The sequence below is a fragment of the Hesperophylax consimilis genome, chromosome 19, assembly GCF_061612785.1.
Source record: "Hesperophylax consimilis isolate HC1 chromosome 19, BYU_Hcon_1.0, whole genome shotgun sequence".
Classification (NCBI taxonomy): domain Eukaryota; kingdom Metazoa; phylum Arthropoda; class Insecta; order Trichoptera; family Limnephilidae; genus Hesperophylax; species Hesperophylax consimilis.
Window position 1 is genome coordinate 28,193,143 of NC_142854.1, and position 252,022 is coordinate 28,445,164.

The 252,022-nt window shown below is 35.7% G+C and overlaps 6 protein-coding genes across 6 annotated transcripts; 3 read left to right on the forward strand and 3 right to left on the reverse strand.

Annotated features, from left to right (window-relative positions):
* Positions 1-235: 235 nt before the first annotated feature.
* LOC149415063 (uncharacterized) lies at positions 236-21,600 on the reverse strand. The gene is made up of 7 exons (XM_089643522.1): positions 21,519-21,600; positions 19,243-19,546; positions 10,357-10,444; positions 9,550-9,733; positions 5,807-5,925; positions 2,855-3,157; positions 236-2,415 (listed from the first exon to the last, which is right to left on the reverse strand). The coding sequence occupies exons 2-7, from the start codon at positions 19,506-19,508 to the stop codon at positions 2,329-2,331; spliced, it is 1,047 nt and encodes a 348-aa protein (XP_089499648.1). The 5' UTR covers positions 19,509-19,546; positions 21,519-21,600; the 3' UTR covers positions 236-2,328.
* A 1,523-nt stretch (positions 21,601-23,123) lies between these two features.
* LOC149415064 (uncharacterized) lies at positions 23,124-67,259 on the forward strand. Its single transcript, XM_089643347.1, has 17 exons — positions 23,124-23,155; positions 28,186-28,279; positions 36,473-36,598; positions 37,157-37,275; positions 37,353-37,508; positions 38,278-38,466; positions 42,146-42,350; positions 44,078-44,273; positions 46,259-46,402; positions 48,199-48,526; positions 50,407-50,579; positions 55,266-55,361; positions 58,416-58,573; positions 61,475-61,639; positions 62,783-64,201; positions 65,754-65,867; positions 66,402-67,259. Exons 1-17 carry the CDS (start codon positions 23,124-23,126, stop codon positions 66,483-66,485), a joined length of 3,798 nt encoding a protein of 1,265 aa, XP_089499473.1. The 3' UTR covers positions 66,486-67,259.
* Positions 67,260-87,100: 19,841 nt separating this feature from the next.
* Positions 87,101-155,153, reverse strand: LOC149415065 (uncharacterized). Its single transcript, XM_089643349.1, has 6 exons — positions 154,895-155,153; positions 100,722-100,953; positions 96,973-97,155; positions 92,525-92,633; positions 90,712-90,936; positions 87,101-87,187 (listed from the first exon to the last, which is right to left on the reverse strand). Exons 1-6 carry the CDS (start codon positions 155,151-155,153, stop codon positions 87,101-87,103), a joined length of 1,095 nt encoding a protein of 364 aa, XP_089499475.1.
* Positions 155,154-170,409: 15,256 nt separating this feature from the next.
* LOC149415066 (nucleoside diphosphate kinase-like) lies at positions 170,410-171,055 on the forward strand. The gene has a single exon (XM_089643339.1). It carries the CDS (start codon positions 170,454-170,456, stop codon positions 170,958-170,960), a length of 507 nt encoding a protein of 168 aa, XP_089499465.1. The 5' UTR covers positions 170,410-170,453; the 3' UTR covers positions 170,961-171,055.
* Positions 171,056-181,388: 10,333 nt separating this feature from the next.
* Positions 181,389-201,096, reverse strand: LOC149415067 (xaa-Pro aminopeptidase 3-like). The gene is made up of 7 exons (XM_089642892.1): positions 200,865-201,096; positions 197,254-197,519; positions 190,836-190,988; positions 188,679-188,815; positions 187,279-187,694; positions 184,445-184,689; positions 181,389-183,501 (listed from the first exon to the last, which is right to left on the reverse strand). Exons 1-7 carry the CDS (start codon positions 200,911-200,913, stop codon positions 183,205-183,207), a joined length of 1,563 nt encoding a protein of 520 aa, XP_089499018.1. The 5' UTR covers positions 200,914-201,096; the 3' UTR covers positions 181,389-183,204.
* A 1,094-nt stretch (positions 201,097-202,190) lies between these two features.
* LOC149415068 (raf homolog serine/threonine-protein kinase Raf-like) lies at positions 202,191-232,210 on the forward strand. The gene is made up of 11 exons (XM_089643577.1): positions 202,191-202,810; positions 211,820-212,011; positions 214,666-214,784; positions 217,879-217,999; positions 219,945-219,959; positions 220,094-220,328; positions 221,305-221,417; positions 223,907-224,127; positions 226,876-226,967; positions 228,435-228,610; positions 229,712-232,210. The coding sequence occupies exons 1-11, from the start codon at positions 202,193-202,195 to the stop codon at positions 230,063-230,065; spliced, it is 2,256 nt and encodes a 751-aa protein (XP_089499703.1). The 5' UTR covers positions 202,191-202,192; the 3' UTR covers positions 230,066-232,210.
* The last annotated feature ends 19,812 nt before the right edge of the window (positions 232,211-252,022 follow it).

Genomic DNA, 252,022 nt, shown 5'->3' on the forward strand with positions numbered 1-252,022 from the left:
TTTATATTAGTAGAATGGATGATACATTGTCGAAGTTTGTTTTGATGCTTCCAATACTCTATTTGCAAGGAAGTGTTTCCTAGAATTAGATACAGAATACAGATAAAATAACAAACTACTTTTGTAATGGTAGTCAAGGATCTTATCCATGAAGGTCAACCACTAACGGCAGTCTAGTTTGCAGGAGAACAAAATAAGGACAGTAGGCATAGAAAGGAATAAATAAAGTCAAACATCTTAGAAATTCATTTATTAATACAAATGAAGTAATTAATACATCACATGAAAATAAAAAAAAATCCATAATTTACTAAAAAAACGATTGTTTTAAAATACACTTTAAAAATTACTTTTCTTTTGTGACATCATTTGGAGACTTCTAACTTCAGCGAAGACTCGATATTGTATGCGACAAATTACTTCTTATTTCTAGAAATCTCTTAAAATTGAATTAACCAAGAAATACATAAAGGGTTCCACATACAGCACACACAAATGGAGAAAAATCTTAACTTAATCCCATCTTATCATCAGCCAAGAGACAAACATGCATCTTATTGCACGGTTCTGATAACCATTTCACATAGTTTGCGATTGTAACCAACAGGTTTGTGTAAAATGTAGAATATTGCAATTTATCACTTTATTGCTAATATGATTTTAGACAAGTAATATAAGTTAATCATTGATTGAAATTAGGTTTAAACTTAAAATAAGTTAATCCTAACGTGTAAGCATATTCGACTAAACTTACAATAATGAAATAAAATGTTATCTCCCAACCGAAGATATATTGTTTATTATTTCACATTGTAAATAGAAATATTCGGTGCCCGTTGTGGGATTCAAATTCAAGTCGGGAGTTGTGTTGGAATTATCAAATATTTAATTAATAATTAATTAGCAGCTATTTGATAATTGAGCCTTTACGCGATATTGAATTAAGCTGTTTTCGTGCAAAATCCATTAAAACGATGATCCAAATATCAATCTATGTTCACACCAAAAACCGTTTTAATATCTCAATCACAGATGGCAGTGCAATGCCAAGTGTGACGGCCGGTAGTGCGAGCGCGCTAAGTCAATTTGAAACTGACAGTTTGTGCGCTTGGAATATTCGTCATTATTTGAACTTTTTTCGTAATGCCCGGTAGTACTGATTGGCTGAAGAATGTATTGCAGTTTTGTCCGATCAATATTGAAAATGATCCAACAGTGAAACTAACACAAATTAAACTGAATCATGTTGTACTGAAAACTTTGAATAAATTGATTAAATTACTTTAAACGTGCCGTCTATTAATTGAAATATCTTATTACATACAAATTTATTAGATTTGCCAAAATCTCGGAACACGCTCTTTCACATAACGCTGTTTTTCCGCGTAACGGTTCAATCATTAAATACAAAAAGAAATTGTATGTGGAACGTGTAAAAATACAAAATTAATTGAAGAAATGCCCAATCTGAATTTTAAACACATTTTATATGAAATAAAAATAATACTTTTGTGAACATGGTTACCAATGAAGTAGCCGCTCAAATTTGAAGCAGAGAGAATTGATTGTTAAAATAAAAGTCAGTATGACGGCAATATTAAAATGCAATACGGATAATGTTTAATTGTTTTCCTTTTCAGTTACAAATTATCTTAGATTAATAAATTAACACAAGTCCAGCTATATTGTTATAAACAGTAGCGATATTTGACAGCCATTGCAAAAAATGATTGTAAAATGCCAACTCAACGATTTACCTTCGATAAATAATATTGTAAATCTCGTCAGATCTATTTTTCAACTATTGTTACTCAAATGTAAACCGTGCGAAAACAAAATAGCCATTATTTGAACCGTGGGGAAATAAATTGGAGGGATTGATTATATATTTTAGGAATGAATGACAATTTGTACTAGTTTGTTAAATACTTTAATTGAGAAACTTTCTTTCAAAACGACAACACCAAATCATAATCTACAGCGGTGTATGCCATTTGTTGATTTAATTGATTTACATAAAACTTTGACTTTAAGTATAGTCTAGTCTAGTTGATGCTCTCGCTTGGGTTTGTAGTTGCGTAGGGGATAAACGTATTCAAAATTCTTATTACTTTATTCTACATCCAAAGATTTGGGACGTATATAATAAAAAAAAGAGCACAATACAGAAACAATACACGAAAGTCCGCCTTAAACAGTAATAAATATGAATTTAAAAGTAGTTATTAGTTAAAACGCGAGGCCTTTGCGGCCGACGCAACACGGTATTGTTCTAGAGTAGTGTGGTGATGGTGGTTGTTGGGATAAGTAGCAGGACAGGCCTAGCACCTAGTACTGCCATATCCAGTCGTTCTGTTTCCTCCGCTTGAAGCCGCGCTGGGACTCGTTGTTGCTGGAGTAATTATTGCCGTTGCCCTGATAAAGGAAATGTTGGACATTAATTTATTTTAAATTTCATTAATAAATACATTACAGATTTAATACACATAAGAAATTACATGTAATATTTGCAAAATTTACAAATAACATTTCTAGTAATGGTGAAGATTGTATAGAGGAGAAATTCTTTGAAGAAACTTGATGGGCATGAACGGAACAAATGTTCAAGGTTGATGTTGACTTCATGAGAACAGATCGGCTCTTCGACTCGCATGTGGAATGAGGCCTTTGCAAGATCCGCATTAATAAATCCCTTCCTACAGCCCCTACCTTAACCCACCTCACAACCCTACGAAACCAGGTGGTGACATAATTCCCTTGTCTTTACTCTGCACAGAGAGGCGTGCTCTTGTGAGGTGATCACAAATCTAAATTTCATATAAAATCTGGGGCACCACGTATCTATTTGACTTACCCAGTTGTTGGTGCCGCCCCCGTAGTTATTCCTGCCGTAATCTCCGTCCCACTGGTTGTTGTACTGGCCGCCCCAGTTAGGCTGGCTGCTGACCCAGTTGGCCCCACCCTGGCCTCCGCGGGGAGCCCCTCTGCCTCGCGGAGCGCCCACGCCGCGCGGGGCTCCCACGCCGTTTCCTCCGCCGCGCTGGGCCGGAGCGCCCACCACGCGGGGCACTACGGCTGCCGCACCACCGCCTCGAGCTGCCGCCGCCGTGCGCGCCTTGGCCAGCTTGGCTTTGCGCAGCTTGTTCTTGGACTCGGTCTAGAAACACAATTAGATTATTGTCATAAGAGGAGAAATCTTTGGAGACGAGACTTGCTAATGTCTTTCTCGTTAATTATTAGGAGACCAAATTTGTTCCCAAACATCATATGAATTTGGTTTCCTAATATTTAAAGGGTTAAGGTTTGTAAAAATGTGTGTGGATCCTTCTAAATATTTTATATCTATGTTTTCGGTGTGTGGCACCTTCAGCATTTACGCATTGATTGGTCAGATTGCCAAACCCGAGTCCTGAAATCGGAACAACAAATCATTCCTTGTTCAACAGTCCCGAGGAGTGGGATGCCTTTGGCTGGGGACCGACAAAATCCCTCGATAATTTATTTGAATTCTGAAGCATTCATCACGGAGAATCGATATACATCTTCCGATCCAGACTTTCACTGGCTCTATTATAACATTCACAAGGCCATTCTAAAACTACCAAGAGGAATGCTTGAATCAAGCCAAGATGGTTTGCTGCGGATAAACTGCTCTTCTACCACGCTGCAAACAATATCAACACCATTCCGCTTTCCAAATATGGAGTCCTTACTTCGAAAAGGATATAAATCTGTTAGAGAGAGTACAGAGACAAAATACCAAGAGCTCTGAAAGATCTACGATACGAAGATAGACTCAAGGAACTAAGATTACCAACCTTACAAGAAAGAAGAGAAAGGGGTGACTTGATCGAGACTTTTATCTGGACATTACAGTTGCCCTAGCATCCAACAAATCTTCAAATTACCAAAACGCCTTTTGCATCTAATCCTAGAAAACACTTCCTTGCAAATAGAGTAGTGGATGCTTGGAACAAACTCCCACAACATGTCATCGATGCAACAAATATAAATCAATTCAAAGCTCTATTGGATTCACATTTGGAGAGAAGAAAGGACTTAGTTCAAACTTAAAACAACTCAATTACTGGCAAACTTGTTGTCAAATCAGATATGAGCGCATCAGCAGAATGCTGCCTGCTCTGCACATAATAATAATAATAATTCCATAACTAAGCCAGTCCCTTCTTTTGAAAAACAACTAAGAAAGATTTCAATTACATATTTCATGAAAATCATGTATGTATTTATAATACCGTTTCAACTTATTTTGTAAGATAATAATAATATTAATTATGTTATCAATACATATTACACACCATTGGTAACTCTTATGCTATGTTAGCTGATATTTTTTAATGTGCCTAATCTCTAAATAGTATAAAACAAAGTCACTATCCGCGTCTGTTTGTTTGTGCGCTTATTTCTTCTAAACTATGCAACGGAGTTTGACAGGGTTTTCACTATCATTTAGAGAATTTCTGCCGGAAGGTTAATATACATAATACAGGGTGGCGCAGATGGATCGGGTGGTTTTGAAGTGGACTGTACGACTGGAGTGGGGGAGCCAGGTGTTTGGCGGTCTTCATGCTGTGGTGGGGGGGACGGGAAGTTTCAGTTGCAGACTGGCAGTCAGCCGCGATGGCTACGTGGTCTGTTGAGCATCGTGTTTTCGCAGTGGAAGAGTTTATACGCAATAACGAGTCAATTGTTGCTGTGACGCGTGCCTTTCGCCGGCGTTTCAACATCCCACCTCGCGGTAGTGTTCCTAAGCGAGATACGATATTGAGTTGGGTGCATAATTTCCGCACTACTGGTTCATGTGCTCCAAAATGGACGTCTACTTCTTCTTATGGGGCTATTTAAAAGCAAGGGTGTACATGAACAAACCCCGGACCATTCAGGAGTTGAAGGCAGCAATTCACAACGAAATCACATTAACTCCTGGTGATGTGCTTGAGCGGGCAATGCGGAACGTTAAGGACCGACTCCAAGAATGCGTCGCTCGAGAAGGAGGGCATTTGAGGGATGTAATTTTTAAAAACTAACTTTACTAATTTTTTGTTAATAAACTTCCATTGTAACTACACGTTTCGCACTTTATTTCAATCCAATACCTTTAAAATTGACAGTTTGACAAGTATTTTAAAACCACCCGATCCATCTGCGCTACCCAGTATTTATTGATAGTAGAGAAAATTCGAACAACGTCAGCTAGTTGAAGTATAAAGCTGTACTGATTAAACATTTTAGCAGTGCATGAGGTCACTGCATAACAGGTTTTTGTTTATGTTTCTTAACTTTGTACTAATGTATATGTATTCTTTTGTCTTGTTTACATATATAATTTTTTCTTTCTTCTTTCTGTTGTACTAGGACTCTCAATAACTACCGAGTATGTAACCAACTAAATAATTTCCTGTTTTTCCCTTTCTTTATATTTATTATCAGTCTATATTCATCTCTACTTTATTTAGATGTATTTAATTACTCTCTTAATTGCTCAATATTTAGTGTGTAAAAAAATCCTATATATGTACACCTACAGATAAACATGATTCAGAAATTTCAATTGTTCCTATTATATAACTTACCTATTGCATAATGATTTTCTATTTTCCTTATAACTAGTGTAACTCGCTCACCAAGCACAAGAATCAGTTTCATCTTTAGTGAGATTGCGATTGTAAATATATTTACTAAAAATAGTAATTAATTTTTTTTTTTTTTTAAATAATGGTAATGGGACTTGTACCGTTAATTTAAAATAAATAATTGTTGGTATGGAATCAGAGTGTGTCCTTACCCTGGGTTTGCTCTCGGTGCCCTGCTTGTGGATGGTGACCTCCGTGTTGTTCATGGACAGGTGCCCGTTCAGGGTCAGCGCCTTCGTCAGACTCTCCTCTTCTTCAAACTCCACAAATGCTGCAAACAACCAAATCAAATTACATCAATACAAATATACTGGAAAACAACTGGTCTCGACCGTCCGAAGCCAGTGAGACTATATCATCCCCAATTGGGGTACGTTGTGAGGCTGAAGGTAGTGGGAAGGGTCAGATCTGGTCACCAAACACGGCCAAAGCCATTTCAGCAAACGTTTCAATTTAGAATGGTGGTCCTACACCAAGGCGATACTTGATCGGTGCTTGATCGTTACTTCAGTGAGAGTTGCGTTAGGAAACGTGCATTTGAGCATTGTTGAGCCAAAATATCAGCTCAACAGTTGATCAGTGGAATTGGGAATAACGACCCGAAAGTCACTAGTTATTATTATAAATCAGCCAATAAATTATTATTAAGAAGGATCTAAGTCTGTTAATTTAATCTAGAAGCAAGAGAGTGTGTATCATTGAAGAAGAGGATAATACTAATAAATCTAAATGATACAGAACAAGACACAGGAAAATAAAAAGAGTTAAACCTAGGAGAAAAATAAAAACGGTCACAACTAGGATTTGAACCCAGGATCTCTTTTCTTACTGGGACAGGCGCACAGTGGGCTGAAAATCGCCTTTCATAGACATAGAGACTTGAATTTTCAAGGGTATTTTTTTGGCTAGAAATGGATTCTGCTGATCATTAATATGCTATAAAATTTTGTATAAAGGAATTGCGTGTACAAATGAAGGAGTCATCATTTAAAAAAAAAAAAATTTGTATGGCGCTGACATTAAAAATGAGGCTATCTCTGGAATCATAAGGTTGGCCGTTCTATCCTTACATACAGATAATACTACTATTTATTTGTATTTTTTTGACATACTTCATATTGTGGCGCAAGGTGCGATTATTTTTTTAAAATTCTTCAAAGTTGAAAAAAACCCCTTTTAATGTTGATGATTCATTTTAATGCTTAAATGCTTTTAGGCTTAGGCTAGGTTTACACTTGTAAGTAAAATTTACGACTTTCGTAAATTTTTGATAAGTTACTCACAGGAGCGATTACATATGCATCCAACTTATCGTAAATAATGCTCACGGAAGTTGTTTGGAAGTTTAACTTACGAACTTCTCACAGAGACCGCTACACCAATAATTCTATTTTTGGTAAGATGGCTTCCTGACAACAACGCGTTACCGCCGACTGACAGCTGTCAGTTAGTAATATTTGATAAGGGATTTGTTTATTTACGGTTAGATCATGGATCCCCATATAGTACCCATTTCCGCACACAACGGATTGCCGCTGCGATAATATGCACAATTTTGTCAAACAAAAACGTAAGGGCCCGCAGAGTGTGTTGGATTAGGAGTTGGCTTCAAAGAAAAAGTACTGATGGGGCTTTCGTTCGTTTAACGGCAGAATTAAGAATTGAGGATGAACGAAAATTCTTTAATTTTATCCAAATTAGAGCAACTGACTTCTAATACATATTGGAAATGGTTGGACCGCTAATTAAAAAGAATGATACTCGTTTTCGGAATGCTATTTCACCAACTGAAAAATTAATTAGATTCCTGAGGCGTATGTGTGAACACCATGTACGATCGTGTGAGAAATGCGGAGATCCGCAAAGAGTACAAGGCTGATGTAAGCGTAATGAGTAAGATGAAGAAAGGGACGCTTAGATGGTTTGGGCATGTAGAGCGAATGAGCAAAGAAAGGAGTGTAAGGAGAATATACGATGCAAATGTGAATGGTAGCAGAAGTCGGGGACGCCCGAGGAAGACATGGCACGACCAAGTGAATCATATTCTTGAGTCGGGCCATGTCAAGAGTCAGAATAATAGAAGAGTATGTATTAGACGATGTATGAATGTGAATGAGGCAAGAAGCGTGTGCCAAGACCGAGTTGTTTGGCGGTCCGTCCTCTCAGCCTACCCCTGCGGGGAAACGGCGTGATGGTTAGTTAGTTAGTTAGAAAAATAATGGTGACTCTTCGATTTTTGTCGTCAGGTAATGTTTTCTATGTATTCCTGCATTGCATTTTTGTATGCATTCATTGGAGATATTAATTTGTTGTGAAGTTTGATAGCTGATCCCTTGCTGATCCATCAGTTCGTGAAGTCGAATACTAGAATCATTATCTCACATTTACACGGGCATTTTTTAAACATGACATTGTGTTAATGATAAATAATGTTATGTTAGTCTCCATAGATTATTGCAGTGTATTATTTCATAAAGCTGTTCATGGCGACAAATAAACATAAACATTAGTCCCGAGGAGCAACGGCAGAAAGACCTGTCAGTGTTGCAGATTTCTGTTTTACCATCCCGACAGTGACGTCAAAACTTACGGTAAGCGACTCAACTTATCAATCTGTTTTGATAAGCTGTGAGAGAGTCGTAAATTCCCGCGTGAGCGATTAGATCTGTCAAAAATTTACGTAAGATAAACTTCTGTAACTTGGTAAAAATTACGGTAAGCGACTTATGGTGTCGTTTACATTGGTAAATTTGTCGTAAGTCGCTTACGTGAGCAACTTACAGGAAAAAACTTCCAAGTGTAAAGGCAGCCTTGCAGTGTAAATAAAATATTGTAAACTAGACAAAGCATACTCATATTTAAAGCATTTAAGCATTAAAATGAATCTTCAACATAAAAAAGTTTTTTTTTCAACTTTGAGGATTTTTTAAAAAAAAATCACAAGTTTCCCCACAATACAAAGTATGTCAAAAAAAACCAAATAAATAGTAGTATATTTGTGTGTAAGGATATAATGGTCAACCTTATGATTCCAGAGATAGCCTCATTTTTAATGTAAGTTCCATACAATTTTTTTTTTTTTTAAATGATGACTCCTTCATTTGTACACGCAATTCCTTTATACAAAATTTTATAGCATATTAATGATCAGCAGAATCCATTTCTAGCCAAAAAAAATACACTTGAAAATTCAAGTCTCTATGTCTATGAAAGGCGATTTTCAGCCCACTGTGCACAGTGTTTTGGCTTGCAGTGTAAATAAAATATTGTAAACTAGACAAAGCATACTCATATGTAAAGCATTTAAGCATTAAAATGATTCATCAACAAAAAAAAGATTTTTTTTCAACTATAGGATTATTAAAAAAAAAATCGCACCTTGCGCCACAATATGAAGTATGTCAAAAAAATACAAATAAATAGTAGTATTATCTGTGTGTAAAGATAGAACGGCCAACTTTACGATTCCAGAGATAGCCTCATTTTTAATGTCAGCGCCATACAAATTTTTCTTAAAAAAATTATAACTCCTTCATTTGTACACGCAATTGCTTCGTACGAAATTTTATAGCATAGTAATGATCAGCAGAATCCATTTCTAGCCAAAAAAAAATACCCTTGAAAATTCAAGTCTCTATGTCTATGAAAGGCGATTTTCAGCCCACTGTGAGGCGTCTTAAACCACTTGACCATTGGGACCTATTTATTAAGCGTCATTTGTCGATATCATATTTAAAACTCAGAAATAACAACGTCATCTTGCAACTAATTTTTTTTTCTCCATATTTTGGCATCTACCTTTTTAAATGGAAGCAAAGTTTCTAATGAAATTGGTTTGTAACCTAGATAGTGTCTCGGATAAATATATCCGATTTTTAGTAGAGTATGTATTTACCGGTAGGACGGGCAGGTATCTTGACAATTTTCTTGATTTCACCGCAAGGACTGAAGATCTGGCGAAGAGACTCCTCGCTGATGATGGCGGGGATGTTGTTCACCACGGCCGTGTGCTCGCCGGAGCGCAGCACCTGCAACTCCAGCACGTTGCCGCCCATCTCCGTACCGTTGCCCTCCATGGCCTGCGGACACAAAACACAACATTAGTTCTAACGGGGATCTACCGAATATTCTCATTATATTACAGGCTTAAGTAACCACTGCGTTACCACTGGACTATGCCGACGGCCGGCATAATCCAGTGGTAACGCATTGGACTGCCATTCCGAAGGTCGCGGGTTCGAACCCGGCGTGCGCAAATAAATTTTATTTGATTAATTTGTGTTATTTCACAATTAATTTATTAAAATAATATATAGTATATTTGCGGCACGTTCCAGAGTGGAAGATACTACCAGTATCGCCCTGGTGTAAGACCACCATTCAGAATTGAAACGTTGCTCCAAATGGCTTTAGCCGTGTTTAGTGACTAGATCTGAATAGCCAGGTACTTCCCCACCTTCCTCTTTCCCTTCCCCACTTACCTTCAGCCTCACAACATCCCCCAATTGGGGATGCCATAGTCTCACTGGCTCCAGACGGGAGCAGTTGGGACTCTTGTGAGGTATTGACTATAAAAAAAAAAAAAAAAAAGTATTTTTAATGATAAAGTAATGTTTATAAGATAAGGTTTTTATGCATAGCGCAAAGGATTGAAAAATGATTGCTTATAATAATTATTTAGGCTACTTAGTGTCGTACAAACCTTATCCGACGAGTCAGGGTCAGCAAAGTTCATGAAAGCTGTCAAGGTTGGCTCGATGGTGCTGTGATCCACCGTTATTCCTCCAAGCCTAGAAACAATTAACATGTTTAGAATCAGACGATAATATCAGAGGCGTATATTCCGTATAACATAAAATCAAAATTTATAAAATTACTACAAGAAATCAATCTACACTTTCAACAATACGCGTAAAGTCTACGGATTGTAGCACCGCGCGCACCCCACCTAAGCAGTGTCAAAAGCACGAACTAAGTATGCAAAATGGCCAATCTCATACTGAAATATGGATTGTATTCTAAACAAAAAATGTACATGTGTTTGGGCACTGCAGATTAATTCTTTCTTAAATATATACATATATTTCCCCCCCACTCCCCTCTCAGATCTTTTTGTCACCGGGAGAAGTTATATTGCCAGTCAGTAATCAATGCAATTTCGATCATTCAACAAGTTACTAGTGACGAGTTCAACGCAGCATTACGTGCAAAAAAAATCAGGATTCACTGCGAACTTTAGAAACTAGAGGAAGACAGCAGAGAGGAATGGACGTGTTGAATATATAAATTTTTTAATTATGCTAGACTATAAAAGTCAATCGCCGGTGAAATACGTTCTGGCAGATGCGAATAATACTTTGAAATACGAACACTTCATCACCTTGATTGGAAAAGGTTCTAACTGACATTTTTTTCAAAAATTACCTTTTAACCCGTCGTATCCCGGAACCGCATATGTGAATGCAGTACATTATCTACGAATTTAAAAAAAATAAAAAATAATGTGCGATTTTGACCCTTATGTATAGGGAATTTGTATGAAGAACAAGGTCACAATCGCTTGGGCTATTCTCGTTCTTTACGCAGCAAATACCGGAATGACTTCTAGCTTTTCAGATTTTTTACAAAGAATTTTTCTGTGGAATGCCAACGAAATATTTGCCGCGTTTTTAGTGTCAAAGCGTCTTCTTTCATTATTTTTGATATAAATTGATTGTGGAAATAATAGATTTGAGGTATCATCAGAAAGATAGTTTTATCTACATTATTTTGATGTAATTTTTATAATATTTCACCCAAGAAAAGTGATGAAAATTAACTTCGTAAGAAATGTCAAAATTTTTACGTCATAATGAATAATTATATTTTTAGCATTATTTATTTACAGGTTTCTTGTACAAAATAATATTATTAGTAACAACAGTTGTATAAACTACCGAAATCTGGAAGAATTGTTATCATATACTTATAAAATGCGACACAAAAAAAATTTAAGTGGACACTTGACGTTTGATTTTGGAATTTGAGCTTTTGGAAATTGAGCTAGGAATTTCCTGGTACACCACAGGTTAATGCAAAACCATTTCTTTTGTTAATTTCTATAGCCAAAATAATTTTCAGAGCCATCTTGAGTTATATTTCTGTAGATTGTATGACGAAGTTTTAACATCAAGCATTTAAAGCTTACATTTATTTTACAGGGTTCTAACATCACTTTGAACCTTTGTTTGTATCTGACAGTTGATGGTTGTTACAAGGCACAGTGTAGTTGGTCATACAGGATAGGATAGGATAGGGTTCCGAGGTGTCAAAAGTTTGCAAAGACAAATTCTCATAATCTATTGAAAAATTTCTGATTTTCAGGTTTAATCTAGCGGAAAGTATTATTGTTTTAACATATTTTAAAGGAAAATATTTAACAATTATTTTATAAGCTATAATTATTAGCCTGAAACACTCATCCACATTGAAAAATCTCCTGATAGAAGATACATGACGCCAACGGGACTTGAACCCGTGTCCTTTCGATTTCCGGTCAACAGCTCTGACCACTGAGCTATGGCGGCTTATCTCTTAAATAATAATTCAATATATACTAGTGTTTCATTCAACAATTACTGCTTGTTACATCATGTATCTTTTATCGGGAGATTTTTCAAAGTGGATGGGTGTTTCAGGCTAATAATTATTGCTTATAAAATAATTGTTACCCTTTGTGCTATGCATAAAAAATCTTGTCTTAAAACATTAGTTTACCGAAAAAAAATAATAATGGAAAATATTTAAATAAGACGTGGTCCTACTATCTTGGAATGGCATTAAGGAAATAAGTTAGAGCCTTACACAATGAATTATTATGTTCTAGCTGATCGTTTCAACGTTTTCATCTGCATGTTTAAATATGGTCCAAAATAGCAAGTTTACGTGCTATTTAAAAAAAAAAAATCTTTATCTCTGACTATTTTTAAACATTGAACATACAAAATATGATATTAAATATATGTATAGTAAAATGTATTTCTTAGTCCTTCTCACTAGGGTGACCTGTGCTGTGGCAGGCTAATGTTATTCATTTCTATTTTATTAGTTTTGTATGTCGTTTTTATCAGAGTTTTTCATTAATCTCTTTCAGCCAGATTTTTATTCTTGATTTGTAATCATTCAAATTTTCTATTCGCTTCACATCAGGGGGATGAATGTCGTGGAGTTTCGTCGCAAAATAAATATAATTTCTTTGTCCGAATGTGGTTTTGTGACCTGGAATATTTTTTATGTCATTGTGATTTGACCTTGTTTGATGAATATGCGGTATTGTAGAGGATTCAGTATATGTCTAACTAAAATACTTTACACAATATTTAACCAATAAATCAGAGATTGGTAAATAAATAAAAAGGAATCAGGTTTACAAACTTTGACACCTCATATCTCAGAATGATGAAAGTGATGTTAGAACCCTGTCCAACGAAGGTGACGACTGAATGAATGGTGATCGCTGACGAATTGATTATTATATTTTGAACAACGTCAACTGTGTCCTAATATCCACTTGGCGAAATGTCCAGGACAGCATTTATTTTTGCTGATCTTGTCAAAGTTGATAGTTTATTGTTGTTAAATATATACAAAGAACCCAATATCAAAATCATCACTTTTCAAAAGAAAATGTTGCATATAAATTGTAATTTAATTATTGCATCATTTGCAAAATTGTTTTATATCTTGCAATATGGCAGTTCTGATATTATAAAAATCTATACATGTGCATGGTGGCAGGAAACCCATAATACAAGAGGGAAACTAGTGAATCGACATCACACAGCGAAACCAATTTATATTTCAATATATATATATTTTTTTTTTCTGAACTATAGCCGGGTCTTCACTTCAAAGCATTTTAAACGGCTGATATTAAAACCCTAGTGACCGATTTTTTTCAAATTTGACATAAAAATTTCAATTATGAGAGCTCAAAATAGAAAGTTATATGTACCACAAAATCACTCCAAATGTGATGTAGATTCATCAGCTTCTTGATTGTACTGCGACTTTCCGGACACTGTGTATATTTATTTTTTTATGTGAATGCTGCTAAAGAATCCCAACCGTCGAGCAGAAGCGGCCCGTGACTGTAATTACCAGCAGTGCATTTCACTTTTCAAATATACCTAGTCTGTAATTTAGGTGGAGCAAATTAATGAATGGGAACACCTACTGCAATTCATTCTATCTTCTAAGTTATATTTGTAAAATAACTGATTAAATAATACAAAATTATCTCGAAAATAAAGGACTCTCAATTCATCGTTGAAAATATAGCGAAACCGTTTGATTTTACCGCGAACGAGTTCCAATGTGTTAATGTTGTTGCGTTAACATTGAACATTAGTATTTCTAAGCGAATCCATTCCAAACGCATTGGATTACGCATGATCAAAGTGATGCAAAATTCACTCGCCGTCAAAACACTTCGATAATGCACGGATGGGTATGTATCTGCACTGCTCTAACACGTAATTTGACGTTAAGAGTGTAATCTGTCTCGCTCATGTCACCGTTTCGGCTACTTCGGGCTGTCTCGATACCGCCCGATGCTGTTTTAGTAGTATGGTAAAAGTTGGTTCTGTGCATATCGGGGTATGCACGACCGCTTGCTCTTGGGCGGGATTTTTTTACTAGAAGATAGCTCAAATAATGACCTGACGGGAATTACGAATTTCTTACATCGATCACTGGGGCACAGATGTCGTTGTAATTTGTTATGTGGAGATTGAAGACAAGCAGTGCAATGCACAAATGCACGTACCAAGGAACCGCCTCTGCCGTCGAGACCATGACATCCCCAATAGGGGCATGTTATGAGACTAAAGGTTGAGGGGACGTGAAAGGAGATGGGGAGGAGAAAGGTGGAGAAGTGTAATGCGATGATTAAAAATATAACTAACTAATCATAACACCGTTAAGGGACGGACGGACAGACGGAGGACGGACCGCCAAAACATTGCCATAATCTAACTGGCTCCAGACGATGTGGAGGAGTTGGGACACTTCTGCAGTATTCACATAACTTTTTTTTTAAATATCTCACAAGTGTGTCAACTGTTTTAAACTATCCGAAGCCAGTGGGCACTACGGCATCCATAATTAATCAGATTTGGTTACCAAACACGGACAAAGCCATTTTAGGCAAAAATTAATCATCAAATACTTTTTTTTTTTTTTTTTTTTTAAATAGTTTGTATGTTGTATTACTTTGTGTTTGTGATTACACTACGTTTTCTTCACTCAAATTTTTTATTTTTTTTTTATTAATATCAATAGCAAAATTTGTACATTATGTAGGTTTAAAGTATAATATAAGTATATTTTTTGTATTTTTTTCACAGTCCTCCTCACTAGGGTTTCCTGTTCTGAGGCGGCCTGTAGTTTTTCTTAAATTTTTGTATTTAGTTTTGAATTGTCTTTACATTGTCTTCATAATGTTTGTAAGTTGATTATTACTTTGATCTCTAAGCCATGTTTTGACTTTTGTTTTAAATATACTCATTTCGTTTATTTTTTTGGTTTCATTTGGTAGAGCATTGAACAATTTTATAGCATGGAATTTATTATTTCTCTGTCCAAAGGATGTGTTCAAACTGGGAGTAATCAGGATATTTTCGCTTTTTGCCCTGGTTGTGTATTTATTTAAATTGTTAACTTCGATACAGGCTTAGTCCTAATGAGGTTGATTTTTATGAGAAAAAACGTGATTTATGTATGGTGAGATGCAATAAATAAATAGAGTCTTTACTAGTTAGGGGGTATTTCACTATGTCGGGCTAAATATCTGACTAGCTAACCGTTGGCTGGCTTTAAAGATCAGAATAACTTCGTTATTCAACGGCGACCGTTTCACCCATTGTTGCCAAGCTTCCGGATAGATAACACTCGAAATAGTCTGGCAACATCGCAAAATGTTTGCAGTTACTCCATCTACTGCCACGGCTGTCATGCGTCACAGTCCACACACCGCAAAGTGTGCATTTTTTTGGTTATGTTATGTTGATTATCAGGTCATTTTAGATAGATTCGTGTCGAATTAATACATTGTTTCTTATTTTGAACACAATCAAATAATTCAGGATGGATCATACAAGCATTCAAATTCATTCGAGCTCTTAAAACTCGCGGCCTTCGTATCGCCGCCCTTTCACCTGCTTCTGTAAATCAAAAACCTCGGTATCCATAATAATTCGCAACAAAATTCGACTCACTTCTCCGCTCTCAAACTCGGAATGTTTTGACGCCATCTTTGATTCGAGGAATAGCGCCTAACGTGAGGTTCGAGCACTGATTAGTCAAATCGAACTTTAACCTGAGCGTTATTCAGATATAGTGAAAACGAAAAAATGACTAATCCGCGGATTAGTGCTTAGTCAGAACATAATCAGAGATAGTGAAATACCCCCTTAATCTACTAACTGTAGTTGAGAGAGGCTGAACCACCTATGTTGCTACGTTATATACTGTCTTATCAGTGTTGCCAGAGTTACAATTATTATTATCCTACACCTTTTTACTATAATACATCGTTTTTATTAACAGATGACTGAGGATCAAACCTTCCTCCCCATGGACCAGCTATTAACTGCTTTTAAAACTAAAAAAAAAAAAAAATTTGGTCTGACTGAGGATCGAACTTTTATTCCCAGGGACTGGAGTCAACTGCGCCAACAACTAAGCCAAATACCGAGTGGGTGAGACTGACATTTATTTTGTATATTAGCTGCTGTATGACATCCGATTTCAGAGAAATGCGTATATATCCGCATGTGTGAAAGTGATTGTCACAAAAATTTGATAAAATGCATTGTCGTCGACAACGAGCCTATCTGCCGAGTTTCAGCTCGATCGGGTGTCGGGAAGTTTTGCGTTCATTCATTCCGATGTATTTAAAAATGTTGTTGACAGTAATAATTTATAAATTAGATAAAAATAGTTTGTAAATACGATCATTGAAATTTGATAAGTTCAGATTATTGTTAAATACACCCATATCGTTTAAATATTTGTTACTGACTGTAAACGTTGTATTGGGAAATGCAAACCACAATTGCAATAAGGTCAACTAACTAACTCGTCTCATACATACTCTTCTATTGTTCTGACTCTTGACATGGCCCGACTTAAGTATCTGATTCACTTGGTCGTGCCATGTCTTCCTCGGGCGTCCCCGACCTCTGCTACCATTCACATTTGCATCGTATATTCTCCTTACACTCCTTTCTTCGCTCATTCGCTCTACATGCCCAAACCATCTAAGCGTCCCTTTCTTGATCTTACTCATTACGCTTACATCAGCCTTGCACTCTTTGCGGATATCCACATTCCTCACACGATCATACATGGTTTTACCACACACACGCCTCAGGGATCTCATTTCAACAGCATTCAATCTACTTTCATCCTTTCTTTGCCAGTTCCATGCCTCACTTCCATACATCAGGGTAGGTACCAGCACTCCATTGTGGACTGCTAACTTCGCTTCTTTGGACAATTTTTTGTTAGCGCCAACTGCGTTCAGTCCTCCATTAATGGAGTTACCTGCATATACCCTTCGTTCAAAATCTCTGTCAGCTTTCCCATCTCTCGTAAACATGCTCCCTAAATACACAAACTCGTCCACCTGCTCCAAGTATTCCTCATTCACAACTATATTACACACTGTTTTTGTACTCTCTCTTTCAAACACCATGACTTTAGACTTACTTACATTCATCATTAACTCATTCTTCATATATACTTTGTTCATCCTAGACACGAGAGACTGCAGATTATCCATACTATTAGCAATCAGCACCGCATCATCAGCATACAACAGGCAACATACTTTCAGATTACTCAAATTCGCGCCCAATCCCACCTCTTTCAATTCTTGCATACAATTATCCATGTATAGATTGAATAACCACGGTGACATTACGCAGCCTTGTTTAACACCTTTTGTGATATCAAACCACCCCGTAAAACCACCGTTCACCCAAACACATGCAACGCTTCCCTCATATAGAGACGCAATTGCCTGAGTCAGATTCGCATTCACTCCATACTTGGACAACACCTTCCATAGCTTATTCCTGTCGACTCGGTCGTATGCTTTTTGTAGATCTACAAAGGCACAGAAAAGTTTCTGGTTTATTGCCAGAAACTTCTCGGTGAGCATACGCAATTTATTCACATTATCTATAAAACAGTTTTACACCAATCCATTATGGAGAAGATCACAAATTTGAGGTACATGTAAGTATAAAAGGTCGTGGATGCAGTTTTACTATTTCGTGACATATGTCTAAATATAGTTGCTGAACTGTCTGTAAGTGATGATGAAAATGTCGATGGCCAATGCAGAATCGTTAAGCAGTTCAGTCGCTCTGTTGATTGGCGCGTTCTGATAGACAGAAGTCCACTTTCCGAGTAAGAAAAACTACATAGGATCTCCCACGAGTATACTTGCTAGACACATATAAGTTAAGGCGATGCCATACGTAGTAATGCAAAATTATGTGGTTTTGGTTTAAAAATTTGGTCACCTAAAAATGTTTCAGATGCTTTAATTAAATACTGCAAGTAGAATACATCTTGTCCTTTGAAATAATCGAGTATTTTTAGATAAGTCTTTTTATAAGCCCAGAAAAAAATAATGTATAAGGCCTATGAAAACTGCTTTAAAGTTCAAAATCTCCTACCTACGAACCCATTTTCGGTTATGATTTTATTGTATAATGTGGCAAATTAAGTTATTTAAAAAAGGATCAAAAAAAAAAAATATATTTATGCCTGAACATCCACAAAATAAAATAAAAGGCACTTTTTAGCCATGTTTTTTTCTTGCATAAATCAAAACAGGCCGTTGAATGTTATGTGGGAATTTAAACATTATCGCCATCTACGTAAGGGTTGTTATTGATAGCGGCTCAATTTAAAATATTACACGACGTAGTGCATCGCCTTAACCTCTTTTAATAGAAGTGAATTAAGTATAGTTCCAGAGGTTAGTTAAAAAAAATGTTAACCTAAATATATTTTTCTATAGACATCTGCACTGGACACTGTAATGTTATCCGAAACGTTGGCTAAAGGAGGTAGCGTAACAAGGCATAATACCCCAAAAATAAATCACTATAAGTGTGTGCTTAAGTTTTAAATGTATGAACAGTAGAAAAATGTGACAAAAGAATCCAGAATCAAAATCAACTTGATCGAGACTTTCAAAATTTTATCTGGACATTACAGTTGCCCTAGCATCCAAGAAATCTTCACTACTAATAAAAATATAAATCCCCGTGGACACCTTTTGCATCTAATCCTAGAAAACACTTCCTTGCAAATAGAGTAGTGGATGCTTGGAACAAACTCCCACAACATGTCATCGATGCAACAAATATAAATCAAATCAGAGCTCTATTGGATTCACATTTGGAGAGAAGAAAGGACTTAGTTCAAATTAACTCAATTACTGTCAAACTTGTTGTGAAATCAGATATGAGCGCATCAGCAGAATGCTGCCTGCTCATTACATAATAATAATAAAATTAAAGGTACTTACTTAATATAACCGATGTTGCCGTATTTGGCAAACAGGGTCCGGAGTTCATCCTGATAGGTGAAGAGCATGCTGGGCGGGATGTTCCTGACGATGACGGTGCGGCCAGTGGGGTGCTTCTTGACCTCCTCCTTGGGGGCCTCGGGGGTGTCGGTGGCGCCCTCGGCGGGGGCGGCGGTCTCTTCTGCGGGGGCGGACTCGTCTTTTACGGGGGCGGTGCCATTCTCGGGGGCGGCCGTGTCGGGCGCGACGGCTTGCTCGGCGGACATGACGCTACTTCTGCTGCTTTAGGGTGCTGGTATAAACACTGCAAACAATCATTTTATTTATTTATTTTATGCCTTTTGGGCTCTTTTCGGGGTTAATCGCACGTAGCAATATAAAACACTTGTAATATCAAATCATATTGTTTTAATCGCTTCTGCATAATATCACTTTGAGTTATACAAAAAAAACTCTAGAATATTAATAATACGTCCAACTCCAGTAAAATATTGGCAGTATTTACTTGTGTTGACGGCCGGCTGCTCTGGCTGCTAGAGGCGCTAGTGTAACATGGCATAAAATTCATTAAAATGTATGAAAGAAAACTAAGGCATACAACTCACACCACTAGAAAGCGCTAGTGTGGCATGTTGCCATAAGAATGCATGGGAAACGTCAGAAGTTGGAGATATTATAACTATTCTGCAGTATGAACACCAGAAGTTGAAGATATTATAACTATTCTGCAGTATGAACACCAGAAGTTGGAGATATTATAACTATTCTGCAGTATGAACACCAGAAGTTGGAGATATTATAACTATTCTGCAGTATGAACACCAGAAGTTGGAGAAATTATAACTATTCTGCAGTATGAACACCTTTTAGCAGATCTTGATCCTTTGATGTTTTAAACGGAAGAGAATGATTTTCTGAAATCAATTGTTGATTTAAAAGATTTAAATGCACCTGCTTCGCATTGTGTCAGTAATACAGTAATTTATTTAGCACCTAGAGAAGAAATCTGTATTTTGGTGAAACTATTGGTTTAAAACTTTGCTACTCATTGATTTTTAGCTAAGACTCTGTAACGACATTTACATAAATTTGAAGCAGTGTTTTTAAAATTAATATGTTTCTACCGGTGACGAAATAAGCCGATAGGACTGCTGTAACCTTTGCTTGCCATGTACTAAAGGTAGATACTCTCAGTATCGCCCTGGGTCTTTTACCAGGGTGATACTGAAAGTATCATCCACTCTGGAACGTACCATAAATACACTATACATTTTTTTTAAGTGAATTAATTTTGAAGCAACAGTAATTAAATTTACTTGTGCAAGTCGGGATTTGAACCCGGAACCTCCAGATTGCTAGTCGAAAGTCTTACTTTTAAACCGAGGAGGTCATATTAAAAAAAATTTAAATTGTGAAAATTTGATGAGAGGTCATTGACCCTATGTAAAAAAAAAATTACTTATGTAATAGGACCTTATTAAAATAAAAGTTAATTATTCTTGTTTGCTTGATTTATTGTAATAGTTAACATTGGAACATATTAATTCTTCCCCTATAGGACAATATTATATGGGATAATTTTTAAACATTATTATATGGATGTATGCATCATAAATGTATATTTATTAATATTATAAAACGGAAAATCGGGGTTTTGGCGAGTTCGTATTATATTTTGAAGGCATAAATTGATTTTTAAATTTATAAACGGCGGTTTAATTAAAAGAAGTTACACATTTAACGTATTTCGGTTTACGCGGAACAAACTACGCATCCATGTAAATTCGATTAAGGTCAAAAAACTGACATGCAAAAAACAAGCGGGAAATTAAACAAACAACTCACTTTTAGTATTATAATGGAATTACGTGGATAATGCGATATAAATAACTGCAAAATGCTTAAAACATCGTGTAAAATGCGACGATTACACGAAAACGTGCATCATTAACTGGTACTAGAGGAGGCATTTTCATGCAATTTCAAGCGAAAGTATCGGCAATTCGTTTTGTTTAATGCGTGAATTATATCAATATAGTCATCAATAAGATAAATACACACAGGATTGGGCTTAAAATACAGGAAACATATAATTTGTATACAAACAACGCTTTGCCTCTAAATTTCACTGCAGTCAAATAAGATGGTTTTGACAACACAATAGACAGTTTTAATACATTCTCAAGCGTACATCACCTGAATAATCTACAAATACCCAGTTTGTAATAGATTTAACACATTTATCTACAATAATTATTGAAAAGAAATTGATTTACCGGAATCCGCCTCAGTCAGTTTTTCGTGGCTTCAGAGCGAGAGAGGTGAGGTTAGGTTTGGTCGCCAGAGATGATTTTGTTATTTCCTTTAAGAGTTACCATAGACAAGAACCAGGTACTTATTTAGGATTTTCACTATCGCCCTAGAAAAACCTTATAAAAATAGTAGTATTAATTTTGAAAAATAGTTTGCTCATTTACGAATGTTTATAATTTATTAGTGAAAATGGTGGGTATTTGTTATATTGTATGAGCCCAAAAAAATACAGAGAATTAACTTCAATTATTCTTATGAGAACACGAAATAGCACAAACAAAACACTGATATAAAGCAAGATACAAATAACTTGGCAAACTACCATATTATGGTACACAACATCAACTAATTGAAGTAATCAGTGGCTAAGTTGGCAAATTCGTCTGGTTCTCACCCAGGCGTTGTGAATTCAATTCCTCGGCTGGCGAAGTTAGAAGTTGATTTATGGGCAAAATCCTCCATCATTACAATCTCAATATTGCTCGTGTATAGTATATATCGTTCTTATAATAATGAGATGTTCAAATATTGCTAGGTTATTTGTAACAAGGGAATGTATATTTTCTTAATGTTAAAAAAATGCTTATGTCCGTAAAAAAATATAGTTTTAACTTATACAGATTGATCCCCCTTTAAATGAAAGTCTGATACACAGTTTTAAGATACTACATAAAAAATTACGATAAATGAAAGCAAAAGAGTTTTTTTCTAAGGGTTTTATTTATAAAATATTGAATGATTTGTTTACAATTTTATTTTTATTTTAAAAACGAGTTAAAACGTGTGCCACAAAATAAGTTTTTTTACGCTATTTCATATCGCTATATCAACAGTTGTGTACTACTTGCAGTATCTGCGGGCCCTACACCCTACTTATTACTATTTAAACCCAGCTTCTGTGAGGCTAACCTGACTATGGCATCGATGGAACCTCCGTGCATGAATTGAGGAAGTTATTTATTTAATTTAATTATAAATAGATTCACCAAACAAGGCAAATATCCGTATTATGATGGCAGCATATAAAATAAAAGTTGAAATGAAATAATGCACAATAACTTCATCTGTTTATAGTTTGTTTATCAAATTATCCTTTTAAAATTTTGACTACACTACCAGCACCGATACCATACCAATGTGTATTATGTACTTAAAAAATTTCAATGAAACAATAAATTTTATTAAGAAATGTCAATCCATCAACTTTATGCATTGTGTTTTATTTTGGAATATTTTTCCAAGATGAATATTTAATTTGAAACTGGCAACACTGGAAGGCTCCTGTCAGATTGTCAAATTCAATCAAATGGGAGTCTAGCAAAACGTGTAGGGATTTTTCGCGAGTGTGTTATTTGAAATATCACAATGATATAGTGCAATATAAAGCGTAGGTTAAAAGCTTACCATGTTTTCTCTCTCATAGTTGAAAAGATATTTCACAAGACCAGTTTCTTGGGAAATGCGATATTTTAACGTTCGGTCAATATTGTTATTTCCAGGAAATTGTGGGATAGACCAGGAGATTAGTATTATGATAAAGTAAAGGTGCAAGCAAAAGTGCAAGCAACATGGTTCTCAATGCAGCTGCGCAGGCTTTAAGGTGAGTGCCACTTTCAAACAGAATATTTTGTCCAAGAAAAACTGAGATAAATGTATCCATTTCGATCACTAAAAAATGCAACATTTTTGAATTGAGAGTTGAAAAAACAACTACAACCCCTGATAGTTTTTCTGTTTGTTTAAACAGTAAACTTGTCGAATTCCGCTGCATGCAAAGGCTCTTTAAAAAAACAACATTTTAAATTAAATATCTAATAGCGATAACTATTTAAGTGGGGGGGTTTAAGTCGCACAAGCACAAAATAGGTTTTTAGGGTGTTAGTTTGTGTTATTTTAACAATTTATCCGTATTTCCTAACTTTTAAACTTAACATTGAGAAAAAGGTAATTATTTACCTACGACTACTGTTTGAGAAAATATTCCGTACATGTTAGGTTAGGTTGGATTAGGTAGAATTAAATCACAAACCAGTCTATACAAACCTAGCGTAGCCCACAAACTACATGAAAACTGGGATATAACTCTAAAGGGGACGCGAGCAGGCGTTATTAAAGGGGCAATTTTTTGTAGTAGTAAAAACGGTAGTCGTAGGTAAATATTTACCGAGAAAAATTGAACTTTAATGCATCTAATATGATTTAAGATTTTCACGGCCAAAAGTATTTTTGTTATTTGTTTTTGGGGTGTTATGCCGTGTTGCGCTAACTCCTTCTTTAGCCAACGTTTCGTTTTCACATCTGCCCTGATGATGGACACTGTAACGTTGTCCGAAACGTTGGGTAAAGAAGGAGTTAGCGCAACACCGCATAACACCTGGTGAATGACCACCATTCTGAATTAAAAGATTACCGAAATGGCTTTAGCAGTGTTCGGTGACTAGATGCGATCATTTCACCGGGCAGGTACTTCCCAACCTTCCTCCAGCATTCTCTTCGGTCTCACAACATGCCCCGGTAATTATTTTCCTAACTGCCGCACTTTTAGGCACAAATTATGGAAATTACACTTTGTTTCAATTAATTAACAATTACTACAAGAAATAACTATTCACATGCACAGGATTGGTTATAAGATTCTTAATTTGGGTTGATTAAGTAATTTATGCATATTTAGATTGAAATGAAAAATTGATCAGCGACAAAGGAATCGTTTTGATTGAATAAAAATGCAACTTCAATGCATCTTTTACCATATTTGTTTCTTCTAGTAATTAAGTTGAAACGAAGTGTACCATAATCTGTGCTTATTAAAAGTGCGACGGTAATTAAATATTTACCCTTAACCAAATTGGGGATGCTATAGTCCCACCGGCTCCGGGATAGTTGGGACCCTTGTGCAAAATTCACATAAAAAATATATACATAATGTCCCAGCACAGTCTGGTACTCTCACGTCGTAAAAATGGCAACTAAATGTTTTATACAATCTGGATCTAGAATGTTCCATTTTTCACATTCAAAACGTGCCGGTAAAACCAATGACATTACAAAGTTTATAGACACGTTGTAGAGATCCCAAAGTGGTAAGCAAAAGATACGGTAATTGCTGTCTTTTCGATTTAGTACTAAACTGTAGCGAGTCGTGTGAGGTCTCGTGCTTTGACTCAACATCAACTTTTCTCTACTGTCTATAAATATAATATGCATGTATTATATATTTATTTATTATAAATTTTTCGGGAAATCGACAGTTTACATTTAGGGGGCATTTCACTATCTCTGATTATGTTCTGACTAAGCACTAATCCGCGGATTAGTCATTTTTTCGTTTTCACTATATCTGAATAACACTAACGCTCGGGTTAAAGTTTGATTTGACTAATCAGTGCTCGAACCTCACGTTAGGCGCTATTCCTCGAATCAAAGATGACGTCAAAACATTCCGAGTTTGACAGCGGAGAAGTGAGTCGAATTTTGTTGCGAATTATTATGGATACCGAGGTTTTTAATTTACAGAAGCAGGTGAAAGGGCGGCGATGCGAAGGCCGCGAGTTTTAAGAGCTCGAATGAATTTGAATGCTTGTATGATCCATCCTGAATTATTTGATTGTGTTCAAAATAAGAAACAATGTATTAATTCGACACGAATCTATCTAAAATGACCTGATAATCAACATAACATAACCAAAAAAATGCACACTTTGCGGTGTGCGGACTATGGCGGGAAACTGGGTGACGGCGTTGACCACAGATCAATTGGCGTTGACGCTAGCATTCCATAGACATTGCGGCAAAACATGACAGGCGTTGCAGTAGATGGGGTAACTGCAAACATTTTGCGATTCAGCCAACGGCTAGCTAGTCATATATTTAGCCCGACATAGTGAAATACCCCCTTAATCAGTTTGTACATGAGTATTGTATAGCTAAAATAAAACCAATTATGGATTCCTTCTTGTGACTTTACCTCTACTGAGACTGCATAGTATGGAATAAATAAATAAATTTGTGAGAAAGGAATATGAATTAAAAAATTTATACAAAACAAAAGATTATATGAAAAGAAAAATTTACAAAACACTACATTTATAGCCATGGAGCGAGGTTGATAGATATAAATCAAATCATAATAAAGATATAAACAATAGAGACATAAACATTATTCACAAACCATCAGAGAAATATTCTTTTATGGAACTCTTGTATTTGGTAAGTTCGCAACTGAAAATATCAACCTTGGATAATACGCTATTGTAATTATTAGTCTGTTCAGGCAAGAATTTTGCTTAGAGTTCGTTTTGCTTTGATCAACCTTGAACAGGACAGAAGAGCGTGTTGAACGCGCATATATATAAACCTTCCGGAAGAATTTCTCTAAATGATAGTGAAAACCCTATCAAACTCCATTGCGTAGTTTAAAAGAATTAAGCGCACAAACAGACAGGTGCATATAGCGACTTTATTCGGTTTTACGCCCAGTCAGGATTTTACATGGATTTTAAGAACAGAATATACCTAGTGATCTAACGAATACTGTACGCAAAGTTTTTAAAGCATGAAATAACGTTAAACTGAATATGAAATAATATTAGTAAAACATGTAACAGTAACATACAACCAGAGATGTGCTTTATTTCAAATAAATCCATTTCAAATGGAAATGCAAAATGCAAAATGGGTATTTTCCATTTTGCATTTTGCATTTTAAATGCTTTTCTAAAAACCATTTTGCATTTTGCATTTTAAATGCTTTTCTCAATGCATTTTCCATTTTAAATGCTTTTTTGCAACATTCTTCCTACTATCTCCACTCAACTTTTTTTCATAAGCCCCAAATATCAGTCGATCCTCAACCTCGCTTATAAGAGATAATTTCCATTTGTCAAGTTGCTCCCTGGTAGGAGCCCTGACAATTGAGTGCTACCATTTCAAAAAATACTGATTCAAATAATGAATATGGGGCCATGACGCTGTAATATTAAATGTTAGATAGCAGTTTCTATGTTTTTACGTTGGCAATATTAGTCCCGCGCAATTATTTTGTGGTTTCATAATCTGTAGTCGTGGTGTTTTTGGATTTACCATTAAGTAATATGTTTGTTCTACATTGATGTCCATTATTAAATGACAAAATTCTATTATAATTTTAATTGTTTGACCTGAGAAACCATTTTGCATTTTCGATGCATTTTGAAAATAGGTATTTTGCATTTAAAATGCTTTTCTAAAACCCATTTTGCATTTTGCATTTTTAAATGGAAAAGTTTTGACCCATTTCCATTTTGCATTTTAAATGGTTTTGGGTACCCATTTTGCTCATCTCTGCATACAACATATATAGAAACTAGAACAATACTATATTTAAGACAAATCACTAAAACTACATTACCAACGCAAGTGCTGGTATAGATTATGAGATTACAGAGATGTAGAAGGAATTTTGTGAGACAATAATGTGTATATGTTTGTAATGTCATTGGGTAAACGGTACGGTATATAAGAAACACAAATTTAATATTCTTTTTAATTTACAAAATCTTGATCAGTTTTTTTGTTGTTTTATTGCTATTATAATTTTTTTTGCATATATCAAAACAGGCATCAGGCATTAAATGCGATTTCATCCCTCTTGAGATATTATTACCGTAATATTGAGGTGTGTAATTTGAGGATTACTGTATAATTAGGTTAATTGTGCATTCTTAACTATTTAACTAACCATCACGCCGATTCCCGCAGGGTTAGACAGAGAGGACAGACCGCCTAACAACCCGGTCTTGGCGCACACTCCTTGCCTCATTCACATTCATACATCATCTCATACATTCTCTTCTATTATTCTGACTCTTGTCATGGCCTTCCTCGGGCGTCCCCGACTTCTGCTACCATTCACATTTGCATCATATATTCTCCTTACACTCCTTTCTTCGCTCATTCGCTCTACATGCCCAAACCATATAAGCGTCTCTTTCTTGATCTTACTCATTACGCTTAAATCAGCCTTACACTCTTTGCGGATCTCCACATTTCTCACACGATCATACATGGTTTTACTACACATACGCCTCAGGGATCTCATTTCTACAGCATTCAGTATACTTTCATCCTTTCTCTGTCAGTTCCATGCCTCACTTCCGTACATCAGGGTAGGTACCAGCACTCCATTGTGGACTGCTAGCTTCGTTTCTTTGGCCAATTTTTTGTTAGCACCAACTGCGTTCAGTCGTCCATTAATGGAGTTACCTACATTTACCCTTCTTTCAATATCTCTGTCAGCCTTCCCATCTCTCGTAAACATGCTCCCTAAATACACAAACTCGTCCACCTGCTCCAAGTATTCCTCATTCACAACTATATTACACACTGTTTTTGTACTCTCTCTTTCAAACACCATGACTTTAGACTTACTTACATTCATCATTAACTCATTCTTCATACATACTTGGTTCATCCTAGACACGAGAGACTGTAGATATGCCATTCTGTTAGCAATCAGCACCGCATCATCAGCATGCATTTGAAAACTTCAACGATTCCTTTTGAAAATAACAGAGGGCGCCACTTCCGTTTACATGATCTATCAGATAGATTACGTTTGACTTTTAATTAATGGTAGATTTGTTTTTTCAGGGAAGCCGTAGATCTGAAAACCAAAATACTCCAAGGTAGTGAAACATCCGTTCCCACAACCAACCGAACCCTTTCTCTGACGCAATTGCAGAAGGTTTGTAACTAAACTTATTCATTTTTTTTATATTATCATTGAAGACAATATTAGCGATTTTCAAATTAAGAGGGGAGCACACAGAGAGCGGTCAGAGTTCTGCGTTCTAGTGACCGTTGACCGCTCAAGAGTTCCAAAGCACACAAGCGGCGTTCAAATTCTCGCGTTCTAGTTTTGTTTGGGTCTTTGCATATGCAACATGTCACTAGAAAGTCCATCATCCTATGAAGAATTATTGCTCTTGTGGAGCTTAGCAGCTTCTAAAAAGAAAAGGAAGTATTGGGTGCACCCAATCAACACAACGCGAGAAGAACAAGGCGAATTTACTAGTATTTTTCAGGATTTACTTAAAGATGAACAACGATTCTATATTTTTATAATTTACATCACTTAAATCGTATAATAAACTCCTTTCCCTAACCAATTCAATGAACTTTTCCGTGTTTGTAACCTCAGACATCGCGGCGTTCTGGCGTTCTCTGCCTCGGCGGGAAAAGAACTCTTAGAACGCGACGTTCCATTTTGACCGCCGCGGTCTGACTGCCCGCTGTGTGCGTTGTTGTTATAGTATCAGTACATTCTAATGAACGCCGAACGCGGAACTCGGAACTCCTGACCTCTCTCTGTGTGCTCCCGCTCTAAAATACCGAAAAGATGCAGTCGCATCTAGAAATTCAACCCAGGACCTAATCCGACCCTATTTACTTCGGTCAATTTAAAAAAGGACCTGCCCAATTATTTCATAGAACTTCTTCAGAATAATATACTATCTAATACCACAAAAATTACTAAGAAAATCTCACACAAAAATGTACATATTAAACCATGGATTACACAGAATGTTATAAACTGCATAAGAAAAAGAGACGAGTTACACAAGAAACTTAAAAAAATTCCATACGATATACACATGTTAAGATACTACAAAAGATACAGAAACATTTGCAAAAAAGTTATTATGTGTACAAAAGAAACCTACTATAAGAAAAAAATTGTAGGTTGTAAACAAAATCCCAGGAAAATGTGGCAAATAATAAATGAAATAACCAGTTCTAAATCTGCCAACGTTACATCAATTGACGTGCTGAATATAAACAATGTTCCCAGGACATACGCTGATAATCCTGACCAAATACTTGAATACGTCAATAATTTTTTCATAAATATAGGATCAAATCTAGCAAAGCAAGTTACAAAATGTAATGAAGATGTACAAATAAACGAACCACCTGAGCAAGGAAATCAGCTCAATTTTAAACAAATTACAGCTGACGATATCAAAAACACAATTTCTTCTTTAAAATCAAATATTTCTTCGGGGGAGGACACAATCTCAACCAACGCAATAAAATATCTCTGTAAAGAACTTATCGAACCACTTACATACTTAGTCAACATGTCTATAACGAATAGCATATTCCCTACAGCCCTCAAAAAAACGATTGTTATACCAATATTTAAACAAGGATGTAAAAATGACATAAACAATTACCGACCAATAAGCCTACTAAATGCATTTTCAAAAATATTGGAAAGAATACTAAAAAAAACAACTCTTATCCTACTTAGAAGACAATAAAAAATTATCAAAAACTCAGTATGGATTTAGGGAGAACTTAAGTACTAGTGACGCCATAGAAAAAATTACCGATATGATCACTAAAAGTTTAGACAGTGGAGAAAAAACTTTGGCAATCTTCATAGACTTACAAAAGGCTTTTGACACAATAGATCACAAAATACTTTTTTCAAAACTTTCAAAAATTGGTATGTCATGTACAACACAAAACTTACTAAAAAGCTATATGACGGAGCGTACACAGAGCGTCCAAATTAACAAGAGAAAAAGCAAACCTCTCCTAATCAACCATGGAGTACCACAAGGAAGCGTACTAGGTCCGATATTATTTTTAATATACATTAATGATATCTGTAACCTAGAAACAAGAGGAAAAATCATTAGTTTTGCTGATGACACAGTAATTTTATTTAAAGAAAAAGATTGGATAAATACCTACAAAGAAGCTGAACACGGACTTGGTCTCCTGCAAAACTGGCTTAAAAGAAACTCCCTGACGCTTAATGTCAATAAAACAAAATATCTGACATTTTCTAAAACAGCCAGAGGGCAGCCGTCAGAGGACCTTAATCTCAAATTACATTCATGCCAAGGAATTTATCAAAAAAATCAAGGCTTATCATGCCCCTGTCCCACTATAGCACACTCCAAAAGCATCAAATATCTTGGAATTGAAATTGATGATAATCTCCGTTGGAACTCACATATAGATGTAATTACAAAAAAACTAACCAGGTACATATACTTCTTTAGAAACATTCGCAATATCCTCTATATAAACGATATAAAAAAAGTATACTATGCTTTGTGTCAATCACAAATAGAGTACGGAATAACTGGATGGGGGTCTGCCTTGAGCACTCACACAGAGCGGCTCAATATAGCACAAAAAGGAGTATTAAAGACCAGTGGCGGTTTTCTCTAAAGTGCGTTTGTGCGGCGAACCCCCATTAAAAATATGAGAAAATAAAACATCCTTGTTTTATAATAATATAAGCACATTATAGATAGCACGCTATTAAAATTTCGCCTTCAAAACCCGCGCCACCGAAAAATACGATGCCTATTCCAAATTTGTGCGAGTTAAAATCCGCGCCAAACTCTCCATACAAAATAATCTTAGCCGGTACAGACCCTATGACGGTGATATATACAAAATTTGGTCTTTCTTTGCAAAAATAAGACAAATTGTGTGCGCCGAACACGCGTTGTGATATCACGTGACCTCCGAACATTGACGAATGTAACCGAAGAAACCCGAGAACTTCGCGGCCGACGTTTAACCTTTGAACCATAGGGATGCAAGTTAAGTGTTATTTTTTTATGTTATATTATGGTATTTAACTTTGTAGTCATTTTTGTACATATTTTTGTTTTCTTGTTTCTGCATTTCTCCAACCGTTTGCTTATGGCATTTGTAAATCTACTACCTATTTTTAAATTTATTTCGTGCCACCTTTATTTGTTTTTTTGATGTTTTAAAATATCTATTATGTATTCTACGAAATTATTCTTCTCTAAAAAACAATAATAATTAGCAACGTACCTACATTGAGTGCTATAAAAACATTAAACAATTTAATTCCTATAAAACTTTTCTCATTATCTAATAATTGTGTCTAGGTAAAGTGATTTAAAAACAATAATATGTAGGTACCCCTCCCACTAACTTTATTTAAGTTGTGTGACTGCTGCCGTATTCGACTATTTGACGTAGGACAACAGTAAGTAAATTTTAATTAGATATGTTTATCTTCTCTTGAATTTCTGAACCCCCTGTTAAAAAAACCACGAACCGCCACTGTTAAAGACTATACTGAAAGTTCCGCTTAGAACTCCGACAGAAGAAATATTCAAAAACTTCAATGTTTACAATGTACAGAAACTATATTCAAAAAATATTTTATTTAAACTGAAAAAAAACATATCCGAATACTCCACTGCCCAACATAAATACACAACCAGGGCAAAAAGCGAAAATATCCTGATTACTCCCAGTTTGAACACATCCTTTGGACAGAGAAATAATAAATTCCATGCTATAAAATTGTTCAATGCTCTACCAAATGAAACCAAAAAAATAAACGAAATGAGTATATTTAAAACAAAAGTCAAAACATGGCTTAGAGATCAAAGTAATAATCAACTTACAAACATTATGAAGACAATGTAAAGACAATTCAAAACTAAATACAAAAATTTAAGAAAAACTACAGGCCGCCTCAGAACAGGAAACCCTAGTGAGGAGGACTGTGAAAAAAATACAAAAAATATACTTATATTATACTTTAAACCTACATAATGTACAAATTTTGCTATTGATATTAATAAAAATAAAAAAAAATTGTTTTCGAGATACAAAATTTACCAAACTCACACTTGGAGGAGTTTAAAAATTCATCGAAATGGACTCACCTAAGTCTGTTTGAATTCGAGATATCTACAAAATTTCTCCAAACGATAATCCAGGGGAGGAATACTGGAAACACGATATAGGAAGCAGCTACAATCAGAAGAAGAGACCGGAGCATTACAGATAGACATTGTCGTCAAATTAATTTTAATGAAATTTGCCTACAAAATGATTATGTGTTGCGTTTAGTAAATTAAAGAAAAATGGTAGAACCTGCAGACAAAGTACCTTGAAGCAGCTTTTTGTGACTACTTTTTTGTTATTGTTAATCTTTTGTACTCCATTGTCGCCGCCACGGCGACATATAAAACATTCTAACAACACCAATGGCGCTGCAGCGGCGACAAACAATAGATATACATTTTATTTATTTATTTATTAAACGCCATAAAAGGCTTTTACAATAATGTGATACATGAGATTATAAGTACACAGTGGTACATAGGCGAATATTAGTATTACATTTAAGAACACAACAATATGTATACAAAACGACATTGAATGTGATACAGCTGAAATTTTCTTAAGGCATCGAATGCTACAATAATAGAAAGCACCTCATTTAAACAGGATAATATATACAAAAAAGGTGACTTGCCAACAGATATAATCTAGCAAAATATTATAATAGCGCAAATAGTAGTGAGTTTATTGTTACAATCAAATTTATCTCCACTTGGCCACTACGGCCGGAGGGTATGGCAAAGTAGCTTCAACAATTCAGGGCTGTCAAAGACTTGACAATTAAATTAAATTGTTTAAAAAATAAAATGGTCTTTTTACAGGTATACACGTGTTCTATTTAGTTTTATACAGTACCCACTGGCGATAGGTTGTGCTTTTTGCTCTGTTTTTCATTCATAACAATGACTATGCATAACCGTGCAATAAATACGGAGGAGAATTTCGAATTCAGTAGTAGTGAAGACAAGTTTGTTTTCGAAGTGTAAAGTGACTCCTCCGATGAAACTTCGATAGATAGTAATTAAGGATAAACCAAAAGTTATCATCGATTATACTAAATCCATGGATGGGGTTGATTGTGTTGATCAGTATGCATCGACATATTGCTTCTTAAGAAAATCGCTGAAATGGTGGCGTAAACTCTTTTTTTGGGAGATGGAGATGTGTTCCAGTAACTCATATATTCTATATAAATTTATTAAAAACAATGACAAGGAAAATCCATTTAGCCATTTGAAATTTATCAAAATTTTAGTAGATCAATTAGTGGGTGAGTACACAAACAATTAGTGGGCGAGTACAAAAAGCCTCAAAGTAGACCATCTAGTTCCACTCCATCAGAGACCATGCTCAATGTAAAACTCCATGTTTTGAAAAAAAGGTCCCAAAAGGGACTGTGTCGTCTGCTCGAAAAGGGCAGTAAAAGGTGGCAGACGGGAAACCAGTGAGTACTTGACACGTGTCCTAAAAAACCACGTATGCATTTGGGCGACTGCTTAATAAATATATATTTCTTAACATAATTGCATCTTTTTAATTACTGCCTTAACAAAAAAATATGTTTTTCTAATTTTCTAAAAATATTGTAATTTTTCCTCATATTTTTACATTACATTATGGAGTATCTGATATACAAAGGGTTAAAGTGTCAATGTTTTCTTATAAAAATGTGCTGAAAAGGGGACGAACGTTTAGCTAGGATTCATCATTATTCTTTAACCACTTTATTTATACTTTATTTAACTATTTATTTATTTATTCAAACGCCATAAAATGGCTTTTACAATACAGTGATAATGAATTACAAGTGAATAATGGTACAGAGGATAATAATAGCAATAAATTACAGAACAATTGATGTGTACACAAAAACACTATTGCAAGTGATGCAGTTATTAATATAAGTACAGTAAGACAATGCATAATTCAAAACAAATATAATAAAACAATAGTTTACATCTGATTGATACAATGCGATTGATAATTTTTGTGATTGATAATGTTTATACAATATGTTTTCATGTACCTTGTTTACATTTTTCTTGACTATGTATATTATATTATATGTACCTTGATTATGTAAATTAATACACAGCACAGTAACAGCGAACAAATTAAGAAACCCACCTAATATTTTTCTTGTATTGTAACTATAAATTGAATTAATCCAATATGTTATCATGTACCCTGATACAGTGTTCCTTAATTATGCATATTATTACATGTACCTTGATAACATTTATCAGGTGTTTTCATAAAAAAAAAACTAATATTCGGGTGTACAAATATATCTGAAAAAGTTTTTATTTTGATTACTTTGAAAAATATATATGTATATAGACTATATATTACTAGCTTAACTATTAATGTAAAGTATGGAAATATAATTCATAACAGCAGCGTGTACAAATGTTAACTAAACCAGGCAATTTGGCTGTCCTAAAACGGGAAAATTTCCTAGTTGGACAGCCAAAGCTTCCTTAATATGTATGTTATTATTTGTATCTAATAAATAAATAAATAAATAAAATAAATAAATAGTTGAACTAATTTATACTAGGCTTTTATAAGACCTGTCAAGTCGAAGTGTAAGGTGTCTATGATAATAGTCAGTAGTGAGTTTATTGTTACCCACTAAATTAATTGTACTTGGAATAGCTGAGTAGGCATCGTAACTTGGTATTAACAATTCAGGGCTGTCAGCGATTCTATGATACTTATGGATAAGAAATAATAATTTTTAATAAAATAATGCATTGTTAGCTAACACTATAAGATATCTGAAGTAAATAGTTTAGATGTAGTAAAATATGATATATGAGCCATGCAGAAGAATATTATCATTCCTGACATTGATTATTGTGATTGAGATATGTTATTATAGCCTTCTTATAACTATATTCCGTGCAGTTTAACACATCTACTACTTCTGAAAAAACATCGATACTGCATGCAATCTAGGTATAAGCGAGTATCTAAGTGACTCAGTCCTGATATTTTTGTTGCTATTATTATTGCCGGGTCTTGAATCTTGACTTTAGACCGGTGCCCGCACGGGTTTGGGATTTCATAAACGAGCTTCCAACTATTGGTGATGTGAGCTGTATCCATTGCTTGCAAGGGATCGTGTCTCGGCAAAGATTAAAAATCACCGATGTCAGAATAAATAGACCCGTCCTAAAGCTAAATATGAGTACCATTTCGATCACTTGGAGGCAAACCATGTGACAACCTATTTTCCACCAGCAGGGTTCGTGCATTTCGCATAACGGAATCGCAGTACGGAAAACATATGAAGCTTTGTTCGCAGTATCCTGGAATATAGCTTCATTATTTGGTCCCCTTCTGAACAAAACCAAATCCTCAGTCTAGTCACCTATATATGAGAGAATCATCCTTGTTCTTAACAGGAATGCTCAACACCTCAGAAGCACGCAGAAAAATAATATTAGGCCAACATTTTTTTAAACTATACTTAATCCACTTATATTGAAAGAGATTAACTTATATGTGCTTAACAAGTACACTCGTGGGAGATCACACGCACTTTTTTATACTCCGAAAGCGAGGACTTCTGCCTATTAGAACGCATCAATCAACAGAGCGACTCAACTGCTTAACGATTCTGCATTGACCATCGACATTTTTAACGTCACTTACAGACAGTTTAGCAACTATCTTTTGCCGCATGTCACAAAACAGTAAAACTGCCTCCATGATCTTCTATACTTGCATGTACCTCAAATTTGTAATCTTTTCCATAATATATTGGCGCACAACTTTTTTAGTGAGAACATGAGTAAATAAATAAATAAATTACATTCTTATTTTTATGCGTCCAGCGCTCATCAGAACATTTTACAAAATAACACATCAATTATAATTTCCTATATAATGGTGAAGAAAATAATGACTAATATTGCATTTACTTAATTTTAAGCTTATTCAGTTTAATAACAAACAGTTTTAATAAAGCACGAATCGAAGAAATCTAATCATTTTGGGATGTTTAGTTATGGCTAGAGATGGATAAACAAAGCGAGGCACGCACCATTGTAAAAAGGATGTCTTGTAAAATACTAGTTGCCTGCGGACTGTCGGATTCATTTATTAGCCAATAACTAAAAGGTACGCGCTTTTGCCCAGCCCCCGCCCCACGCATCTTGGAATTGTAGTAATTGTCTTGTGTTTATTAGGAAGTGTAGTGGTGGATGATTATAAATTGTTGTATTTCTAGGCATACCAGAAAGTGCTATTGGTTGATTTGGACTACGCCTTGGACAAAAAGGTAGAACAGGACTTGTGGAATGTTGGATTCAAAAACCAAATAGAACTGCTGCAGAACAATGCCAAAGACAAGAAGGTGAGACATACACACAGCTATTGATGTAGAGAGTGTGGTGAGCGGCGTTGAAACACAACCTGCAATAGTCATCCCAAGCTAAGGTTGGAGCTACCACGCTCAGGCTGAATGACACTGGGTCAACTGTCACAAACGTTGCCTCGAAGATACAGGATCACATCTTGGATTATTTAGACCTTACCCCAGCACTCGGTGCTCTGCTGGTGAGGACCTTATATTTCCCTAGATACTCTGATCAATTCAAACAAAAACTAGGGGCCTTTGGGGAACTCAGGGGGGGGTGGAGAGCAGAGCTGAAGTCACCTCAGTGGACTCTTCCCTTTTGGGTCTTCGGGGAACCTGAAGAAGAGAAAAAAAGAAAAGAGGGACCATCATGAGATCTGGAAACAAATTCAAATGAATGAGATGAAATTGGGTCCACGGCCAAAGTGCTCACGGGAACTATTTGTATACCTTCTCTGCTTTAATAAATATATAATTCACACAAATAACTATCATTGATACAGTCGCGCAATCCTTTTTAAATAAATTAGCTATATTACAGATTTTTCTTTTCAGAACCCGCGGCGGGCTGAGAACCAGACCCTGCTGTTGTGGGTACTGCAAGCTGCCACTGGCTTTTACATCTGCTTGCTTCATCAGATCTGTACCACCTTCAAGCTGAACCTTCCATTTAGGTAATTATCTCACTAGCGCTCTTAACTCCTCAACCAGTCTTAGTTACTCTTCGTCACTAATCTGTTCTGTATTTTAGGTGCAACATCCCGTATCCGTGGGGCGACGTTCCCCACACGGCATTTCGGCCCCCGCAGCCTGCCTCGTGTTGGTACATCTGCCAGCACTGCCTAGTGCACCTCGGGGACTTGGCCCGCTATAGTCGCCAGCCACGGAGGGCTGACTCTTTCTACAGGTTGGCAAACTTAAATACATTATACAAACTATAACTCCTTAATGAAACATTAATAAAGTTGTCCGACAGAAAAGTGGTATCTGATGTTGGACTTGTAGGTTTGTGAGCTAGTCTAAGGCCTCGGGCGTCGCCCTGTGGACCTCATGAATCCTCGTGGAGAATGAATGGAGCGTGCATTCGTTAACCACATGTTCGGGGTTCTGCACCGCACCGCATTCACATATAGCCGGCTCTTTAAGGCCCCACCTGTACATCATGTGGCACAGCAGCTGTGAGAGCACCTTATCCTATTATGAAGGACCAGAATTTACGAGACAAAGAAAGGCTGAGACGAAGACAGGCTTGGCTAGTGTGGAAAATAACCTTATAATGTCCTGATTGAATCTGTTGAGAAACACCTTCTTATGGATTGTTTCAGATAAAACTACATTGTAGTTCTGTAAACAGTACACTTTGCGTCCAAAAACGTATTTTTCTAATAAATTATTTATTTCAAATAAAGAATTACATAACTGTCCAAAGAAATATCACCATCTCAATGACGATTCTTTTTCAAACATTCTTCAGTCCGGTAGGTACCGTAATATTGATTATTCCGATTTTACAGCTCGTGGTAGGAACTACGATCGTGTGAACTCTGGTGGGATAAAAAGGTAGTATCTAACATAGCCAAACTGGAACCAGAACCCAACAAACAAATTTACAAACAGATGCCAAATGGTTGCGTTAAAACAGTACTTTACCGTATTGTCAAATTATATAATTTCAGGCAAGCGCTGACAGTATCCCCTCGCAACGGCCAGCCCTACAACCAGCTGGGCCTCTTACGTGCCGCGCGAGGCGACCGCATCGGCGCTGCGTATTACCACGCGCGTGGACTGGCCGTGGGCGGCCCTTTCCCGCCGGCTGCAAACAACCTCGCTCGAACGTTGCTCGCCTCCAAACTCATACACGACGGGTAATTAGGATTTATGTTTTTGTGTTAAGTGTACACGGCAAATCATTTCACGGCTGAGCTGTTGAATTCAGGAATGAGTCGTATAAATATTGGATGCACATTTGATTTGTTTACTGACTGCACCGGCGTCGAAGGGATCAAATGATGCTTGTTCTTTGAAGCATCTTCTATTGAAATACTGAGATAACAAGGATTGCATTGCCCCCAGATTCTAATCCGTTTGTTAAGTTAGGGGAATCTATCAAACGGACAGATTGTTTTTGCAATGATAAGTCATTTTCTTCACAGGCCTTGCAGATGACTCAATTTGGTTCAGCGGTTGTTATCAATCTGTTTGAGTTGAACGTAAAGTTGAACCGTGTGGAGGTGCGTTGTATGCGATAAGGTCAACCTTTCAGGCTAATTTGTTCGCTTTTGGGAACAACTCATATGGTCGCACCTCCCTTACTGTCATGGAGAGAAATATTATCTAAACTGTGTTAATAAAAAAAACACCACGCTTTGTATTCAAATCTAGACATTAACCCATTGACACACGAAGCCGGCGAATTGCCGGTCAACCATATTATGGTATTAAAGGCCGGTGAAACGCCGGTCTGTCTATGCGTAATCATTTTATGCATAAAAAATCATTGAAAACAACTTTACGAATGACGGATACGGGTAAAAATGACTACAAAACTGGGAATCCTATTCTAAAACCCAAGGCAGTCATCGATTATAATCGTGGGGTGGGTGCAGTCGACAGAAATGACCAGTGCTTGGCTTCCTATCCACTAATGCGAAGGTATTCCAAGGGATACAAAAAATATTTTTTTATTTGGCTGACATGGCCTTATATAATACCTATGCATTAACCCTTAAATGCATACTGTTGTAAAACTGCAACATACCGTTCAAACCACCTTTAACTCTTTGGTGTATACTTAATGCATGCCGTTTTAGAATTATCAAGTTCACGGTAATATATTTTATCGAGTGGCATCACCTTTTTTTTCTTTCGCGAATGTCAAATGTCACTTTTTCTTCAACAAAGTGAAGATTCTCGAAAATTGGTTGGAGGCTAGAATTACAGTTTGGTTTTGCTGTTATTATTTTGATTTTCTTAGGTAAGTAGATACAATAATACAATACTTATATGTAATAACTCGTATTTTTCCGGTACACTTATTAGTTTTGAGAATTTTTTAAATTGTTCATTTTATTTTTTATTAAATACATGGTGTTGTAAATTTGCAACAATTTTTTTTTAATCAAATATCATTAAAAAATTACAAATAAAATAAATTCTTTATATTTCCTTGCATATGCATGTAAATATCTACAAAATATATTTTTTTACAGAAAATTAAATAAATCATGCATTAAAGGGTTAAATAAAAATATGTCTAATTTGAAAATGTTGACATATAGCGACTATAGGATAGGTATTGCGGAAAACATATTAGAGAATATGACGCTACCACCATACAAGAGGCGAGGAAGGACATCTGGAGGAGCATGCCCTTTACGATTACAGGCTGCACAATGTGCACTTCCCTTGACAAATTCCTCCAAATCCTGTTAAACGAAACCCGTCGAAAAACCTGTGTAAAATGTGTTACATTACTGAAAAAGAAAAGTGAATCACAATGGGAATGTGAGAAATGCTTGTTGGCTCTCTACATGTCAGAATGTTTCAAAACATACCGTACCCTTCCAAAACTGCCTGGAGATGAAGATTAAACAAATATCCAAATAACAAAAAAATATATATACAGGGTGTCTGGAAACTCGTAGTACAAGCGGGAAACTGGTGAATCTACATCACATTTGGAGTCGATTTCGTAGTATATATTTTTTTGATTTGAGCTTTCGCTATCGAGTAAATCGAGTTAGAAGTTGATTTTTTTTTATTTTTTTTTTATCAAATTCTTATAAATTATTACTGAAGATCAAAGTACCCAACTAATTAAAACTATTTGAAAGTAAAACAAATGAAGAAACTCGGATTTGAAGCATTATTTTGAAATCACCCTTCATTTAACCCGGTGTAATCATAAAATATTTCTGCTCTGCAGGGTTAAAACATCTGTTATTCAACCCTAAACACCAGAAAAAACTTTAACCCTAAAATAGCCGAAAAATATTTTTTTTAGGTTTTTTTTTTTTTTTTTGTGAAAATGCTCAAATCAAAAAACTTTATGTTTATTTGGGTTCCCCATGTGGTGTAGATTCTCCAGTTTCCCGCTTGTACTACGAGTTTCCGGACACCGTGTATAGTTCTATGTTGTACCGTTTTAATTTTATGTGAAGTTTAGTGTTAAGGTTTCTTTAAAATAAAAGTTGTAATAATTAACCCCTTCAGTAATCATTTAAAAATTAAAAATGGAAAAAAAAACACCTTTTTTTTTATGAACGAATTTTATTTACTCAAAATATATATCCTCATATAAAAGCCATTATATAAACCTAAAATGGGACTGAATATGTATTGATTGTGGTGCATAGTGTGAAAAAATAATAAAAATTTTTCTTTAGTATGAATTCCGAATTCTGACACATAATAGCCGCCCGAGTATACTCGGGCGTGGTGCTTAAGAGGTTAAATAGTGTTTTTAATTAACAGATTAAGTCATATTATTAGTGGTGGAATGGGTTAACCACAGAATAATTAAAATGTGCACCTTTATGAAACCAAACGTGCCGACCGCAATTTAAAAAAAACTTTATGAATTTTGTTATAAATTATTTTGATATGAAATGACAAAGAAGTGAGGTGACAATAATTATGTTTGTAAAACATTTGTCCAATAAAATATGTGTTTTTTTGTATATTTTTTTTTTGTTACATATCAGTATATATATATTTTAGTTACAAGAAAAGTAAAGTGAGCGTTTTTATTTATATTTTTATGTTTGCATTCAAAATTTGAATATTTAAAAAAATATATGTCTATTTCTAATAATAAAATTTGAAAGCGTATTTCATCGTCTTCAGATCTAGGCAATGAATATTACCATAGCCATTTTAACACGACGATGGGATTGAGTCAATTAAATGAGACGGGTCATCTCAAGGAGTGAACATGGGTCTCGAAGAGTCCCATGTTGTAGGAGGGAGGAAACACAGAGGCCGGCAGTTCGTTCCACAGCCGAGCTGTTGAACTTAAGAACGAATCGTAGAAGCGACCCGTTCTCATGTGACAAATGTCAACCGTGTACAAATGTTGGGCGCGCGTTTGGCGTGTATCCCGACTACGCACCGGTGCCGAAGGGATCAATGACGCTAGTTCCTCAGAGCATCTTCCATTGTAATACCGATAGAACAAGGACAGCATACCTACCTGACGCCTGTGCTCTAAAGATTGCAGTCCGTTTGTTAAGATTGGGGAATCTATCAAACGGACCGCCCGTTAAAAGAGAGAGTATGTATAGTTTTACATTAACTATGAATCCATCCCTCCCATTGCAGTGCAAGGCGTTGGGTCGAAAGGGTCTCCCGTGAACCCGGGCATCTCTGCTAAGTCAACGGCCATAACTTGCCACTTGAAGTGACCTATGGCAGAGGTGTTTGCTATCCAATAAATGATTCCCTGGATGGCGTTACCCACATTCACCTCCCACGATGCAATTTCTCTTACCAGTCTTTCCGTATCAATTCTACACATATCGCTTCAACTTGATTTGTTTTTTCCAGATCGCTATCGCCCGACTCTCGCTCGGGGCTGTCCCCGTCGGCGCGCCTCAACGCCCACAGCTACACTGGCGGCTACATGGCCGTGCATCACCGCCTGCAGACGGCCGAGGGACTGGACGAGGCGAAGGCCTTGCTGCCCGCTCTGGCATCCACGCTCACCGCCCTTGTCGCCACCGATGAGTTCTCTGCCGATGCCATTGTCAAGGTTACATTATATTACGCTTTACAGAAACTGAAAGTGGGAACATCACGACTATTGGTTGCCCGCTAAGTTCAATGGACTAGCTTTATGGTAGAATATTGATCGTAAGGGCACAAATGAAAACAGAGGATTTTTTAAAAATTATTATTATTTATTGGATAATTTGTGTAGCGCCGCTTTTGTGAGATATCACCTCAGGGGCGCTTTACAGTTGATGCAGGTATTACAAAAAATATAAATATTACAAAAATAAAGTGAAGTTAAGTAAAATGAAGTATAGGAACAGGAGACACGAAGATAGAAGATGGAGACTCTGCAGCAAGAATCCTAGGTGGTGAAGATAATTCTAAAATATACATTTTGGGGCATATTCGCCAATGTTTGTACATTGCATTGCAAATTTTATCACGTCCCATGATTTTGAATGGTTTTTTCGTAGTTACTTATTTTAGAATATTGGAAAGTTACTAAAAGTTTATCAGGTCTGTAATCCCGTTTTTAGTTCATTATGAACTTGAATGTTCCAGGATATTCCCATTTCACAACAATTTCACATTTCACAACATTCCGGGATGTTCTGGAATGTTGTGGAATGCTCTCGAATGTTCTGCACCGTTCTAGAAATTTCTAGAGGGTGCTATATAAAAGGGAATGTAGCGTTTGGCGATGGTTATAGACGTGGACTTATGATTATAAGTCCACGTGTTTCGTGCAGTACACGAAGGGTGGCAGTGCCATATAATGCGGGATGCGGGTTTCAGTACCAGTAAACCTACATCAATTCAGGTACTAGCTCATTCAAGGCACGATATCCCTCAACTCCACGACTCCACTCAAGCCGGGAGTTCAGCTATCTTTTTCTGCTACTTCATTCGGAGCGGGACAGGGGTTCGAAAATGACAAAAGAGTGATATTTTACAATGATATATTATGGCAGGGTGTCGTACACCAAAACAAAGGAGAACAACACAGAGCATTACAAACTTATACGTACGGGTACTTGGTAAACATTAGGGTACATGGTTATTGTACCTAACTCCGACCTCTCTCTCTTATTTATATTACGAAAACGGCACTGAGATTTATCATAGCACATGAATAGGGGTTAAAAGGATCAAGCTTACATAGGTTTCTTCTATCGATGATGCGTGGTGAGGCCGCCATTTTGTGCCACGCAGGAGTTAGTTCCGAAGCTGGCCGCCAGGATGCCGTTAGTTAGCATTATTATTATTATTCTTATGATTCAAACGGTTACATGACAAGAGCGAAACTTACAGCCCTTATATCTTATCTTAAAAGCACGCCCTTCAGGTAAAAACGGGAACCTTCTTCATGGATAGGAGATAGAGGGCTTCCACACCATATAACTCCCTTGATCGTACCGGGACTCGTTTCAGCGGTACGCACATTGTACACTTACTTTTATTATATATATTGACAAAGTATTTCATTTTCATATAGTTAAAATGACGCCACAAAGTTGTTTTGCAACTATTGAAGAAGTAAAAACATCTATTTGAATTACACTCTTATTTTCGTTAGTGAATGAATGAATGCAAATCTTGGAAGTTGAAATTAACCAACTCCCCGACATCTGATCGAGCTGAAATTCGGTAGATAGACTCGTTGTCGATGTCAATGAATTCTATAAACTTTTGGTGGCAATATCGCATATCCATATGTAAAAAGGGTGTATGTAATAAATGTATGCAATGTAACAAATGTTCCAGATGTGCTGCCTGGACCTGTACGCCGTGTTCTCCACGACGGACGGCCACAAGCTGACGGAGGACTCCATGACGGAGGACGAGCGGCAGGCGCTGGCCATCGCGCTCGAGCTGGTGGCCGGCACCCTGGCCGCTCTGCTTCTTCCGGCGCACACGCGCGCGCAGGAGGAGATGCTGACTTACCCGGCGCTGCCAGCCGGTAAATGATCTATTCCATTCTACTTACAAGCTTGTGGAGGACTCCATGACAGGCTGATATATTAATGCGGGTTTTGAAGAGGCACGAATTATCCGAAGGAAGAAAAATAGATGCTTGTAGTTTGTACCACGTGAGGGCCGACTTACAAGAAAACGAGTTGAAGAAGTGACTCGTTCTCATTACACCAACATCAACTTTGAAACGGTGTTCAATTCGTGTCTGCTGAGTTTTGGGTATGTTCAAAGGTGCACAGGGGATCAATTGTGCTAGCCCCTTCGAGCAGGCTCTATTGAAACACCTGTAGAACATACTCAGCATGCCCATACCCACATTGCTTCAATGCATTAGAGACGGCAATCTATCTGTTATCAACGAATTGTCAATCAGAAGAACCACCGACATGTGGTATTTAAAAAAATTTAAATACCACATGAGAGTCTTAACTGCTCCCAACTGGAGCCAGTGAGACTATGGCTTCCCCAATTGGAGTATGTTGTTATGTTAGCTGAAGGTATTGGGGAGGGGGATGGGATGAATAAGAGGAAGGTGGAGAAGTACCTGGCTATTCAGATCTGGTTTAACAGGTATTTTGGAGCCCAGCCCAGAGGTGGCTCTCAAATTCAATTGTTGGGCATACTTGAGATTTGTATAGAGTTAGCAACTGGTCACTATTGAAGACTCTGCGAGCCCTATATAAGATGTAATACTGTACATTTGGTCTGCAAAGTCAGTAAGGCATTTAAGAATCATTTATTTGTTTATTTAACCACTCAGAACATTAGAACGTCAAAAGACGTAAATATGATAATAGCGGTCAAGACATTAGAACGTCTTTTCACATAAACGCGCGAGATTTTACAAAAATCGATTTATTTCCATCACTAGTATACGGATTGCCATGATTTAAAAAACAGAGTATCGATAATGAATAACGCTACGCGTCTGTATTTAAGAATATCTATGGAACGTAGAAGTGCATTATCTAAGCCGATTGAATCTGTCATCTTGTTCGTTCATAATTTATTGCGTTTCTAAATAATTTATTAAAAATATTGTAAGTCAACATGTTATATTGTCTGATTCATTGTATAGGGAAAGAGTTTGCCATAAACATAACACAAGATTCACTCAAAATGAAGGACTGGTAGTTCCGAAATGTACTAATAAATATGGTGAAAGAACTTTAAACTATATAGTACCCAAAATTTTTAACCTATTACCAATGACAATTAAAAATAATAACATGTATACTGCTAATGTTAAATATAATCTAAGGAAATGGTTATTGGATAATAATGATCTATACTGATGCCCCTGAAATGGAATTCATATTCTTGACTACCTACCTCTATTTATGAAACTATTGATGTACTTGTTGGTAATACTAATTTGTTCATACATTTATTTTTACTTGCTTATTATATAAGGCTTTTATGCTGCTATTTAAACTTTTCTGCAATGTAACCAATTTATGTAATTATGTACCGTTCAAATTGTATCCTATGAGTGTATAAATGTTGTCTCTATGTCCCTGCTGACAAACTACATAAGTAGTTTAGCGGGTTTAAATGTGAATAAATAAAAAAAAAGTTTGGACGGTTAATATTTTGAGGTGACTAATAGTTTTTAATTATATTTATTCAATATATAAAGTGTTATTTCTTTATGATACTCAGAAAAAAGTACATTTTTCACGGCTTTGAAATAATGGTAAGCGATTCCTACATATTTTTGACGTTTTCATAAAATGTATATTTAGAAACGCAAATATTTACGTATAACAAAACAATGCGATAGTGGATTTCATAATCTTTCCAAAACATTTTTTAGAATGAGGCTACGTTTCCCAAAACGTGAGTTATGAAGCTTTTAGCAAAACTCGTAAATAACACAAAAATTATCACGTTTTGACAGTTCTCAAAGGAACACATAGTAAATAAATGTCTTTGTCTGAGAGGTTAAAATACAATTGTCTTTATTTGCAGTGAAAGTTCTTCTTGAGTGGCTGAAGATCCATCCCGAAATGCTGAAAGGACCGGCCTTTGTTTCCCGTCTCCAGCTGTGGCCCGGCCTCTGTACTCTCCTCAACTCGTTGCAGCGCTCCATCAAGGACTTCTCCGCATCAGACTGTGAGTTACCTTACTTTAAACTGTTAGCATCATGTTCGAATATTGGTGCCACTTACTTTCGTCTGTTGTCAACACAGAATCTGAATTCTTGAAATATTAGTTACAATTTTGAAAAATGACAATTAAACATAGAATCTAAATTGATAAACCAGCCCATCGGGGAAAGGAGAATAAACCAAGTTACATGAAGCGGGGAGGTGGCATAACTGTCTTCCTTTCTGTGATTTGTTAATAAATGAATCTGTACAGGCAACTAGCATTGTAATATCACTATTAAGTCTTCTAAAATTACTAGTACTTTTTACAATTTGTCGCGCAAATTGCTAGCTGCGTTAAAAACTTAACTACGTATCCCAAATCGGGTAAACAAAATTCAGGCTTACTTCCAAAATTTAATATTTTGTTACACTATTTACCTAGACACTTGTACATGTGTTTATAATTTACCCACCTCATTCATTTCTAGTGTCAGTTCAGTTAAAAAATACCAAATCAATAAACAAAAGTTTAGGCTTGTTTCCAAAACTGAATATTTTGTTACACTATTTAGTTAGACACTTTTACAAAAGTGTTATAATTTACCCACCTTGCTCATTTTTGCGTCACTACGCAACCCGATTTGTAGACTGTTCAGTTAATAACGAACATTTAAAGATCCACAATGGATTGCGCTGCAAACCGTCGTCTTACTTTAACAAACTTTACTTTTCTGCACAGGATCTGGCTATTCGGCAGTTAATGTACGACTGATGTCGAAGTTTATTCAATGCATTTTCGAACCCTCATGCATAGTAGGGAATTTAATTGTAGGAACTAGTAATGGGTCAGTAATGGTACAGCTCAAAGATTCGACTCAATCGAACATAGGCTTAAGCTCAATTGAACGAGAGCCGTGAGCTCAGAGCGTACGAACAGTGAGAATACCGTGCTTGTCCGATACGACCCGCCCAATACTGCTCCCCGGTACGGCTCCCCCGATATGGCTCCCAGCGTATGAATGATCATACGACTCTTGATACCAGTACGCCGCTTGGTACCACGAGAAAAATAAGATGCTACGACGTTAGTAGGTGTAGGTACATGTGCCCGAGTCAAGATGTCGCGCTGTCAGACGCTGTTCACCTCTCTGACAATGTAATAACAGATAATTTTCATTGATTTGGAGAAAACCGCAAAAAACTGTCACATCTCTAGCGTACATAAGTAATTGCATTACAATTTTTTATATAATGAATTGGAGTTATAAAATTTCGAAAAGCATTTGTTTTTCTCTATATGTCTAGCAATAATTAAGTAATTTCGATAAATAAAATGGATAAAGCGGATTTTGATACTCACTTCGTGATATAGAGGCTTTTGAAAGTCAACTGAGCCGACATGGCGGGTTTAGAAACACACGCATAGATCATTTTGACACACGAGCGTGGCGTCAGAGCGGCGGCCATATTGTATTTTGGAAAAATAACTGCTTGTGATTGGTTGAATCCGATATAGCGCGTTTTGATAGTAACTTTCTGTATGATATAGCGGATTTGGTTTCTCACTCGCAGTTTTAACATGGTTTTTGGTCGTGATAAGGAGGGTTTTGAAACTCAATTTTAGGCTCCTCTTGTTGCTCGCAAAAATGTGAACAAGATGTCATACTCAGATCATTTTGTCAAAAAATCGGATATAGCGGGTATAGAAATTATAGGATTCATATCAGAGTTATCCAACTGCTAATTTATAAATTTGTGTAAAATATAAGATTTTTAAAATCTTCCATCATGTAACTTAAATTTGTTTTTATTCCACAGATGAAGTAGTTCCATTACCAGAGGATGAAGAGTTGCAAGGGTACCTACCCATCGACCTGGCGTTCTCCAAGCTGCACTTCCTCAACTCTGCCGCCAGCATCCGCAGCACCCAACACATCCTGGCCACCACTGAGGACCTAGAGGGAACGCCGATCAGGGAGATGTTGGCCAAGATAAAAGAGAGTAGCCAGCTGTCGCATTCCGATATCGAGGCATTGAAGAAGGACCCTAGTTTTATAGATTCGCTGAGGGCGTACCGGCTCATCGCGTTAGGAGAGTGGTTGGCCAACCACCAAAAAGAAAATGGGATGGAATATATCAGCGTCAGGTGAGAAAGTATTTTTTTTCTATTGTTCCTATGATATCCTGGAGAGTAGTTTAAGAGGCTATCCATAGGTGGCACATAGCTGTCGATAATGCAGAGAGTTTAACCTCTCGGACAAAGACTATTATTTACTTTGTGTTCCTTTGCGAACTGTCAAAACGTGAAAATTTTTGTGATATTTACGAGTTTTGTTAAAAGCTTCATAACTCACGTTTTGGGAAACGTAGCCTCATTCTAAAAAATGTTTTGGAAAGATTATGAAATTCACTATCGTATTGTATTGTTATACGTAAATATTTGCATTTCTAAATATACATTTTCTGAAAACGTCAAAAATATGTAAAAATCGCTGACCATTATTTCAAAGCTGTGAAAAATGTACTTTTTTCTGAGTATCATAAAGAAATAACACTTTAATATATTGAAGAAATATAATTAAAAACTATTAGTCACCTCAAAATATTAACCGTCCAAACTAAAATATTTTTAATAAATTATTTAGAAACGCAATAAATTATGAACGAACAAGATGACAGATCCAATCGACTTAGATAATGCACCTCTACATTCCATAGATATTCTTGAATACAGACGCGTAGCGTTATTCATTATCGATACTCTGTTTTTTAAATCATGGCAATCCGTATACTAGTGATGGAAATAAATCGATTTTTGTAAAATCTCACGCGTTTACGTGAAAAGATATTCTAATGTCTTGACCGCTATTATCATATTTACGTCTTTTGACGTTCTAATGTTCTGAGTGGTTAATTATTTATTAACTTTCAAAAATACAGCTTTTACTATTAAGTCCCGTTAAACTGATTAACATCAGTTTGTCAACGGGTTCTTTTAACAATTACTTTTTAAATACATATACAATTTTAACAAGTACATAAAATATAATAATTACATTAGTACAAAAAAATTCTTTCACATAACCATTTTTTTTAACATACATTTCCTTCTGAAAGTCAATTCACAGCTTTTTATTGAATAAGGTAACATGTTGTAAATTATTGGAATGAGGTATTCTAGAGTTCTTTGACCGTATTTATTCAGGTATCTGGGAACTACACGTCCATCGTTTGCAATCAGTATTGTATTATGAACATGTGTCACTATTTTATTATGTTCAGATTGAGATGTATGCTGACTCGCAATTTTAAGCCACAATATAGCACGAACAGATAATAAATTTACAGAATTGTATAGTAATGACTGTGGTACGTCATGTCTTTGTTTGTATTTAGTTTTGTTTAATAATAATTTTATCAAAGAATATTGTACATTTTGGACTGAAACAAGATTTGTTTTTGTTGAATGTCTCCATGAAGTTATTCCATATCTTATTAGGGATTCCGCCAACGACAGGTATACTATTCTAAGGGTATTTGGTGGAACAAAAAACTTCAATCTATAAAGTTTGCTCACTATAGCTCTAAGTCGTGTGCAGACTTTTGGTATATGTATATCCCATTTAAAATGACAATCAATTGTTAAGCCTAGATTACAAAAACTAGTTCAATATGTTATTTTTTTGTGAGAGTTGAGAGTGAGTCTATTCGATACTATTGCAACCTCAAGGTCGAGGCCCAGAATTAACCCCTACTGCCTGCTAAAGAAGCCTTCAGAACTAATTGTTATCTATCACAAATAAAGTCCAAAGTGGTTGTTTTACCCCGGAGTTATATTTAAAGAATTGTCTGGAGCCGGTGCGACTATGGCATCCCCAATTGGCGTACATCTTTGCGCTTCGTTTTGTTTTTATGATTTCTTTTCTTTCAATTCCACTACAAAGTTATGTGCAGATACTTCAATGGTTTAGTAAACGTAATATTATATGAAACTGTTTGTTAAATAAAGTAAAATTGTGTTTCCAGCGAGCTGGACGGTGTGAAGGTGTTCAGTCCGGTGCACGGCTCTGCGGAGGCGAGTCAGGAGCTGCAGCAGGCTATCGCGGAACTGACGCAGCTGCGGGAGAAGCGGCTCAGCGAGTGCCTGGAGCTCGAGAGCCAGCTCAGCGAAACCATCTCCACCACATCGCAGCGTGACGGTAACTGTCTATTATTCACTCATCAAATCAGTATTGTAACGGGAGCTGCAACAGGGACTGATCGATCGATAAAATCCTATATCAATACGATGCAAACTCCCACAACATGTCATCGATGCAACAAATATAAATCAATTCAAAGCTCTATTGGATTCACATTTGGAGAGAAGAAAGGACTTAGTTCAAACTTAAAACAACTCAATTACTGTTAAACTTGTTGTGAAATCAGATATGAGCGCATCAGCAGAATGCTGCCTGCTCATTACATAATAATAATAATATTGACTAAATCCATTATCTATGTGTATTAGGCGGTACGTTCGAGCACTGTCAACAATTGATATAACAATATTAGATTATAACAGTAGACAAAAGCCACCTAACTTAGCGCGGTCTCTACAATGTCAGATAAGCTTTGGTTGACTGTCAATATACACAACTTTTTGATTAATGTCGTTCGTTATTCCAAAAACGGAGATAGACAATGAAGCTCTTAGAATTGAAAGACATTGTATTCATGATTAATTAAATCCATTATTTTCCTTCGGGAAACCAAGGAGGAGTGGAGAGGTGAGACCCTCTTCCCTAGTGGGGCCTTTAGGGAACCAAAGGGGATTGGAGAGGAAACACGAGACCTGGGAAGACACATTGCGGAATCAGAAGACATAGCCACATATCCAATAACAACCCTGGTGAACTTTATTAAAGGGACCGGATGACTGTTAAAGGAATGAGGTAAAATGGCAGATAGCACAATGTGCCTATGGCCAAAGTGCTCACGGGAACTATATATAAACCGTCTCCGCTCTATAAATAAATAAATCCGTTTGAGCTTAGAGAAATGGAATTCAGAAGGTAGTTCAGAATATCACGAGTTATGGCTAAAGAGATCAATTCACTTTTTGCCAATGTATATTAAAGTGAGCGTAGTTTAGCTTTTGATGTTTAGAAATGCCGATCCATAGACAATATGCCAGTGTTGCTATTGTAGGTTGATTTTTTATTTATTTCATTGTCAATATCAGCTTGGCTATCGACATGCCTAACAAGCGCAACCGTGATAGGGAAATCGGTATAAAATCATAGTCAGGTAACCCTTCAGGCTAATTTGTTAGCTTTTGGGAACGACTCGTACGGTCAAACAGAAATCGTTGTGTCTTCCTTACTGTTGTGGTGAGAAATATGATCTAAACGGTGTTAGAAAGAGAAAGACCATGCTTTATATTCAAATCTAGAAGTTAACACACAAGAATTAAAATGTGACAAACTCCAGCCTGGCATGTGCTAATGTAACTTTCAATGCTCAGTGAAAATCCGGCAACTGTCGCGACGTCTTGTTTTATGCTGACCAGAGACGGCCGGCATAGTCCAGTGGTAACGCATTGGACTGCCATTCCCAAGGTCGCGGGTTCGAACCCGGCGTGCGCAAATAAATTTTATTTGATTAATTTGTGTTATTTCACAATTAATTAATTAAAATAATATAAAGTATATTTGCGGCACGTTCCAGAGTGGAAGATACTACCAGTATCGCCCTGGTGTAAGACCACCATTCAGAATTGAAACGTTGCTCCAAATGGCTTTAGCCGTGTTTAGTGACTAGATCTGAATAGCCAGGTACTTCCCCACCTTCCTCTTTCCCTTCCCCACTTACCTTCAGCCTCACAACATCCCCCAATTGGGGATGCCATAGTCTCACTGGCTCCAGACGGGAGCAGTTGGGACTCTTGTGAGGTATTCACTATAAAAAAAAAATTAAAAAAAAGAGATGTGCTTTATTTCAAATGGAAATGCAAAATGCAAAATGGGTATTTTCCATTTTGCATTTTAAATGCTTTTCTAAAAACCATTTTGCATTTTAAATGCTTTTCTCAATGCATTTTCCATTTTAAATGCTTTTTTGCAACATTCTTCCTACTATCTCCACTCATCTTTTTTTCATAATCCCCAAATATCAGTCGGTCCTCAACCTCGCTATGAGAGATAATTTACATTTGTCAAGTTGCTCCCTGGTAGGAGCCCTGGCAATTGAGTGATACCATTGCAAAAAATACTGATTCAAATACTGAACATGGGGCCATGACGCTGTAATATTAAATGTTAGATAGCATTTTCTATGTTTTTACGTTGGCAACATTAGTCCCGCAAAATTTTTTGTGGTTTCATAATCTGTAGTCGTGGTGTTTTAGGATTTACCATCATGTAATATGTTTGTTCTACATTGATGTCCATTATTAAATGACAAAATTGTTTAAAAATTCTATAATTATTTTGATTGTTTGACCTGAGAAACCATTTTGCATTTTCAATGCATTTTGAAAATAGGTATATTACATTTTGCATTTGAAATGCTTTTCTAAAAACCATTTTGCATTTTGCATTTTCAAATGGAAAAGTTTTGACCCATTTCCATTTTGCATTTCAAATGGTTTTGGGTACCCATTTTGCACATCTCTGATGCTGACCCTGTACTTGAATGTCTACCTGTTCTCGTTTTAAAGTTAAAGCGTGATATAAAGCCTTCCATGTTTGCATATCGGAGTTTTCCAAGCCTTCTCCGTCCAAGGCTGGCAGTGAACCTGTTAAGCTTATCAATCCGATGTTGTTAAGTTATCGTTTTGACCGTGCTGGAGCACTAGTCCATCTATATCTACGAGTTTGTGAAGTCTTAACCGTTCAGGCTTTTTAATATTTGTCCCAATGGCGGTGTTTACTCAGAATGCTTCCGAGATATTTTAAATATGCTGTGTATGTATTTTAAATATGCTGTGTATGTATTTTTATTTTTGAATGTGCTATTAAAATTATTACCATTTTAGAAACCAAATAAAATTATCTTTCAGATGTTTGTATTTGAAATAAACATTTTTATAAAATAATAAAATTTTAATATCAATCATTTTTTTTCTTTATAAATAATAATATATATAATAATATAATAGGGAACATTTTTTTTCTTTATAAATAATAATCTGTCAGTGAAAAAATAAGAAAATACACAGATTTAGGAAATGAAATAAAAAGAATTTGGCATTCTCAGACTATAAAAATATTACCATTCGTTATTTCGGCTACTGGCATTATACCTAGCTCTCTCATTAAAAATTTAGGCGTATTAGATCTTTCAAAAAAATTATATATAAAGATGCAAAAGTCGGTCATTTTGAATACATGTAGGATAACAAAAGATTTTTTAAATATTTATGTTGAGGGATCAGTAGGATTTATAGGCCCTGTTAGAAGTTCTACCGAGCCGAACCCTCTGATATGAAAATATCTGGAGTCGGTGAATTATTTTCCCATTTGATCTCTGGTGATTTGATGTGTTGTTCTTGTATTGTTTTGTATTTATTTTGCTTATATAATGCACTTACATAATGTTGATTGACTAGATGATCATTTGTGGAAAAGTGAGTGGAAGGGTTAAGTTTTTCCTTTGGGGAAGATTTAACCCGGACAACTAAATCGGAAGGTTTAAAAAAAAAAAAAAATAACCAGGGAAGAACTTTTTTCAATCGTCTACCAGAAGAAATCAGAAGCATTAATGATAAAACCCAAATACTGCTCTCTGTCAAGAGACACTTTAAAAATATTCTGAAAAAAAAAACTACTGTCATTTAATTAATCTCACAAATATCCTTAGTTTTCCATAACTTCCTTTCTTTTTTAAAATTTATTATATTAATATATTATCCTTCACTACTATCAAAAAAATACTACATCAAACATACATTTATGTACAATTAATTATTTAAGTACTAACTAACAACAACATTTATGTACACTCCCCTTCCATACACAAGCAAATGCTTTCAATGGAAGAGTTGTAAAAAAAACCCAAGATGTAAAATGAATTATGTACCATGTAAACATATTATTAAAAATAAAAAAATAATTACAAAAAAAATAAAAAATATATATATATATTTTAATTAACTTAAAAAAATTAATTAACTTATAATAATTTTTTATCCTTTGTGCTATGCATAAAATCTTGTCTTATAAACATTTGTTTATCATTAATATGTCTCGATGCCATCTAGTGGGAAATTTAACATTAACAAAGCAGGTGAAAAAAATATAATAAGCAGTAATTGTTGATTGAACTACTAGTACATATTGAATTATTTGGCGTGTTGAAAATAAGCTAATGTGGCTCAGTGGCCCAGAGCATCTGACCGGACATCAGAAGGCGCGGGTTCAATTCCCGTTGGCGGCATTTACAATTTGTATTGATATTTCAGGTGACTAATTATTGCTCATAATAATTTCTAATCATAAAAATGTTAAAAAAAAAACTTTCTGAAACATTTTGACTCGAAACCTCCATAATTTTGAAAGATTTCGATATTCAGAAAACACATTTCTTTTGTGTAGGGAATTTGTAAGAAAACTGTCCTTTCACTTTTTATGACATTTATACAATGAGACTTCAATGAAAAAATCCCGCCAATTTGTAATCATGCACTTGATAATTTTTTGGGATTTTATCCGTGGAATCGAGTATAAATATTTCAGATAAACTGAGAAGAATAATTATTTCTCTTTCCAACGATGAACAAATCACATGTTTCCGCATTATAGAAAAAAAGATAAAATCACTTTTATAATTTCTGTATGTCTCCCCGGTCAGATCTGTTCTCCTGAGCCTCTAATGGAATATAAGTTGATTTTTGTTCCTTTCAGAAGACAACCTGAGTGACTTGGAGAGCAAGACAGGTCAGTTGGGACTAGCGGAAGAGATGTCCATCCTCATATCGGAAGTTGACATTAAAGAAAAAGGTGGGACTTTATTACCTCTCTCTTTTTATGTTGTTTTTTATCACAAAATCATAATCGTAGCATCTTTATTAATGAACTAAATAACCATCACGCCGTTTACCGCAGGGCTAGGCAGAGAGGACGGACCTACTTTTCTGTCATTTTGATTCTTGACTTGGCCCTTGTCTTCCTTGGGCATCCTCGACTTCTTGTACTATTCACATTTGCATCATATATATTAATTAATTATTATTTTTTTGGTAAACTAATGTTTAAGACAAGATTTTTTTATGCATAGCACAAAGGGTAACAATTATTTTATAAGCAATAATTATTAGCCTGAAACACTCATCCACATTGAAAAATCTTCTGATAATGATACATGACGCCAACGGGACTTGAACCCGTGTCCAGGTGTGTCAGGCTAATAATTATTGCTTATAAAATAATTGTTACCCTTTGTGCTATGCATAAAAAAATCTTGTCTTAAACATTAGTTTACCAAAAAAATAATAATTAATATTTGACAAGTTCTAGTATCTTCACCAAAAAATGTAGACAATTTGTCTCGACGCCATCTAGTGAGAGAGTTAGCACTTACAATGCCTTTCTCATATAAAATAAAGTTGGTTGTTTCAGGTGAAAAAATGTAACAAGCAGTAATTGTTGAATGAAACACTAGTATATATTGAATTATTTCGCGGATAAGAGATAAGCCGCCATAGCTCAGTGGTCAGAGCTGTCAACCGGAAATCGAAAGGACACGGGTTCAAGTCCCGTTGGCGTCATGTATCATATATATTCTTTTTTCACTCCTTTCTTCGTTCATTAACTCTCGTAATGTCTTTATAACATTATTTATACTATGAATAGGGTTGATGGAATAATAGTCAATGTTAAGGGACTGGGACACGGTCAAGCGGCTTGATCGCAAGCACGTAGTTTTTTTGTCTATTGTTGTCTATTGTTGTCTATTATTGTCTATGCTTAGCGGCTTGCCAGCCCGCATCAAGCCTCTCCGTCAAGCATGGCCACGCCTTCCTGTGATTTCGTGGTGGTCAAAATTTTACTGGTTTATTTATGCATCTATGTATATGTACTTCTATGCCTCAGCGTTGATTGAAAACGACAGTTTTGTTCTATGAAGTAGAAAATAAAAAGGTATTTGACTGGAATCAATCTTCTATACAAATAAAATACTCGCTGCTGACGGGGAAACAAACCAGTCTGGTCTTGTCGCTCTATTCTATTCATGTGTTTTAATAATGAGTATCAATATTTTAGAATGTCAATAGTTTATCAATATTTTAGAATGTCATAGTCTCACTGGCTCCAGGTGGGAGCAGTTGATACTCTTGTGCGGTATTCATACAAAAAATATGTTTTCTCCATTGAAAATTCAGAAAATTATTTATTCTACAGTTTGATTATTAATGACCTTGAAAACCGCTGTCATAATTATTAAAAAAAATACTAAAATACTTCCAGAATTTTTAAATTAGATGGATTTCTACAAATTGAACACAAAAACAATAACTAAGTACCTATTTTATAATAATTTTATTCAATTTATATCATTGTTTATGATACGTGATATTTATTTGTCTATTTTCGTTTGTCTATTCCCACAAAAATATAAATTCGCATCAAGCCCCGCCGCCAGCACGTAGTATTGCGCAATGCTTGCAAGCCAGCTTTGGTACACGGTCAAAATGCTTGTCACAAAGTGCCATAGACAAAAAACTACGTGCTTGCGATCAAGCCGCTTGACCGTGTCCCAGTCCCTTTACATTGTCTGTTATTAAGTAGTTATGTACTGTTTTTTCTATTTTGATTTATAATTTGGAAGGCAGGTATGTGTACCCCTGCCCAGGGAACCAATCATTGGATAACTAACGCCCCTGCCATAGGTCACCTAAAGTGGCAAACTACGGCCGGTAACTTAGCAGAGGTGCCCGGGTTCATCGGTTTAGGTTTGTCCAGGTCTTTAACTCTCGACCCATTGCCTTGAGGGATGGATTCATACGTCCTTCACTCCTGGACACACTGATACCTACATTCCTACTCCTACCTTTTCCTTTTCCTTTCCAGAACTTCCTCTTCTTCCGTTCCTTAAAATTAATTTAAGCAAAATAAAATAATCTATAAGTTACACGATCGTCGTGCTACTCTCCCTTCTAATACGTGATACTGTCAACACAACGTTTCAGTCCATTTATGTATCAATAAATATGGTGGTCTGTAATCGAGGAAAGCATAATATTAGTCATCTGCTAATGTTAATCTATTATTAACCACTCAGAACATTAGAACGTCAAAAGACGTAAATACTATAATAGCGGTCAAGACATTAGAACGTCTTTTCACGTAAACGCGCGAGATTTTACAAAAATCTATTTATTTCCATCACTAGTATACGGATTGCCATGATTTAAAAAACAGAGTAACGAAAATGAATAACGCTACGCGTCTGTATTCAACAATATCTATGGAACGTAGAACTGCATTATCTAAGCCGATTGAATCTGTCATCTTGTTCGTTCATAATTTATTGCGTTTCTAAATAATTTATTAAAAATATTTTAGTTTGGACGGTTAATATTTTGAGGTGACTAATAGTTTTTAATTATATTTCTTCAATATATAAAGTGTTATTTCTTTATGATACTCAGAAAAAAGTACATTTTTCACGGCTTTGAAATAATGGTTATCGATTCTTACATATTTTTGACGTTTTCATAAAATATATATTTAGAAACGCAAATATTTACTTATAACAACACAATGCGATAGTGGATTTCATAATCTTTCCAAAACATTTTTTAGAATGAGGCTACGTTTCCCGAGACGTGAGTTATGATGCTTTTAGCAAAACTCGTAAATAACACAAAAATTATCACGTTTTGACAGTTCTCAAAGGAACACATAGTAAATAAATGTCTTTGTCTGAGAGGTTAAAGGCGATAAAGAAGAGACATTGGACAATCAGTATGCTCTCTCGTACAGTCCTTTCTTTGCACAGTATCACTATCGCAGTATCTAAAAATTATATAATTAATTTTTATGTTGTTCCAGTGCGTGAGAAGCGCGCCGGCATCCTGAAGCCGCAGGGCTCGCTGGAGCGTGCTCGCGTGGAGAAGGCAGCGCTGGTGCTGGTGGACGCGCTGACTCCTGACAGCGCTACGCTCTCCGCCACCGACCTGTCTGTCACTCCGGACGGGGTCGACCACCAGGTAAACCGAGCAATACACCAACTCGTCTACATTGTAGTTAAATTTAATTCAATTTTTATTATTTTAAAAACATTACAAAATGTCCATTTTAAGGCATTTTTAGACAACATATTATAAAGCATAAATATAAATTATTAAATTATAAATGTAAAATAAAATTAAAAAGCTTCTAAAGGTACTTAATAGACTCACTGATGCAACTATTTGCATCTCTCTTATAACATATGTTCTTGCATTCCTCCACCTGTCCCTGTCTGATAGTGTGGAGTAGCTACATACATACATGATTGACATTGCAATAATTTATTATACATCACCAGTCTGTTAAGAAAACCTGGCCTGCGATTCTGGAGTTAAACGATCAATCGTTTTCGTATGCGCCGTCTTCGAGTGAAAAACTACTAGTCGTCGCGACTAACTTTTTCGAATGTTTCAATTTTACGTATTCTTGAGCGTCGAACGGTCGAAGTTGGTAGAAGAGATGATTATATTGGCACCCCTGTGAATATTGTCTATGTTCCTGATGTTTTTGGGATTTCTATGGTGTGACTGTCAAACAGACAACAGTTATTCGTTATTCAAAACAGAAATGGCTGCGGGACATATTACACATTGCCAAAAGCAACTCTTAATTGAGCTTGTAAGCTCCGATAAAGACTTAGTAAGTGGGAAATTTTCACCCACTTTTACATTTGCGGAATCCGCGCGGTAAAACAAAAATTGACAGCTAGACTAGATTTTGACAGCCAATTCCATAGAAACGCCAACAACCTACCACTCGTTGCCCTGTTTCTACTGGTTATACCCAGTAGTTGTTTTGTGGAATGACTTTTGACGTTTGGCGTCGAAGTATGTACCTTCGACCAATTTCGGGAATAGCAACGACGACCAACGTACGTACTTTCGACGGCGATTACGAGCGCCCTCGATTCAGGAATAGAGCCCCTGTGCAGTGTACACGTTAAGTGTTCCCTCGGTGTGTTTAATTCGAGTCTATTACGGAAGCTTGTGCAGTGATAAGCAGCAGTGTCAAATCAAGGCCATAAAAATTGTAATCCATGTTCATAAAAATAAAAACAAAATGAAAACAGCCGAACACAAACATCAAACCAGAAGTAAGGGAAGAAATGACCTTTCCGTTCCAACAAGCAACAGAGCGGCTTATCAAAAGCTATTCTCATATCTCGGTCCTAAAATATATAATAAAATCCCCTCTCAGCTGAAACTGTGTGAATTGTCATCCTTCGGTCCAAGAGTGACAAAATGGTTGTTGGATCTAGGCAGGACTGATTCCGAAATGTTACTAAAAAATTTAATTTGATAATTATTTATCACGAACGCCTCTATGTGTCTTTTTTATGTATCTTCGTTTTAACATACTTATTTTATCTAGTCTTAAATCCTGTATTCGTCTAGGATAACTTGAAACCTGTAAATTTGACTGTCCTAAAACGGGAATCCTTCCTAGCTGGACAGTCAAAAGCATAAAATGTAATCAATATTATAAAAAATAATTAAATAAATATCAATCAAAAAACTAAGGGTTAGTTAGAATCCCTTTCCAATTCTAACTGCTAACCACAGCTACCCCTATAATTGTGTCAAATATTGATTTCAGTCCACTATAATACTAAAAATTGATTCGCGTACAACATTTCACTCACTGATATCCGAATTGAATCTATTTACCAGCAAGATTGGCCACCCTACTGGAATGACCATTAAAAAGTTAGTCCTGTAGGTCGGGAGTTAAAACAGTCTATGCTGTCGGTGACGGAGATAACTATTGGAACACAGAATGCTCTCCGCGATAGTCGAGTTTTCAAATCATCCACGAATCAGTCTGAAGAAATGTGTAGCAATGCGTACATCCCTCCTGACCCGTAGATAGTTCATTCCGAACATACCCAAAAGAAAGTCAGTGGGATGGAGACACGGGTAGTAGCCACACTCCCTCATGTAGAGAAATCTCAGGAACTTCTTCTGAACTCCCTCCAACATGAGGGAATGCTTTACCTGGTGCGGACCCCTAATTACCGACCCACTCTTAACCACTCAGAACAAAAAATATATATCATATCAATATAAAATATATATTATCATATCTACGTCAAAAGACGTAAATATGATAATAGCGGTCAAGACATTAGAACGTCTTTTCACGTAAACGCGCGAGATATTACAAAAATCGATTTATTTCCATCACTAGTATACGGATTGCCATGATTTAAAAAACAGAGTATCGATAATGAATAACGCTACGCGTCTGTATTCAAGAATATCTATGGAACGTAGAGTTGCATTATCTAAGCCGATTGAATCTGTCATCGTGTTCGTTCATAATTTATTGCGTTTCTAAATAATTTATTAAAAATATTTTAGTTTGAACGGTTAATATTTTGAGGTGACTAATAGTTTTTAATTATATTTCTTCAATGTATAAAGTGTTATTTCTTTATGATACTCAGAAAAAAGTACATTTTTCAAAGCTTTGAAATAATTGTAAGCGATTTTTACATATTTTTGACGTTTTCATAAAATGTATATTTAGAAACGCAAATATTTACGTATTACAACACAATGCGATAGTGGATTTCATAATCTTTCCAAAACATTTTTTAGAATGAGGCTACGTTTCCCAAAACGTGAGTTATGAAGCTTTTAGCAAAACTCGTAAATAACACAAAAATTATCACGTTTTGACAGTTCTCAAAGGAACACATAGTAGATAAAAGTCTTTGTCTGAGAGGTTAAGTCTACTCCTTACTAAAGAATCAAATAAAATTACACCACCTTGCCCAGGCAGGTGGCAATATAGTTTTTGGACGCTTGCCAGATAAAAACAAGGTCTGCAACATTTCTTCTGACATGATCCAATAATGAGATTCCTTTTTTTTCCAGGACACAGCCAGCAGTTGCTCCACGGTATCGCAGGACGGCAACATCTGCACGGACGTGGGATCCCTGCTGGACCCGCCGCAGGGAACGGAGACTAAGGGGCGGCGCGGAAGGACCAATGTGGCCATGCAGGCTATCATGAGGAAACAGGAAGAGTCCAGCAAGCAGGTATTATTATTATTGATATTTCAGAAAAAAACACACTATTTATAATTACTTTATACTATCCATACTACTAAATTTTAATCATATGTAAATCCTCAGCACGGTAGATCGCAGTGAAGATATCATCTATCTCTATTTGTTACAAAATACTATAATACTAGGACTACCAATATGGATAAATTGAATTGTAAATTCCATTCATGCCGCTGGGAATAAAAATATTATCTTTATTATGTTAATTTTAATGCACTATGTAATGTTATTAAATTATTCTTCTTTTATGTAAAAGACGGGCGTAAATAAATAAATCTAAAAGAAAGATAATAAAGCACCTATTATTAGAATTAAAAGCGCTCAGCTTTCTCAGTTCAGTTTCTTTTGATTACCGGGTTGTCACTGGTCTCCTGGTTTTGCAGAGTGCCTTCGCAGGTATCTGAGGCTTCTTCGGGTTTTGTTGTGGGAGGGAGGAAACACAGAATCCGGCAAATCGTTCCATAGTAGAGCTGTTGAAATCAAGAACGAGTCGTAGACACGACCCATTCTCATGTGACAAATGTCAATTGTTGGGTGCGCGTTTGGCGTGTTTCGCGACTATGCTCTAGTGCTGAAGGGATCAATGACACTAGTTCCTCGGAAAATCTTTCATTACACCTGTAAAACTGTGCTCTAAAGATTGCAATCAGTTTGTTTTGCAACAGACTGCTCGTTTCTGCACAGAGTCAAGCTTTTTTTTTTCAAGTATTTATGTGACTGCCAAATTGAACAGTGGGGCGCGCTTCCGTTTTATACGGGTCAGCATTAGTTCTGTACTATCTCCAGTATCTGCGGGCCCTGTACAGTACGCCCACATTTTGAAAGGCTAACCTTGGCTTTAACCGTTCTCCATCCTCTTCACTTTACATATAATTTTTGGTGTGGCTGTGAAGTATATATGTAGATAGTTTATCTATTTATTGAAGAGAATATTAGCGATTCTTAAACGAAAATTTGAAACAGAAAAAGATACAGTCACATTTAGAACTTGAACCTTGGACCCTCGTCTCTCCGGGACGCCGCTCTACCAACTGAGCTAATGGGACCTTATCTCCTTCGGTCATATTTAACTGTATCATACATCGAATAAGAACTACCAACATTTGCTTCTAGGTGAAGTTTCTAACTCCGGTCACAACTCCCGACTCGATAGGAGAACCCAGCCAGCTGTCACCACTCAGTTCCAAGGACATGGATAAGAAAATTATCCTCCAGCCGAAGGTCATCAAATCCTTGGCCAGTATCCCTACAGACCGCAAGACAGGAGGCATACTTTCTCTGAAAGACAAGTCTGCCGGGTACCCTCATCTCGTTCACATCGAAACAGCAGAAATCAAATCGGACGTCTCCAGCAGCGGAGACGATACTCAAACTCCTAAAGAGAAACAACTCAATATGGCAAGCCAACACGCCGAATTCGGTAAACATCTACCTGGAAAGAACACTGCCACAGAAGTTAACCATAAAGATGACGGGAATGGCGCACCTTCTGCAGGATATGTTCCGTGGAGCGACGGCACATCGGCAGTAACATCCCGTCCGAATTTCAGCGAAGGACTGCAAAAAGACAACAGATTCGGAGCTCAATCTAAGCAGAACTTTTCTTACTTTTCCGATGCTCAGAACAGCAGTAGCATTACGCTGCCCGTCGTAAATCCCAAAGAGATCGACGTTCGTTCGGTAGCTCTCCAGCGACAGAAGAGCATAATAGCTGCCAACGAATCTGTCGGGGATCAGTATAATAAAGATAACATGCCGCAGTATAATTACTGGTACGGATCGCCGTCCAATCCCAATCACCACGTCAACCTTCCCCCGAGGCTGGCCAACTTGAAGAAGAACAAGAATATTCCCGAACATATTCCCAGAATGCAACAATCCCAGGAGCAATATCGATACCAAGACGCCGGCCCGGGACAAACGACTCCCGCTTGGAATACAAACTCCCAACAGCCGCAGACAACTTGGTGGAAACCCAGCAACCAAGAGGCTAATTATGACTCAATGTATCAGCCGCAGAATTCGTCTCGTCCGAATCAAAATCAAAACTATTCGAGTTACTACGGAACTTCTCCGCAGAGCACGGCCGGACACGACTTCCCAGATCAGCCCAACTACAATTATCAGCCCAACGCGATGCAAGGCCGGAATCAAAACGTACCGTCGCAGACCAGCCCGAGGTATAACGCGGCATATCAAGCCACCAACGCCGCATATCCCGCAGCCCAGAACTACCCTCCCTACAATCCGTACAATGCGGGAATGTACCCAAAGTTCGCATTTCCGCAACAGCCTAAACCGTCCATGGGGAACGAGTACTGCCTAAGTCCGTATCCGAACGCGAGCCAATTCGGTCTTGCGCAGAACATGAATAGTCTGCCGGGTGACAGCGCTACTATGGGTCAGTATCCAGTTGCGGATGGGAGACTCGGTGTACCGCGCAGGATGAGTGGAGAAATCAACAAGCCGGGATTTCCAGAGGTGACTCCGGTGAAGGGAAGAAAGCGGGAAGGCAATATGGATGCTTACAAAGTAAGTTTTTAAATTATAATGAAATAGCAGATTATGAATTCTTTGTATATCTCGGTATACAATTGAATTTATATACCGAGATATATATATTCAATTGTATATCTCGGTATACAATTGAATTTCTCAATATGATTTGAGATTTTCACGGCCAAAAGTATTATAGTGGTTTATTTTTGGGGTATTGTGCCGTATAGCTCTACCTCCTTCTTTAGCCAACGTTTCGGACAGCATTACAGTGTCCACCATCAAGGCAGATGTGTTATTTGAGGTTGTGGTGAAATGTGAGCTTATGTATGAGGATGTGATACCGTGTTGCCAGCCAGCCAACCCTCTGAGCTAACATTAACGTAAAATTTTTAAAGTAGTTTTCTTCGTTTAGCTCTGGTGTAGCCGTCAATTACCGGATACGAAGAACTACTGAGCTTAGCTCCATCGTCTCTATTAATATTTACGGGATTTTTATGAATTTCAATTGTAGCGGTAGGAACTGTCCGCTCACATAACAAGAATTCTAGACACGCATATTCCATGCAAGTAGCCAAGCATGGAATTCCAGAGAAGCCGGCAGTTGGTTTTCGTGGCAGGTGGCGGAAGGACATCGGAGAGACGGGCTGTTTGAATGTCGGAGATTAATACGCGCACGTGAGACAATTTTGATTAATCCACATGAATTAGACACATCTTTTAGATATCACCATGATTATAAATTCGTTTAGATGAGTTTTCTAGACTGGCGCTCAGTGGTGATGTCTTATTTTTTTAGCTTCATAGTTAATATAATCATACAAGTTAAACATCGTGGCCGAATTCAATTTGCGTTGTGCTAACTAATAGCCAACAACCCCTGATAATTTAAATATAAGTATTGCTCTTGTATTCAAGTTTAGTCTCAAATATACTCCATGTTGTTTTATCACAATTAATATTGCTGTATTCATTTCATTCCCTTTATTGCTGCAAGCCACGGTAGAGCAAATAACCGGTATACGGTAAGTTATACTAATATGTGGTAAATCACGTTACACAATGGCCTCCGTAATCAGCCATGCTCTATAAGTTTTGGGTCTCCCCAGGATTTCAGGAACAAATCCAAAGTAATGCCCGGTGTCAATCAAATGCTCGGCAATTGCCGATTTGTCAGGGTGGCCGAGTTTACAAGCTCTGAAGTGTTCTGAAATCCTTTTGGAGATAGTCCGCTCTGTCTGGCCTACATAGACCTTGTCACATCCGGAACAGCTGAGTTTATACACTCCATCTGTTTCTTCTTCTTTAGCCAACGTTTCGGACAGCCTTACAGTGTCCATGATCGGGACAGATGTAAACAAAAATTGTGGTGAAGAGTGTGCTAATGTATATAGTTGCGATACCGTGTTGTATAATAATATATAATTACGGAAAAGTTAGATTTTAAATAGCAGGGGAGAGCACCATGTTATGTGGAGTCCAGAGAACGACAGAATGCTGCCAGTTGTGGTTTAGTGTCGCCAGAATTGAGAGAATAATGTGGCTAGTTAATGAAATAATTATTTACAGGATTTTTTTTTTTTTTTAGCAGTACAATCCACCAGTAGAATCTCCCGGCAGCTACTCGCTGTTCAGCGGGGGGCAGGAGGCCTGGGGCTCGGGGGCTCCCGCGGGAAACCCTATGGCCGTTACACCGCAGCAGGTAAATATTCCTTCATTATCAAAACCCCTACAAGTGTATGTTGCCGATTTAATTTCAAAGACTTTTTCAATACTAGGCCAACGTGATTTATTTTTGTGTTATTATGTTTTGTTGCTCTTTCTCCTTTAGCCAACGTCTCGGACAATGTTACAGTGTCCATCATCAGGGCATAAATATCACGATAATACTTGTGGCCGTAAAAAACCAAAAATCATATATAGCCCAATCAAATTGATTATCTAACCAGAGTCCCAACTGCTCCCAACTGTCTGCAGTCAGTGAGTGGCATCCCCAATTGAGGTATGTTGGGAGGCTGAAGGTAGTGGGGAGGATTAGAAGATGGAGAAGATGAAGGTGTAGAAGTAGTTAGTTATTTAGATCTGGTCACCAAATACGGCTAAGGCCTTTTCAAGAAACGTTCAATACTGAAACGTTCAATACTCTGGAACGTGCCGCGAATATAATATAGTATAAATATTCTGTAAAATGTTGAAAAGAGTTGGATAGATTTAAATAAATATACTTTTTTTTCAGTCTCTTTGGTCTGGCCCCGGTCCATCTCCCCTAGAAAGACTCTTGGAACAGCAGAAGCATTTCAAGTACCTACCTAACGAATGAGGGAATAGTTATTCATCTACTTTGTGATAAATCTATGGAACTCGCAAATGGCAACATATTCATCTACTTTGTGATAAATCTAAGCAACTCTGGAATGGAACTTTGTATTTTGAACAAAAAAGATGCATTCATTTTAGTGTTGCCAGCCAAAAAAGCTAAAATAATTATTTGTGTCGGTAGATACCTAAAATGTCTGTTACAACAATAATAATAGCTAAAAAAAATCACAGAATGTTGCCATTGTGAAAAAAAAGTGATGAATATTATTCAAGAAATTTAAAAGTACCTATTTTATTCTACAATACAGTACTTACTTGAATTGAAGGGTGGGATATTTTTTTTTAATCTTCGAAATTCATTTTTCTTATGAGAGTTTTGAATTATTTCGAAAATTTGAAAACGAATCTTGCAGAGAAAAAATTATTATTAGTTAAAATAATCAAATAACTTAAATAAAATGTTGGTTTAAGAAAAAAAAATGGTGGATGAGATTTATCAATATTACAATAGTGGCAAAACTATATTGCATATCAGTAAAAAAACATTATTTAATATGTGATATGCTTATTTAGAAATATAACATGAAGAATTTTAATGCTATTTTATGTTTATGTATTTCTATTTATGTAAAATTATATTATCAAACTGCAATGTTACTTTTATATACACCTGGATACGAAAACATGATAAAAAAGACAAACATAAAAAATTGTTTTAAAATGGGCTCAATAATTCAATCAACGTTATGGTTGTGTACAAGTTATGCCTGGAGAGTGGTGTCCCTCTTGGTACTTAGTGACCCATCTAGGCAATCTATATCTTTGCTTTTAATTAAATACACCTATGATAAGTTAAAAAATTGTTATTTTCTTTTAAGTACATAATCTATATATATATCATTTGAGCAAGTTGTGTCCTTTTTCGTTTGGTATAAATTTGCAAGCAGCTTAACCACGAAACAAAACAAACTAATAATTAATTAATCAATGTAATATCAAGGATATTACAAATGTTAACCTTACCTATGCATTTGTCGCATACTTGATTCATTGGCAACTGTCCCTGTGTCAAAAGTGCTGCGATGAAAAGGTTAAATGTAATTTTCAGACTTTACCGTTATATTTTTACCGTTTTCGTTGCTTATTTAAAGTCATCTGATTTTGTTACCTTTTTGATGCATATTGTGAATGATTCACAACAAAATACTATGTCCTTTATTTAGACTAGGAATTCTTACAATCAGGGAACAAGTGTGTTGGACAGCAGAAGACTAATCTCAAAATCTCTCTGTTTGTGGTAATGTAACTGCTAGCTCACCTCGCTTCTGAACTGGAGGGGCAAACATATATACTAGAGACATCTCTTGGAGAACTATATAAACTCTATGAGCTACCAGCACTAGAGCCATCTATGCTACGTAGCTCGAACTATCACAACGCGTATCAATCTTTGCGTAAATGACAATTGGTAAAAACCATTTTTGTAGTGCATGTGTAACATGCCTTATAATATGTTGTGGTGAAATAAGATGGATTAATAAAAGATGTTTAATGCAGCCAAATGGTTAAATAAAAAAAGTTAGTCGTTGTATGTGATATGACTGATATTCAATGGGGTATTTTTACAAACCATAAATACCGTTAAAAATGTATGGAATATTTAAAGTTTATTTTTCTGATACTAAACATATATAACATTGATATTTTCATTCATAATTATTGATTTCAAAACGATCTGATATGAAATGGTTCCAATTGGCTACAACGTTATTGTGACATAGAAAACACAAATGTAAATAAAAACGAGTGTGTCGTTTTATGCGGGAAATCGAAAATGACATTTTACACATTTTCAATCATTATAGAAAATTTATCCGTCAACATAAAAATACCTTCATTATTGTAATTTTTTTCGAGAATAAAAAAAAACAGTGAAAATACCCTGTAAAATGGAGTAAATGAAATGTAAGTGCGTTTGTACATAAATCAATGTGTTTGTTTTCTATACGTTAAGTAGTCATGATTGACGTACCCAACAGGGTGTTCAATATTTTAAAAGTCGTTGAATTATGTTTTATTTTGTCAAAACTACAATAAAAAATAAGCAAAAAAACTGTTTAGTGCAAATATAAATTAACATTTTATATAAAAAAGACCCTGCACAATACTGGCTAGGAACTATAATTGTTACAACTGAACGATTTTACATTCTCTTTTCTTCTGTCGCATGTGTCACTTCACTAAAACACAAAATGTAAGTGTTGTGTCAAAACGTATCGCGTGATGCGATAGATTGCTTTGAAAGGGTTAAATTCATTCATTTATAAAGATTCTTACATTCACTATTTTACTTTGAGGCAAATGCTCTAACAACTGAGCTACTCTATCTATCTCTGTTTAGCATCTGCATTGTCTAGCATATAAAAAAAAATAACAATTTTCATAAAAGTCAATAATTTTTTTTTTAAGTATTCGAAATGTTATGATTTTTTTTTCTTTCTAATGAATCTAGGAAACCTTGTGAATTAATTTGTTTCAAAACAATGGTTTTCCTATTTAATACTTAAATTTGGTAAATATACAGAGACACGCGTATGCACATTTTATTTTAAAAACACTTTGCAGCAGTTAGATAATAATGAGAAGTAAGTATTCCAATTTGCGGAAATGGAATATTAAAATCGATTGTTAACTTGGGTGACCGGGTATATCATCAAAATGACAATTCAACACACCTACAAAAAGTGGTGTAAAGTCATGAAAAGTGATGAAACAAAAACTAGATTAAATAGGTTACATATGTAACTATTAAACCTAGTCTTTGTTTCATAATTTTTAATGACTGTATTACTTTTTAAAGGTGTGTAGTATTTTCATTTTTATGAAATATCAAGGAACCGTTAACTTGGTGGCCATTGTTATTAATGTCAAAATTTTTAGGTTAGTTTTTTTTTCTTCTCTTATTTAAGTCAAAATATGAACCTATGATCCTAAAAAAGGTTCCTAGGTTGATAGTTAGGGTTTAATTAAAAAGTAAATAAACAAAAAACTACTTTAATATTATTGTGTCAAAACATGTCGCAAAGAAAAGACGTCAAATTGTCCAAAATAGCTACTATTTTCCCTTTCCGGAAACTGAAATACTTCTCATCAGTGTTTATAAAATAAAATGTGCGTATTAAGCGTGTCCCTACATTCTGTATAGTTATTTATCCAATTATAATAATAAATATTGTAGAAAGTGACTGTTACAATTAAATAATGATAATATTTAACGTTGTGTACTGTTACGTAAAATGAGTGTCAGAAATTATATGCGTTACTGGCCTCGTAAATAGTAATGTGAAAAGTTACCCCATAGAGATAATTTTTCTCCATTTTTATTTTTCGACGTGTGCTAATCTAAACTAACCTCACTTATTTAGTCTGAACTTGGAAGTAAGTGGTTGAGTGGCCCATATTTATATTTATCATTTATACAGTATTTTGTAAAACTAGTAAATAAGGTTAACTTTTGTGTATTATTAACTGACGTAGACTAGATTTCAGGCCCGTATTGTGCAAAGTAAATAGATAAATTGTATCTTTAAAGAAGAAATCTGACTGCACGAAACTCTGTGAATTTTGCACACTTTTATTAATCTATATTTTATGATTCTGATCATGAGCAATCTACACTCGGCGTCACAAAAATCGCACATCTTAGAAAATAAGTTTCAAGCATTAATTTACCCGAGCCAATACATCTAACACAAACAATAGTTTCATTTCATAAACTTTACAAATTTTCCGAGTACGGGAAATTAAAAATATGTGGCATATTTACTCTTTACGAGTGCCATAACTTGGGTCATCTTCCTGGGTTATAAAAGGAGCAATTTAAGTCAAATGTATGTCATTCACTATCCGAACGTTGAAGAGGACACACGTGAATAATTAGCACTAGAACACAACCCCTTAAAATGGACGAAACCGCTCAAGTGGTGGCACTACTGCAATCAGGATGCAAGTAAACTTAAGTCGTTTTGCCACTCAACGGGTTTTCCAGCGGTTTTAAGAGACTGGTGGCTTTATCCGGAGGCGTGGATTAGGGCGACGACGCTGCACATCGGAAAGAGACAATTGATTTATTTTCTCATAAGATTTTAGGTGCGATTTTTATGACGCCGAGTGTAATGTAAGTGTTATAATATAAAAACAATCCCTTTGTGCGGAGAAACTTAATGTAAGAAAATTCTCATTTATGAGATAATAAAGAGACCTTTTGCTTTGTTAACCACCGTACTACGAAGTTAGTCCTTAAACGATAAGTCTCCAAATGTTCTATTACTAAATTACCATTGTTTTGTGAATATAGCACTCTAATGTTAAAAATAAAGTGTTACATTTCTTTCTAAGTATTGTTTACATCTGTGTTTCTTAAAATAAAACTCCCTTTATACGAAATAAGTGCTGTAACATGAAATAAAGCACTCTTATATTATGAAATGGATTATCAGTTTTATGAAATAAGCACTCTTCTTTCTGTAAAATGGTGTGTCAATTTTGTAACTGATCAAGCGCCTTTATATAAAAGGACATCTAACATGAAATAAGCACTCTTCTCTAAAATGGAGTGTCAATTTTCTAACTGACTAAGCAACTTTATAGAAAAAGGATCTCTAACTTGAAATAAGCACTCTTTTGTAAAATGTAGTGTCAATTTTTTCATTGATGAAGTGTTCTGACACGAAGTAAAGCACTCTTCGATAAGATGGAGGTCAATTTTATCATTGATAAAACGTCTTTATGTAAATGGCGCTCTAGCGTACTCATTTATAAAAGGAAGACGCACTTTTGTATTATAAAATAAAGTGTAATATGTATTTTTATTTCTTTTATAGTTTTAAAGTAATTTTTATCCGGTATCTTTTGTACAATAATAATGAATGGTTTCTGAGAAATAATAACAGTATGGAATATTGTCAGCTTTGAAATCAAATGAATGTCTGTTATATCGTTGTATTCAAGTTACCCACTCTGATTAAATTTAAAGTGAAATAAGAAAAATGGAAAACTGCATATGTTATTAATGTTATAAATGTTATGTGTTCGGTGTACCTAATAAAAGCAACGGTTTTGCAAATGTTTGTTTTATTTTTAATGTCCTGACATCCTTAGGGATGGTGGAACAGTAAATTTTAAGAAAACTGAAGTGGCGCAGAGATTAATTTTATTTGATCATTTTAGAGGAAGCTACAAGCCAAAAATGTGTATATTCTTGGTATACCTTATATTGTAGGTAATAGGCATTAAAATCGCATGACAAACGAAGTCTAGAAACTTCTTTCTTGTCTAGAAAAGTCTTTTTAAGTTGTTTCCTTTACGCGTTCATACATTTCTATTGAAAAAAATTTTTTTTAGTAGTTTACATTTATATTTTTTATTGAGTAATTTATTATTTTATTTGTAATCTACTCAAGCGAAGCGATAGGAAAACCGTTAATTTATCTAAATCATATTTTTTGGTATTCATAATGTACACCAATTCGTTATAAAGATTAAGATCAAAATAGTGATTTAGCAATAAGCTTCGCCTTAAGCCATTATTGGTGAGACTCAGACGAAAATTTGATTCAGAAAAATCTGAAAAAGATTTAGTTGCATCTAGGAATTGAACCCAGAACCTCAAGCCTTGCCGGGGCTTGGCTGTACCACTGAGCTAATCCAACCCTATCTCCTTCGGTCACATTTGACTGTACTAAGAATTTGACTTTGACTAAGAACTGCCAACATTATCTTCATTTTCTTAACACATATTTTTATCGGACGTTTTCGGGTTTTAGAATCAGCAGCGCTCATCCCAAAAATCATACTTATTATGTATTAACACATTTCTGGCGGGTTTTTTTTGCGCTGGCGCTGCGCTGTCTCCAGGTGAAAATAAAGGTCCTGCGCGAATTTCTTTAATTTGTTTTAAATCGCTATATCTTCAAAAATAATTAAAATATTTTAATAAAAAGTTCTACGTAGTAATTCGGCATACTCAAGCTATAAAAGTACAAAGCGAAAATTGAATGTTATTTGAAATGCAACTTAATTAACCTTGTAATATGTTTATTATGGTACGCTTATCGGTATTTGCCCATACCTGCTTTCTTTAAATACGCTTGACATCTCTCGATCGCTTGCACGGAGTAGAGTTGGGCGGACAGAGATAGATATTCGAATCGGGTTTCACGGTCATAAAAACCCTCACTGCAGGAATTAGGAATTGAATTATTACAATAACAAAGAATATACTATCCTTTTGTTAAAATACCAATGTAAACGAAAGGCACGAAGATAAATAATATAAAAAGAAGACTTGCATTACGATTCGATAATTATGTACATATAGTTGGGACCTTTACAAAGATATTGGTATATAATATTCATATAAAAACATTGAATAATTCCATCTTTTCTGCCATTGAAATGAGGCCGGCGTAAAAGGTAGAACTACCCTTCCCGGCGATAAGCATCAATCGACCGAATGGGTAGAACTACACTTCCCGGCATTAAGCATCAATCGACCCAACGGATAGCACTATCCTTCCCGGCGTTAAGCATCAATCGACCGAACAGGTATAACTATACTTCCCGGCGTTAAGCATCAATCAACCAAACGGGTAGAACTACCTTCCCGGCCGAAGTCTGTTAGTTGGAAACATACAATCTGCCAATGAATCCACAAATATATTTCACCATTTATCACATATTTTTAGGTTTTAGTCAGTCGCTGAAAAACTTGTTTTTTCTTTCTTCATTTCTTTCATTAACTTTGTACTAATGTATATTCTTTTTTCTTTGCTCTTGTTTACTTAAATAATCTAATAATTTTTCTTCTCTTTCTTCTTTCTATGACTGTCGATAACTATCATGTATGTAAATGAGACGAAGCCGCTTAAGTGGTGGCACTACTGCAATCAGGAATGCGAATGCTGGGCAAGCAAACTTAAGTCGTTTTGCCACTCAACGGGTTTTCCAGCGGTTTTAAGAGACTAGTGAAGGTTTATATATTTAATACATGCATATTATATTTATTGAAAGTAGAGAAAATTCTCCAAGCAATGCCGTACATGTCAGCTAGTTCTAAATAAATATTAAATAAAAAGCCACATTTCTTTCACAGATATTATATTTTCATTTATATCATGATACCATGTTATAATCACAATTAAATTAAAATGTTGACAAAAAAAAATAATAGTTCACCTTGGGAAGGATTACAATCAATGAATAGATAATATAAATTAAAAATACCCTCCATATAGATTTGAATGGAAATCGACGTTGCCACTGACTTAGTACCTTTTGGTTCTAGCTCATTTAGCAAGCGCTCTGTCTCTTAATACTGGCTGACATCATACATCGCCATTATATTTGATCGAAACGATAATTTCATAATGATGAAACATTTTTTTTTATTTAGAAATTTAACCTCTCAAGCTAATTTGTTCAGTTTTGGAAACAAACAGGTATTACCGTTGAGTCAATCTGTTTGCTTTTGGGAAAAGCACGGACTAATAGAAATCATTGTATCTGCTTTACTGTCATGGTGAGAAATATGATTCAAACAGTGTTAAAAAGAGAAAACACAAAGCTTTATATTCAAATCTAGAACTTGACCACAAAATAATTTAAATATACACCTCTATGAAATCAAAGGTTCCGAGCGCAATTTGAGAATTTTTTTAATATGAAAAGACAAAAAAGTGAGGTGGCATGTTTTTTTATTGTTATCAGTAATTTTAGTTCAGTATTTAGACAAAAAAGGCAAGGAGAGCCATTTTAAAAACTGTTTTTTTGTTAGCATTCAAAAATTTAATATTTAAAAAATTACATGTATTTCTAATAATACAATTCGAAAGTGTATTTTTCATTACCTTTCAAAAACAATTTTTAGTTTTCGGATAAATTCAGAAATATCCCATTTATTTGGATTTTACTGCAAAGCGGAAATACACACAAATTTTCCGAACTTAACGACAGGTTCTTTAAGAAATATAACGGTTAATATGCCAGAGGCCTGAGGGTTTAAGCGAAGAAACTCACCCACATTGCATCTCTTGCATTCTTCTTTATTATATGACTACAAACATTATCAAATGGCATCGTAAAATTAAAAATAATTATTGTATATTTTAAATAACATGCAAGAAAATTTATTGACTAAGGCAAAACACATTTAATTATTATTTTAAAATTAACAATTAGGATTCAATCATTAAAATAACGTAATAATAAATAAATAAAAAAATTTAACCTAAAAATTCAACTCTCCGTTTCAGATTCATTCTCTCATTATAAGTTTACATAATATTAGTGTTTATAATATCATTATCATCTAATAATTAACAACATAACTCCATTATTAAATGTCTTACATAATAATATTGACTCTCACCAAGTTATTTCTGTTTATAAATAATATAATGTAACGCTGTAAAAGACAATGTTATATGAACAAGATTCGTCAATAAGTTAATTGGAGAAAGAAATGTCAATTTAAAGTGGGTCCCAAAATGATCTGAAATCAATTAATTTGGACTCCGTGGTCGAGTGGAGGTTTCGGGTTCGAATCCCAGCGTGTGCAAGTCACGTTTCACAGTGGTGATCTGATCTGAATATCCAGGTACTCCTCACCTTCCTCTTCCCCAATACCTTCAGCATCACAACATACCCCGATTGGGGTTGCCATAGTCTCACTGGCTCGGCCGTTGGGAGTCTTGTGTGGTACTCATAAATATGCATTTTTAATGGTGTATTTGAGGCACTTTTCAGAATGAGGGATACCATTAAGAGTCTAAATTCTAAATGTTGCTTTAGCCATGTTTGGTAGGCAAATCTGAATAGGCAGGAACCTCCCCACCTTCATCGTTCCTATCTCTTTCTCTTTAGCCTGACAACATACCCCAATTGGTGATGCCATAGGGACTCTCGTGAAAAAGTAAAAATAAAACACTTTTAACTGAAATTACTCATTGAAGCAATGGCTAGAATACAATTTGTCTTTTCTAGAGTTACACCCTGTTAAATATAGATTTTAATAACAATACATTGTAAAAAAATCTCTTTTGAATCCTGCAGCTGGTACTGACTTTCTCCCCTTTGAGCAATAACTATACATAATATAATCTACCTACTGTTGGATAGACTTTATATGAGGACATTAAGAAAATTAAAAAAAATTGCAGGCAAGAATGTAAAAATGAGGTTGAATTCGTGTTATTATACTAAAGGCGGTAAAAATGACTTAACGGTGGCAAATACAAATATGGTATGGCATAACAAAATAGTTGACGAAGAATTGGAGCGATAGATTATGCCGGAGAACTTTTATGATTTGAGCTTTTGTTATGGAGTAAATTGAGTCGGCATTGTGGGGCCTTCACGGAACCAAAGGGGATTGGAGAGGAGAGATGAGACCTGGGAAGACACATAGTGGAACCAGAAGACATAGCCACATATCCAATAACAACCCTGGTGAACTTTATAAAAGGGACCGGATGACTGTTAAAGGAATGAGGTAAAATGGGATATAGCACAATGGGCCAATGGCCTAAGTGCTCACGGGAACTATTATTACTATCAACTACGGATTACTATCAACTGTTTATTTACTTTTAAAATGCGTCGAAGTGTAAACTCGGTGCCAAGTTTTTTGGATTCTCTACACTCTATGCACTTAGTATCACCCCAATATATCCAACTAAGGATGCCATTCTCTTACTGGATCCAGGTAAATGGGTCTCTTGTGGGGTATTCACATAAAGTCTGAACTGCTTTGTGAATTGATGAATACAAATCATTGAAGTAGAAATTAATCTACTTCCCGACATCCGATCGAGCTGAAACTCGGCAGATAGACTCTGTGTCGATGACAATGCATTCTATCAACTTTTGGTGGCAATCACGCAAACACACGCGGACATATACGTATTCCTCTGAAATCGGGTGACTTTATAGCAGTTTTTTTTTTTTTTTTTTACAGTATTACCGCACAAGAGTCCCAACTGCTCCCGTCTGGAGCCAGTGAGACTATGGCATCCCCAATTGGGGTATGATGTGAGGCTGAGGGTATTGGGGAGGGGAGGGAGATGGGGGAGAGGAAGGTGGGGAAGTACCTGGCTATTCAGATCTGGTCACCAAACACGGCTAAAGCCATTTCAAGCAACGTTTCAATTCTGAATGGTGGTCTTACACCAGGGCGATACTGAGAGTATCTTCCACTCTGGAACGTGCCGCAAATATACTATATATTATTTTAAATTAATTAATTGTGAAATAACACAAATTAATCAAATAAAATTTATTTGCGCACGCCGGGTTCGAACCCGCGACCTTCGGATCTGTAGTCAAAAGCGTATACCACTAGACCACGCCGGCCGTCAAATATACCGTCAAATATATAGGCAGTTAATATACTAAATAAATGTCGATCCTAACCAAGCGGGATTTTGTTCAGTTGTTAGCACGGTCGACTACAGTCCCTGGGGAGGAAGGTTCAATCCTCAGTAAAAGCAAAATTAAAAAAAAAATATTTAAATATATCTATTAATAAAAATAGATGTATTATAGTAAAAAAAAATTGTTTTTTTAAGGGTTGATTTTTTTAATGTTCACCACTGCAGAGAGAATAGAATGTCAAACATCACACTCTAAACACATATTCTTTCATCTCGCGATATAAACCAGTCAATTTCAAATAGTAATGAATAATAATAAATATTGCTACAGTCAAAATAATGGACAAGGATTTTATAATATGTATTAAGAATAGAACCAAAGTTTCTACAAAGGATCTACAAATAAAAACATTTTCTAACCTAACAACCGTCAAACACCAAACCTTTCAACATTATTGCACTAAACTTTATTCGCAAGACTAACTAGAGGATATTCTGATAAAAGTGCTGTATTTAATTTTTTATATGAATTCCGCACAAGAGTGCTAAAGCTTTCCGAAATCAGCGGTCCAGCTCATCAAAGACTGCTAAACCCATTTCAAGACCGGCAATAAGAATGATAGACTTAAGGAACTAAGATTACCAACATAAGAAAAAAGAAGAGAAAGTGGTGACTTGATTGCGACTTTTAATATTTTATCTGGACATTATAGTTACCCTGGCATCCAAGAAATCTTCACCAGCAAAAATATAAATCTTCATGGACATTAAAAACATTTAATAAAACGCCTTTTGCATCCAATCCTTCAAAGAAACACTTCCTTGCAAATAGAGTATTGGCAGCATGAAAGAAACTTCGACAACATATCATCGATTCTACTAATATATGATTATACTAATACAGGGTTTTCCAATAAGAGGTGTTATTTTGAATACCCCGCTATTTCGGTAGATGTTACTTTTGAAGCTGTCATTTTTTGACATTTGACAAGTAGAAACTACGCCATTAATAAAAATGGAACGATACACGCTTCAACAATGCATTGAAATTATTAAAATTCACTTGAGTGAATCAAATGCAAATCATCTTGAGTGATGAGGCCCATTTCCACCTCGGTGGCTTCGTCAACAAGCAAAATTGTTGCATCTGGGGCTCGGAAAACCCAAGAGTTATTGTTGAAAAGCCTCTCTATCTTCAACGTGTGACTATTTGGTGCGGTTTATGGTCCGGCGGAGTCATTGGACCTTACTTTTTTGAAAATGAGGCTGGAGCAACAGTTACGGTGAATGGATTGCGCTATCGAGAGATGATTAATGATTTTTTATGGCTGGAATTGGATGGTATTGATCTAGACAACATTTACTTTCAACAAGACGGCGCTACGTGCCACACAAGCAACGAAACCATTGATCTTTTACAATTGAATATCAAAATAACACCTCTTATTGGAAAACCCTGTATAAACCATTTTAAAGCTCGATTAGATTCTTATTTGGAGAGAAGAAAGGATTAACTTATTTTAAATGTAAAACAATTCCAATTACTGATAAACTTATTGTGAAAATTAAATAATTATTATTACAAGTAATTAAAATCTGGCACTTTTATGAGGACACCCTTTATATACACACGTACTTGACAATCTGTTCTCACGTATATTATATTCTTTCCGAGGAAAAAAAATATTGGAATCGGAAGAAAATAATTCACAGCTACAATGAGGCACAATCTTCCCACTTTCTAAGGCAATCTCCAGCTAAAACACGTCTTTTGCGATGAGTTCTAATACATTTGACAATATTTTATAACCAACATCATCATAATATTTTGCTTTGAATTCAAACATTGCATTTTAAATACATATTAAGTTTTGTATTCAACGACAGTCAATATTATTCTTTGCCTTGAAATAATACAGATATATTATATAATCAAATAAAAGAACACATTACAAACTTTGAATTCAAAAGTCAATATTCCACATTTGACAGCTGTCAGTATCAATATCAAACAAAAGAATGTTGAATTCAACTGTCGATATTCCACATTTGACAGCTGTCAGATATAATCACACAAGAGAACACATTACAATTTTGAATTCAATAGTCAATATTCCATATAGGACCATTGAGGTATATAGATAGAGCTAACATTGGCGTTCGAAGTATGGGTCACAAACATCGGTTAATTGTCCGCTGTGAGAAACCACGAGCTTCAGTCGGTTACAAGCGCTTGCCGGGCACGGGTCTCCGGCGATAACTTCAAAATGATGCACGCTGAGATATTGTACAAGACGTACTGGAAACGACAGGCAAAGGAATGGTATAACCTTTCATCCAAACAGGGTTTTACCATAATCAGAAGAAATATAAATTGACTTTTTAATGTTAAAAAACTCAAGAAGCACTTGAAGTTGGTGCGCCGTTGGTCCGTTCGTTGAGTTCGTTCGCGGTCGGAAGGATTCGGGCGACATCAATAGCCGCCGGACCACCCTTCCTACTTCCCGCACGGGAACAATATTTTATCCGAATTTTGCAAGGAATGTAGACTCTATTTATATATAACTCAATGTACAGGACGGCTGTTGGATACAACCAAAAAGAACAAATCATACATTTTGAATTCAACAGTCAATATTCTACATTATTCAGATATAATCAAACAAAAAATAATGTTTAATTCAACAGTCAATATTCTATATTTGACAACTGTCAGATATAATCACGCAATGGAACACATTACAATTTTGAATTCAACAGTCAATATTCTATACCTGACAACTGTCAGATATAATCACGCAAGAGAAAACATTACAATTTTAAATTCAACAGTCAATATTCCATATTTGACAGCTGTCAAATATAATCAAACAGATCATTTCAAATATGAATTTACATTCAGTCAATTTCAAAAACAATAATTTGGCTAACAAATATCTACAATAATAGATAGGTATATGTAGTTATTGATATTTCCCCTACCGAGGAACAACATTATATTATTTTTTATGAAGTCAGTTGCAATAATATGTTGTTTTTATATAATTAGTTGATATTAGTAGAGATATTCAGGCTTATTACTTATATTATTTGTGACAAATATAATGCATTACATTTTACTGTACCACTACATATTTTTTACGTGCAGGCCCGTGAAAAATCGCGGGATAGTCATAGAGGCGCTATAGCGTACTAATATCTGTTTGAAAAGTGTTTTCACTATTATCACACGAGTAGCAGTGCGCGGGGACCCGATTAGGTAGTTTCCGGTCGCTCGGCGTTAGAGCATTTTAGGTGGAACCAATTTTGTCTCATCTAAATATAATACAGTCGATTCCGCTTAAATGGTATGCCGGTTTATCAGACAGCCGATTATTTGAACCAAAACCCAAAAGAACAGAAACCAAATATAGAAAATAAAACTAATTTTCTTTCGTTATCCACGATATTATTCCATTTAATTTGGATAAAATCTAATCTGAGGTCAATTCAAAACGTTTTTAAGTAAACAAATTTTTATGGGGAGGGGATGCCCCACAGGAGTTCTGAGTTCATTCGGCAGTAATTCGATAGACTTTGCACACGTCGACTTTTCACCGTCCTCTGACATTTCAAGAAGTAATTTTTTGGGGCACTGTTATTATAAAATGTTATTGTTTGTTCATGATTTTTTTTATTTATTTGTATGTATCTTTGATTATTTAATTTTTAGCACATAATTATTAATTTTGTGTGATTAAATATATTTTTTTAAATTCAATAAAGTTTAAAAACGCATTCGAAAGAACTCATGTACATAATATGCGTAGATTTTTTTACCTACCTTAAACATCGCTATTTGGTAGAAAATTTTGGGTCCGATGTGTCTCAATTAAGCAGAATCGACTATACATTAATGGGAATAGTCTGAATTCCCGACAAATCAGTTCCAATTTTGAAAATGAAGCTTAAATTCAAATCAAAAGTTCTAGAGTTCATTGAACCGGAGATACAGACAGAGGCACAACTGAAATTAGTATTTTTAATTAAATTGACAAAGAAATTGAAGTTTGCGAACAAATTCATTTCAACACACTCGGAATATTAATACTTTCATGTGTAAGTAAGTCTTACTTTCGACCAGATTATAATAATACTTATTAATTAAATTATGATATCGGTACATATAGTTACACTTTTTATCGATTATGCATTATATATATTATATTGCATACAACATAGATAATAGAAACAAGAAAGATAGGCCATGAATTAGTATGAAATTGCACGCACAGTGTGTTTTATTGTCTCCGTCGCTTTGTTAATCCGTGCCGTTTGGTCGCATCTCAGCGACAATCGGCATGCTTCCATGCCATATCTCCGTTTGTTTCTATGATCGACGATGTTAACATTACTTTCATCTTCACGGTCATCTCAAAACACATGATTTCATAATAAAATATGGGAGTATGAAAATAAAGATTGTGTAAAAAAAAATTTTCATATGGGTACGGATATAGTTTCCGTATGGAAAACAGTATGAAAAAAAGCATTGCGTAAAACGCCCATTATTCTCAAGAAGTAATACAAGTTTTAACATATTATTAATTCATTTATAATTATTATGCACAAGGCATTGTTCTTTAAAACTCAACCCCTCAGCCAAATTTGTTTTAGGAACAGAAAACACCAAGCTTTATATTCAAATATAGAAATTGACTACAACATAATTAAAATGTACACATATATGAAACCAAAAGTTCCGACAGCAATTTGAGCCAAAAATTTTTGTGAATTATTTTATTAAGTATTTTTGTATTAAACGACAATAAAGCGAGTTGGCAATAATGTTTGTAATACATTTGTCTAGTAAAACATGTATTTTTTTCTTCATTAGTAATATTAGTTCAATGTTTAGATGAAAAAAACTTAGGTGAGCCATTTTTAAAACTTTTTAATGTTTGATTTAAAAATATTTAAATGATTATATGTTTATTTCTAACAATAAAATTTGAAAGGGTATTTCATTACATTTCTTAAACAGTTTTTAGTTTTCGGATACATTCAGAAATACTCCATTTATTTGGATTTGTTTTTATTGGAGCGGAAATACAGACAAATTCTCTTTCGACTTTCTGGCAGGCCTGAGGGATTAAACGTGAGTCGTTATCGAAAACTAAAAAGACCGTAATAAAATAACATTTGCCCAATAATCATTATTATGGTGCTCAACATGTAGATAATACCATACTTGATTAAGTGACATTTTGATTATTCTCTTTAACAAACTCAGTAGAAATAACATCCAAAGGCAAAATGAATGTATAAGATTGACTCTGCAATTGCAGTGCTTTGTACCATGCGTGTTTGCTCAATTCTTCAACACTGCAAACGCAGGGCTTAACCTCTCAGACAAAGACATTTATTTACTATGTGTTCCTTTGAGAACTGTCAAAACGTGATAATTTGTGTTATTTACGAGTTTTGCTAAAAGCATCATAACTCACGTTTTGGGAAACGTAGCCTCATTCTAAAAAATGTTTTGGAAAGATTATGAAATCCACTATCGCATTGTGTTGTTATACGTAAATATTTGCGTTTCTAAATATACATTTTAGGAAAACGTCAAAAATATGTAAGAATCGATAACCATTATTTCAAAGCCGTGAAAAATGTACTTTTTTCTGAGTATCATAAAGAAATAACACTTTATATATTGAAGAAATATAATTAAAAACTATTAGTCACCTCAAAATATTAACCGTCCAAACTAAAATATTTTTAATAAATTATTTAGAAACGCAATAAATTATGAACGAACAAGATGACAGATTCAATCGGCTTAGATAATGCAGTTCTACGTTCCATAGATATTGTCGAATACAGACGCGTAGCGTTATTCATTATCGATACTCTGTTTTTTAAATCATGGCAATCCGTATACTAGTGATGGAAATAAATCGATTTTTGTAAAATCTCGCGCGTTTACGTGAAAAGACGTTCTAATGTCTTGGCCGCTATTATCATATTTACGTCTTTTGACGTTCTAATGTTCTGAGTGGTTAAGTTAAATAAAGGATATATTATATTTTATTTAATAATGAATGCGACAGGTCGGTAAAACCAATTTACAATTTGTAAATAAAAAAAGCATTTAAAATGGAAGTTAGATTGGTTAGGTACACAAGAATTGTTATTTTTGGCACAAATATTAATCATAACATTTTTTTGACAAATGTTTTGTTAGTTATAGGTACTCGAGTTTGGAAGTTTTACAATCAATTCACAAAAACAACTTTGTACATTTATTTTTTAATGTGAAACCGCATAAGAGTCCCAACTGCTCCGAACCGTCTGAAGCCAGTGAGACTATGTCGTCCACAATTGCGTAATGTTGTGAGGCTGAAGGTGGTGGGGAGGGGAAGGAGATGGGAAAAAGGAAGGTGGGGATGTACCTGGCTATTCAGATGTGGTCACCAAACACTGCATTTCAAGCAACATCGGGTTTTATGGGTTTTCAAAATACAAATCAACAAACAGTTTTTAATCCAAGAATGATGAAATTTTGCATGGTATAGCTACTCTCAGTATCGCCCCGGCGAAAGACCAACATTGAGAATTGAAACATTGCTTCAAATGACTTTAGTCCTGTTGTTTTTACCAGATCTGAACAGTTGGATATTTCGCAACATTCCTCTCGCACAACTCTTTCCCCTCTCCACTTCCCCAGCTGTATAATGTACCACAATTGGGGATGCCATAGTCTCACTGGCTCTAGACGGCAGGGAGCAGTTGGGAATCTTATGCAGTTTCACATAAAAAAAAAATTATAATAAAGAGATTTGCAAAACTTATCGATGATTATTTTGTTTTGAGGAATTCTTAAATTTAATAAAAAGAAAAATGGATAATAACTTTTCAACATATTTTGCTTCCTAAAAGTAAACAAATTTATTAATTTAAATGTGATATTGCTTACATACTGCACAACCTCTATAGTGAATTCGATATGAAAAATAAATTGACTGTCAAATACACAAAACACAAAGTAAGCACACTTTTACCTCACATTTTGGGTAAAATCATTGAACAAATTATTATTTTTTTTTTTACATTAACTCCACACAGGAGGCACCGAGGAAAATAATTTCCCTCAGGGCTTATATCATCTTTGGGATTGCTGTGTGGAGTTGATTTTAATCACCAGGGTTGTCACTGGTCTCTTGGTTCCACAGCCGTCTTCCAAGGTTTCTGAGCCTTCTTCGGTTCTTTTTGAGGAGATGAAGGAGTGATCATGGGTCTTGGAGAGACCCGTGTTGTGGGACGTACGAAACGCAGAGCTGTTGAACTTAAAAACGAGTTGTAGGAACCAGCCATTCTCATGTGACAAATGATCATATTAATGAGAGGACGGAACTTTCAGAAATTTAGGAAAGTTCCGAAGATAATATAAAGTCTTCAGAATGTTGATATTTGAGCGTGTGAAGTCACGGCACTGCCATTTAAATTATGAGACACAATTGCATATGTTTTACCTAATTTCACTTTGACAGTTCATAACTGTTAATACAATTATTTCACAAATATTAGTGTCGTCATCAATCCTTTAAATATAATACATTTTCATTAAAAATTAAATAGGAGACATTCTCATTCAAAATAACTTCATTAACACACTCCAAGCGGGAAAAAATAGGGTCTCGTTTGAGAAAATTGATTTTGATTTAAACCTCTATTATCTTTGAAAATAATTAATATTATTTATTTATTTATACTGGGTTTTTACAGACAATCTCTCTTACATGAGAACAATCCAGTTATAACAACTCAGTTATTATACAAATAGGTACAACAATTACAATTAAATCTACTCAGACAGGATAAATTAATTTAACTTTTAATAAACAAAATAAAAATACAAAATTATATGAAAGTACAGAAAAAATAACAGACACAAATAGAGACGCAAGTAATACATAATATAATCAGTGCAATATATTTTTTTGCAATAGCTGAAATTTTTTTCTGAATCCATACAAATTATAGACGAAAATGTCTACTTCAGCACACTCAATCTTATTATATAGTCGACACATTTGAGTCAGATGGTGATATTATTTTTGAATGTATTCAGGTGAAACATATTATGCTGTAGTATCTTAAACAATGAGAATTGGGAAAATTTATTTCAATATTGCTAAGACATAATGCAATATCAAGATGGCCGTGAATTATGTTGCGTAAACATATTAGATCAATGCATCAATGAAAGTTAATATTTGAATTAATTTTTTTACATAGTACAGGGTTTTCCAATAAGAGGTGTTATTTTGAATATTAATTAAGGAATTAATGATTTTTTATAGCCGGAATTGGATGGTATTGATCTGGACAACGTTTACTTTCAACAAGACGGCGCTACGTGCCACACAAGCAACGAAACCATTGATCTTTTACGGGAAAAGTTTCCGGACCGTGTTATCTCTCGAAGAGGTGATCACACAATTGGCCACCGAGATCTTGTGATTTAACACCTTGCGACTTCTTCCTTTGAGGCCACGTGAAAGAGAAGGTCTACGCCAACAGCCCAGCGTCGATTCAAGACCTCAAAGATGGAATTCGAGAGGCTATCGAGGACATAAGGCAGCCACTTTGCGATTTGGTTATGGAAAATTTCATGAAAATGATATGGACCTGTAGGTTTGGTCGTGGTGGTCATTTGACTGATGTTATTTTTCACTATTAACGGCATACCTTCCTCTTTATAATGAAATAAACATTCGATCTTTTATATTAAAAAATGGCATTTTTCTTTGAATATCAAAATAACACCTCTTATTGGAAAACCCTTTAATCACCAACAGTGGCGGCTCACGACTTTTGGGTGTTCTAGATTGCTAATTTTACAAAAAATGTCATTATTGATGTTGTTATAGCTGACGACGATTTTTTGAAAATCTTCACAAAAAAAATCGAATTATCGAAAAAAATAAAAAATCGTTTTCGGCTACAACAACATCAATAATCCATTTTTGTAATATTAGCACTCTAGAACACCCAAAAGTCTCGAGCCGCCACTGGTCACCACACCCTAACTATAAAATTACTGTCTGAAATTAAAACCTACTCTGTAATAAAACTCCATAAACTGAAGTTAATGTCAATGTATGCCATTTAGTGATGATTTATGTATAAAATATGTATTGTATTGCATTACAAAAAAAATTGGTTTGCACTTTCGCACAATCATTAGAATTAAAAAGATTCCCGCATCTCCAGTGACATAAGTGTATTGATCGTATTACCCATTCTTCACATATGGGTTTAGTTAAATTTTCTTTGATTAAATACTCTTCCACACAAAAGATAAGAAGATAAACAAAATGTGAGACTTGTATCGCATCAGATTACAAATTACTATAAGCAATAATTAATCGCCTGAAATATCCATACAAGTTGAAAATATCTCCCGAGTAAAAATAAATGCCGCCGACGGGAATTGAACCCGCACCTTCTGATGTCCGATAAAAAAAAAACCTTGTCTTATAAACATCACTTTATCTTAAATAATTGTACGCCTTTCCCGCCATTCAAGCAGCCGGCATAAAAGGTAGAACTATCCCTCCCGCCGGAAGTGTGTTAATAAAAAAAATAAAACACGACAGAATTTATTTTATGTCGAGGAATATTACCGGTTGAACGCCGACTACGCACAACACTCTCTCATACGGATTATTAACAAACTTTTATATGCAATATAATAGTTGATAAAGATACACAAGAAACTGTATTCATATGTCATAACTTATCACTACAAGTTAACATAATATGCCTGTATTACTTTCAAATTTTCAATATTTTCACAATTCTAATCAGAAGACCGACTACAAAATATATTCTTATACTTCATATCACAAATACAATAATATTATTAATATTACCGTCATCGTCAACCATATCGAATTTCATGCAAACGTACATCATTTTAAATAATCAATTGTACATCATTTAAATAATCAATTGTACATCATTTAAATAATCAATTGTACATCATTTTAAATAATCAATTATACACCATTTTAAATAATCAATTGTACATCATTTTAAATAATCAATTACATACATTGATGTCAATCTTTAAAATACATTGTTAAGGATTATAATCTCACAAGTAAAGCAATATTTTTACATATTATGGTGTGATCTTTTACGTCTGCCTTTCCAGCATGAAACTGTAGCCGTACTCTTGGTCCAGTTGAAACATGCTCTTCTTTTTGATCACGGGAAATTGTATCTGAAAATAAAATAAATCATTAATTTAATAAGTAGTCAGATTGTGTAGTTGGTCTCAAGGTGTGTACCGTCTCGCTCGATGCTTTGTTGTTTGATGCGAAAAAGATTGAAGGACTGTAATTCTTGCTCGACGGTCGACAGAAATTTACAATTTGAATGAGCCTCTTGGTGGTATATACACGGTGTCCGGAAACTCATAGTACAAGCGGGAAACTGGAGAATCTACACCACATGGGGAACCCAAAAAAACATAAAGTTTTTTGATTTGAGCATTTTCAAAAAAAAAAAAAAAAAAACCAAAAAAAAATATTTTTCTGCTATTTTAGGGTTAAATTTTTTTCTGGTGTTTAGGGTTGAACAACAGATGTTTTAACCCTGCAGAGCAGAAATATTTTATGAATACACCGGGTTAAATGAAGGATGATTTCAAAATAATGCTTCAAATCCGAGTTTCTTCATTTGTTTTACTTTCAAATAGTTTTAATTAGTTGGGTACTTTGATCTTCAGTAATAATTTATAAGAATTTGATTAAAAAAAAAAAAAAAAAAAAAAAAAAAATCAACTTCAAACTCGATTTACTCGATAACGAAAGCTCAAATCAAAAAAAAATATACTACAAAATCGACTCCAAATGTGATGTAGATTCACCAGTTTCCCGCTTGTACTACGAGTTTCCGGACACCCTGTATATATGGTGTCTTGTGTCGAGCGTGTGGACGCAACAACGAACATAATTCCAAGTAAACATGTTCGATTGAGCCAAACCGCCGAGCATGACAATACATGTGTACATAGCATAAAATTATATAAACCAAAGTGAGAGAGATATACATATCGACTAAATGGCCGGAGATCACCTCCCGGCCGCTGAGAATCAGGGACAATCCATACATAAACACACACTATAATCTATACATCTGCTCTGATGATGGACACTGTAACGCTGTCCGAAACATTGGCTATAGAAGAAGGAAGCGCAACACGGCATAATAACCCAAAAAATATCAATATCTAATTTTTAAAAAATCGTACAGTGTTCCTGTATATATACTGTAATGGCAAGGTTGTTACATTAAGGATTTTGTAAGAAGATGTGTAGATCCTTTTAGATATACTCTTATCCATGGTTACGGTGTTTGGCACCTCCATCATTGAAGGATTTACCATTGGCTGTATGTATTGCCAACCGCGGATTTTGGGTCGCTACGTTAGCCAAACCTGCGACTGAACCACCGAATCACAGACTTCAAATCGAAGTATTAAATCATTCTTTGCACAACAGTCCAGATCTGTGGGCAACCTCTTGGCTGACGACCGACGAATCCACTTGCTAATTTCTATAATCTAAAACTATAATTTTAAAACAAAGGCATAATTGCGTTTCTCTGTAAAAACAAAAGATTTATTAACAATACGTATTTACAACTCTTAACCATCACATTATCTGTTAACGAAAGATTCACTCACCTGTAAAAACAAAAGATTTATTAACAATATGTATTTACAACTCTTAACCATCACATTATCTGTTAACGAAAGATTCACTCACCTGTAAAAACAAAAGAAACAACATTTAAAGCCCTTATTTCAGGTTTCTTAATAATGTGAGATATTATATTCAGGTGTATTCGGTGTATTTAATGAAATAATGATGACCCTTTTACTTTCATATCTCGCTTTAATTCGCTAATGTCAAAGCTGTCCGCAGTGACATCTAGTGGGCCACCAACTAACTTGTCGGTAACGCGGCAAATTCAAACTTAAAAACACACGCGTATTCGAATGCAAAGTTGTGTTAAAATTTCAAAGCAATCCGTGAAGAACTTTGGGAGATTTAAGATTTTGAACAAACGAACATTTACATTTTTATTTATATATTACATGGTGTTTTTTTGTTCAGTTGAGTGGTTTCAGTTTCAGTCTGTATTTGGTGTCAATATATTATCTATTTATGATTTCCCTATATTGTGTATCCACCCTTTTATTTGAGATTAATATTGTTTTGAGTTTTGAATGAGAGTGGGTTTTTTTTGTATAGTTTAATATCATAGTATAGGACAACAATATAGACATCTAAAGAGCCATGAGTACTCAAATGCAACTGCATCTGTAAACAATGACATCCTAAGATTGAATACTGTCTGGCAAAAATAGGGTTTGTTTCCTAGTAGTAATTATAATGCGATACTGTGCAAATTCGTAACGATGTTGAAGTCAAACTCCGCGGTGTGCAGGATTCGGCGGTGGAAGCCAGGATGTCCGACAAAAATAAACCTTCCTTGAGAGAGCAGGAGCCTTGTCATAAGCTCTTTTCATGTGATATGTCCAGGATGAGCAGATGTCTTCTGATTTCCAATATCCATGGATGTAGTCTCCACTTTTTAAATAATGACGAAATTAGCGAGCGGATTCGTCGGTCGTCAGCCAAGAGGTTGCCCACAGATCTGGACTGTCGTGCAAAGAATGATTTATTACTTCGATTTGAAGTCTGAGATTCGGTGGTTCAATTGCAGGTTTGGCTACCGTAGCGACCCAAAATCTGGGGTTGGCAGTACGGCCAATAAACAATGGTAAATTCTTCAATGTATATCATATTATATAGATGTCACCTGTGACAGGTAAAAACATGCTTTTTTTGAAAAACAGTACAATCTGTTGGACGTAGAAGCAAAAAGTATTATTATTTCTCTATTTGCACAGACAGACTGAACCACAGCAACGCGTGGCGGAGTACAGCTGGTATATTTATAATCAATAAAAAAAAAACACACAATCAAATCCATACTACCAAATTTTAATAATATGTAAATGAAATGCTCAGCACGGGAGATCCCAGTGAGGATAACATTATGTCAATTTGTAACAAAAAAGGAAGATAATAAAACACTTATTATGGTTATGTTATTTCGATAGTAATGTTTTAAAATTGTTATTACATAATCCCAGGACAACAAGGTTCTCAAACTTTTAGAGTTATTTTGTTGTTTATTGTTTATTGCGGTATTTTAAGTAGGTACATAGTCATCTATGTCCTAATACTATCCTTATATACATATAATTATAGTAACACATTTAAAATGAATCAATCACATATTTTCGTAGTTTAATTTTAAATGTTTTTATGTTTTCTTCTGATTTTATTTCTTCTGGTAGCTCTCCAAATATCTTCAACGCTCCGTACATCAATGACTTTTGACTCTGTGTTTTTTCCTGAAGGGGAGTCTCAATTCATTTCTTTTCCTCGTCTCATGTGTGTGTTTGTTCTGTAGTTTATCAATTTTTCTTAGGAATTCACTAGACGTATGGCCATTGATTATCTTGTAGATTAAAAATATGGTATTAAAGTAAATAATTTGTTTCAATGACAAGATATTTAACTCCTTCAACATGTTCTTAATTTTTGTGTATCTATTTTTCTTCAATATGGTTCTCATTGAAGAAAAATAGATAAACAAAAATTAAGTACATTAAATTTGTACATTAAAATTGTGGTTTGCCGCAGATTATAAATATATGTCAATTACCTTGTTAGCGCCAGCCATGCCCCCCAGCCGGCTGTTAAGCACGAAGGGGACGCCCTCCACGCCGCTCCAGCAGTGCGTGGCCAGCGTGTGGTGCTGCGGGGGCAGGGGGGGAGCGGGGCGCGCGCGGAGGGGCGCGGGCGGCGCGGGGCGCGACGGTTGCAGGTAGGAGGGGCTCAGGGACTCGTAGTCGTGGTGGGACGGCGACTCGCTCAGCTTCGGGTATTGCTGGGGAAAATAATAAATCACTTATTATTAATGGACAGACGTAGAGAAAGGGTTATTTAGATAAATAATTGACAGCAGAGCAAATCCTTTTTTATTGAAAGACAAATATTATATACCATCATTATAAGCGGAAGACGTTGCTTGTGTAATGATGGGGGATTTATTCAGCAGAGGAATTGCACCCATGATGCTTTGGTGGGCACTCAATGCATTTGTCAACTCAGCCACTGATTAATTTAGTTTTGATGGCAAAAATTAACTTTTTTAAATGTTCAGGTTTGTTGTTCAATTGTTCTGTTATGTCATGTTTTGTTCTGTTATATTGTGTTGTCATGTATTATTCTGTTTTGTCGTGTTATGTCATGCATTGTTCTTTTATATCTTGGTCTGTTTTTTTGTGTTCTGTTCAGAGATGTGCAAAATGGGTACCCAAAACCATTTGAAATGGAAATGGGTCAAAACTTTTCCATTTGAAAATGCAAAATGCAAAATGGTTTTTAGAAAGGCATTTCAAATGCAAAATACAAAATACCTATTTTCAAAATGCATTGAAAATGCAAAATGGTTTCTCAGGTCAAACAATTAAAATAATTATAGAATTTTTAACCAATTTTGTCATTTAATAATGGACATCAATGTAGAACAAACATATTACATGATGGTAAATCCAAAAACACCACGACTACAGATTATGAAACCACAAAAAATTTGCGCGGGACTAATGTTGCCAACGTAAAAACATAGAAACTGCTATCTATCATTTAATATTATAGCGTCATGGCCCCATGTTCAGTATTTGAATCAGTATTTTTTGTAATGGTATCACTCAATTGCCAGGGCTTCTACCAGGGAGCAACTTGACAAATGTAAATTATCTCTCATAGCGAGGTTGAGGACCGACTGATATTTGGGGCTTATGAAAAAAAGATGAGTGGAGATAGTAGGAAAAATGTTGCAAAAAAGCATTTAAAATGGAAAATGCATTGAGAAAAGCATTTAAAATGCAAAATGCAAAATGGTTTTTAGAAAAGCATTTAAAATGCAAAATGGAAAATACCCATTTTGCATTTTGTATTTCCATTTGAAATGGATTTATTTGAAATAAAGCACATCTCTGGTTCTGTTATCATGTTCTGTTGTCATAATAATAATATTTGGCCGCTATTCTGTTGTCATATATTGTACTGTTATCATAATAATAATTTTGCCATGTATTGTGCATGTCAAGTTCTGTTATGTTTTGTCAAGTTCTGTCATGTTATGTCATATTCTGTTTTTTGTGTTCTGTTTTATCATGTTTTTTATCTCATGGTCTATGCATCTTTGCGGATGCTGTGTGGAGGGTCTTTTTCAGGTGAGGAAGTAGTGAATAATCATGTTATAGGGGGAAGGAAACACAGAGGCCGGCAAATCGTTCCACAGCCGAGCTAAAGTTGAACTCGAGAACTGGTGTTCTGTTTTGTTATGTTCTCTTTTATCATATTCTGTTGATCCAGTTACCCTTTTGCGTGACAGCTGTTGTGTGATTGGGCAATTAACAAACTAAAACTGCTGCACAAAGAAGTAAGTGTGAAGATGTCTCGTGTACCTTTTGCCCGGATGAAGGACTGTTCTTGGTTTCCTGCAAATTGAGCCGGTTCAGTTCGGCCACCAGAAGAGCGGAGGTCTTCTTGGGAGGGCGTTCTGGTGGGGCCCTTCTGAAAACAATAAATCTATTAGAAAAGTTCAGGACGCGCGGGGCTAATTAAACATTATACAGCTGCATGGCGATAGATCCAGTATTCGCCTTTTTCGCTTCTTTCAGAATAATCTGAACAATTAAAAACCAAGCCTGTTCGGTTGAATGAATTTACAGATTAGTGAGTAGAATTTACAGAAGAAACAGCTGGATTTTCGGAACATTTGAGAGTTTGACGTTTTCTGGAATCTTTTAACGTAGATACTAGATAGTCAGTTCGTTTAAAAACGAACATCCAGATCCTGCGCAGAAAAGTCCCACAGTTGACTGCGCTGCAAACCTTTGCCTTACTTTAGCAAACTTTACTTTTCTGCGCAGGAACTGGTTACTTCAATGTGCGCTCTTCAGCGTCCAACGTACGACTGATGTAGATTATTCATACCATTCTCAAACTCTCCCGGTGTCAAAAATATGGTCGCGTGGTTTGCCTCAAGCTAGTGGAAATGATACCCAGTTTCAGGGCCGGCTCTGTACAGGCGCAATAGCGCTCCGATCCGGGCGCCAGCTTGCCAAGACACCAAAGAGCCAAGGCGCTGATAGTACCTAGCACCTAATACATCGCCCTTGAGGTTTTTACTAGTACCAGGAGCCGTTTAGCTCAGGGCTGGCTTTGCCCAGATTGATATGTTAGGGCAAGTGTATGATTTTACAAAATATAAAACAATAAAAAATAGGACTTGACTCTTAGATCAGCAACATCATCAGCTGTAGGCAGACTGATGGAACCTAAGTGCAAGCCAAATACTAAGTTTGGTGATCGCGTTTTCGGAGTATCTGGGCCGAAGGCTTGGAATAAACTCCCTCCGGAACTAAGATCCATAACAAGTCCAACAGAATTCAGGTCTAAACTAAAAACTTACCCTTTTAAGCTGTCATAACCCTTAAATTAAATATACCATTCCTGAGAGAAAGTCCAGTTATATCTAATTTTCCAATTATGTCTTAAGGCGATGCACTACGTCGTGTAATATTTTAAATTGAGCCGCTATCAATAACAACCCTTACGTAGATGGCGATAAGGTTTAAATTCCCGCTTAACACCATCCGCCTGTTTTGATTTATGCAAGAAAAAAACATGGCCAAAAAGTGCCTTTTATTTTATTTTGTGGATGTTCAGGCATAAATATTTAATTTTTTTTCAATCATTTTATAAATGACTTAATTTGCCACATTATACAATAAAATCATAACCGAAAATGGGTTCGTAAGTAGGAGATTTTGAACTTTAAAGCAGTTTTCATAGGCCTTTACATTATTTTTTTCTGGGCTTATAAAAAGACTTATCTAAAAAATACTCGATTATTTCAAAGGCCAAAGATATATTTTACTCGCAGTATTTAATTAAAGCATCTGAAACATTTCTAGGCGACCAAATTTTCAAACCAAAAACACATAATTTTGCATTACTACGTATGGCATCGCCTTAAATCCTGTATCTAATTTTCGCTAATAAACAATAAGTTAATGTTAATGAAGTGTTAATCTTAAGTGACCTACCAGGTAAGTATTGTACTGTATATTATCTTCATATACAGGGTGTATCGGCACGTACCCGACAAACTTTAACCAGCTATTCCTTAGCACATTTGGAGTAAAAAATGTTATGGGCACTTTGCTATCCGGTAACATTTTTTTTAATAAAAAATTTACCATTCATATTTTCACCACATGTCACCAATGTTTTATCCTTTGTCACAGTTTGAAAACCCATCTGGCAATATTTTATTCGAGTTTCGTTGAATGATATACGTATGTACCTACATTGGCGCGCTTTTACAATCACAACGAAATGGCATGGCACCATTCGTCTCATTTTTAACTATTATTATTTAGTGTGTGCGAAAGAGCGAAGACGCTTTTTGACATACTTGCTAATAACAGCTGTTGAACACGAGAAACAATGCCAATGACAGTGACGGAGTGTGGATTTTTTTATAATTTATGTTTTTAATTGAAAAAAAATGTTACCGGACAGCAAAGTGCCCATAACATTTTTTACTCCAAATGTGCTAAGGAAAAGCTGGTTAAAGTTTGTCAGGTACGTGCCGATACACCCTGTATAGTTAGTAGTAACATAGATCATTGTAGAAATGTATTATATATTTGAACAGCGCCCTTGAGGTGATTTTGCACAAAAACGTCGCAATACAAATCATCTAAATATTATTATTATTCTAAAAATGATCATCAAAAAGTCGCTTGGTTTACTACGGGTTAGCATATTTTTCTTTATTTACTTCTGCATATTGGTTACTTATTGTTGCAGTGAAAGATATTTTTAGTTCGCGTGACTCCATTAGGAACATGAATTGAATGATAATAGTGCAGGGCTGATAGTACGGGAATTAATGATTACTGAAGTACAATATACTTGAGTGTAGTATCATAGCATGGGGAGGTGGTACTTCAACTGCACTAGACCCAATCATAAGGCTCAGAAAACAATTTGAAAAGTAATTTTGAGGCTACCTATAATTACAGACTCGAATCTAATTTTTAATATTATGAATGTGTTTGATGTTCGGCAGCTATATGCAAAAACTATCCTAACTCATCAATACTCAAATATACATAATTACTACGAAAAAAGTTCAAATACACGATGCACTCGAAGCAACAACAAAAACTTACTACAAATACCGATAACACATACTACGTTTGGTCAACGAAACTTTAAATACTTTGCGACAAGACTCTAGAACATTCTTCCAGACAGCATATTAACAGTGCGATGTAAAAACTTGGATCAAAAATAAGAATAGGGCCTTCACCGGTGCATTCACCCAAATTTGCAGTTATTGAAGTCACCACATTATTGAGCGAATACATCTTAATTTATTTATTTAGTAAGAAACAAACAGCTTTTATATAATATACAGTGATAGATATAAATATACAAGTTAACTGAAGTCAAGCCACAGAAGTTTCTGTGTTAAAGTTATGTTAAAGTGCATTAGAAATGAAGTTTTAGTTTCTTAAAATTAATTTGGTGTTAAAGGAAGGGGAGAGGAAGAGGAAAATAGGAAGAGGATAGGAGATGCTCCCGATACATTCCATACTCTCATATTAATAATTGATCGTACGCATTACTTCATATCGATATTTCTTTAGGTTATTACCAAAAATGTCAATGCTGTAAAATTTTTATTAGGTATGTTTAAAGGGTTCCATGATAACTCAACATAGTGACAATTCAACACACTTTTAAAAAGTTATATAAAGTCATTAGAAACAATGAAAATTTTTTTTTTTTAACCTTACCTAACCTACTTTACCCAGTTAGTAAATTTTTTGTTTCACCACTTTCCATGACGTTATATAACTTTTTAAAGATGTGATGAATTATCATTGTGATGATTTATCCGGTCACCATTTAAAGGTATTAGGAACTAACACGAAAAATTCTGCCTCAACACAGGCTAGCCTAGTGAGGCGGTGTTTGAGAAACCTCAACTGTACTTATATTTTTTTTTACCTTCACAATATTATGTTTGTATTTTTCTGTTAATTTTATAATCTTAAAAATAAAAGTTACAAATCAATGTACACCATTATATGTATTTATAGTTGTAATGTGTAAACTTTCCTAAATAAAGATATTATTATTATTATTAATAACAATGTTGGTTATCTAGGGTTAAGTGACCAGCTCTGGCTTGGCGGAGTTAAAATAGTCTCTCAAACCTAGCGTACTGTACAGGTCCTGCTATGTTAGGTAATGTCTATTGCCATCTTGGATACGGGAAAGACAAAACTTACGGCCGTTCTTCCCAATCCTACTGATCAACTACTGAGCCGAAATTTTGGCTCAACACTGCTCAAACGCACAACTATGCTCTTTCCAACGGAAAAGTGACAACTGAGTGATCAACCAATTTAAGGAAGCCAAACTACTGGATTAAGCTTGCCTCAGTAAATGACTGGTTATAAAAAGTGTCAACAGAGTGAAACATATTTGCGAGGCCAAGGCACGGTGGCATTAAAGTCAAGCTAATACTTTATTTTTAACATATTTCATACGCTTAAATATTAAATATCGGTTTACGTATTACAGTACTTAAAAAATATATGCATTAATAATAAATACAATAATTAATTCTTCAATGCTAATTTAGCATTGAAAGTTTTAACTTTGATGTCATTTTATTGTTTATGAAAGTGGGATAAGATAAGATAATCAACAGTAAATATGTTTGGAAACAGGCGAATCGAATGTTACTGAATAAATCACTTGGCTGATCGGACCCTGAGATTGATCGTTCGAAATGTTGGGAACAACGGCGGTTAGTGTTTTTAACCTTTTATTTTCTGGTGTAAAGTGACCATTGGGGAGAGAGATGTTCTCATAGTTGCTATCGCCGTTGGTGCCTTCGTTTTGGCGCAGCGGAGACGCCAGTATGAGGCTGCCGGGCTCGTGGAAGGGGGAGCCGTTGGCCGAACCACCCCCCACCTTGTAGCACACCATTACCCCGTTGATCTCCCTGCAAATAATATAAATACAGAGTTAAAATAAATAAAAACCCAACTGTGTTTGAGTCACAAAATAAGATAATTATACCCTAAAACAAGGAAATTGGTCTACAACACCACTGTAGCATCCCACATGAATTACTGCACAAGTGTCATTTTTTTAAGCAATAAAACACAAGTCAAAAGAATAGAAATAATTCAGAACAGAGGCATGAGGTCTATATTTATTTATTTATTAATTTTTGGGAAATCGACAGTTTACATTTATTTCAGTTTGGACATATAGCCAAAATAAAACCAATTATGGATTTCCTCCTTGTGACTTTGCCTCTACTGAGACAGCATAATAATAAGGAATAAGTAAATTAAATTTGTAAGAAAGGAATATGAATTTAATAATTTATACAAAATAAAAGATTATATAAAATGAAAAATTTACAAAACAAAACATTTATAGCCATGGAGAGGGGTTGTAGATATAAATCAAATCCTAATAGAAATATAAACAATAGAGACATAATATTATTCACAAACCATCAGAGAAATATTCTTTTATACACCTCTTGTATTTGGTAGGTTCACAACTGAAAATATCCACCTTGGATAATACGCTATTGTAATTATTGCATAGTCTGTTCAGGCAACAATTCTGCATAGAGTTCGTTTTGCATTGATCCACCCTGAACAGGATACAAGAGCGTGTTGAACGCGCAGGTACATTGAATTGAATCTTGTTTAGCAACTCTGGGCATTGAATATTATTGTTAACTACTTTATACAGGAATAGTGCATCCTTATGATGCCTCCATACACTCAGTGAATCAATTTTAGAGTATGAAGCTGCCTCTGCATAATTATTAAATATATATTGTGTAGTAGCAGATATACTAGGATAAAAACAATGCAATGCCAACTCAATATTCAATAAGTGTGTGGCCACGTTTAGTCTATAATACCCTAGTAATGTTATCAGATTATATGTTAAAGAGTGTTAGTATTAATAGTACAGTCTATGGCTATCCTACGAGAAGTTGCAACGATTTTAGACTTCCTAAGACAAATTTATGGGAAACACAAAACAATATTTATTATAAATATTTTAAAACGTTCGATGAACTCCATTTGAATGTTAAGGAAGACAAAGGTCTTGCAGTTTTTCGTTGGTTATGTCTCAATGTTGTGAAGTCCTAATACTAGTATGTAGGTAATGCAATATCTTTATAGTAGTTTTAAAATGTTAAATTTTATAACTAAATAATAAATTCTGATTCTGTGCAAAGCAGGGCTGATTGATGATCTGTTGTTAACAGACCGATTACCAACTCTAATACACAGACACAATGTAGGCACGCTGAGTCTGTTCCACAGGTATTTCAATGGAGCCTGCTATAAGGAGCTAGCAGAATTGATCACTTGTGCACAGGTGCACTACTGCAAAACTTGACAGACACCCGTTCACAGTTGATGTTGGCTTCATGAAATCATGGACGTTCGATAAAGCTAGACGATATTGACGTACTACATCATCTATGGTTAGTTAGCGGTATTTGCAAGCACGGTCAGAATAGAGGCGAATAGATACGGCCCCCGAGGTGTTGGAAAAGCTGTCAATATGCGTAACTTTTTGGATAATGTCGTTCGTTACGCAAAATAAATGGCTTATTAATGAATGAGGGTGAACTAACTACAGGGTTTTCCAATAAGAGGTGTTATTTTGATATTCAATCGTAAAAGATCAATGGTTTCGTTGCTTGTGTGGCACGTAGCGCCGTCTTGTTGAAATTAAACGTTGTCCAGATCAATACCATCCAATTCCGGCCATAAAAAATCATTAATCATCTCTCGATAGCGCAATCCATTCACCGTAACTGTTGCTCCAGCCTCATTTTCGAAAAAGTAAGGTCCAATGACTCCGCCGGACCATAAATCGCACCAAACAGTCACACGTTGAGGATAGAGAGGCTTTTCAACAATAACTCTTGGGTTTTCCGAGCCCCAGATGCGACAATTTTGCTTGTGGACGAAGCCACCGAGGTGGAAATGGGCCTCATCACTGAAGATGATTTGCATTTGATTCACTCAAGTGAATTTTAATTATTTCAATGCGTTGTTGAAGCGTGTATCGTTCCATTTTTATTAATGGCGTAGTTTCTACTTGTCAAATGTCAAAAAATGACAGATTCAAAAGTAACATCTACCGAAATAGCGGGCTATTCAAAATAACACCTCTTATTGGAGACCCTGTATATATCATCCACAGACTCAATTAATTCACCTAAGATGCGATCATTGATTCTGTACCAGCTTACCTCATGTACATTAACTCATTTTAGTGTCAAAAATTCATAGAGAGATGCGCCAGTGTATATCGATTCTGATTTATTGCGTTACCGACATCGGCCTGGACATTATCACGGCAACCGTGTTCGGGAAATTGGTATAATATCATCGGTAGTTACGCCTATCGATCCGCTATTGTAAAGTTATCATTTCACTGTGCTAGACCTCCAGTTTGTTTCTTTGATTCATTTTTGTGTAACTTGGCTCGCATGTGGCTGCCGGTATCTGTTTTTCCTCCTTCATACGGGCTTCTTCAAGACCAGTGTTGGCCAAGTTAGCATATTATATGCTAAATTTGGCATAATTACTCCATGTTTAGCATAATTATTATGCTTTTAGCATATAGCATATTTATCTGGCTTATTTTTACAGAAACACGAAAATAGTAAAAAACCAATTTTTTAACTAACAAAAATGATATCCATTGAAAAACTGGTGTCTCAATGGAGAAACATAGTTCACATTAAATGGGAATAATGAATTCCACTGTAGAGTTTTGGAATGAAGTCAAGCAATATAAGGATGCAGCTAATAATAACCCCTTCGGTGATTTATGTCAGTTTGCAATGTCTATTTTAACATTGCCGCATTTAAACGCGGACATTGAACGTGTATTTAGCCAAATGAGTCTGGTCAAAACAAAACTCCGAAATCGTTTGGCGGTGAGAACCCTGAATGCCATTTTGTACGTGAGATTTGGCCTAAAGAGAGCAGGAAAGTGTTGTTATTCTTACACTGTTCCTGATGAAGTACTACGCTGCATTGGGACCAAAGAAAGTTACGACTCCGTCTCTCAGCCTTCCACATCAGCTGCTATTAATGAAGAAGAAGAAGATGAAGATATTGATTTTTATTTCACTGATTTTATTTCTGAGTTAAATTTATGTTAGCTTTTTTGGCATTTTTTAAAGTAATTTAGCATTTTTCTGGCATATTTTTGCCATCACTCTATTTCTCAACAAATACTAAGTTAAATTTATGTTGGCTTTTTTTTGGCATTTTTTAAAGGAACTTAGCATATTTCTGGCATATTTTTCCCATCACTCTAGCATATTTTGAAGTAATTGAGTTGGCAACACTGTTCAAGACCCGTATTAATAAATCCCTTCCCACTCCTACAGCCCTTACCTTAATCCGGCTCATAACGCTGCCCAACCGATATCGATATAATTCCCCTGTCATTATACTACAGTCACATAAAAAATAATAATTAGCGCAAGCAATGCATAGAACTCACCCAGCATACTGGAATCCCACGGGCGCCTTCTTGAGCCGGCTGCACAGGATGATGTCGGTGAGGGGGGCCTCGGGCTTGGTGGGTGCCGGGGGCGCCAGCAGGTAGCAGAGCTGCCGCTTGCGCCAAGCGCGCGCGCCCCCGTCCGCCGTCACGGGCAGGGAGCTGTACCCGGCGGGGGGCGGCTCGGACGACGAGATGACGCGCAGGGCGGACACGGTGCGTCCCGCCATACCTGAAATATAATTCATAATCATTAGACTATTTAGCAGGGAAGTATTGAAATAAAGGTAAATACATAGAAAAGCAGGAAATACTTAATCAATGAGAAACAATTATTTCAGTAATCGAAAATGATGAACCAAATTAAATCTTTTCTTCACACAATGTTTTGACATAATGATGTTAAAATAGTTTTCTAGGCAAGTTTATTTTTTTATTTTTGAATTAACCCCAAACTAAGAAACTATTTTGGGTTCCTAGGTTCGGATTTTGGGTTAAATAAGAGAAGAAAAGAAACTAACCGTAAAATTTTCACATCAATAAATAACAATTGCCGTCAAATTAACAATAACTACATATTAAAAACATTATTTTCCATTTCCGAAAACTGTAATAGTTTCTTCTCATTATTATCTAACTGGTACAAAACGTTTTTTTTTCCATTTTTCTGTATATTTAATCAAATGCATTACCAAAACTGTACCGATATTGTAGCTTTGATTCGTATACAAATACACTTAATTTTAATGTAACTGCGTACTCCACAGGCTCTTCCGTCTTATTCAAAGTGTGAATCCATGCAAAACAAATTGTAAACAAAATTCTTGCTTGAACAGACTATGTAATAATTACAATAATAACAATTTTATCAAAACAAATATCATGTAAAAATAATACGTAACAAACTAATAATCAATTGTAAGTATTTTTTTTATTATTTTATCAAAAGTGGACAGTTTCAATTGCGAGTTGAATAAATACACAAAAGTGCATAAAATAACGTATTTCTGAAATTTCAAGGTTAACTTTTCTATTTTAAATTTAATTTGTTTTATGTACATCCTCCTGTCTTCTTATTGTTTTATGTACATCCTCCTGTCTTCTTGTTGTTTTATGTACACCCTCCTGTCTTCTAATTGTTTTATGTATATCCTCCTATGTTCTTATTGTTTTATGTACATCATCCTGTCTTCTTGTTGTTTTATGTACATCTTCCTGTATTCTTATTGTTTTATGTACATCCTCCTGTCTTCTTGTTGTTTTATGTACACCCTCCTGTCTTCTTGTTGTTTTATGTATATCCTCCTGTCTTCTTATTACATATTTATATTATGCATTTTGTTTTACATCATTTTGCTTTGGTCTCATAGAAATCGCTGTATCTCCCTTACTGTCATGGTGAGAAATATTAACTAAACTGTGTTAGAAAGAGAAAACACCGAGCTTTACATTCAAGTAGAAGTTAACCACAGAATATTAAAAGATGAACAACTCTATGAAACCAAAGGTTCAGACCGCAATTTGAGAAAATTTTATGAAACTTTGTGAATTTTTTATTAATTATTTTTATATGAAACGACAAAAAAAGGTGGCAGTAATGTTTATAATACAATAGAGGTCAAAAGTCTGCAATAGAGGTCATCATTAAGCCCATAATCATGTTTTATTTAAGACCCCGCGTACCCAATTTTTACCGATTTATAACAAGTTTTTAAGTTCCAAAAAAAAATTATTTTTGAAGATAATATCTAAACTGAATATATCTGAACTGTTTATGACAATCAGAAATATTTTACGTAAAAAAGAATTGAAACTCATCTATGATGCTATGTGTGGGTCACTTCTAGACTTAGTGCAAAAACTGTTTTGGACAAATTAGCAAAAGCTCAAAAATCACTACTAAGGGTAATCCTCAAAAAACCATTTAGATATCCTAGCGATGCACTATTTGAAGAATTCCGAGTTCTGGATGTTAGACAACTATACATGAGAAAATTAATTTTAAACACCCATCAAAAACGCCACCTCTACCCATCTATTAACCACTCTCACGACACCCGCCACTCACGGAGAAATCCAATTGTCCCACTCACAACTAAAACATCTCTCGCTCAAAGACACTTCTCATTCTTAGGTCCAAAACTATACAACTTCATGCCTGATGCTTGGAAAAAGGAAAACACAGCTATTCTTCATAAATTGACCACTAATTGGTTTCATCAATTAGGTAGAAAGGAGAGTGTACTTTTAATACACAAAAAATGAAATCAAACTCAAACCAAAAACCACAACAAAAACTCCAACAAAACAGTAAAGATACCTTTATGTTTATTTTTCGGAATGACTTTATTGAGTAAAACCTCAAATTTTAATATTTAAATATTGAAGACAATATTAGTGATTTCTAAACGAAAATCTGAAACAGAAAAATCAGAAAAGGAAACGGTCACATCTGGGACTCGAACCCAGGACCCTTGTCTTTCCGTGACAGTGCTCTACTCAGTTGGTAGAGCACTGTCACGGAAAGACAAGGGTCCTGGGTTCGAGTCCCAGATGTGACCGTTTCCTTTTCTGATTTTTCTGTTTCAGATTTTCGTTTAGAAATCACTAATATTGTCTTCAATATTTATACCTTTATGTTATAATCTTTATCATTATATTATGTATATATGTACCTACCTAATACTTTTAAATTAGAATGCTACCCAAGCAGCAGTTAATCTTATGTTTAATGTAATATTTTATTTTATGGTATTTCTTCTCTTTGTTATTCATATTTATACAAACATGTTAGTAGGCTTAGGCACCAGTTAAAAGTACAAATACCTATTATTTCATTATTATTTTAATACTATACTTATCAAACAACTTATCAAAATGTTAATACTCATCCTAATTTGACTGTCCTAAAACGGGAATCCTCCTAGTTGGGCAGTCAAAACATTTCTTAAATAATGTATATAAATGTATAATCTTTTACTAAATAAAAAAAAAAAACTCTTTATTATGCCGAAACGTTAATTATATGAAATTACCTCGATAGAAAAAAATAAGCCCAGCAAAGTAAGCTCCGAAAATTATTAAAAACACGTTTTGTTCTGTTATTTAATATGTTATAGGGATGAAAAGTCTTGTTTTATTAAATATTTTCACAATTTTAGCTAAATTATTATGGTGTATTTAATATTAGCGCGCTCCCTCTAACATTCTTATTTACATATCTCCCTTTCAAAACATCTTTGAACGTTTACTACCGGGCCTTAATGAAGATCTAAATATATAAATGTTTCAATATTAAAACAGGTACCAGAAACGAGCCTCGTGGAACTCCAAAAAAAACATTTTGACTTTTTTTATTTTTTATAGTGAATACCTCACAAGAGTCCCAACTGCTCCCGTCTGGAGCCAGTGAGACTATGGCATCCCCGATTGGGGGATGTTGTGAGGCTGAAGGTAAGTGGGGAAGGGAAAGAGGAAGGTGGGGAAGTACCTGGCTATTCAGATCTAGTCACTAAACACGGCTAAAGCCATTTGGAGCAACGTTTCAATTCTGAATGGTGGTCTTACACCAGGGCGATACTGGTAGTATCTTCCACTCTGGAACGTGCCGCAAATATACTATATATTATTTTAATTAATTAATTGTGAAATAACACAAATTAATCAAATAAAATTTATTTGCGCACGCCGGGTTCGAACCCGCGACCTTCGGAATGGCAGTCCAATGCGTTACCACTGGACTATGCCGGCCTATACTATAAAAATAGAAAAAAAATTATAGTGATTGGCAACAGTCGATGTTTGAATAAGTGTCGAAATCAGTTCAATAGTGAACCAGATAGACAAACTTTCAAGGTCAAATCGACAAGCGACGGAGGAATTTGTGTAAAAAAGTAAGAACACCGCAAAGTGAAATGTCCAAATCAACTTTGAGTGGGCGATCATTGCGGGAAAAATACCAGCATACAACATTTATACAAGGTGGCACAGACGTTCAGATTTAAGCTGGGATTTATCAATTTATTTTTCTGTTTAAGCCTTCTGCTGTTTGATATCACTAAATGTGTATTAACAAGGCTTCGCATTGCGTAATGTCACCGTGGTTATATAACTTACTAACTGACGGGGGTTATCCTTATGAGATAGGCATATAAAATCGCAGATTTCTCTGTGGGCCTTTTCAAGATATACAATTCGGTAGTACTTTATTTTGATATATATCATAAGGTTTAGCCAGCGTTAGCAATGTAGTGCTCGAAAAAATACTTTTACGACTTGATAATAAAACATCGACTTTTCCCTATTTTCTATAAACATAATATGCATGTATTATATGAGTATTTCTCAAAAAAAGTGTACATTTTGGAAAAATAAAGTGTGCCTACAAACAGTTCAAAAATTTCACATGTTTTTAATAAATCTTACAAAAAAAATATGCACCATTTTGTAGAATAAATATTAGGCTTTAAAATATCGAAAAATAAACATTACAATCGTATTAAATCGCAAATATTTTAATTTTTTAAAAAATATCGATTTTTACCTTCCATACAAAATAAAATTGCCACCCTACCCACCTCATTTGTTTATACTTCATAAAATGCGATAATAACGTTATAATATGTGATTTTTTGTAAGTTTTAGGGTCTTAATTAAATGTAGTTTCTGTAAAAAGGTAATTTTTTATGGGGTTTCATAATAAATTAATAATTTATGCGCAAAAAACAAAGTGAGACATCATCATTTACTTTTTAGTAACTACTCTTTAGTTACGCTTTATTAGCACTTCCACCGTAATTTTCTAACCCATTCGTAAAATTTAACATGGGCAACACTAGCTTCTTTCTGATTAATTGTTGGTCTCACTTCTCCGCCATAACATTAATTGTTAAAATCAGTAACAACGTGTTTCTTTAGTGGGACCACTATTTCGTAACAGGAAATATTTTAGCCTTTTTTCACAAAACGGTAAGTCTTTTTCTACTCATCTTTTTGTAACATGTGCGGTACGAACATTGCTAAGCTTACATATTAACACTTTTAAATTTGATCAAACCATTGACTTTTTATAACATAAATTCTTATTACAATTTCGTAACATTTGTTATGAATTTCGTAACGTAACGAAAAAGTTCAATGTAAAGCTGAGTGTACACAGTTACAACGTGATTAAGAAAAGTAAGTATATTGTAAGTGTGTCTAGCATTTTTATGAAAGTCTTATGTAAGTTTAGTAATAATGTAATATAATATGCACAATGCACAAATATACATATGTATTTAGATATAATAAAAAAAAAAAAAAAATTATTATACCATAGAGCAGATCTGTTGATGGCGCTGGAAAGTAGGTAGGTTGTAATACATAAGATGCGCTGGAAATTCCTGATGGTCAATGGCAGAGCAGGTGTCGTCGTACTTGTATGTTTTATCATCGCGATTATATGGCATTATACATAATGACAAGTACTTGAAGATCTAGCTGAGCCTGCCAATACTGGTTTTATTTTAAATAAGCTTGAGGCACTCATACACACTATCCGTTCTACAGGCGCTCTATACAATATTTATAAGTGCCTTAAGTTTTTTATAAAAGCTTATTTAAATATAAATTTATCTTTATTTACTCTTATAAAACCATAACTACAGCATAACGTGACTTAGATAGGCTCTGCAACTACTGCACAGCTAATTATTTGGACCTCAATGTTTCAAAATGCCACACTATGTCCTTCACCAGAAACAAGCATATAATTAACTTTCCCTATTCACTCCGCGATGAACCCGTGATCTCAAAAACCGAATGTAAGGACCTTGGAGTCTACGTAGATAGTAAACTTATATTTAATACGCACATTTCGTCAATCACTGCTAGATCTTACAAAATGTTAGGTTTCATACTGCGTCTGAGTAAATTATTTAAAAATCCACGTACGCTAGTAATGCTTTATTCCTCACTAGTCAGAAGTACACTGGAATATGCATCGCCTGTCTGGAATCCCAAATACACTTACTATGTCAATAATATAGAGCGCATACAAAATAAATTTATTAAGTACCTAGGTTATAAATACAACAATAATTATATCTGCACTCTCCAATCCCTGAAATCCAGGCGAACGGTAGCTGACATGACATTTCTCCATAAAATAATACACAACGAAATAGACTGCTCAGAACTTCTATCTCAAATAAATTTTAACACCCCATCTAAAAGAACTCGACACACCAACCTTTTTTACACAACTAGTAATAATACAAACGCTGCAGCCAATTCCCCTATTTCTCGTATCCTTCAAACATTCAACTCAATTCAAACAAGCACAAGTACCGATATATTTTTTGATTCTCTCCCTCTATTTAAGAAAAACTTTTTTAGCACACTAAATTCGCCAACATAACACATACAACCACACACAGACACACACGCACACGTACACACACACAAACACTCACACACACCTCTCTCCTTCCCCAGCACACTAATTAACTTAACTTGAAAATGTAACTTAACCGTAAATGTATAATATACCTCCTATGTATATATGTCAGCGACATGTCATTGGTACCAATTATTATACTAACTTTTATAACTTTGTAACTATTGTCATCTATGTAATTATGTACTGTTTGTTTCTGCAATAAACAAAAATAAAATAAAAATAAATAAATAAATAACTTTTTTTTAGGAATGCCCCCAAAAACCAATGCCGAAAGGCAAAAAGCTTACAGAGAAAGACTGAAAAAGGAAAAGCCAAATAAATATGAGGAAATCCGAATTAAGCTTTTAACAAAAGTTATAGAAAATATCAAAAATAAAAAAGAAATTCTTACAGAAGAAGAAAAAGAAGAGCTACGAGCAAAATGGAGACAAGCCAATGATAAAAGAGCTGAAAGAAAGAAAAAGGCTAATCCAACGACACAAGACAATAATACATTTGAACGTAGAAAAAATAATAATAAAATCCTAAAATATACATACAAAAAAGAAAGTGGTTTGTAAGGGCCTTATCTCTAAATCTCTATCACTAAATGACTATATTCATGCGCCAAAGCGGAGTGATAAACCAAAGACTGAAAAACTGACCAAATGTGTCTCGGAAAGATTTCAATTATTATAAAGATGAGGAAGAAATTTATAAAACGCTAATGGATAGTGATTCAAACTAAATAATTGTATGTTATTAAATTTTTAATAGTTTAAACAGTGCCTCTTCTTTAATTTCTTAAGATTTGTTGCATATTGTGTTAGGTACTTCTATTTGGGAGCTGATAATTTGATTAAAAAACATTTATTTATACTCCCTTGTTTTTTTTTAAACCCCTTTGGTATAACAAAATACAAATATTTGGGTCGTGAGTTTATGTATGTTTGTAGTATGTACAATAAATAAAAAAAGTAAAGGATAATTACTTACATTTAAAAAAGACGACAACTAATTAAATTTAATAAATAATAAGAAAAAGTAAAATAAAATTTGCCATTGTGTAAACAAGCCTTATGTTTACTATTTAGTTACGTCTTATGACTATTTCGTAACACTATTTCGTAACTAAATTTTCGTTACGTACATTTATTTTGAGAAATACTCATATATATATAAACCTTCCGGAAGAAATTCTCTAAAGGATAGTGAAAACCTTATCAAAATCCGTTGCGTAGTTTAGAAGAACTAAGCGAATACAGATAGCGACTTTATTTTACACTATTGAAATATATTGCCTGTTGTATGCCAATGATGTTGTGTTTAATACTAACAGTAAGGAAGATCTATAGTCTCTCGTGTTTAGGATGAACAACAAAGTGTGTATGCCGATTGAGTTAATTATGAATGTAAGCAAGTCCAGTCGCGGTATTTGAAAGAGAGACTACATTATATATATACAATATAGTTGTGAACGATGAATACTTGGAGCAAGTGAATGAGTTTGTGTGTTTGGAAGTATGTTTACGAGAGATTGAAAGACTGATAGGGTCATTGGAAAATGGGTGAATGCAGGAAACTCCATTAATGGAGGATTAAACCAGTCCACGATGGAGTTCTGGTACCTACCTTGACGTGTCGCAGTGAGGCATGGAACTGGCAGAAAAAGGATGAAAGTAGACTGAGTGCTGTAGAAATTAAATCACAGGCAGCATATTTCCAAATCCCATTTCAGGCAAGTTGACGACTGTATTATTTTAGATTTTTGTTTGTGCAAAATCATTTACAAAGCTTATACCATTTTAGTCGTCGTAGCGACTGTAAAAATAGTTTAATAATTGTCTGTGCAAACCTAACCTTACTTACAGACTGCGCCAGACTAGACCTAACCTAACATATAGACTGCATTATACTAGACTTTGCTATCATAACGTATAAAAGCTTCTCAATTACAGTCGTCACCCAATGACTGAAATGTTATAGGCTTTGTATATGAATTTGCACAAACAAATGCTACTTAATTAAAGTCGTCACCATCCATGGCTGAAAATTTATAGGCTTTGTAAATGAATTTGCACAAACAAAAGCTACTCAATTACAGTCGTCACCTCATGACTGAAATGTTATAACCTTTGTAAATGAAGTTGCACAAACAAATGCTACTTAATTACAGTCGTCACAATCCATGGCTGAAATGTTATAGGCTTTGTAAATGAATATGCACAAACAAAAGCTACCCAATTACAGTCGTCACCATGACTGAAATGTTATAGCTTTTGTAAATGAATTTGCACAAACAAAAGCTACTCAATTACAGTCGTCACCATCCATGACTGAAATCTTATAGGCTTTGTAAAAGAATCTACACAAACAAAAGCTACTCGGTTAGACTTCACTGTACCCGAAAAGGTATAGAGTTTGTAAAAACGTTATCTGGCAGCATTGGTAAAGTAAACATTAGGCAATAGCCAGTAAGTATTTTTCGGTACACACTATAATTTCTAGTGAGTGTACCACTTGGCATAGATAGATATTACAGAGGTTGGTGGTAAAACCGCAAGTCAATGAATCAGCACCGATTTCTTTAGACCCGATGAATGACCAGTGGTATTGCCCGATAGGCCAGATAATGGATGTGCACATATCTTACGACTTATTTATAGAGCAAACCGGCTTTTCAAAAACCCAATGACGTACAGCAATAAGTTTTAGTGTAAATATATTCTTGTCAACGCCGGGCGTCGAGGAACCGGTTGCTAAAACGTAATATAATTATGCTTCCATGCATCACGTCTAAAGAAATTGTTGAATAATATAAAACTGAAGAGGTAATTGAATGAATCACAAATGGCGTGGAAAAAATTGATTCATCACGCAGGATTCTTATATACTGGCTAGCTGTACCCCGCCACGCGTTGCTGTAACTCAGTCTGTCTGTGCAGATAGAGAAACAATAGCGCGTGTTGCTTTTACGTTCAACAGATGGCGCTGTTTAAAAAAAACATGTTTGTCCAACAGATGGTAATTTTTTTCACAATATACACGCGTAATCGAATGCAAAATTGTGTCAAAATTTCAAAGCAAGCAGAACTTACGGAGATTTAAAATTTTTAACAAACGAACATTTCACAATCTCAACATTCCTCCTTTCCATCTTGCCTTCAGCACCACTAAATAAAAATATAAATAAAAAACACCGCGATTATTATTATATTAGATAGGTACCTACTTTATCGCTTGTCTGAATTTTTCACACAATCAGTTCCAATTTTGAAAATGATACTTTCAATTCAAATCAATTTTGAGTTCATTGAACACAAAATCCACGCAGGATTAACGCACAACACAGACAACCTAAATTAGTATGTTTGATAAAAATCAGTTCCAATTTTTAAAATTACAAAAAAAGTAATTTTCAGGGAAAATATTATATTATAGGTAGGTACCTACCTACTTTATAGCTTGCCTGAATTCTTGACACAATCAGTTTCAATTTTAAAATGATACTTAAATTCAAAGCAAATTTTAGTTCACTGTGCCGGATTTAACGCACAACACAGACAACCTAAAATAGTTTGTTTGATAACAATCAGTTCCAATTTTGAAATGATACTTAAATTCAAAGCAAATTAGAGTTCACTGAGCCGGATTTAACGCACAACACAGACAACCGAAAATAGTTTTATTTGATAACAATCAGTTCCAATTTTGAACTGATACTTAAATTCAAATCAAATTTGAGTTCACTGTGCCGGATTTAACGCACAACACAGACAACCGAAAATAGTTTTATTTGATAACAATCAGTTCCAATTTTGAACTGATACTTAAATTCAAATCAAATTTGAGTTCACTGTGCCGGATTTAACGCACAACACAGACAACCTAAAATAGTTTTATTTGATAACAATCAGTTCCAATTTTGAAACGTAAATAAAAATAAATTTTAGGAATAAATATTACACTATAGGTAGGTATGGTATGGTAGGTATTACCTACAATGTCGCTAGTCTAAATTCTTAAATAATCAGTTCCAATTTTGAAAATGACAATTAAAATCAAAGCAAATTTGAGATCATTGAACCAGATTTCACGCAGGACTAACGCACATCACGGACAATCGAAAGTAGTATGTGTGGTGATAAATTATGACGAAAATAAAAACTGAAAAATTCATCACTAAAAAAAACGTTAAGGCGAAGCTTAATGCTAAATCACTATTTTGATTAATATTTATAACGAATTGGTCTACATTATGAATATCAAAACATATGCTTTAGATAAATTGAAGGTTTTCCTATCGTTTCGCTTGAGTAGAATACAAATTAAAAAAAATACTCAATTAAAAATATAAATGTGAACTATGCACTTGAAAAAATAATTTTTCAATAGAAATGTATGAACGCGTTAAGGAAACAACTTAAAAAAATACAGTGTTATAGCTAAGATTATCTGTGACAATTTCACTTGATTAACTTTTTTGTTTTCTTATAAAATTATTTACAAAATAAATAAAAACCAGTTTTGTGCTTGAAATCGAACGTTTCTAGACTCCGTTTGCCAAGCGATTTGAATGCCTATTACCTACAATATAAGGTATACCAAGAATATACACATTTTTGGCTTGGAGCTTCCTCTTAAGTTACAATTCTCCCCTAATGGGTCGGCTAATTGGCCATTGTTTTTAAGTGGCAATTTGTGTACATTATTAGATGTTAGCCCCCTCTCAAGTCAATGGCACCACCGAAATTAGCAGGTGCTACCAGCGTTACGAAACAATCAACTCCTAAAGTAACATTAACAGTTATTATTATTATTTATTTTTATTTTTTTATTATAACAATTACATAATATAATTACACAATATAGTACGGTTATTAATTACATAATATTAGTATTTGATGTACCCCCATAAATAAGCAGGGCTTGTGTGTATGGGGGTGTTGTTATATTAGTTTATATTTGGTACGATTCAGTTCAACTGTTCGGAATACTTTTTAAGGTAACTTTTGAATTCGTTTATATTTGCATTCATGTTTCTAATTTTTTCTGATAATGAGTTAAAAAATTTAACTCCGAGATATTCATGGTTGAACTGTCCTATTGTTTTTTTACAATATTTTTTATTATGTTTGGTATTTTACGTTACCATGGATTTTGGAAAACTAAGAAAAAAATCGCCAACGTAGGTATATAATATTTTTAATTAAATTACATAATATTTATGTATGCTGATGATGCGGTGCTGATTGCTAACTGGATGGAAGATCTACAGTCTCTCGTGTCTAGGATGAACCAAGTATGTATGAAGAATGAGTTGATGATGAATGTAAGTAAGTCTAAAGTAATGGTGTTTGAAAGAGAGAGTACGAAAACAGTGTGCAATATAGCTGTGAATGAGGAATACTTGGAGCAGGTGGATGAGTTTGTGTATTTAGGAAGTATGTTCTAGAGAGATAGAAAGGCTGACAGAGATATTGAAAGAAGGGTAAATGCAGGTAACTCCATTAATGGAGGACTGAACGCAGTTGGCGCAAACAAAAAATTATACAAAGCAGTCCACAATGGAATACTGGTACCTACCCTGATGTACGGAATTGAGGCATGGAAAAGGCAGAGAAATGATGAAAGTAGACTGAATGCTATAGAAATGAGATCCCTGAGGCGTACGTGTGCTAAAACGATGTATGATCGTGTGAGAAATGTGGAGATCCGCAAAGAGTGCAAGGCTGATGTAAACGTAATGAGTAAGATCAAGAAAGGGACGCTTAGATGGTTTGTGCATGTAGAGCGAATGAGCGAAGAAAAGAGTGTAAGGAGAACATATGAATGGTAGCAGAAGTCGGGGACGCTCGAGGAAGACATGGCACGATCAAGTGAATCAGATACTTGAGTCGGGCCATGTCAAGAGTCAGAATAATAAAAGAGTATGTATGAGACGATGTATGAATGTGAATGAGGCAAGGAGTGTGTGCACAAAAAATGAATAAATTTCCTACAAAAATAAAGTTGGTTGTTTACAGGTGAAAAAAATACAATAAACAGTAATTGTTGATTGAGGTACTAGTACACATTGAATTATTTGGCGTGTTGGAAATAAGCCGACGTAGCTCAGTGGTCCAGAGCAACTGACCAGACATCAGAAGGTGCGGGTTCAATTCCCGTCGGTGGCATTTATTTTTACTCTGGAGATATTTTCAATTTGTATTGATATTTCAGGCGACTAATTATTGCTTATAATAATTTGTTATCCTTTGTGCTATGCATAAAAAACCTTGTCTTATAAACATTACAAAGATTTATGGAAAAATGCACATATTGTTCCAATACATAAATCTGGTGATCAGTCTTTTGTGAAAAATTACCGACCAATCAGTATTTTATCATGTTTTGCAAAAGTCTTCGAATCTATAATGTATAATTTCATATTCACACACTTTAAACCACAATTATGCATTAATCAACATGGATTTGTTCCCAACAGATCTATTAATTCTAATCTTCTTGACTTTTGTGATTACGTTTGCAGTGCTTTTAACGAAAGAACTCAAGTAGATACCATTTACACAGATTTTAAAAAGGCATTTGATAAAGTAAACCATTCTATTCTACTACAGAAGCTTGATCGTATAGGTATCCACGGTGATCTATTAAGATGGCTTAAATCTTACTTGGAAAATAGAACACAGTTAGTACTTATAAATGGGTATGAGTCACCTCCCATAATTGTAACCTCAGGTGTACCTCAGGGGTCCAATCTTGGCCCTCTGCTTTTTTTAATCTTTATTAATGACCTTGGCCCCATGTTACGCTGCCATTTTGTTTTATTTGCTGATGATCTCAAGATTTACCGTAAAATTTCCACTGATTCTGATCAAGTTATGCTACAAGAAGATCTTTACACACTATATAGCTGGTGTACTCAAAACGATATGTTTCTAAATATTGATAAATGTTACATTATAACCTTCACTCGTAACAGAAGACGAAAGAATCATGCATATTTCATTAATAATGTTCAATTAAATGCAGTCACCACTATTAGAGATCTAGGAATCACACTTGATTCAAAATTTAAGTTTGATGTACATATCAGTGATATCACGAGTAAATCCTTGAAAATGATTGGTTTTATACATAGAATATCGAAACCATTTAAAAATACCCAATCCATTATAACCTTGTACCACTCGTTGGTCAGAAGCAAATTGGAATATGGTAGTGTTATCTGGAACCCTCACTACTTGAAATATTCAAAAACTATTGAATCTGTACAAAAAAAAATTCTAAGATTGTTATCGTTTAAACATGGACTAAGTTCCGTACTGCAGTCTTATGAGGAACGACTCCAATACTTTAACTTTACGACCCTGGATAAAAGAAGACAATTTGCTGACTTAATATGTCTACACAAAATTATTCATGACAAGCTTGAAGCAACTCAATGTGTGAGCAATATTCTTATTAAAGTTCCCAATAGACGTAATCTAAGGAATCATAATATATTCCATCTAGAATTATTTAAGAACAATATTGCCTACTTCAATCCATTATCTAGAATGTGTCGTCTGTACAATTCTATTGAGTGTAACTACATAGATATATATGCAAATAGTCTCACTTATTTTAAAAAGCAAATTAGCAATAGATTGTGAATGTTTGTTGTTTTTTTTTTATTTACTCTATTTGTTTTCTGTTTTATTTTTGTTTCTCTTGTTTTTTTGGATCATATATTTATCTGTATGTTTTGTTTCTGATATCTCCTTTTTTTGCCTTTGCTCACGTTTTGCTGTTTATATATTTTTTGTTAATACATAGTGTATAATGACACTTAATCTGTGCATGATGTGAACATTTTTAAGTGGACTGTTGACATATACGTTTTTTTTTTTGCAGCGCTTATCTAATGATTTTTTTTCATGTTAATAGTCTGTAAATGTTCCTAAACAATAAATAAATAAATAAACATTAGTTTAACATTAAAAAAATAATAATGCTGTGATGTCATCCGATATTGATTCGTTAAGTTTGCTTTAATTCATTACTGAAAGCAAACGTGAAATTTAAATAGATACAAATGAATTGAATTAAATAAGAAGTATTTTTGAATGATGTAACATTGCCAAATGTGCAAGACAAACGATCACACAATTTATTAGTACCGACTCGCAGTATTTTTTTTATAATCTTATCAGTAATCACATTCACAGGCCACTTTCCCAAGGAGACAATTGCCGCTTTGTTTCCGCGGTTCAATTCACTTTCAAAGGTCTGTTAGAAAATTACATATTACCGCGAATCGAGATGGTGATGTAATCAATAATAATGATTGTTCATTGACAAAACTGTACGTTGCAGGCTAGATTACAGTGTGTATACATAGTTAGTGTCTAGACTTCTAGACGTAGATTACCTCCAGCTTCCATAATGGAAGGTATGGTAAATAATTTACAAGCGGTAAACTGGTCAATCTACATCACATAGAGAACCCAAAATTTTTTTGATTTACTTTTGTAAAATGGGGTTTATAGACGCTATTTTAAACTATATTACTTTTGTATTTATCCGCTGAGGTATATGCAGGGTTTTCCAATAAGAGGTGTTATTTTGAATAGCCCGCTATTTCGGTAGATGTTACTTTTGAAGCTGTCATTTTTTGACATTTGACAAATAGAAACTACGCCATTAATAAAAATGGAATACGATACACGCTTCAACAACGCATTGAAATTATTAAAATTCACTTGAGTGAATCAAATGCAAATCATCTTGAGTGATGAGGCTCATTTCCACCTCGGTGGCTTCGTCAACAAGCCAAATTGTCGCATCTGGGGCTCGGAAAACCCAAGAGTTATCGTTGAAAAGTCTCACTATCCTCAACGTGTGGCTGTTTGGTGCGGTTTATGGTCCGGCAGAGTCATTGGACCTTACTTTTTCGAAAATGAGGCTGGAGCAACAGTTACGGTGAATGGATTGCGCTATGAGAGATGATTAATCGTTTTTTTATGGCCGGAATTGGATGGTATTGATCTGGACAACGTTTACTTTCAACAAGACGGCGCTACGTGCCACACAAGCAACGCAATCATTGATCTTTTACGATTGAATATCAAAATAACACCTCTTATTGGAAAACCCTGTAGATAAAGCCGACTTTGGCGTTCGAAGTATGGGCCACGCATATCGGATCATTGTCCGATGTGATATATCTCGGGCACAGTCGGCAACAGATCTCCGGCGATAACTTCAAAATGCCGACATGCAAGCTGAGCTATTGTACAAGTGATACTGGAAAATATAAGGAAAGCTATGGTATAACCTTTCATAGGTATCAGTGTCAATTAAAAAGGACGGAAGGATTCGGGAGACATCGTGACAACGTTTTACACGCAACAACTTTGATTGATTTAAAAGGTTTTTTTAATGCCATTGTTTACTTTAAAATGTTGTTATTTCATGTTATCACTCGATTATATCTTTTGTGATTCACCAGGATTTTTTGACCTAAAATTAGTTTCACTTTTAATATACTTTACAGTGTTATTTTTTTCTTCTTGTTTTGCACTTATTAGATTCGGAACATATAAATAGATGTGGTATATACCATAGATTGGTTCGTGTGTACATGTAAAGGATGTTAACAAAAAAAAATCCCGCTATCCAAGTTTAATTATTTTGTTTCAAATCATATTACTGAAATGAACCTAACTTAGTATTGACATATAATAAAAAAGAAAAACTACTATTAATTTTTTACGAATTACGTTATTTTTATGCATCCAAACATTGAAAAATGCAATATCTCAAAATATTTTTTGTCAGTTAACATGGTCTACACCCGAGCAGCTCAATTATATATTGTCAGTTAACATGGTCTACACCCGAGCAGCTCAATTATATATTGTCAGTTAACATGGTCTACACCCGAGCGGCTCAGTTATATATTGTCAGTTAACATAATCTACCCTCGAGCAGCTCAATTATATATTGTCAGTTAACATAATCTACCCTCGAGCAGCTCAATTATATATTATCAGTTAACATTGTTTACACCCGAGCAGTTCAATTATAGAATGGTCAGTTAACATAGTCTACAACCGTGCAGCTCAATTATATCAACAACAAACAAATCATTTAAATTTAATTGTATTACCTACAGCAGATTTCCCGATTAGCATTAGCTTAGCTTTTAACAATTAGGTTAGGGTAATGTAAATTAAACTAGTATTCACAAAATCATTTCTTTTAACCAGTAGTTATTACACGGTACAATATTCTATAGTATTTTTTTCTTATTGAAAAACAAGAAACAATCAATATGGTGTCTTCTTTAATATTCATACGATTCAATTCAATTCAAGTAGTATAATTCACAGTAAGAATCGTGGATCCTTATCAGGCACAAGAGCACTTCTTTTCTGACAAGGTATGCATGACTAATAATGCCATGAATTATAATAATTTTATAAAATGCTTTTTTTTAGATTCTATTATGCATGTATTTATAATAACTACACACAGGAGGCCCTCAGAGCAACTTTGGAGATCAGGAAGGGAAGAAGCTGAGGGATGGATAGGAATCTGGTGGTCAGTGCGTCCAGCAGAATAGCGGTGGTCATTTCATTGACTGGTGGCTCCGAGTGAGGTGGTGGACGTTTATTTTCAGATGTGTTTCAGGATCTGTTGCTATATCACTATGTTCTCTTGATTAATTACATATAGCATATCATTTGATAGAGTAATTGTGATGTAAAGATTTTTAAGTGTGTTGGCGACACGGTATCACAGCAGAATCCAGAGGGAGGGATTCAGAAGGAATCCCAATGCGGCGCTAGGCATTAGGGTTGAGAGTCCTACTGGTGAAATCAAAGTGTATCGAACGTCCGCAAAGTGTATCAAACGTCCGCAAAGTGTATCAAACGTCCACGCGTTGGTGGGCAGACGTATCCGCAAAGTGTATCAAAGGTCCACGCGTTGGTGGATAGACGTATCCGCAAAGTGTATCGAACGACCGCAAAGTGTATCGGACGTCCGCGCGTTGGTGGGCAGACGTATCCGCCAAGTGTATCAAACGTCCACGCATTGGTGGGCAGACGTATCCGCAAAGTGTATCAAACGACCGCAAAGTGTATTGAACGTCCGCAAAGTGTATCAAACGTCCACGCGTTGGTGGGCAGACGTATCCGCAAAGTGTATCGAACGTCCGCAAAGTGTATCGAACGTGCGCGCGTTGGTCGGCAGACGTATCCGCAAAGTGTATCAAACGTCCGCAAAGTGTATCAAACGTCCGCAAAGTGTATCAAACGTCCGCGCGTTGGTGGGCAGACGTATCGGCAAAGTGTATCAAACGTCCGCGCGTCGGTGGGCAGACGTATCCGCAAAGTGTATCAAACGTCCGCGCGTTGGTGGGCAGACGTATCCGCAAAGTGTATCAAACGTCCGCAAAGTGTATCAAACGTCCACGCGTTGGTGGGCAGACGTATCCGCAAAGTGTATCAAACGTCCACGCGTTGGTGGGCAGACGTATCCGCAAAGTGTATCGAACGTCCGCAAAGTGTATCGAACGTGCGCGCGTTGGTGGGCAGACGTATCCGCCAAGTGTATCAAATATCCGCAAAGTGTATCAAACGACCGCAAAGTGTATCGAACGTCCGAAAAGTGTATCAAACGTCCGCAAAGTGTATCAAACGTCCGCGCGTTGGTGAGCAGACGTATCCGCAAAGTGTATCAAACGTCCGCAAAGTGTATCGAACGTCCGCGCGTTGGTGGGCAGACGTATCCGCAAAGTGTATCAAACGTCCGCAAAGTGTATCAAACGTCCGCAAAGTGTATCAAACGTCCGCGCGTTGGTGGGCAGACGTATCCGCAACCAAGACCTGGACAAATCTCACCACATGTACCAGGGCAGTCCTGGTAAATCACCAAGCATGGTCACAACCAACTATCAGAAACACGCACTAACCAATATGATGCATGATCTGGGCAACAAGCCTGAGGGTACTATTGATATATTTATAGAATTAAGCGTAATCTGTACCAGCACTTTGTTGAATCCTACAAATTATAGTAGCCTTGGTAATGTAGTTTTAGTGATTTGTCTAGTATGTAGTATTGTTATAGTTTCTATATTATTTTATGTTACTGTTACATGTTTTACTAATATTGTTTTATATATTCAGTTTATCGTTTACTGTTATATCATACTTTATAATTTTTGATAGCTCACTATGTATATATTTTTTTTAAATGTACGTAAACCGGCTGGGCGTAAAATCAAATAAAATAAAATAAAAAAGTGAACCACGTGGGATGATCCACGAGGATATAAAAATAGTATTGCTAATTTATTTCAAATTATTGGAAATCTGGTTAAAAACGGGATTGCAGGCCTTTAACGAATGAATTAACATGATTCCCGGTAAACTTTTAGTAAATCTCGTTAACAACTTAGCAATACTCGTTTTTCTCGGTGCATGCAGAGGTGTTCTAATAAATTATTGCTGGGGCGACGGTACCAAAACTCACGGTACAGCAAAATTACTTTGCGGGAAGAAAACAGTTGAGCTGACCTATTAAATCTAGACAGAAAAAGCTGTGCAAATTTCACGACGCCTGATCTTTCCTGACACCTGAAGATATTTGCTGCTGCGAATGTAATGGTGCGTATTGCCTATACACATGAGCGAATTTGCTCGAGCCGAGCCACGAAATATGAGAATGGAACGAAGTAACCGCAAACGGTGCGAAAAGCCGGTTGCTCATATTATTTCATGTGTATACGCAGCATTATTTATTTATTTAAATACAAACGGCACGACATGTGCCATTAACATAAATATAAACTTAACAGTACAAGGTATAAAATATACCGCATAAAGTTTAAAGTATAATATACGGTATAAAGTGTAAAGGTTAAATATAAAGTTAAGTATTAAGTATAATATACGGTATAAAGTGTAAAGGTTAAATTTAAAGTTAAGTATAAAGTTTAATATACGGTATAAAGTAAGGAATATAAAATTAAGTATAATTTACGGTGTAAATTTAAGTTAATTATAAAGAATAAATTATAAAAAAGTAGTACAAAAGCTTAAAAAATAAAATCAAGATATTGTTAAAAATGACTTAGAAGAATTATTTGTCAACTATGCTAAACATAAATGATTGTCATTTATCAAAGTAACGATAATGTAAACAACAATGTATGCTTAATTACTTATCTTTTGATTCTTGCATACGCAATAATATATATTTTTATGCATCTTTTATATGATAACAGACTTCCTTCATCATTGATATCTAAGTGATGTAGCGCGCGGCATATCGACCGACGCACGAATCCGAATACTTTCTCCCTCACACGCATAGCGCCGTCTCGCTCGGCCAATCGCAGCCGATTCCCCGTACAGGAAGACACCCCATTGGCCGAGCTACCCCCACCCCTCCGTCAGCGGCCGGTACTGACCGGCCAAAGGGTATATAACGCCGTGCAGCCCATTTGGAAGGCAGAGCACCCAGTCTCCTGGTTAACTAAGCAACAGAATCCTAGTGGTCATTGCCCAGTTAAACACTCCCCAGTACCAAGTCGAGAGAGCCCTCCGGGTCCTCCTTGGGAATTCAAGTAACAGCTCCCTCGGGGACATTACTTAATCTCCACCCAACTAAGAGACCCCCCGGGTCCTCTGTTGCGGCTATTACGCTGTGCTTAAGTGATATTTGAGAACTTTAAGTGATCATTGTTTTTACCATAAGCTGTGAACCCTTTATGTAAGATAAATAAACTGACCGACGATAAAAGCTATTTTTCTTACAAACACCCTGACACAGTGGCGCAGGTAGAGATAGAGAAAATGCTCCAGGAAGGGATCATAGAAGAGTGTGAATCCCCATGGGCCGCACCAGTCGTGCTCGTGCCCAAACCTGATGGTAGCCTGCGCTTTTGCGTGGACTATAGGCAGCTGAACGCCGCTACCACGCCGGACCATTATCCACTACCTCGGATGGACGACCTCCTCCATGCAGCGAAGAGGACGGCGTTCATGTCCACCATGGACCTCCATGCGGGATACTGGCAGATCAGTGTGCACGACAAGGATCGAGACAAGACCGCGTTCATCACGCCGTTTGGGACATACCGATTTAATCGTATGGCCTTCGGTCTTCGGAATGCACCCTCCACCTTCCAGCGTCTGATAGACCGGCTGCGCGCTGGATTAGGCGACCTGAACCTGCTAGCCTACCTAGATGACCTCATCCTGCTATCCGCAACATTTGACGACCACTTGCGCGAGCTGAGAGCGGTTTTTCGGCGGATCAAGGACTTTGGATTACGGATAAACCGAAAAAAATGTCACTTTTGCTGTAATGAAGTGAAATTCCTGGGACACCGGCTGACAACGCAAGGGATTACGGCAAATCCCGAGAAAATTAGGGCCATTACCGAGATGGGCCCCCCCCGAAACGTGAAACACCTGCAATCCTTTCTGCAGACGTGCTCATGGTTTCGGCGATTCATTCCCCACTTTGCTGAGATTGCAAAACCCCTCAGCGACCTAACCAAAAAGGCGAAGATATGGGTATGGGGAAAGCACCAACAAGAGGCGTTCGGAAAATTAAAAGAATTACTCACAACGGCCCCTATACTGAGGCAGGCTGAAGAGTCCCAACCGTTTATAATAAAGACCGACGCCAGCGGCTACGCTGTCGGTGCAGTCCTACTCCAGGGGGAGGGGACGGAAGAACGTCCAGTGGAATACGCCAGCAGACTGATGACCAGCGCCGAGAAGAACTACTCCACTACGGAACGAGAGGCTCTCGCTGTAGTATGGGCCATCTCGAAGTTCAGGGGATATATTGAGGGAAACCCGACCACGGTTATCTCCGATCACCAACCCTTAAAGTGGTTGATGTCCCTGAAATCTCCCACAGGAAGACTCGCGAGATGGGCGCTACAACTTCAGCCCTATAACCTCACTATCAAATACGCCCCAGGAAGGACAAACCTGGTGGCTGACGCTTTATCACGCCCTCCCTGCGGAGATGAAGAGAGAAACGTCTGCAATCTATGCAGCTTCGTCGAAGCAGATATTCCGACACGAAGTGCCTTGGCCACCCGCCAAGAGCAACTAAAGGATCCAGAAGTAAAGAAGATTCTAGACTGCTTCCAGGCCGGACAACAAGATGAGGAATTCGCCCGATGGACAAACCGGGGCTACCTCACTAACGATGGAGTATTATACCGATACTCCCCTGATCAGGACGGCGAGGAAGCCCAACTCGTCGTGCCTGCCCACGAACGCGCAGAGATATTACAAGAATACCACGATGCCCCTACAGCTAGACACTACGGCATTGAAGGTACCTGCAACCGTGTAGCTACGCGATACTACTGGGTAGGGATGCGGCGGTACATAGCAGAATACGTGAAGAATTGTATCGAGTGTCAACGATACAAGGCCACAAACCTGAAGCCCGCCGGCCTACTGCAAACTCCATCTACACAGCAGCGATTTGAAGTCATAGCAATAGACCTATTCGGACCATTACCCACCTCACCTGACGGAAAGAATTGGATTTTCATCGTAGAATACCTCGCTACAAGATGGGTCGAACTATTTGCACTAAGTAACGCAACCGCAGACAAGTGCGCCTGGACCATTGTGACGGAAATAATCCTACGGTATGGAACACCAAGACGGATAATAAGTGATAACGGCGTCCAATTCATCAGCGCTGTTATGCAACAGGTGACACACTGCCTGGGAATACGACAGAGCTTGACACCCCTCTACCACCCCGCTGCTAATCCGGTAGAGCGAAAGAACCGAGACTTGAAGCCTCAACTAGCAATTCAAGTTGGGAAGAAACACGATCAGTGGCCGGAGAAACTACCGACCATTCGATTCGCCATGAACACGGCAAAGTGCCAGAGTACGGGATACAGTGCCGCCTATCTGACCTTCGGTAGAGAACTCCGAACCCCAGATGACGCAAACCGGGACTTACGCAGCATCATCCAGGCTGAAAACTTTATCCCAGAAGTTACTCCTCGCCTACTACGCCTAGAAAACGATCTACGGCAGGCCCGCGAGATCAACGAAGTGCAGCAGGACCGGCGCAAAGAAACCGCCGATTCCCACCGCCGACCGGATCAACGTTTCCAAGAAGGAGATCTAGTCTGGATCACCACCCATGTGTTGAGCAACACAAACAAAGGGGTCAGCTCCAAGATAGCTCCTCGACGGGACGGCCCTCACATCACACTGAGACGCAAGAGCCCCACCAGTTATGAAGTCGCAACTCAGGAAGCCCCAACAGTTCCGATTGGGACCTACCATTCTTCAACCATTACGGCCTTCAAGAGCTCCTCTGGTGCAATCCCAGAGCCCCTGGTGCCCCTACGAAGACGCGGAAGACCCAGGAAGACACCACTCGTCCAACAGCAGAACTACCAATAAAAGGATCCCAAAGCGGGGCGCTTTTTGGAATCCTAGGGGGAGGATGTAGCGCGCGGCATATCGACCGACGCACGAATCCGAATACTTTCTCCCTCACACGCATAGCGCCGTCTCGCTCGGCCAATCGCAGCCGATTCCCCGTACAGGAAGACACCCCATTGGCCGAGCTACCCCCACCCCTCCGTCAGCGGCCGGTACTGACCGGCCAAAGGGTATATAACGCCGTGCAGCCCATTTGGAAGGCAGAGTACCCAGTCTCCTGGTTAACTAAGCAACAGAATCCTAGTGGTCATTGCCCAGTTAAACACTCCCCAGTACCAAGTCGAGAGAACCCTCCGGGTCCTCCTTGGGAATTCAAGTAACAGCTCCCTCGGGGACATTACTTGTTGGGAGAAGTTAAACACTCCCCAGTACCAAGTCGAGAGAGCCCTCCGGGTCCTCCTTGGGAATTCAAGTAACAGCTCCCTCGGGGACATTACTTGTTGGGAGAAGTTAAACACTCCCCAGTACCAAGTCGAGAGAGCCCTCCGGGTCCTCCTTGGGAATTCAAGTAACAGCTCCCTCGGGGACATTACTTAATCTCCACCCAACTAAGAGACCCCCCGGGTCCTCTGTTGCGGCTATTACGCTGTGCTTAAGTGATATTTGAGAACTTTAAGTGATCATTGTTTTTACCATAAGCTGTGAACCCTTTATGTAAGATAAATAAACTGACCGACGATAAAAGCTATTTTTCTTACAAACACCCTGACACAGTATTTATTTCCTAATCTATGCGGGCGATATATTAAATAATTTTGTTTTACATTAGTGGCAATATTGTTACAATGATATGGCGATACGAGCCGAGTTGGTCTACTAGGTACACGATAATTTATCAGCGAGATTAGTTCAAAGGATTCAATCCAGTTACTGTTTATTTTAAATAAAAAAATTAATACAGTAAAGACAGTAAGTTTGATGGTGTTCTTGATATTTATATTTACTAACTCCATTTATAAGCATAATCTATACCAGCACTTTGTTGAATCCTACAAATTATAGTAGCATTGGTAATGTAGTTTTAGTGATTTGTCTTAAATGTAGTTTCCAATTTACTTTTCAATATAAAAAAATAATATAAACAAGATTAGAGCATTTGAATTAATTAACTCCTTTTCAAATGTGAATAATAATAATATTTGGATGATTTTTATAGCGCCGTTTTTGTGCAAAATCACCTCAAGGGCGCTGTACAAGTATATAATACATTTCTACTATGTTATTACCAACTATATATGGAGATAATATACAGTACAATACTTACCTGGTAGGTCACTTGAGATTATCACATAAACATTAACTAATTGTTTATTAGCGAAATTTAGATACAGGATTTAGGACATAATTGGATATAACTGGACTTTCTCTCAGGAATGGTATATTTAATTTAAGGGTATGACAGCTTAAAGAGGTAAGTTTAGACCTGAATTCTGTTGGACTTGTTATGGATCTTAGTTCTGGGGGGAGTTTATTCCAAGCCTTTGGCCCATATACTCCGAAAGCGCGATCACCAAACTTAGTATTTGGCTTCCGCTTAGGTTCCATCAGTCTGCCTACAGCTGATGATGTTGCTGATCTAAGAGTTGACTGCCTCAGACCAGTGTTTTCCGGGACGCATAGTACAGAGATGTAGGGTGGGGCCATTTCATTGATGGATAAACACCATCCAGCACAATTTGTACTGGATTCTTTCAGGGCACTTGAGCCAGTGAATGTTACGAAGGTGTTCTGAAATGTGCGAATATTTTGAAACCCCGGTTATGAGCCTTGCTGCTGCATTAAACACTGATTGAAGTTTGTCAATTTGATATTTTGGAAGGCTAGCATAAATGCCGTTGCAGTAATCGAGACGTGAGACTACGTAAGAGTTGATAAGTAGTTTTGTTGCTTCTGTAGGAAGATTTTTTCGGACAGACTTGAGTTGTCTTAGGTGAACAAACCGGTGCTTACAGTCCTATTTATTTGACTTTTAAACGAAAAGTCTGAATATAAATTGATACCCAGAAGTTTGACTGTTGTTTTTGGGATGATATCCCTGAAGGAAATTAAATGAAGAGCATGAAGAATATGAAGAGGCCAAATTATTATTATTAATGGAATCCGTGACAATTTTTAACCTTCTATAGAGAGAAGAAATACAACTAGCCTATTATAATGGGCCACTTGCACGTTTTTTTAATTTAAAAAAAATATATAATTCAAAATAAAAAAAAATTTCGGTAGTGAATGAATGAAATCTTGGAAGCGGAATTTAACCCACTTCCCGACTTCCGATCGAGTTGAAACTCGGCATATAGACTCGTTGTTAATGACAATGCATTCTATCAACTTTTGGTGGCAATCACGCACACACAATCGGACATAAACGCATTTATCTGAAGTTAAATGATTTATAAGAAATTAACGTCTCATCCAATCGGGACTTGGCTCGGCTGGTAGAATTGTCGACACCAGGTTAAATCCTCAGACAAACCATTTTTTTAAACTTTAAATACATTTTAAAAATAGATATATTATACTAAAAAATACTTAAAGGTTGATTTTTTATGTTCAATTTTAAAACTGGAAAGTTATTGTAATACCTTAAAAAAATATACTTATACAAGGATATGATACAAGCCTTTTTGTTCCGCTTTGAACGATTAGGAGCGGGAAATGGACAGAGAAAGCGTGCCATTGACCTTCGGCCACATATGTAGTGTTGAGTCACCTTCAGCGAGTACGTAGTCGTTAAAACCGCATTACTGGTGTTTTATATTTTGAGCTGTGAATAGTATTTTCACAAATTACGGATATTCTTTCATTAAAAAAAGCATCCAATAGCGGCGAATATACAAATAATTCAAAATAATTATCATTATAATATTCTTCAAGATAATATTTTAAATAACTGTTAATTTTGTGCAATGAAAACCGATTTTACTCAAATATCTCAAAATGTCAAATAGTCAATTTTTTTCGAATAAAAATTTCGATAACAATACTCTTGAGACATTAACACAAATTAAAGACTTAGGCATCACTTTTCAATTAAATCTTTATTTTGTTAACCACATAACGGAAATCTTTAACAAGGGTTTACAAATGTTGGGATTTATAACTAGGTTAACTAGAAATTACAACAATATTAAGTGTATCAAACTGTTATATTTTTCGTTTGGTAGAAGGCAACTTGAGTACAATTCTCCCGTCTGGAACCCACATTACAAACTGTTATATTTGGTCTTTGTTAGAAGTCAACTTGAGTATAGTTCTCCCATCTGGAACCCACATTACAAACTGTAATATTTTGCTTTTATTAGAAGTCAACTTGAGTACAATTCTCCCGTCTGGAACCCACATTACAAACTGTAATATTTTGCTTTTATTAGAAGTCAACTTGAGTACAATTCTCCCGTCTGGAACCCACATTACAAACTGTAATATTTTGCTTTTATTAGAAGTCAACTTGAGTACAATTCTCCCGTCTGGAACCCACATTACAAACTGTAATATTTTGCTTTTATTAGAAGTCAACTTGAGTACAATTCTCCCGTCTGGAACCCACATTACAAACTGTAATATTTTGCTTTTATTAGAAGTCAACTTGAGTACAATTCTCCCGTCTGGAACCCACATTACAAACTGTAATATTTTGCTTTTATTAGAAGTCAACTTGAGTACAATTCTCCCGTCTGGAACCCACATTACAAACTGTAATATTTTGCTTTTATTAGAAGTCAACTTGAGTACAATTCTCCTGTCTGGAACCCACATTACAAACTGTAATATTTTGCTTTTGTTAGAAGTCAACTTGAGTACAATTCTCCTGTCTGGAACCCACATTACAAACTGTAATATTTTGCTTTTGTTAGAAGTCGACTTGAGTACAATTCTCCCGTCTGGAACCCACATTACAAACTGTAATGTACCTATGTTACAAGTAATTTTTTGCACACGCACTAACACAAAAAACCCCCCGGTTATCTGCTAGTATACTTACATACTTCGAACCCTGGTGTTTGGAGATGTCTCGAGAGTCATTGGCTTTAATTAATGTCACTTTTGTTGGCTTTCATAATCCGGTGATTACTGGAATTTTACGACAGTAATTTAGAATGGTGGATACTCTCTGTACCACCCTGGTGAAACAGCACCATTCGAAATCAAAACGTTGCTTGAAATGGCTTTGGCCGTGTTTGGAAAACAGCTCTGAATAATTAGGTACACGGAGAAAACTAACTGATATCAATTATTGTTAATCTACTAAAAGCGAAGCTTAATGCTAAATCATTATTTTGATTAATCTTTCGAATTGGTGTATATTATGAATACCAAAAAATATGCTTTAGATAAATTGAATGTTTTTCTATCTTTTCGCTTGAGTAGAATACAAATAAAATAATAAATTACTCAATAAAAAATATAAATGTAAACTACTAAAAAAAAATATTTTTTCAATAGAAATGTATGAACGCGTGAAGGAAACAACTTTAAAAAAATACAGTATTACAGCTAAGATTATCCGTGACAGTTTTACTTGATTAACTTTTTTGCTTTCTTATAAAATTATTTACAAAATAAATAAAAAACAGTTTTTTTGCTTGAAATCTAAAGTTACTAGACTCCGTTTGTCAAGCGATTTTAATGCTTATTACCTACGATATAAGGTATACCGAGAATTTTGAGACCATTTTTGGCTTGTAGCTTCCTCTTAAGGGCCTTCCTTACTAGCGATCTCAATCGTTGTATGAAGAATCATGAATTGTCAGATTCAAACGACAATCTAAGTTATTAATCGTCAAAATATCGATAATGTAGCCACGCTAGGCTATCATAAATACATTTTTCTGTCGAGATATATGTTTTTACTAACAATTTATTTTCGTTAAATACTATATAATGAACATCGAAGAATTCTCCTACTCATTCGGCTCTATGAGGTGGCCGTGAATGCACGCTTTCTACGGTCCGTCGTGTCAATATTTTTTCAAAGTTCGAAATTCCGCGTAATTATTACACTTCCATGAGACGTTTCAACAATATTCCACCCTATGCGTTGCGCGTAGGGACTATAATAGTGTGTCGCCTTTTTTTATGTTTCATCTGTGCGTTTCCGTCGAAGCTGTGTAGTGTCAAATAGTATTATTAAGAATCAATTTATTGTTAACATTTTTTTGGGTTTCTAGGTAATAAACAATTTAATATTATTAAGAATTAATATATTGTTAACATTTTTTCGGGTTTCTAGGTAATAAACAATTTCATATTATTAAGAATTAATTTATTGTTAACTTTTTTTCGGGTTTCTAATAAATATAGTAATAAACAATTTGATGTTTTTAAAATATAAAAGTATATAAAATATTCCAGCACTTACAATAAAATAAAAGAAGCACATCGTATAAAAATGTTTCAGTCGAAAAGATCGAATGCCGAAATCACTTACTTCGAAATTATTGCAAAAAACTTAAATCACTGTTAGAAGTATCCCTTAGCATTGAGGAAGATTGTGTCAAGCCGTATTTTACGCCTGAGAAAGGCTGTACGTTGTGCAATAACGTACCGGAAGACTTTGAATTAGGAAAAATAAAACAGTTTTATTTGGATATATTGAATGGTCCAAAACATGTATTTGGAGACCACTCACTATGCAAGGAACGGGCATACTTTTGCAAACGGGATACTGGCGACACTAATTACGTACCCAATATGACTTCGAGCTTGATAATGTCAAGAAACGCTTTTACAATTTTTGCATGCTACCCGAATTAATTGATCCTCGACACAATCGCTGCATGCCTATTAGAAATCCTGAGTATTTAGAAAAGTGCATAATAGCGAAAAGAAACAAAGTAAAATTGGTTTCAGCTAAAACCAAAACATGTAAAAAGGAATTGTTTCGAAGAAATCAATAACATTTTATTTCATTGAAGTGTCTTCAGAAGAAATTTCATTTATATTCCCAATGTATGTAGTCCACATTTTTAGAAATAGGGAAAAGGAGGGTTGGAAAGTTCCTGGCTATTCAGATCTAGTCACTAAACAACTAAAGAAACAAACTACCTTAAAAAATTGAAAATTAATTATATGTATTATTACTTCAATAGAAGAGAGTCCAAATATAATTATTAATCATATAAATTACTTCTTCAGTGACATTGGTCCAAGCTTCGCTAGTAATTTGTGCAGTGCTAATAAAACTATTGAGATGTGTCTGGTGAATGATTTTAAATCTGAATTTCACGTTACAGGGGACAATTTTTATTTTAAACCAACTAGCATTTCTGAAGTCACAAATGTGATAAATGATTTAAAAATGTCTTTCTCGTGCGGTATTGATTCTTTAAGTGTTATGGTGTATAAAATGCATGTATCCGAATTAGCTTGTCTCATATCTCACCTTGTAAATACAGGAGTTTTCCAATAAGAGGTGTAATTTTGATATTTAATCGTAAAATATCAATGGTTTCGTTGCTTGTGTGGCACGTAGCGCCGTCTTGTTGAAAGTAAACGTTGTCCAGATTAATACCATCCGATTCCGGCCATAAAACATCATTAATTTTTTTTCAGTAGCGCAGTCCATTCACTGTTGTCTATTCTGTTGCTCCAGCCTCATTTTCAAAAAAGTAAGGTCCAATGACTCCGCCGGACCATAAACCGCACCAAACAGTCACACGTTGAGTGTAAAGAGGCTTTTTAACAATAACTCTTGGGTTTTTCGAGCCTCAGATGCGACGATTTTGCGTGTTGACGAAGCCACCGAGGTGGAAATGGGCCTCATCACTCAAAATGATTTGCATTTGATTCACTCAAGTGAATTTTAATAAGTTCAATGCGTTGTTGAAGCGTGTATCGTTCCATTTTATTAATGGCGTTGTTTCTACTCGTCAAATGTCAAAAAATGACAGCTTCAAAAGTAACATCTACCGAAATAGCGGGCTATTCAAAATAACACCTCTTATTGGAAAACACTGTATTAGCTTCGAGAGTGGGATGTTCCCTTCTCATTGTAAGAAAGCTAAAGTAATTCCCCTTTTTAAATATGGAGATCGTCTAGATGTTAATAATTACAGACCTATATTCTTACTTAATACTCTTTCAAAAGTAATAGAGAGATTAGCTATGTCGAGATTGGTATCATTCTTAGAAACATATAATATACTCTCTAGCAATCAGTTTGGTTTCAGAGAGAATACAGGAACAAGTGATGTAGTGTTGAGGGTATTGTCCAAAGTCAAAGTCAAACATGAATACAATGTCCTGAAGGAGCTTGCAGAACTAGAAAGCATTACCATAGAAAAGTGTGGTCTTTTCATACATGAAGAGTATCCGTATATGGGTGCGACACCAGATGGAATTTCTTCTGAATACACCATGATTGAAATTAAATGTCCTTTCGCAGCACGCAGCATGCTCATATAAGAAGCAGTAAAATCCAAAAAAATTATGTTAGCAAAAATGGAGAAATTCTGGTAAATACATCTCACGATTGGTTTTACCAGGTTCAGGGCCAATTACATGTAACAATAAAAGCTATTTGTATGTTTGTTGTATGGACTGAACTCGGATAAAAATCGAAAAAATTTTACGGGATGACGAATTTCGGCAGACTAATATGGTTGAACAGCTGAATCGCTTTTACAATTTTTGCATGCTACCCGAATTAATTGATCCTGGACATAATCGCTGCATGCCTATTATAAATCCTGAGTAATTCAAAGTGCATAATACCGAAAAGAAGTAAAGTAAAATTGGTTTCAGTTAAAACCAAAACATGTAAGAATTTTTAAGAAGATCAATAACATTTTCATTGAAGTGTCCTGAAAAGAAATTTCATTTATATTCCTTATGTATGTGGTCTACATTTTTAGAGATAGGGAAGATGGGGGGTTGGAAAGTTCCAGGCTATTCAGATCTAGTCACTAAACATATCTAGGCCGTTCTCAAGCAACTTTCAATCCTGAATTATGGTCTCTCACCAGGGTGATACTGAACATATCTTCCACTTTTGAACGAGGTACAGATTCATTATATGTAACTATATAAAATTTATTTTTATTCTATAATATGACATACTTATATAAATTAAATTAAATTTGTTTTGTCCTCGCCGGCTTTTGAACCCGTGACCTCAAATTAAACTATACAATTTAGTATTCAGTGCCCCGCCGCACTGCGAAACCAGGCTGGAACAAAGGGAAGCCTTTTGTAACTCTTTATAATTGTATTTATCAAAAAAAAAATCCAAATAAAAACTTATATTAAATGTTGTTACTGAGAACCTCCTCCATGAATCAAGCTATTGTAATATTGCATTACTTTCTAAAATATATTTTAACATAATTTTCACAATCACAATATCTTTAATTAATAATAATTTGTTTTGCTCTGTGCGTGTCTTGTATTGAATGGAACGCACCGGCCAGCTGCCAGGTGCAGCGAGTTAGATATTCGAATTCGCGCTAGAAACATTTAGTAGCGAGGGCCGTTAACGCGTTCTGTGAAGTGAAACAAGTTTCGAAGAGATACTAGTACGCAATAACGCCTCTAATTGTAACTCTATTTAGGTTTAGGGCCTGCATTCCCGTTTTTAACAGAATAATGAACAATTTGAGGAGATTTTTAATAAATCGTCAATAATTATTATTATTTCTTATCCATAAGTATTGTTGAATCGCTGACAGCCGTGAATTGTTAATGCCAAGTTGCGATGCCTACTCAGCTATTTCAAGTACAATTAATTTTGTGGGTAACAATCAGAGATGTGCTTTATTTCAAATAAATCCATTTCAAATGGAAATGCAAAATGGGTATTTTCCATTTTGCATTTTTAATGCTTTTCTAAAAACCATTTTGCATTTTGCATTTTAAATGCTTTTCTCAATGCATTTCCATTTTAAATGCTTTTTTGCAACATTCTTCCTACTATCTCCACTCATCTGTTTTTCATAAGCCCCAAAAATCAGTCGGTCCTCAACCTCGCTATGCGAGATAATTTACATTAATTTGTCAAGTTGCTCCCTGGTAGGAGCCCTGACAATTGAGTGATACCATTACAAAAAATACTGATTCAAATACTGAACATGGGGCCATGACGATGTAATATTAAATGTTAGATAGCAGTTTCTATGTTTTTACGTTGGCAACATTAATCACGCGCAAATTTTTTGTGGTTTCATAATCTGTAGTCGTGGTGTTATTGGATTTACCATCATGTAATATGTTTGTTCTACATTGATGTCCATTATTAAATGACAAAATTGTTTAAAAATTCTATAATTATTCTAATTGTTTGACCTGAGAAACCATTTTGCATTTTCAATGCATTTTGAAAATAGGTATTTTGCATTTTGCATTTCAAATGCTTTTCTAAAAACCATTTTGCATTTTCAAATGGAAAAGTTTTGACCCATTTCCATTTTGCATTTCAAATGGTTTTGGGTACCCATTTTGCACATCTCTGGTAACAATAAACTCACTACTGACTATTATCATAGACATCTCATACTTGGACTTATGACAGGTCTTATACAAGCCTAGTATAAATAAGTTCAACTATTGTTACACTGGTATATATTTCTATTGAATTATGCACTGTCTTACTCCACTTATATTAATAACTATATCACTTGCAATAGTGTTTTTGTGTACACATTAATTGTTCTTTAATTTATTGCTATTATTATCCTGCTTACCACTGTACGTTTGTAATTCGATTATCACTGTATTTTAACAGCCATTTTATGGCGTTTGAATAAATAAATAAATATTTTACTTCAGTAAGTTTAATAGGTGTGCATGACAAGGCCCTATACATATAAACGTACAACACCCTAATAGCTTGGTTTTTAACATTTCAACATCGGTTCTTAAGAGGGATTGCTAGGAGGCTAGGTTTAGAAAAAGGCAAATACTCATATGATGAAAATGAACTAACTCTAAACCTTTCCTTTGGAAGTCCGTCGGGAAAGAAATGACCTCATTTGCTTCTTCAAAATTATAAATGGTATTATTGATTCACCTACTCTACTGCAACTCATTCCCTTCAATATCCCCTCGCAAAGACTCAGAAATAATGAACTGCTCTTCCTCAACCATCATTCGACAAATTATGGATATTATTCACCATTGTCCAGAATGTGTAGACTGGTCAACTCAAGTCAAAACCTTAACTTTTTTGGGATAAGTCTGAATGATTTTTGCCAGTCGCTAAACAAGTGATGGAATATTATAAGTGTCCTGTGGTCCTGACCCACGGCGTATTCTTGACTTGATTCGACTTGTCACTTTATTTTCTTATATTATATCTGCCTTATGTCTTTGCTTTCATGTACCTTTGTCTACTCCTGTATTTTGCATTTTACTGTATTCGTGTTATTATTTTGTAATTTGGACGATGTCCGTTGATAAATAAATAGCTTATAATATGGAGCCTACCATATTTAATTAAGAGTACAATTGACCAATTTCCCAAAGCAAGAATCAGCTCGCTCTCATCCATAGTAAATGCGAATATGACATACATTTCTGGGAAAAACCAGCGGAATGCATACAAATCAAATCGTGACTCAAGAATATCTGTTATGCATTATGTATTTACATATAGAGGAAGATCTACACCAATCAAATTAAGAATTTTCTTACGTTTTGATAACCGCCGGTAATTTATATTTTTAATGCGAATGTCAGACAAGTGTCTCAACTGCTCCCAGCCGTCTGGAGCCGGTGAGACTATGGCATCTGTTGTGGGGCTGAAAGAAGTGGGAGGGGAAGGAGATGAGAAGGAGGAAGGTTGGGAAGTGCCGGGCTACAGAACCATATGGTTACCATCGGCGAAAGCCATGCACAATACTATATAAATATTTCATAGTATTCAATTAATTATTTCAAGGCGATAAAATCTTCAAACCAAAAACACACGATTTTTCATTTTTATGTATTGAATTGTCAAAACACCAACCTCCTTACTGATAAACGTGTTTTAAATTTTACACAACCAATAAACAACCTTTTACGATACATATAAAGGGGGAATGTATAAAACACAATATATTTTTGAAAAGTTCAAAAAGAAGAAGAAGATGGTTTGAAAGGGAGATACGTAAATACGAATGTTAGAAGGAGCGCGCTAATATTGAAAATATTTAATAAAACACGACTCCTTTGAAATAGAGCAAAAATCTCTCGTCAAATGCTTTAATTGCATTTAAAGATACACTGTGAATTTTTTCATGCCTATAACCAGAGGCGGCTCTAAGGATCCAGTCGTGGTAGGTCATTTGAAAAAAATGTGTGCCCATATATTATTATCTATATCAATTTGTTATAATATTTCCATTGAAATAAATACACAATCCATGTACCTACTTACGGCAAATTATTTTTAAGATGTTTAGTTTTAATGTAGTTGTGCACAACATTAAAGTAAATAAAATAAGAGTTTGATTCTATTTGACAATGATCTTTTACTTTTTTTTGTTTTGTTTCATTCTACAGCTTCATTCTAAATCGATAATAACATAAATAATTATTCCAAACGTTTCTCGAACTATCCAATTGAAAAACAACCATCGTTCCACACACTACAAGCGTGTAAATGAAAAACCGACATTTGTTTATGTCACCATCTCTGTAAAACATATAATATTCATCGTGTTGTCACCCCCACGGTCATGACCTAAACGTCCCTAAGTTTTCTTCGGTACCTAATTTTTACTTCGACGAAAAATATAGTGCCATCTCGTTTATTCTATGGCGCGCATAGGGACAGAAGATGCCAAAGAGGACATTCTTTAAATTGACCCGGCCAATCGTGTGGACTTGTGAATGAAAGCTTCTATTAGAGACAACAGATGTCACTGGTAGTCACTCGCCGCCGCCGCTGTTTCGCGTTACATTTTAAATAAAATAAGAATTAGACCAGTTGTTTTGATGCACATAATTGATTATTATTGTTGTCTTATAATTTTGGGGGGTCAAACACCAATTGACCTAAGGGAAGAACCGCCACTGCCTATAACATATTTAATAACAGAACAAAACGTGTTCTTAATCATTTTCGGAGCATACTTTGGATTTTTTTTTCTATCGTGGAAATAAATGAATCGAGGTATTACAAATGTATAAATATTTTCTTCAAAAATAATATTTATGTATTTTTTAAACTTAAAAACTTAAGGCGATGCACTACGTAGTAATGCAAAATGATGTGTTTTTGGTCTGAACATTTGGTCGCCTAGAAATGTTTCAGATGCTTCAATAAAATACTGCGAGTAGAATACATCTTGGTCTTTGAAATAATCGAGTATTTTTTAGATACGTCTTTTTATAAGCCCAGAAAAAAATAATTTACAAGGCCTACAAAACTGCTTTAAATTTCAAAATCTCCTACTTACGAACCCATTTTCGGTTATGGTTTTATTGTATAATGTGGCAAATTATGTTTTTTAAAAAGTGATCCAAAAACATTTAAATATTTATGCCTGAACATCCACAAAATAAAATAAAAGGCACTTTTTGGCCATGTTTTTTTCTTGCATAAATCAAAACAGGCGGATGGTGTGAAGCGGGAATTTAAGACTTATCGCCATCTACGTAAGGTGTGTTATTGATAGCGGCTCGATTTAAAATATAACACGACGTAGTGCATCGCCTTAAAAGAGTTATAGAGAAATGTGTTATAACTCGGGAATGCGGGGAATTAAGAATAGGACATTTAGATGGTTTTGAAATGTGGAGAGGATGGACAGAGAAAGAAGCGACAAGACGATGATGTGTATTTTTAAATCCTGCAGCTATACATAATCAATCATCAATGATAAACGTCTCGTAAAGAATAACCTGAAACAATGTCCGCCTATTTCAGATACTAACTTGTATTATTTATCTAACCCAATTTGTGTAATTTGCTGGACGCTTTCCACAACAAACAGTCCTCGTGCTTGTATACAAACATCTGCCGAGAAGTGCGAGATACTCCTAACGATGGAACAATGCGCCATTGAGAGTTGTTTGCTAGAGATGTTTGCACAAACAACGATACATTAAATAAGACAAACATTCACTTTCTTCTTGCCAGTATTGGCGAAACCTGTATTGGCGTTAATACGAGACAATACCCGAAAATAAAGCCAGAATCTTAACGTCGTAAGTGAAGCAGTCGTGCAAAAAAATATGGTTTATTGGACAGACCTGCTGTTGAATTTTCTAATCAAATCTCTAAAATAAAGTGGAAATCTTAACGACATAAGTGATCATGCCGTGTAAAAACAATATTCGGCGCGCGGCACGGCGTAATGAACGGACCTACGGTCGACTTTGCTTTAGCAGGCATAGAAAATTTTTCTTTTAAAATTATTTCCGATGAACGTATTACTTAAATCTCAAATGTTTCTAGAGGGATCTCTCGGGAAGTTACTAATTCATCGTTTAGAAAAATAAAATATGGTGCTTACCGCTCATTTTATAGTTGAAAAACGCTTTATAAAACTTTAAAACCGTTTTATGTGGAATATTTTAATGGCAAGGTTCTGTTTTTATTGATCTTAAATATAAATAACTTTCTTCCGGAGGGATCCCTCTAGAAACATTTGAGATTTTAGTAATACGTTCATCAGAAATAATTAAAATGTGAGCGTCGAGCAAACCCCCGTTATTAGTCTTATGTCGCCTGTAACATTTTGAATCGAACCGCTAACAATAACACTCCTTATGTAGATGGCGATAAGGTTTAAATTCCCGCTTAACACCAGTCGCCTGTTTTCTGTATTTTATTTTATTTTGCTGACGTTAAGGCACAAATATTTAAATATTTTACGATCATTTTATAAATAACTTAATTTGCCACATTACACAATAAAACTGTAGAAGGACTGCTTTAATTTGCATTACAAATATTATTCCTTGAAAATATTTTATACCACTGGTATCACTGCTAGAGCAGTAGCTGCTAACCGTGACTGGCATAATTCACTCGGTGACCGAGTATGTCATCAAAATGACAATTCAACACACCACCAAAAAGTGAAAACAAGTTTTGGTTCATCACTTTTAATGACTCTATATCACTTTTTAAAGGTGTGTTGAATTTCATTTTGATGAAATATTATGGAACCAATTCATTCTTTATCCAGCGTTCTAACCTCGCGATTGACTACTCCCCACCGTCGTTACACCGCGAGTTCCGTGTGAATCTTTTGTAAAAACCATTCTCGCAATAAATTTATCGTTAGTAAATTCGAGAGTTTTAATCAACATTTCCACAGCAAAAACTGAACGCCGATTTACAGATTAGGAAGTTCTGTAAATCGCGAGGTTATATTCCAAGCTCTCTGATGACAATAAACCTTTCTACAAAACCATAACCGAACATGGGCTCGTAATTAGGAGATTTTGAACTTTAAAGAAGTTTTTATTGTCCTGATACATTTTTTTTCTGGGCTTATCAAAAAAAAACACTACATCATATTAAAGGCCAAGATTTGTTCTACTCGCAGTATTTAATTAAAGCTTCTAAAACATTTCTAAGCAATCATATTATCAAACCAAAAACACATGATTTCGCATTACTACATAGTAATTTAATAAATAAATTTAACATTTTATCTTTATTTGCATATTAGGTAGGGTAAAATAATCTTTAACCCTTCAGGCCTCTGCCACATTGACCGTTATAATTATTAAAGATGATGTCAGAAAGTAGTAGAATTTGTGTGTATTTTCTTCTCAATAAAACTCAAATAAATGGCACATTTCTGAACGTATCCGAAAACTAAAAACTGTTTTTGAAAGGTGATGAAATACGCTTTCAAATTATACTATCAAAAATAAACATATAATTTTGAAAATATTAAATTATGAAATCAAACAAAAATAAAGATTTTAAAACTGGCTAACTTAAGTTTTTTTTATCTAAACATTGAACTCAAATTGCGGTCGGAACCTTTGGTTTCAGTGGTGTATATTGTAAATATTCTGTTAGTAATTAACTTCTATATTTGAAGCTTGGTATTTTGTCTTTCTAACTATGACGATAAGGGAGACAATAATTTCTATATATACCATAATATAAGCTGTTTTACGGGTAAAATATGTTTGTTCCCAAAACCGAACAAATTAGCTAGAGGAGTTAATGTTGCCTCTAAAAAAACCATAAAAAATTCAATTCAAGGAATGAATAGTACGTAATGTAATGTAAATGTTTATTAGCACACGCTCCTTGCTTCATCCACAATCAAACATCAAATCAATTACTACTTTTACAAATTAGTTGCCTGCAACGGGCAAAAATGTAATTTAACAAATATATCCACGCATAGATGGCAATCATACCGGACAGCATACAGGACGATGATCGATGTAGGTACTGTAGTACCAGTACAGTAGCGAGGAGTCGTTCATGAACGAACCGCATAATTGATTACCCTTTTTAACAGGAGATATTGTAGAAAAATAATAAATAATTAAGATAATGATACTTAATAATTGCTTGCTGTTAATTTCTAATGGCTACTGTTGTCATCGATGGTCAGATATTTCAACCACACTTACAGCGCGTTATACTTTGAAAATTAGTAGCAAACATACAACAACGTGACTTGACGGTGCCAGAGGAATTCTAGTAAAGTTGAAAATTGATAAATGCGGAAACATCCAAAAAACAAAGACATTTCAGAAAATTTGAACAATTCTTCAAATTTCAAAGTTCTGTTATTATTTCAGTTCTGTCAAGTAACTGGCCTATATTGATATAATAACAGAACTTGAATAGGATATTCGCAGAACTAGCAAATGAACGTTGAAATTTGATGAATTGTTAAAATTCTACGAAACAACCCATCTTTAGTATATTTAAAAATATTGCGATATTATACAGGATTTTCCAATAAGAGGTGTTATTTTGAATAGCCCGCTATTTCGGTAGATGTTACTTTTGAAGCTGTCATTTTTTGACATTTGACAAGTAGAAACTACGTCATTAATAAAAATGGAACGATACATGCTTCAACAACGCATTGAAATTATTAAAATTCACTTGAGTGAATCAAATGCAAATCATCTTGAGTGATGAGGCCCATTTCCACCTCGGTGGCTTCGTCAACAAGCAAAATTGTCGCATCTGGGGCTCGGAAAACCCAAGAGTTATTGTTGAAAAGCCTCTCTATCCTCAACGTGTGACTGTTTGGTGCGGTTTACGGTCCGGCGGAGTCATTGGACCTTACTTTTTCGAAAATGAGGCTGGAGCAACAGTTACGGTGAATGGATTGCGCTATCAAGAGATGATTAATGATTTTTTATGGCCGGAATTGGATGGTATTGATCTGGACAACGTTTACTTTCAAAAAGACGGCGCTACGTGCCACACAAGCAACGAAAACATTGATCTTTTACGATTGAATGTCAAAATAACACCTCTTATTGGAAAACCCTGTATATCCTTTGAACTAGCGAAAAGTCGTTCATGAACGAGCCGCACATATTGAGCTAGCTCTTACCACGGCTCAATTGAACGATTACTCTATTTTACCATTAAAATTATCCAAGTATTATTTGTTATTACATACAGGGTGTATCGGCACTAACCCGACAAACTTTAACAAGCTATTCCTTAGCACATTTGGAGTAAAAAATGTTATGGGCACTTTGCTGTCCGGTAGCATTTTTTTTTCAATTAAAAGCAAAAAAAAAAAAAATTTCCACACTACATCACTGTCATTGGCATTGCGTTTCGTGTTCAACAGCTGTTATAAGCAGGTATGTCAAAAAGCGTCTTCGCTCTTTCGCACACACTAAATAATAATAGTTAAAAATGAGACGAATGGTGCCGTGCCATTTCGTTGTGATTGTAAAAGCGCGCCAATATAGGTACACACGTGCATTATTCAACGGAATTCGAATAAAATATTTGCCAGATGGGCTTTCAAACTTTGACAAAGGATAAAACAGTGGTGACATGTGGTGAAAATATGAATAATAATTTTTTTATTGAAAAAAAATGCTACCGGACAGCAAAGTGCCAATAACATTTTTTACTCCAAATATGCTAAGGAAGGAATAGCTGGTTAAAGTTTGTCGGGTACGTGCCGATACACCCTGTATATGTGTACTGGATATACTGATCCCTAGATTCTTACCCATTCCTCATACCTCCGAGAACTTCCTTTCCTTAAAGAATCGTTCACACGTAAAAAAAAAAAAATAATCGACTCTTTGAGCCGTACGAAAATAACTGGTACTGTGACTCCCGCTCTTAATTAAATGAGTCATACTACCCATCGCTAGTACGTACAACTGTACTACAGTACCGGTACCGTACAGGGCACAGACGTCTGTGTTGGAGTGACTGACCGATCTCATGCTGCGAGTAGCTACTTATGCATTTCTTATGAGATACAATAATAATAAACACACAATTATTTCAGTTGAATTATCCAAGTTGTTTTAGTGAGTTTATTAGACGCGGTGGTAACACCCGATTTTCCCAACCATCGATCAACATTCTAAAATTCATGAATTATTATAAGCAATAATTAGTCGCCTGTAATATCAATACAAATTGAAACTATCTACCGAGTAAAAATAATTGCCGCCGGTGGGAATTGAACCCGCACCTTCTGATGTCCGGTCAGACGCTCTGGACCACTGAGCCACGTCGGCTTATTTCCAGCCCACAAAATAATTCAATATGTACTAGTACTTCAATTAACAATTACTGCTTAATATATTTTTTTCACCTGTAAACAACCAACTTTATTTTTGTAGGAAAGGGTTTGTTAGTGCTAAATTTTCCCATTAGATGGCGTCGAGACATATTATATCTACATATATTATGTTGGTGAAATATTTTGACTTTTTTAATGATAAACTAATATTTATAAGACAAGGTTTTTATGCATAGCAACATGGCATAACACCCCAAAAACAAATAGCAAAAATACTTTTGGCTGTGAAAATCTTAAATCATAATATTTAACTAACACGTAAATTAAAAAAACTACATCTCGGGGTCAAAAATATATCCAACAAGCAACTACCAATACAAAATTCGGGCAAAAAGCTTACTTTATTATGGAACTAAACTCTGCGATAAAATCCCCCTCTCGTACAGGAACAAGGGCGGATCCAGCTTTGGCGCCAGGGGGGGGTCACGTAGTCGTGGTCAAGTTTTTTTTTTTTTTTTTTAAAGAAAGACAAACATTCCCGGGTTACGAATAACCCAACAATAACTCCTACCACCACCACAGAAAGCCGAAAATGCTTGCTTGTGTTGTGATGGAGGACTTAGGTCCGGTCAGTTACAGTTACAAGAAGTTATAATTTAATTTTGATAATAATATATACAAGTAAAAAGTAGGTATTGTTGGATATGGTAACACTAGGTATATCATTAAGATTGTCTTTTGCTCCGCAAGCCCGGGCGGCGTAGGCTCGTGTAATGTCAATTGTCAACCAATACAGTACAGATTACAATTATTAATCGTGTTCTTATTTCACCACAATATAACATGGTGTCAGGTGTGTCTTCAGCCTTAATTTTAATTGATTCTGAAGAATTTGTTACAAATATTAAAAATGTGTCCACTTCCGAAGTTATTAATTCATCATCTAGAAAAATAAAATCTGGTACTTACCGCTAAGTCCGCTAACTTTATAGTTATACACGGGTTATAAAGTTTTAAAATCGTTGAACGTAAAATATATTAATTGTAAGGTATTGTTTTATTAATCTAAAATATAAATAACTTGCATCCCTCGTGCGGCATAATTTTATTTTTTTTAAATTCAATTATAATTTCGCCGAAATAAATTAAAATGTTAGCCTTGGGCAAAACCTCGATGAACGAGGTTGTGTCTCGCCTTAAGAATTGCTTTAGGAAGTATAGGAAGGCTGGTAATTCGCGCGGGCGCGTTAGACCTGTCCAGACCTGTCAAAAAACTTCCGAAAGAATAAGTTCTGTAACTTACTAAAATTACGTTAAGTGACTTTTGGTGTCGTTTACATTGGGAATTTGGCCAAACTCGCCTGCAAGAGCGATTTACAGGAAAAAAACTTACGAGTCTAACCCCAGCCTTAGAACACTAACAAATAACATTTGAGTTTAAACACACATACACTGGCATAATGAAGAAACTGATTAGATTACTTACCATTTCTTGTAATGAATTGAATTTGCAGCAACAATTTTTAAGAACACTATTACTTATATTGGAACTTATTTTTTTTAACTTAGTAAACAAATAAAAGTAAACACTTTATTAATAAAGTTTAGTCGTTCCGATTGAGGTTAGGTTTTGCTAGACGCTAGACGTTAGTCGAAACAAAGCGCGCGCAAGCGTCACACGTGGTTACACGAAATGTGTCATAATAATATGAAAGGTGGCGGCCGAAGCGCGCGCCGGTGGCGGTGCGCGGTGACGCGGTAACATTCGAATTTTCGATGCGTTCGTTCCCGAATAATGCGTTTGCCGTCAAACAAAGTATTATATTAAATTAATTAAATATTGAAAGTACTTAAATAAAATTTATATTGTGACAAAAAATATATAAAAACATTATGTTTAACAATTTTAATTAGTGGTCCACCTAGGTCCTGGATGGGCCCAGGACCTAGGTAGTCATGACCCCCCCTGGGCTGGGGCCCAGGGGGGGGGGTCATGACCACCGTGACCCCCCCCCTGGATCCGCCACTGTACAGGAAGATCAGAAATAGATGATATATATATTTTTTTATTTATTATATTTGTTATATAAGTACATTTTTGTTTATTTGTTACAATAAATGATCAAATATTTCAAGACTCCTCTTCCATAAAAGCATTAGTTTGTGGCTGGAAGAGGAGTGTACATTGTTTTATTACAATAAGTAAGTAATTAAAAATAAAATGATTTTAAACTTATTTGAAGTGAGTTATTCTTAAGATTAATTCAATTGGAAACATTTTTATTTTTTGTAAGTTTGTCTTTAAAATATTTTTTCACAGTGTTTATTATTTGGATGTTATCATTAATGTTTCTAATTTCTTCAGGTAGTCGATTGAAAAAAATTCTTGCTCGGTAAGTGTTAAAGCCCAGCTACACTACTCGCGAAGTTGATCGAAGTTGACCGAATACGATAGTGTGGGCACGAACTTCACTTCGCTTCGGGCAACTTCGCTTCGCTTCGCCCGACTTCCGATTGTTGTCGGTAAATGCGCCCGAGTCAAAGGACTCGAAGCGTTAAAGCCCAGCTACACTACTCGCGAAGTTGATCGAAGTTGACCTAATACGATAGTGTGGGCACTAACTTCATTTCGCTTCGGGCAACTTCGCTTCGCTTCGCCCGACTTCCGATTGTTGTCGGTAAATGCGCCCGAGTCAAAGGACTCGAAGCGTTACTCGCGAAGTTGCACGAGTGTGTGGGCCTGCACTTCGAACTTCGGCTAACTTCGTCGAGGACTTCGTCGAAGCGAGTAGTGTAGCTGACACTTTACTCGCGAAGTTGCACGAGTGTGTGGGCACGCACTTCGAACTTCGGCTAACTTCGTCGAGGACTTCGTCGAAGCGTCGAAGCGAGTAGTGTAGCTGACACTTAAAGATCTTTAACGGCCCTCGCTACTAAATGTTTCTAGCGCGAATTCGAATATCTAACTCGCTGCACCTGGCAGCTGGCCGGTGCGTTCCATTCAATACAAGACACGCACAGAGCAAAACAAATTATTATTAATTAAAGATATTGTGATTATGAAAATTATGTTAAAATATATTTTAGAATGTAATGCAATATTACAATAGCTTGATTCATGGAGGAGGTTCTCAGTAACAACATTTAATATAACTTTTTATTTGGATTTTTTTTTTGATAAATACAATTATAAAGAGTTACAAAAGGCTTCCCTTTGTTCCAGACTGGTTTCGCAGTGCGGCGGGGCACTGTTAATACTAAATTGTATAGTTTAATTTGAGGTCACGGGTTCAAAAGCCGGCGAGGACAAAACAAATTTAATTTAATTTATATAAGTATGTCATATTATAGAATTAAAATCAATTTTATATAGTTACATATAATGAATCTGTACCTCGTTCAAAAGTGGAAGATACGTTCAGTATCACCCATAATTCAGGATTGAAAGTTGCTTGAGAACGGCGTAGATATGTTTAGTGACTAGATCTGAATAGCCTGGAACTTTCCAACCCCCCATCCTCCCTATCTCTAAAAATGTAGACCACATACATAAGGAATATAAATGAAATTTCTTTTGAGGACACTTCAATGAAAATGTTATTGATCTTCTTAAAAATTCTTACATGTTTTGGTTTTAGCTGAAACCAATTTTACTTTACTTCTTTTCGGTATTATGCACTTTGAATTACTCAGGATTTATAATAGGCATGCAGCGATTATGTCCAGGATCAATTAATTCGGGTAGCATGCAAAAATTTTAAAAGCGATTCAGCTGTTCAACCATATTAGTCTGCCGAAATTCGTCATCCCGTAAAATTTTTTCGATTTTTATCCGAGTTCAGTCCATACAACAAACATACAAATAGCTTTTTTTGTTACATGTAATTGGCCCTGAACCTGGTAAAACCAATCGTGAGATGTATTTACCAGAATTTCTCCATTTTTGCTAACATAATTTTTTTGGATTTTACTGCTTCTTATATGAGCATGCTGCGTGCTGCGAAAGGACATTTAATTTCAATCACGGTGTATTCAGAAGAAATTCCATCTGGTGTCGCACCCATATACGGATACTCTTCATGTATGAAAAGACCACACTTTTCTATGGTAATACTTTCTAGTTCTGCAAGCTCCTTCAGGACATTGTATTCATGTTTGACTTTGACTTTGGACAATACCCTCAACACTACATCACTTGTTCCTGTATTCTCTCTGAAACCAAACTGATTGCTAGAGAGTATATTATATGTTTCTAAGAATGATACCAATCTCGACATAGCTAATCTCTCTATTACTTTTGAAAGAGTATTGAGTAAGAATATAGGTCTGTAATTATTAACATCTAGACGATCTCCATATTTAAAAAGGGGAATTACTTAGAATGAGAAGGGAACATCCCACTCTCGAAGCTAATACAGTGTTTTCCAATAAGAGGTGTTATTTTGAATAGCCCGCTATTTCGGTAGATGTTACTTTTGAAGCTGTCATTTTTTGACATTTGACAAGTAGAAACAACGCCATTAATAAAATGGAACGATACACGCTTCAACAACGCATTGAACTTATTAAAATTCACTTGAGTGAATCAAATGCAAATCATTTTGAGTGATGAGGCCCATTTCCACCTCGGTGGCTTCGTCAACAAGCAAAATCGTCGCATCTGAGGCTCGAAAAACCCAAGAGTTATTGTTAAAAAGCCTCTTTACACTCAACGTGTGACTGTTTGGTGCGGTTTATGGTCCGGCGGAGTCATTGGACCTTACTTTTTTGAAAATGAGGCTGGAGCAACAGAATGGACAACAGTGAATGGACTGCGCTACCGAAAAAAATGAATGATGTTTTATGGCCGGAATCGGATGGTATTAATCTGGACAACGTTTACTTTCAACAAGACGGCGCTACGTGCCACACAAGCAACGAAACCATTGATATTTTACGATTAAATATCAAAATTTCACCTCTTATTGGAAAACTCCTGTATTTACAAGGTGAGATATGAGACAAGCTAATTCGGATACATGCATTTTATACACCATAACACTTAAAGAATCAATACCGCACGAGAAAGACATTTTTAAATCATTTATCACATTTGTGATTTCAGAAATGCTAGTTGGTTTAAAATAAAAATTGTCCCCTGCAACGTGAAGTTCAGATTTAAAATCATTCACCAGACACATCTCAATAGTTTTATTAGCACTGCACAAATTACTAGCGAAGCTTGGATCAATGTCACTGAAGAAGTAATTTATATGATTAGTAATTATATTTGGACTCTCTTCTATTGAAGTAATAATACTATTAATTTTCAATTTTTTAAGGTAGTTTGTTTCTTTAGTTGTTTAGTGACTAGATCTGAATAGCCAGGAACTTTCCAACCCTCCTTTTCCCTATTTCTAAAAATGTGGACTACATACATTAGGAATATAAATGAAATTTCTTCTGAAGACACTTCAATGAAATAAAATGTTATTGATTTCTTCGAAACAATTCCTTTTTACATGTTTTGGTTTTAGCTGAAACCAATTTTACTTTGTTTCTTTTCGCTATTATGCACTTTTCTAAATACTCAGGATTTTTAATAGGCATGCAGCGATTATGTCGAGGATCAATTAATTCGGGTATCATGCAAAAATTGTAAAAGCGTTTCTTGACATTATCAAGCTCGAAGTCATATTGGGTACGTAATTAGTGTCGCCAGTATCCCGTTTGCAAAAGTATGCCCGTTCCTTGCATAGTGAGTGGTCTCCAAATACATGTTTTGGACCATTCAATATATTCAAATAAAACTGTTTTATTTTTCCTAATTCATAGTCTTCCGGTACGTTATTGCACAACGTACAGCCGTTCTCAGGCGTAAAATACGGCTTGACACAATCTTCCTCAATGCTAAGGGATACTTCTAACAGTGATTTAAGTTTTTTGCAATAATTTCGAAGTAAGTGATTTCGGCATTCGATCTTTTCGACTGAAACATTTTTATACGATGTGCTTCTTTTATTTTATTGTAAGTACTGGAATATTTTATATACTTTTATATTTTAAAAACATCAAATTGTTTATTACTATATTTATTAGAAACCCGAAAAAAAGTTAACAATAAATTAATTCTTAATAATATAAAATTGTTTATTACCTATAAACCCGAAAAAATGTTAACAATATATTAATTCTTAATAATATTAAATTGTTTATTACCTAGAAACCCAAAAAAATGTTAACAATAAATTGATTCTTAATAATACTATTTGACACTACACAGCTTCGACGGAAACGCACAGATGAAACATAAAAAAAGGCGACACACTATTATAGTCCCTACGCGCAACGCATAGAGTGGAATATTGTTGAAACGTCTCATGGAAGTGTAATAATTACGCGGAATTTCGAACTTTGAAAAAATATTGACACGACGGACCGTAGAAAGCGTGCATTCACGGCCACCTCATAGAGCCGAATGAGTAGGAGAATTCTTAGATGTTCATTATATAGTATTTAACGAAAATAAATTGTTAGTAAAAACATATATCTCGACAGAAAAATGTATTTACGATATCCAAGCGTGGCTACATTATCGATATTTTGACGATTAATAACTTAGATTGTCGTTTGAATCTGACAATTCATGATTCTTCATACAACGATTGAGATCGCTAGTAAGGAAGGCCCTTAAATGAAGGCACTTGAAATTCTTCGAATAATCGATCCGTTGGGTAATCGGTTATCGGTAAGGTTTTCGTAATATTATTTCAATTATTAACCTTTGTATCACTTCTATTGGAGTAAGGTTAGTTTTGTATGTGGATCCCCAACTAATGATACCATATTGTAGAGTTGATTGGACCAAGGCATAATATATTAAATATAGGTTTTTTAAAGACAAAAAATTTCTGGTTCTTAAAAATACATATATCAGTTTTCTGATTTTTTTTACAATTTGACATATTTGTTCCTTCCAATTCAAATTTTTATCGATAATTACTCCTAGATATTTGATTGTGTTTGTGTTTTTTAGTATTGTGCAGTTTTGGAGACAGTAATTTTTATTATGTGTTTTGGAATTGTCATGAATGATAATGTTAAAATTTTTAGGGATGTCTTTTGTGTGTATTACTGACACCAAATATAGACTGAAACCAAAACCACTCAACTGAACAAAAAAACACCATGTAATAAATTTATAATTATTTCAGAAAAAAAACTCAAGAATTGTTCAAATTCTCTGAGACAACTCAGGAACAACTCTTAAAGTTGTTCCTGGAAAATTTGAATGTTCGTTAAATTTGTTCAAAATCTTAAATCTCCGAAAGTGCATGTTGACAATTAGCGAGTGCATGTTGACAATTTTCAAGTGCATGTTGACAATTAGCAAGTGCATGCTGACACAAAACAAACAATAATGAACGCTAATAAGAGGATTTTCATTGATAATGAAATACCGATAAAATCTAACCACGCATCTTGAACGCAATAATTATGTAAATGATTTTTTTACATATTTGTAATAAGCATTTACTTTGTGGCTCGTCATAATTTACAATAAAAGATATAAATTTGTTTTAGACCACTTTAATTTTAATTGTACTCTACCGGTTTAAAACAGTTTTAATATTCTCCTGACGAAGGAAGGGTGCTTCCGAAACCGGTAGAGTACATTTAAAATTAAAGTGGTCTAAAACAAATTTATATCTTTTATTGTAGATCTTTTTTTACTTTGTTTTAAACCACTTTATTTGAGTTAAATAGGTCGACTGGTTTCGGCTTCACTCAACATTCTTCAGGACAATGGAAATATAAACTTCCTGATAAGATTGAGTGCAACTGAAACCGGTCGACCTATATAACTCAAATAAAGTGGTTTAAAACAAAGTAATTTTTTTAACGTTTATATAATGTCAAGTCACAAAGTGTTTGCTTTCTTCGATAATACAATAATTATATTTACTATTGCCTATACTATTGTTACAGTTCCCAGTATGTATGAATACATTTTATGAGAAATCAGGAGTTAATTCTCCCTTCGTCATGATTATACCAGGTGTGCAAAATCCTCTGAAATGCAAATTACCCAATTTTAACGACAAATTTATTCGAAAATACTTAGTTTTCTAACTCTATTTGAATCTCATATTTTGTCTGTTATTAACTCAGAATTATTAACAAGTTTGTACTTAGCGTTTGACCTGGTACGTTTGTATATCTGCTCGAGAGATTAGCACACAAATATACGGTGACCGTCCTGCATACATCTTGAGACAAATATTGACAAGTTTTGGCTGATTCTGATTGTAAATATATATAAATATTTGACAGTGTTAGGAAGCTGTCTAAAACGTTGGCCAAATAAGTAGGAAGCGCAACGTGGCGTAATAACCCAAAAATTAATCACGATAACTAACTGACTAGCTAATCATCTCACCGTTTCTCCGAAGGGGTAGACAGAGAGAACGGATCGTCAAACAACTGTCTCATTCATACGTAGTCTCATAAATACTCTTCTATTATTCAGTCTTGATCGTGGCATGTCTTTCTCGGGCGTACTCGACTATTCAAATATTCTTCTTACACTCCTGCCTTCATTCATTCGTTCTACATGCCCAAACCATCTGAGCGTCCCTTTCTTAATATTAAACAATACGATTACATCAGCCTTGCATTCTTTGAGGATCTCCACATTTCTAACACGATCATAAACGGTTTTATCACACATACGCCTCAGGAATCTCACTTCTACAGCATTCAGTCTACTTCCATCCTTCCTCTGCCAGGTCCAGGCCTCACTACCATCCATCAGGGTAGGTACCAGCACTCCATTGTGGACTGTTAGCTTCGCTTCTTTAGACAGTTTTTTTACTAGCACCAACCGCGTTCAATCCTCCATCAAATGGAATTACCTGCATTTACCCTTGTTTCAATATCTCTGTCAGCCTTTCCATCTCTCGTAAACATGCTTCCTAAATACACAAACTCATCCACCTGCTCCAAGTTTTCATCATTCAAGACATCGATGATTTAGGCACCGAATCGAGAAATAATCACAAGGTCAGGGCATCTCGAGTCAACATTGCAGTGATTGTAAATCATGTCATTGCAAATTGAATGAACGCCCATTGTGTTCGTACAATGAAAACTTCAGTTTGTCTTCGACCCAAAAAAGTCTACAATTTTGTCGTTTATGTCCGTCTTTAGTGAATGTCCGGACTTGACTTTCTAAAATTAATATTTAATTTGTTATCACTCGCAGCTTCATTTTGGACGAGTGACGGATCGTAACTTTTGAGTACAATAGGGTGCTAAGTTTGACAAATTCGACATTATTGGTATTTTTTTTAATGATAAACTGATGTTTATAAGACAAGGTTTTTTATGCACAACACAAATTATTATAAACAATAATTAGTCGCCTGAAATATCCATACAAATTGAAAATATCTCCCTAGTAAAAATAAATACTGCCGACGGGAATTGAACCCGCACCTTCTGATGAAATAATTTAAAGAGATTTTTAATAAATCAGCAATAAACATTTTTATACAACAGCCAATTGGTTTCTCTCTAAATTAGTCTAATGTCAGGAATTAGTACCTACGTTTTATAAATTTTTACCACACACTACGAAATATGGAATAAAATCTCTTCACCATATTGCCTACACACTCTATAACAGTCTTCCAGATATGTATAAAAACAGACAGCATAACCCAAAAATTCAAAGTAAGGCTTTAAAAGAATATTTTTTAAGAACATAAAAACGAAAATATGTAATTCTTGTCGTGTTGTACTTTGTTTTGTTTCTCTCTCTCTCTCTCTCCTTTTCTGTCCCCTGTATTGATAATCGAGCATAATCTATTTTTACCAATTTTTAGTGGCTCTGTGATTATGTGTATATCCCTCTCTGTTTTTTTATTATTTGTTCTACTTAACCTTGCTTTTACTGTACTGTTTTGTATGTGAAACTTACAATGTTGATATCAAAATACTAATGTAAAATTGTACCTATTAAATCCCACCTATGTATTGTAAGTTCCTCTCGTCCTACAATGAGTTTTGCAACTCATCGGGGAAAAAAATGTATATTATAGAATGCAAAACTTATCTTAACCAATTAACTAACTAACCAACACGCCGTGGTAGTAAGCAGAGAGGATGGACCGCCAAACAACTCAGTCATGTTGTATCTTGCTTGATAAAATATGATTTCAGGAAGATTCAAATCATTTCTTGGAAAAAATTTGTAGAGTAATTCCCATAAATCCGATAAGATTAAAATAAGCCACCGAATAATTCTGCAAGCAATGACTAATTCAACATACATTATCCGAAATATCTTTATCAAGTAAGATAAGATTTTTGATAAGCACTTTGATACATTTGAACAACATATTATTAAAGATAAAATCACCCCATTTATCATATCTGTTATCAAATAAAATTTTAAAAGGCTATATTATAGCCTCGTACATTCCCATTTTAATTACTTGATTGAAATCTGGGGAAATGCATATGAAACCAACATAAATGAACTACAGAACAAAGTGATCAAGCTATTTCACTTCATTCCAGAACAAAAAAATTATATATTAAATAAAAAAACATAATACGCCCCGACTAACTAGTAATCAGTTCATAATAAGCCCTGGCGAAGCTTGGGAAAAGTGAAATCCGGTTGGTGGTCTTTGTTAATTAAAAAAATTAAAGTGGTGTATTACAAAGTGTGTTTTTTTAATTTAATATGTAATGTCACACCAGAAAGCTTTTGCTTTCTTCGAAAAAAAAATTTTTAAACAAATGTTGACACTAAGTAAATTATATGAATATAATACATGTCTTCTTATTTACAAAATAAATAATAAACTCATACATACAAATACAGAACTCATTAAAACGTTCCAAGTATACGACAACACGATAACATACATACACCATTCGTACTCACTATGGCAAGCAATCCATTGGTTACGAGGGGGTAAATTTAAAAAAAAAATTGTTCACTCTTATCAATCAATCAGCAAAACACTGAAAGTGAATAATATTGTTATGTTATGTATTTAGGTTTAATGTAATTTATTTTTATTTTTATTTAAGTTATTTCTAGTTAAATAAGTGAAAATGTAATATTCTTTTATTTGGAATAAAAACATTTAAAAAAATCTATCCAACGATGGGAATATATTAAAAAATAATAATTCTCTAAAACAGATCTACAGAAATTGATAACTATACTGGAGAAAAGTAGATATCGACTGTGTTTTGGGAAAACCAATCGAAACGGTGTTGTCTGGACCAAACCACGGTAACGACTGAAAACGGCACGACCCTCCCGAAATAATGAGACCTCTCACATGTTCCTACCCTCGCCACACGGGATGTAAAGGCTCTTCAAAACTGCACAGTCTGTTTTGTATGCACCCTGTATTGGTTTTTGTCATCTGCAGTATTTTTTTTGTATTTTGTGGCTGGAAATGTTTTACCAAACCACAGTAGATATATTATTAGTCTTTCCATGGCAACTCAGGAGAGATGCAATTCAACACACTTTTGAATGTGAAAGTGATATAAAGTCATTGAAAGTGATATAACGTCATTAAAAGTGATGACAAAAAACATTGTCCAGTCTAATTAGCTTTAATTTTGCGAGTAATATAGCAAAATAGCTGACCGAGCGAGAAGAAATAATAGGTATTATTTATTTATTAATTTTCGGGAAATCGACAGTTTACGTTTATTTCAGTTTGTACAGGGTTTTCCAATAAGAGGTGTTATTTTGATATTCAATCGTAAAAGACCAATGGTTTAAAAGTAAGGTCCAATGACTCCGCCGGACCATAAACCGCACCAAACAGTCACACGTTGAGGATAAAGAAGCTTTTCAGCAATAACTCTTGAGTTTTCCGAGCCCCAGATGCGACAATTTTGCTTGTTGACGAAGCCACCAAGGTGGAAATGGGCCTCATCACTCAAGATGATTTGCATTTGATTCACTCAAGTGAATTTTAATAATTTCAATGCGTTGTTGAAGCGTGTATCGTTCCATTTTTTATTAATGGCGTAGTTTCTACTTGTCAAATGTCAAAATATGACGGCTTCAAAAGTAACATCTACCGAAATAGCGGGCTATTCAAAATAACACCTCTTATTGGAAAACCCTATACATAAGTATTATATAGCCAAAATAAAACCAATTAGAGATTTTCTACTTGTGACTTTACCTCTACTGAGACAGCATAATAAGGAATAAGTAAATTAAATTTGTAAGAAAGGAATATGAATTACAAAAATTTATACAAAACAAAAGATTATATAAAACAAAAGATTATATAAAACGAAAAATTTACAAAACAAAACATTTATCGATAAATTTATAGTCATGGAGGGAGGATGTAGATATAAATCAAATCATAATAGAAATATAAACAATAGAGACATAAGATTATTCACAAACCATCAGAGAAATATTCTTTTATGGACCTCTTGTATTTGGTAATTTCGCAACTGAAAATATCCACCTTGGATAATACGCTATTGTAATTATTGCATAGTCTGTTCAGGCAAGAATTCTGCTTAGAGTTCGTTTTACATTGATCCACCCTGAACAGGACAGAAGAGCATTTTGAACGCGCAGGTACATTGAATTGAATTATAAATGTGTGTTCATACGAATGGTTTATAAACCACACATAAATAAGCCATTCAACTATAAATTCTTATTTGGAAACTAATGAAAAAAAAGTCAAAATTAGTCGACCATCACCAAAACCGGCTTCCAAATTTGTAAAAAAAATTTGGAAAAACCTGAAGGTCATAGAATTGATCTGAGGGGAAAACACAAAACTTCGATAGTGTATTTATGCAAACAATGCATAGAGATGAACAATGGATACCGAATCGAATGATCATGTAATTATTCAACACTACTTGGCCTTGCTCTTTAGTTGTTGCTACGCAGAATACCACGTGGTTACCACCCGGTTTCGCCTGTGATTTAATTTTTCCAAATACAAACAAATGGGATATTTCTGAAAGTATTCGAAAACTAAAAAACTGTGTTTGAAAGGTGAATTTTATTATTAGAAATAAACACATAATTTTTGAAATATTAAAATTTTGAAATCATACTCACATTACATTTTTTGTCTAAATGCTGAACTAAAATTACTGAAAACTGCTAGAGAAATGTATTCTTAACATTATAGCCACCTCACATTTTGTCGTTACATATAGAAATAATTAGTAAAAAATTGTTAAAAATTTCAATAATTTTTCTCAAATTATGGTTGCAACCTTTGGTTTTACAGAGGTGTATGTTTTAATTATTCTGTGGTTAAATTCATGTTTGAATATAAAGCTTGGTGTTTTCTCTTTCTAACACCGTTTAGTTCATATTTCTAACTATGACGGTAGGGGAGACAACGATTTATATGAGACCCTATGAACTGTTCCGAAAAGCGAACAAATTACTACGGGTGCTAGCTGCTTGTTCCAAAAATCGAACGAATTAGCTTGAGGAGTTAACGTTCACACGCCCTGTCTAGATAAATACTTTGTCTATGGTTTGGGGAAGAACGAAAATTCAAAATGGCAGCAAAAACAAACTAAATAAGAACTCACCCTCAGATTTTGAAATGCAAAGATATCGGCATGATCGCTTGCCGAAGAGAAGAGGTTGCCTCCACAGATCCGCGTCGGAATCCTCGTCGTACGTCTTCAGGATGGGCCAGTAGCCGGCTGGACACTTGCCGCCGTTCTCCACGACGTGCAGCGCCGTGATGGGCCGCTCATCAGGCAGAGTCTCCGACAGGGTGCCCATGACCCCGCCTCCACCGCCAGAAGACTCGGAGTAAAACTTGGAGGTCTTGGATTTAGACATGATCTAGAAGAGAGAGTGTTGATCAGCTAAGGTTTTTAAACATATCTTGGAAAACAAGGCATTGGTATTATAGAATAGAGAGCAAAGGTGTAGAATTTTAACATTTGGGATTTGGAGATAAAAGGGATGCGAACCATGGTTAACGAAGATGTAGAATTTCAACATTTGAACATTTGGGATTTGGAGATAAAAGGGATGCGAACCATGGTTAACGAAGATGTAGAATTTCAACATTTGAACATTTGGGATTTGGAGATAAAAGGGATGCGAACTATGGTTAACGAAAATGTATAATTTTAACATTTGGATTTGGAGATAAAAGGGATGCGAACCATGGTAAACGAAGATGTAGAATTTTAACATTTGGGATTTGGAGATAAAAGGGATGCGAACCATGGTTAACGAAGATATAGAATTTTAACAATTGGGATTTGGAGATAAAAGGGATGCGAACCATGGTTAACGAAGATGTAGAATTTCAACATTTGAACATTTGGGATTTGCAGATAAAAGGGATGCGAACCATGGTTAACGAAGATGTAGAATTTCAACATTTGAACATTTGGGATTTGCAGATAAAAGGGATGCGAACCATGGTTAACGAAGATGTAGAATTTCAACATTTGAACATTTGGGATTTGGAGATAAAAGGGATGCGAACCGTGGACAACGAAGATGTAGAATTTTAACATTTTGGATTTGGAGATAAAAGGGATGCGAACCATGGTTAACGAAAATGTATAATTTTAATGTTTGGATTTGGAGATAAAAGGGATGCGAACCATGGTTAACGAAGATGTAGAATTTCAACATTTGAACATTTGGGATTTGCAGATAAAAGGGATGCGAACCATGGTTAACGAAGATGTAGAATTTCAACAATTGAACATTTGGGATTTGGAGATAAAAGGGATGCGAACCATGGACAACGAAGATGTAGAATTTTAACATTTTGGATTTGGAGATAAAAGGCATGCGAACCATGGTTAACGAAGATGTAGAATTTCAACATTTGAACATTTGGGATTTGGAGATAAAAGGGATACAAACTATGGTTAACGAAGATGTAGAATTTCAACATTTGAACATTTGGGATTTGGAGATAAAAGGGATACAAACTATGGTTAACGAAGATGTAGAATTTCAACATTTGAACATTTGGGATTTGGAGATAAAAGGGATACAAACTATGGTTAACGAAGATGTAGAATTTCAACATTTGAACATTTGGGATTTGGAGATAAAAGGGATACAAACTATGGTTAACGAAGATGTAGAATTTCAACATTTGAACATTTGGGATTTGGAGATAAAATGGATACAAACCATGGTTAACGAAGATGTAGAATTTCAACATTTGAACATTTGGGATTTGGAGATAAAACGGATGCGAACCATGGTTAACGAAGATGTAGAATTTCAACATTTGAACATTTGGGATTTGGAGATAAAAGGGATACAAACTATGGTTAACGAAGATGTAGAATTTCAACATTTGAACATTTGGGATTTGGAGAAAAAAGGGATACAAACTATGGTTAACGAAGATGTAGAATTTCAACATTTGAACATTTGGGATTTGGAGATAAAATGGATACAAACCATGGTTAACGAAGATGTAGAATTTCAACATTTGAACATTTGGGATTTGGAGATAAAACGGATGCGAACCATGGTTAACGAAGATGTAGAATTTCAACATTTGAACATTTGGGATTTGGAGATAAAAGGGATACAAACTATGGTTAACGAAGATGTAGAATTTCAACATTTGAACATTTGGGATTTGGAGATAAAAGGGATACAAACTATGGTTAACGAAGATGTAGAATTTCAACATTTGAACATTTGGGATTTGGAGATAAAAGGGATACAAACTATGGTTAACGAAGATGTAGAATTTCAACATTTGAACATTTGGGATTTGGAGATAAAATGGATACAAACCATGGTTAACGAAGATGTAGAATTTCAACATTTGAACATTTGGGATTTGGAGATAAAACGGATGCGAACCATGGTTAACGAAGATGTAGAATTTCAACATTTGAACATTTGGGATTTGGAGATAAAAGGGATACAAACTATGGTTAACGAAGATGTAGAATTTCAACATTTGAACATTTGGGATTTGGAGATAAAAGGGATACAAACTATGGTTAACGAAGATGTAGAATTTCAACATTTGAACATTTGGGATTTGGAGATAAAATGGATACAAACCATGGTTAACGAAGATGTAGAATTTCAACATTTGAACATTTGGGATTTGGAGATAAAACGGATGCGAACCATGGTTAACGAAGATGTAGAATTTCAACATTTGAACATTTGGGATTTGGAGATAAAAGGGATACAAACTATGGTTAACGAAGATGTAGAATTTCAACATTTGAACATTTGGGATTTGGAGATAAAAGGGATACAAACTATGGTTAACGAAGATGTAGAATTTCAACATTTGAACATTTGGGATTTGGAGATAAAATGGATACAAACCATGGTTAACGAAGATGTAGAATTTCAACATTTGAACATTTGGGATTTGGAGATAAAACGGATGCGAACCATGGTTAACGAAGATGTAGAATTTCAACATTTGAACATTTGGGATTTGGAGATAAAAGGGATACAAACCATGGTTAACGAAGATGTAGAATTTTAACATTTGGGATTTGGAGATAAAAGGGATACAAACCATGGTTAACGAAGATGTAGAATTTTAACATTTGAACATTTGGGATTTGGAGATAAAAGGGATACAAACCATGGTTAACGAAGATGTAGAATTTTAACATTTGGGATTTGGAGATAAAAGGGATACAAACCATGGTTAACGAAGATGTAGAATTTCAACATTTGAACATTTGGGATTTGGAGATAAAACGGATGCGAACCATGGTTAACGAAGATGTAGAATTTCAACATTTGAACATTTGGGATTTGGAGATAAAAGGGATACAAACTATGGTTAACGAAGATGTAGAATTTCAACATTTGAACATTTGGGATTTGGAGATAAAAGGGATACAAACTATGGTTAACGAAGATGTAGAATTTCAACATTTGAACATTTGGGATTTGGAGATAAAAGGGATACAAACTATGGTTAACGAAGATGTAGAATTTCAACATTTGAACATTTGGGATTTGGAGATAAAATGGATACAAACCATGGTTAACGAAGATGTAGAATTTCAACATTTGAACATTTGGGATTTGGAGATAAAACGGATGCGAACCATGGTTAACGAAGATGTAGAATTTCAACATTTGAACATTTGGGATTTGGAGATAAAAGGGATACAAACCATGGTTAACGAAGATGTAGAATTTTAACATTTGGGATTTGGAGATAAAAGGGATACAAACCATGGTTAACGAAGATGTAGAATTTTAACATTTGAACATTTGGGATTTGGAGATAAAAGGGATACAAACCATGGTTAACGAAGATGTAGAATTTTAACATTTGGGATTTGGAGATAAAAGGGATACAAACCATGGTTAACGAAGATGTAGAATTTCAACATTTGAACATTTGGGATTTGGAGATAAAACGGATGCGAACCATGGTTAACGAAGATGTAGAATTTCAACATTTGAACATTTGGGATTTGGAGATAAAAGGGATACAAACTATGGTTAACGAAGATGTAGAATTTCAACATTTGAACATTTGGGATTTGGAGATAAAAGGGATACAAACTATGGTTAACGAAGATGTAGAATTTCAACATTTGAACATTTGGGATTTGGAGATAAAATGGATACAAACCATGGTTAACGAAGATGTAGAATTTCAACATTTGAACATTTGGGATTTGGAGATAAAACGGATGCGAACCATGGTTAACGAAGATGTAGAATTTCAACATTTGAACATTTGGGATTTGGAGATAAAAGGGATACAAACCATGGTTAACGAAGATGTAGAATTTTAACATTTGGGATTTGGAGATAAAAGGGATACAAACCATGGTTAACGAAGATGTAGAATTTCAACATTTGAACATTTGGGATTTGGAGATAAAAGGGATACAAACCATGGTTAACGAAGATGTAGAATTTTAACATTTGGGATTTGGAGATAAAAGGGATACAAACCATGGTTAACGAAGATGTAGAATTTTAACATTTGGGATTTGGAGATAAAAGGGATACAAACCATGGTTAACGAAGATGTAGAATTTTAACATTTGGGATTTGGAGATAAAAGGGATACAAACTATGGTTAACGAAGATGTAGAATTTCAACATTTGAACATTTGGGATTTGGAGATAAAATGGATACAAACCATGGTTAACGAAGATGTAGAATTTCAACATTTGAACATTTGGGATTTGGAGATAAAACGGATGCGAACCATGGTTAACGAAGATGTAGAATTTCAACATTTGAACATTTGGGATTTGGAGATAAAAGGGATACAAACCATGGTTAACGAAGATGTAGAATTTTAACATTTGGGATTTGGAGATAAAAGGGATACAAACCATGGTTAACGAAGATGTAGAATTTCAACATTTGAACATTTGGGATTTGGAGATAAAAGGGATACAAACCATGGTTAACGAAGATGTAGAATTTTAACATTTGGGATTTGGAGATAAAAGGGATACAAACCATGGTTAACGAAGATGTAGAATTTTAACATTTGGGATTTGGAGATAAAAGGGATACAAACCATGGTTAACGAAGATGTAGAATTTTAACATTTGGGATTTGGAGATAAAAGGGATACAAACTATGGTTAACGAAGATGTAGAATTTCAACATTTGAACATTTGGGATTTGGAGATAAAATGGATACAAACCATGGTTAACGAAGATGTAGAATTTCAACATTTGAACATTTGGGATTTGGAGATAAAACGGATGCGAACCATGGTTAACGAAGATGTAGAATTTCAACATTTGAACATTTGGGATTTGGAGATAAAAGGGATACAAACCATGGTTAACGAAGATGTAGAATTTTAACATTTGGGATTTGGAGATAAAAGGGATACAAACCATGGTTAACGAAGATGTAGAATTTTAACATTTGGGATTTGGAGATAAAAGGGATACAAACCATGGTTAACGAAGATGTAGAATTTTAACATTTGGGATTTGGAGATCAAAGGGATACAAACCATGGTTAACGAAGATGTAGAATTTTAACATTTGGGATTTGGAGATAAAAGGGATACAAACCATGGTTAACGAAGATGTAGAATTTTAACATTTGGGATTTGGACATAAAATGAACAAAAGGGGACCATGGTTAGAGAAAATGTAGAATTTAAACATTTGGGATTTGGAGATCAAAGGGATACAAACCATGGTTAACGAAGATGTAGAATTTTAACATTTGGGATTTGGAGATAAAAGGGATACAAACCATGGTTAACGAAGATGTAGAATTTTAACATTTGGGATTTGGAGATAAAAGGGATACAAACCATGGTTAACGAAGATGTAGAATTTTAACATTTGGGATTTGGAGATCAAAGGGATACAAACCATGGTTAACGAAGATGTAGAATTTTAACATTTGGGATTTGGAGATAAAAGGGATACAAACCATGGTTAACGAAGATGTAGAATTTTAACATTTGGGATTTGGAGATAAAAGGGATACAAACCATGGTTAACGAAGATGTAGAATTTTAACATTTGGGATTTGGAGATAAAAGGGATACAAACCATGGTTAACGAAGATGTAGAATTTTAACATTTGGGATTTGGAGATAAAAGGGATACAAACCATGGTTAACGAAGATGTAGAATTTTAACATTTGGGATTTGGAGATAAAAGGGATACAAACCATGGTTAACGAAGATGTAGAATTTTAACATTTGGGATTTGGACATAAAATGAACAAAAGGGAACCATGGTTAGAGAAAATGTAGAATTTAAACATTTGGGATTTGGAGATCAAAGGGATACAAACCATGGTTAACGAAGATGTAGAATTTTAACATTTGGGATTTGGAGATAAAAGGGATACAAACCATGGTTAACGAAGATGTAGAATTTTAACATTTGGGATTTGGAGATAAAAGGGATACAAACCATGGTTAACGAAGATGTAGAATTTTAACATTTGGGATTTGGACATAAAATGAACAAAAGGGAACCATGGTTAGAGAAAATGTAGAATTTAAACATTTGGGATTTGGAGATCAAAGGGATACAAACCATGGTTAACGAAGATGTAGAATTTTAACATTTGGGATTTGGAGATAAAAGGGATACAAACCATGGTTAACGAAGATGTAGAATTTTAACATTTGGGATTTGGAGATAAAAGGGATACAAACCATGGTTAACGAAGATGTAGAATTTTAACATTTGGGATTTGGACATAAAATGAACAAAAGGGAACCATGGTTAGAGAAAATGTAGAATTTAAACATTTGGGATTTGGAGATCAAAGGGATACAAACCATGGTTAACGAAGATGTAGAATTTTAACATTTGGGATTTGGAGATAAAAGGGATACAAACCATGGTTAACGAAGATGTAGAATTTTAACATTTGGGATTTGGAGATAAAAGGGATACAAACCATGGTTAACGAAGATGTAGAATTTTAACATTTGGGATTTGGAGATAAAAGGGATACAAACCATGGTTAACGAAGATGTAGAATTTTAACATTTGGGATTTGGAGATAAAAGGGATACAAACCATGGTTAACGAAGATGTAGAATTTTAACATTTGGGATTTGGAGATAAAAGGGATACAAACCATGGTTAACGAAGATGTAGAATTTTAACATTTGGGATTTGGACATAAAATGAACAAAAGGGAACCATGGTTAGAGAAAATGTAGAATTTAAACATTTGGGATTTGGAGATCAAAGGGATACAAACCATGGTTAACGAAGATGTAGAATTTTAACATTTGGGATTTGGAGATAAAAGGGATACAAACCATGGTTAACGAAGATGTAGAATTTTAACATTTGGGATTTGGAGATAAAAGGGATACAAACCATGGTTAACGAAGATGTAGAATTTTAACATTTGGGATTTGGACATAAAATGAACAAAAGGGAACCATGGTTAGAGAAAATGTAGAATTTAAACATTTGGGATTTGGAGATCAAAGGGATACAAACCATGGTTAACGAAGATGTAGAATTTTAACATTTGGGATTTGGAGATAAAAGGGATACAAACCATGGTTAACGAAGATGTAGAATTTTAACATTTGGGATTTGGAGATAAAAGGGATACAAACCATGGTTAACGAAGATGTAGAATTTTAACATTTGGGATTTGGACATAAAATGAACAAAAGGGAACCATGGTTAGAGAAAATGTAGAATTTAAACATTTGGGATTTGGAGATCAAAGGGATACAAACCATGGTTAACGAAGATGTAGAATTTTAACATTTGGGATTTGGAGATAAAAGGGATACAAACCATGGTTAACGAAGATGTAGAATTTTAACATTTGGGATTTGGAGATAAAAGGGATACAAACCATGGTTAACGAAGATGTAGAATTTTAACATTTGGGATTTGGACATAAAATGAACAAAAGGGAACCATGGTTAGAGAAAATGTAGAATTTAAACATTTGGGATTTGGAGATCAAAGGGATACAAACCATGGTTAACGAAGATGTAGAATTTTAACATTTGGGATTTGGAGATAAAAGGGATACAAACCATGGTTAACGAAGATGTAGAATTTTAACATTTGGGATTTGGAGATAAAAGGGATACAAACCATGGTTAACGAAGATGTAGAATTTTAACATTTGGGATTTGGACATAAAATGAACAAAAGGGAACCATGGTTAGAGAAAATGTAGAATTTAAACATTTGGGATTTGGAGATCAAAGGGATACAAACCATGGTTAACGAAGATGTAGAATTTTAACATTTGGGATTTGGAGATAAAAGGGATACAAACCATGGTTAACGAAGATGTAGAATTTTAACATTTGGGATTTGGAGATAAAAGGGATACAAACCATGGTTAACGAAGATGTAGAATTTTAACATTTGGGATTTGGAGATAAAAGGGATACAAACCATGGTTAACGAAGATGTAGAATTTTAACATTTGGGATTTGGAGATAAAAGGGATACAAACCATGGTTAACGAAGATGTAGAATTTTAACATTTGGGATTTGGACATAAAATGAACAAAAGGGAACCATGGTTAGAGAAAATGTAGAATTTAAACATTTGGGATTTGGAGATCAAAGGGATACAAACCATGGTTAACGAAGATGTAGAATTTTAACATTTGGGATTTGGAGATAAAAGGGATACAAACCATGGTTAACGAAGATGTAGAATTTTAACATTTGGGATTTGGAGATAAAAGGGATACAAACCATGGTTAACGAAGATGTAGAATTTTAACATTTGGGATTTGGACATAAAATGAACAAAAGGGAACCATGGTTAGAGAAAATGTAGAATTTAAACATTTGGGATTTGGAGATCAAAGGGATACAAACCATGGTTAACGAAGATGTAGAATTTTAACATTTGGGATTTGGAGATAAAAGGGATACAAACCATGGTTAACGAAGATGTAGAATTTTAACATTTGGGATTTGGAGATAAAAGGGATACAAACCATGGTTAACGAAGATGTAGAATTTTAACATTTGGGATTTGGACATAAAATGAACAAAAGGGAACCATGGTTAGAGAAAATGTAGAATTTAAACATTTGGGATTTGGAGATCAAAGGGATACAAACCATGGTTAACGAAGATGTAGAATTTTAACATTTGGGATTTGGAGATAAAAGGGATACAAACCATGGTTAACGAAGATGTAGAATTTTAACATTTGGGATTTGGAGATAAAAGGGATACAAACCATGGTTAACGAAGATGTAGAATTTTAACATTTGGGATTTGGACATAAAATGAACAAAAGGGAACCATGGTTAGAGAAAATGTAGAATTTAAACATTTGGGATTTGGAGATCAAAGGGATACAAACCATGGTTAACGAAGATGTAGAATTTTAACATTTGGGATTTGGAGATAAAAGGGATACAAACCATGGTTAACGAAGATGTAGAATTTTAACATTTGGGATTTGGAGATAAAAGGGATACAAACCATGGTTAACGAAGATGTAGAATTTTAACATTTGGGATTTGGACATAAAATGAACAAAAGGGAACCATGGTTAGAGAAAATGTAGAATTTAAACATTTGGGATTTGGAGATCAAAGGGATACAAACCATGGTTAACGAAGATGTAGAATTTTAACATTTGGGATTTGGAGATCAAAGGGATAACACGGAATAAAAGGGAGGCCACGAGGAAAATAATTTCCTTCATTGCCTATGTCATCTTTTGGGATGCTGTGTGGACGGTCTTTTTTAATGAAAGGAAGGAGAGGAAGTTCTGGGAAGGTAAAATGTATGAGAGTTGGGTAGGGTCGCGAAACCAGTGTCAAAGGATCTCCTCAAACAAGCCTCTCCCGATCTGGCACGCCACGCAGCTGATGGGTAGGTGCATCCTGCACACACCTCACCAGATGAACCCGGGCACCCCTGCTAAATCACAAACGTAGCGAACCACTCTGGGTGATTTATGGCAGAGGTGTTGCTTATCTAATAAATGGTTCGCGGTACCCAAACCCGCCTCCCAAATTGAAAAGGTTAATATAAGAGGGTATATAAAATAACAACATTAGGAATAGATGTAGTTTTAAATTAACGTTGTACTTTCTTTACATAAAGGGTTTTATTTAAAATTATTAAAGGTAATGGGTGAAGGTACTATTCTATAATCATCTGCATATTTGTCTACACTCATTTGTTGCATTTGTTAATGAAAGCAAAAATAAATAATAAAACAAACAATAAAGTGAGAACTTCAAGGTCGGGGTCCAGATTATTCCAACCGCCTGCTAATTAAAATATCGGAGCTATTCTCATAAATCACAAGAAAAGTCCAAATGTTTTGTCGAAGTCGGAGTTTTATTAAATCAAGAGAGTTTGTGAGAAAACCCCGAAGACAGCGTAAATCTGTAAATAGTACAAAACAAAGTCGCTGTCCACGTCTGTCTGTTCGTGCGCTTAGTTCTTCTAAACTACGCGACGGATTTTGATAGGGTTTTCACTTTCATTTAGAGAATTTCCAACGGAAGGTTTATCTATGTAATACATGTATATTATATTTATAGAAAATAGAGAAAAGTCGATGTTTTGTAATCAAGTCGTAATAAAAATATTTTTAGGAGCTTACATTGCAAAGGCTGGCTAAACCTTATGAGATACATCAAAATAATGTACAGGCTTTTCCAATAAGAGGTGTTATTTTGAATAGCCCGCTATTTCGGTATATGTTACTTTTGAAGCTGTCATTTGACAAGTAGAAACTACGCCATTAATAAAAATGGAACGATACACGCTTCAATCAAATGCAAAATCATCTTGAGTGATGAGGCCCATTCCCACCTATGTGGCTTCGTCAACAAGCAAAATTGTCGCATCTGGGGCTCGGAAAACCCAAGAGTTATTGTTGAAAAGCCTCTCTATCCTCCACGTGTGACTGTTTGGTGCGGTTTATGGTCCGGCGGAGTCATTGGACCTTACTTTTTCGAAAATGAGGCTGGAGCAACAGTTACGGTGAATGGATTGCGCTATCGAGAGATGATTAATGATTTTTAAGGCCGGAATTGGATGGTATTGATCTGGACAACGTTTACTTTCAACGAGACGGTGCTACGTGCCACACAAGCAACGAAACCATTGATCTTTTACGATTGAATATCAAAATAACACCTCTTATTGGAAAACCTACGGAATTGTATATTTTAAAAGGTCCTACAGAAAAGTCCGCGATGGTATATATATTATGTCTATCTCCTACGTGTAACTTTGATATCAATGATAAAGGAAGTCTGTATCATATAAAAGATGCATAAAACATATTTTTTATGTATGCAAGAATCAAAAGATAAGTAATTAAGCTTTTTAATTTACTTTCCGACTTTATGTCCGGGTTAAATCTTCCCCACAGGAAAAAGTAAACCCTTCAACACACTTTTTTTAACCCTTAAATGCATACTATTGCAAAACTGCAACATACCGTTCAAACCACCTTTAACTCTTTGGTGTATATTTAGAATTATCAAGTTCACGGTAATATATTTTATCGAGTGGCATCACCTTTTTTTTCTTTCGCGAATGTCAAATGTCACTTTTTCTTTAACAAAGTGAAGATTCTCGAAAATTGGTTGGAGGTTAGAATTACAGTTTTGTTTTGCTGTTATTATTTTGATTTTCTTAGGTAAGTAGATACAATAATACAATACTTATATGTAATAATTCGTATTTTTCCGGTACACTTTATTAGTTTTGAGAAATTTTTTAAGGTTTTTTATTTTTTTTCATACGTAAATTGTTCATATTAATTTTTTTATTGAATACATTGTGTTGTAAATCTGCAACATTTTTTTTTAATCAAATATCATTAAAAAATTACAAAAAAATAAATTCTTTATATTTCCTTGCATATGAATGTAAATATCTACAAAATAAGGTTTTCCGGCAGCGCGTTATAGTATTTCATCCCTTTATATAACATACTATTCTGGGTATTCGCTTTGTCCTTCTTTGGTAGCCTGATTTCATTGCACGTCCTAGTTTTATGTTTGTGTATGTCCTTGTTGTATACAATTTTATTTGAAAAATATTTGGGTAGCAGGTTGTTTACTATTTTGTGTACAAATATCATAATTTCCACAAATGATCATCTAGTCAATCCACATTATGCAAGTGGATTATATAAGCATAATAAATACAAGAAAAACACGTCAACTCACCAGAGATCAAATGGGAAAATAATTCAACGACTCCAGATATTTTCATATCAGAGGGTTCGGCTCGGTAGAACTTCTGACTGGACATATAAATCCTACTGATCCCTCAATATAAATATTTAAAAAATCTTTCGTAATCCTACATGTATTTAAAATAACTGATTTTTGCATTTTTATATACAAATTCTTTGACAGATATAATACACCTAAATTTTTAATGAGAGAGCTAGGTATAATACCAGTAGCTGAAATAACAAATGGTAATATTTTTATAGTCTGAGAATGCCAAATTCTTTTAATTTCATTTCCTAAATCTGTGTATTTTCTTATCTTTTCAGAAACAGATTTTTGAATGTTACAGGAATTTGGAATAGCGACATCAATGATAGAAGTTTTTTTAAATTTAAGTTATTATTTACATTATAGTTACTTTGATAATTAATAATCATTTATGTTTGGCATATTATACTTATTTTGGTTTTCGCTTGGTTGACAAATAATTCTTAACAGTCATTATTAACAATTTTTTTTCTTACCTTTTGTACTTGTTTTTTATAATTTATTCTTTATAATTAACTTAACTTTGTATTTAACCTTACACTTTACACCGTAAATTATACTTTATACTTAACTTTATATTTAACCTTTACACTTTATACCGTATATTATACTTTAAACTTTATGCTCTATACTTTATACCTTGTTCTTTTCAACCATATATTTATGTTAATGGCACATGTCGTGCCGTTTGTATTTAAATAAATAAATAATTACTAGCAACGCCGGGTTCACGTCTGCTAGTGTATTAGGATAATACATTAAAAATATACATTGTAAAAAAGAGCCATAACGAGTGTGTAATCATAAATATAAAAATACTTATCTTGTACCATTTTTAGTTTATTGTGATAAAAATAATATAAATTAAGTAAAATAATAAGGGCACGAAAACAATAGAACATTACTTGTTACATTATTAGTGGCAGATTTTATGTGAATATCGCACAAGAGGCCCAACTGTCTGGAGCGAGTGAGACTATGGCATCCTCAATTGTGGTATGTTTGTAAAGCTAAAGGGAACAGGGAAGAGAAGAAGATAAGAGAGGAGGGTTTGGAAGTATCTGGCTATGCAGATCTGGTAACAAACAGGTAGAAACATTTAAAGTAATATGTTTCGTTTCTGAATGATAGCCACTCACCATTGCGGTAATGATTATCTTTCACAAAACATTTCATTATTACCACTTCAAAGGGACAGCAAAAACGCTTTAAATATTACATAAGATTGAACAATTAACAATTTACGTTAATTGAAAGGAATTTGGTTGTAAGCTGCAAGCGAAATATTTTGGCTAGACATTTAATGCGCTGTCTGCCACATTGAAGGGTCAATGCCTTGCTTTGTGTCCCTAAAATCCAGACAAAGCAATACACATATTGATTTATCGTCATTTTCACCAATAAAAATTGAAAAATTACACAATTTTCGTTATTTAACAAAAACAATCGCAACTCAAATCTCACAATTCGGCCAAAATTCGATAAGACTAAATTTGAACAAAATTTTGTTTAGATGATAAATAATACGTTTTAATTGGTGATTTAACTTATTAACTTGAATAATGGATACTTACTGAGTTTTTGAAAAACTTCTGTGCAGCCTTTCTCTCCGATAGCACAATCACAATCACAAAACGAAAATATTATGCAAGACGCAAAACACAAATGATTAGCACTTTAAAAAAACGCACTCTAAACACATTTACATTATTATTATTAACAATTGCACCAGCACAGGTTTCCACTTATTTAACGCCCATTGTCTGTCCTTTAAATTGAAATGTCGACAGGGTTAAATTCACTAATAGACGAATTCTTTACCATTTTAAAACAACGAAAAAACATCAAATGTCGAAGAAATATAAACTAAAATGAATTTTTTATTAAAAATTCAACATTTATTTTAAATCTAGTGTGATAAAAATATCATTATGCTAATGTAAATGCATTTATTTCGATTAGAAACAATTCTCTCACGCAACCGGCCGACTAGGAGATTCGATGTTAATAATACCAATATTTTGACAGCAACCAAAACGTTATGTACCAACTTAAAGAAAGTTAACCATGGATAAAAATTCCAACATAATAAAAAATACAATCTTAAGGGACTGGGACACGGTCAAGCGGCTTGATCGCAAGCACGTAGTTGATTGTCTATGGCACTTTGTGTCAAGCATTTTGACCGTGTACCGAAGCTGGCTTGCAAGCATTGCTCAATTCTACGTGCTTGCGGCGAGGCTTGATGCGAATTTATATTTTTGTGGGAATAGACAAACGACAATAGACAAATAAATATCACGTATCATAAACAATGATATAAATTGAATAAAATTGTTATAAAATAGGTACTTAGTTATTGTTTTTGTGTTCAATTTGTAGAAATCCATCTAATTTAAAAATTTTGGAAGTATTTTAGTATTTTTTAATAATTATGACAGCGGTTTTCAAGGTCATTAATAATCAAACTGTTGAATAAATAATTTTCTGAATTTTCAATGGAGAAAACATATTTTTTGTATGAATACCGCACAAGATATTCATACAAAAAATAGCTGTAGCCTGTAATACACTTTGCAAATGCTCATGGGTAAAGCGGTACCTTAACTTGTACCATTCTTGACACCAAATTCGTTTCTTTTTATTATTTTATTCAAACATAAAGCTAACGTAAGAGCCAAGAACGCTTTGTCTTTGACAGATTCCATTTTGCCGCGAGTCACGAAATGACAGGAAGGCATAGAAGTACATATACATAGACCACCATGAAATCACAGGAAGGCGTGGCCATGCTTGACGGAGAGGCTTGATGCGGGCTGTCAAGCCGCTAAGCATAGACAATAATAGACAACAATAGACAAAAAAACTACGTGCTTGCGATCAAGCCGCTTGACCGTGTCCCAGTCCCATTATAATATTTTATTAAAATTTCACAACAATATTAGTATATTTTATATTATTCTGATAATAAATTATTGGAACAATATTAATAATCAGAAAATAATGTTTTTTTAATTCAATTTGTGGAGTAAATTATTAATTTATTAGATTTAAATCAAAGTAAAAGTAGGAATCGTAAATTTTGTGATGTGCATAAATAAACTATGGTGATGTGTAAATGACACCAGGGCCGAACTCAGAGTTAAACAAACTACGCCTAGCGCTAGTTTAAACCTCAAGGGTGCTGTGTTAGGTGATAAGTTTTATCAGCGCTTTGGCTGTCTTGGTAACGAGCACGGAGCGGACTGCTCGAATTGCACAATGCAAAAGGCAATTGATTAAAAATAACATAAAAAAATCTGCACGTATAAGTAAGCACCTTTTTTTTGGAAATATTAGTTTTGTTTACGGACAACACCGTCGACCGCGTTTTGCCATCTGCAGCGTACGTCATTACCGGTATTTCCACTTTGCTACCAGCGGGTCGCATGATAGCTACGATATTGTCAATCTTTTCGTTATTTTCAACTGCAATGGCCGAAGCACGCGAAAGAACCTTCATCATGATCAAGCCCGACGCAGTCCAGCGAGGACTCGTCGGCAAGATCATCCAGAGGTTCGAAGACAAAGGATTCAAGCTCGTAGCACTCAAGTTCGTGTGGCCCAGTGAGGAGCTTCTCCAGAAGCATTACGCTGATCTGTCCGCCCGTCCCTTCTTCCCAGGACTAGTGAAGTACATGAGCTCTGGACCGGTCGTGCCCATGGTCTGGGAGGGCCTCAACGCCGTGAAGACAGGGCGAGTGATGCTCGGTGCCACGAACCCCGCTGATTCCGCGCCCGGAACCATCCGAGGAGATCTCTGCATCCAGGTCGGCCGCAACATCCTGCACGGATCTGACTCTGTTGAAGCCGCGAAGAAGGAGATTGCTCTTTGGTTCACAGAGAAGGAAGTCGTCGGCTGGACTCCTGCTAACGAGGGATGGGTCTACGAATAACTTCTCGGTGTTCGTCACCATCTTGTGTAGCTTTACCGGTATGACTGTTTTATTATAAGCGCCTTATGAAATAAACTGTTTCATTCCTCACTCAATACTGTTTTTATTCTTCATCCTCTCACCTGTTTTTTAAAACACATAACCTATGATGTTGTCCTGTTTTTAATTATAACCTCTTTCTGTCACATGCATAATTTTTACAAATGTGTTTGCAGTTGAATAGTGGTTTGACATCACAAAATGTGTAAAGCAGGACTGTGATTATTCAATCTGTACGTGGATATGAATATGGAATGAACGCAAGACCAAGTTGTAGTATAACCCGTTTTCATGTGAAAAATAACCGTGTGGGAATGGGCACGCATTTTTCCTGACTATCCACTGGTGTTGAAGGGATCAACGACGCCAGTTCGTCATCTTCCATTGAAATACTAGTAGAACGAAGACAGCCATCCCACCTCCAATCTGTTTGTTAGGATAGGAGAATCTCAGCCAACGGACCTCCCCTTTCGGCAGAGTTGAAGATATTTTGGGGCTCCAGACCTAGCATGTAATACATGCTCTTAAAATTGCATCAATTTAAGTATATTTGCGGCATATACTCTCATATCACTGGTGAAAGACCGCCATTGAAGAGTCTGGCATTTCCCAACTTTCCTCTTCCTTTAGCTTTACCATATACCTAAATAATAAGGGATGCCATAGTCCCACCAGCTCCGGGATTTGTTATAATCCTGCGAAACATCACACAAAAAAATAAAGTAGGCATTCCATAACGCATACTAATCTAATTTAATGTGGTTTCTCGACTTGACAAGATATAAAAATAGGTGTATTATTAGTACTATAATAATTAGATTATTGCAACCACCGAAGAGATGTACTAGTAGAAATGTGTTAAGGGTGTTTATATGTGTCGAAAATAGGTTAAATTTTACCCTACTTCTGATAATACAGTCTAGTACAGGACTAGCAGATTCTTCAACAGTGACCAGCTGCTAGCCCTATACAAATCTCAAGCACGCCTGACAATTGAATTTGTGTGCCACCTCTGGGCTGGAGCCCCACAATACTTGATTCTTTGCAAAGGAGGGCAATAAATGTTAAGGCGATGCACTACGTCGTGTAATATTTCGAATCGAGCCGCCATCAATAACACTCCTTACGTAGATGGCGATAAGGCTTAAATTCCCGCTTAACACCATCCAGCTGTTTTGATTTAGGCAAGAAAAAAAAATGGCCGAAAAGTGCCTTTAATTTTATTTTGTGGATGTTCAGGCATAAATATTTAAATGTTTTCCGATCATTTTATACATAACTTAATTTGCCACATTATACAATAAAACCATAACCGAAAATGGGTTCATAAGTAGGAAATTTTGAACTTTAAAGCAGTTTTCGTAGGCCTTATAAATTATTTTTTTCTGGGCTTATAAAAACACTTATGTACAAAATACTCAATTATTTCAAAGGCCAAGATGTATTATACTCGCGGTATTTATTTAAAGCATCTGAAACATTTCTAGGCGACTAAATTTTCAAACCAAATACACATGATTTTGCATTACTATGTAAAGCATCGCCTTAACAATAAATTGTCTAATTGATGATCTATTATTTTATTAACTTTAAAAAATACATATATATTCTCACTGGGATCTCCCATGCTGGGGATTTCATTTAAATATGATTAAAATTCAGTACAATGGACAGTATAAAGTAGATTGAAGTGTTAGTGTTAAAAAACTACATTATGTCCACTTTAATTCGAGTCTGTATCTCGTTCCAGGGCAGAGATAATCCGTTATTCGTATATTGTGAGGCTGAAGGTAGTGTGGAGGGGAAGGAGATGGAGAGGAGAAAGAGAGGAAGGAGAAGAAAGCCTTTCTGGAGCGTTCCCGACATCTTCTATCATTGGATCCGCTCTCTAAACACTCTTGGCAGTAATAAGAACAAAGTTTGAAATTTTCAGCAAAATCAGTTTGGTAGTTTTGAATATATAGGGGATAAACAAAAAACAATCATTTTTATGTACATATAGATGGGAATGGATTACACTTCTAGAGAATATCTCTTCAGTGAGTGCAGCTAACTTGCGTAAGAAAAATGTATCGCTGTTTACAAATGCATTATCTCCTATTATTTTCAATGACAAGTCAAGGATATTATAACATGTTGTACCTACATAATTTTACCTCTTCGAATAATATAATAAAAATGTAAATGTTCGTTTGTTTAAAGTCTAAAATCTCGGAAAGTTCTACACCGATTGCTTTGAAACTTTGACACAACGTTGCATTCGAATACGCGTGTGTTTTTATATTATTATATATGTGACACGTGATAAGTAAATACATGTTTTTTTGATTAAAAACAGCGCCATCTTGGACGTAAAAGCAACACGCGCCATTGTTTCCCTGTCAGGAGCCACAGCAGAGTGTGGCGGGGCACAGCTTGTATTTAAATAAAGTTATTACAATTTTTTATTACCGCAATATTGGATGAGTAATCATTGCGGATATCTGAATAATTCTCGCTATAACTCAGAATTTTCTCACTTTTTATAAATGTTTTTTTTTTGAACTCCAATCCTATTTTAATATATTTTTTTAAATCAATGACCTTCTTACCTAAATACAGGTATTTTCATAGACATATGAATATTAGTAGACCTGCCCTAAGTGATTAAAAGCGTATTATCCCCACTCCCCATACCGGTTCCATTGGAGCCGGCTGGGCTCGCGTATGGCCTCAAGTGAAATTTGAAAACGTGACGTCATCATTCTTGTGCGAACTATGGTCGAGGCATCATCGGTTCATTTTACAAAATAACACGGCAAAATGTTGACTTGTACTATGAAAACTTGTAAAAATAGATGTGAAAAAGAGAATAAACCCAATTGTCGTATTACATTCCATATACACGGTGTCCGGAAACTCGTAGTACAAGCGGGAAACTGGAGAATCTACACCACATGGGGAACCCAAAAAAACATAAAGTTTTTTGATTTGAGCATTTTCAAAAAAAAAAAAAAAACCAAAAAAAAATATTTTTCGGCTATTTTAGGGTTAAAGTTTTTTCTGGTGTTTAGGGTTGAATAACAGATGTTTTAACCCTGCAGAGCAGAAATATTTTATGATTACACCGGGTTAAATGAAGGGTGATTTCAAAATAATGCTTCAAATCCGAGTTTCTTCATTTGTTTTACTTTCAAATAGTTTTAATTAGTTGGGTACTTTGATCTTCAGTAATAATTTATAAGAATTTGATTAAAAAAAAAAAAAAAAAAAAAAAAAAAATCAACTTCAAACTCGATTTACTCGATAACGAAAGCTCAAATAAAAAAAAAATATACTACAAAATCGACTCCAAATGTGATGTAGATTCACCAGTTTCCCGCTTGTACTACGAGTTTCCGGACACCCTGTATAAGCATTATTTTACTTTATTTTAAGCATATTCACATCGTATAATATGAATCAGTTGTTACTATCACATCGAGAAACGTCTGGACACGAAACACAAAGCTGGTTGGTTGCTGGGAAGTAAATTATGAACATTTATAAAAGTGTCTTAACTAAATACTTAAACGAAATATTCGACTCTGAAAATAGAACCGAATTTTTTTGCCGAATTTGGACTTCGCAAATTTGTTCATAACGTGGCGAGTAATTTGCGCTCCCATGTAAAAATGTCTATTCATTCAAAAGCAGATTTTACTTTTAAGAACTAAATGGTGATATTATAATGCGAGATGCCTATTTACTGTCAGATTGATTTATTGACGAATCACAGTCAGCTTCACTCCCTTCGTTCTTCAACAGTTGATTTTACCCCTCGCCATTATCTTCTCGTCTATTAATTCCTATGTCTGTGGGTATTTTTTATTGTTGTAGTTAGTTTTAACAGTTAAAAATAATTTTGTAAAAAAGCGAAGTCTTAAAACAATCATTGATAATATAAAAAATAATAATTTTTAAATATTATTTTTTTATAAGTTATACCTACTCGTATTTTAAAACTTTTACGAATATATTGATAGTAGGTGTCGCAGGGTCTAGACGCGTGGGGAGTGCAGGCCAGGGCGCTGATGTAATCCCGAGGAGTCCATGATAATCCGTAGGCTCTCTTAAATGTCCTTGTAGAGTCGGGCGTAGTTGAGTAGGTGAAGTAACGGCGGGGCGTGATGCGCGAGGACCGCTTGGTGGCCAGCCGCCTCAGTAGACAGCGAGCAGTCGCAGGACTCGCAGGTTGGTCACTTGTAAAATTGCTAATTATAGACTGACTGAGTACGTCACGACGTGCCCCGTTTTATAGCCACATGGTTTTTTTATTTTTTATATTTACTCCACACAGGAGGCCCTGAAGAAAATAATTTCCCTCAGGGCCTATGTCATCTTTGGGGATGCTGTGTGGAGGGTCTTTTTGTGGAGAGGAAGGAGTGAACATGGGTCTTGAAGAGTCCCATGTTGTAGGAGGGAGGAAACACAGAGGCCGGCAGTTCGTTCCACAGCCGAGCTTTTGAACTTAAGAACGAATCGTAGAAGCGACCCGTTCTCATGTGACAAGTGTCAACTGTGTACAAATGTTGGGCGCGCGTTTGGCGTGTATCCCGACTACGCACCGGTGCCGAAGGGATCAATGACGCTAGTTCCTCAGAGCATCTTCCATTGTAATACCGATAGAACAAGGACAGCATACCTACCTGACGCCTGTGCTCTAAAGATTGCAGTCCGTTTGTTAAGATTGGGGAATCTATCAAACGGACCGCCCGTTTCTGCACAGAGTCAAGGGTTTTTTTCAGGTATTTAGGGGCTCCGGACCAGAGATGGCTGCCAAATTCGACAGTAGGGCGCACTTGCGATTTGTACAGGGTGAGCAGTTGTGTACTATTAAAGTATCTGCGGGCCCTATACAGTACGCCCAGCTTCTGAGAGGCCAACTTTACTCAGGCTTCGATGGAGCCCCCGTACCTGAGCTGGTCACTTATAGTTACACCAAGCATATCAATGGAAGGCCTGTTCGGAAGATTGCTTCCGTTGAAGGAGACTAGATTATCATTTGGATCCCTTTTAGACGTAATCAGACAGGATTGGGTCTTTGAAACATTAAATTCGACGAGATTATTTTTACCCCAGGAGGAAATACTCTCGAGATAACCGTCCATTCTCTGCTTCAAAGCCCTCCGAGCCGTTGGAGTTTGTGTGCCCTTTGGAGGCTTGTCAAACAAAAAGCTATCATGAACTGTACTGTCATCCGCGTAACAATGAATCGGTGCACATGTCAAAATGGTGCGTTGAGAATAGCCGAATGCTAACATTGTATCTAGAGAGTTCTAGCTACAATGCGTTTTCATGGGCGAACGTTCTTGAATACTCTAGTAGCATCGCTACAAATTAAATACTTTTCATGAAAATGTATTATTTATTCAATAGAATTCTCAAATAATATAAGTTACAATCTGACAACATTTCATTTTGACTTTCATAAATTAAAAACAATTGTTTGAATAAAATCTATTTAATAACATGCAAAATTTATACATAATCATTATTGCTTTCAAAAAATGATGCCTTATTACAATGGCTTTTTTAAACTATTTATGTATAAAATATGAGTGCGTTCTTATGCATACATATATTCTTACTAAACTAGGAAACTTATATAATATTATGTAATAGTTTTTTTGGCTGGCGGTCAGTACATGATTATATTTTTGTAATATCAACGGAAATCGAATTTTGAAATAAATATTATAATTGAAGAAGATAATACTAATTAACGTAAACGAAACAGAACAAGACACAGAAAAATAAAAAGAGGTAGGTAGGACAGAGATCCTGAGTTCGATTCACAGGTGAGATCATTATCTTTTTATTTTTCTGTTTCATATTTCGTTTATTATTATTTTCTTCTTCTTCAATGATATAAAATTCGGGGGTAAAGTGCTCTAACTTCGGGGGGTGATTCTACATGATTTTAGGAGTAAGAGATAAATAAATTTTTTCGAAATTCCAACGTTTTAACATGGTTTTAAGGTTGAAAAAGTTGAATTGTTTTTATGGGAAAAAAAGCTGGAATTCCTCAATTTTTTATTTTCTTTTTATTTCTACCATCACGCAGAATCACCTCCCGAAGTTAGCGCACTTTACCCCCGGACAACCTGTATTACATTCATGCATATAACCTTCAAATGTATTAAAAGAAAAGTTGTTCCAATAATAATTACGTACTATAAATTTAAGAACACCAATCTCCGATAAGGGATCATTATTTTTCACTGAATTGTTTGCCATAATATTTTATAAAATAAAACCAAATTTACAACATACATACTCTGTTCATTCTCTTCTCAACTCTGTTTTATTGTCTTAAAATTTACAAGGCCGCTTTTATCAAACAAATCTGAGCGGACACTAACGGCCGTTGTTCCCAATCCTACTGATCAACTGTTGAGCCGAAATTTTAGCTCAACACTGCTCAAACGCAAAACTACGCTCTTTCCAACAGAAATGTGATGACTGAGCGATCAACCATTTTAAAGAAGCCAAACTACTGGATTAAGCCTGCCTCAGTAAATGACTAGTTATAAAAAGTGTCGACAGAGTGAAAAATATTCAATTTAAATTTATTTAACAAATTACATATGTTTGTTTAAAAATATATAAAATATCGGTTTATGTATTGCAGTATTTGAAAAAAATACATGCATTAATAATAAATACAATAATTAATTTAACATTGAAAGTTTTTACTTTGAAGTCATATTATTGTCTATGAAAGTGAGCGGACTTAAGATAATCAATGGTGAAGATGTTTGGAAAAAGGCGAATCGAATGTTACTGAACAAATCACTTGGCTGATCGGAGCCTTAGATTGATCGTTCGAAAAGTTGGAAACAACGGACGTAGGGGCCACTTTCACCAATGTGAGATGAACCTAACCTAAAGCATGCAAATACAGTGATAAATCTTTTGATTTTACTTTCCATAACTCTGGACAATCTCGATATAATGCAATTACAAGTAAAAAAAGGGCTCGACAGTTAGAGCAATTGAACGAACGATTGTCAATCCCACAGTGAAAAGATCATTCTCCTGCTTCACTGGCAGGTCGTGGTCGTGGTCGCGGGTTCGAACCCGGCGTGCACAAAATTTTTTTATTTGATTAATTTGTGTTATTTCACAATTAATTAATTAAAAAAATATATAGTATATTTGCGGCACGTTCCAGAGTGGAAGATACTACCAGTATCGCCCTGGTGTAAGACCACCATTCAGAATTGAAACGTTGCTCCAAATGGCTTTAGCCGTGTTTAGTGACTAGATCTGAATAGCCAGGTACTTCCCCACCTTCCTCTTTCCCTTCCCCACTTACCTTCAGCCTCACAACATCCCCCGATTGGGGATGCCATAGTCTCACTGGCTCCAGACGGGAGCAGTTGGGACTCTTGTGAGGTATTCACTATAAAAAAAAAAAAAAAAAAAAAACTGGCGCTCAATCAAATACACATCATCCCCCTGTCAATGGGAAGTCTCAATTGTCAATTGCTTCAATTGCCTCAGTAAACGATTCAATTGCATCAATCAAGTAAATTGATGTAACTATTGACAATTGATATCGATCATCTCCGGGGTGCTTAACATTGTCATCCAATTGCAAATCAACACCATTTTGTTTTTTTAACATTCAAGTATTCTTTTTAACTTCTGGAAAACTGTTCGTGCACCAGTGACAAGAATTTTTTCCCACCGGCAAACCGTTTATGCGCTGTTGGCATTGGAATTTCGCCCTAGCTGGAATTTTTTGATATGCGATTTACACCTGTATGCCATGAGAAAGTGCATAAATTTTTTTAACAGAATCGCTTGCACTTGAAACACTTTATTGTTCCACGGGTTAAATGCCATATTCTAGGCGTGTTTCAAGTTTTGAATTCAGCTTATAAAAACTCACTACAATTAATATATCATTTACAAAACACAATCATCTATGACTCCTTTTTAATTGTACCCTTTTTCCTGCTCAAACTCTATTTTCCCTCCAATTAACCATCTGTCAAATTATTGTCTCATTTTTTTGTTTTGGATTCTACTAATAAATTTAACCCTTAAATGCATAGTGTTGCAAAACTGCAACATACCGTTCAAACCACCTTTAAGGCCAGCGCCACACTTAACGGAAATTCCGTCGCGTAACTTCCGCGGGAGTCAATCCGTTACCATACGTTGCAGCCACACTGAATATTCAGTGGCGGATTATCAGTCGACTGCCAACGCTTATACGGTGTGGTCGTAATGGATCCGATAGAAGTGATAGCTATTTATGAGGCATTAGAAGAAGAAAGAAAAATAAAGCGTAAATATTGGGTTCATCCCATAAATACTTTTCAACTAGAAATTGGGCAATTTCATACCTTGTATATGCAACTAAGACATTATCCACATAAAGCATTCGAATATTATCGAATGTCCATACAATCATTTGATGTATTGCTGAGTTTAACGAAGGACTATATTACCAAGCAAAATACAAAACTTAGAACGGCTATATCTCTAGAGTCCCAAAGGCAAACTCTATTTTGCACTTCGATAATAAATCGTTCAGTGTCGAACATCCTGTGCGTTCGTCGTCGCCGCGTGTTATCCGCCGAATGTGGCGCGATGAATACAAATACTTGGAATGCGACGTTGCCGATCTTCCGCCGACGGAAGATCGGTGCGCGGAGGACGGAGCAGACGCCAGAGTCGGCGGTCCGCCACGGAGCGACCGTACGTCCGCGACGGAACGACCGATCTTCCGCGTAGTGTGCCCGCTATTTGTAATTTATATGCAATTACATGTATTGGCGTTCCGTCGCGAAAGATCCGCGACGGAATTTCCGTCAAGTGTGGCGCTGGCCTAACTCTTTGGTGTATACTTAATACATGCCGTTTTAGAATTATCAAGTTCACGGTAATATATTTTATCGAGTGGCATCACCTTTTTTTTCTTTCGCGAATGTCAAATGTCACTTTTTCTTTAACAAAGTGAAGATTCTCGAAAATTGGTTGGAGGTTAGAATTACAGTTTTGTTTTGCTGTTATTATTTTGATTTTCTTTAGGTAAGTAGATAAAATAATACAATACTTATATGCAGAGATGTGCTTTATTTCAAATAAATCCATTTCAAATGGAAATGCAAAATGCAAAATGGGTATTTTCCATTTTGCATTTTAAATGCTTTTCTAAAAACCATTTTGCATTTTAAATGCTTTTCTCAATGCATTTCCATTTTAAATGCTTTTTTGCAACATTCTTCCTACTATCTCCACTCATCTTTTTTTCATAAGCCCCAAATATCAGTCGGTCCTCAACCTCGCTATGAGAGATAATTTACATTTGTCAAGTTGCTCCCTGGTAGGAGCCCTGGCAATTGAGTGAAACCATTACAAAAAATACTGATTCAAATACTGAACATGGGGCCATGACGCTGTAATATTAAATGTTAGATAGCAGTTTCTATGTTTTTACGTTGGCAACATTTGTCCCGTACAAATTTTTTGTGGTTTCATAAATCTGTAGTCGTGGTGTTTTTGGATTTACCATCATGTAATATGTTTGTTTTACATTGATGTCCATTATTAAATGACAAAATTGTTTAAAAATTCTATAATTATTTTAATTGTTTGACCTGAAAAACCGTTTTGCATTTTCAAAGCATTTTGAAAATAGGTATTTTGCATTTTGCATTTGAAATGCTTTTGTAAAAACCATTTTGCATTTTCAAATGGAAAAGTTTTGACCCATTTCCATTTTGCATTTCAAATGGTTTTGGGTACCCATTTTGCACATCTCTGCTTATATGTAATAACTCATATTTTTCCGGTACACTTATTAGTTTTGAGAATTTTTTTTAAGGTTTTTTCATACGTAAATTGTTCATATTATTTTTTATTAAATACATGGTGTTGTAAACCTGCAACAATTTTTTTTTAATCAAATATCATTAAAAAATTACAAAAAAATAAAATTCTTTATATTTCCTTGCATATGCATGTAAATATCTACAAAATATATTTTTTTCCAGAAAAGTTAATAAATCATGCATTTAAGGGTTAAAAAAATATATACCAAGTACAACTCAACCCCCTTAATTCTGCAGTCGACCAAAGGATGAACTAACGATTAAACAAACAACATTTTAAATTCATAAATTGGTTGTATTCACATTTACATTTATAAAAATGGAATACATTATAATATTTAAAAAAAATCCACAACGAACCCATTCAAAATCTTTCTCGAGCGTCTCCGACTTCTCCTGCCATTCACTGCTGCATACCACAATGTTACTGTTAAAAAACTATGTTACACAAACTTTTATTCGATTCGATATCTCATTCCGATGCAGATATATTGCGTTCATTATTCCTCGGGCGTCCCTAACTGCTTCTACCTTTCAAAACAATCCTGGTACTAATCAGAACAAACTTTGAAATTTTCAGCGATACCAATCGACTACTTTTCAAACATACGCAGACATTGAATTTTTGTATATTTAACCACTCAGAACATTAGAACGTCAAAAGACGTAAATATGATAATAGCGGTCAAGACATTAGAACGTCTTTTCACGTAAACGCGCGAGATTTTACAAAAATCGATTTATTTCCATCACTAGTATACGGATTGCCATGATTTAAAAAACAGAGTATCGATAATGAATAACGCTACGCGTCTATACTCAAAAATATCTATGGAACGTAGAAGTGCATTATCTAAGCCGATTGAATCTGTCATCTTGTTCGTTCATAATTTATTGCGTTTCTAAATGATTTATTAAAAATATTTTAGTTTGAACGGTTAATATTTTGAGGTGACTAATAGTTTTTAATTATATTTCTTCAATATATAAAGTGTTATTTCTTTATGATACTCAGAAAAAAGTACATTTTTCAAAGCTTTGAAATAATTGTAAGCGCTTTTTACATATTTTTGATGTTTTCATAAAATGTATATTTAGAAACGCAAATATTTACGTATTACAACACAATGCGATAGTGGATTTCATAATCTTTCCAAAACATTTTTTAGAATGAGGCTACGTTTCCCAAAACGTGAGTTATGAAGCTTTTAGCAAAACTCGTAAATAACACAAAAATTATCACGTTTTGACAGTTCTCAAAGGAACACATAGTAGATAAAAGTCTTTGTCTGAGAGGTTAAAAGATATATTAGGAACAAACAGGTAATGCAGAAATAAAATATGACATGCTTGGTTTCGATCGATTATAATAATATAAAATAAACGATAAAGAACAACTAATATTAAAGACAGAGTATAATAAATTAAATAATACAGCACCTCTCACGGTAATCGGCCCTCGTTTTTCCGATAACTAATATAATCCGCCGTTATTTTTACTAGTTGAAAGCAAAAATCAAGCATTATAATTCGCCGGTATACATATGTCAAATTCAGTAGTACGCCTCGTGCCTAGAGCGTTCTTTGTGGTTCTTGCGAGAGCGTCAGTGGCATACGTTGATCAATGTGAACATTTTATGCCAAAAGGCACTGTTCCTCTATGAGAAAATTTATAAAAGAACGATTTCTGAGCTGGCGAAGGCTAGTTAAGTAGATTCGATTCAAATTCGGTAAAACCTAAACTATGTAATAGTTAATAAGCATAATTTATAGTGATTTACTTTGGCCAACTTTTCAAACAGAGAAGACTGGAGAAGGAGGTAGTGTAACACGGCATAATACCCCAAAAATACATCACTATTATACTTTTGGCTACGAAAATCGTATAAGCGTAGTTTAATTTGTGTTTTTGATTATAAATAACACTATTTGCAAGTAAAAATCAATTTATATAAAGAAGATTGTCTGTGGCGGGAGTGCGGACAGTGGACGGGGGGCATTTGTTTTATTTTCATACAAATCAACAGTTTTATTCTGAGATTGATGAAATTTTGCACACTTGACTTTCAAAATAAGTGGAAGGTCGTCACAGTCTAAGTCTGATTTCTATAAACTCTGTAAAGCCAAGGGATTTAAGAACTGTTTTTACAAAATATGTACCAGTTTTAATTTTGAGCTTATTTTGGACGTACACAATATAATCCACAGCTTTGACTAATTGGACACTTGCCCGGGTTTTGAGGTTGCGGATTAGCGAGAGAGAACTGTATATAACAAAATTAAAACACAAAAAAACAGTAACCGGATAAAGATAAAACATAACATAATAAAATAATTCATTCTGGGAGATATCTCGTTCCCACAATTTTCTCCACTACATCCCTATTCCTGTGGCAGACGTCCGATAGAACCACATGGGCCCCGTTGGTGATAAGCACGTCGTCCTCGATCCTAATGCCGATTCCTCGGAACTCCTGGGGCACGGCGGTCTCATGCATCGGGATGTAGATGCCCGGTTCCACGGTGATGACCATGCCGGACTGGACCGGCACGTTGCGCTGGATCGGCGGGGTATCGTGAATGTCCAGGCCGAGGTAGTGAGAGACGTGATGCGGGCAAAACCTGAACGCCAACTGCAAAAGAGGACAAAATGAGTTCAATGGAATACACATTTAGATATATATAATTTTTTAACAACAGCTCCACACAGGAAATCCTGAGGAAAATAATTTGAAATGGATGAAGTTCTCTTTAAGGAAAGGAAATAGGAGGTTCCGGGTACTAAAAAGGTATGAGGGGTGGGTAGGAATCTGGCGGTCAGTGTGTCCAGGAGTGATATATGAAACCATCCCTCCCACTGCGGTGTAAGGCGATGATTCGAGAGATCATGCTGGAGGGGTCAATGTTTCACTAGTAGGTTTTAATGCGATGCGGGTTGCATGTACCCACATTCCAGAACCTTCGAGTAGCTACCGCTACAAAAGTGTATAATTTCATAAAACGGCACAAAAATGTTGTTGTCTTCGTACAAACAGGTCTCCAACTCGTCTTGGAAGGAGTTAATAAATAAGTGGTTTTTTTTAGATTAATCAGGGATTTATTAATACTTCGCGTATTATAAAGGTGACTCGATAGTCAACCTAACTAGAAGCTGGCTAATTAGAATCTGGAACAGTAAGTTTCTCTGGGAGCCTTCCCACTGGCCCTGGCAACTACTGGCCACTGGCTCCATCTTGCAGACTTCCACACAAGCTATATGCACTGCCATCTGTGCGTGCATCTATGAAGCTCTTACTTCCCAATATTACTTTAGCAACACTGATTTTAGAACAAATTATAGTAGATTGAAATGTGAGGTTATGTTATGCTTGACTACAGACATTGACTGTACGATTAGTCATGAAAAATGGCATATCTGAATTTTTACTTAATATTTTTAGGTCATTTTTGAATTGTTAGAAGTGAATGTTTCTTCCATATAGTTTTGCACTATAGTAAGCGCAAACTGCTCTAGGCAATGGCTTCACGTCACTTTTAGACTTATCAATGACAAATACTAAGTATGAAGTTACTCACGGCAATGGCTTCACTATCACTCGTGGACTTGGCGATGATCCCCTCGGCACGCAGGAAGCCACCGAGCGCTCCGCACATGACGTCAAACAGGTGGTCCAGGGTGGGCCGATCCGCCAGCAGCGTTTCCAGCAGGATGTTCTGCACTGCGTGCACAATGTCGTACAGGGTGGCCTGCGCCGGCGAGAACTTGCCCGACACGGGCCACGTGCGCGTTATGTCCGAGTTGTAGGCCGAGTGTTGGCAGCCTGCAGACAAATTAATACAAAGGTTATATAATAATAACAACCAGACAGTAAATCATACACGTTCAGGCCTGGATGATAGGTGTAATGAAAGTAGGTCAAGGATAGTGTAATGAAAGTGAATGTATGTCTCTGATAAATGTACGGATGTGAAAGAAGATATTGATTGCATCAGAAAAGCAGTACCTCAGACTAGCTCGTATAAAGGCATGGGTCGATTCTCTCTCGGGGCGCGGAGTCAGCTATCAGTTCCTGCTACCATCACTCAGAACGAGACAAGGTGTTCAGTTGAATAAAGACCAGGGAGTTGGGTTTCAACATTATATTATAACAAAGGGCAACATACAAAAGATTAATTATCACATGGAACACATTTAATACTCAAGGGGAATTTAAAACATTACGGGTACAAAATACCATCCTAACTAAGTTCAATCTCTCTCTCTGAACAATGAGTTACAAAATCTTAAAGTTTATGAAAGCACATGGAAAGATGGTAGAATGGTCAAGCTTACATGGTTCTTCAATCGGTGAACGAAAGTGAGGCGGCCATCGTCCACGTGCGCGCGGGTTAAAACATGTGCGCAAAAGTTAGTTCCGCTGAGAAGTTCGGCCATGAGTTTATACTGTATCGCCTTGTTAATAGGCAAGGATTTTCATTGGAAAGCATCCCGTGTACTACGTGAATTCATGCATCCGGATCGAACTTCCGAAGCGCGGGATGCGACCCAAGATTAAGCGCTAAGGTGAAGATTCGGACTCTGAGTAAGCCGGGAGCGGCATATGTGGGGCAACAGCGTGGGCCGCTAGTTCCGTGTGTGGCAGTGCGGAGTGCTGATGGTGAGAACTTAGTGACCAGGAGGAGTCCACACTTGCGGCGATCGCAAGAACTAGCGTGTGTCGGCTTTATTATTATTATTCAATTAACCCCTACATAACAGTGTAGATGTGTAGCTCTACTTTAACCGCCATTTAAGTCATATAATAACTCCTCAGGCCTCGACCATATTCTGTTAGATGGTCGGAGTATTTACGCTTCGCAATATAATCTAAATAAATGGATTATTTCTGAACGTATTTGAAAACTAAAAACTGTTTTAAAAAGGTGATAAAATACGCTCTCATATTTTATTATTAGAAGTAAACATATTTTTTGAAATATTTACATTTTTAATGCAAACATAAACAAAATTGCTCACTTTTATGTTATTTGTAACTAAATTTTGGGATAACGACAAAATTACCTCATTATATTAGACAAATTTATTAAAAACGTTATCGTCACCTCACTTTTTCAAATTGCGGTCGGTACCTTTGGTTTCATAAAAGTGCATATTTTTAATTCATTTTGGTAAACTTCTAGATTTGAATATAAAGCATGGTATTTTCTCTTTCTAACACCGTTTACATCATATTTCTCACCACAACAGTAAGGAAGGTACAACAATTTCTGTGAGAACATATGAGTGGTTCCCAAAAGCGAACAAATTAGCCCTAGGGGTTAAATATATACCACAGTCTTTATATTATTTTATAAATAACAAAAAAAACACTAAACATTACATTAGGCGCATCTGGTGGGATTAAAATATTTAAATAAACCAGATTAATTCCATCGTTATTTGGCTGTGAATTGAAATCATCAAGATTGTCAAAATCACACTATATTATAACTGTAGGATTTGTGACGCTGAAAGAATCTATAAAAAAAATATTTACTTACAATCGGAACTATTATACTGATTGGACGATGAGAATGGAAACCAATATGTAGAAGTCGGGTCTGCAATCAATGAGCAGGCCGCGTCCGTGCTGGCTAATCACAGAAATTAAGAGCCGCCACACAAGAAAGTGGTAAAGGTTTGTGTGTTAACCTCTCAGACAAAGACATTTATATACTATGTGTTCCTTTGAGAACTGTCAAAACGTGATAATTTTTGTGTTATTTACGAGTTTTGCTAAAAGCATCATAACTCACGTCTTGGGAAACGTAGCCTCATTCTAAAAAATGTTTTGGAAAGATTATGAAATCCACTATTGCATTGTGTTGTTATAAGTAAATATTTGCGTTTCTAAATATATATTTTATGAAAACGTCAAAAATATGTAAGAATCGATAACCATTATTTCAAAGCCGTGAAAAATGTACTTTTTTCTGAGTATCACAAAGAAATAAAACTTTATATATTGAAGAAATATAATTAAAAACTATTAGTCACCTCAAAATATTAACGGTCCAAACTAAAATATTTTTAATAAATTATTTAGAAACGCAATAAATTATGAACGAACAAGATGACAGATTCAATCGGCTTAGATAATGCAGTTCTACGTTCCATAGATATTCTAGAATACAGACGCGTAGCGTTATTCATTATCGATACTCTGTTTTTTAAATCATGGCAATCCGTATACTAGTGATGGAAATAAATCGATTTTTGTAAAATCTCGCGCGTTTACGTGAAAAGACGTTCTAATGTCTTGACCGCTATTATCATATATACGTCTTTTGACGTTCTAATGTTCTGAGTGGTTAAAGGCCAGAGCAAAAATATTAACACTAAACATTACAACCAACGAGGAGTTAGTTACCTGCGTCGACTAGCAGCAGCTCCCCGTCCTTGAGTCTCTGGTTATCGTGGATGTAGTGGATAGCTGTAGCGCGGTCCCCCCCGCCAACAACGGGCGGGAATGCCAGGTGCTCCGCTCCGCCTCTTCGACACCAGTAATCGATGCTTGCGTGGATGTCATGCTCGCTCGTGCCTGGTCTCGTGCACGCCATGGCCGAATTGATGGCTTGCCCCGCCACGGTGGCCGCCTGAAGCATCAGCTTTGCCTCCGCCGAGCTCTTGATGAGGCGCTGAGCCGCGATGGTGCGGCGCGGGCACGCAGGCGCCGAAGACAGGCGGGCGGAGGACACAGCCTTGCGGATGGACTCGTCCGTTTCCTGGTGGACGGGCAAGGAGGGCGAGTACCAAAGGTAGTCTGATTTGTGGGCTGAGAGGTGACTGGAAAAAACAAATTAATACATATTGACGATAAAGCAAAAAGGGTCAAGCGACAAATACTAAACTTTGCAGGAGAGCAGAAACAAAGGCCAAAGGTATTATGCCAACATTTTGGAACAGCGTTACAATGTCCAACATCAGGGCAGATGTGTAATCGAAGATTGTAGGGATGTGTGTGCTTATGTACGTAGGTGAGGTACCGTGTTGCACGCTCTAATCCTCAGAGTACTGGTATTGTAGAAATATATATATACAAAAATTCTTTGGTATAACCAATAATTTTCAGAATATAGAAACTTTTATATGACAGTTAGAAAGAGTGGGAAAAATGGGCTGAAAACTTTGTCCATAGTCATCGCCCCGATTCGTTCAAGATACCACACGACTCTAGCACAGCATAGAATGAAAAGAGAAATGGTGCTATGTAAATGAAATTTCTAAAACAGTTGATATATTTGGAAATGTTAAGAATGTTGAGAGGAAACGCTGGCGGCATTTTGTTCATACTTAAAAAAAATATATTATTTTATGTGAAAATCGCACAAGAGTCCCAACTGCTCCTAACCGTCTGGAGCCAGTGAGAGTATGGCATCCCCGATTAGGGTACGTTGTGAGGCTGGAGGTAGTGGGGAGGGGAAGGAGATAGGGAAGAGGAAGGTGAGGAAGTACCTGACTATTCAGATCTGGTCACTAAACAAGGCAAAAGCCATTTGTAAAACATCAGCTAACATAGCATAAGAGTTATGGTAGTCATATTTTTTTTTAATTTGTAAAGAATTGAGGAGCCTTACAGGGAGATTGACAACTTTTGCTATAAATATCTGGTTTAAAATAGTACAGAGTTATTTATACTTCGAAAAATTTTTGACTTTGAATGGAGCAAATGAAAATGAAACAAAACAAAAAATATTGTCAGTGAGTTGAATTGTTGATTCAGTGATCATGAAATTTGTTGTACTGTAATAATTAGTTGAAAAGTCTTACCTCGTCAAGAAATGCGACAGTTGGGAGTACGGCAAGGCTACGTCCACTTTAAACAAACGAGTTGCATCGTCGATTCCCGTGCGCGGTCCATCCCACAGCTCCGAGTGAGCGTCACGTCCACGGACAAACAATATGGACTAGAAATGAACGAGAAAAAGAAACATTTATTTATTTTTTTAATTACATTTGTATATAGTCTATTGTCTAATAATAACACAGCATATGAAACGAACTGAGAAATAATAGATAATAAAATATTAAATTAAATAATGGTTGGTACTTACAAACTAATTACACATTAATAACACAGCAATGAAAAATTGCATAAAAACAGGGGAATCAGGATAAGAGTGCAGGAGACAGCATGATCATCCCGCTTTCAATAATTTGTTTATAAATGAATCTGACAGTACACAGGCAACTCGCACTGTAATATTACGAATTACTAGTCCTTTTTACAATTGCGCGTGATTTGTTAGCTGCGTAAAAAAACTTAATTTCATAGTGTTAACCCTAGATAACTAATCGCTCGTTGAGGCGACGTCGCGCTACTCGGCGAAATTCGAAATCACCTACTTCCCCCCGCTTCCCGACCTTGACTCTTTCATTACCTTCCTAATTTGAGTAAACACTGTAAACAGTGCAGCACGTGACGCGATTGCGGCCACACGCATACTAGGACATGCCCTATAACCATCTCGTAGTCCGCTGGACGAAACTTTAGTTATAACAACCATTTTTATTTTTTAGGTACATATATTCTTATATTTATTGTTAATGTTGGCGAATCTTCTACAATAGAAGCTCCGTTTTCATCTACGTCAAACGTGCCTAAAATTAGCTACCTGTGTCCATCCAAGGCCTGAAGGATGACCAAACACCGTTGCACCAGATGTAGAAAGGCTATTTGTGGTCCACATAATTTATTTATTTATTAACACCGAATATAGCGGCTTTTACAAAAGAATAACAATTGTTTTACATATGAATACAGAATATACATAGATAAAAATAATAATTGATATTTGACAAGTTCTAGTATCTTCGCCAAAAAATGTAGACAATTTGTCTCAACGCCATCTAGTGAGAGAGTTAGCACTTACAATGCCTTTCTCATATAAAATAAAGTTGGTTGTTTCAGGTGAAAAAAATGTAACAAGCAGTAATTATTGAATGAAACACTAGTATATATTGAATTATTTCGCGGATAAGAGATAAGCCGCCATAGCTCAGTGGTCAGAGCTGTTGACCGGAAATCGAAAGGACACGGATTCAAGTCCCGTTGGCGTCATGTATCTTTTATCAGGAGATTTTTCAATGTGGATGAGTGTTTCAGGCTAATAATTATTGCTTGTAAAATAATTGTTAAAAATAATAATTACAATATTTAACACATACCTATCCCAAATCGTGTAAACAAAAGTTCGGGCAAAATGTTATGTTTTGTTACACTTTTAGTTAGACCCTTTTACAAGTGTGTTATAATTTACCCATCTCACACAATATTAGCATCGCTACGCCAGGCGATTCATTTAAGGATAAACATTCAGATACTGCGCAGAATACAGAAGACAGCGCTGCAAACCTTTGCCTTACTTTGCTTTTCTGTGCACGGTCTGGTTAATTTAATGTGCGTTCTTCGGTGGTCAATGTACAACTGATGTCTGATTGTCAAAAATATAGTCACATGGTTTGCCTTCAGCTCGTCTAAATGATACCCAGATCTCATGTTAGGCAAGTCTACCAATTTGAATATCTATGGTTAACTTTTTATCACATTTTTGCAACTAAAGGGTTAAAAAAAACTTTTGGAGCCCAGTCTATGTTCCAGAGCATTTTAAAATACATTAAACTGCTAATAATAACCCTTAAGGAACAAAATCCTTGGACTCGATTTATTCGAAAAGAAAGCTACACCACGAAAGTTATACCACAAAATCGACTCCAGATGTGATGTAGATTCGCCAGTTTTATCTGCTTGTATGTACTACTAGTTTCCGGACACTGTGTGCATAAGCAAATACCTTAGAATTTTAAAAATACATCCAGTAAAATATTGACATGTTATATGACATGTAGCATGTTGCCCTCAGAATGTATGTGAAATGTCAGAAGTTGGAGGTATTATAACTACTCTACAGTATCTGATATAAGTACCTGCTGAATATCATCGCACCCTGGGAGGCAGGTCATCATCAGGAGAGAGTCAGGCTCCAGGCAGCCAGTCAGGTAGAAGAAGTCGGAGTTTTGACGGAAGGTGAAGGGTATCTTATCGGACATGTACATCTTGGAAGCTGACGGAATCAAAATCTGGAAAGAAATCATTACATATTATCTTCTTACCATATTGGGCATGGATGCGAAAAAACTGCACTATATAAACGCTATGTTATTATTACTTTTAAAGTGCACAAACTTTGGGAGATGATTCTAAATGATTGCCTACAAACTTAATGGAACACCTCTAAAAGCAGTGACATTACAACAAGACTTAGGAGTTACCATATCACAGGACTTGAAATGGGAACCACACATCGCTGGAATTGTGAAAAGAGCAAATTCACTAACATATCTAATCAGGAAATCCTTCCTTGACCTAACACCGGACATGATGTTAAAAATATATAAAACATATGTGCGACCTCTCCTGGAATATGCTTTCCAAATATGGAGTCCTTACTTCGCAAAAAAGAAGGCGCTGCAAAAAAGCGCAATACCTCTACACGAAGATGTCGTCTCCCACCCGGCATGCCGCTTGAAGTCCCGAAAGCCCTTCTGGGCGGAAGGAGAGAGGCTCCCCCGACTACCTCTCACCCCAGAAGATAGGTGGAAACTTGAGTGGCAAACGGCCAACGTGGGAAATGCCCATCTCATACAGGACCCCACCGAGAGACAGCCTGGGTTCTCACTGCCTCGCAAAACCTGGTCCGCCATCAATAGGTTAAGGTGCTCCCATAGCCGCTGTGCCCACATGATGCACAGATGGGGCCTTAAAGAGTCGGCGATGTGTGAATGTGGTGCGGTGCAGACTACCGAACATGTGGTCAACGAATGCCCGCTCCATTCATTCCCCGGCGGGATTGATGAGGTTCACATGGCGACGCCTGAGGCCCTAATATGGCTCGCAGATCTAGATGTCCCCCTCTGACCCCCCACCATACGAAAGAAGAAGAAGAACTTCGCAAAGGATATAAATCTGTTAGAGAGAGTACAGAGACAAAATACCAAGAACTTAAAACAACTCAATTACTGGCAAACTTGTTGTGAAATCAGATATGAGCGCATCAGCAGAATGCTGCCTGCTCTGCACATAATAATAATAATAATAATGATACATATCTATCAGTGGCGGCTCGAGCACATTTTCGGTGGTGGGGACAGTCATTTTTTATGTGTAGATACTGACATTTCATTGCCAGAAAATGGGAGTATGAGATCCAATATAAATATATACACGAATAGGTTTTTTACTGTGCCTAATTCTAAGGTCTAAAGTCTAAGATAAATCAGGGATGGGGACTATCTACATGACATAATATTTCTTCTACTACCTAGGTATATGAACTACTAGTATTTATTTTTACCTTCGCAGTTTCAAAGCGCTTTTACCACGAGAATGGCGCTATAGAAATAAGAAATGATCCGATCAATCGATATCAATACTTTTATTTTACTCAAACGTCACAAACGATTATAACACGACTAACGCATAAATTTCTGACCCGTGCATAATAATAATAATAATAATAACATGGAATTTATATAGCGCAGTTTAGTGTCATTTCACTTCAAGTGCGCTTAACTACTCGTATAACAAACTTAAAAAAAATGGTAATTCAGTATTAATGGTTCTTAAAATTATTCCAACTGACCTAACTGACCTACTTCAATAATTAGAACTAAAACAAACGATCACAAGGGGATTTTCAAGTCTGTCCCCTGCGATTTCGTTAGAAGATTCAAATACGCATGCGCAAATTCTTAAAATCTCATACAAGAGTATTCAGTCCAAGTAGAAGAATCATTTTAGTAGGAATAAATCGCTGGGGTTGTCCCCCAACTGCGCAGAACGTTCTGCGCATAACTGGACGCTAGTCCCGAATCCGCTCGTTCGGGCTCGTCGGTCGCGTTGGTATTTGTAATATTAGTATGCTGCAAGGAACGGAGGAGGCTAGTCGCACGTTCGTCGGAAGAAACTTTTCGAATTTCGAGCTTAAAAATTACCCTAATGAATTTTTAGTTGAAATTTCTGCAACTGTTAATAACTTTCATGTAAAGAATGCATTCATTATTTTTTGCGAACTGAAAGAATTGTCATTTTTTTTCTTGGTAGATTTCTGGAATATCTGTAGTGGGGACTGTCCCCACGGTCCCCTTGTGAAGAACCGCCACTGATATCTATATAAATAAAAAAGTAAATGTTCGTTTGTTCAAAATCTTAAATTTTGACACAATGTTGCATTCAAATACGCATGTGTTTTTATATACCTGTAGTAAATATAAAAACACACGCTATACACCTACATGATTCGAACGTCATTTTAGAAGTTTCGATTTTTTTCCAAACAAGCTTCTTGGATGTTCTTTTATTCTTTTTAATTTTGTTTTGGCAATATCTACATAGCAACCAAAATGTTCGAGAAGCTTCTTCACCTTATAAAAGCGACAGACACATTGACCAGCACTTCACCGCCTGCATCCGGAGTCTTCATCATCGGTCCTCAAGTCATCTCACATTCGGCAACCTGACTCTCAAATAAAACACTGTGACCTTCTCAACATCTTTAATTCCGTGCCTCCTCAATAGATCCGCAAATACCTAAATACCACAGCAACGCGTGGCGGGGTACAGCTAGTTATTAACTCCACACAGGAGGCCCTGAAGAAAATAATTTCCCTCGGGGCCTATGTCATCTTTGGGGATGCTGTGTGGAGGGTCTTTTTGTGGAGAGGAAGGAGTGAACATGGGTCTTGAAGAGTCCCATGTTGTAGGAGGGAGGAAACACAGAGGCCGGCAGTTCGTTCCACAGCCGAGCTGTTGAACTTAAGAACGAATCGTAGAAGCGACCCGTTCAAATGTCAACCGTGTACAAATGTTGGGCGCACGTTTGGCGTGTATCCCGACTACGCACCGGCGCCGAAGGGATCAATGACGCTAGTTCCTCAGAGCATCTTCCATTGTAATACCGATAGAACAAGGACAGCATACCTACGTGACGCCTGTGCTCTAAAGATTGCAGTCCGTTTGTTAAGATTGGGGAATCTATCAAACGGACCGCCCGTTTCTGTACAGAGTCAAGGGTTTTTTTTTCAGGTATTTAGGGGCTCCGGACCAGAGATGGCTGCCAAATTCGACAGTAGGGCGCACTTGCGATTTGTACAGGGTGAGCAGTTGTGTACTATTAAAGTATCTGCGGGCCCTGTACAGTACGCCCAGCTTCTGAGAGGCCAACTTTACTCTGGCTTCGATGGAGCCCCCGTACCTGAGCTGGTCACTTATAGTTACACCAAGCATATCAATGGAAGGCCTGTTCGGAAGATTGCTTCCGTTGAAGGAGAATAGATTATCATTTGGATCCCTTTCAGACGTAATCAGACAGGATTGGGTCTTTGAAACATTAAATTCGACGAGATTATTTTTACCCCAGGAGGAAATACTCTCGAGATAACCGTCCATTCTCTGCTTCAAAGCCCTCCGTAAAACAGATAACAATTTTTTTCGAAAATTCAACATTTTAAGGTAGTTTTCAGTGTTTCCAAGTACGAAAGTTGAATTGTTTGTATAGAGAAAATATTTTTGAATGGGAAAAAAAACAATGGAATCTTTTTCACTCTTTTTTTACTTCTACACCCTTTATGTGTACAGTGAAAGGCTAGATTCATACTTAAAAAATCAACCTGTAAATAAAAAAGTTTTTTCACAATAATACAGCCATTTTTATCATGCAGTGAAACAGTTTGCACTTTCCGCCACAGTCCTACGCATCGAACGGAACGGACCTAGTTGCGTCATCATTTCATCTAATTTCAGAAAAAATTTGGGTGCGTGATTGCCACCAAAAGTCGATAGAATTCATTGTCATCAACGAGTCTATATGCCGAGTTTCAACTCGATCGGATCAACGATAAAGATGTTTGGAAACAGGCGAATCGAGCGTTACTGAATAAATGGCATGGCTGATTGGAGCCTCAGATTGATCGATCTAAAAGTTGGGAACAGTGACCGTTAGTAATATATAATGTTCACCTATTGTTTTGTAATATTAACCTCTCAGACAAAGACTTTTATTTACTGTTTGTTCCTTTGAGAACTGTCAAAACGTGATAATTTTTGTGTTATTTACGAATTTTGCTTAAAAAAAGCTTCATAACTCACGTTTTGGGAAACGTAACCTCATTCTAAAAAATGTTTTGGAAAGATTATGAAATCCACTATCGCATTGTGTTGTAATACGTAAATATTTGCGTTTCTAAATATACATTTTATGAAAACGTCAAAAATATGTAAAAATCGCTGACCATTATTTCAAAGCCGTGAAAAATGTAATTTTTTCTGAGTATCATAAAGAAATAACACTTTATATATTGAAGAAATATAATTAAAAACTATTAGTCACCTCAAAATATTAACCGTCCAAACTAAAATATTTTTAATAAATTATTTAGAAACGCAATAAATTATGAACGAACAAGATGACAGATCCAATCGGCTTAGATAATGCACCTCTACGTTCCATAGATATTCTTGAATACAGACGCGTAGCGTTATTCATTATCGATACTCTGTTTTTTAAATCATGGCAATCCGTATACTAGTGATGGAAATAAATCGATTTTTGTAAAATCTCGCGCGTTTACGTGAAAAGACGTTCTAATGTCTTGACCGCTATTATCATATTTACGTCTTTTGACGTTCTAATGTTCTGAGTGGTTAAGTTAGTATATTTTGACCTGAGGAAGGAACGAAGTCGGCGTTTATAAAAAATATAGTGATTCAAACAAAGTAACATAGATTCATTTATATATAAAACCGGAGAACCCAACAAAGTTTCGCTAATGACTTTCTCGGGCGTCTACGACTTTTTCCACCATTCACTACTGTACAACATAATTGTTAATGTTAAAAAACTACATTAAATCGACTTGAATTGGATTCTGTATCGCATTCTGGTGCAGGGATATTTTTTTAGAGATAAAAATATATTACATTTCATATCAGACATCACTTTTTTTGTTTACCCAATTTGTAGAGAAATATTCTCGGGTCAAACTGGGGAGCTAGTTTATGTGCTTATATATACACGGTGTCCGGAAACTCGTAGTACAAGCGGGAAACTGGAGAATCTACACCACATGGGGAACCCAAAAAAACATAAAGTTTTTTGATTTGAGCATTTTCAAAAAAAAAAAAAAACCAAAAAAAAATATTTTTCGGCTATTTTAGGGTTAAAGTTTTTTCTGGTGTTTAGGGTTGAATAACAGATGTTTTAACCCTGCAGAGCAGAAATATTTTATGATTACACCGGGTTAAATGAAGGGTGATTTCAAAATAATGCTTCAAATCCGAGTTTCTTCATTTGTTTTACTTTCAAATAGTTTTAATTAGTTGGGTACTTTGATCTTCAGTAATAATTTATAAGAATTTGATTAAAAAAAAAAAAAAAATAAAAAATAAAAAAATCAACTTCAAACTCGATTTACTCGATAACGAAAGCTCAAATAAAAAAAAAATATACTACAAAATCGACTCCAAATGTGATGTAGATTCACCAGTTTCCCGCTTGTACTACGAGTTTCCGGACACCCTGTATATAGATAATAATATGTACAGTTACAAAAATGGAAAAAAAAATATTTTCAAAAATACTACAAAATATTGTACAATAAGAAAATTACAAATAATTATAGAAACAGAATATCAACAAAAATCAACAAAAATATAAGCAACAGAATGTATCTGAAAATCATCGATAAAAGTAAGTCAATCTTCTCTGTAAAAATACAACGAAAGTTTTTTTTTAAATTTAAAATAATTTTTCTCACTTTTTATTGTATCCGGTAAATTGTTAAATAACTTTGGGCCTATATATTCATGATGGTATTGTGCAGCTGTCGTATTGCATCTAGGTACATACATGTTCCCAGTTGTTCTAGGTCTTATACTTCGCGTTGAGGACCTTTCGGAATCTTTAAAAACTTTTAAAATAGCATTTCTTTGAAATAGTTTTAGAAAAGCGGTAATTCACCCTATTCCCAAGAAAGGTGACCGTTCCAACCCGGCCAACTACCGCCCCATAGCGATCACATCAGTTCTGTCCAAAGTGATGGAACGTGTGATCAACGACAAACTGCTCACATACCTCGAGAAGAACAAAATTATCAACGACCGTCAATACGGATTCCGGCGGAACCGCTCGTGCGGTGATCTTCTCGCGTATGTGTCGCATGTTTGGGGGCGGTGCCTGGAACGTCACGGTGAGACCCAAACGGTCGCACTAGACATATCCAAGGCCTTTGAACGGGTCTGGCACCGGGGACTTTTATATACTTGTATATTTTAACATAATTGAGTTACCGTGTGTCCCTTCTTCCCCTCCCGCATCTTGGAAGCGACCAGCCTCTTCATCAGCTCCGTTCTCCGTTTGCGAAAGTCCTGGACTGTCAGTCCCGCCACCAGTTCCCCTGGCCCCACCATGTGCGGGTGCGTGTGGCACGTCGGCTGCCCCATCACGCCCGTGGGAATGCTGCTACTGTTGGGAGCGCTCTTGGTATGGATGTCCACAGTGCTGCCACTCGAAGAGCTGGAGAATCTCATCTTTGAAAGGTGGCGACATCTTTGTGCTGAAATATTGAAGAATAAAATAGTGTATATTTTTTTAATATTACATTCAATCAGTATCCATATCGTAGTTGCTCTTACAAAAATGACCATGTTTAAAAAAAATCAAGGAATCGGGCCCAATCTCGGCTATGTGCATAAGTTTAAACGTTTTTGCACAAAATCATTTAATTGTTGTATGTTGACTCATTTTGATTTAAAAAAATGGGAAGTTTTTGCTTCCCCTGTTAAATTTAGTAAAACTCAGATAGCCGGTCTTGCAAGCGAAAGACGATATATGCATCTATTTTAAATTCGGTGTCCAGAAACTCATAGTACAAGCGGAAAACTTGTGAATCTAAATTAAAAAAAAGATATGCTACAAAATAGATTTACCAGATTCCTGCTTGTAATACGAGTTTCCGGACACCAGTGTATAACGGAGGACTGAATGCGGTTATAATAAAGAGTTGAGAAAAGAAGCGAGGCTAGCAGTCCTCTATAGAGTGCTGATACCAACTCTGATGTATAGCAGTGAGGCATGAAACTGGCAGAGGAAGGATGAAAATGAATGAAGAGTGAATGCTGTAGAAATGATGTCCCTGCATTCTAAAGCCATAAAGAATTCAATGCTGAAGAAAGCAGAGTGAAGAAGATTAAGGAAGGGTTGCTTAGACTGTTTAGAGCACCCTCCCCAATAAAGACATAATGGTGATGCTTGGAGTAAGTATATCAGACTGGCTCAAGTATCGGAATTCCATAGAAGCCTGAGTAAATCTTGCTTACAAGAAACTGGGCGTCTTGTATAGGGCCAGCAGATTCTTCGATAGTAACCAGCTGCTTATCCTGTACATACAAATCTCAAACAGTCCAACAATTGAGTTTGGGAGCCGCCTCTGGTACCTACATTGATTCCCTATACATTGGTGCCTGCATGCTAAACTCGACAGACACGAGTGGTTCACAATTGATGTTGGCTTCATGTGAACAGGTCATTTCTTCGACTCGTTTTTCTGTAAGTCGACTTGCACGTGGAACGAGCTACAGCCTTCTGTTTCTCCTCCTTATAATCTACCTCATATCCTTACCTTAACACAAACACTGCCCAATCGCGTGGCACATAGTTCCACTGTCTTTACATTGTACAGATCGTCTTTTGAGTTATGATTTGGAAATGTAGAACAGATAACATCTGAACTGAGATGGGTAGCATTATTAAAAAAAAAAAACAAATTGCTTGAAACCCATAGACATATGAATATTAGTAGACCTGCCCTAAGTGATTAAAAGCGTATTATCCCCACTCCCCATACCGGTTCTATTGGAGCCGGCTGGGCTTGCGTATGGCCTCAAGTGAAATTTGAAAACGTGACGTCATCATTCTTGTGCGAACTATGGTCGAGGCATCATCGGTTCATTTTACGAAATAACACGGCAAAATGTTGACTTGTGATATGAAAACTTGTAAAAATAGATGTGAAAAAAAGAATAAACCCAATTGTCGTATTACATTCCATAAGTAAGCATTATTTTACTCTATTTTAAGCTTATTCACACCGTATTATATGGATCAGTTTTAGAAACATATACTATCACATCACAATGTAGCGATTCTCAAGTGTGCTCATCGTTGTTTACTGGGGTAAGTAAATTATGAAACATTTGTAAAAGTGTCTTAACTAAATACTCTGAAACTAACTACGACTCTGCAAACAGAAGAAATTTACTTTGCCGAATTTGGACTTCGCAAATTTGTTCATAACGTGGCGAGTAATTTGCGCTCCCATGTAAAAATGTCTATTCATTCAAAAGCAGATTTTACTTTTAAGAAGTAAATGGTGATATTATAATGCGAGATGCCTATTTACTGTCAGATTGATTTATTGACGAATCACAGTCAGCTTCACCCCCTTCGTTCTTCAACAGTTGATTTTACCCCTCGCCATTATCTTCTCGTCTATTAATTCCTATGTCTGTGTTGAAAACATTGCAAGTTGTTCTAAATAAAAAATATATTATTGTAGACGGTATTGCCAGGATATGAAGCGAAAGTAAACAGTAGAGGTAGTCGGGGACGCCCAAGGATGGCATGGCATGACCAAATTTTTAATTTGGGAGGCGGGTATGGGTCCGTCGCCCCCGGGAACCATTTATTGAATAACCAACACCCCTGCCATAGGTTACCTTAAGTGGTCCGCTACATTTGGTGACTTGGCAAGGGTTCCCGGGTTCATGGGGTGAGGTTCGTCTAGATCTTGGCAGAGGATGCGGGTCAGATCGAGAGAGACTGGTAGAGGAAGGCTCTCTCTTAACCCATCGTCTTGCACGGCAGTGGAAGGAATGAATTTAATTGACTGTCACTCCTTAACCCCCAGATTCCTATACACCCCTTTTCCTTCCCAGATCTTCCTCACCTTTCTTTCATTAAAAAAACCCTCCACACAACATCCCCAAAGATGACATAGGCTCTGAGGGAAATTATTTTCCTCAGAGCCTCCCGTCTGGAGATAGTAAAAAAAAGAGTCAAATACTTAAGTAGGGTCATGTCAAGGTCTGAATAACAGAATAGTATGAGTATTTATGCGAAGATGCATGAATGTGAACAAAGCAAGGTGTATGTGCCAAGACAGAGTTGTGAGGTTTATCCTTTTTGCCATTCCTCCGGCGTCACGGTTAGTTAGTTAACATCTAATATTATATATTTTCTAACATATTCAGTTTTACAAATATACTACCTACCTACATAATTAATGTGACAACTTGTTTTTTAAATTGTCTTATAAAAAACACAACCTTTCTTATGGGGATAAATATATTGGGCAAACTTGTCGAATTCCGCTGCATATAAAGGCTCTTTGAAAAAACAACACTTGATTTTTCAACTTAAATATCTAATGGAGACAACTATTTAAATTTACCCCTATTCAGGGGTTTAAGTAAACAAACACAAGTTAGGTTTTTAGGGTGTTAGTTTGGGTTATTATAATAATGTAAGCGTATTTCTTAACCTTCAAACATAACTTTGATTGAGAAAAAATGCAACTTTAATGCATTTTTTTCATCTCCCACAACATAAATAGTTATTTCTTGTAGTAATTAAGTTACAACCAAGTGCTATTTATAATTTGTTTTGCGTGCATCGCAATTGGACAAGTTTATCGTTTATTGTTTTATTGTCTTTATTTATTACGTTTAATAATTTTCACATACCTACTTAAATGCTGTAAAAAAATGTTCGCAATATAATTTGTACACTATCTGATAGACTTTAAAATAAAATGGGTCAAATAGATCCGTGTTTGCTAAACGAATTGCCTTTGAATACAAATTAGGACTATTATCATTAAAATCAAATTAAAATATATTACCGGAATCCGAGAGTAGGCTGACCGCTATTTTCTTGGGAAACATAAACATTTTCCCGGAGAAATAATTAATCTATATTTTCTATTTACACAAATTGTTTTGGAAAACCATTTGGCATATCTAAATATTTCGGGCGTTAATTATTTTAAATTAAACAACTTTTAACGTAAGGATTTCAATTGCTACTATTGCACTATTGGGCAGATAATAAAAACCAAATCTACGTATAAGAACAGGTTATGAGAACTGTCAATCGTCAATGTCATAGATATAAAACTCACGTCAATGTTAAAATTGTTAAATGTCAATTTTTTCTACGATTTGTATTTTCTTTGCTGGGAATTTTTCTCCATACATCTGGGGATTTCTATTCAATCAGAGAGAAATCACAGAAGAAACTTAAAAAGAGTTTCAGGGAGAGAATGGGAGTTTTTGGTCAAATTTGGGGATTTCGGAATTAACGAAAATTCACAGTAAAGTAACCATCACACATCACACACCGTTTCTCCGAAGAGATAAGCCATAAGCAGAGAGGGTGAACCATCACTCAACTCTGTCTTTTATCTGGTACGATAAATAAACCACTACTTACCTTGGTACTAACTTCTTCCTTCATTCAAATTCATAGGTACATCGTCTCACCTGCTTTTTTCTGTTATTCTGATTTGTCACAAAACAAAATTCAAATCATAGCAAATTTAAAATTACGACAAACTTTTTACCTAACTTTTTTACAGACGCGCGTTTTGAATTTTGTGGTATACGTATTACCTAACTGCCGCACTTATAGGCGCAACTTATGAAAATTACTTCGTTTCAACTTAATGACTAAATGAAACAATTTTTTAAGCCGGGAGAGATGATAAAAGAAGCTTTGAAATTCAATTTTAATTAAATAAAAACTTAAAATTTCCTTTACAAAACGATCCCTTTGCTTCAATTCCAAATGTTTTCAGTAAGGTTTGACGTTAGCAAAAGTTTCATTTCAATCTAAATACGCATAAATGACTTATAACCCAAACTAAGAATCTAAAAACCTATATCGTGCATGTAAATAGTTGTTTTATGTAATAATTTTTGAAACGAAGTGTAATCTGCGCCTAAAAGTGCAGTAGTTAGGGAAATAATTACACGTTTTATGCACATCCCTAGTTTTCCATAATTTTTCATTCTTTATATATCTTTTATCAACAAAGTTTGTTTAAAAAAAGTTGTAATATACATATATTATGTATAATATTTGCGTGCACCTACATAATAGAGAGGTGTACTTTTACGAACACGGTCAAGTTGCTCGAGCTGTCATGTCGGTGTTTCTATGGCGAGAACAATGGCAGTCACTAGAGAAAAAGAAAATAGTACTAGACCTAGAATAATGTGTACTAGGAGATTCAATGGAAACATACCCACTTTGTCTTTTAATAGTGATAATATGTCGACGTCGACGGACAGCGAGGATCTGGCAGATCCGATGACGTACGAACTAAGAAATATCCAGAGCATAATCAACGTGACTCGGGAAAATATAGATGCGCTGAACGCCAAGTTTGCCGACTTCCCGCATCCACCGTCCATGTATCTGACGGAGTATCAGGAGCTGACCTCCAAGCTACACAACCTGGAGCTAGAGGAGCACAAACTCATAGAGCAAATACAGACTGAATCTCCCGACAGAAATGACGATAGTTATTCTTTTCAAGACGAGAGCGTTAAGAAGTACGACACCCTGACGAGGCAGCCTAAGGTGTTTCTTCGGGCGCATCTGCCTAACCAGCAGAGGACGAGCGTGCAGGTCAAGGAGGGAGTCACCTTGCGCGAGGCCCTCTGCAAGGCTCTGAAGCTGAGGAATCTCACTTGTGAGATGTGTGAAGTGGTTCGCGGTGAGCACGCGAGGGACGACTATCCTATCCCTTGGGATGTCGACATCACCCTCATTGATGCAGAAGAGGTGAGTCTAACCAACCTACTCCAAGGTGACATCTATTAAATTCATTATTGTTTATTTACTATGTCGAATGTGAAAATTGACTTTGCAATAGAACTGTTTAAATATTCATTTCTACATTTTGATTGTTTTTAGAGAGCAAGAAATATAGTGTTGTATTAATATTTTGCATAAATCCATATTAATTTCATTACAAAAAACTTTAAAACGCTCTAATGCAATCAATGATATTATAATAATGATATTAGGTACAAGACACATTATATTCATGTTAACCTTTCCCTTACTGTGCTAAAAAAATAAACGCGTTCCGGTGCTGTGTAGTCAATACACATTTCAAAATAAGCGATTTAATCGGAAAAATATGAATATTCATAGCTAATCGATTATGTTTATTATATTTTATATCAAAAGTGATAATAATGGTAATTTAATTGCTGAAAACATGAAAAAACCATCGGCAGATGCTAAAGAAACGTGCGAGAGGTCCACATCTAACGACGGTTCGCAGCCAACTGGCTAGCGGCGCGGCTGGCACAAACACAGCTGTGCGGTCGTAGGTATCGATGGTCTAAATCAAAACCACAACTGCAGAAGTGTGGATGTCTCATGTTCCCGCATAGCGAATTAAAGCGGGACATCAATAGCGTGTCATTTCCTCGCACACTCTTCGCGTATTAGTATCACACGGTTGATTGTATTGGTGTATTTGTTCCCGATTTTTAACAAAAAACTATGATAATTAATTGAATTTGAAAACTATATAAAATATTATTTTTTAATTCAGTGCATAAATGTATAACAGAGGAATACCTAAAATCTGAACCCAGAATTTATTATATTTATAGAGTTATTAAAGTTATTAGAAGCAATGTGTAGTAAATACACACCACAGATAAGGAAAGGTTAATCTAGCAAAAAATGTGGCACTGCACAACCACGTACAAATGAATTAGCTATATAAATCTGCCGCTAAAGTATGTCCACTGGACCTAGTTCAGTGAAACCACACACATTGTTTCAGTAATGAATCTTAACTCTATTAATTCATCTAAGAATGTAATGGTACAAATTTCCGCATCTGACATTTTAAATTGTGTTTTTATTAAAAATGTCAAATACCATTGCTCATTTGTTTTGCTGATGAAGAAAAACAAATGATAAACATTAACATTGTATTGCGTTTTGTTTATTCTTATTTATATTCTATTATACAATGTTGGTGGTTTTACAAAATTACAAATATTAACCTCTCGGACAAAGACTATTATTTACTTTGTGTTCCTTTGCGATCTGTCAAAACGTGAAAATTTTTGTGATATTTACGAGTTTTGTTAAAAGCTTCATAACTCACGTTTTGGGAAACGTAGCCTCATTCTAAAAGATGTTTTGGAAAGATTATGAAATTCACTATCGTATTGTATTGTTATACGTAAATATTTGCGTTTCTAAATATATATTTTTTGAAAACGTCAAAAATATGTAAGAATCGATAACCATTATTTCAAAGCCGTGAAAAATGTACTTTTTTCTGAGTATCATAAAGAAATAACACTTTATATATTGAAGAAATATAATTAAAAACTATTAGTCACCTCAAAATATTAACCGTCCAAACTAAAATATTTTTAATAAATTATTTAGAAACGCAATAAATTATGAACGAACAAGATGACAGATTCAATCGGCTTAGATAATGCAGTTCTACGTTCCATAGATATTGTTGAATACAGACGCATAGCGTTATTCATTATCGACACTCTGTTTTTTAAATCATGGCAATCCGTATACTAGTGATGGAAATAAATCGATTTTTGTAAAATCTCGCGCGTTTACGTGAAAAGACGTTCTAATGTCTTGACCGCTATTATCATATTTACGTCTTTTGACGTTCTAATGTTCTGAGTGGTTAAGCAATGTTGTGGGCAGAATGTTGTTGGACAGGAAAGAATTCATACATATTCCCCTCATACCCAATTTCTACCGATTTATAACAATTTTCTTGTTAACTCTTTAAATTTTTAGGTTCCAAAAAAATGTACATTATTTTTTAAGATAATATCTATACATTTGTTATGCTGAAACGTTAATTATATGAAATTCACTCGATAGAAAAAAATCGCAAAGTAAGCTCCGAAAATTGCTAAAAACACGTTTTGTTCTGTTATTTAATATGTTTTAGGCATAGACATATGAATATTAGTAGACCTGTCCTAAGTGATTAAAAGCGTATTATCCCCACTCCCCATACCGGTTCCATTGGAGCCGGCTGTGCTCGCGTATGGCCTCAAGTGAAATTTGAAAACGTGACGTCATCATTCTTGTGCGAACTATGGTCGATGCATCATCGGTTCATTTTACGAAATAACACGGCAAAATGTTGACTTGTGATATGAAAACTTGTAAAAATAGATTTGAAAAAGAGAATAAACCCAATTGTCGTATTACATTCCATATATAAGCATTATTTTACTTTATTTTAAGCATATTCACATTGTATAATATAGATCAGTTTTAGAAACATATACTATCACATCGAGAAACGTCTGGACGCGAAACACAAAGCTGGTTGGTTGCTGGGAAGTAAATTATGAACATTTATAAAAGTGTCTTAACTAAATACTTAAACGAAATATTCGACTCTGAAAATGGAACCGAATTTTTTTGCCGAATTTGGACTTCGCAAATTTGTTCATAACGTGGCGAGTAATTTGCGCTCCCATGTAAAAATGTCTATTCATTCAAAAGCAGATTTTACTTTTAAGAAGTAAATGGTGATATTATAATGCGAGATGCCTATATACTGTCAGATTGATTTATTGACGAATCACAGTCAGCTTTACCCCCTTCGTTCTTCAACAGTTGATTTTACCCCTCGCCATTATCTTCTCGTCTATTAATTCCTATGTCTGTGGTTTTAGGTATGAAAAAAATCACAGTCTATCTTTAAATGCAACTAAAGCATTTGTAGAGAGATTTTTGCTCTATTTCAATCTTGTCATGTTTTATCACACATATTTTCGCTCAATTATTATCGTTTTTTAATATTAGCGCACTACCCTCTAACATTCGTATTTACATATCTCCCTTTCAAACCATCTTTGAACGCTTACTGCCGGGCTTTAAACACTTTTTACAAGTTATGTTTTAAAATATTAAGATGAATTATTTGTTTGCCCTCCCGTACATATGAAATATTAATGAGTTAGATCAAGAAATGGACGCTTAGATGGTTTGGGCATGTAGAGCGAATGAGCGAAGAAAGGAGTGTAAGGAGAATATATGATGCAAATGTGAATGGTAGCAGAAGTGGGGGACACCCGAGGAAGACATTTTTTTATTTATTTACAGTCAAACTTGGTTATAACGATCACGGAAATAGCGAGGTCATGGTTATAATGAGCAATTATAAAATGATATTTTCACAAATGCAATATGTTATGCACAAACATAGAAAGCAAGACCGATATTAAGTACCTAGGCATAACAATAGACCAGCGTTTAAAATGGTCCCAACATATAAATATTCTGAACAACAGAATAAGGAAACTAACATATATATTTAGATGTTATATTTTAAACGAAAAATTACTTAGAACCACATACTTCGCTTTCTGTCAATCAATTATACAATACGGCATTATAGGCTGGGGCGGTACATATAAAAATCAAACTCAAACAATTTACATATCACAAAAACCATATTAAAAAAACCCTATTCATATTCGTCCAAACTTTTATTCAAACAATTTAAGGTCTGAAAATTAAGTGCATTATACTTCTACCATGCAACATTACAAATTTATAAAAACTATATTCAAAATAAAATTGCACCCTTTAAAAATAACAGAAATCTTAGACAAACGTCAATACTTCCTACTCCTAAATGTAAAAAAACAATAGGACAGTTCAACCATGAATATCTCGGAGTTAAATTTTTTAACTCATTACCAGAAAAAATTAGAAACATGAATGCAAATATAAACGAATTCAAAAGCCACCTTAAAAAGTATTCCAAACAGTTGAACTGAATCGTACCAAATATAAACAAATATAACAACACCCCCATACACACAAGCCCTGCTTATTTATGGGGGTACATCGAATACTTATATTATGTAATTAATAACCTACTATATTGTGTAATTATATTATGTAATTGTTATATTATGTAATTCGTGTATCTTTTTTTACTAATAAAAAAAACTAAAAAAAAAAAAAAAAAAAAAAAAAAAAAAATTCGTGCTTGTTTTCATACAATCGTATGCTGTTATAACGAGGTTTCATAATTGATGTAACGTCCAAATATTTTTGTCAACACGATTTCTAAATAGGTAAATACATATTTGCGTTTGAAAAAAAAACCCGATGCTCGAAACCAGTCATAAACAAGACAAAAGGATGCCGCCCGGCGGCTCGGACTTCCCTTAAAATACCATTAGGGACGGATTATCCCAAGCTTTTATGACATTTAGCCTGAGTTGCCGCTCTACGAAACATTTCTATTCGGTAGGTACTATCGTGAACTATGTAAAAAGGGTCATATAAAACCTAAGTCATACGAATATTGGGGGCTTCCAATTTGGTTCCCTTTTTACAACTTCTTTCGTTTTGCTACTCAAGTTATGTAGGCTGATATGAGTTGGTACCTAGTTTATTAAAATCATATCTTTAGTGATTAGTCAGTCAGAAGTAAACCACAACCATGTCTAACAAGAGGAAATGTCTCTCAATTCGCGATAAAGTCCATATTATTCGGGAACTTCCAACGGATAGTGATATCGTAGAGTCTGTGTTGCATAAAGACAATGAAGGTGATGAAAGCAGCGACGATGATAATATGAGTACAGAACCGGAACAAATTACAATAGGGGAAGCTAGTTATATGATGGACAAATTAGTGAGTTTTTTCGGTAGCAGTGAACCAGATGATGAAACTTTTAATGCGTTAAATAAGAAACATTAAAGTGAAAACATTAAAACAATCCTCGATAGTGAATTTTTTTAGTACAAATGATTTAGAGTAAAATAAAAACTTTTGTTTAATGTTAAGTGTTACATGTTAAGTTGTACATTTATTTATAACAATTACAGGTAATATAGCCTAAGACTTTATAATTGTACCATTTATGCAGTGTATATGCAATGCCAAAAATCTCGCAAATGCGCTATAGGACACAAAAAATAAATCTATTTTTTTATCTACCGCATTCATAAAGCACGTAGCTCTCCCCACAGGTGAGTTCATTAATAAATTAGTGCGGCTTGCTCTACTATATAGAAGATTGTGATGACGTCCTCGAGAGTGAGACTCTGGTACAAAAAAATTTAACTGGGCCAGTATCTGATTATTAGATAAGTGACCGTTTATTAGTTGGAAAAAATATTTAAGCAAAGCAATACCTCTACGTGTCTCTAGGAAGTGGTAATTGGTCATGCCTAATATATAAATCGATGGGTAAAGCCAAGGGTAACGTCCATAGAGCCGCGAGAATAAAAACCTTAAAAATTTTTGGCACGGCCAAGTGAATCAGATACTTGAGTCGGAATAATAAAAGATGATATGTATGAGACGATGTATGAATGTGAATGAGGTAAGGAGTGTGTGGTGTGACCGAGTTGTTTGGCAGTCCATCCTCTCTGCCTACCCCTGCGGAAAAACGGCGTGATGGTTAGTCAGTAAGTAGTTATGTCCACATACAATTTCTTTGAAAAAAGGCATACAAATACAATATTGTATCGGTGATTGAATCCAATACATTTGGTGACAGGATTGTCAGGGTTCATTGGGTGAGATTTGTCTAGGTCCTGGCCGCAGATGCCTTCGCCCACCTAATGAATCGGGAGAGATGGTTGAGGGAGGCCTTTTTATCATCGTACAGGATCCATACAACCCTGCATAGTTGGATTGCGGACTTTCTCATTGAACAACAGTTCAAACCGTAGTTGACGGCTCTTCTTCCGCTCTGCACCAAATCAATGCGACGAGGGTTCCACAAGGATCTGTGTTGTCACCGACGCTGTTTTTAATGCACATCAACAATCTCGCTGAAAGTGCATCAATTCACTGTTACTGTGTGATGATGCACCGTTCATGAGGGTTGTATTTTCGACAAGCCCCCTTACACTTCTGACATACGCACAGAACTTTTAAACTTTGCTCCGTCGTCTCTATTAACACACTTTGATCGGGTTATTTTTTCGCCGGCAGACCGCTGAAAACGGGCGAAAATAAACGTCCCGCGTGAATTTCTTTAATTTGTTTTAAATCGCTATATCTTCGAAAATGATGGAAATATTTTAATAAAGTTTTCTACATACTAACTCAGCATACCCAAGCTATAAAATTTCTAGCCGAAAACCAAGTATTATTTCTAATGCAACTTAATAAATCGAAAACAAAGTCATTGTTGGGTCATTATTAGGGTTCAATTTTTTAAGTATAAACTCGGTTTCAATTTTATAAAATTAAAAATTATTATATTTTCGCCAAGCCCAAATCATTATAAAAACAAAAACAATTGCCACATCTCTAGTATCGTCAGAGTAACACATTATAACCCATTCAAAAACCATGTGTGCAATTGCCCCTCGCACGGTACAGCGGACCAAAACCATCGGAACGTGCTAATCATATTGGATATTTTTTAAAATGAAATTTAAAATAATCACTTAGCGTAGAATGCTTCTCATATTGCTCACGTAATATTGTTTATTGTTTTTCACCATACACTATTAGGTTTAAGTTTCTAATCACCTTTATATAATCAGTTATAGTTCACATCTAAAAATCGACACTTAAGGCGATGCCATACGTAGTAATGCAAAATCATAGATTCTTCACTTTCACTATGGAATTCAGGCAAATAATTACTAGAACAGGCGGATAAATTATCTGCGACGATTTTGTCATCACTTTCGTAATTTTCAGAATCCATTTAGAAAGTTTTGAAAAAGCAAATATAAATATTATCTCCTCGGAACACAACCGTAGGACAATTTGCTTTTTAAAAACTGGCATGCACTTGTAAATATTTATTATGGTCCGCATAATTGTGTTTGCCGATACCTGCTTTGTTATATGGGCCCGACACTCTCCGCTCGCTCGCACCTAGGAGTTGAGTGGGTGCGGAACAGAGATAGAGAGATTTGTTTCAGGTTTCATGGTCATAAAAACCCTCATTTCAGGAATTGAATTATGTATTAGAATAACAGAATATGTTATCTAAATTACTTATTTCGTTGATCTTCAAACACAAGTTTCAGATGTTCAATAATATAGGTTATTTTAGTTGAAATATCGATGTACACAAAAGACTCCAAGATAAATACAAAAAAAAAAATTTGCATTGCAATTTGATAATTATGTACATATAGTTGGGACCTTTACAAAGAGATTTGTATATAATATTCATATAAAAACATCGGATAATTTCTTCTTTTCTGCCATTGAAATGAGGCGGGCGCAGAAGGTAGAAATACCCTTCCCGACGTTAAGCATCAATCGACCAAACGGGTAGAACTACCCTTCCCGATTAAAGTGTGTTAATATTAAGTGGGTTTTTGTGGATTTCTATTGCCTGCGTAATCAAGCATGCTCGATGCGTTTTGGGTCTTCTCAGGACTTAACAGGAATAACATTGTTGATTTAACACTCAACGTGTTGATGTTGGCTTTCTTTCCCCAGTTTGTAGCGCAAAAGAATTTAATGTTATTATGAACATGATGCGTTGGGCGCCAATGTAACATAATTAAAAGTAATCTAAGGCATAAAGAATAACGATGTAAATCTTAAATAAAAGATAATTTTTTTTTTTTTCTTCCGACTTAATGTCCGGGTTAAATCTTCCCCACAGGAAAAACTAAACCCTTCCACACACTTTTCCACAAATGATCATCTAGTCAATCCACATTATGCAAGTGCATTATATAAGCATAATAAATACAAGAAAAACACGTCAACTCACCAGAGATCAAATGGGAAAATAATTCACCGACTCCAGATATTTTCATATCAGAGGGTTCGGCTCGGTAGAACTTCTGACTGGACCTATAAATCCTACTGATCCCTCAATATAAATATTTAAAAAATCTTTCGTAATCCTACATGTATTTAAAATGACTGATTTTTGCATTTTTATATATAAATTTTTTGATAGATCTATTACGCCTAAATTTTGAATGAGAGAGCTAGGTATGATGCCGGTAGCCGAAATTATAAATGGTAATAAAGAAATAAAAATTAAGATTATAATTTATTCTACAATTATAATCGTTAGCATGAGACTAAAGAAATTAATAAATAGAAATAATCCCAAGGTGTAACTAACCTCGATGAAGAATTAGTCAGTCGGTCTTAGTTTATGTAAAAAATAAATTTCATGGTGATTTGATGTTAAGTTATAAATTGTAGGTAGTAAAGAATTCTAAAATTGCATATTACATAAAATAAAAGAGAGAAACTAAGGACGGGTTGTTTCGGAGAATTTGAACAATTCATCAAATTTCAACATTCATTTTCGGGTTCTGTGAAAGACTTATTCAAGTTCTGTTTTTATATCATTGTAGGCTAGTTGCTTGACAAAACTGAAATAAAAACAGAACTTGAAAAAAATCTTTCACAGAACTTGAAAATGAACGTTGAAATTTGATGAATTGTTCAGATTCTCCGAAACAACCCGTCCTAAAGGAATGAATGCATGTTGGTAAAACGATTTCGGGTCGAACGCCATCCCGCGTAGTCTTCTTTTCCGTAAGTCAGACTGCAAGCGCTGTCACTAGAAAACTGCCGTGTCATCTTGTATTCTTCTATCAGCCAAGCTTGAAACAGATGTCCGTCAGTGTCGCCAGATATAAGGCGTCTCACCAATAATAAAAATAACGGGGTACTTGACTATCCCATTACAAGTTCCCAAGAGCCTAAAGATGCAGTGTTAACCTCTACAGTAATTTGAGTAAGTTCAGACCTAAAAAAAATTATCTTATTTATAAATATGTTTGTTGTGTTGTTAGGTCACAGTGCGGACGTTGGACAAACTGCCGATCATGTCACATATCTCCCACCAGTTCATGCGGAAGACCTTCTTCACGTTGGCCTTCTGCGAGTGCTGTCGCCGACTCCTCTTCACCGGATTCTACTGCAGTCAGTGCAACTACAAGTTCCACCAGCGATGTGCCGACAAGGTGCCCAGCATGTGTCACCAGGTAACAAGACAATACAGTACCAACTTGGTTAAACTTAAATTTCTAGGCATAAGAGGACTACTTTTCGAATGGATCAAATGAGAGGAAATTACTAGTTCGAATTGGCAATTACTGTGACCAGTGGTGTCCCTCAAGGATCAGTTCTGGGTCCAGTTCTGTTTATTTTGTACATCACAGATCTGTATACCACAATAAAAACAGACTCCAGCTGTTTCAATTGTTTTTAAAAAGGGATGCATATAGTTGCGTCAACAATCACTCCTTTTCTCTACAGGGGTAGGCAGAGAGGACGGACCGCCAAACAACTCGGTCTTGACACACACTCCTTGCTTCATTCACATTCATACATCGTCTCATACCATACTCTTCTATTATTCTGACTCCGACATGGCCCGACTCAAGTATCTGATTCACTTGATCGTGCCATGTCTTCATCAGGCGTCACCGAGTTCTCCTACCATTTACATTTGCATCATATTCTTCAATCATTTGCTCTACATGCCCAAAATATCTAAGCGTCCTTTTCTTAATCTTACCTGTTACACTTAACAAAAAAAAAAATTATCTGACACCTCGCAAGAACGTCCCTGGCTGTCTGTATAGTGCAAAGACAGTGGAACTATGTCGCCACCCGGTTGGGCAACATTATAAGGTGGGTAAAGGCAGTGGCTGTAGTTAGTGATTTATTAATGCGGGTCTTGAAGAGGCCCGGATTATATGAAGGAGGAAAAACAGATGCCGGTAGCTTGTTCCAAATATGAGCCGATTTACCAAAAACAAGTTGAAGAAACGACCCAATCTCATGAAGCCAACTGTGAACGGGTGTTCCGCTCATGTCCATCGAGTTTCACGCACATGTACCGGTGCACCGGGGTTCAATGCTGCTAGCTCCTTAGAGCGGGCTACATTAAAATACCTGTAGAACTTTTTTTTTTTTAAGGGCGGAGACGTTTTACACGTAGTTCCCTTGAGCACTTAGGCCATAGGCCCATTGTACTATCTCCCATTTTACCTCAATCCTTTAACAACAACCCAGTCCCTTGAATAAAGTTCACCGGGCTTGTTATTGGATATGTGGCTATGTCTTCTGGTTCTACTGTATGTCTCCCCAGGTATCTGTGCCTAGTTCCCACCAGGGCAGGACATTGGCACCATAGGTGAATTGGAGTCTCTTCATCCTCTTCACATTTCCTGCATCTATTGGTATTTTCCACTCCCAATATCAGCATGTGTCTCCTGAGATGGCAGTGTCCCGTTAGTAGTCCTACCAGTTCCCTCGGCGAGTTTCTGTCCATATCGAGTAGTTTCTTGGATCGTCTAGGGTCTGGTCCTTTTATGAGTACTTTGGATTGTCTCATTCCAGGTGCCCTCTCCCATTCTTTGCAGTACTGTGATTTGACCCACCTATCAAGTGGTGCTTTCGCCCCTTTCCTTGCTATTGTCAGCCCGCTTGTTGCCCTCAATAACTTTATGTCCTGGTACCCAGATTAGGGTTATTTTATTGATGGTAGCGAATTCTGTAAGAACAGTCCTGCATTCCATCACCAGGCTGGAGTCGCATCGGTTACTTCCCAGTGCCATTAGGGCTGCCTGGCTATCAGAACATATGTTTATGTTCTTATTCCTGTACCCGATATGTATATTCTCCTGTGCGCAGTCCAAGATGGCTTCCATCTCAGCTTGAAACACAGTACAGTGTGTTCCTAGAGGTATACTGAGTTCTCTTGGATCCTTGCAGACAGACTCCGGCCGCTGTTCCCTCCCCCATCTTGGACCCATCTGTGAACCGGATTAGTTCCTGGTTGGAGGTAGGATCTGGAACCGTGTCCTATTCCTCCCTTGTGGGGCAGATCACCCCAAACTTCTGTCTGAAGAACTACCTGTATAACATACTTAGTGGCCAACATTGCAAATGTGCATTAAGGTTAAACGCAACGCTCGTTGTATTCTACGTGTTCACAGATGGCGTTAATTAATTAATTTTGTTTAAATACGCTTTTGCAAGGTATTGCTTTACAGTATTAAGACAAATTATTTGTTTGCGCCCTCATATACGCAATATGAATATGAATAAATAGTTTTGTCCATATAAAAACTCAATTCTATCGAGAAAGGCATACAAATACAATATTGGATTGAATCATCGGTAAAATATTGTATTTGTGTGCCTTTCTCGAAAGAATTAAGTCTTTAAACGAACAAAACTATTTATTCATATTGTGTATATGAGGGCGCAAACAAATAATTTTTCTTAATACTGTAAAGCAATACCTTGCAAAAGCGTATTTAAACAAAATTAATTAATTAACGCCATCTGTGAACACGTAGAATACAACGAGCGTTGCGTTTAACCTTAAAGGTGGCAATCGGTCTGTTAACAATGGATTGTCAATCAGAAGAACAGAATCCTTTGCACAGAATCAAGTAGGTTTATCAAGTATTTTAGGGATCCAGTCCAGAGGTGGCTAAATTTAATTGTTGGACGTACTTGAGATGTGTACAGGGTTAGCCGAGTCACTATTGAAGAATCTGCTAGACCTATACAAGACGCCCAGTTTCTTGGAAGCCAGATTTATTTGGGCTTCTATAGAACCCCGATTGGTATGTTTATAGAGATATCACCAATATTAATATATATGATTATTTTGCCGCAGGTGCGAATGACGGACACATATTACGCAGCCCTCCTGGCGCAGAATCCAGAGACGCAGGCCGGCATACTTCACTTCCCGCCCAACTTTGAATACCAGCAGATGGTACCGCAAAATAACAAGTTAGTATTTCCACTTCTTGTGCACTTTGTATCTGGTGAGCATTCTCGAAATATTCTAACCTTTATATATATATAATTCCCCAAGTTCCTCTTTCCCATCTCATTCCCCTCCGCACTACCTTCAGCCTAACAACATACCCCAATTGGGGATGCCATAGTCTCACTGGCTCCAGACGGTTGGGAGCAATTGGGAGTCGTGTGCGGTTTTCACATAAAAACAATAGTATTGTTTATTTATAATACTAGCTGTACCCGGCCACACGTTTCTGTGGCTCAGTTTTCGAACTTCTGCAACTCATAAACTTATGAATACCTCCAATAACAACACGATAAAATACACTATTCCACTGCAGCACACATAAGCGCAATTACATTACACCCAATTACACCCCAATACAAGCGTTTCATATTTTAGAAAACCAATTCTTAGGTGATATCGATATATTTAATATTAACTTTGCGAATTTTGTGGATCACGTAAAAGATTTATTCCAACACTATTCCTAAAATTGGACAAAGACACCATAAATACCACGCTATTAAAGCATTCAACAGTCTTCCACTTGAAACAAAAATTGAGGAAAATAAAAATAAATTCAAACACAAAATAAAAAAATGGATTAAAGAACAAAAAAGACAATATTTCCAAAATTCTATAACATAAGAGAATAAAACATATACACGCAACACAAAAAAATGTATAAGGCAAGCGGCACGCACAAGCACATAGATCATTGTAAGTGCCGATTTCCATTCCCTTCTAATGTTTTTATTTTGGTGTGAGAATTGGATTTTGATTTCTAATCTTATTTTTGGTATAAATTTATCTTTATTTTAATGTTGTTTTTTGTTTTTGTTTAAATGTATAAATTCGTATATTTTAAAATGGGGGCCTCAGCACGGGTGAACAACCCAGTGAGGCCAACGTTGCTGAATTGAAATGTGAAGTACTGTAGAGTAATGTATCAATAAATAAATAAATAGAAGTTGTATTTTTGTAAACCAGTCAAATCACTGTATTTTTTAATTTATGTTCTTGTTCTTTTTCTTGTTTAATTTTTGTTTTTGCTTGTATTTTTAATGTCATTTTATGTTTATTATTTCTTTCTTATGTTTAAAATTTGTCTGTCATTGCACCTACATGTAAAAGCTCTCTGGGCGTTAAATAAATTAAAAAAAATATATATAAATTTGACATTTGTTATTGCTAGCGCCTCGGCGTCTAAAATAGGAATTAGCTGAAATTTACCAAGGCTTAAGCGGCCGATTTAGCCTGCTTAAATTTGAGTGAGTAATGTGGCACATAGCGAGGATACGTACCGACTGATATACCGGGACTAAATCAGATAAGAGTAAGATAAGAGTATAATAAGACAAGTAATCAAATAATCAGCTTTTCGTTTCATTCAAGAGTGGCCATTTTATAAATTAAAACAATGTTACTACTAATTCATTCATATCATTCTTACATGAGCTCGCCTCGACTTGCAGTGCGTGTTGTTTGTTTTCTTCAGTGTTTTTATTTAGATTTATGAAAAATGTAATAAAACTTCAAGGAGAGAAAAAAATCATTTCTCTGAATAGTATGTACATAGTTAATTCTGGGAAAAATTGTTTACGATAGATGTATAATTTTTTTTTAATAAACTCACTATCTGATAAGGTAGTATAATTCCATGGGTGAAAAGAACAACAGGAAAAGTCAATATTTAGTCACTAAACGTTGACTCGTTCATTTCACCAGCAGAATTTACGAAAACATATTTTTGCAAAAAATAAGTAAGTTATTGCGAAAATGACACGGCGCAAATTTACCTTCCGCACATCACTGAAGTTCATATTAGCTTGGGCGAGCTCCGCTTTCCAAAGGTAAAAAACAACTCGTTATTTTAAAAAACGAAAGATGTATGTATTCCCGAACTTTTTTTGGTTTTGGACAAGCGGGCCGAATCTTTTCTGATTTTTCGTTTGAGAGTCGTTAATATTGTTTTCAATGATGGAATAAATCAATAGATATTTGAAAAATTCATAAATAGATAAGGAAGAATAAATTAACAATTAAGGACAATTAATTATGCAGGGCGTGGTCTTGAGTGAGCTTGGGCCCAGCGCTTACTCAGGAGTGGCGTTTGGTGCTGGTAGGCTGCGGTCAACACCGTGTTGGCGGAGGCCATTAGCTGCATCCTGGCTCCAGTGACCCGGTGTCTCATCAGGCCGGCAAATCCATTTAGTCCTAATTCCGTGAACATTGTCGATGCGCTGCTGTATCTTCGGTATCCAAATGTGATTCTACAGGCATTATATTGGATTCGGAGTCGTTCCATCGAGCAAGTTCGGTAGTGACACCATGTCTCACACATATACAGGCCAGTACAGAATGCGTTGAACAATATTGCTGCATTTGCAAAATCTGCGGGCAATCATATTAGACACTATGCTTAGGCTTCTCTTATGTAAAATACATAAAACTCGTGGTAATTGTCATGGTATTGGCTTTATTTAAATATGTCCTTGGAGCATATAGCATATGGGCACCGCGGCTGGCTCGAAACAAAGCGCAATCTGGAAGTTCATTTTCTGACTACTTTTTCAAGCAGCTGGGGCCGTATATTGGCAATAATATGGTTAATGTTGGCTTCCAAGTCGTCCGTCATCTATGGTTCTGGAGTGATGAAAATCCACAAGCCATTATTGAGGCACCGTTACATAGATAACATTTTATCAAATTGCTCTTCCAAAGTTTGTAAATGATTTCGATACCCTTCAGTATCTTCTAACATTCTATTGACTAATATTAATCTCTCTCAATATAGTATTAGATGCACCTCTATCATTTCTTCTTAGAATCCATTTTATAACAACACAAATATGACGTTTGCCATGTTTATTCCGCAAAATATATTTATTTTAATTAAAGCATGTGAACGAAATCTTGCTCAATTTTTGTCATTCGATCAAATTTAATTGACTAAAAGTGAGACATAGTTAATCTCAACCAAATTTGTCCAATTTTTTTTCCTTTGATATTTGAAAAGCCAGCCTATTAATAGGTTGATTGATTGAATGTATTGACGGATTGATTGATTGATTGCAGACACCCGAGATCGCTGAACCAGCAGGACCGCTCAAACTCGGCGCCCAATGTCTGCATCAACATGGTGCGGCCCGTAACCCTGGCCGAGCACCAGCACGCCGCCAAGCGCATGAACCTCCAGGTAACCTAACCTAACTACAACAAACGCAATCTTTGAAACTTTATTCGTCATTTGTTTTACCTATGTGTAACTTTCCTCTATAAGGCCCTTTGTACACTGGGATACGCAAGTATCCAATACTTGAAGTGTCAAGTGGTGACTATCGACGTACATCTGCGTAGGTTCGTAGACACTACACAGGTACGCGTTGCTGACTTGTGGGCGACGCCGGTCTCTCGCTACGAGCTGGGGGAGGTTGTTCTAACTCAATTTCTGGAATACTTGCTTGCGAAAAATGATTGTATTTCTTGCTTCAAATCAAATACTCTTTTCAACATTTTGGCACGGGTCAGCCATCTTACTTCTGCATAAAGTGTAACATGTCATTATACTGTGAATCCAAAGACTTGAGAAACTCTTGGAACTGATGGTGAAGGGGTTGACCCTTCGACTTAATTAAGTTCACTGTTTTGATGACCACCTTCCTGACATGATCCATTTTAAGGGACTTGGAACATAAATTCTCCTGATGAATAATGCAATGAAAACTTAGCATTGAAGTATGTATTAACAACTTTGCATGCTTCATTTTACTAAACCTTTGTGTTTTCTAACCGTTCCTGGAGCACCATCTGTTTTTAAACCCGATAGGTTGTTGAGTTGTTATGAAAAGCCATTCAATGTCGATGTAACAGTCCTAACAAATCTCGTGAGCAAGTAGTGTCTTTAATTGGATACAGTGCCGCTAATTCTTCTATTTTGTTAAAATGGACATCAACACCCCTGATAAAAATCTGTTAGTTCTGTGCTTTCATCCAATGCTAGAGCATAAAATATGAACTTGGATGCATATCTTCAATATGTTTGCCAATGTCGTCGACACGCCTAGTAATAGTTTTTAACAATAATATACCATAGAAGAAATTGTCACGATAGTTGAATCAATGTACTAAGATTGGAATGTTCTTTTGGTGGTTTTATGTACACTAAAAGAAAAAAATGTGTGCATATGCTCCACGGGCCACTAGTAGACACCCAGTGGGTCGCGGGTAGACCACCCTTGATTTAAAGTCTAAGTGTTGTATAACGTGATGGAAAAGTAATGTAAATTTCTCTAAGCAAATGTGGTTTTTGTTTTGGGTTGATGTACGTTTAGTTGTGTTGAGGATCTTTTATTAATACCCGACTTATACAGATTATACTTTAACCTATTTTTAAAAGCCTGAGTTAAAATCTGCTTTTTATATATATATATATTTTTTTATATTTACTCCACACAGGAGGCCCTGAGGAAAATAATTTCCCTCAGGGCCTATTTCATCTTTGGGGATGCTGTGTGGAGAGTCTTTTTGTGGAGAGGAAGGAGTGAACATGGGTCTTGAAGAGTCCCATGTTGTAGGAGGGAGGAAACACAGAGGCCGGCAGTTCGTTCCACAGCCGAGCTGTTGAACTTAAGAACGAATCGTAGAAGCGACCCGTTCTCATGTGACAAATGTCAACCGTGTACAAATGTTGGGCGCGCATTTGGCGTGTATCCCGACTATGCACCGGTGCCGAAGGGATCAATGACGCTAGTTCCTCAGAGCATCTTCCATGGTAATACCGATAGAACAAGGACAGCATACCTACCTGACGCCTGTGCTCTAAAGATTGCAGTCCGTTTGTTAAGATTGGGGAATCTATCAAACGGACCGCCCGTTTTTGCACAGAGTCGAGGGTTTTTTTCAGGTATTTAGGGGCTCCGGACCAGAGATGGCTGCCAAATTCGACAGTAGGGCGCACTTGCGATTTGTACAGGGTCAGCAGTTGTGTACTATTAAAGTATCTGCGGGCCCTGTACAGTACGCCCAGCTTCTGAGAGGCCAACTTTACTCTGGCTTCGATGGAGCCCCCGTACCTGAGCTGAGCTATATGTAATTGTTTCAAAAACTTACAGTTGGGAACATTAAAGATGTCTTCTATAGAGGTTCTTAAAGGGATTGTGGAAGAAGGGTTCTCTCTCTCGGAGACCATGGACCGAACTAAACTAAATCAGATCCAATGCATTATCTTTTTTATTTATTCTCCTTATCTCTACCGAATCCGTAGTAACCAAATAACACATGTTAATTCCAGTACGACAGTTCCCGTGCAACGGTGCGTGCTGCCGGCCCCCCACCTCCACCCTCGCCGCCCCCCGGTGCCCCACGCGCCGCGCACTCCACGCAAGCCTCGCCCACAGGCTCACTGCGCCCGAGGCGGCCGCGCGCCCGCTCCGCCGACGAGAGCAACAAGAACCTGCTGTCGCCTCGCGAGAGCCTCGACGACTGGGTCATACACGCCGAGGAGATACTGATCGGGCCGCGAATAGGTAACCAATATTATAATTGCCCAATCTTCACCACCAATACAAAATGTAAATCTCCTTGAACAAATGAATATAACACCGTTTGCATCCAATCCTAGGAAACATTTCCTTGCAAATAGAGTAGTAGCAGCATGGAACGAACTTCCACAACATGTTATCCATGCTACTAATATAAATCGATTTAAAACTCCATTAATTAAATTAAATTGAATCAACCCAATTATTGTGAAATCCATAGAATAAAGAATAAGACAAGAAGTGACTTTGTAGCAGTTCACTTTTGCCCTGCTACAAATTATCAATCTTCATTCAAGACGGGTAAGTTTTTAGATTCTCACGGCCAAAAGCATTTTTATTGTTTGTTTTTGGGGTGTTATGCCGTGTTGCGCTAACTCCTTCTTTAGCCTACATTTCGGCTAAAGAAGGAGTATTAAGGAGGATATTCACATCGTATAATATAGATCAGTTTTAGAAACATATACTATCACATCGAGAAACGTCTGGACGCGAAACACAAAGCTGGTTGGTTGCTGGGAAGTAAATTATGAACATTTATAAAAGTGTCTTAACTAAATACTTAAACGAAATATTCGACTCTGAAAATAGAACCGAATTTTTTTGCCGAATTTGGACTTCGCAAATTTGTTCATAACGTGGCGAGTAATTTGCGCTCCCATGTAAAAATGTCTATTCATTCAAAAGCAGATTTTACTTTTAAGAAGTAAATGGTGATATTATAATGCGAGATGCCTATTTACTGTCAGATTGATTTATTGACGAATCGCAGTCAGCTTCACTCCCTTCGTTCTTCAACAGTTGATTTTACCCCTCGCCATTATCTTCTCGTCTATTAATTCCTATGTCTGTGTATGGAAGGCACTTCTAGTGTTATTCTTCATTCTATGGTGAAATCAAATATGAGCGCATCAGGAGAATACTGCCTGCGCATAATGTATTTAATGTCCTTGTTGTATTCCAGGATCCGGCAGTTTCGGGACCGTGTACAAGGCTCACTGGCACGGCCCCGTAGCGGTGAAGACCCTTAATGTAAAGACTCCATCGGCTGCGCAGCTTCAGGCCTTCAAAAATGAGGTAATTATTTTTTTTTTAGTTTTTGAAACGTGGGATATTTTTGGAAAATTTTGGATTTTTAAATTTGTACTTCAAATTAGTTTTTATTAAAAACTGAAGAAGTGATATTTACTGGTGTAAAATCATCACCATTCAGAATCAAAATGTTGCTTGAAATGGCTTTATCCGTGTTTGGTGACCAGATCTGAGCCCCTGTGCCCACATGATGCGTAGGTGGGGCCTTAAAGAGTCGGCGATGTGTGAATGCGGTGCGGTAAAGACCAACAAAACATGTGATCCACAAATGAGGTCTGCAGGGCAACGCCTGTCCATCTCTGACCCCCCATCGTACGAAAGAAGAAGAATAGCCGAGTACTTACCCACCTTTCTCTTTCCTATCTCCTACCCCTCCCCACTATCTTCAGCCTCACAGCATACCCCAATTGGGGATGCCGTAGTCTCACTGGCTCCAGACGGTTGGGAGCATTTGTAAGAAACATCGAAAACTGAATTCAATTAAAATTATCTGTATGTGTTTGGGAGGCCCTGGGAACCATTTATTGGATAACCAACACCTCTGCCATAGGTCACCCAAGTAGTTCGCAACATTTGGCGATTTAGCAGGGGTGCCCGGGTTCATCGGGTGAGGTGTGTGCACGATGCGGCTGCCCATCAGCTGCGTGGCGTGCCAGATGGGAAGACCCTTTAACCTCTCCAATTGGTCTCTCTTGACCCATCGCACTTGCCGCAGTGGGAGGGATAGATCACTAGATTCCTACCCACGCCTCATACCTTTTTCCTTCCTTAGAACTTCCTCTCAATTCAATTCAATTCAATTTGTTTATTAATTTCAAAAACATTACAAAATTGTTCATTTCAAAGCGTTTTTAAAATAATTTTTATAATAAGAATTAAAAGCTTAATATTTACAGTGTGTATATCAACTATACCAGTGATAATAAAGCTTGCCTTTTAAAGGAAGCTTCATTGATGGCAAACATGTCGATATCCGAATTGATTCTGTTCAACAGCAAGATTGCTCTCCCCGCAGGCATGACCATTGGCAAGTTAGTTCTGCAGGCCGGGAGATAAAATAGTCTATGTTGTCGGTGACGTAGATAACCATCGGGAACATAGAAATGAATGCTCTCCATGATGACCGAGTTTTTAAACCATCCACGAATCAGTCTAAAGAAATGTGTAGCAATGCGCACATCTCTCCTGACCCGTAGATAGTTCATTCCGAGCATACCCAGAGCCACGGGTAGTAGCCATACTCCCTCATGTAGAGAAATGTCAAGAATTTCTTCTGAACTCTCTCCAACATGAGAGAATACTTTACCTGGTGTGGACTCCAAATCACCGACCCACTTTCAAGTCTACTCCTTATTAAGGAATTAAATAAAACTATAATTTTTTTTTTTTTTTTTTTTTTTTTTTTAATTATTGTACGACAGACAGGTAAGTCCAATTATGGTACAATTTTATTAAAACTAACAATACATGTACATATATTTTTTAAAACATGGTATAGTGATATTAAACACATCTATATCCGCTGGTAGGGCATTTAGTAAGGTCATACCTCTTGTCATGCTATGTCGGGCAATGACATCTGTCCGACCCTGCGGTATACAGAATAGGTCGTGGCTACGATTTCGACAGTATTTATCAGGAACGAATAATCCACAGCATGACAGGAGATATGGGCAATCGATAAGGTTTTTTAGTAACTTTAATTCAAATACCATGAGTCCGGCATTACGCCTAGTCTCCAGGCTTTGGTAATTTGTCTCCTTTAGCAGTTCCACGTGATGCATGAATTTCGGATATATTCCGTATGATCGCATGTAAACATACCTTAGGAATTTTTTTTGAATTTGTTCAATCATATTTATGTATTTAAGTTGATAAGGTATCCAGACAGTACTGGCGTACTCCAGCTTGCTTCTGACCACTCCGTTGAACATGGAGGTCATTGCTTCTTTGTTATTGAATTGTTTGCAAGTTCTAATTACAAAACCAAGAGTTTTGGAGCAAGCCGAGGTAAGCTGGACTATGTGGTTTGAAAATGTCAGCTTGGGATCAAAGATCACCCCAAGGTCCTTGATGATGGTCCTTGTTGATAAGCACCCGGTTATCTCTGAAATTCCTTGCAGTGCGTAGAACAAAGCCCAGAATTCTAAGTGAAGTGCTACGTGCCGCCTCAATATGAGCATGAAATGTCTCTCCTTTCTTTCCTTAAAAAATACACTCCACACAGCATCCCCTGATATGACATAGGCCCTGAGGGAAATTATTTTCCTCAGAGCCTCCTATGTGTTTTATCATATCATTCATGACCGTAGAAAAAAATCAAATACATTATAAGTTTATGCAAAATATTTCTATAGAGGAATGGCTGTACTAACATCTGTTCTACTGTCTGGTATCTTGAACTAGTTGTGGCGCCATGGAAAATGACAATTTTGGAAAATTATCACGATTAATTGATTATTTTTTCCCCACAGGTGGCAGTGCTGCGCAAGACCCGTCACTGCAATATCCTCCTGTTTATGGGCTGCGTTTCTAAGCCGTCTCTGGCCATCGTGACGCAGTGGTGCGAGGGCTCCAGCCTCTACAAGCACCTGCACGTCTTCGAGACCAAGTTCCAGCTGCTGATGTTGATTGAGATCGCCCGCCAGACGGCGCAGGGCATGGACTATCTGCATGCCAAGAACATAATACATAGGTAAGACCCACCACTCTGCGACATCCTGCTGTTCATGGACTGCGTGTCCAAGTGAGACGTAAATGCGTGATGTTTCGAGGCTAGGTACCTCTTTACTGACCGATTGAACCGTCAAAACGCCATGGTGATTAGTCAAGTTTTTCACTGTTTTAACCTTACTCTCGGCGTAATATTTACACCGCGTTTATAAAAAGCCTTAAGTAAAAGGTAATGTTTTTATTGACCGTATATTATGAATGCAGCATCTAATTCGCCAATTAACCGTGCTCTTCATACTCTAAATAATATTTGTCTAAACTCAAACATTGACATTTTTTCGGACTCACTGCCCAAATTCAAAAGTGGCATCATGTCAATAATATAAAATGTTCAATGCACATAAATATACACACACACACACACACACACCTATGCACTCACACGTTACCTGGTAATTAAGGAATAAACATACCAGATTAGCAGACATTACAAGGAAACATATCATAGGTACCCAACATGAAATATTTAATTCCTGTAAATTGTTTCATCACTGTAACTACAATGTACTGTTTGATTCTATAATATAAAATAAATAAATTGATTTACAAAAATTAAGATAACGCTTTTTATAGCATGAAATCGTTGCCCCTTTATGGCAGTTAGTGAAATTGTCTTCCGTTGAACTCGGGTGCTGCCTGGAAAAGTGCGATTTTGGAGTGTTCCTCAAATTCGCTAATGTCGATTCATCAGTCATCATGGACGGCAGAACTGCGTCGCATTATTATTATTATTATGTGCAGAGCAGGCAGCATTCTGCTGATGCGCTCATATCTGATTTCACAACAAGTTTGACAGTAATTGAGTTAGTTTGAACTAAGTCCTTTCTTCTCTCCAAATGTGAATCCAATAGAGCTTTGAGTTGATTTATATTTGTTGCATCGATGACATGTTGTGGGAGTTTGTTCCAAGCATCCACTACTCTATTTGCAAGGAAGTGTTTTCTAGGATTAGATGCAAAAGGCGTTTTGGTAATTTTTTTTGAGTGTCCACGGAGATTTATATTTTTATTAGTAGTGAAGATTTGTTGGATGCTAGGGCAACTGTAATGTATCGTAATGTATCGGTTCCATAGACATATGAATATTAGTAGACCTGCCCTAAGTGATTAAAAGCGTATTATCCCCACTCCCCATACCGGTTCCATTGGAGCCGGCTGTGCTCGCGTATGACCTCAAGTGAAATTTGAAAATGTGACGTCATCATTCTTGTGCGAACTATGGTCGAGGCATCATCGGTTCATTTTACGAAATAACACGGCAAAATGTTGACTTGTACTATGAAAACTTGTAAAAATAGATGTGAAAAAGAGAATAAACCCAATTTTCGTATTACATTCCATATATAAGCATTATTTTACTTTATTTTAAGCATATTCACATCGTATAATATGAATCAGTTGTTACTATCACATCGAGAAACGTCTGGACGCGAAACACAAAGCTGGTTGGTTGCTGGGAAGTAAATTATGAACATTTATAAAAGTGTCTTAACTAAATACTTAAACGAAATATTCGACTCTGAAAATAGAACCAAATTTGGACTTCGCAAATTTGTTCATAACGTGGCGAGTAATTTGCGCTCCCATGTAAAAATGTCTATTCATTCAAAAGCAGATTTTACTTTTAAGAAGTAAATGGTGATATTATAATGCGAGATGCCTATTTACTGTCAGATTGATTTATTGACGAATCACAGTCAGCTTCACTCCCTTCGTTCTTCAACAGTTGATTTTACCCCTCGCCATTATCTTCTCGTCTATTAATTCCTATGTCTGTGATCGGTTCTAATTTTTGGGGATTTGGTAGTGAGACAATGAAAGATAGTGGTTGTGATATCACAGCGTTTATTTGAGTCAGTAGTGCTGTTGTGAGATGACTCTGGACCGATGACGATGATTTTTTTTTTTTTTTTTTTTTATATTTACTCCACACAGGAGGCCCTGAAGAAAATAATTTCCCTCAGGGCCTATGTCATCTTTGGGGATGCTGTGTGGAGGGTCTTTTTGTGGAGAGGAAGGAGTGAACATGGGTCTTGAAGAGTCCCATGTTGTAGGTATGATACCAGTAGATACCAGGCGGCGATGACGGGCGTGGAGTGGTCGAGGCGCTAAAGTCGGTGGCTCGACACCGCGTTGGTGGAGACCGGACTTGATGATGTGTTCAGCACTGGGGATGACGTGGAGTCTTCCTTGTACTCCAGTGTGAAAAAGGATAGCCGAAGGTATGATGGACATGGTCAGCAGATGCGCGGGAGATGCAGGCCAGTATCGATGTCGCGGGACCGAGATGCTGACCGGCGAAGGCGTCGCAGGGTCTAGGCGCGTGAGGAGCGCAGGCCAGAGATGATATCCGGGGCCAAGGCGCTGATGTAATCCCGAGGAGTCCATGATAATCCGTAGCCTTTCTTATAAAGTCCGTGCAGAGCTGGGCGTAGGTGAGTAGGTCTGTGGCCTGTAGTTAATAGGTAGCGAGCCGTCGCAGAGCTCGCAGGTTGGTCACTGTTTTAACTGCCAATTAATGATAGACTGAGTACGTCTCGATCCCCCGTTATATAGCCGCCCAGTGCATGAAAATATTTGGGCGTGTAGGTAGGTGCTCCGAAAGCTACGATGCGTTTTGATTCCCGAATATTCTAGTAGCATCGCTACAAACTTATTGAACTCCTCGGATCAAATGATTGAACTGTCATTTATTAATGTTTCTGTTTTAGGGACCTGAAGTCAAACAACATATTCTTGCACGACGACCTGTCGGTGAAAATCGGAGATTTCGGTCTGGCAACTGCCAAGGTCCGCTGGTCAGGTAATATCCTCGTGTATTAACAGAGTGTACTATGCTCCCAATCTTCCTCAGTTTCATCTCCTAGCCCTTCCCACTCGTTAGATAGTCCACAGTTGCGTGCGTAAAGTTTTTGTTGGCAGCAGGAAAATCTAAAGTCATGGTGTTTGAAAGAGAGAATACGAAAACAGTGTGCAATATAGTTGTGAATGAGGAATACTTGGAATAGGTGGATGAGTTTGTGTATTTAGAAGTATGTTTACCAGAGATGGGAAGGCTGACAGAGATATTGAAAAAAGGGTAAATGCAGGAAACTCCATTAATGGAGGACTAAACGCAGCTGGCGCTAACAAAAATTTGTCCAAAGAAGCTAAGCTAACAGTCCACAATGGAGTGTTGGTACCTACCCTGATGTATGGCAGTGAGGCCTGGAATTGGCAGAGGAAGGATAAAAGTAGACGATTTGTGTAAAACCATGCGGAGATTCGCAAGGAATGCAAGGCTGATGTAAGGGGCCGTTTAAGTATTACGTAAGCAGATTTATTACAATTATTTACCCCCTCTTCCCCCTTGTCACCAAAAGTAAGCAAAGCTCTTACCCCCCCCCCCCCCTCCCATGCTTACGTAAAAATTGGTACCTATATGCATTTTTCTGTTAATGTATTCTGTCTTATAAACAATTCAACTTTGGCGAAAGAGGATCAACGGTAACACAAATATTAACTTGCTTTGATTTGCTTACAACACGTCAAATCGTCAATCGTACTGAAACGAAACAATAGATTGATGGAAGAAATTTTGACAAATGAGTAGCGCGCGGTAATTCCCCCATTCGCTTCTAAGCGAGTACCTAAACGTATTAATTATTTGTGGGAATCCCCGAATATGTATTCGGTTCTCAAACATAGACAATGTGTAAAAAAAAAATAACTACTGCTGAGCAGTGCTGACGTAATCACTATCTCGACCCCCCCACCCCCCCATGTCATAAAAAATAAGCAAAGCAAAGACCCCCCTGCCCCCCTTTAGTGCTTACATAATACTTGAACGGCCCCTAAGCGTAATAAGTAAGATTAAGAAAGTGACGCTTACATGGTTTGGGCGTGTAGAGCGAATGAAGGAAGAAAGGAGTGTAAGGAGAATATAAGATGCGAATGGGAATGGTAAAAGACACCGGGAACGCTCAAGGAAGATTATGGCACGATCGGGTGAACCAAATACTTGAGTGGGGCCATGTCAAGAGTCAGAATAATAGAAGAGTATGTATGAGACGATGTTTAAATGTGAATGAGACAAAGAGTGTGTGTCGATACTGAGTTATTTGGCGGTCTGTTCTCTCTGCCTACCTCTGTGGTGAAACGGCATGATAGTTAGTTCATTTATATTGTTATTTTATTTTGACACGTTATTTAGTAGCGTTTCGAATTGTCGTCAATGACCAGCACTATTTGTTTGAGCTATATTATATTGAATGTGGTGTTATGTTCCCAGGGTCGCAGCAGTCCCACCAGCCAACTGGCTCCATCTTGTGGATGGCCCCGGAGGTGATCCGCATGCAAGAGTCCACTCCGTATACCTTCCAGTCCGACGTGTACGCCTTCGGAGTGGTGCTGTATGAGTTGCTGGCCGGGCAGCTGCCCTACGCCAACATCAACAACAAGGACCAGGTAAACAACCCAGGGTCACAGCGGTCCATTCATACTTGTCAAAAAGTATCGAAGATGTAAGCCGTCAAAACGTTGATATTTGCTACCGGCCGAAAAGCGTTGGACAACACAGTAAATGCGTGGCCACTTCAATTACGAAGTCTTCTGTTTGGAAAATCATTACAATTGTATACGTTTTAAATGTTCAATTTGAAAGCTCATAAGGTTGTCATTTTGAGATATCAATAAACGGATTTTTCTGACGCTATTAACTGTTCAAATATATGTACACCAGAACCCAGAATTTTTTTTTAGAAAATTGTTTTTTGAATTCGAATCTCGTTAACCACGTAATGCTAGGGTTTTTTTTTAATAAGTATTTTTAAAAAAATCTGTTTTTTTTTTAAATGTTTTATTCAAAGTTTATACATTTTTCAATTAAAATATAACAATTTAAGCATATTTAATTTTTTTTAAATTAATAATTCAATTTAGTGTGATAGATTTTAAAGCATGGTGTTAAACGTAGACCCATAGTGTCTGCTAGAACTTTCACGAAAATGTGAAAACAATTTAGCAAAAACGAAATAAGCAGCTCAAACACCACGACCGATCTCTAATGCGGGCAAATTCAAATTGAGTAAAATACATTGCTAACTTTCACGAAAATGTGAAAACAATATAGTAAAAACGAAATAAGCAGCTCAAAAACACGACCAATCTCAACTGCAAGCAAATTCAAACGGAGTAAAATACATCGCTAACTTTCAAGAGCATTACTCGTGTTAGCTAAAAATAGAACGCTGCAAGTCGAAACCGACAAGCGTCACTCTGGCTAGCAGAAATTGGAACGCATTTAGCGCTCGAGCGTGATTCGTTTAAAATCATTCGACAGTTATTTTTAATGTAATTTAATTTCTCGAAAATATTTGATTTTTGCAAAAATAAATCATATAATTTTGTAAATCTGACTTTGACAAGATAGCCGTAGCGGTAAAATGATGTAAAATGTTGATTTACTATATTTAAATGACTAAAATGAGGAATGCTGTATTTTTTAAAATTTATTTGGTATACACGAGTTTGAAGCAACCTTATTGTAACATGATTTTTTCTGTGTAGATCCTGTTCATGGTGGGGCGCGGTTACCTGCGACCGGACCTGAACAAGCTGCGCTCGGACTGTCCGCGTGCGCTCAAGCGCCTCACAGAGGACTGCATCAAGTTTGAGCGGGACGAGAGGCCGCTGTTCCGGCAGATCCTCACCTCGCTGGAGGGCATGCTGCGAGCGCTGCCCAAGATCACGAGGAGCGCCTCGGAACCCAGCCTGAACCGAGCACACCTCCAGGGTTCCGACGATTTCTTCGTCTACCAGTGTGCTTCGCCCAAGACTCCGGTTAATTTCCAGTTTGGAGGCACGGGAGGCGGCGGAAGCAGCTTTCCTGCATTTTATGGCTCGGGTGCGGGGAATATTTGAAATTGTCGCCGGACCGGACGCTAAATATTTTTCTAGATTGTCTCAATTGATTGATTGAAAGTTCGATTGATTGATTGCGTTGGTTATTTCTGTCGGATGTAATGTTTTTGTGCGTTGATTTTAAAATGCGATAATGTATATTATTCTTATGGGGTTTTACTAGGTAACAATAATTAATAGTTTCTCTCTTTTTCTCTATGTAATGTTTGTATATTTGCCAATTCGTATATAACTTTATGTGATTAAATCTGTTTTTATGTTTTGGCACCATCGTATCTGACCGTATTTTATCTGACGTGTCGTTTGACGTATTTTATTATGTATTGTACTTACAACCTATAATGTAGTATTCTTATACTACATGTTGTAGCCTCCGGCGACACAAATGAAATACACATATTTTATTGAAGGCTGATGGATATCTTAAATGGCTTATCAATTGAAATGAAACTTCACTTTTGAGCGTAGAAAATTAGATTTGACAGCGTTTGTGTGCGAAAAATGTCTACACACGAAAGCTATTGCGCCTTGATTAAATTTTCTTGCCCACGCTCTATTGTAATATTTCTTACTGCTGTTAAATCAAAAATGTTAAATACAGTACAAGCTCGATAATTCGAAACGAAAACCAAAAGCCTGATGTCCGATTGAGGTTCAAATCTATTTACGTATTTAAAAATAGATGTACAAAGACAGTGAAACTCCCAGAAGGATTGATGGTGGGAATCTTCAATAATTGCTTGTTTCGTTCAAGATTACAAGAAGTTTATTAACTTTTTACTGGACAACATTACAGTTGAAAAATAAAAACATTTCTTACGCTTGAAAACATGGTGGCTTACAAATTAGGCCAAAATAGTTTCCTGCACGTGTAAATTTTTATAAATTATTATTTCCTACTTAAATTTATACAGTGCAAGTTATATTGAAAATTAGCTGATTTGTCCAACCTGAAGTATTAAAACAGTTAATCAATTGCCTTTGGATTCGATTACCGGGCTTGGATTACCGAATTATGGGTTTACTGATTACCATTAAATTACAAATCTAATTAATTGTATTACAAAGCTATTAAGGATATCTTTGACTGTTAAATTACTGAATTATTCGATTACTGAGCTCTTGAATTACCAAGCTATTGGATTACCGAACTATTAGATTACCGACCTCTTGAATTACACAGCTCTTGGATTACGGAGCTTTTGGTGACCTCTTGAATTATCGGGCTCTTGGAATACCGAACTTTTGGATTACCAAACTCTTAGATTACCGAGCTATTCAATTATTATTCTATTGGTTTACTGACCTCTTGAATTGCCTATCTCTTGGAACCGAACTATTAGATTACCGAGCTTTTGGATTACGGAGCTTTTGAATTGCTGGGCTGTTGGATTACTGAGCCTATTGATTACCGAGCTTGTACTGAGTTATAACGTCTCTTGAATAGTGGTTTGTTTCCTGTAAAGACGTTCAACTTAAATTATTTATAGGTACTTTAAATACATTCCATGTATATACTATTGTTAAATGCGTATCATACAAATATTACACTTATAGGTGAATATCGTTAAAATATAAATCTAACTCGTGGCCCAAATCATCCATGGGAGAATAGTTATTTATCTATACAGGGGTTTAAAGCAGACGCGTGACCCAAATCATCGATGGGAGAATAGTTATTTATCTATACAGGGGTTTAAAGCAGACGCGTGACCCAAATCATCGATGGGAGAATAGTTATTTTTCTATACAGGGGTTTAAAGCAGACGCGTGACCCAAATCATCGATGGGAGAATAGTTATTTATCTATACAGGGGTTTAAAGCAGACGCGTGACCCAAATCATCGATGGGAGAATAGTTATTTATCTATACAGGGGTTTAAAGCAGACGCGTGACCCAAATCATTGATGGAAGAATAGTTAATTGGTATAAAATTTGACCCAAATCATTGTTGCTAGAATAGTTAATTGCCTATACAGGCATAATGTATGACCCAAATCATCATTGGGATAATAGTCAATTGCCTATACAGGCATAACATATGACCCAAATCATTGTTGGGAGAATAGTTAATTGCCTATATAGGCATAACGTATGACCCAAATCATCATTGGGATAATAGTCAATTGCCTATACAGGCATAACATATGACCCAAATCATTGTTGGGAGAATAGTTAATTGCCTATACAGGCATACATATGACCCAAATCATTGTTGGGATAATAGTTAATTGCCTATATGTATAGGCATAATTAACAAATTCTTAATCAACTATGTATTTACAACAAAATGTCCCGCCCATTTGTTATGTATTTTTTTTATTCATCCATACTTACGCTTCTTGCTTAATTTACAATCATGTATACATAATATCTATTATTCTCTTGAATTAACTAATGTCAATATTTTATATGTCCCAGAGCTTTCCCTCCAACAACTTTTATACTATTTTGTTTTTCTGACGGTTGTGCATGTCCAAGCGTCCCTTTCTTCATCTCATTCGTCACTCTTACATATACAGAAATCTTGCAATGCAAAACCAAGAGTGTTTACAACCAAGAAACAGGAAATGTACAGATACATAATTTATCAAACAAATTGTTAATATTTTTCAATATCCATAGATTTAATCAATTCAAACTATTCTCCATAGATAATTTGGGACCTAGATGAATGCAACCGAAACAAGCTAAACTGTATTTCTCTTTACAGACAATGGTGACTGTGTAAATAAAACACGTCTCATGCAAAACATGCCTCTTATAAAAACATGCCTTGTGCAAAAAAGGTGTCGTGTAAAAACTGTCAAATCAATTAGGCTTATTAAAAATTACACAACAATGGGCTGGGTGCATTATATTGTCTTTAAAAATAGGGTAAAAATATTTTTTTCTCTATTTTTAAGACAATTTTTTCTAATAATTCCTCATACATGCAACTAGCCCATTGTATAATTCTCTAAGATTATAATATTATCATAAATTAATTATGTCTGCATATGCTAGAACTCTTTTCATTGCTAATTCAATTATTGTTCAAATATTTATATTATTTTTTATCTGATATCGTACAAGAATCCCAATTGCCTGGAGATTGATATTGATAGATAAATAAATATTTATTTTTCTTTGAAAAGCACAGCACAAATACAGAGTTAAATATCGCAATGGTGCATTTTCATATTCTTATTTTTCTAATTCATTGTACTAAAAATGTCTAATTTTAAATTGATTTTAAAAACCGCATATTCTGAAATGGTTCCAATTGGCCACAACTATGACATAAAAACCGCCACTGGCGGTAAGACGGCTGTCACCAACGTTGCCATGACATTAACGCCGCCAAATTTACAAATAAAAACAAACAAAATGTCGTTTTGGCGGCAAATCGAAAATGGCACATTTATGATCAAAATAAAAATACCTTCATTATCGTAATTTTTTTCGATATTAATAAAAAATCAGACAAAGGACAGATCAATATGATTTTTATAAATATCTGGTGTACGATTTACGAAAACATAATTTTTGTAAACAATAAGTAAGTTGTTAGTAAGCTGGCGCAATGCGGGCCACTCAGAATTTTAACTGACACGCTGAGGGTTAAGCCATTTTGCTAAATTATTTTATTTTTTAAATTAGCACGAAGAGTTCTAGATTGTGCAACAAAAATTTAATGTAATATATTAGTAAAATTGTATGAATGCGTGTAAAAGTGTTGATTATTGTATGTTTTTCTTACACGGTTGCTTTTAAAACCCGTCTTAATAATTGTTGCATATGTCATTGACATATGTGTGTCAAAAATTGTTTGATATTTTGCAAGAAATCATATTATCAGATATGATTTGAGAATTTCACGGCCAAATAGTATTACAATCATGATTTATTTTTGGGTTGTTACGTCGTGCTACACAGAATGGACCGTCTCCAGAAGGATCTCGGAACATTTTCGAGCGTGTAAACTCGGCCATCCGGACAAATCGGCAATTTTCTGAGCACTTAATTGAAACCAGCCATTAATTTGGATCACATCGAGGTAATTGAAATCTACAAAAATCCCAAGAAGTAAGAAATAAACATCATTTTTGGAAATACCCTACATTTTTTTTGTCTGGACACATTAAAATTATGGATAGTGAAAAAAAAACTATTTTAATAGACAAATGTATTATAAATATTGTTGTCATTTCATATAAAAAGTTTCATAAATTTTTCTCAAATTGTTATCGGAACTTTTGGTTTCATAGAGGTGTACATTTCAATTCTTCTGTGGTTAACTTCTATATTTGAATATAAAGCTTGGTGTTTTCTCTTTCTAACTATGACAGTAAGAGAGACACAGATTTTTTCCCAAAAGTGAACAAATTGACTCTACGGGTAATAGCTGTTTGTTCCCAGAACAGAACAAATTAGCCTTGGAGTTGATAGTTCTTAGTTTCCCGTACTTGATGGCTACACCAAAACTAATCGCCGAAAACCACATCAATTTATTATTATATTGAAATACCTGCTCTAAGAGGATTGACATGTGCAACATGGTATTACTTCTACATACATAAACACACACATAACCACAATCTACACATCTGCCCCGATAATGGACACTGTAATGCAGTCCGAAATGTTGACTAAAGAAGGAGGAAGCTTGACATGGCATAATAACCCAAAAATAAATCACAATATTCATATTATCGATCAAATTTAATTCAAAATCAATTAATGTTTCATGTTACATTAATTATTTTATAATCTTTCTTGGTAAAATAGTACAGTTTTGAATAATTAACATAAATAGCAGTCCACAATGAAGTTATGATACCATACTGAGTATGGAAAGGCGAAAATAGACTGAGATCCCTTAGGCGTACGTGTGTTAAAACATCTATGACCGTTGTTGCAAATGAGATCTGAAAAGAATGCATGGCCGATTTAAGCATTATGATCAAGATTAACCCTTTGGATTTTTTGGTTTCATAAAGGTGATATAGAGGTGATATAGACTTGAATATATTTGAATATAAAGCTTGGTGTTTTCTCTTTATAACACCGTAGCCACAAAGATTTCTATTATACCATATGAGTTGTTCCGAAAAGCGAACAAATTGATTCTACGGGAATATCTGTTTGTTCCAAAAACTTAACAAATTAGCCTGTATCCTGAGGGGTTAACAAAAGGACGTTGAAATAACAGAAGATGTAAAATGTGAATGAAACGAGAGTGTACACCGAGACAGAATTATCCCGTGCAGAAATTAGTTACGTAGTCATAAATTAACATCTCTTGTAAAAAACGGTAAATAAAAGTTATTTTGTTCACCCTTATAATTTACATAAGTTCATTCGTTAGTTAATTGTAATTAAGTGTACACTTTAAAGAATTCGTTATCTGCTCTTTCGTAGACCGCGCTGAATTAATCATTTTAGGAAAGAACGCTTTTTGCAAGTTATGCTTTAACCTGTGGAGAGCTGGAACAGAAAATCCTCGGCGTTCATTCGATAGCCGCACGAAAATTACCTTGACGAGTTTTTGGACTAAAAATGTTTTTGAAGCTGGTTTAAATGGTTTTATTATTTAATGAGCTGACAGCATTCTGCTGATTCGCTCATATCTGATTTTACAACAAAGTTTAACAGAATTGAGTTGTTTTAAATTTAAAATTAAAAGTTAATCCTTTCTTCTCTCCTAATACTCAATCATGTCACACTCCTTTCTCTTGGTTATCTTAGTTCTTTAAAACATTAGTCACAGGGTGTTTTGGAGGATTGTGATTATCGCCAGTTTAAATAGGATGCGGCTGAATGATTCTGTGTTTCTCCAATCCGCAGAATCCAAGGTTGCGTGATTACTCTCGATGTGTAAAAATGAGAATTAGAATATTTTCAATTTAATTTTTATTTTAACAAAACTCACGTTACAATAATTTTATGAAACAAAACAGATCGCGTACGTTAGAGGAGATTTAGGGCTAAATCGGCGGCTAGACCACTGGAGAGAGAATGAAATGATTTCTCGCGAGGTTGTAAAGTTGCCAGTCGCACGTGACTGTGGGGAACTGTAAATGCTATTGTTATTTTCGGGAGATGTGAACTCTCTATAAGTTACCCTACAGTGTTTTTAAAGAAATAATGACCCTTGATACTAAATACTTTGAAAACTCAAATATTTTCATTTTCGCAACAAATTTTGACATTCATGGACAATTTATTTTCTCCCATATAGTCTACATTTGTGAAATAAAAAGTTGAATCAGCAGTATTATTAGCGCAAGCGATTCTGATTTTGTTCTCTATACAGTTCTCAAATCATAAAGGATAGGATGGTACTTGAAAGAGTCAACAGCACACCAAAATATTAAGATGAATTATTTGTTTATACGCAATATGAATATAAATATACGGGGTGTATCGGCACGTACCCGACAAACTTTAACCAGCTAATCCTTAGCATATTCGGAGTAAAAAATCTTATGTGCACTTTGCTGTCCGGTAACGTTTTTTTTTAATAAAAAAATTATTATTCATATTTTCACCACATGTCACCACTGTTTTATCCTTTGTCAAAGTTTGAAAACCCATCTGACTATATTTTATTCGAATTCCATTGAATAATGCACGTGTGTACCTATATTGGTGCACTTTTACAATCACAACGAAATGGCACGGCACCATTCGTCTCATTTTTAACTATTATTATTTAGTGTGTGCAAAAGAGCTCTTGTCGACATACTTGCTTATAACAGCTGTTGAACACGAAAAGCAAAGCCAATGACAGTGATGTAGTGTGGAAATTTTTAATTTTTTTGTTTTTAATTGAAAAAAAAATGCTACCGGACAGCAAAGTGCCCATAACATTTTTTACTCGAAATGTGCTAAGGAATAGCTGGTTAAAGTTTGTCGGGTTAGTGCCGATACACCCTGTATAGTTTTGTCTGTATTCAAACTCAATTCTTTCATAAAAATCCTAAAAATAATAAAATTAGCGCCATCTACAAAAGAGCAGATTATGAATTCTTTTAAGTGTACCCTTATTTTATAGCATTATTTATATTATGAATTGGGAAGGAGGAATAGTGGTCAATAGACTGTAATTAAATAATCTCGATTAACGACCGGTGATGAAGAAGATATTCTTTTATAGTTGTTTCTTTCATACTAGACATATCCACCACAAATAATATTGTATTATTATCAATCCCTTATTGTGTCCCACAAACTGTTGCGAGTCTTTGATATCGCCTTTGCTTTGTATTCAACCAAAAGTATTTTACTGTAATTAATTTTCTACTTAATTATTTTAATAATAGTGATAATTTTAGGTAATTGTTTAAATTGTTCCTGTCAGAACTGATCATTAGAAAAAACCATTAACTGCATAGACATCTAAGTTGATAACACTGCCCTAACATGAAATTTGTTATCATTTCGACAAGCTGAAGGCAAACCACGCAGCCATCTTTGCGACACCGGGAGGGTTCTAGAATATTTTGAATAAACTACGACATCAGTCGTACATTGACCGCCGAAGAGCGCACATTGAAATTACCAGACCAAGCGCAGACAAGTTGAGTTAGGCAACGGTTTGCAGCGAAGTTTGCAGACTTTTCTGCGCAGGATCTAAGAACAGGTTCTTCCACAGAATCTGTACAATTCATCAAATATCAAAATTGATTTTTACGATCTGTGGAGGTTTTATTCAAGTTCTGTTCTAATATCATTATTGGCCAGTTGTTACACAAAATAACAATAACAGAACTTGAAAATCGACTTTGAAATTTGATGAATTGTTCAAATTCTTTGAAACAAACCGTCCTTAATGTTCATTTTTAACCAAACCGGCGCTGAAAATGAGCGAGATGGGTAAATTATAACATATTTGTAAAAGTGTCTAACTAAATAGTCAATTTTGGAAACTATCCCAAACTTTTGTTTACCCAATTTGGGATTTGTGGTAAAGTTTTTTTGCATCATTTATAATGGTATTATAAAAAGGAGTAGTAATTCGTAAGCAGATTTTATTTTCAAGGTCTAAATGGTGATGTTACAATGCTAGTTGCCTGTATACTGTCAGATTCATTTATTGACAAATTACAGAAAGGGAGATGGTCACGCCACCTGCTGCGCCATTCGGTTTTTTACCCTTTCTCTGATCAGCCGGTCTATGAATTTGGATGTCTATGAACTATTCAAAAGTTGTTGTAATCAACTTTGACCGAATACATATAGTCAATTATTGTTTTTACATATTATATATATATGTATATGTTATATTATATACACAAACTAAACAACATATTATTTTTTATGTTGGTATAATTCCTCCGGTGATATAAAGTCATGAAAAGTAATGAAACAAAAACTAGGTTACATAGGTAACTATTAAACCTAGTTTTTGTTTCATTACTTTTAATGACTATGTATATCACTTTTTAAAGGTGTGTTGAATTTTCATTTTGATGAAATATATTGGAACCAATTCCTCCATCTTGAGTTTGAGTTGAGGTTTGGGATGCGTATTATGAAAATATATATGGACAAAACACACCCATAATTTTCTAGTGCTGTAATTGTCTCGGAAGTATTAAAAAATTCTTTAGAAAGTATACTCGATTTATGTGTACAATCACGTAGGTATACTTTCTATCCTCGGTTAGTGCGTGCGTATTTTGAATGTATACATGGCCAAAATGTATCCATAGTGTATAAACGCTGTATGGTTTCAGAAGTGTTAAGAAATAAATTCTTTAGAAAGTATATATACACTCTGCGTTCTAACACTGTATAATATATATGTGTGTGTTTAACAAACTGAGAACCTTTTTTTGTATTAAATAAAAACTAGGTTTCCTAGTTTGGTAATGGTGTAGTATAGTCTTAGAAAATATACACAATCGCTGTGTATATTTACACACAGTATACTTTCTAAGACTGCAAAGTGTAATTTAGATTTGAATGTATAAGCGATTAGCACGCACCTCTGCGTTCTAATACTGTATACTTTCAAAATACGCATGTGGGACTGCCTCGCAGTTGTGAAATCAAGCCATTATCTTATCTACCAATCACTTCCAATTATCAAAATGTCTTCATTTTAATTACTGTGACTAATTCATACTCAATACGAAGGGTTAATAGACAAATGCTTCAGGTTCCCACCCTCTTCCACAGGGATACGCAAGTTTCCGATACTCATGTCGCAAACAAGTGGTCAATTTGGTTGTCAATCAACAACTGGTTGATTTCTCAAAACTTCAAACAGTTGCCGTAGATTTCATTTTTATATTTAAAAGTACGAACAACCTCGGCCGTCCGGACCGTCGCGGGAGTCTGGTGTCACCAACGAGTTTAGAAACTGCAGGGAACGTGTGACTGTGTAAGATCCTTTGCAGTTGCCAAGATACTTGAATCATCGATTAAAGGATAATTGCATATCGCTGTGGAAGAAAGGCATAAGTCATCGATCATTGCACGAATAACGAATAACATTTTCCTTGTAGGGAGAATATTGTCGTGTTATTCGTAACCAGAGAATCTTTGTCAGCACAAATATACTATAGGAATTCATCAAAAGTGTATCATGTTGTCACCTCGAATTTCATGGTGAAGTTTTTTGATGCAGGCTTAGAAAACTTACAACATTTGTAAATGTGTTTATTGATTTTGCATGAAGAGTGCGGAGTAGAGAATGTTTTCAATATTGTCCTATTGATGAAGCTAACCTAACCTTTCACTACTACCTCATCTCCTTCCCTTCCCCACCTTATTGAATTCATCACTGTTTGAAGGGTTTCAAACGGTTTTTCAATCGTAAATGGCACTGATCTGCAGTGAGGAGCAAATCTTATAACGGCAACACTTTTGTTAGGATGTTGTCATTTGCTAGATTTTTTACTCCCAATGTGAAATATTAAAATCTGGATTAATCAATTAATTTTATTCAAATAATTTTTGAAGGTTATAATATATGTAATATATCATTGAAGAAGATAATACTAATAAATCTAAATAAAACAGAACAAGAAAAGACGCCTCTAACTACTCGACCATTGGGACATAACTATTTTATGTAATTTTTTTAATTCAGAATTAACAAAACTATTTCAACTAATTTTTCCCATATATGTATTTGGCTGCTCTCTTTTTTGAATGATTAAATCTCGGATAAACATATCCGATTTTTATTTTTATGGTAAACCTATTGACTTTTTCTGAAAGTCGAAATGAATATTCAATTTTATTGGAATAATTTTTGAAGGTTATATATCAATGATACTCAACCTTTTTATTCTGCGGGCCACATTCATATGTTTGTAAAGCTACACGGGCCGCAATATACTGGTCAGTGTTGCCAACGGATCTTGGCCTAATGTCGCCGTTTTTCAAACATTCAGTAGCCTTATGTAGCCGAATTTCAGTTGCAGTAATTCTAAACCACCCCACAAATATTCCACGTGAGCTTGATTCCCCCTTTTATTATTCGAAATCCATGGGGGGGTTGTTAGAGAATTTCTGTAAAACATAATTCCCCACAAAAAAAAATTAAAAATGAGTGCTCCCCTCACAAAATATTTGAAATCCATGGGGGGGGGGTTGTTGCAGAACATCGCTGAAAAAAAATTCCGCACAGCCAAAAACATCACATGTGATTTCCCCACAATACTGGTATGACAAAAAATATCATGAAAGCCACCACCCACGTTTTTTTTTGGCAACACTGTGAATGTGACGCATTTAACTTTGGAGCTGTCAAAAATGTATGTGTTGCCATAACCAAAATTATTTGCTCGCGTATTGGTCTGTCATATCTTTGTTTTTTGGAGATAGATCTAGCGTGTGCAATAGCAACACTCTTATACCAGATATGATGTTGACATGACAACGACTATCCTCTTCGGTTTCAATGTCTGTACGTCAAAGTCGCAATTAATCTCAAATTAACGTGATATAGAATGCAAGATTTTGTAAACCATGTTCCTGATATTAAATGTATTGAGGGCCGCAGTTTCAGTATGACTGTTATATATCATTGAAGGATGGTCTAGAGGCGTTGTCCCGGCGAGACAGAGGATCCTGGGTTCGATTCCCAGTTGAGACTGTTACTTTTTCTGTTTCATTTAGATGTATTAGTATTATCTTCTTCAATTATGATTTATTGTTTGTTATAATGTGGTATGTAACAGTAGTATAGGACATACTGTGGCTAGCAGTAAGTCGGTCGAGTTCGATATTCCCTTTTCAACACAAGTTATGCTTAGTGGAAAAGGTCTGTACTATAAATCTTATAGTATCTTTTAATAAATTTTAAACATCTGTTGAAACTGTGAAAAGTTGCTTTTTCGGTATGTGTGTGTATTATTGATGAATGCAAGATTGAGAAACACTATAATTATGGAATTTAGTATTTAAAACAAGAAGCTGTGTATAAATTTTTGAAATAAATTATTGTTCAAAATCTTTTTGTGTTGATTGTTTTTTTACCCTAATAACCGGGCTGCATTCTCAAAGTTCCTCGTTTGGTGTAAGACAGTGTTCTTCAAACATATTCTAAACAGGAATGGCCTTTCTTATGTGAAATATCACACAAGAGTCCCCAAAACACTGGTCTGAGGCAGTCAACTCTTAGATCAGCAACATCATCAGCTGTAGGCAGACTGATGGAACCTAAGCGCAAGACAAATACTAAGTTTGGTGATCGCGCTTTCGGTGTATCTGGGCCGAAGGCTTGGAATAAACTTCCTCCGGAACTAAGATCCATAACAAGTCCAACAGAATTCAGGTCTAAACTAAAAACTTACCTTTTTAAGCTGTCGTACCCTTAAATTAAATATACCATTATTGGTAGAGAAGAAGTCCAATTATGTCCTAAATCCTGTATCTAAATTTCGCTAATAAACAATTAGTTAATGTTAATTAAGTGTTAATCTCAAGTGACCTACCAGGTAAATATTGTACTGTATATTATCTCCATAAATAGTTAGTAATAACCAGAGATGTGCTTTATTTAAAATAAATCCATTTCAAATGGAAATTAAAAATGGGTATTTTCCATTTTGCATTTTAAATGCTTTTCTCAATGCATTTTCCATTTTAAATGCTTTTTTGCAACATTCTTCCTACTTTCTCCACTCACCTTTTTTTCATAAGCCCCAAATATCAGTCGGTCCTCAACCTCGCTATGAGAGATAATTTACATTTGTCAAGTTGCTCCCTGGTAGGAGTCCTGGCAATTGAGTGATACCATTGCAAAAAATACTGATTCAAATACTGAACATGGGGCCATGACGCTGTAATATTAAATGTTAGATAGCAGTTTCTATGTTTTTACGTTGGCAACATTAGTCCCGCACAAATTTTTTGTGGTTTCATAATCTGTAGTCGTGGTGTTTTTGGATTTACCATCATGTAATATGTTTGTTCTACATTGATGTCCATTATTAAATGACAAAATTGATTAAAAATCCTATAATTATTTTAATTGTTTGACCTGAGAAACCATTTTGCATTTGAAATGCTTTTCTAAAAACTATTTTGCATTTTGCATTTTCAAATGGAAAAGTTTTGACCCATTTCCATTTTGCATTTCAAATGGTTTTGGGTACCCATTTTGCACATCTCTGGTAATAACATAGATCATTGTAGAAATGTATTATATATTTGTACAGCGCCCTTGAGGTGATTTTGCACAAGAATGGCGCTATACAAGTCATCCAAATATTATTATTATTATAACTGCTCCCAATATTCTGGAACCAGTGAGTACGTTGTGAGGCTGAAGGTAGTTGGGAAAGAGGAAGGTCGGGAAGTACCTGGCTATTATAACCAAACACAGCTAGTCATTTCAAGCAATGTTTCAATTCTGAATGGTTGTCTTAGGCTAGCTTTAGACTTGTAATTGTAACTGGATTCTCAAAATGCAATATGCCCATTGGCTAGAAGTCGTAAATTTACGAAAAAACTTACAAGTCTAAAGCTGGCCTTACACCAGGGTGATATTGACAAATCAATCAAATAAAATTTATTTATACCGCCGGGATTTGAACCTGTGTAGCAGCCTGGAGCTAGTCGAGGACCTCACCCCTCGACCCGAGAGGCCATCAAAAAGTTCATGTTTTCCCTGAAAAGGCTGCAAATGGATTTCTTCTAGGAAGGATTTGTGTACTAGGATAGAATGCAAATGAAACGCTACGTACATGGTTTTTTTTTTTTAATTTTAGCTACCAAATCCCATATCTGTAGAAATCAATTATTCTATAAAAAATCGACACGCAATATACATCTCATAATTTTTTTGTACCAAAAAATATTTACAATATTTTTAAAATTAATTTTCGTTATAAAAAAGTTCGAATGTTACGCGCGTTCGGGTTTTACAAATACAATGGTGCAGTTCGACGTTTTATGCTAAGGTGGCTTCGCTTCCGTCTTGGCGGGAATCTGAGGGAAATATTTACAAGTCCAAGAATGACCGCAACACGCTTGCAAGCGCACTCACTCCTCATCAGGTAATTCAATGGCAGATCGGTTACGCACAAACTCGATATAAATCAATACGCACATATTCACTTGACAACAAACTCATTATACAACTCTGGCCTTTTCAACTCAATCTATGCGGCACGCTTTGACACAAGTTTTAGCAAAACTCGTGGATCACATGTACGATAGCCGCTAGATAAGATTATATACGAACACGGGCATCAAATTTCAATTCAATAGTGACATTTCATTGCTTAAATGTCATATTTGAAGTATAAAATCATGTAAAAACAACGACCTTGTGGATATTTGATTGTACAGTTCGTCACCTTCACAATTGAGGAACTGAATGCGATAATAAGTAAGATATTTATGCTCCCTTCACCTCTGTGGTATTTTCAATCCCTTCGTTATCTGCTGTGTAAATATTACACAGATGGAGCTGCACGCAAAAATTTGAATGCCAGTTACATAAAATAAAGAACACCAGAAGTGCCTTCCAAATGTCGCTACTGGTTCTAGACCATTTAGCACGTGCTATGGTGAATTTTAATGGAAATTTATGGCATGATTGGCCAGATATTCGCATCACGAAACACGTCCACGCGGCATTTCTTGTGTTCTTTTTCTTTATTCCATGGCTAGTTACGCATTTCAAAAAAATTAGAAAGCGTTTATTCAAAACTACAATTCTCATCACAAGTCGATGTTGAATCCAGCTCATCAATTGTAAAAGTCGTTGGCATGTTTATATTTTAACAGGGTTTTATTTGATCAATGGTACAAACACTTTAAATGTAAAATTAGGCTGGTGTGATTGTTCTCGGTTAATGGATAAACCTGGGGTTCAGTTGCGGTAGAATTATATCCATTTCACTCGACCGTCTGAACCGCTGAATTCATGAAAGAATGTATTGAAAGTTGTCAGCGGAGAGTTTGCTTGCAGCTGTTGCACTAATGACAAAGTTTGCTTGAATGACACGCAAGAGATCAAATTCTTCTAAATATTATTACAAGTTTACCAGTCTTTCTTGTGTCTGGTGGCTTTTCTTACATTTTAATTATTATCTTTATTGGTTTAGTAATGTTAATAACATACTCCCGCCGCTAAGCTGAGCGTTCCACGTCAGTTTTGAACACAATAACTCCACAAAAGTGCTTAAATTAAATTAATTAACCGTACGCTGTGTTATCGATTAAGTTTAAAGATACAAAGTGCAACACGGCCACGATTAAAATACGGTTATTCAAACGCCGTCGAGAAGAAGACGCAAAAACACGTCTCGATCCGTCTAATTCATAAGAGTCACTGGCATCAACAGAATAGTCGAGAATCTGGCAAATACAATAATGATTTAATATTAATTAGTTTGGATTAATTATGATAACGTGTCGGCTAGCGACTTTCAGTTCATCTCGCAAGACTTGGTTTAGTGCCGCGTTGCAGCAAAACACCGCAAGACTTGGTTTAGTGCCTCGTTACAGCAAAATACCGCAAACTTTGGTACAATTTTATTTTTCATAAAAACCGACGATTATGAACATTATTATAAATTTAATTTCAAGTCTGATTCAGTCCATTAATTTGGTGTCTTCAGTCAGCCTCCAAAACGAAGAAAGCCGTTCTTTAGAAGGCTTTAAATTCACTCTTCTAATTGCAGCCTCAAGTTGAAAAAAGGCACCTTAACAATGTTGAATCAAGGAAATTTAAATTCAAAACATTCTTATCATTATTCATTTTATAAAATGACGACAGCGGTGTACACAAAACATAAGATACATATTTGTTAAGTGGGGAAAAGCCTATCATCGAGAGATAGTATTATAAACAATCACTATATTTTTAATATATTTACCTCGAAAGAGTTTACGCCATACAATTAAGAAGAAAACTAGAAGTGCCTTCGATACAAATTTGAATGACAACATATGTTTCATTTAGCCCAAAGTTCTCCGTCTCAATTACACTCATCTGAAAATGTGACGATTTCACAGGAAACACGTTCACAAGGCATTTTTAATGTTCTTCTGCATTAAATAGTCTATCCTATCTGTACTGTGTACAGCCCTATTGTGATGTGGGTCAAGAAAGTGAGTTACACTCCTGCTTACATCAGTAAATTGAGAAGAAAAGGTATATTTTAACATATTATCATTTGCCTTATAATATTTCTGAATGGAGAGTGTCATAATCCAACACGCACCAGAATTTGTGCGTGAATGAATAACATTTATTAAAAAAAAAATTGATACAAAACGTTGTCAAAGCGTAAAGTGATTTGAAATTGTATTACAGAGGAATGCTAAAAATTATTCAAGTTAATAAATAATTCACCAAATTATAAATTAATATCATTCCTCAAAAAATGAACATGGGAACATATGATCACTGCTTACTGCGGTATGAAGCTAATGAATCCACATCCCATGTTTTTAGGTTCTATAAATTTGGCACTTTATCGCAAGACATTTTTACAAACTTGTCATAACACGCCAAAAATCGTTTGATGATTTGAAATGTGTATTTTTTTGTTTGACGGATGTCGTAAATTTTCAAGCTTACTAACTAACATTCAATAAGTAAATTTCTTCTTTTGAAAGGCGATGATTTTGAGGCATTTTTGAAATCTTACAATCGTGTTAGGGATCTGTAATTTTTCACGGGTCTGCGCTAATGTGTTTATAATACTGTCCCCAAATAATAAGTTGACGAACAATTTTGGTATAAAAATCCATTCGTTAACCTGCTTTTTCCTTCTAAATCTAAATAAAATGTAGAACAATTTGTACAACGTTGAATGGCCGGAACCCTTTTGCAAAAAGTTCTCATGGACAAATAATCTTAAAATAAAACATTGTGCAAAACTTTAATCCAAATAAAAGTGTACGTAAAATTAGGATCTTATCATCTATTTATAAGTGCAAACTTAACGGGGAGAAAAACAAAAAAAAATCATCATGGCCACTGGAATGAATAAATTACATTTGTATATTTTGTTCGTATCGTAAATACCGCTTATTTGGACCGTGTGTTATTGATGTGGGGAATTGCTTCTTACTCTATTAAAAAAAAATAATAATAATCAGAGGCTGAAGGCAGTAGGGAAGAGGGAAGAGGAAGGTGTGGGAGTACCTGGCTATTTAGATCTGGTCACCAAACACGGCTAAAGCCATTTCAAGCGACGTTTCAATTCCAAATGGTGATCTTAGACCAGCGCGATACTGAGAGTATCTTCCGCTCTGGAACGTGACGCAAGTATACATTTTTATTTGTGAAAAAACACAGATTAAGCAAATAAAATTTACTTGTGAATGCCGGTATTTGAACCCGCGACATTCGGCTTGCTAGTCGAGGGCCGTCAAATTTTGTTCTGGCGCGGCAGTGTCATGAAAACCTAAAATAATTTTATTTCAGTCTTCAAAGGTACGGAAAAAAACAAAATGCATCTTATTAAAGTGTGAATTATAAAAAAATAAATCATACTGAATCATTGAAATTAATTAATTGTAAAAAAATCAGAAAAATATACAGTCGTATATAGGAATTGAACGCAGGACCTTAGCCGTGCCGGGGCGCTGCTCAACTTGCAGAAAACTCAATAGATGTCACACATTAAAATAAAACGGATATATTTATCTAAGACACCATCTAGATTGCATTTAGTTCGGGAAGAATCTTGCAATACGTAAAGATAGCAGCCTTAATAGTTCTTAGTCGAAGTATGATTGAAGGAAAAGGGGTTGGATTAGCTCAGCGGCAAAGCAACGCCCCGAAAAGGCTAAGGTCCTGAGTTCGAATCATAGATGCGACCATATCTTTTTCTGATTTTTCGTTGGAGAGTCGATGTCATCTTCAATGATTACATATTACAATTTGAGGTTTTCATCTTCAATGATTAAATATTACAATTTGAGGTTTTCATCTTCAATGATTAAATATTATAATTTGAGGTTCTCATCTTCAATGATTAGATATTACAATTTGAGGTTTTCATCTTCAGTGATTAGATATTACAATTTGAGGTTTTCATCTTCAATGATTAGATATTACAATTTGAGGTTTTCATCTTCAGTGATTAGATATTACAATTTGAGGTTTTCATCTTCAATGATTAGATATTACAATTTGAGGTTTTCATCTTCAATGATTAGATATTACAATTTGAGGTTCTCTTTGAGTTATTCCAAAAATAAAATTATATTTTAATATGTTGTGATGTTGAGCGTTATTTTTGATAAATGCATAAATATCTTCAAAATGAATGCCTGGTCAAATCATTTTTAAAACATAGTTTTCGATTCTTGTCAAACTCAGTTATTGTATTAACATGTAGCACTCATAAGTATCAATTGTTCAGGTAATAATTATCGCAAGGAAACACTCTAAACAATGTTAGTAAAAACACGGCAGGTCTGAAGGTTGTCGTGACGGCCCAATGGTTAGAGGAGACGCACGGATAGCGGAGGGTTCGAGTTTAAACTCCGGCTGTGGCAATAACCTTTTTACAGCCATACTAATAAACGGTTCCATGATAACTTATCACAATGACAATTCAACGCCTCTAAAAACTCACACCTAAGAAGCGATACAAAGTCATTAAAAGTGATGAAAAAAAAAAAACTAACCTAACCTAAATATGATTTGAGATTTTCACGGCCAAAAGTATTACAGCAATTTATTTTTGGGGTGTTATGCCGTGTTGCGCTGTCTCCTTCTTTAGCCAACGTTTCGTACAGCATTACTGTGTCCATCATCAGGGCAGATGTGTCCTGATCTGCCCTGGTGATGGAAACTGTAACGCTGTCCGAAACAATTGGCTAAAGAAGGGGGTAGCGCAACAAGGCATAACACCCCAAAAATGAATCACTATAACCTAACCTAGTTTTTGTTTAATCATTTTTCATGACTTTAAATCACTTTTTAAAGGTGTGTTGAATTGTCAATAGTTATCCGGTCACCCAATCATTTATGCATCAGTTGTGTAAAATTTAAAACACGTTTATTAGTCAGGCTGTTAGTGTTTAAACTTGGGGGAAGCCAGGTCATAAACACTAATTAATATATTATTTAAACATAAAATCTAGACATTTTTGTGTTTGTGATCATGATTGGGCTATGATTTCAACGATAATTATTGCTTACAAATTAAGTAATGCGTTTGTTTTGCTGTCTATGGAAACATGGATTATGTACGTTTGATTAAAATGCCGTATACATTACATGTAAAGAAAGTCCCACAGAATTGTACAAAAATAGTGGAGAGACCAAGAAAACTAACAATTATCATTTTGGCAAGCGAGTTCTTTTGCAGTGAGAACTTTTAAGATGATTGCTAGATCTAAAATATCTTTATTTCACAAATCATTGTGCCATTAATATTAAGTGTTTATTTCAGAATTATAACATTACTAACTCTAGCAAATATCATCTCGAGTTTTAACACATCAGGAATGCCAACAGTCAGACATCAGAAAAATATGCTTTAAAATTTTGCATCCAAACTATATTACAGTATAAACATCACAGATAATAGAAACAAAGCGAGATACGGCATTAAAAACGGCAGAGCCAATGAAAGTTACGCATTTGATGCGGCGAAATTTGCAATGAGTGAATTTGCAATAATGGTCCATGGCCGATCTCTTTAGTTTCTATTATTCATGCTGTATCATGTGTCAGAGTTCTGAAATTAGCTTAGCAGAATTCCGACAACAACAAAATGTTTGTCGATAAAGACTTTTTCGTTTATTCATAGTAAACAACAGGATACTGTGATTTTACTTGGCATTCAAAGGTATAACTACAAAACGTAGTACTTAAATCAAAACGCTAGATATTTTACTTATGGCAGTGTCGTTGGGGATGAATACAATAAACAAATAAAATATACAAATAATAAGCAAGCTATCGGGAATAATTACGTACGTTTAGTGAAAAAAAGAACACTGAATAATTTATGTACGCACAAAAACACACATTTAAATTCTGGAATGTATGTCAGAATAGTAAATTGGAATTTAAATTTAATTCTCAGTTCCGTTTAGAATATAAATATTTTCAACTCGTTTAAAAAATCTAATTCTTTATAATAGTTGGAAAAGTTTCTTTTTTCATAGCAATCATTAGTCAGCAGTACATTTTCATTACAGGGTAATATATATTATTATAGATGATGACTAGGTTCCATGATTTTTATAGTTTATCGAGGGATTACTCCAAGAAAAGTCGAATGGCCGAGTCTCGATGATGCCAAAGAAACGTAACTAAGTACAATACGGCCGAGGTAATCGCAATTATTAATTAACGAGAGAATATTCAGTGAAATCTCCGACAATCGTTTTTTGATATTCGTCCAGTCCCAAATTAATTTCATACTACATAAAGCATTCAGTTTTTGTATCGCCGCTTTTGGTATTAGTTGTCGTATTATGGTACGTATACATTTGCGAACCTTAACGCAAACCGCGCCACGAATTACGGAAAAGGAACGAAGCGACAGCAAGCGGCGTTTCGCCCCCAGTTACTTTGCTCCTTTCCCATAAGTTGAGGTTCAGTTCGGAAGTTCGGCTCGCGTACGTATACGTAGCATTAGACATTCAAATACAGCAGTGCGCACGTGCTGTTATCTTTTTAAACTGATCTATTTGAATATCACTTTTGTTTTCAGTAATGAATGAAAGCAAATCTTGCGGAAAGCGGAAATTAACCCACTTCCCGACATACGAACGAGCTGAAATTTGGCAGATAGACTCGTTGTCGATGACAATGCATTATATCTACTTTTGGTGGCAGTCACATATACACACAAGCGGACATATACGGATTTCTCTAAAATCGGATGACATTACAGCAATTAACATACGAAATAAATCGGTGCAATCCTCAGTCGAACCAATATTTTATTTTTTGTGCTTTCATCTTCAAGAAAGATTAAAAATTGTCAAAGATGAAAAAAATTCCTCTGAAAAATCCATTGAAGTAGTCAAAAGTTTAGGAGTCACGGCTCGTTTATTTAACACGTTGAACGCCATGTAGGTCACTGGTGACCTCCCATAGGGCTATGACGGTTAATTTTCGACGCAGTTAATTTTCTTGATTTTCATGGAAAATTTTGGTCAAAAAAAAAAAGGAATACGAATTGATGGTCGCCGAGGCCATCTAAATATTTTTTTTTTTCAAATTTAAAATGGTAATGTTTCTTCATTTTCACAATGGCGTTCAACGTGTTACACACATTCATTTATTTATATGTATCTTTTTCAGAACATTGAATATTTGAGTGTCAATATAGCTTTTTTCTGTATTCCCACAAACATTGTATATTTCAATAGGACCCTTAAATAACGATAAATAGAGATTTCACTGTATTTCGGATTAGGGTATTATCGCAAATTGTTGAAAATGCATACAAATTTTAATATTTTCACTAATAATGATTGAAATATTATATACAGTGTTTTCCAATAAGAGGTGTTATTTTGTTATTCAATCGTAAAAGATCAATGGTTTCGTTGCTTGTGTGGCACGTAGCGCCGTCTTGTTGAAAGTAAACGTTGTCCAAATCAATACCATCCAATTCCGGCCATAAAAAATCATTAATCATCTCTCAATAGCGCAATCCATTCACCGTAACTGTTGCTCCAGCCTCATTTTCGAAAAAGTAAGGTCTAATGGCTCCGCCGGACCATAAACCGCATCAAACAGTCACACGTTGAGGATAGAGAGGCTTTTCAACAATAACTCTTAAGTTTTCCGAGCCCCAGATGCGACAATTTTGCTTGTTGACGAAGCCACCGAGGTGGAAATGGGCCTCATCACTCAAGATGATTTGCATTTGATTCACTCAAGTGAATTTTAATAATTTCAATGCGTTGTTGAAGCGTGTATCGTTCCATTTTTATTAATGGCGTAGTTTCTACTTGTCAAATGTAAAAAAATTACAGCTTCAAAAGTAACATCTACCGAAATAGCGATAATAAATCAAAATAAAACCTCTTATTGGAAAACCCTGTAGTTTGTATTTGGCTGATGGTGTAAGGGCTACTGACGAGAATGATCTATAACCTGATTTATCAGCCACATTCACACGAGCGTGTATGCCAGCAAGTTGGGGATGCTGTGTGGAGGGTCTTATCGAGGAGAGGTCTTGAAGAGACCCATGTTGTAGGATGGAGGAAACAGAGGCCATCAAATCGTTCCAAAGCCGAACATAATAAAGAGTCATAGAAACGACCTATTCTCATGTGAAAAATGTTGGGCGCGCGTTTGGCCAGTTTCCCGACTGGCGTTAAGCGGGAATTTAAACCTTATAGCCATCTGCATAAGAAGTGTTATTGTTAGCGGCCCGATTCCAGATGTTACACGACGGGGTGGATCGCATTAAGAACTAAATACTTTAATACTTATATCACCCGGAAAAGGAAGATTTTATTAATTGCCGAAATATAATATTGGTGGCCATCTTGGCCTTGAGTTTGAA

What these genes read in the sequence shown, in the direction of transcription:
- LOC149415063 (XM_089643522.1), bottom strand. Translation starts at nt 19,508, where the DNA reads ATGTCCGCCGAGCAAGCCGTCGCGCCCGACACGGCCGCCCCCGAGAAT. An exon ending in GGCAACATCGGTTATATTAA is followed by an intron (nt 10,445 to 19,242) that starts GTAAGTACCTTT and finishes AATTGTTTCTAG; the next exon opens with GCTTGGAGGAATAACGGTGG. An exon ending in GATACCTGCCCGTCCTACCG is followed by an intron (nt 5,926 to 9,549) that starts GTAAATACATAC and finishes GGTTGTTTGCAG; the next exon opens with CATTTGTGGAGTTTGAAGAA.
- LOC149415064 (XM_089643347.1), top strand. Translation starts at nt 23,124, where the DNA reads ATGGTTCTCAATGCAGCTGCGCAGGCTTTAAG. An exon ending in AAGCTGAACCTTCCATTTAG is followed by an intron (nt 37,276 to 37,352) that starts GTAATTATCTCA and finishes TCTGTATTTTAG; the next exon opens with GTGCAACATCCCGTATCCGT. An exon ending in AGGAAGAGTCCAGCAAGCAG is followed by an intron (nt 61,640 to 62,782) that starts GTATTATTATTA and finishes ATTTGCTTCTAG; the next exon opens with GTGAAGTTTCTAACTCCGGT.
- LOC149415065 (XM_089643349.1), bottom strand. Translation starts at nt 155,153, where the DNA reads ATGTCTAAATCCAAGACCTCCAAGTTTTACTCCGAGTCTTCTGGCGGT. An exon ending in GTGGGATTCCAGTATGCTGG is followed by an intron (nt 97,156 to 100,721) that starts GTGAGTTCTATG and finishes TATTATTTGCAG; the next exon opens with GGAGATCAACGGGGTAATGG. An exon ending in GTCCTTCATCCGGGCAAAAG is followed by an intron (nt 90,937 to 92,524) that starts GTACACGAGACA and finishes TATTTTCCCCAG; the next exon opens with CAATACCCGAAGCTGAGCGA.
- LOC149415066 (XM_089643339.1), top strand. Translation starts at nt 170,454, where the DNA reads ATGATAGCTACGATATTGTCAATCTTTTCGTTATTTTCAACTGCAATG.
- LOC149415067 (XM_089642892.1), bottom strand. Translation starts at nt 200,913, where the DNA reads ATGTTTATGTTTCCCAAGAAAATAGCGGTCAGCCTACTCTCGGATTCC. An exon ending in GGTGCGATGATATTCAGCAG is followed by an intron (nt 188,816 to 190,835) that starts GTACTTATATCA and finishes GTTCATTTCTAG; the next exon opens with TCCATATTGTTTGTCCGTGG. An exon ending in GTGATAGTGAAGCCATTGCC is followed by an intron (nt 183,502 to 184,444) that starts GTGAGTAACTTC and finishes CCTCTTTTGCAG; the next exon opens with TTGGCGTTCAGGTTTTGCCC.
- LOC149415068 (XM_089643577.1), top strand. Translation starts at nt 202,193, where the DNA reads ATGGCAGTCACTAGAGAAAAAGAAAATAGTACTAGACCTAGAATAATG. An exon ending in CCCTCATTGATGCAGAAGAG is followed by an intron (nt 202,811 to 211,819) that starts GTGAGTCTAACC and finishes TTGTGTTGTTAG; the next exon opens with GTCACAGTGCGGACGTTGGA. An exon ending in ATGGTACCGCAAAATAACAA is followed by an intron (nt 214,785 to 217,878) that starts GTTAGTATTTCC and finishes GATTGATTGCAG; the next exon opens with ACACCCGAGATCGCTGAACC.